This window comes from Sitophilus oryzae, unplaced genomic scaffold, assembly GCF_002938485.1.
Source record: "Sitophilus oryzae breed Bouriz unplaced genomic scaffold, Soryzae_2.0 scaffold_863_pilon_pilon, whole genome shotgun sequence".
NCBI lineage: Eukaryota > Metazoa > Arthropoda > Insecta > Coleoptera > Curculionidae > Sitophilus > Sitophilus oryzae.
The window spans coordinates 1,416,263-1,625,391 of NW_022147487.1; the positions used below are offsets into that span (position 1 = coordinate 1,416,263).

At 32.6% G+C, this 209,129-nt stretch overlaps 10 protein-coding genes and 1 long non-coding RNA gene across 16 annotated transcripts in view; 5 read left to right on the plus strand and 6 right to left on the minus strand.

Moving 5' to 3' along the window:
- LOC115890336 (kinesin-like protein GA13060) overlaps positions 1-10,349 on the minus strand; it is a gene marked incomplete in the record, with an annotated part of 701,789 nt that extends 691,440 nt beyond the window's left edge. Inside the window, 1 exon segment of the mRNA XM_030910529.1 lies at positions 10,095-10,349.
- Positions 10,350-16,142: 5,793 nt separating this feature from the next.
- Positions 16,143-17,647, minus strand: LOC115890374. Its single transcript, XR_004051630.1, has 2 exons — positions 17,366-17,647; positions 16,143-17,277 (listed from the first exon to the last, which is right to left on the minus strand). It is a non-coding gene; the product is annotated as an uncharacterized LOC115890374 (long non-coding RNA).
- A 31,311-nt stretch (positions 17,648-48,958) lies between these two features.
- On the minus strand, positions 48,959-113,232 carry LOC115890331 (multidrug resistance-associated protein 7). Of its 2 annotated transcripts, none has more exons than XM_030910521.1 (23): positions 113,071-113,232; positions 112,617-112,782; positions 107,922-108,421; positions 106,805-106,958; positions 104,793-104,933; positions 100,083-100,334; positions 97,924-98,147; positions 88,485-88,722; positions 83,080-83,348; positions 81,643-81,912; positions 78,263-78,380; positions 76,780-77,017; positions 75,540-75,724; positions 75,205-75,476; positions 75,017-75,147; positions 71,541-71,694; positions 65,838-65,970; positions 65,564-65,737; positions 62,771-62,977; positions 56,936-57,158; positions 54,072-54,263; positions 49,928-50,171; positions 48,959-49,843 (listed from the first exon to the last, which is right to left on the minus strand). In XM_030910521.1, exons 2-23 carry the CDS (start codon positions 112,771-112,773, stop codon positions 49,598-49,600), a joined length of 4,722 nt encoding a protein of 1,573 aa, XP_030766381.1. In that variant the 5' UTR covers positions 112,774-112,782; positions 113,071-113,232; the 3' UTR covers positions 48,959-49,597. The 2 variants fall into 2 exon arrangements, with proteins under 2 accessions (XP_030766381.1, XP_030766382.1); XM_030910522.1 differs by having other exon boundaries at positions 112,617-112,802; positions 113,071-113,227.
- Positions 113,233-115,252: 2,020 nt separating this feature from the next.
- LOC115890359 lies at positions 115,253-131,716 on the plus strand. 2 transcript variants are annotated; one of them, XM_030910564.1, is made up of 6 exons: positions 115,253-115,388; positions 118,886-119,014; positions 123,223-123,490; positions 125,815-126,067; positions 126,767-127,022; positions 130,913-131,716. In XM_030910564.1, the coding sequence occupies exons 2-6, from the start codon at positions 118,954-118,956 to the stop codon at positions 131,098-131,100; spliced, it is 1,026 nt and encodes a 341-aa protein (XP_030766424.1). In that variant the 5' UTR covers positions 115,253-115,388; positions 118,886-118,953; the 3' UTR covers positions 131,101-131,716. The 2 variants fall into 2 exon arrangements, with proteins under 2 accessions (XP_030766424.1, XP_030766423.1); XM_030910563.1 differs by lacking the exon at positions 115,253-115,388 and having other exon boundaries at positions 118,604-119,014.
- Positions 131,621-141,747, minus strand: LOC115890367 (insulin-like growth factor-binding protein complex acid labile subunit). Its single transcript, XM_030910574.1, is given in 5 exon segments — positions 131,621-132,005; positions 132,008-132,583; positions 136,525-137,390; positions 137,592-138,692; positions 141,551-141,747. Coding segments are annotated over 4 exon segments (2,829 nt in total). The 5' UTR covers positions 138,686-138,692; positions 141,551-141,747; the 3' UTR covers positions 131,621-131,712.
- On the minus strand, positions 136,441-147,895 carry LOC115890360 (insulin-like growth factor-binding protein complex acid labile subunit). The gene is made up of 2 exons (XM_030910565.1): positions 147,780-147,895; positions 136,441-137,390 (listed from the first exon to the last, which is right to left on the minus strand). The coding sequence occupies exon 2, from the start codon at positions 137,360-137,362 to the stop codon at positions 136,520-136,522; it is 843 nt and encodes a 280-aa protein (XP_030766425.1). The 5' UTR covers positions 137,363-137,390; positions 147,780-147,895; the 3' UTR covers positions 136,441-136,519.
- Positions 147,742-162,860, plus strand: LOC115890358 (myogenesis-regulating glycosidase-like). The gene is made up of 14 exons (XM_030910562.1): positions 147,742-147,875; positions 150,815-150,943; positions 151,004-151,198; positions 151,261-151,384; positions 151,524-151,659; positions 152,700-152,775; positions 153,217-153,383; positions 153,674-153,830; positions 156,542-156,729; positions 157,465-157,571; positions 157,626-157,745; positions 160,994-161,138; positions 161,257-161,419; positions 162,612-162,860. Exons 1-14 carry the CDS (start codon positions 147,863-147,865, stop codon positions 162,794-162,796), a joined length of 1,905 nt encoding a protein of 634 aa, XP_030766422.1. The 5' UTR covers positions 147,742-147,862; the 3' UTR covers positions 162,797-162,860.
- Positions 162,861-162,873: 13 nt separating this feature from the next.
- On the plus strand, positions 162,874-178,436 carry LOC115890357 (myogenesis-regulating glycosidase-like). Its single transcript, XM_030910561.1, is given in 15 exon segments — positions 162,874-163,025; positions 166,481-166,627; positions 166,685-166,879; positions 166,933-167,046; positions 169,529-169,674; positions 169,737-169,824; positions 170,078-170,229; positions 170,951-171,107; positions 174,516-174,685; positions 174,687-174,707; positions 174,770-174,882; positions 176,199-176,318; positions 177,774-177,915; positions 177,988-178,150; positions 178,204-178,436. Coding segments are annotated over 15 exon segments (1,920 nt in total). The 5' UTR covers positions 162,874-163,018; the 3' UTR covers positions 178,389-178,436.
- Positions 178,437-184,735: 6,299 nt separating this feature from the next.
- LOC115890377 (N-acetylgalactosaminyltransferase 7) overlaps positions 184,736-209,129 on the minus strand; it is a 26,371-nt gene continuing 1,977 nt past the window's right edge. Inside the window, exons 1-8 of one of the 2 annotated variants that reach the window (XM_030910583.1) lie at positions 207,677-207,816; positions 207,406-207,611; positions 206,759-207,293; positions 205,431-205,838; positions 199,824-200,025; positions 199,598-199,699; positions 188,925-189,110; positions 184,736-185,200 (exon numbers count right to left, since the gene is read on the minus strand). In XM_030910583.1, coding sequence (XP_030766443.1) covers positions 185,023-185,200; positions 188,925-189,110; positions 199,598-199,699; positions 199,824-200,025; positions 205,431-205,838; positions 206,759-207,293; positions 207,406-207,558 — 1,764 coding nt within the window. In that variant the 5' untranslated portion in view covers positions 207,559-207,611; positions 207,677-207,816 and the 3' untranslated portion in view covers positions 184,736-185,022. Of the gene's footprint in view, positions 185,201-188,924; positions 189,111-199,597; positions 199,700-199,823; positions 200,026-205,430; positions 205,839-206,758; positions 207,294-207,405; positions 207,612-207,676; positions 207,817-209,129 lie in introns of those variants that run through there. The other variant, XM_030910582.1, reaches the window with a different exon arrangement.
- LOC115890379 (protein lifeguard 2-like) lies at positions 190,122-195,631 on the plus strand. Of its 2 annotated transcripts, XM_030910589.1 has the most exons (4): positions 190,122-190,513; positions 191,345-191,454; positions 193,856-194,014; positions 194,937-195,631. In XM_030910589.1, the coding sequence occupies exons 1-4, from the start codon at positions 190,261-190,263 to the stop codon at positions 195,018-195,020; spliced, it is 606 nt and encodes a 201-aa protein (XP_030766449.1). In that variant the 5' UTR covers positions 190,122-190,260; the 3' UTR covers positions 195,021-195,631. The 2 variants fall into 2 exon arrangements, with proteins under 2 accessions (XP_030766449.1, XP_030766448.1); XM_030910588.1 differs by lacking the exon at positions 194,937-195,631 and having other exon boundaries at positions 190,123-190,513; positions 193,856-194,927.
- Positions 208,053-209,129, plus strand: part of LOC115890378 (equilibrative nucleoside transporter 1-like) — a 5,990-nt gene continuing 4,913 nt past the window's right edge. Inside the window, exons 1-4 of one of the 2 annotated variants that reach the window (XM_030910587.1) lie at positions 208,053-208,446; positions 208,499-208,662; positions 208,712-208,806; positions 209,067-209,117. In XM_030910587.1, the coding sequence (XP_030766447.1) occupies positions 208,243-208,446; positions 208,499-208,662; positions 208,712-208,806; positions 209,067-209,117 (514 nt within the window). In that variant the 5' untranslated portion in view covers positions 208,053-208,242. The remainder of the gene's footprint in view (positions 208,447-208,498; positions 208,663-208,711; positions 208,807-209,066; positions 209,118-209,129) is intronic. The other variant, XM_030910586.1, reaches the window with a different exon arrangement.

Genomic DNA, 209,129 nt, shown 5'->3' on the forward strand with positions numbered 1-209,129 from the left:
TTGGTGGCCACTTCGTTCAGTTCACGGCATTACTTGATTTTCCGAGTTTACTGTCACCCACCTATGGCCATCATGACGCTTTTTTTGATCATATGTATAAGTTAGGTTAGGTTAACGCACTTGTTTTCTTACGTTTTTGGTATCACGTTTTATACTTTTCAGATAGGATTTTTAATGAATGTAAAATGTAAATTATAATTTTATTATTATGTGTGTTTTAATAATGTTTGTAGCCATGAATGAGTATAACAAATTTTGTTTAGTTTGTTTTAAATTCAGAACTTTATGTACTGGGTTAGCTTTAGCCCACTAAAATTGAAGTAGATAAAACTAGGATACTAGTATATCAATCTAATGATAAAATCGCAAATATTATTCAGTATTATATATTCTCAATAATATTTTTAATGAGTATAATGTTGGAAATGTTTTAAAAGTGGGACATAGAGGGCCTCAAAGAGATTATCAAGGTAAGGTAAGTTTCTGTGATTTTATTTATTACAACTGATTGTTTTTATTTTTTACTACAGAAATAGTTGGATATAGATTTCAGAGCTTTTACTGAAGAGGAATTTGAAACCATGAATAAAACAACTGCACTAAAATCCATTTAAAATCCATTTAAAAAAAAAAAAAAAATATAAGTTTGCTTTTTGAATAATATATAATAATGTTTATACTGCTTTTTACTATATATATTTTTGTATTTCAGACCTTCAAGCTTTAAGATGTTTTTTTAAATTCGATTCAAGAGGTCAAGGTCAATTATTCCTTATTAAAATGAGCGAGCCGAAAAAGATCAGTGAGATTCTCAATTCTCAGTAATTAACAATTATTTTGATATTTTGAAACGTCAAAAGTAGAAAGTGATAAATTTCTAGTTTTTATTTGTTTTTTCAATTTGACGACAAATTCGACTTTTCTTGGTAGGGATATATTTACCGAGCATTTTTAATTTTTCAATTTTTTTTTTTTTTTTTTTTTCATATTTTTTTATCAATATTGTTTATGTTTTCATCCAGCCGCAATATTTTCTATTGATTATAACCTATTACTGATGTATTATTGTTAACATAAAATTGCTAATATTGCTAATGAGAATGGTTTTTATTATAAATTGTTATCTATTTTTGCTATATTATTTTAGCAGTAAGTCAGTTAACAAGTTTATAACAAAATAGAAGTTTAATGGATAATAAGTTTGGAAACATAAGTACAATATAATTTTACCAATATTATATTGACGTAAAATTAACAATATTACTAATACATCTCAAATTAGTACTTTCCTGAACGTTACATTAGCAACGTTTCAATAATATCGTGTTTTTCAACCTTGCACTGAAATGTTATTTGGCGGAAGAGAGATTAAGTTGGATTACCCTGCCACCTTTATAAAACCTCACTATTGAAAGAAAAAGCAATGTTACACTACTTTGCAGAGTTTAGCTTTGTCTTCCAACAATAACGTTTGCTTTGGGAGAGTTTATAGCAAGATGATGCTATACAATACTAAACATGCTGCCAATTTTTGGGGAATGAGGTCGTAAAATTTACCAAAGATAGAAAGCATATAGAGATACCCTTCATACAGTGTTAGCTACGTAAATCAAAGAAAGAGTGCACGATTTTTCCTCAGTCATACATTGTGAAAAAATTTCTTTGGGTGTCTTAGACCGTTGGGGGATTCCCATTCCAGGTTACGGATGGAGTCTTCCAGGTTCGTGAGTTTCGCCTTAACACCCTGTATAGTAATTAGTATTACTATGCTTGATTTTTACTACAACTCAATGTAATTTGTTTGTTAGGACATCTCCGTGTTTACTTATTTCTCTGGCGATTTTTTAATGAAAATAATTAATATACTATTTCAAAGCGCAGTGGTGTGCAAGCTGAACAAAACCAATTTAGAATTAATTAAAATTATTTTAATTATATTCCAGGGCAGTGTATAATGTTGTCAGGTGTTCTGGAATTTGTAACACGATACGCATCACAGTCTGGTATCCTGTTGGTGAATTTTACTTGGCTCCAACAGAGGGTAAAAGGAACGCGAAATTGTGAGGTGTATCAATGGTGGCCACGTTTTAGTGATTGTGTTATACTATTTTATTTTATTACTATCTTATTTTGTAGATTTTCTTCTAGTGGCAATGACGAAAAAAAAACAAAAAAAAAAAAAAAAAAAAAAAAAATAATTGTTATTTTTACACAAGACGATAAAATGGTATTCTATCGTCGACCGAATCAATCCGCGAAGACGTTTATAATTACAATTTTATCGTCTTAAAATACCATTTTTTTCCGCCTTGAGTTTCAGCACAAATATTAGGGGAAATTATTATTTCAAGGGAATTTATTACGAGTAGAAGAAATATTGTGCTGAGTTGGCGGTGGTTTCCTATGTAATTTGACAAATAAAGCTGTCTCTTTACAGTTGTCAGTTTGGAGTCAATATTTTTTAATTCTCTTTCGTGTCGGTTACGCTGCGATTAAATTGGGTGCAGAAACAAAGAGACAAAAAGTGAGTGAATTACCAACCAGATATTCAGGCTGAGGGCTAACCAGATATTCCGGGATGCAGGAGCGACAAAACGCCATGGCATCAAATTACTGCCGACTTTAAATCCCGAGGTAACTTGTAAGAAAGGGCACAAAAGGGAATTTTCTAAGAAATGGATCAGATTAAAAAGTATTGCGAGGAAGAATAAAGTTAAAGGTACTATTTTATCTGCTATTTTTGATAGATATAGAACAATTTTAACGATTTGCTATGGAAGAAAGGTATTACTTGGGGTAGCAGGGCGATTCATTACGGTGACGGTTGTGCCTGTCGTTTGTTCACAAAGAGTTTCTATTTTTTGTATTTTTTATTAAATACACAATAAACATCTTTAGAGCATAGAGTTACAGCGATTTATAAAAGATGCATATTTTACATTTTTATTTAATAAAATATAGCTCTATATTCATTTTGCCTACTTATCTTAATTTCTTCTAGGGAAAAGGTTTTCATGGCCTCGCCAGTATTGAAGAGCTTTAAGGACGCTTCCTTCAGATGCGTGTATTTAGAAAGTGGATTAGTTGATTTCTAACGTTATAAGAGGAACTGTATCTTCTTTTCACTGGATTTAAAATAAATTTAAGTTTACTCTCTATTTTCTCGTGAAACAGGTCTAATCACTGCCCCTGCAACTCTTGTTTTTTTCAACGGATTTATGGTAGGTGTGTAAAGTGTGATTAGAAAACGCGTTTTAAGTTCGGTAGTACACGGGTCGTTCGGTTTGTGTTTCGACGTCGTAATAAAAATAAAATGGCGAGGTAACGAAAGAGTAAACGGCTGGCACTGGTGTCGAAGAAAACTTGGGGGTATTGAAATTCACGGTATTTGGAAGTTCCAAATAAGTGCGTTGTTAAAATTAGACGAACTTTGCGTTTAATACCTTATTTATGCCATTACATTGCCACGGCGCAACCCTTTATTGTATGTATTTAGTCGACGTAGGGACGCCCAGTAGATGCTGCAAAGCTCATTAGGGAAAACTCTCAAAATAATTCTTTCTCTGGATAAGTCGGCTATCCCCGCACGATTTGAGCAACGGCGTAGGTGAGCTGATAAATCTCTCGAAGCGTTTTGAAGATAAAGGCTTCTGGAGCGATTAAACGCTCACCCAAAAGTTTATTGCTCAATAAAGCTGAAGGTACCGTTGCAATGGAAGAGTATGTTAATGAAGTCATGGCTGTATCCCAACAACACTGCAAAACCAATGGTGATGAGTTTGTTCCACCACATCAATAACATGTACGGGGACTGATTATGACCGAAGCGAACATGGCGCCAGATTCTGAATTCGAAATAACGTAAACTTTGTAAGAATAAAGTTGCCGGGACAAAGAATATCGGGGCAACTGACGTAGCACAATGCGGTGGCGCGATGAAGAAAAGAAAACCTCCCGCGCCAGATTGCTGGAACTGTAAGCAGAAAGGTCACTATAAAAATCAGTGCCCTAGAACTGAGCAAAGTTCTTCTTCATCAAAGGAGGAGAAAACTAGTAAAAATGGGCGAAAAGCTTTGTTCGTGGCAGCTTTAACTGCTAATAGTGTTGCAGCCGCGGCTGGTACATTTGATGGGAAGGTGACCTCAATGCGAAGCTGAAACAGTAAACTGTAACAACCAACAGATGAGATTTGGGATAATGTTTGCAGCCGGCGTAATTTCAAAATTAACTTTAATAAAGTGGAACTGGGGAGCGTACGAAACAAAACTAAACCTGGCAGCTGGGCGAAGGCATATCAAAATAAATGCTGTTTAAACCGCCGCGGTAAAGGTTTTCTAAAGGATACACTGTACGGCAGAAGGTCACAAAATAATTAATGATGAGCTGCGTGTTAAGGAAGCTAATTACTACCGATATTGTTGGAGGTCTATATAACTCGAAGTGTCCGGGAGGAGTTCGTAAATGTGGTGCAATCTTCAGATTCTCAGATGCACAGGCGCTTAGGTCATCTTAATCATCACAGCATGGCATTTAGAAAAAATAGTTGTATGGTATTTCCAGAAAGTAAAAACACTGGCGATATTAGCGAAGAGTTGCATCAAAATTAAACGATTCCGAAAGCCATACCACAAAAGGATAAAACAGATTTACCCAAAATAAAAGCGATAATTCCATTCAGACCTATAGCGGGACCCCAGTTATGTGGAACTCATGGAACGCTCCATCTGCCCCGCCGTTATACCTTTGAGAGAATCTCTTTTGTTGCTTCTTAGAGATACAAAAAGTGGAGTTCAGAAATTTTCAAAGGCCTTCCTTATTGGTAGAAAATCAAAATCAGATCAGAAAAATCAAAATTTTTTTTAGAAAATAATATAAAGGATGGAGCAGTGTTGCCAGATTGAAAGAATTTTCTTCAAAGTCGGCATTAAGCGCTTGGTAAACCGGTACCTGCCCCACTCAAAACAAGAATGGAATGCAGCTGGGCTTTGATGTGTTATTGAAACGTTACAATGCTGGACACAGTTCAGAAGCCTTCCAGGGACAGAAACATGGAGCAGAAGCTGCGATACGGCGTAGCCAACACGGTGTTACGGCGAAGGCTTAGGAGAATTTTGGCAGGAAAATGGATAGGGCACGTTTAGAAGCGCAGGTTTTGGATTGCTGCCAAAGTACTATGCCATATACCAATGCTAAAGCTTAGAAAAAACTTGGCGAGCAAAAGGCAAAGGCATATTTTGGTTGGGTATACGGTCGGTATTTAACTGAAACTTTGAATATATACTATGAATCTTCAAATAGCCAGAGATGTCATTGCTTTTACAGAACCGAAGCTCTCAGATGGCTCATCAAGGATCTCTACTGCACCCACTACACCAGAGGTTATTCCGCTGAAGTTATCAGAAGACAGTGACGGTGATGACAACTCAGCAGCGGCTGAAGGTCCTCATTTTCAAGAGGAAAACCCAGCAGAAAAAACAAGTGAAGTGTCGGTTAGTGAAGACGAAAATAGTGCAAGTAAGAGTACAAGTGAAAGTGCAAGTGAGAGCGAAAATCAGGAATCAAGGTATCCTACGCGTGTAAAAAGACAACCTGACAGGTATGGTGACTGTATTACTAATTACGATTATGATTTTGCTATGGTAATTGGTTCTAATTCTTGTTTTTTTCAACAGGAAGACCAGACTTTAGCTCATGGTAATTTTATATACAACCGATAAATTTATTAATAATAAAATAAGTATACGAATATAACGTCGTGCAATATTAAATTTTACCAATAAAATGGAGCATTTAATAATGCCAAAACGAACGTGTCCAGTTCGATGTCCAGCAACTAATGAAATGCTCAAAGTTGTCGCTTCTTTTGAAAAAGGATAATCCAGTTCTAAAGCCATTTGTAACGTATCCAGTACAAATCTTAGTACCGCTCACAAAGGCAAAATAGTATCATCATCACTCTCAGCTTATTCAACCATTTACAATTATGGTGTAGCCTCCCTCATATACAGGGTGTCCCACTTAAGATGGATGCAAGCCAATATCTTGGTTGTTTGATGAGCGATCTTTTTCATTTTTGGCAGGAGGCTATATGGCTATAAGACGTACATTTTGCCCAGGGTAAGAAATGCAATACCTCATAGACGTACCATTGAATCCTCCTTACCCAAGATACTTAAGTTCTAATTTTGATAAATGTTGATACGGGGTATGTTATTAAAATAAGACATTTTTATTTTTATTGTTATTTTTTAAGTACTTACGACGCCACTGGATCAACAGCTGGTTTATTATCAATAACCAATTATCAATTAATAATCGATTTAAGTTTTCAGATAGCTTCCATAACAATTAAGATACGATACAAAAAAACTAAATATTTTCATCGTTTCATGTTTATTTTAAAAAATTGTTTTTTAAGTTTACTAATACAAATGGATAAAATGAGTTACAAAATAATTTAAAAACCAGTTTTCAATGGAATCTGAAATATGATTTTTATTCGTTTTATTGAGGAATATTTTAAAAAATCCAAATATGTAGTTATTTAAAACAATCACCTATTAACTTTGAAAAATATACTCTAAACAAAGATTTATAAAACTATAACGAACTAAAAGTAAACATCTTCGACCAAACTTAAGTCGATTATTAATTGATAATTGGATATAATTGGTTATTGATAATAAGCCAGTTGTTTATCCAGTGGCGTCGTAAGTATTTAAAAAAATAATAATAAAAATAAAAATATCTTATTTTAATGACACACCCTGTATCAATATTTATAAAAATTAGAACTTAAGTATCTTAGGTAAGGAGGATTCAATATAATTTATCAGATTTCAAATAAATACTCTCCTAAGGGTAGTTTACTCTTGACTCGAAAAATATCAAACCCCATTTCTTACCCTGGGCAAAATGTACGTCTTATAGCCATATAGCCTCCTGAAATGAAAAAGATCGTCCAACAAACAATCAAGATATTGGCTTGTATCCATCTTAAGCGGGACACCCTGTATATGAGGAATAATAATAATCCATAATTGGAAATTGTTGCCTTTGTGAGCGGTACTAAGATTTGTACTGGATACGTTACAAATGGCTTTAGAACTGGATTATCCTTTTTCAATAGAAGCTTCCAGACGGTCACCCGTCCATCCACTCGCATTCTTCTAACGTCGCTTAACTTCGGTGATTTACCGGGAACCGGTGTTTCGACCTAGCTTGGCCGTTGACCGCTACCGGTAAATATTGTTTAGGTTCTTCTTAATTAAAATCTGTTGATACTGCAATAATTACAGTAAAATCTCGCTGTAGCAACGATGGTGATTAACGAAATTAAGTAATTAACTTCAGGACAGACAGAAAATATTGCCAGTTGACCATAAAAGGTAAACAATTCTGTATATACCGTTGTAATCATTTTAATTTCGATCTTTCAGTATGTCAAGGCACAAAAACAAGCAAGAAAAGCGGCGTATAAAAGTGTATACCTGTATTAAATTACTACGGGTGAAGGTACTGTGAGCTACTTATAAACAAATTTAGGACAGACTGTATAGATAACCATAAAATAATTTATATATTTTTTTAAGTTACAGAGTTTGATCATTTTGACCAAATCAAAAACAAAGTCCAAACCAGGGGCGGGAAAGTAAAATAGCAAAAGCGGTTCCACCGTTTCCATGGAAATTTCAAATAAAATAGTTCCAGCCTCAGGCGCTAGGTGGTAGTGCAATTAATTTTTAGGTTAAGAAGTTGCTACTAGTTATTGCCAGATGTCGTCAAATAGTTTCCATAGTTTCCAACGGCCATTGTCATACTATTGTCAAATTCTCAAAAAATATTGTCGTTGTCATAGCGCCAAACATAATCTTTGATCATAATATTATCAAATGATTATCAAAACGTTTTTCAAACTATAATTTGTTATATGTGTTTTAATTAGACAATTCCTTTTGTTTGTGGCCCTAAAAATATAATGTAAGTCTTTTATTTTTGCCATCATTTAAGTACCTATTTATATTTACTCCATTTACAAAACTTTGGGCCTATTACGTAGGTCTTGTTTTATTATAATAAACGATGTTTAAATATTTGACTTAATAATAAATAAAAACTTTTAATAATAAATAATATTTACACATATTTGGCTTTAATTTTATTTAATAATTGTATAAATTATACTGTTAAATCTTATTTTTTACACAACACAACGATACTTATCATTAGTATTGTTGAATTTGTGTAAAAAATAAAATTTAATAATCAAATTTAATTATTTTAGAGTAAAATTCAATAAATACGCTCATTTAAAAAGCCCGCGCTTCGATCCATTTAAAACAAGCCTTACTCAACAGATGGCGCCACTTCTGTAGGAACATTTTTCAGTATGGCAGAGTCCATTCTTTTTCTAGCTAGGTATATTCTTTGGTCCAAACCACTGTCAAAATGACTGATTTGACAGTGGTTTGGACTTTGTTTTTGATTTTAACATTAAGTTTTTTATTTTTTTATAGATATACAGGATGAGTCTTAAATAAGTTCACATAATTTTAGGGGTAATATATTTCAATCCCAGGAAGTTTTTTTTTAAATTCTGTATTTCTCCAAAATTTTCAGCTAGAAATATAACATCTTGATGATATGTTCTCAAAATTTAAGCAATTTTTTTATTATTTTCAAAGTAAAATAACTCGGTTATTTTGGAGTTATTTGAAAAACGGTAAAGAAAAAATATGTTTCTTTTATCGAGACCTACCGACCCACGGTGGGGTATTTGACACAGATATTTGATCGAAATTTTTTTATGTAGACCTTATATAAATTATTGCTATTTTCAATTAAAGAGGAAATAATATGAACAAAATAAAGGATAATTCGTCGATTCTAAAAAAAGAAAGAAAAATCACTGTTCCAGTGTTTCCACGGTCAATGCCACTAATGCCAGTAGTAATATCGCAACTAATACTACTAATGCTACGACTGATCCGCGAGCAATGCCCATACCACTAAAGTCGCTACTAATGCCAAATTGTGCTATACTGCTAATAGCACTAATGCGATCGCTTTGTACACAACAATGCCATCGCGGTTTACACCTCGCATTAGTATATCACTGATTGGCATATTAGAGGAAACCAAGAATGTTTTTCTCATTTTATCAGCAAAGTCGCAAAAAGTCGCAGTATTTTATTTTACTGTATGAAAGCCTAATGTTTACTAAGTAAAACGTATATACACAATATGCCGAATTCTTCGAAATGCGCAACTAAATCTCTAAGTATAATAAAAATGTCACAAATTAAATAAATTTTTCTGAACGCCTAACTGTTAGTTGCAAAAAAAATCGTTAGTATAAAGAATATCAAAATAAATAATACGTTTTTGTAGAATACATACCTGCAGCTTGCTGAGCCATTTTCAATCAAAACAATAATATAAACGTAAAAAGAGCACAAGAACAACAACAATTTATAATTTTAAACATAAAATTTAGCCATTTACCTCTTATCTGTGGGAAGTAACAACTTTGACGTTTCGTTGAAACAAATGAATGCGACTAAACACACCCATAGCAACGCCATTCATGGCAGAGATGATTTAACTTATCATTTATCTTTTTTTGGGAAATCTTAAACACATTTGCTTTTTCGAATTTCGATCACCTTTTTCATGCTAATACCCCACCGTGCGACCCTGCAAATATATGCACTTATTTAAGACTCTCACCCTGTATAATCATAGAAAATTCACATGATCATGTCAATCATGACTTAAATAATATCTTAAAATTATAAATATATCAGAGAGGCTTCTCATAATTTAGGAGTTTTTTTTAATTTTCAGTTAAAAAAAAACATAATATTTTCATATGAAAATGAATAATATTTTGATGTAAAAGCACAAAAAGAAATTCAGTGGTTCTCAAAATTTAAACAAAAAATTAATTTTTTAAACTTTCAAAGTAAAATCTTTGGGACCTATTTGAAAAACGATAAAGAGAAAATAATGGAATTATAGAAATATCGGTATAATCATAGAAAACTCTTAAACAATATCCAAAAATTCCAAAGAAACTTTCAAAAATAACTTACCAAACTTCGGTAAAACTTCCAAACTAAACCATAAACACCACAAAATAAAACACAAACAGACCAAAAAAACAAACAAAATCACAACAACAAGAAATCATCCACTATATAAACAGTCAAAACGAGCAAGTTCTTTAAAAACTGATAAACTATTATTCCGGCTTTTTTCGCGACGGACGCGCTCGTAAGGAAAAATCGCAACAGGCGGCAACGCTGTAACGGCCGTGCTTTCCCAGAGAGAACCGCGCGGTATCTGAGGCTGGGGCCACAAAGGCCCAACGCAGAAACGTCGGAAAAGACCGTGTGTATGAGACTGAGCTGGCGCGGTGGAATACTGAAGATAGTTGTTGCAGCTCGGGGCTATTAAGAGAGCCTGTATTCCATCGATGTCAAAGAGTAATGAAATTTAGATAGGTTGAGAGTGATTGCATTAAAAAAAGCTAAATTTTTGAGTCAAAAAAGTGTTTAAAAGTAAATAACTCATGCAGTGGAGTTATAGACCTCAATAAAGTAAGGGCATCGAGTTGGCGAGTAGTCAGCTCGAAGGAGGAGGGCTATGGTCAGTTCCTCACAAAAGGAATTGACCTCAAATCCGAAAAGGCAATAGAAAAAGAAGGATATATTATCCTCTGTTATAGATTGGGTACAACACCGGTATTACATACCGCCATTACTCGCTGACGAGTATTCAACACGCATCAGAAGATGGTCACGCAAGGCGCTTTCTTTCATGAGCTTTTGTATGACTGAAAAGCCCGATACGTGATGTCTACCGCACTCCAGACATTCAAAAATCTCATTGCTTTGTTGCTTCTTTCCTTTTTGGTTGTCGCTGTTAACTGAGTTTACAATTCTTTTTTTCCTTTTTTCCTTTTTACAATTCTTTTTTTTTTCTTTTTAATGGTGTATTTTAAAAAACGTTCTATCATTTTTAGGGTTCCGTACCCAAAGGGTAAAAACGGGAACCCTATTACTGACTTCGCTGTCCGTCCGTCCGTCCGTCTGTCACAAAGATCTATCTTATCAACCGTTATAGCTAGACAGTTGAAATTTTTACAGATAATGTATCTATGTTGCCGCTATAAGAACAAACACTAAAAACAGAATTAAATAAATGTTTATAAATAAAAAAGTACTTTCACTAAACATTATCTTTTAAGTAAGAATTTTACATAGAATCTTTCAAGTCCTGGTGGCCGCCTGGTTTAAAGCGTTAGTGTGCGAACACAGTGCAAGCAGGTTTGCCGCTTTCTGGTAGCCAGCGCCAATCTGGGTACCTATTCTTGACATCGTTCGCAACTTTGCGTATATGCATCACGTGTATTGTTATAAACAGGGTATCCCAGAAATAAGTGCAAGTATTTTAAAGGGTGGTAGATCTCGATAAAAGAAAAATATTTTCTCTTTATCGTTTTTCAAATAAGTCCAAAATAATGGAGTTATTTTACTTTGAAAATTTCCAAAAAAAAAATATTTTTTACTAAAATTTTGAGAACATTTTTTTTTCTTCTTCATGTGCCTTCTCCTCATCGGAGGTTGGTGACCATCAATTGGAATTCCTCCCTGTCTTGAGCCAAACGGATAATTGCACTGGCCTCTCCTATATTAAACCACTGGTGCAAATTCCGCAACCAGGAAAACCGTTTACGCCCGATGCCTCGTCGTCCTTCAATCTTTCCCTCAACGATCAGCTGTAGGAAACTATATTTGTTATTTCGAAAAATATGACCAAAACATGCTGCTTTCCGTCGTTTTATTGTAGTCAATAGTTCTTGGTCCTTACACATTCTTTCCAATACTTCGAGATTTGTTTGAGAACCACTGGATTTTTTCTGGATTTTCTTTCTTGTAATTTTAATCTACTACCTATGTTGACATATTATCAAGAAATAATTTTTTTTAAACAAAAACTAAAAAAAATCCAAAAAAATTTTCAAAAAATTCCGAATTTTCAAAAAAAAATTATTTAGAAAAAACCTCATAGGCGTGTTTCTGGGGTTGAACTATACTACCAGTTAAGTTAAAATACTTGCACTTATTTCTGGGATACCCTGTATATGGTTACATAGTAGCGCCACGCCGCGCCTATAACCTTGAAAAATTAAAGCGTGTTATCAAATCGGCTAGTTCACAGTGAAAGCAGGCAGATGGCAGGCAGGCACCGTCAACCAGCGTTCATCGGCGTTCTCGCTTTTACCGGAACGAAAATTTATTTATTTCTGCTTTTGCACGCGCCGACGGCACACAGAGGGTATTAAGAACTAAAAGTTGGCCAAAATTATGTTTTATGATTTTTTTGCTTTTTTGCTTGTAATATTAATTATTAATTAGAGGAGAGGTTGCTAATATGGAACCCCATTTTGTTTTTCCTACACAATATTTTTTCCTCTACTCTGAAACCCTTTCCACCGATCAAATAGGGCCATTCTGTGCAAAATCAAGCAATTGGATGAGGATGCTAGAACAAGAAAGTAATTTGTATATTATAGACGATATTTGAGCGAGGATGGGTGTTATAGGGTAAAGACTATTTCCTTTAAGAATCTATTTAAATCAATGTTTTTTTGGCAGTGGCAAATATTGGCAAGATTTTTGTACATATTCCAAAGCTGGAGACTTTAAGCATTGAACGGATACTAATTTCCATGCGGAATATTGCCGAATAGTCTTACACCTTATAAAAATGCCTCTGATTTTTTAAATATAAAACATTATAAAGAAATAGAATAGAAGGAAACGTTTCAAAATAAAAATATGGCATAAAACAGAACAGAGCAAACAAACAAAGCTGGCTCTGTATCCATCATGACAGTTATTATGAACAATTTGCAAAAAAGCACTACAAACAATTCCACTATTTTTATAATCTTAGAAATATTCAGAATACACTCAAGATAATTCATACTTTTAACTAAAATATATTATTTATTTGATAGTCAACTTACGACTTAAAAAGCTAATAACTAATAAACGTGCTTACATTTAGTATTTATAGATTTGTATTCAGTTAAGATAAAAATGAAAATAAAAAAAATATCACTTTTGGCCAGGTTTATAGACCAAATACATCTATGTGCGGCCCCGGCGAGGTGGGCGCGGCGTTTGAATATAGTTTGGTTAGGTTAGGTTAGTTAATCAGGTAAATTTCCTCTTAATTATCTACTTCTCGAACCCTTCTCGCATCTCCGAAATAGCCATATACAATACACGTGATGCATATACGAAAGTTACGCATCTGTGTATTGTTATATGGCTTTTTAGGAGATGCGAGATGCGAGCGATATTTGAAGATGCGAGTGGTCAAGAATAGGTCCCCAGAGACGGCGCTGGTTGCCAGAAAGCAGAAACCTGCCTCCACTATGTTCGTACCCTTAGGACTTTACGCTGCTATGACGTTGGAGCCGTAGTAAGGCAGGTTCGAATCCTAGTCAAGGCGACTTTTTTTAAATCGTTTTTTTTTAATTTTAAATATTTTTACATATTTATTTTTACTCTTTACATATTTATTATTGATTAATACAATTTTTAGTAATGTGTTTCTTCATTTTTTTTTAAATTACTTATACGCGCATTCAAAATTTCAGCTAAATCGGAAAAAAAGTTTATAATAATTATAGTGTCTGATATTGTATAGATAATGAATGGTACGGAACCCTTCGTGCGCGAGATTTTAATGTCAATTTTTAGTAAATGACGTATAGAGACTCACTGTCCTCGCCGTTTTTTTCGATCATACGGTATAAAGGAACATTTAGTATGTAAATTTGTGTATTTCCTGATTTTTTCTAGACTTTGGACGTTTTAATCAATGTTTTGGGGCAGCGTTTCGTTATGCCCGTCCTCGAAACCGATAGGTCTTCACTTGATGACTTCGGTGTCGAATTACGGCCGTTTTTGGTATGTAATCCTCTCGTTTTTTACTTGTTCCGTCGGTTTTCTAACCGTGTTGTTTCGAATTAAACGGCTGAATTGACGGCTGAACGGACCGAACGAGTATCGCTGTAAATAGGTTTGAAGAATATCGTTTGTCGAAATTTATATTCAGAAGCACATGTGTTTGGCCTTTTGGGATATGTTAAAAGATTCCACACCTTTTTTTCTTAATCAACAGAGATTTTGTAGTTTAATGTAAATTCCGTTGTTTAATGTAAATTCAGGAACCGGGAATTTCGGTTCACTTAGAATCCCAGTGGTTAACTTATACAGGGTGGCCCATCGAAAACGTTCCGCAAGGCATAACGGCCAGGATATTTTTTCTTTCAAAAAATCCAAAAATACGTCAATTTTGTTTGTGAGGGGGACCACTTTTGCCCCAAAAATGATTGTAAAATCTTCAACGCTCTAAACGGGGGTGTCATCCCCCAACTTTTTTCAAATGGGAAGGGGGGTCAAGTGGCGCCGCAATGAAAAAAGTTTTCTATTCTCTATATTTCTCCGCTTCGTTTTTGAAAATCGGTCGAGTCATTGAGAAAATATGAAGGATTGAAATTTGAAAACTTTATTTAAATATTTATCAGAGTAAATGATAAGGATAAATTCCTTCGACCAATTTGCTGTTTTTTATGTTGAATAATATTTGCAACAAAATTTGTAATAACATCAAAATCAGTCAAAGTCGTAGTTTTTGGAATATTCCGTGTTTCCGTAGTCCGTTTTTGAGAAAATCCGTATGGAGAACTCCAAACTCCCATCGGACGCGACCCCAGGCGGCGGATAGGGGAAAATCCTTTACTTTTAAACTAAAAGAACTACCAACTTTTCATTAACATATTTTAGTATGGGCGGCTAAAATATTTAGTAATTAACGACTTTCTTATGTGATAGGGCCGTATCTGGGGGGGTGTTTTGGGGGTTCAACCCCCCAGTGGCCTAAATTTTTTAAAAAGTAATGATCATTAAGTAACCAAGTAAGAACGAAACAAAAAAGAAGAAGAAGATGGATGAATATCAATGACTAAAGAATACAAGGACATGTAACGCCCATATACGGGCTGCAGCAGAATTTGTGACCTTAGACGCCAACTTTTTTTAGACTTTTAACGACATCATCCGCTGGTCATCAGCGACAATTTTAGCGATTTTTAATAGTTGATTGTGTGTAGTGAACTTTGTATAAACTTTATTACAATGGTAATTTGTTCGGCTTTCAAGTGTAAAGGCGCAATGATAAGAAAAGACCTAAGTTACGTTTATGGGAAATAAACGGTCCCCTAGACCTTTTTTTAGCGTTTTTTTATTGAATTCATTTCGTAGTGGTGGTATGATACCACCTAAATTGCTGGAAGTGGGAGATATGACTCAAAATCAACATGGCATAACCTAGGAGGGCCTTATAAAATTAAAATAATTTAATACTTACTAGGTGCTAAAATTACCTGTTGACATGTACCTATATTAACCACAGTTTGAACAGTGCTATTGAAAGTGAATATTAATGTTATACTTCAGATAGTATTCTCAAAATAACAGCTTTAATAGTGAAAAATGTTTTTTTTATTTTGTTAACAATTATATATCTTTTATTAAGTCTAACTTGCTACAGCAGTGGCTTAAAGGCGATACCCAGATCCAGACAAGACACTTAGCAGCAAAGATGCTGTTTGTGAACTACATTTCTAGGCCAGAAGAATATTTTGACTCATTATGAGATCAAATTAACTAGCCGAACTATCAGTAAATTGAGCGGGGTAGACCATTATTATTAAAAGGAGGGTTCAATTCAGAATTTTTTCTAACCACCTTCATATTTCTCTAAAGTAATAAAAAGAAAGAGGAAACCACCATGTGTAAGGAGTGAAGCTTAACTGAAAAAGTTTCCTAATTCAAAAAAGTAAAAAGATCTGCCTATTAATCATGTTGAAAATCCAAACTTCAGAACCTAACTTTGAGGTAAGAATGAGAAATTCTTCGTGATATTACTAATGTGCCATTGATGTTACAGACAGTAAATTACTATGTTCACAAATTTGAAAATATTTGCATATGTCAGATTGTAAATTTATTATAAAAATTATTTAGATTTTTGACTAGCCGTCGCAAGACGCTTTTTCATTGAGGAATAATAAGAAATAATTTGAAAATTATTGTATTGTGGTTGATACTTTTGATTGTGTATATAAACCATTTAGAATAGTTTTTATGAATATGAATAAGCTCTTTAAATTAATATGTAGGTATATTGTAGCTAGGTATTTTTTTAGAATGCATTTTTTTTAAATTGTAATTTTTTGTGTTCTTGATATAATATGATGTTCCTGTTTTATTTTTTGGCATAGTACATATAGATATTTAATATCTAAGTGCTAAATTGTATATTAAATTTATATATTGTATATTTTATTTATTAAATTTAGTGGAATTAGTTAATAGAAACAAAAGTTGTAATGTATTAATATTGCTAAATAAATATTTATATGATGAAATAAGTCAGCGTATATACATATTCACAACTCTGTATTTTTGTGCTTTTGAAATAAACTGAGTACATTATTTATTCATTAATATTTTATTTACAAACCTACCTTATATTAATAAAGTGAATATCAATAGAAAAACCTTTACAATTATTAGGTGACATTGAATATAATATATCTTGAATTTAATTGTCTACGAAACAGTGACAATTTGCAAAACTTTGCTAATGACATTAAAACTTACAATTCAACGCTAGAAAAAACGCTATTGAACACAGGAAACGTTTCAGCTCAATATACCTACTCTCTAGTTTCAGCTATAAAAAGTTATGGAATAGATAACACCGATCAAAGGGTGCAATGGTAACGTTCGTCTTCAGTTTCCATTTATGATTAAGTTATTCCTGATAAAATACTCTTAATTTTCGTTATTCAATCTGTCAATCGCCATAAAACCACTACTAGTTCGAAAGATTTTAATGTTTATTAAAATGGTATCACACTAAACTGCATGTAAACATGTCAATTTCAAATGTTTTAATGAAAAACTATGAACCTTTAAACTGCATCAACAAAACTATTAATAAAACACTAACACAATCACACCATAAACTATTTCATTCGCATTTCTCATCAAGAAACAATTACTGTTTACATCAAATCAAAGGTTGAACTGGTGATAAATTTGTTGCTGGAACTTCTATCTTTTTTGTACAACAGTTCTAGGGAAGATTTATTTTAGCAGCTTATATGTTTCTTCGGTCGTGTATGCACTAAAAAGAACCACATAATAAAACATTTTTATAATATCAACTTAGGAAAAGGATATATTAAACCGGCATCTAATATAACCTAACTAACTTTTCAAACTCAAATTTAAGGTTTTGTATTCACAATTTTAGCCACGCACATTGCTCAATTAGAAAAACCACGTTTCTAAAAGCTAACTCTGGTAAAAATATGCCCAAATATTAACTTGGCTCTATAATTTATAACAAAATAGTTATTCTTGCCATAAGAAGCTGTGTATTTCTAGTATCCCAATCATCACAAGCGCCCCTAACGGCGATTTTCGAACTTCATTTAGATCTCAAAAACTGGGCCCATAATTTTTGCGTTCGATTCGCCTCCTCCTTTTAGACTCCATAGAATAGCCATTATACACCCCTAACACTTTCCACTTTGAAGAAGCAAAAATGTCATTTCGATTTTCGACTTTCAACATTCAAGTGTTTAAAACAACAAAAAGTTTGACAAAGGACAAGATTTTGAACATGTTTGTGTGTTTGCTGGTCATTAACGTGATTAACGTTTGCTGTGTTCTGATTAGACAAAAGAATTCTTGGACTATGACACTTTAGCGGCAGAACTAGACTTGTGGCGGCAAAAATGGAAGCAGCTACCTGCAGTCGACCGACCTAAAAACGCAATCGAAACGTCAGGTGTAACCAGTGTATATTTCCAAATATATACATTTTATTAATGATCTAGCAACTCTACCAGTGTCAACAGCTACACCAGAAAGGTCTTTTCAACCCCTATTGACGCAACCGCACATGCGGTATTCGGCGATTCTCCGATCGGGGCTTCGCCGATTTCTATGTGTGTGGATGAGGAAGTCGGAGTTCGGCGACTCGATCGGCGACGGGGCAACGCTCGTCTCTATGTTGTTGCTATCCAGAGCCCGCATGTGTGGATGGAAAGGGCGAGATCCGATCACGAGCGTTCGGTAGTTGACGAGCGCTCGAGTTCATAAATGCCACATATTGATTTGCGGCATAAGACGATTGAAGGACTTCCTACGTAACTCTGCAGGTCGGGGCGATTTGACGGGACATGCTTTTTAAGCGTACATAGAGAAATAAATATCGATATCGAAGGTAGTCAACCATTTTTCAGGGAAGAACCAGTTTATCCTTACAAGATTAATAATTTTTACCTGTTACTTTTTTAAAATTTATTTTCAATTAAAATTTGAGTGTATTGCCTGGAAACTTTTATTTAAATATTTAGTACACACTAAAGCACGGTATGTCGCTAGTGGTAAGGAAAAATAATTTTTAGAGGTTACTAGTTTTATTTGGTTGCCTGTGATATGCATATACAGGGTGTTTCCTAATTAATCTAAAACATAAAAAATCGTTAGAAAACGAATTAAGGCGGGCTCTTAATAAGTATATTTATTTTTTCTCGACAACAAATTTGATGAGCAAGAGAAACTCAAGATAAATTTTGTTGAAAAAGGATGGCCAGTCAAAGAAAAAAATGTTTTTTTAAGAGAAATAATGGTGTACCATTTATGTTAAGCAAAAAATCAATTTTTAAATTTTTAACACCCTGTAGATCAGAAGAAGTACTTTAGACCTAATGGTTATATAAAAATTGTTTAAGAACATGAGGGGAATCACACCATAATTTTTTAGACTAATTCAGAAAACACCCTGTATATTGTCAACTTGACAATGACTGCTGATAAATCAAAAAATACCTTTTCAGTGAAAAAAGCCTGATTTTTCACTTGGGAAAATTTTTGATTTTATTGAGATTTGGGCCTGCGTTTGCAAATAATCGTTTGTTTTTTTAATTTTCTATCTATCTAAATTTTAAATATCATAGTCAGAAATAGTTTTATTATTTATTAACTGTAAAAATGGTGTTTTTCTTGTTGTGTTGCATCTTGCAAAGAAACTAACAAAACTGCAAAAATCTACGTGTTTCCAAAGACGGTAAAAGTATGTATCTTAGATAAAAGAAAAAATATGGTATGCTTATTCGTGGTTTGATTTTTTTTTTTTTCGTTCGCTTTAAAGTCCTATAAATCTCGGTCTATTCATTAGACAGCCAGTCAACTTACGATCATTTATGAAACTCTGTAAAAATAAATAAAAATAAATTGTAAAAATATATATTCTTATGTTTTTAGTAAAAGTTACTCTGATATACTAATATCAGTGTAACTTTAAAAATAAATCCTTTAATTCAAATATAAACATAAAACATTTACAGCTTGAAAAGGCGAAAGGTGCTGGGTTAAACGTAGTCTCCACTAAGAACACGGAGGGGCCTTTGACCCAAAAATTTTATATTAAGTTTCATATCTATCTTAATAGTAGATTGTTTTCTAACATCTATGGTGTAGCCTAAAGCGATTTTTATTATGCTTTTTCCTAGCCGCTTTGTACCCCCCCCTCCTCAAGCCAAACCCCCCCCTCGAGAATTTGGTCTAGATAGATCTTTCAAAAAATACAGTTTTTTAGAAAATCAAAAGAAAACAAATGTATTATTTGAACTTCATGAGTTGTTTATATAAAAAAAACAATTAATAAATTAACGTAAATAGTTCAAATCTTAATCAAACGCTTTAAAAATAATATAACAAAAGCAACAGTGTATTGCTGTTTTTATTTCATTGCACTGCTACCTCGGGCTTGAACTATGTACAATAGCTCAGTATCCAAACATAACAAAGCTTAAGTGATACAGTCATTACAAGAACGTTTAAAGCCTATACTTATGGCTTGTGTTAATTAGATTAACGAGAAGTTCTTTCGAAAAAGGGCAAAAGCCGATTTAGTGTAAAATAAAACGTTCACCTTTGAATCAGATTTCTTTTACAAAAATAACAAACAATCATGGAAGACATGAGATATTATATTAGTTTAATCGTTATTGACTAAATTTGAATATTTAAGTTTAATTACTGTATTACTAGGTTTACGGAATAAAAATATTAAATACAGAGCCAGAGAGTTCTGATTAACACTAAGAAAAAAAAAAGTCTGAAATATACCAAGCTTATAGATTTATATTAGAACCTACATATTTATGATTAAAGTATCTAATTATTCTAATTGTAGTAATGAAAAATAAGTACTCTTAATAACAAAAAATTTATATGACTTCGCTCACATACACACTAACGTTCTTTCAGGAACTGTTAAAGATAAAATAATGATATGGCAAATTCCTGTATACGTAATTTATGAGATCCACCGACTTAAAACAATGAACACGACGTTCTGCGTTCGATAAGAACGTCCCGTCTTTTGTTTAAAACGAAATAAATAAATCCGGGCATTCTTAATGGAAAATCCGCACTTCATCTGACTCGACTTTGCCTTGTAATTATTCTTCTTTTCAGAGCGGTGGCGTTTACTTGCTTAGAGTAATCATTACTTCAGCACAGTCACTACTCGTTCCGTAATAAACATCTAAAATGAGAGGTTTCGCATTTTTAAAACTTATATAGTGTAAACGGAAATGGTTGAACGTGTATTAATCCTTTATAGGTTGATGGTCGATAAATCGACCATTTTAATTTAATAAACTAATCAGTCGTAAACTGTCAAAATTACAACGACAAGCATGCTTAGCGGTGACTGGTGCCTTTCATCACAAAACACATACACGAGAAGAAGTGCGAGCGCCTTGCTAAATATTGGAAAGTGAAATTGACGTTTAAATTTGACACTGTTGACAAGTCTACTGCTACTAGCGCCCCCAATTTCGCTTGTAGGAACTACGGACTAAATTGTCACGCATGGCGGGAAGTTTAAAAAAATAAAAAAATTTATTTCTTCATTTATTTTTAATTATGACATACACAAAAACACAAAAAATACACCATTTTTTAAAAATATGTTTAATATCAATATCAAATATACAACAGAAATTAATTTCACCACAATAAATTAATAAAATTAAAAGAATAATGTTACAAGTAGATCAAGAGACAAAATTAATTATAACAAAACTGAAAAAAATGGCGTCATAGATGGCTTAGAAATAAAAGATATATCATAATTTTGAAAGTAAAATTATATGGGAAATGTCTTCGATCATCATTTTTAAGCCAACTGGACGATTATTTCAAACATACAAGCTGAGTTCGTTCATAGTGCTCTGAGAAATCTAGATAAACAAAGAATAATAAATTAAAAGTATTCCAGGGGAAAAGAGAGGAAAAACCTGTATCGTCTCTGATATCTGTCAGGGTATTGTTGAAAGTGTCATCTTTTTGCTCGAAGTTTTCAGGTCGATCAAAAAGATGACATTTACAACAATACTTTGCTGTAACTTTCACAAATATCAGAGAGAGTACATACAGGTATTGCCTCTCTTTTCCTCTGGGATGCTTTATATCTGTTGTTCTTTGTTTATCTATATTTCTCAGAGCATAATGCCGAACACGACTACAGTATATAATAATTTCAATATCCGAAGTGGAAAGAAAAAAGATCACCTTTCTGTTTTGTACTATGGTCCCTTTCTTCCGATGGCTCATCTCGTTGATATTTAGGAAGGATAAATAGGAAGGAAAATATAAAATTCAATTTGATTTGATGATCCTTTTCTGTCACCTAAAATCAGGAGAACGACAATGAGCATGTTAAGATGAAAAAAAAATTATCAACACTTACCTACACGTTAGTCCGAGGAGTTTTATTAAAAACCTATATATTTGCCTAAATAATTTATGTATTAAATTTGCAAAGCAAAATGCAGCGTGTAAACAAAAGAAATAAAATGGCGACAAGTCAACGTCAACGACCCGACAAGGAGAAAAGTGGTGTTCGAATAACAAATTATGGGTCACCAAAAATTGTTTTTGTCTCCTTTCAACGCACACTTTAGAAAGAAAAAGAGATGAACTGGAATACTGAAAGAACGTCAAGGTTTTATCTGTCACTCTTGTCAATAATTTATCGGTAAGGAAGATTCCTAGTAAATCGCTTGTAGTCAAGTTTTCAACCATTGCCAGTTCTCCCATAAGAAGTGTCATCCACCTGCCTTTCATTCTACGCCGTCAAAAGCTGTGGAAACCCTACTCGACTTACCTCCTCTTCAAATTATTTTGGAGAGGGAGGCGAGATGGGCTACATATAGGTTTCTAAATATGGCACGAGAGAGCCAAGGAACAATCATGTTCATACAAAACCGACTAGTAGACGAACTACAATCGGATGAGATTCTGGGAATGGTCTCGGATCTCACACCACCAATCCAACTCTTGACGCGCACCTACAACGTCCTGTTTCCGAATAGGGACGAATGGGATAAGCCGAGAAACGGCTTATTATTTGCGGAAATGTGTTGGTACACGGACGGATCCTTCTTCTTTTAGAAGGCGTATCGCCTGTTTTGTTCCGGTCGGACGGATCCAAAAACGATCCAAAACGGACGGATCCAAAAACGATAAAGGATCTGGCGCAGGAATTTACTGCAGCAGTCCAAAGACTGAGATCTACCACAGTCTTGGAAAACACACCACTATTTTCCAAGCTGAGCTATATGCGATTGAAACCTGTGTGCAACTGCTGGTAGAACAGCAATACACCGGGAAAACAATAAGCATATTTTCGGATAGTCAAGCCGCGTTGAAAGCACTTGAGGCAACGAAAAGTACGTCCAGGACGATTCTTCATTGTAAGAAATTACTCAATATATTAAGAGATGGAAACAAAGTCTCGCTAATATGGATACCGGGACATGTCGGCCTAGAGGGAAATGAACGTGCTGATTCCCTCGCCAAAACTGGTGCAGGCCCGCCATTCGTGGGCCCAGAACCGACACTTAGCGTACCAAAAAATCTCGCAAGAGACAGGCTCTGTGAATGGGTTAGGGGTGTGACGTTTCGGGACTGGTATGACAGTCCCGGAATGGAATATGCCAAGACAATCCTAGCAGGTCCATCCAAACGTAGAACAGATGAACTCCTAAAGGCTGGTAGGAACGGAGCGCGTACGCTTACTGCAGTATACACGGGCCACTGCCGGCTGAGATCACACCTACAGAGGATGGGACTGGTGGAAGACGCCGAATGCCGACTCTGTATGGAAGATGACGAAACAATGAAGCACGTTATGTGTACCTGCCCCGCTGGGGGCAGGACCAGGTTTGAGGTGTTTGGCAAACCCACGCTAGACTTATCAGACCTAGAAGACATATCACCCTCGGACATAACTGCCTATGTTAAAAGGCTGGGTCTTGAGGGCGAACTTTAATGTTCTTTTTGTATTAAAGAGCTTGTAGAAACTGAGCCACAATAGGCCCTCGCGGCCTCAGTGGAGGGTCCCACGTGGGACTCACTCTTAGTAAAATACAAAATACAATCAGTCGTATGGAAGAGTATTATCGCCCAGTTTGTTTGCTATGCTATGCGCGCCTTGGCGTTGGCCATTTAATCAACCATATCTATACGTTGGCCGAATTAGCGCGAAAAGTTAAGCGGTTGAATATTCGACCAGTGGGCATTGGTGACAGTGAGTTTGTTGTGTATCATATAGGTAACAATCGTCGTTTAAGCATTTTCTATGCAAATTTCGCGTGATAAAGATTTAAAAATATAGAAACAAATATATTTGTGACGTTTATCTCTTTTTATTTAGTGCACCAAATTTACGGCTCTGATGATATTTTCTAAAATCGTTAACATATCCTTTATATTTTCGATTATTTCTCATAGGATGCTAGTTTCTCAAAAAACAAAATTTGATTTACTTGATATGGGCAAATTGAGCAGAGAGTTAACAGAGATAATCAAAAATGAACTTACTCTTAGATTATTACTTTTGGATTATTACCTATTATCTGTTTGCTTTTTAACAGTCTCTGGTTGAAAAATCGACCACCATGACCTTACTCCCTTATTTGTTAACTTTTTGAAAAATGTTATTAAGAAGATATATTCCAAATGAGGTGAAGTAATAGATCCTCCAAATGATCATGGAATTTAAATTTTGGAGTAAATAACAAGTCTATAGTTCGGAGTCTTTTTGTAAAATATAGAGAGGGTGAAGTGACTAAAGATTACTATTATTCTTTGAAAATGGTATTAGACAACGATGAATTATAAAATATAGATGATTGACTTCAAAAATATATAAACTAGCACAAAGGGCTATCTTCTTAATTAATCTGCAGTACGTCTGTTCGTTCTGTAACTTCCGTGAAAGGGGAAACGATATTCTCTCGATGTTTTTCGTAAAAAATTAGACGACGCGTCCCATTAATAGAAATTCGACAAATTTGCAAGTAGCCAATAAAATGAGTGGGCAGAGCGAGGCACAGTTCCAGCAGACGTACTTTATACTAATACCGTGCTGGCAACTGTTACTTTTGGGTAGGCATTTACATGTGTGGAAGTAAATCACATAGGGATCTTATTAAGTCGGAGTGAGAGAAATGCGACCGACCGACACGACGCGCGACGGTGTGCTGTTGCGGCGTTGCCGATACGCCTTTCCCTAGCAAGTAAAGTAAAATCACGATCGCAAACCGCTTATTTCTAAAAGACTTTTTTTTCAAGAGATAACTAGATAAAACCATTAGACATGTTTCTGAGCATCTGAAATGGAATTATAAGGATATCGTTAGGGTGTCATTTTTTTTTATAACGAGAAAACGTCAGTAATTGCGATAATTTAATAACTCAACTTTTTAACACATAACAGGCCATAACTCAAGAACCACTTTAGATATTGAAACTTTTTTTTATTTTCAAGATCGGATATTTTACAATATGTTTACATAAGAAAAATTCGATAAGGTTATTTTTTCAATTCAGAAATTGTAAACAATCCATCCATTTACTTTTAGAGCAGAGCAATTTTCAGCAATCGTGTAATTTTTTTATTGATAAAGATTTTCACATACTGTCTACATAGAAAATAGAGCAGAAATATTAACAAAGTTCAAATCAAAATTATTTCTAATAGATTTCGAGATATCGATTTTTGAATTCAGAGTTCTAATAATGCGACCACTATCGAATACCTACTCAATTCCACTTATTTTTACCAAAAATGCAAATGTTTCTAGCTTGCACTTAAAAAAATTCAAGCTATGGGGAAAATTACAACGACTCGTTGATAAATAAACAAATTAAGTATCACGAGACGTAATTAAATTGTGAAGCTGAACGCATGACGTACACCTTTCCCTAGAACTTTAAGTACTGACAGAGGTCTGCAACCAAACCAAAACGAATTGTAACGTTTTTAGTTCGTTGCATGTCTTTTTTATATATAATATATGATGTCTGGCCTATCATCACCGGATTCCCTCTCGTTCAGGCCGGATAGTTTATTTGACGCGTAATTTTTACGTTCCCTAGTCGCCAACCCTGTTATCGTTCGACACAACCCTGTTATATATAAAATCCTTAAGTGACTGACTCACTGATTAATCACGATCCTGCTCAAACCACTCAACGTAAGAAGCTCAATTTTGGCATACAGGTTGATTCTAAGCTGTAGAGGTTCGATAAGAAGGGATTTTTCGAAATTCCAGTTCCAAGAGGGTGAAACCACCCCTCAAATATTACAATATTTTTTATTTAAAAAACGGTCAAGTTCCCGAAAAAACGCTTAAACACGTATATTTTATTTTGTTTTTTTACATATTTTAAGTTTTAAGATTTTTAAAAAATGTATACAGGGTGTTTTGAAAATTCCGGTCATTGATTAATCACGATCCTGCTTAAAGCGCTTGACGTAAAAAGCTGATTTTTGCAAAAACGGATTGAGATTAGGGTGTAGAGGTTCGATAAGAAGGGATTTTTCGAAACTCGAATTCTAAGGGGGTGAAACCACCCCTCAAATATTAGAATATTTTTTATTAAAAAACCGGTTAGCTTTTCGGAAAAACTCTTAAAAACACGTATATCTTAATTTGTTGTTTTACATATTTTAAGATTTTTTTTTTAATTTATACAGGGTGTTAACATAAAATATGACCATTAAGTAATCACGATCCTGCTTAAACTGCTTGACGTTTAAAGCTGATTTTTGGTAAACGGATTGACTGTGGAGTGTAAAGATTCAATAAGGAGGGGTTTCTCGAATCTCAAGTTCTAAGAGGGTGAAAACACCCCTCAAGTATTACAATAATTGTTATTTAAAAAACGGTTAGTCTTTCGGGAAAACGCTTGGACACGCATAATTTATTTTGTTTTTTTACAAATTTTGAAATTTTTTAAAAAATCATACAGAGTGTTCCAAAAAGTTGCTTGATGTAAAAAGCTTATTTTTGGCAAACGGATTTTTCGAAAGTCAAACTCCAACGAGATGAAACTACCCCTCAAATATTACCAAGATATATAATAATATCGCCATATTATTTTTTCTCATGCTGACATAAATGTGAGAACATTTTATCCAGTTTGTATGTTAATGGAAATTCTTGCTTTGCTTTATCATCGCCATTACAAATGATTAATTCGACGCGAACGAAGTCGCGGGTACACGCTAGTCCCACATAAAACAATTCAAAACGAATCATCTTTACCTCTATTCATTTCAATCTATACCTTAGCACTCTTCTCCCCTGTTTTCTAACCTATCTTCACTGTTTCTTCTGAAATTAATTATCTCAACTCGACTGTATCCGTCCATCGACAGCCCCGACATATCGCCGTCATAAATTAAGCCTGATACAGGCGTGCGGCACACGGCAAAAACGAGATGCGCTAGTTAAGTTGTACACAGCGCCTCGCATCAGCAGAGCAGACCTTGCAGCGGTTATTTTTGTAACCCCGCGTGTAAACACGGGCCTAAACAGGCGAGCACGCGATCCCGGCCGACAGATCTGTCTTTTTTTGAGGGAGGTGAGGCGGGGAGAAACCTCACCTTTCTAAACAGGTAAAAGGGGAACCTTTGGAAATAAAAATTCAATATAAACATACCGGCGGGTAACGGCGGAAGATTTTGATTGATGGGTGTTTTTGTAAGGGCATGTGCTTAATTTTTTTGTATACAGGGTGATAACGAAAATTTTTGACTATTTGGAAAATCGAGATGGTATTTTAATTAAAAAAATACAGGGTGGCGCTGCTGAGGCTCCAAGGAGAACGACAGTTTGTATTGAAATGAAATTTTGTGAGCATATGTAGGTTAGTTCAGAGCACATTTTAAAAATATATAGAGAGTCCTACAGGGTGTCCCCAAAAAAAGTTACATATCAAAGTTTTGTTTTTTGTAATGGAACACCTTATATATTAATTGATTTTCCGATTCTGGAAGAAAAATTAAGGTGAGTTTTATAATAGAAGTATATGACTAAAATGTAAGGTTTTTGACATATTTATATATGTATATTATAAGAGCTACCTAAATAGGAATTTACCCGGTATAGCCTAATTAAATTAACTATTGTACTTTAAATCAAATTAAAACTAAATTCAAAAAGTTTTATACAGGGTAAGACAAAATTAATATTGAACATTCGTCATCTTTAAAAGCATGTTACTCTCTTATTTTAAATGGGACACCCAGTATATTATTCCGATATTCAATGGAGAATTCATGTCTCTTCAAAATACTATTAAGGTTGTCAGCCCCTCAAACAAAGATTTTCCTAGATATTTTCATTTACATGATTTGATCTGAGTAGATCTTTATTATTTGATAAAATCTAGGTGGCTGTGATATGTCTGACGTTACTTCAGCATAGTTGTCTAATTAGTCCAACTTTAACAACTAGTTATCATTTTGTGTCAGTTAAAACAAAAAAATTCTCAGAAATTTGCCGAAAACGCAAAATTATCGTACACCAGAGAGCAGTGTGTATTCACCAATGCTAAAAAATTAATGAAAATATGACTAATAATAAAAAGAATATAATTGTAACGTTTTTAGTTCGTTACATGTCTTTTTTATATATAATATATGATGTCTGGGCCTGGTCTGGCGTATCATCACCGGATTCGCTATCGTTCAGGCCGGATAATTTATTTAACGCGCTTGGTGTAATTTTTACGTTCTCTAGTCCACAACCCTGTTATCGTTTGACACAACCCTGTCATCGCTCTGTGGAGGGGCTGTCAACATCGCTTCTGTCAACTCTCTGTGCTGTGGAACTGTGGACTCACTTTTGCTTTTAGCGCTCTGTAGCCTAACCTAACTATCCCGGCTTTTAGAAATGGTGATTATTTAAATCTTGCTGTATAATCTAAATCAGCTGCTATTTCAAAGCAACAGGTAAAGATGAAATATTATCCTTTTAGATTCGATATTATTACTGCATATTTTTAGGGTAGAGTTTTGGATGTCCCAACCTAACTTGTATTTGTATTTTGCTGGCACGTTGGCGTCAATTTTCTTTTGTCCTCCAGAATGTCACATGGAAGAAAGGACAGGTTCTTTAATATTTAGTGTAGTATTAGTAGTAGTATTAGACCTTGTTTGATTTTAAACAAGAGTTTCGTATTTTTAGGGTCTTATGGATGGACTCTGTCCAAGGTTATAGTACTAGGTTATGGTCCGAGGTACGGGTAGTGTTTCCTGGTACCATTATCCTATGTACGGATGTCCTGTGGACGAGTGTCCCCAGTAGGAATGATTTTTCTCGCATATAAAGTGCCCCAGCGTGGATGTAGCTTGAGCCCCATGCTGCTTCGTCCCCATTTATAAGCTAGTTAGTAGTTACGGCTGTATCAATTCATGGTGTCCTCATTCTGGCCCCTTTTGTTGTATTGGATGGCCGAGTACAGAGATGCGAGACCACCTCACGCTGCTACTGTTTGAAGCAAGATTACATAAAGAACAGCTAAGTCTAGATTTAAGTTCTAGTTTTACATTTAACATCTAAAACATTTTCAGTCTTAAACAATAACGTACATCTTAAGTAATATCGTACAGACTATGTTTAGTGGTTAGATTGTTAAGAACATTCATGTCGATTTAATATTTAAAATATAATTTAGATCTTAGGTTTCATTGCATTACGTCTTGTAATGGTATTACTTTTATAGATATTATTATTGCACTATTTTAACAGATGAATAACCAAACATAGATTCTAGAATCTACGGGTTGCAACATCTTCGATTTAACATCATATAAAATATATCAAATTAATTAAAGTAATGCTACATTTCATATATTCTCTTAAACTTTACATGTCTTGTATTTTATCATAGTTGTTTTCATAGATATTTAGTACAACTCTTAACACCATTTTCTTTGACATATAACCACTATATATTTACTAGAACTCTACAATGTCATGTACCAGCAAAGAACATCATGAATGAATATAGTCATTAGTTTTAAGTAATAAACAACTGTGTTTTCTTTCTCTGTACAGCCTGGCGCCCAATATCTATATTTTTTTGTTTATTGTTATTGATTAGTTTTCTCTCTGGTGAAATACCTTATCCACGACTGCTCTCCGATGAAAAGCTGCCGTTCGCAGTGGTAATGTTTTATAAAAAACGCTACATAATACTTCAAACTTGACGAAAAAAATTGGCGCCGGAAGGCACGTATAGCCGCCCATACTAAAATATGTTAATAAAAAGTTGGTAGGTAGTTCTTTTAGTTTCAAAGTAAAGGAATTTTTCCAATTTTTTTTTATCTCAAAAACTGCGACTTTGTCTGATTTTGATGTTATTACAAATTTTGTTGCAAATATTATTTCTAATCTTAAATTTCAAACCGCGTTTCGCTAGCTACTGTAATTTGGGAGTTAATTCTTTAAAAATTTTAACCCCGTCCCATGCCCCCTTACCAAACCACCACCCCTACAAAAAACTAATGGCCAGATTCACGGGTACCACAGTATTTTTGTGTCAAATTTGGTTAAAACCGGTTTAGCGGTTTTTGAGTTATCGTGTTACAGACGGACAGACGAACAGACACCATGAAAATATTTTGTATTTAGGTCATTTATGACCCAAATAACTTATTTTAAGTGAAATTAAAAACACTTTTTTTTGTCGATCTTAATAGCCTACCATACTTGTTGGTATGGTCGACTAAAAAATTTAACAAAAGAATTGAATTCAATTTTCTACCCCAAAGTATTGAATCACATCGTCTGTATTAAACATATAAATTATAGGAAGTAATTATAATAAACCATCACAATTTTCCCATCCCAACCTCTTATTATATTAATCTTTTCTAACTTCGTCATCGCCTTACTTCATTAGTCCCCAACACGCCATCTATGTTAAATTACACGTTACAAATTACACATCGAATTAAAGCAATTACTACGTCATCGAGTCTTCTTCATCCTGCCTCATCGAAGAAAGCGCATTTTACGTAACGAATTTAATATCCCCCGTCAGTACCATGAAAGTACCACGAAATGGAGAGAGAAGGAAGTACTTGGGAACCGAATAGTGACGTCTCGGGTACGGCCCATCTCCATTATTGTTATTAGCCGTAACGCTTTACATAATGTGGGTTAGGTTTTTTAAAGCGCGGCGATGGGACTAGTATTATACAGGGTGATTTCTGTCTAAACCTTAGAGAAGACCGTGTATGGTGTCAAAATAGTGGAGTGCTTTAAGCCCTTATGAGATACAATACCTCGGAATTCATTTACTGTGAACGAATTTTTATAAAACTTTTTGCATTGTATTGTTAATAAGATATATTACAAAGTTTACCGATTTAAATTCGTTGCTTTCTCTTTAGTATTTAAATAAACACACATACAAATGCATACATACAAGATGGCTCCGTTTTCCGGAAAAGCTATGTATCAGGATGTCTATTTGACATTTTCACTCCAAACCTTTTACAAAATATATGTTTAATAGTAGTTCACATTTCAAAAATATTTTTATAGATATACAGGGTGAGTCAAATATATATCATTTATTTATTCGAGTTTAGTGAATTTGCTATAAAATTCTGGTTCCAAAAATACCTTAATACCATTAGACGAGGAAAGAGAGGGGACAGGTAACACGGCAGCCGAAAGTGAGGCAAGTTGTCACCACTAGAAATTCTCCAATGGCGTAGCATCAGAAATTAGCTTGTACCTAGACGGTACAAAATATTTATTAAAACGTAAACTAATATATCGTTCATTTTTGAGTAATGCATATACAATTTTGTATTTTATAGTCTCACCTTTATAATATTAGAATATCTAAGTCGATAATGCAAAATTTATTTAACAGTCACAGTGGACTGATTATCAAGACAATTATTTATTTATTAACGTGTGTATAATGTATAATTAAATAAAAAATAATGTAATAACATATATCTTAAACGTGTATATACATATACAGTGCGTCTGTCCGTTCTGTAGCTACGGGGTATCCGTGAGAGGGAAAACGATAATCTCTCGATGTTTTTCGTAAAAAATTGGAGGACGCGTCCCATCAACAACATCAATAAAAATACGACAAATTTGCAAGTAGCCAATAAAATGAGTGGGCGGAGCGATTTGCGGTGACGTACTCGTCAAGTCGACGTATAAAATATATTGCTGTTTATTTAAATGTTTTTTGTCCACATTCCTTTCATAGACACAGATCCAGCAGACGCACTTTATACTGTATGATCGAAAAAAACGACGTCTTGTTTGTTTGGAAATGCCAAATTTCACAAATGAATATTAAAAATTACATTATTCATTGAATATTGAATCCGTAAGCAGGGGCGTAGATAGGTGTATGCTATGGGGGTGGTACTATGATTAAGTCGCAAAAAAAATCACCGTCGGAATTTTACTTTAGTACTGTCCCCCAGTACCCCCCCCCCCTTATCTACGCCCTTGTCCGTAAGCAAGTGTGAAGAGAATTGGCTAGATTCATTATTATACCGTGTAATCGAAAAAAAAAAAACGACTCACAGTTGGCTTGTAAATTACGATCGATGACATTCCCCATATAATTCTACATATAAAATGACATAAAAACTATACAAAACGACATCGAAAAAAGACGGCGTCAGCGATGGCTATGAAATGGAGATCGCTGTCATTTTATATGTAAAATTATATGGGGAATGTCGTCGATCGTCATTTACAAGCCAACTGGACGTCGTTTTTTTTTTCGACTATACGGTATAATAATGAATCTAGCCATTACCCTTCACACTTGCGTACGGATTCAATGAATAATGTAATTTTTAATATTTGTTACCTTCAATCATAAGAATATCCTATTTTTAAGAACATCCGAATTTATTCACACAAAAATAAAACAATTCTAGAAGCTTTGTGTTATTTTATTTATTTTTAAATTTTTATTAATTACTCACTGAAACTATTATTATACACTTAAATTAGCAAATTTTTTTAAAGAATATTTAAAAAAATATATGTATGTAGTAACAAGTAGCCCACCACAAGTTTGTCCACCCCCAACAAATCTTGGCAGGTAAATTTAAGTTTTATATAACTATACATATAGATTTTTTATCACTAGAATTTTTCATTTTTTATAGTTTACAATTATTTTACATATTTGATAACAATACTTTATACATTTTTTTACATGTAAAATATATAAAAAAATGTTTATTGCAGAAATTGTATTTCTCTGATTATAATTCCCTACGCCACTGGTGAAATCCGGTCTGAGTAGCAATATTTATAGTTTCAAACATTAATTATAATACAGGATATTGAAAATACTACTTGGAATTATTAAAAATAGTTTGGTTTGGATGTGGTACAAGACATATTAAAAGCATTTTACATATTTTTACTGCTATAATGAAAAAAATGTACATTTTATGACCACATAACAAAAGTTGTGTATCGATTTTTACTTGTGAAATGTAATTCCAGCCACTTTTTTCTCGCTTCGGCCTTTGCAGCCATACTCTGAACATCTCACCATACTAAACAACACAGTTTGTAAATTTAAAACAAAACAGTTGTCACAAAAAACATAAAAATTCGCTCGGTGTTACCTCGAAATCTTGTCACCAAAGTATGGCTGATCGAATTTTGGCCTCACTATCCGATCACGGGAGAATATGCGTGTTACCCGTCCCCTCTCTTTCCTTGTCTAAGTTAATATCATAGAGTATATTAAATGGTTTTTGAATTATGACCACGTCCATACGGACGTCAATATAGACGTCCAGGAACCTTCGTATGAGAACTTATCGAACTAATCGAGACGATCGACAAAAATGTGATTTCTTCCCTCCTATATGCTCCAAATACTCCAACGATTAAGACAACTTTAGCTAACAGGAATTTTTTGTCATCGGCATCGGCAAACATCAGGAGGGGCTAATTCCTAGCCCCCCGTTACTTGCGCCACTGTTCGTTATGTTCCTTGTTTGAGATTATTCTATTATTATTTTAGTACGAAAAAATATTAATATTTCACTGTTTTTCTACCAGTTATCCCTTTTTCTGCCAACTGAAAATAACGAATCTTCCACTTGGCTGCTAAAATATTTATTTTTATGACCGGTTTAAATTATGACCGTTCCATTTCGGCGCGATATACTCTATGCATTAATCCTAGCGTGCGTTTCGTTTTTTAACGTAGTTACGTTTTAATCTCCACTTAACAGATTTAAATTCGCCATCGTTGTGTATATTGTAGGAGTACGTTCGGTTGCATGAAACTAGCTAAAGATTACAGTATACGTAACGGTTTTGCTGTTGGGCACGCTCAAATACTATTATAGGTCCATTGTGTCTCCCTTTCTTGAGTTAGAACTCAACATACAGTCTTAAGGTTTCGACAAAAGCTAGTTTCTGAGACGATTTTACAGAGGTTAGTTCTCCATCTCCGATATCAGTCGTACCAAAGTTTATGACAGGAATGGTTGTCATCTCGGCGCACTCAGTGACGTGGTGTTCTGGTGTTTCTCCATTTTCCCCACAGAATCTGCATTCACCGTTGTTTCTTACCTTTAAGCTTACCGCATATAGGGCTCTCTCCAGTAAGTATGATTTCACAGCTTAGCGAAATGCGGGAAAGAATGAAAGCGAATTGATATCCAAAAGCAGATGATTGTACATTTTTTTGGCATTGTAGTGTACAGTATTGGAGCCTTTAACTAATTCTGAGCTCTGGGTTGGCAGATAAAAATCGTGCTCCGCATTCCTAAATGGATAGTTGTGAGGTGGCCTTTCGTGAATAGCAGGTATGTGCTTGCGGATTAAGCAAACGGATTCAAAAATGAATAAAGAAGGAAGAGTCACTATTTTGAAATGTTTAAAGAAATTCTAGCAGTGAGTACCATACTCTGTTTTTTTTCTCAGGTAAGATTTCGACAGACGATGACAGAAGAAAAGCAGATGACGTCCCATACCAATCTATTTATTTTACTAAAAAAAGTTTCTAATAATTTTTAAGTTATCTATGGATGGGTTTAAATATAAATCCGTCATGCGTCGTGTCTTGTTGTTTTTAACCAGTTTTATTGGTTTATTTAAAAAATGACAGATCGTATTTCAATTTCATTGGTTTGCCGGAACGATGAACGACAAACGGACGCCGATGCGTATGAACTCGCCTTTAGATTTTTGTCATTTTTGACGCTTGTCAAAGTCTTGCCAAATTATAGGTTATAATTTTGTGTCAACTTTGTTAAATCCCTGCGTTTTGGAAGATGATGCATTTTGATTCGTATTATTACGTGTGTTTTGTGTCTTTTGAAGTCAATTGGAGGAAAAATCGAGTGAAAATTAACTGTAGACCCAGAGCACAGTTTATGGTTAATACTCGCTGCCCAGGCAGAAAGTCTTATACACCAATGAAGTTGCCATCGATAAAGTTTGTACACCATTTCGTCGTAGATAAGTGCATCTCGTATATGGTAGAAGGATCAAACTAAACACATACTAAAAACTGGAGTAGCTGTAAAATATCGACATCACACGATAGGTAAATAATGGATTTTAGTACTGCAGAAAAATAATGTCAAAAGGTACTGGTTTAAAAAAATTATGATTAAAGTTAATTAATCAACCTTTAAGGTATAAAATTTGGTAGGTGTTATTATTAATAAAATAGTTTGTTTTATTTACCTATGTTGTTTTATTTATTCCTGTGAAATATTACAAATTTGTATTTGTACATAAGTTATATTGATAAATATAATCATAAATGCGGGTAGTTTCATAAAGCTTGAAAGTAAATAATAGTTCTTTTTTATATTTTTTTGGTATGTAGTGTCTTGTTCTTGTTTGTTTTGTATTAACACATACCGTTTTTATTAAATAAAATAACTCGATTACATTTTTTCAGTTTTATACAGTTTTTTTCACAATATTTTGAAGTAATCACTTGTCATCTTGTCAATCAAATTTTAAATATATCGCTATGCGTTCCAGTTGTACCAACTTATTTCTTTGTAAAATAAAATAACCTTCTTTGAAATTAAAATGACAGACGCATCTATCACTGTCAAGGATCTTCTCGTTGGACAGACTATACAGTTCAGTCCTAATAGATATCGAGCTGCTCTCTTTTGAAGTTTGAAAATACAATCCAATTTTGTCGCGCAGCAAGTACCCCAGAATGGAAGATCATAACGAAGATGCGACTCGAAAAGGGCATAATAGACTATTCTAGAGGTTGATAAGTTAAGTTCCTTAGTAACTAATCTTAGCGCAAAACAGGCAACGCTTAGTTTCTTTGATAAAGATTCGATGTGCAAGTCCCATTTTGAGTTGTCTACAACAAGTTCTAAGAATTTTACAGAGTCCACGATGTCAATAGTAGTGTTATTAAGTACAAAAAAGGTTATATAGTACTTTTATATAACAAAACTTTAGTTTTTGATAGGTTGAGGCATAGGAGATTAGAATCGCACCAAGATTTAATGGTACTGTCACTGGATATAGTAGGAATTATATAGTGCCGTAACATCTGGGCCGCTATAAATTAAACTAGTATCGTCCGCAAAGAGGCAGATTTTACCGCTAATGTCTAGATTTGCAATGTCGTTCATAAACACCAGAAACAAAATAAGGCCCAGTACCGAAGTTCTTAAGTTGGTTTCCACTTGGAAAACAGAATGGTTCTAGTCCAGTTACTGGAGCGTTCCCTCCTTTTCTAGCTTGATCGTTTGCTTTTTCATTACCTTCTCTCTATATATTTTCACTATATTTTGTTTGCCTAATTTAGTCAGCTTCTCTAGACATTCTTCGACCAACCTCGAATTGATGGTTACTGAGTTGATCTCTCTTAACGCTGCTTGACTATCGGATAATATGGTTATTTCTTGTTCCCTATAGTTCCTATCTGAGATAAGTTGTCATGAAAGAATACTGAAAAATAAGTTGCATCTATCGATAGCGTAGATTTAACTATTCGCTATACTACTCTAAAGTCTACTAACTGTTGATAATCTAGTATTGCCTACATAAAATTAGTCTCATTGAAGAAAAAGATTATAGGTTTAATGTTTAACACTTTGTCTTTCTACTACTCGAAAAGTTAATTATAAAAGTATGAACTTCTTTTACTAGCGGTATTAACATTAGCTACCAGTCAGTCATTATAAGACACTACTAGGAGTTCAAGTATCATACTTATAACATAAAATTAGCTTCATTCAGAAGTCATAGTAAGGATTTCTGTTAAAGATTATGACTTATTCTACTTCACAAAAAACGTTAAAAATTCTTTCACTTTTTCTGGTAATACGAACTTTTCTAGAGGGATTAAAATGAGACATATAGAACTAAAAAAAATGCAATAGAAGAAAATATCTTGAATAAATCCGGAATGCGAGCGACGAAGAAGTTAATCAGAAATATTTTCGCTGAATATGGCACGTCGAAATTTTCTCACTATTCTTTTTCATCCTTTTTTTCCCAAGATTTCACGTATCTCCCTATAGTCGGGCATAAGTGCCTACACGTCCACCTCACAGTCTCTTTCCATTAAAGATTAGGGCATTGATAGAGCACAATGAGGTATGAAGGAAAACCCGATAACGGTAACGTTAAGTTTGTGGAAAATAACGTATTTTTCAATAATGGATATACAGGGTTGTTCACCACATACGACACGGAGTATTGTAGCTAAACGATTAGATTTTTACAAATTGTAAGTTTTGAGTTCGTTGAAGGACTATTAGAGCTACAATTTAAAAATATTTTTACAAGATACAGAGTGTCCCAAATAAATAAAAAATATCAAAGTTGTATTTTTTTAAAAGGAACATTTATTACACTTAAACCTTACAGTTTTTGAAATATTTTCAATTTTGTGAAATTGCAGTATAAATTTTAAGGCTTCATTTCCCCGAGAGTATCAAAGTTTTTAATACCAAATATTTACTGAAGTTTATTTATTGATCAGTAATTGTGTTGCATTAATAAAAATTATACTACCTTATACAGAGTGTCTAAAATTTATTTTAAATAATTACTAGCTTTAAACGGCAATAACTTGTTTAATCTAAATGGAACACCCTGTATATTTTATCAGAATCAGATGCACAATTTAATTGTCTATCAAATTGCCATTATACCATTTTTTACCTATCCCTTCAAGTTTTCATAGAAAATGCATTTTCTTATAATTTAGACCTTATTTATCAATATACCCATGGAATATTGACATTTTAGATTGTTTTTAAAACAACAAATCTACAAAATGTACAGGCTAGTCATATTATCGTTTTTAGTAAAATGATAATATTACTAGCCCATTTGTATGCAAAAAGAAAACTATTTAAACTTTATAAAAGTGTATACCTTTAATTAAATATACCACCAGTATTTCTGCCCAAATACTAATTAATTACATACTTAATTGTGTTCGTTAATAAATTATTCTAAATAAATGTGGATTTGAATTAGAAATCAATATAATAATAAGTTATGAAAATGAACGTCTCTGTTGTTATAAATAAGCATTTGTCAAAAAGTGAAATAACATTTTTAAGGTGTTAGTTTTTTTACCACGCTATCTAATACACATACATAATTCAGTTTTTTAGTATTTGAAGCAATTATTATTAATCAACGCAAACAGTCAATTAATGTAGTTTGAATACTGGAAACATATTAATTGGTCCTCTTTAACAAATATTTAAACAGTTTTTTTTATTTTTGAATGAAATAAACAAACTATATCGACAATGTCAGTATCTGTACTCTTTAAAAATTTGGTACATGTTTAAAAATAATTTAAAATGCAGTATTCCATGGGTATATTGATAAATGAGTTCTAAATTACAATAAAATGCATTTTCTACGGAAACTTGAAGAGACAGGTAAAAATGGTATAATACAATTTGATAGTCAATTAAATTGTGCATCTGATTCTTATAAAATATATAGGGTGTTCCATTTAAATTAAACAAGTTATTGCCGTTTAAAGCTAATAATTATTTAAAATAAATATTTAGACACTCTGTATAAGGTAGTAAAATTTTTATTATTGCAACGCAATAACTGATCAATAAATAAACTTCAGTAAATATTTAGTATTAAAAACTTTGATACCCTCGGAGAAATGAAGCCTTAAAATTTATACTGCAATTTCACAAAATTGCAAATATTTCAAAAACGGTAAGGTTTAAGTGCAATAAACCTTAATTAAATTTACCTTTATTTTAATCGTAGAAACTAAAAATGTAATAATATACAGGGTGTTCCATTTAAAAAAATACAACTTTGATATTTTTTATTTATTTGGGACACTCTGTATCTTGTAAAAATATTTTTAAATTGTAGCTCTAATAGTCCTTCAACGAACCCAAAACTTTCAATTTGTAAAAATCTAATCGTTTAGCTACAATATTCCGTGTCGTATGTGGTGAACAACCCTGTATATGTAATCATATTTTCGGTATATTAATACTGAATAACTTAAGATCTATTCGTGGATTTTAATATACAGAAGAATTGTTTCAGGTTTCGACTAGAGATGAGTAGGTCTGAATGGGTACGAATCCACGGACCTCTCTACGATGCTGGTACTGAGGGATCACGACCATTATCCGCGGAACTACATTGCTGACAGTCAACCCGCCACACAGTGGAACGGATTAGCACAAAGTGTTTGGTTTGGATTTTTTTGGATTAGCACAAGGTGTTGATTTTTATTTTTTATGATTCAACTGCCATAACTATTGAGAAAAATACTCTAATTATTATTATCTTATTGAAATTTTAGGATATAATTTCCTGATTGGTTAATATTTCAGTACAAAGGTAACTTTTCACCAATTTATCCTTTTTTGGTGTATCGTCAATAAATAAAAAATATTAAAAAATAATTAAGATGCAAAAAAAATCGGTCCACGGTCATTGCCTGGAAACTTTTATGGTGAAATTTTGATAAAATAATTTAGTACTCAGTAAAAACACGGTATGTCGCTAGTGGTAGGAAAAATAATTTTTAGAGGTTACTAGTTTATTTGGTTGTCTGTGATATGCATATACAGGGTGTTTCCTAATTAATCTAAAAAATAAAAAATCGTTAGAAAACGGCTTAAGGCGGGCTCTTAATAAGTATATTTATTTTTTTCTCGGCAACCGTTTGATGAACAAGAAAAACTAAAAAGATCAATTTTGTTGAAAAAGGATGGCCAGTCAAGAAAAAAATATATTTTCTTTAAAAAAGCAGTAGTGTACCATTTATGTTAAGCAAAATATCGATTTTTTTTAAATTTTTAACACCCTGTAGATCAGAAAGGAAGTACTTTAGACCCAATGGTTATATAAAAATTGTTTTAAGAACACATGAGGAATCACACCACCATTTTTTAGACTAATTAGAAAAACCCTGTATATTGTCAACTTGACAATGATTGTTGATAAATCAAAAAATACCTTTTCTGTGAAAAAATCCCGATTTTCGCAGGAAAAATTTTGTTTTTTATTGAATTTGGGCCTGCGTCTGCAAATACCGGTATGTTTTTTGATATTCTATCTATCTAAATTTTAACTATCATAGTCAGAAATAGTTTTATTATTTATTAACTGTAAAAATGGTATACTTATAAGTTTTATCAAATATTGTGATTTACTTTCTACCTTGTAGTCCAAATTTTTATTTAATAAACTGTAAAATATACATATTCTTATGTTTTATTAAAGTTACTCTGATATACTAATATATCAGTGTAACTTTAAAACTAAATCCTTTGAAATCAAATATAAATATAAAAAATATTTACAGCAGAAAAGGCGAAGGCGCTGGGTTAAACGTAGTCTCCACTAAGAACACGGAGGGGCGCTTTGACCCAAAATTTTACTATTAAGTTTCATATCTATCTTAATAGAAGATTATTTTCTTTTATCTATGGTCCACGGTTGAGTTGGAATATATTTATATTAAAATTTATGTAGGGGTGGGTATAGTTTTTACCCTTCCCGTACTATTTCTTGATTTTTGTGAAAGTAAAATGTTAGACCACTTAGCAAAACATAAACACCCAGAATACCATTCAAATCGGAATAACGGTTCTTAAAATATCTGAAAAAATGCGTTTATTTTTTTAAAGTTTGATGCCCTCTAGCGGACAAACGAAGCACTTTTGTATAGAGGTAAATTCTCTCCAATGAACTTATTTTGATTCCAAAAATACGTAGTAGTTTTATGTCACGGAATATTGAGACACACTGTATAAAGTCTGCTTTTTAATTAAATGCAGAGTTCCATAAGATGTGATGAGAAATCCGATATATGGGGTGCAAGGGGTAAAGGGATAAATAACTATTTCAATGTCAAAAGAAGCACAATAGATATAAATCCTGATCCCCCCTATTAAGCCACTATACCGGGTGTTGCATCGTCGGACGGGACATAGAAAATCCCATGTAAATTTTAATGGGGTCAATTATTGCTTCAATAATTATTTTGGAGAATAATTCTATTTAGGTTTATTGAAGAGCACTAAAACCCACATTCAAAAGAATAACTTTTGATAGACATCGGAAATCTTAAAGATGTATTTATAAATACAAATTAATATGAATTAAAGTAAAATAAAGTAATCAATTACAGGGTTAATTATAGTATTATTACAATTTTCAATAACTTATTAATTTAGGTACTATTAAATTGTTAGAACTTTAGGATTTAAGATCTTCAAATATTCCTCCATCGATTGCTAGACAATAACCCAGGCGATCATAAAATTCTCTTCTTACATTCGCTAGTTGGTAAACTGAAATTCTATTGCATTCGGTAGAAATAGAATTTTTTAACTCGTCTAAATTTGGGTATTTTTTATCCTTGTATATCCTGTTTTTTAAATGGATCCAGAGAAAGAAATCATTTGGCGAAATATCAGGAGACCTTGCTGGCCAATTTACTGTATGATTCAGGCCAATAACGTTTCCGTTAAAACTATTGTCTAAGTATTCCCGAAAAGCCAGGGTACTATGTGCCGGGCAGCCATCCATTTGGTACCAAACTTCCTGATTTTCCCTAGCGGCATCATGAATATTTCCAAATAATATTCTGCATTTAAATTTCCCGTAAGAAATAATGGCCCGATAATATTGTGTCCGAATATCCCTGCCCAAACATTTACTTTCTGTGGATATTGCGTCCTTGTTTCGACAAACCTGTGTTGGTTTTTTTTGTTCCAATATCGATAATTTTGAACATTGGGTTCATTATTTAAGGTAAACGTGCATTCGTCAGTGAAACATATGTTTATTAAAAATTCCCTATCCGTGTTTACTCTTTCCATCATATCAAAACAAAACGCCTGCCGCTGTATTTCGTCCCCATCTCGTAGCTCTTGGTACTTTTCATATTTGGAGGAATAGTATTTATATCGTTTCAAAATTCGAAACGCTGTAATGTGATCTATTCCTATTTCATCCTCAAGTTTCCTTGTGCTGATCTTTCCATCGTTCTCTTCCACGCACAATAAAACTTCGAAGTCGGTATCATTTCTTGCATCTTCTCTTTGTTCCTGCCTTGCTTCACATTTGCAGCTATTTATTAGGGTACCTTTGGCCTCAAATCTCTGGATATTCCTTGCGATTGTAGATTTTCCAGGTATGGGTCTATTCGGATACAGAGCAGCAAACATGTCCGACACCTTTTGATAACTATTTCCTTGATAATACCATTTAATCATCAATACTTTTTCTTCGGTAGTGTAATTCATGGCTAATATTTTCGATGTAGGAATGAGTTTTTAATAATAATAATAAAGCACTAAATAGATAAATTTCTGAAATGACAACTTTATTTGACAGTTATCTTTTACCTTGACTGGTGCTCATAAGTAAATACAGCGCCATAAGAAAGGAGAAATAATTAAAAAGAAATCGGCGATAACTGATAAACGGGCTAATCATAAATATCCAAAATTATTCTTTTAAATGTGGGTTTTAGTGCTCTTCAATAAACCTATGTCCCGCTCGACGATGCAACACTCGGTATACATCCCCATTATTTTTTTCTCGATTACCACCTATTTAAATCCCGAGAAAGCATCTCCAGAGAAATACATCGCCTCGTCGTCGCATCTCCCTATTCCTGAAGCCTTTCGATAAGGGTCATATTATGCATACTCGTAGGCCCTTCGCCGTTTTCGTATTGTGCTCCCTCGCACAAGTTCTTCAATGCTGCGCATGAATTTCCTGCCGCTTGGCACAGTCGCTGCCAGCTAGTGGCAGGCACTCGAACGAAAAAAACCCTTTTAAAAGTGAACATTTTTAATTCACGAGGGGTAGCAGACGTTGGGGCAATAAGAATGGCACAAGGAAGGTGAAAAGAGGACGTGGAAGATGGAATATTTTACATAGGGAGGGAGATAAATCTAAGAGTTTTATTGGAATGCGTATATATCTGATTGTTTTTTTTTATTCCAGGATGTTCAGGAATGAAGTTAGAATATCTATACTAATATATAAAATCCTGAAGTGACTGACATACTGATTAATCACGATCCTGCTCAAACCACTCAACGTAAGAAGGTCAATTTTGCCATACAGGTTGATTCTAAGGTGTAGAGGTTCGATAAGAAGGGATTTTTCGAAATTCCAGTTCCAAGAGGGTGAAACCACCCCTCAAATATTACAATATTTTTTATTTAAAAAACGGTCAAGATTCCGAAAAAACGCTTAAACACGTATATTTTATTTTGTTTTTTTACATATTTTAAGATTTTTTAAAAATGTATACTGGGTGTTTCGAAAAAACTGGTCATTGATTAATCACGATACCGCTTAAAGCGCTTGACGTAAAAAGCTGATTTTTGGAAAACAGATTGACCTTAGGGTGTTTGTTAGGTTCGATAAGAAGGGATTTTTCGAAACTCGAATTCTAAGGGGGTGAAACTATCCCTCAAATATCAAAATATTTTTTATTTAAAAATAGGTGAGTTTTTCGGAAAAACTCTTAAACATCTATATTTTATTTTGTTGTTTTACATATTTTAAGATTTTTTATAAATTTATACAGGGTGTTTCATATAACATGACAATTGATTAATCACGATGTAGAGGTTCGATAAGGAGGGGTTTCTCGAATCTCAAATTCCAAGAGGGTGAAAACGCCCCTCAAATATTACAATATTTGTTATTTAAAAAACGGTTAGTCTTTCGGGAAAACGCTTGAACAAGCATAATGTATTTGGTTTTTTACATATTTTGAAATTTTTTAAAACATCATACAGGGCATTCCAAAAAGTTGGGTAATTTCTTAACCACGATTCTGCTTAAACAGCTTGACGTAAAAAGCTTATATTTGGCAAACGGATTTTTCGAAAGTCAAATTCCAACAGGATGAAACTATCCCTCAAATATTACCAAGTTATATAATAATATCGCCATATTGTTTTTTCTCATGCTGACATAAATGTGAGAAAATTTTATTCAGTTTGTATGTTAATGGAAATTCTTGCTTTGCTTTATCATCACCATTACAAATGATTAATTCGACGCGATCGAAGTCGCTTGTACACGCTAGTTTAATAATAAATAACTAATGATCGTATTTTGTTTCAACAGTAGAATAATGATGATGAATAATGAGCTGAATATGATGATTAAATATACAGGGTGGTCCGAACTGTATTCCGGATGCTTAATAAATAATTTTTCATTTGAAGCAGTGCCTTTACTTATGTACGAAAGCTAGATTTCCTTTTCTAGATGCCTTTTCAATGCTTTCTATCCCTTGGTGGGATAGGACCCAGAGTAGGAGGACTTTATTTTCTTTGACTAATTTGTTCATCTCTTCTAGGCATTCTTTGACCAACTTTGAATTGATGGTTACTGAGTTGATCGCTTTTAATTAACACTTCTAGAAATACTTAGAATTTTGATGACGGTGAGTGAGTCACTGTCGAAGTCAAAGAAGTTTGAGTGGCACTAATCCATTGTCTTTGAATTATTGTTGTTACATTCATATACAAATAAAGTCAGAAGAGACCGCTTCCGACCCAAATTACCAGTAGTGGCTAGCCAGCTAACTTTTAATTCATATAGATATTCCGAGATTTTTCATTCTTGTCTTCCATTATAAGTTTAATGCTACCTAAAATTTAAAATTTGAAGTTTGTAACACTTCTAAAAATACCAAACCAAGTATTTAGGCCGAAAACAAACGGACGACTGTCAAAAATGAATCGTTCTTATTTTTATCAAACGCAATAATTCCTAATAAATAATTACCCAAGCGGCATTTGGACGTCGGGACAACGTTGTGTCACGCGACCAAACGTCGGGGCGCAACGTCGGTACAACCTCGTGCCAACCCTACTCTGCACTAGTTTGGAGAATAATTTTTGGGTCGAAACGACGTTGGATACCGACGTTGGCTAGAAGCCTAATTTAGTACAAACTGCAACGTTGTTTAAAATCCTTATTCACAGAAATACAAAACTAATATGGCGTCTAAGTCGCGTTTTAACCTAAATTGGGATAATTATAGTAAAAATATTATTTTTATGATTTAGTTAGAGACATATGTCAGATGGCAGTAAAGGAATACTAAACAAAAGTATTTAAGTGTGGAGGATGTTTGAAGATCATAATTATTGAAACACTTTAACCGACTCTGTAACTCGTTACCCAAGGCAAAAAAGTTAAACGCAAACAACTTTTCTGATAAATGTATTGTTTCTACTTTGAAAAATACTAATGGGCGTTAAAATTAAAGAAGTTTTAAAAATTTTCTTGAATTTTTTTTTTAGTAAAATGAGAATAATTTATTCGCAGTCGAAAAGATTGTTTCCGCGTGATTTTTAGGGTCAAATATTTCAAGTTAATATATTCAAAAAGCAGGAATTGCTATTTTAGGAACGAAACATTTTCTTATTTAACAACATGGCGGCTTTCACTTTGTTGTTTTGGGAGATTAAGATGGAGTAGTTCGAGTAGTCGAATACTGGACTAATAAAGTCGCAGTTCGGCCTTAACAGGTAGTATACTAGTCGCAAGATTGCCTAATTTAGTCATCCTAGAGTCTAGCTTGTGCCGCCCTCTATAATCTAAATAAACGAGGGAGTGGATAAACTATCGGTAATATATGTACCTTTCTTATGTCCCATTTTAATTAAGTTTTTTTTATAAAAATAAAAACAGTACTGAACTGTCTGACTGAACAGAACAATGAAGTGAAAATTTAAGATTTAAGGTTATGGTTTGGTTGCAAAAAGGTAGTGACTCGACGTCCTACCAACGTAAGAATAAGGAAATCTAAACAACGTTGGAATTAGTAAAACAGACGACGTTTGCATAACGTTGGAATAGGTCCTGAAACTGACGTCGGAAAACTCTATATTGTCCAACGTTGTAACTGCGTTGTCCGAATCACCTAAAGATCACTTAAGCAAAAAAGGTTACAAGACAACGTTCATTCGACGTCGCAGAAGCTTCTACTTTGCTATAGTACTAGTCCAACGTCGGCACAACGTTATAAAAACGTTTAAATTTATTTTAATACCCAAGGTAGGGAGCTAACTATTTTTTGTAACTAATCCAACGTTGTGTTTAGTAAACATGTGGTCGCAAGTCGTGAAAATGCTACTTGGGTAACTACTTTATAAATAAAAGCACACAAAATGTTTTAAACCAAACGACTCGATCCATTAGACTATTTCGATTACTAGAAACCATCCGGCTAATCAGACAGGCAAACAATATCGGCAATTAAAATCGGCGAGGCTGAATAAATATTCCACGGCCTTGTTGATCTTTCGCTCATTTAAGCCCAGATTAAAGGAACAGAGGAACCCTCTAAAAGGATTTTCGACTGGGAATTATATCGTGGAGGGCTGCGAATTGATGTTTGAATTCGCCGCCACCAATGATTTTTGTTAAATATATCTGTTTACCTGTATATATCGATTTGAGCGGATGTTTTGGGATTAGTTTAGATTAATTTCAGAATTATTACGAATTTGTATCTAAATAATAAAATATACAGGGTGTTCCGTACGTAATTATTTTTAGCGAACAGTATTGTACGGCTCTTCTGATGATTTATTAACCGTTTTCTTTGACTTTTCACTTGACTCATTTGAATTTTATTTGAATTTTTGCGCATGTTTGACCTTTTTTAAATTAATTTTATGTTATTTCCTGTTTATTTTATGATTTGTTTTATACAAAGGTTGCAACCCAAGTGGCATTTTCACGACTTGCGACCACATGTTTACTAAACACGACGTTGGATTAGTTACAAACAATAGTTAGCTCCGTACCTTGGGTATTAAAATAAATGTAAACGTTGTTGTAACGTTGTGCCGACGTTGAACTAGCACTACAACAAAGTAAAAGCTTCTGCGACGTCGAATAAACGTTGTCTTGTAACCTTTTTTGCTTAAGTGATCTTTAGGTGATTCGGACAACGTAGTTACAATGTTGGGCAATAAAGAGTTTTCCGACGTCACTTTCAGGACCTATTCCAACGTTATGTAAACGTCGTCTGTTTTACTAATTCCAACGTTGTTTAGATTTCCTTATTCTTACGTTGGTAGGACGTCGAGCCACTACCTTTTTGCAACTATATTGAACTATAACCTCAAATCCTAAATTTTCACTTCATTGTTCTGTTCAGTGCTGTTTTTGTTTTTATAAAAAAAAATAATTAAAATGGGACGTAAGAAAGGTACATATAAAACTAAATTTAAATATACATCGACATATTACCGATACTTTATCCACTCCCTCGTTTATTTAGAATATAGAGGGCGGCACCATCTAGACTCTAGGATGACTAAATTAGGCAATCTTGCGACTAGTATACTACCTGTTAAGGCTGAACTGCGACTTTATTAGTCCAGTATGCGACTACTCGAACTACTCCATCTTAATCTCCAAAATAACAAAGTGAAAGACGCCATGTTGTTGAACAAGAAAATGTTTCGTTCCTAAAATAGCAATTTCTGCTTTTTGAATAGATTAACTTGAAATATTTGACCCTAAACAACACGCGGAAACAATTTTTTCGACTGAGAATAAATTATTCTCATTTTACTAAAAAAAGAAATTCAAGACATTTTTTAAAACTTCTTTAATTTTAAGGCCCATTAGTATTTTTCAAAGTAGAAACAATACATTTATCAATAAGGTTGTTTGCGTTTAACTTTTTTGCCTTGGGTAACGAGTTACAGAGTCGGTTAAAGTGTTTCAATAATTATGATCTTCAAACATTCTCCACACATAAATACTTTTGTTTTGTTTTCCTTTACTGCCATCTGGCATATATGTCTCTAACTAAATCATAAAAATGATATTTTTACTATAATTATTCCAATTTAGGATAAAACGCGACTTAGACGCCATTATTATTATAGTTTTGTATTTCTCTGTTTCAGTTTGTACTAAATTAGGCTGCTAGCCAACGTCGTTTCGACCCAAAAATTATTCTCCAAACCAGTGCAGACTAGGGTTGGCACGAGGTTGTGCCGACGTTGCGCCCCGACGTTTGGTCGCGTGATACAACGTTATCCCGACGTCCAAATGCTGCTTGGGAAGTTTGAAAAGATAGAGATACCTTCAGAAATTGTTACGTGTGCAGCATACCTAAATCGTTCCCAGCCATAAAAAAGGATGAACATATTGTTGCGGACCCGTGTGGACTCGACCTAACCTAACTATATGTCCCGCCATCAGATGACCTTAACATCGCATTAAAGAATAAACACCGTAATGATTCATTCGAACGTTCGAGAAAAAACGAGTTCCACTGGAATGGAGTAGTACATACGAGAACATTCGAAACCTTCTCTATGCACCTAATGATTTATGGATTATTCGAGAAACTCTTTAGCTGTGGGTATAAAATCCGACGGTTGGAGCCTGAAGAGGACAGAAATAAATAGACGAGTACAGTTGTCGCGCTAAATTCAAAATAAATTCTTTCCAGATAAATAGTTATAAATCGTTTGTAAATAGTCCTTTAAGTCTTTTATCGTTACTGTTTTTGTTAATTAGTGTTAAATAAATTGTGACTTTCTATCCACACGGAACCGACGAAAAAACGTAACAATATAATGGAACAGCTTTTCACTAGTAATTAATATACCGGGTGTAAAATTACTTCGTGTTTCACCGGAAATTACTACAACTTTTGATTTTTTAATGGTACTAATGGTATTTTTTTACTTTATTTGATAGAAAATTATATTTTCTGAATAGAATGACATATCACAAATCAATTTTTGATATTTCTTCTTAGAAAAATAACTTTAAATTTCGATCTACAGTATGTCCCAGATTATTATTATCGATTGGCATTCCTTAGCCGTCTTTGACGCCGTTTTTTTTTTCGATTTTCAGGGAAATAAAACTTAATTTATAAAATAGAATATATTAAAATAAAGTTTACATACACTTTTAGATATGGATTCCTTTTTTATACATGTCAAAATAATATAATGTCACGAATAATACTAAAAGAAATAATGACTTTTACTATATTATAAACCAATAAAATAAATGTAGTTCGCTAACTCTAAATGGTAATAACAAAATTTGATACTGAAAAAAAAACATTTATCAGTCTTTATACACAACATTATTGTTATAACAACTAATATACAATATTATTTTATTATACATTTATAAATATATTGTGACAGAAACAAAAACGACGTCACCATAAGCCTAGAAATAAAGCCAGTTCAATCTTTCCCATACCTATTGTCTCAAAAACTTTATATAATTATAACAAAGACTTTAGGGATTCGCATAGTAAAACTTGAACAAAAATTTTATTTGCACGGTTACTATGACGTCGTTTGTTTTTCAATCACAAAAAGTTAATTTATAATTAACAGAGAGTGTAAAATTGACTAAAAAATTTTATCTTATAATTTAATATCAATTTTTAACTAGAATCTTTCACAAAATTGATCATATTATTATACCCAAATTCTTCAATTCTCAAATAATTTTTAAATAAATACCTTACAAATTTAACAAAGTTAACTTTTAAAGATCTTGATTAACTAACTGAGAAAAATAACCTGATTCATTAGCTAATAAGTTATCTGGAGTGTCAAATTCAACTATTTTGCCCTCGTGCATCACTAACACCCGGTCTGAGTCCATGATGGTTTGGACTCTATGAGCAATGGTCAGTACAGTACTTTTCCTGAATGCTGACCGTAAAGTCAGTTGTACTTGTCTGTCAGTCTCCTGATCTACGTTGGCAGTTGCCTCGTCTATACACAGAATCTATCAAAATAATATTTTTTTACTGATAAGTTTATCCCTCACTCAGAGAAATAAGTGAATATAGAAAGCTAAAAATTTACTTACCTTTGCATTATGCAGTACAGCCCTGGCTAAACAGATCAGCTGTTTCTGCCCTACTGAAAAATTGACACCACCTTCATCCACTGAATTGTTTAAACCACCTAAATTCTTTATGGTAGTTTCCAAATTGACTTTGGATAGAGCACTCCATATTTCGTGTTCTGTGAATTCACCCAGTGGATCCAAATTTTCTTTGAGGGTACCGCTGAAGAGGAACGGGTCTTGGGGGATACAAAACAATCTGGATCTAAGAGAAAAAAAAAATGTTATTTGCCCAATAAGAATAATAGTTATTTATTATACAGGGTGTCCCAGAAATAAGTGCAAGTATTTTAATGGGTGGTAGATCTCGATAAAAGAAACATATTTTCCCTTTATTGTTTTTCAAATTAGTTAAAGTTATTTTACTTTGAAAATTTTCAAAAAAAAAAAATATTTTTTACTAAAATTTTGCGAACCACTGGATCTTTTCTGGAGTTTCTTTTTTATAAATCAGACTTTAAAAGCCTGTCTCCAAATCAGATATTTTGATGTGGTAGTTTCACTACTACATAACAGAGGGCGATAAATTTAAAAGAAAACAGTTTTCTACAAACGAAATTTAAAAGAATTTTATGCAGTGTTGCCATTGTGTAATTTATATTGTAATATTTCCTGATAAAGCCTAGCTTGAAATTTGCTACATCATTTAAACATATTAAGAGCTCTTTTTTCAAACGTTTAAGTATTTAACTTGCCATGTTAGTTAGAGTTAAATCTTACGAGCTGAATTAAAATCACTTCCTGACGTTTGATTCTAACTGAATCCTGAATTTTGATTGTAATTCGGCGACAATATAATAAGTATTGTTCTACTATTATGACACCACTTCCTGACGTTCGATTGTGTTCATACTGTATGATCGGGAAAAAACGGCGTATGTCATCGATCGTCTTTTCCCAGCCAACTGGACGCCGTTTTTTTCGGTATCATACGGTATTTGATATATACTTGCGTATTTTTCATGACATTGCAATATTATGGTACCATGAAGCATATCAAGTGATACCGTAATATAGTACCATATTACGATACATGGCGTTCGATTGGGCTTAAACTTGGTATATTACGTATCTTCAGTGACATTGTAATATTATGGTACCATGAAGCCTATCAAGAGGTACCATAATAGTACATAGAGGTACCATATACGATAGAGGTACCATATACGATACCATTTCCTGGCGTGCGATTGGACTTATACTTGGTATAGTAAGTATCTTCGATGACATTGTAATATGATGGTACTATGACGCATATAAAGTGGTACCTTAATATAGTACCATATTACGATACCACTCCCTGACGTTCGATTGGGCTCATATTTGATTATACTTGCGTATTTTTGATGACATTACAATATTATGGTACCATGAAGCATATCAAGGGGTACCATAATGTAGTACCATATTACGATACCATTTCCTGGCGTTCGATTGAGCTTAAACTTTGTATACTACGTATTTTCGGTAACATCGTAATATGATGGCACCATGGAGCAAATAAATTGGTACCTTCTATAGTACCATATTATGATACCACTTTCTGACGTTCATTTGGGCTCATATTTGATATATACTTGCATATTTTTGATGACATTGCAATATTATGGTACCATGAAGCTTATCAAGAGGTACCATAATAGTACCATATACGATACCATTTGCTGGCGTTCGATTGGGCTTAACTTGGTATAGTAAGTATCTTCGGTGACATTGTAATATGATGGTACTATAATGCATCTACTATGATGCATATATAAAGTGGTACCTTAATATAGTACCATATTACGACCACTTCCTGACGTTCGATTGGGCTTATATTTGATTATACTTGCGTATTTTTGATGACATTGCAATATTATGGAAGCATGAAGCATATCAAGGGGTACCATAATGTAGTACCATATTACGATACCATTTCCTGGCGTTCGATTGGGCCCAAATTTGATATACTTGCGTTTCTTTATAAAGATTTGTTTAATTAATAATTTTAATTTATTTTATGAATTTTAATTTATTGTACGATGTCGGTGACAGCAACTTTTATGCTTAAGTAATATATTATTAATTGTACCTGTGTCACTTTTTAAAATCTACCTAGGTCTATATAAATAACGTGGCAAACAGAAAAAAATTGTTATTATAGTATTTTTTAGTCAATTAACATTTTTTGTACTGCATTTTAATAAATCATTTCCATTATTATTAAACGTATATTTCATTACTAACGTTTCAGCATTAATAAATATCACTATCAATCGCCCTGTATATTATTAATTTTAAAGGTAGTTAAAGTTATTTTCTTAGTTAACATAATAAAGTAGTGTATATTAAAAATGTATTTTGAGAGTATATGTTTTCTAATAATATACATAAAATTAAAACTATTTTAAAAGCCAAACGAATAATTAATATAAGTGTATCTGACAAGAAACGAAGAATAGAAAGAAATTATTATACACCAAAAAAAGAATGGGATACCAATTAAAGTCTGTTTGAATCTGGCAACTGTGCATTTTTAGCCGAGCTTCAAGGCCGTCGACGTGCCGTCGATTTACGTCGATCCAAAACCGAAAGTTGAAAATTTCCAATTATATTCTGATTATGATATTGTCGCGCCATCTAGTATTCTATTTGTGCAATTTTAGCTCTTTCATTTCGAGTATTTTTCTGTTGCGTAGCTAGATATTCTGTGCTGTTACTAAACAAAACGACGATCATAATAACGACGAAATTATAAATTATTTATAATCTGCGAATAAATTATTTAAAAATAACTCTTGAAGTTGGCTCGAACCGCAGTAACCACACATAGCGACGTGTTTCTCTCCAGCCGTCCGTCGCGCTAGGGTCGCGATTTCGTCAGTCGCCAACAGTAATAACTGGCACTGGAACTGGTAACTACGTAGCGGTCGCGCGATCTCAACCGCGACGTGTTTCGCTCCAGCCGTCGCGTCGCGCTCCTAGAGTCGTGATTTCTTCGGTCGCGAACGAAAGTAATTGGAACTGGAAACTAGTTACCAACGCTCGACCTCGGACGCGACGTATTTCGTTCCAGCAGTCGCGCGACTGCTGGAGCGCTCCTAGGGCACCGTTTTCGTCTGTCACAATTTGGTGAGTCTGATAAAAATTTTAGTGTATGTAGGTATCGTGAATAATGATTTTAATTATGTTATTTTTTTATTGTTTAAGCTAAAAATTTTCTAAAGCAAACATATTTTAAGAACAAAAGACAGAAAAATGTAATTATCTTACGAAAATATTTTTTTACTTTAAATTTAACGTGGGTCAGTATAAAAAGTATTGAATAGCAATAAATGCATGTATATATTTTAAGTCAATCTATTCGTGCTTTATTTCATTTATGAATTTAACACGGGTAGAGAGATAACGGCAGGTTTGGGAGCAGTGTTGCTAGAACTTCTATTTCCCTCTATTCGCTATAATAAATTTAAAATACAATTTATATCATTACAGACATTTTATTTTTAAAATTTGCAATTTGTGAAAAAAGGTGGCAAAAAAGTCAATAAATCTCAGCAAAATGTTAACAGAGCTGGTACAATTGTAAGAACCTGACAACGCAGGTTGGAAATATATTTTTTTTTGGAACGGTCGCTATTGTAACGCGACTCATGTGGAACAGGTATTCCCGTCACTATTAGGGAGCATATTTTACCTACGCAAGAATGTTTAATTTTTTTAAGTTATTAAAATGCAACTAAAACATATATGTAATACAAAGTTTTATCGAATAAAGCTATTGATACAAACAAAAGCTTGACAAAAGTAAAATTCGAAGCTTGTATCGTAAGAATCCCCAGAGGTTTTTCATGATTTTATTTAAAAGATATCAATAAAAATATTTAGAAATTGCCAGAAATAATTTACTCGGAAAATATACACCACTGGAATTATTCTTAAATCACTGCAATATTTTTCAAATTTAAAGACAATCTCAATAAAACAATTTTTATTAACTAAAAAAAGCAACTGTGTATATTATTTTTCTCTGCTTTTTAAACACACTTTTCTTCTTTTTTTAAACAGAATTCTTTTAATTGCCTCAAAAAGCATAACAAAATAAAAACAAAACCTGCCTTACCTCAAAGCGGATAGAGACACTTTGGCCACGTTCACCGAGTCGATGCATATCTCTCCACCTGAAACGCCAACCAGCCTGAACAGGGCCGCAATAAGGGAGCTCTTGCCGGCCCCTGTACGGCCCACAACTCCGATTTTTTCGCACGGTCTGGTCTCGAAAGATATCCCCATCAAAGAGGGCGCCAAGTGCTCCCTGAAACAGGAAAAAACGAGGATTCAGTAGATAGAAAACAGAAAATCTTTTGAGAAATGTATTTTTTATCGTTTTAGGAGTTTTTCGTGGTATAGAGAAAAATAAACTTTTGAGTTTTGCAAATGTTGAAAATTTACGATAAATTTTTCAAAATTAAAAAAGATTAAAAGATAATTTCTTCCTTTAATTATCAAGGTAATCGAATAAAAGAGATCGCGGAGAGGGAAAATATATTTCAGAAAATTGGCAACACTGCAGAAACAAATCTATTTCTAAAAAATAATTCTTTCCCGAACTTATTTTTTTTCCATTGCAACTGTTAAAATTGTCTTATATCTGGGTGTTTCTCCAAAAAGATTATTTTTCTTGTCTCTGTATTTTAATTATTTACCTTAAAAAAGTATACTATTTTTTTGCACAGGAGTAACAGTAAATGTATTTTTAAAAAAATGCAGAGGCTAACTCCGACAAATTATGTTTCCGACAATGATACAGCCGACAAAAGTGCTCCCAGCAAAGAAAAAGAATTTTGTAAGACATTTTCAGATTCTGAAGGTGAATCGTTAGTTACCTTTATTGCCAAGAAAAATATTAAAAAATTTCGATACGAAGATGTGTATTCCGATGATGAAGCTGGTCCCAGTATTAAACTTTTAGATGCCTTTGAACCTTTGAATAAGAAGACTAAGGAAGGAGCATATCAAAAATCAATCAATCAATCTCAAATATGGCCGACTTAAATTCCGGTTTATCAGTGTCGTTCTAATTTTATTTAAAAAAATGTAAAACTATGATGTAGGGTAGACGTGGGGTAAACTCAATAATTTGTTGTTTTATTTTACGTTGTGAATAAATGTTGGTAGTTATTAAAATTGTTATAAAAATATATAATTCTAATAAAAATAGATAAGTTATAATAAGTATTTATTACCACAAACATCCGATACGCTACTGAAACAAGTAAATCAAATTAACGTATCTAAATTCTTTGACATCTGATCTTTGACAAGTAATAAATAAAAGAAAAATGCAAGAAAAATATATAATTTAGTTAATTTAAGTGAATTTCAGAAATGATCGGTTTACTACACGTATGTATATTATATAGTCACTCACTAGCGAAAAGTTGTTCCATTATTTCACTCAATTTTTGCCGAGATCTACAGCACGCTACACAACCAACTATTTTAGAGTTTTTTTCGATAAATCGCGATAGTGTCACTGTTAATTTAAGTGCTGCCATAATTTCCAACTAGATTTACTACCTTTATACAACTATCAGTAGTAGAATAAATAATAAATAACATAAAATAAACTCCGTAAAGACTGACAAAAATTACAGTTGAGGGTTGGAACCTTTGGTGTTAAACAGCAAAATAAAAACACTAAATCACCACAATACACCAAAACACTTTTACTTTTACACTGGACGCGCGTTTCGCTAACCTGAATGATTATAAACTATCAGTTTATAATCATCTGCTGATGATGCTAACTTGGTTAGCGAAACGCGCGTCCAGTGTAAAAGTAAAAGTGTTTTGGTGTATTGTGGTGATTTAGTGTTTTTATTTTGAAGACTGACAAATCCACAAAATTTCAAATCAAATTCAAATGTGTCAAATGAATCGTCAAACAGAACTGTCAAGGATCCCCACCCTAGAGTGCCCACCATGCATGAATACATGGATAGCATTATGCTCCTTCCTTAGTCTTCTTATTCAAAGATTATAATTTATACGCTTTTGAAATTTAGGTTAAATTATGCTACTATTACATAAGAATTTACTCTCGAAAGTTACAAGTTTATAATAAAAAAAAATAACTCACGATTTAAATTTAGTGAGAACTATGGGTTGAAGAATTGTACGATATGGCTACACGCAAGTATAAAACCTGACATATACATATAGAAAAATCGAATTTTTCGTTTAAAAAAATTGAAAAAATATAGAAAAACGCAAATATCGGTGTTTTCAATGAATCGATGTATTTTGAACATCTCTAGTGTTAAAATTCTCATAATGTCAAATATCTGTCAAATACAAATCAAAAAAAGAAAAGTAAAATGTAATTAAAATATTTTAAAATTTCGTAGACAATCTATATTTTTTCATTTTTTTTAATAAAAAATTCGATAGTATTTTCTCTATCTGTATGTCTTGTTTGGCTTCGGTGAACTATCCTGACACACGCGATTTTTCTTAGAAAATGAAATTTATGTTACCTTTAAATGAATTTCTTGGATTCTTTGACTAAAATCTGATGCGGAAAAACAGGTTTCAAGGAAGTAGTTTGGATATGGCGTTTGTCGCCTCAGCTTGAATATCTGTTGGTAATTTACTTATTTCGTTTTGAGCCATTTCTGGCTCCAATTCAATCAGCAATCGACACGAAAAAGAATTAAAAAATACTGACTCAAAACTGACAACTAAAGAGACAGCTTTATTTATTTGTCAAATTACATAGAGACCAACGCCAACCCAGCACAATATTTTTTCTACTCGTAATAAATTCCTTGAAATAGTAATAAGTAAATGACATCTAGTGCTTGACCTCAATCAAGTTAGTTAATTATCATCGATTGTCATTCCCCAGCCGACTTTAACGCCGTTTTTTTTATCGTACCTTATTTTATTATTATTTCTAGTTCCTTGTCCGATTTTTACACTTACCTGTACTTCACAACAACATTATTAAAACTAACAACACCCTGATTGGGCCATCCAAATGGAGGATCAGTCACAAAGTACGTGCTCTCCAATGGAATCTCTTGAATGTACTGATTTACCCTCTCCACTGCGATCATTTCCTGTTCGGTTTCTGTAAACGAATGGATAACGCCTCTCAGGAGACCGGTTACAGTCAAAGCGTAAGAAATGGCCAAACCGATGAGCCCTGACAAAGATAAATAAATTCTGTTTAAAAAAAAGTTAAATTTAAATGTGATTAATAAAGACCAAGATCAAACCACTATAAAATTGTTTATTAGTGACCGGTTTCGACTATTAAACCATCATGGGACGTTTATCAAAATCGCTGTTCGTTTGACTAATGCTACTTCAAATAGTTTTTTAAATACCCAAGTAGCATTTGGAAGTTATCTAACGTCAGGGTACCAACGTCGGTTCGACCGCCTGACGATCTTTATTTGCACCTAAATGGGGAATACAGATTCGGGTCGCCTCGACGTTGCGCGTCGGTATCTGACCTAATAGGGAATGTAATTCTACCAATTACCAACGTCATATTACGTTGGATTTTAGTCACTTAAAATTCGTCCCTAAGCACTTACGTTACGTTTGGTTTCATATTCGCTACCAAGAATACATAAAAACCTAACCAAACTACCAATTACAAATGGATTCATAATCACTCCTCGAATATAACTATAAGTGCCTACCTAATTTCATATTATAATAATTCTGAATCATTAATCCAGACATCAGTTTTGTCAACGGAAGTCACTTTCTTGATATATCTGATTAAAATACTCCGGAAAACAACGAGCGCCTTCAAAATTAGGTAGATTTATGAAATAAAAACTATAAAAAAATATTCTACTAGAAATCGAAATGTGAATATAAATTTTAAAAACAAAAAACGATTTTAAAATGGCTGACAATCGGATACTTGTTAAGAATGGCGGATTTTTGTGTCCAACTTAATATGAACTACCAATATACCAATTCCGACCGGGTCTACAACATTAGTCGTCTCACACAACCGAAGTCATCAAACCGGACGACCGGCAATCGTATTATGACGTATATAATTCCAACGTACGCCACGTAACCTCATGGTACAAAGAATACAAGGTATGATCGATAGCGGCTCCAATTTCGTTCAGTTCGCGCATACCACCTGTGACGTCACTAGGAAAACAATGAATAAATAAAAAATAAAGAAAGTTGACAGGAGATCTGTATTTTTTGGGGTTATGGTTAAGAATTGTTTATTTTTAAGACTTTTTAGTTCGTTTAATTTAATAATTACTAAAACCAGCAGTTCCAAAAATATATTTAAAAATAATAATTATCTATTAACATGGATTTGGACGATAATAGGTAAGAATACTAAATTTATTTCTATATTCGGTATAAAATTGTTTATTAGGTGTTATTGCGATGTTTATGGTAAATAATTTTCATGTTCATTGCCTCTGAATTCACATGAGGACAGAGATGAGGATATCTATGGAAAAGTAACCACAAGAGGAATTGTTACATCATTTAAAAAATGTTGGAAAGTTTATTGTTTCCCATCGAACAGTAGAAAATGCCAATGCAGATGAATGTATTGTAATTGTGATAGAATTAATTCCAAGGGTGAAGTTTATTATAATTAGTGACCTGTGCTTCTTTTTATATGTAGATGTTTCAGGTTTTGAAAATAAATTGGTTGAACGAAACCCAAAATTTAGAGGAAGATGTCCATCAAGGATTATATAGCTCCAATTTCCTTTAATGGTAGGCAATTATTCAATGCAAATTAACTTTTTAAGTGACTGAAATATTAAATAGTTTACAATATGGTATATCACTAAAAATATATTTTACTTTTAGGTACAATTAGGGCCCGATACATTTCAAAAAGTAGAATATTATTTTATATTAAATGAGGTATTGTACCAACAATCAATTTATATTAATACCGGAGATTAAAAATCACAGAATAAATAGTTCTTTTTTTCATACTGCAAAAATAAACTATAGAATACAACAGTATTTAAAAAATAAATAAAAAGTTATGTCCCGGCCGAGATTCGAACTCCGGTCTCTTCGCTTCCTAGCCCGACTCCTTACGCACTGCTCCACAGTAACTTGCTTAGCGATAATTCAATGACGGTATATAAACAAAAAAACAGGTTTATAACAATATCTTGACGATTTGAACTGGCGCGCGGAGCGTGCTGACCAATAGCGCCTGTTATCACCTGTGACGTAGCGACCAACCTGCGCAATATCATACCTTGTATTCTTTGTACCATGACGTAACCTCACTTTGCGTATCAGTGATTTATGATTTGTGGAACTATATTTTAGTTTTTGTTTTCTCCTTAAAAAAATGGGCAGCCACTTTTTTAAGATAGTATATATACAAAATTTAAAAGAATTGGAACCAGTACCTCACATATGGGAGGAGGATGGGGTCTGCTGGTTTCCTAAGCTAAAAAATTAAATTAAGATGCACCAGTGTACTGCAGCATCTCTTCTGGATAAAAAGCATTCGTGGTTAGAGGCAAGACATCACTACTACTATTATTATTTTGCAAAAGCCTCGACCTCTTTCTGTAAAATGTAGATGAATGTCTAAATGCCTTTTTAGTGTTTTTTTAGGCATAATAAAAAAATTAAGTTTGTTTACAAAAACTTTTTATTAGGTTATGTTCATGATGTTCATTAGGCCGCAAATGCTACTTAATGCGTTGTATTTACGGACGTAAATAGAGATACGTAAATTAGGTTATAAATATAAACATAAAATACAACAAAATATAATTGGACGTTACTTTAGAGATTATCAGTGAGACGTATCCTATTCGGACAACGGGTAGACGTCGGGCTAGTTCCAGTATATGTACGTCCTGCAAGCCAACGTGGGAACAACGTTGGGAAATTAATAAAAATGGTACGTTGTTATTTTGTACGTCGACAGATCGTTGGATTTACCGACTCGGATCCAACGACGTCGCTTTTAATAGGAAAGCGACGTCACCGGTCGTATCACCAGCACCCGACCTAAATTTGAACAAAGTCTGACGTCGCTTCAGGTCAGATTTAGTTCGAAGTCAGATAGATGCTACTTGGGTATTAGTTTGATCATGAATCACAACTTTGAGAAAATATACATACTAAAACATAAAAGGCTGAATATCAAAATTAATTTTCTTTTTAGGTAGAAAGGTACTTAGGAAACTTTATAACTATTCTAGTGTTTAATATTGTATTAGACATAAATTTCTATATTTTTAATGTTCTTAAGAGAGTTATTTTCAGAATGCATAACTGTATAGTATAATTTCTAGTTTCTAATTTTTAGTGCTTAAATATTCTGGCTTATACAATTTGAAATAGAATACAATTTCGGAAAAATTAGTCGCAAACAAAAAAAAGCATGTTAAATAAAAAATATTATAGCAATTATCCAAATAAATATTCCTTTTAGGTAAGAAGTTACTAAGAAATATTATAATTTTAGTGTCGATAGAGATAAATACATCGTTGTTCACCACATACGCCACGGAGTATTGTAGCTAAACGATTATATTTTTACAAATTGTAAGTTTTGGGTTCGTTGAAGGACTATCAGAGCTACAATTTAAAAATATTTTTACAAGATACAGAGTGTCCCAAATAAGTAAAAAATATTATAGTTGTATTTTTTTAAATGGAACACCCTGTATATTATTATATTTTTGGATTCTACGATTGAAATAAAGATAAATTTGATTAAGGTTTATCACACTTAAACCTTACCGTTTTTGAAATATTTTCAATTTTATGAAATTGCAGTAAAAATTTTAAGGCTTCATTTCTTCAAGGGTATCAAAGTTTTTAATACTAAATATTTACTGACGAATATTTATTCATCAGATATTGTGTTGCAATAATAACAATTTTACTACCTTATACAGAGTGTCCAGAAATTTATATTAAATAATTACTAGCTTTAAACGGCAATAACTTGTTTAATTTAAATGGAACACCCTATATTTTTTAAGGGAATCAGATGCACAATGTAATTGTCTATCAAATTGTATTATACCATTTTTTACTCGTCTCTTTAAGTTTTCGTATAAAATGCATTTTCTTATAATTTAGACCTCATTTATCACTATACCCATTGGCATTGACATTTTAGCTTATTTTTAAAGATGTAACAAATTTTTAAAGGGTACAGATACTAATATTGTCGATATAGTTCGCTTATTTAATTAAAAAATTCAAAAAAAAATGTTTAAATATTTTTTTTGTTAAAGACGGTATGGTAAAAGTCCCAATTTTATTTCATTTTTTGACGAATGCTTATTTATAAAAACAGAGACGTTCATTTTCATAACTTATTATTATATTGATTTCTGAGCCAAATCCACATTTATGTAGAATACTTTATTAATTAAAACAAATTTAAAAGTAATTAACTAATTTTTGGTTGGAAATAATGGTGGTATATTTAATTGATATACTCTTTTACAAAGATTTAAATAGTTTTTTTTTGTATGCCAATGGACTTGCAATATTTACCACTTGTACATTTTGTACATATATAGTGCTATAAAAAAATCTGAAATGTCAATATTCCATTCATCCAATTATTCTAAATAAATGTGGATTTGAATCAGAAATCAATGTAATAATAAGTTATAAAAATGAATGTCTTTGTTGTTACAACTAAACATTTGTCAAAAAATTAAATATCATTTTTAAGGTATTACTTTTTACCACACTGTCTAATACCCATACAAAATTCAGTTTTTTAGTATTTGGAGCAATTATTATTAATCAATGCAAACAGTCAGTTAATGTAGTTTGAATACTGGAATCATATTAATTGGTCCCCTTTAACAAATATTTAAACAGTTTTTTTATTTTTTAATAAAATAAACAAATTATATCGACAATATTAGTATCTGTACTCTTTAAAAATTTGGTACATCTTTAAAAATAATCTAAAATGTCAATATTCCATGGGTATATTGATAAATGAGGCCTAAATTATAAGAAAATGCATTTTCTGCGAAAACTTGAAGTGATGGGTAAACAATGGTATAATACAATTTCATAGACAATTACATTGTGCATCTGATTCACGTAAAATATATAGGGTGTTCCATTTAAATTAAACAAGTTGTTTCCGTTTAAAGCTAGTAATTACACAGCACAATTATTTAATATAAATTTTTGGACACTCTGTATAAGGTAGTAAAATTTTTATTTTTATAGCACAATCTCTGATCAATAAATAATCTTCAGTAAGTATTTAGTATTAAAAACTTTGATACCCTCGGAGAAATGAAGCCTTAAAATTTATACTGCAATTTCACAAAATTGAAAATATTTCAAAAACGGTAAGGTTTAAGTGTGGTAAACCTTAATCAAATTTACCTTTATTTCAATCGTAGAATCCAAAAATATAATAATATACAGGGTGTTCCATTTAAAAAAATACAACTATAATATTTTTTACTTATTTGGGACACTCTGTATCTTGTAAAAATATTTTTAAATTGTAGCTCTCATAGTCCTTCAACGAACCCAAAACTTACAATTTGTAAAAATCTCATCGTTTAGCTACAATACTCCGTGGCGTATGTGGTGAACAACCCTGTATATAAATTTACATAAGTTATAAATAAAGGAGTAAAAACTAATCGTAGTTTTTAAAATAGCTTTTTTCAGAATCGATAGTCTATGATAAACCGATTTTTATTTTTAATATTAAGATATGTAAATTATTTCGGCCTTTGAAATTTAAAATTCAACATAAACTCAGGAATATAAACCTACCTGGATCAGCTACAGCATACTGATGCTGTACCACAGCTATAAAGCTAACACCGGTAACAATAGCTACCCCAATGAACTGCAAGCGAAGACCTAGCCAACGCGTTGCAGCTTGACTAGCAAATTGAGCCTTAATGTTGGCATCCACGTGGACCATATTTTCAACTTTGAAACGCTGGTTGGACCTTAAGGCATTAATGGTTGTCAGGCCTTGAAAAAAAGAAAATATATTAAGAAAAATACATATTTTAATTCCACATTCATTCAAAGAATAACAGAAAAAAACAATATTTGAACTAAAATTCAAAGAACACACACACACACATATATATATATATATATATATATATATATATATATATATATATATATATATATATATATATATATATATATATATATATATATATATATATTGCGGCGGGTTGCTGTTGGCTACCTCCGCGGCTGTTCTGGACGAAGCCCACAATCCTGGGCGACTCTGGTTCTTGGCTGCAAATTGGGGCTTTAGGCTCCCGTTTGCTCCTTTTACTTTCCATCTTTTATTTTCGTTTCTTCATCAATTTTGTTTTTCCATCTCCTGGGTTGCACACGGTGCCTCGTTGCATCGTTTGCTTCCTGGTTTTTTTAGTTTTGGGATCCGTTTCTTCGCTTCCTGATTCCTTACCGTACTGATGAAGCCTGAAGGCAGTTACATCAGTGTGCACTAGTGTAGGTGTGGTTGTGTGAGTGTGTGTGTCTGCACTGGTGTACACTGGTGTATACGGTTACGAGTTGTTGAGGGCTGAGCCGCTTAATCTTTTTTCTCCTTTTTTTACATTTCCCTCACTATTTATTTCTTTTTCATACAGACTCTAGCTACAATAGTTAGACTTCGACTCTATATGTCTTCCCTTTGTCTACTTTAAAGGATTATCTTGGGGAGCAATATTTATTTATTGTAGGAACTACGAGATATCGAGTTAACTTTAGCCCTGACGGTGACAAACGCACCTTTAAACTAAAAATATAACCCTCTGTATACCACCCTCCAGTAACCCACCTTGAAATAGAGATGTACTAAATAATCGATATGTCAAACCTTATCTCAAAATATATAAAAAAATATAAGCTAGGTTACATGTTTCTGTTTAAAGTTAGGTACGAGTTTTTTTCAAACGTCACAAAAATATTAATTTTTGCGACGTGATTGGCAATATAAAATAAAAATTGGTCAAGTGCGAGTCGGACTCGCGTACGAAGGTTTCCGTACCATTCATTATCTATACAACATTAGACATTATATTATTATAAACTTTCTTTCCGATTTAGCTGAAATTTTGAATGCGCGTATAAGTAATTTAAAAAAAATGAAGAAACACATTACTAAAAATTGTATTAATCAATAATAAATATGTAAAAAGTAAAAATAAATATGTAAAAATATGTAAAAATTAAAAAAAAAACATTAAAAAAGTCGCCTTGACTAGGATTCGAACCTGCCTTACTATGACTCCAACGTAATAGCAGCGTAAAGTCCTAACGCTTTAACCACGCGGCCACCGAGGACTTGAAAGATTCTATGTAAAATTCTTACTTAAAAGATAATGTTTAGTGAAAGTACTTTTGTATTTATAAACATTTATTTAATTCTGTTTTCAGTATTTGTTCTTATAGCAGCAACATAGATAAAAAATTCAACTGTCTAACTATAACGGTTCATAAGATATACCCATTGCCTGGAAACTTATATGGTGAAATTTTGATAAAATAATTTAGTACTCACTAAAAACACGGTATGTCGCTAGTGGTAGGAAAAATAATTTTTAGAGGTTACTAGTTTATTTGGTTGCCTGTGATATGCATATACAGGGTGTTTCCTAATTAATCTAAAAAATAAAAAATCGTTAGAAAACGGCTTAAGGCGGGCTCTTAATAAGTATATTTATTTTTTTCTCGGCAACCGTTTAATGAACAAGAAAAACTCAAAAAATCAATTTTGTTGAAAAAGGATGGCCAGTCAAGAAAAAAATATATTTTCTTTAAAAAAGCAGTAGTGTACCATTTATTTTAAGCAAAATATCGATTTTTTTTTTTAATTTTTAACACACTGTAGATCAGAAAGGAAGTACTTTAGACCTAATGGTTATATAAAAATTGTTTTAAGAACACATGAGGAATTACACCACAATTTTTTAGACTAATTAGAAAACACCCTGTATATTGTCAAGTTGACAATGATTGTTGATAAATCAAAAAATACCGTTTCTGTGAAAAAAGCCCGATACCCGGTATGTTTTTTAATATTCTATCTATCTAAATTTTAAATATCATAGTCAGAAATAGTTTTATTATTTATTAACTGTAAAAATTGTATACTTATAAGTTTTATCAAATATTGTGATTTAGTTTCTACCATGTAGTCAAAATTTATATTTAATAAACTGTAAAATATATATATATTCTTATGTTTTATTAAAGTTGATATATTAGTATATCATAATATATCAGTGTAACTTTAAAACTAAATCCTTTGAAATCAAATATAAACATAAAAAATTATTTACAGCAGAAAAGGCGAAGGCGCTGGGTTAAACGTAGTCTCTACTAAGAACACGGAGGGGCGCTTTGACCCAAAATTTTACTATTAAGTTTCATATCTATCTTAATAGAAGATTATTTTCTTTTATCTATGGATATACCTTTGTGACGGACGGACGGACAGCGAAGTCTTAGTAATAGGGTTCCCGTTTTTACCCTTTTGGCACGGAACCCTAAAAAAACATATCGATAATTTTCAAATATTCCCATCCCTACCTTGCAGCGTCTCGTTGAAATGCCCGTAGACCGGACTGAGCGTGGAGCTGGATATTCGTTTCAATTCTCTGGACGTGAGCCTGTAGTAATTCTGCAGCCAGTGGTAGACGGGGATGAGGGGGACAAGGAGGAGACAAATCCAGGGCAGACCGTAGATTGTCACACCGATAGAACCTGGAATTTATTTGATTATAAACGATTAGGAATTTGTTAAGTTAGAATTAAAAATTTGCTTCTTTTATAATTTTAGACAAAATAGTACAAAACTACTTACCCAGCATGCCGAAAAACTGCGCTAGTAAAACATTTAAGATGAAGGGTAAGGAATCGTCGACGGTGTAAGTGTCACTGGAAAATCTGTTCAGGATCCGTCCTAGGGGAGTAATGTCGAAGAACGTCGTCCTGGCCTGTTAATAGAAAGCTGGCGCTAATCCTTGTTTATTTTCTCGTAAAAAATTACGGTGCTTGGTTCGTGGATCGAGGGGAGGCCGGGGTAAAGCACACCGTTTTTATAAGAATAAGCAAGCGTAGAGCAGTTCCAACATATTAATAATATCCTTTTAATACTAGGGCCCTAGTACTTAATAAATCAAAAACATTAAACAAAACTCTGTTCGTTTATGATAAATTATACAGGATGTTTTTAAATCCATCATCATTTCGTCTTTCTATCATATTCCAACACAAAACATCCCCCTTTAGAACTTCATCTGTCATGTTAAGAAAATAAAAACAAATGAAGTGTCTCTCGTGTTTGTTCGCACAATGCCCTCTATAAAAGATCAGCCTACGGGCGGACTTTTGTTTACTTCATCAGCTGTACATACTTAGATATTGGGTTAGATTCTGTATTCATATTTTGTCGGTTGATTTTTGGTATTATTTGTTATTGTAGTGCAAAAAACTAATTATTTTGGTGTTTAAGTAACATAAAGTACTACCAGATATATGGTTACTATGATGGTCAATCTGTTTCTCATAAAAAAACACGAAATATTACACGTTTTGTTAAGTGCTTTAACCAAAAAGTGCCCATAAATTTTTTATTTATCGTGATTTTTGTGTGTGTTTTTTAAGACTCAACAATTCATCAATAAAGCTTAAGTGGAGTGTGTTTTTGGTGCTATGCCTCATCTTTGTTGTGTTCCTGGTGGAAAGGATAGTTATACTAGGCAGCTTAAAGTATCCGGAAGAGCAAGAAAAGTGGGTACGAGTTATAAATCAAGACAATTCTATTGAAAATATCTTTAATAAATTTAAAAATAATATTCTCCCAGAATGGTATTAAAGAAAACTGGACAATTATGTTTATTTTATTCATATTGTGGAATCTCCACTCCAAGTGTTGTTGGTTCAGCTTCGATAGATTCAAACACGTAAGATAAACACGTAAGTAGGTATTATGATCTAGGGAAAAATAAAGAATATGTGTATTAAAGATCATGAAAAAGATTATTATTTTGAGTTCAAAATTAAAAAAGATTTTTGTAAAGACAAGAATGATAAACTTTAAAAGAAGAATGTGTTTTTGTTTGATAATATAATGTATGTAAAGCATAACATATACCTATTTGTTCAGTAATTTTTACTGAATAGTGTCGATTATTTATAATACCAAATTAATATCAAATATTTAAATGATGGCTGAATACAATATAAATAAAATAACAATAAAATTGGTATATTTGCAATACAAAATTAAGTTTTAAGAATAAAGGTGTTACTGAAAATACTAAGAAATTCATATTTCTTTGTTTTAATTGGTCGAATGTTATTTACATTTTATTTAAGAATTATACCGTATCATCGAAAAAAAATCGGCGTCTAGTTGGCTTGGAAATGAACATCGATGACATTCCCTAAATAATTGTACACATAAAGAAGTTAACTAGAATTTTACAATCTTGGAAAATTTGATATTCTTGAACCTTGTTTCTAAATATTCTAAATTTTTTGATTTTCTTGGGATTTAGGTTCGGGAAAAACGCTGATTAAGTTTTCATTTGGTTTTTCATTATTTTTATTTGGTTTAAAAAAAAACGTTTCGGCTAACATTATAGCCTTCATCAGTGTTGTGTCATATGCAAAAAAATAGTGTCGAATATAATCCAAAAAATTACATATAAAATATTCACACCACGCACCACATAATGTTTACTGCGTACTCCATAGTCTCCATAGTCAATGTAGATAGTTTTACTGTTAAGAATAATAATTCTAAAAAATATGTGGTCATCTTTTGATAAGTTTTATATTAGTTTATTAATTGCAGTAAACATTATGTGGTGTGAATATTTTATATGTAATTTTTTGGATTATATTCGACACTATTTTTTTCATATGACACAACACTGATGAAGGCTATAGTTAGCCAAAGCGTTTTTTTTAAACAAATAAAAATAATGAAAACCCAAATGAAAACTTAAATCAGCGCTTTTCCCGAACCTAAAAATCCCAAGAAAATCAAAAATTTTAGAATAATTTTACATATAAAATGCAAGCGATCTTCATTTCATAGCCATCGTTGACGCCTTTTTTTAGATGATATTGTATTATTTGTAAATATAATTTTTCGAACATTGATACTTGCAAAATATACATATAAATTTTGTGAATGCAAATAATAATACATCACTATTAGTAGATATTGAATGTTTTTTCTTAAATTAGATCGATTTTCAAACCCCAAAATTTAAAATATATTTACATTTTACCCAATATATTATGTAATACATTATTTGTATATTGTAAAACATTTGCTGCATTTGTATGGTTCATAGTTTATTTGCCAAAGTATTTATTACTATAAATAGGTATATATGTTGTAGTTATTAACTGTATATTATGTATATTTCATGTGAACTGTATAATTTTTAAAATACAAACCAAAAATCTGAGGAATAATTATGTTTTCCATGTATTCTACAACATATTTATTAATCCGTAGTATCTAACTAGCGTGACGTCATAAATCTCGCCCCGAGGCTGTTCTATTAGAGACGGCATTGATTCGCATACTAAAAATTCCAATTAATGCCTGTATATATTTTTAATATATTTTTTGTATTTCCATTTTTTTAATTGTAAAGTAATATATTACATTTAAATGGAATATATTACATAACAATTAAATATATCAATTACAGACTTGTTTTCTAACATTTTTTAAATAAAACGAGTTATAAAATTTCAATATATGTATATTTGTCGTAGGTATGAAAAAGTAAAATATAAAATGGGGGGACCAACGCTTACTTACATTGCAATAAAACTGCCGCTTTTAGATTTTCAATCTAAACGCAATATTTCTTTTTCGCAAATAAAAATATCCGACAACACTAGCTATAAAACAACGAAAAAAAAATATAAGAGCACTTCTTGTTTTGAACCTGCATATCAAAATTATGCTGTACCATTATGTTTTTGTTTTTGAAATAATATAAAATATTGTTACGGATTCCGTGGGTCCACTAATTTAAACTCACGATAAACTACTTAACGAGTTATTTTCTCACTTTATACTATATATATACAATACATAATTTATACAACTACTATTACTCTAACTTTTCTGGCACCTTCGCCAATTAATTCACAATTTAAAACGCGGTATTATAGTCTATAAAATGAATAACTTTGAATTTTGATCGTTATTTTTTACCAACATGGCAAATATAAAATCCCTCTATCAAAAAAGTTAATGATATTCTTTAAATTGAGTGCCTGAACGAATCAGATAGGTAACTCTTTTTACTTTCGTGAAATAGAAAAGGAAAATAATAAAACAAGTGACAGTTCTTCCTCTTCTTGCAAAAATCAACACGAAATGTCATAATTGGCAAAAGTAAAATGTCATCAGCTTTTGACATTTCTAAATATTAGACCAATGCCGTCTCTAATAGAACAGCCACGGAGCGAGATTTATGACGTCACGCTAGTTAGATACTACGGATTAATAAATATGTTGTAGAATACATGGAAAACATAATTATTCCTCGTATTTTTGGTTTGTGTTTTAAAAATGATATAGTTTACATGAAATATACATAATATAAGTTAATAAATACAATATAATATATACCTATTTATAGTAATAAATACGTTGGCAAATAAACTATGAACCATACAAATGCAGCAAATGTTTTACAATATACAAAGAATGAATAGGTGGTACATAAGATAATGGATAAAATGTAAAATATATTTTAAATTTTGGGGTTTGAAAATCGATCTAATTTAACAAAAAACATTCAATATTTACTAATAGTGATGTATTATTATTTGCATTCACAAAAATTATTTATATATAATGTTTACTGCAATTAATAAACTAATATAAACTTGTCAAAAGATGACCACATATTTTTTTAAATTATTATTCTTAACACAAAAACTATCTACATTGACTATGGAGTACGATTTCAGCCATATTGTAAAACATTTGCTGCATTTGTATGGATCATAGTTTATTTGCCAAAGTATTTATTACTATAAATAGGTATATATATTGTATTTATTAACTGTATATTATCTATATTTCATGTAAACTATACCATTTTTAAAATACAAACCAAAAATACGAGGAATAATTATATTTTCCATGTATTCTACAACATATTTATTAATCCGTAGTATCTAACTAGCGTGACGTCATAAATCTCGCTCCGTGGCTGTTCTATTAAAGACGGCATTGCGTCAGCATGGACGCAAATTGCTAACCTAATAAAATTAACACTAGAAAAGCCCGCGGGAACTGTCAAATTCAAAGTTATTCGTTTTACAGACTATATCAAACTTCAAACTGCTGAACTGCCGATTACGCGCCTTTATACCGGGTGCGTTTCAAAAGTGGCTCACCCCTATAACTTTTTTATTTTTTCAGTTAAAAAACGAGATTTGGTATGTTAGTATATGACATAAATTAGGATTGATTGACGTATTCAATTTTTTTCGGTCACTTCCTGTTTCACCGGAAATGACTACAACTTTTGATTTTTAAATGGTACCTTCGGTATTTTTTTGCTTTGCTCGATAGAAAATAACATTCCGAATAGAATGACATATCATATGTCAACTTTTGACATTTTCGCATATGGTTTATTTGACATTATAACTTGCGGTTCGTAACGAATATTTGACTCGAAATACCAAGTGTGTGGTATCAAATTATTCATAAAAAAATGCTTTTTCCAAATATGCTAATGAGCCACCCTCGTTCCATTTGAAAAAATTGAGATGATTAAAAATACGATTTGAGCATTTTAGCCATGGTACTCTAGATTGAATTTTAAAATACGATTTGAGCATTTTAGCCATGGTACTCTGGATTGAATTTTAAAATACGATTTTTTATTAAGCGAGAACGTCAAAAGTTGACATATGATATGTCATTCTATTCAGAATGTCATATTCTTTCGAATAAAGTAAAAAAATACAGAGGGTGTCATTTAAAAATCAGAATCAGAAGTTTAGAAAAAAAAATTAAAAATTAGAAATAGTCATTTACGGTGAAACAGGGAGTGACCAAAAACAATTGAATGCGTCAATCAATCCTAATTTATGTCATATTCTAACATACCAAATTTCGTTTTTTTATCTAAAAAAATAAAAAGGTTATAGGGGTGAGCTACTTTTGAGACGCACCCGGTATAAAATCGCGAATATCTGCGAAACCGTTAAAAATTTTGAAATACTCTAAATACAAAAAATGCTCGTTTTTTAATTCCCCATCTATTAAAAAAATAATATACAGGGTGTTCCGTTTATAAAAACAAAGTAAAATTATTGTTTTAGAAAGTTTGGCGTAGAATTTTAAACACCCTGTATGATTCAAAATTACGATATTTATAGCAAAATAGGTATAGTAAACAGAGTAGTACAACACCAATTTAAATCGCCAGCTCATTTCCCACCGGTCCTCTTTAACCCCGACTCCCCCTATTTTCAAGAGAAATCACCCGCAGAGGGCTGTACTCACCTTAACCACGGACTTTAATAAGAGCTTGTGGAACTTGGCCGCGGCTACGACCCCTCCGTACGCGAAAAGAAAGGCGCGGAACAGCGTGAACAGAGTGTTGGCCACGGCAAACCAGGCGTAAATTTTTAAGTAGAAGCCCGTCGTTTCCTGCAAACTAAAATAAGAAACAACGAGAGTTAGAAGATATATTGTAGTAGACGATTTGTTAATAATGTATGATGAAGTCTGTGTGGTGTGATAAAAAAGTAATATAAAGTTAAGAAGGCGCTGGGGATATATAGGTGGTTTGATTGAATGAAAACGGAATCAAATTAGGGCAAAAATCAGTTTGAGTATTTTCTATGAGTTTGGTTTAGATATGTGGATAATATCGGATAATATATACAGGGTGGTCGGAACCATATTCCGGAAACTTCGGCAGCATATTCTGCATATAAAAATAAGTAAAAAACTTCAGAGAGACACAGGGTGTAGAAATTTCATTTTTTTTTCGATTTTTTTCCAAATAATTTCTATAACGTCAATATTTGCGTTAATGCATGTCATTATTGACAAAAAATAAACATACTGGGTAGATAGTTATTTGACAGAAATTATTAATTTAGGAATTTAGTGTTTTTTTTAAATTAATCATAAATTTGTCTTCGAAAAATTTATGAAAAAGCAGTTTCTGTTGAAATTTTGGTACAAAAACATTTCAAATTTATTATTTCAGTCTAATAACTATTTAGTTAATATGTTTAATTTATGTCAATGATGAGATGTATTGATAATTTCGAGACCAAATATTTCGAGAACCATTACTGGTAACGATTTTTACCAAGAGATTATTTTTACCTAAAAAACATCGTAAATGTATATTTTTTTACTCAGTAGTTTTATACAGGTAAGGACAAAAAGTTATTATTCTTCAAAAATATGTAGGTGGCGCCCAAGGACTGTATATATTCTAATGGACTGTTCGATCGCGTCAAATCGCCGCTGTCGTAGTCGCCGTGGAATGCTACGTCACGCGCTGACCAGCGCTCCACAGTGCGGCGGATGGTTATTCTAGCGGGACAAAATCTCAAGAGCAATGTTTGGGACTTAAAATCTAAGAACGTAGCAAATGGTCTAATATATAGCAACTATATGGTTAAATTTATTTATTTATTAACAACTTAATTTATTAATAAATAAATACAAGATAATAAACTAAACTATTGCCAAATACATAAAATTATGATATCAAAAAACTCTTTAGCAGTTTTTTTTAAATTAAATTGTAATCTTGTGACACCCTCTATAATTTATTTTAAAAAAATATATTTTATTTTGAAAATAATAAATGAGATAGATATTTTAATTTTAATTTTAACACTCGGTAATTGTAAATTCATATATAGTAAGTATCTAAGACAATTTTTTAAACTCAGTTCAGTGCCTTTTGATGGAGTTGTTTTGTTTTTATACTATCCGATTGAAATGAATCTTTTTGGGCATTCACCTGTTAAGCTTGAACTCCCTGTGACTGTGACTACCTGTGTTGGTAACTATTGGTAACTCAAAAGATCTACATCATTCAATATATCGATATATGAAAAAAAAGTGAAAGTTTGATATCTGCAGGACAAAGGCACGAAGGATTTTAACAAATAATATACGTACAGTAGAAAAGTACATACCTTTGGCAATCTTCAACATAATTTGGCTTTCTAATAAAATGTATAAGCACTTGTAAATATTTTGTTTTCGTATGATCTCTGCCTTGCTGGGTAGAAAACGACCAAATTTGGTTGATAAAAAAGTATCGAAATACAAAGAATATTCATGCATTTTTGTATCAATTGGAATGTCTACTATTTATTCTTATCAGTACACATTTTTTGGCTTATTTCTAACCAAACGCTTTTGTCCCGCTAAATTTATCTTCCAACGCACTGTGCGCTCGTCCGTCAAATACAAAAATAACTGTCACTGTCTAAAATCTTTAGCGCCAACTTCAACTCGGTCAGTAGATGACGTAAAAAAACTGACAGTGCAGGAAGATAGGAATCGAACTATCCTTATCTCTATAGTATCCTTGGGTGGCGCCCTCTATAATGTAGGAGGCATATCGCTATCAAAACCAAATTTCTCATGTCAAAAAACTGCCAAACGCCAATTTTCCTCTAAATATTGACGTTACTTCAAGAATTATTTGGAAAAACCCGAAATAAAAATGAAATTTCTACACCTTGTATCTCCGAAAGTAAGCATTTTAGAACAAACATTTATACGAACTTTTTTACTTAATTTTATCTGCAAAAAGTTTCTGGAATACAGTTCGGACCACCCTGTATATTGCTAACATACATTCTAACACCATACATAAGTTTATTTCTAAATTAAATAGTCGTTTTCCTTCCAGAAATTTACCGATAGAATTGAGAACAATGATAGATTCATTTCTAGATGTATTAGTTATTAGAAATACTAATAATTGCCTGGATTGGAAAAATACCACTACACACAGATATATTCCTAATGAGTCTTATCATAGTGTTGAATGATGATGGCTAGTTTAAATTTCTTTGTCCATAGGGTACTTAGTTTGCCACTTCCCAACGAAAGATATGAAATAGAAAGAAATTACATTAGGAATGTAGCTGAGTGTAATTGATATTCTCCTTCATTAGTTGATAAAATAATTAGAAAACGTAGGTTTAAGTTTGCGATTACAGCAAATTCGACTTTTCCAGTGAAGAAAGATACGTCAAAATATTTTTCAATATCGTTTGATAGAGAGTTATCCCGTGGTTTAAAAAGAATTTTCAAAAATTTCAAATATAAACTTGTGTAAATTCTAATAATAAATTACATTACAACTATTATTAGGTAAATCCTTCGGATAAAATACCTCCACTAGAGTATAATATCTGCAAGTATCTTAACAGATAAACAATGAAGTTTTCTTCCAAAAAAATGTTGAACATTTTACATATTTCTTAACATTTTCGGGAAAATTTTAAAAAACTTTTAAGTTCTGCGTATTTATTCCAAAATTTCTTGACAGTGTATAAAAACTTAGGAATATTGTCACCTTCAACCTTACACACATTCTGCATATTTGTATGTTTATAACACAGTCCATTTTAATTTTCCACAAAAAAATGACTAAAATTAACTGTATTCACTTATTTGTCGTGTTTATTAGTAGCAATTCTAAAAAACACACACTACTTATTGAACGAAACTAAATTTATTTAACAAGACTCGCAACGGCAACTCTGGCAACACCGCACGATAGCTAGTAACCACTGCGCATTCCCCGATACGAACGCTTGCGTGAATCAGTCGTAAAGAGTCATGTGTCAGTATTGTTTCTAGGGTTTCTGTACGCTCTGTATTCTTCATTAATAAAAGTAGAAACATGTTTTAAATTTAAAAAGAATATCTATATTCGTTTTTATTCAATCACACCGCATAGTTTTGTAAACATGTTAGTATATACGTACTTAAGAACGTTCAGATCAAACCGTTCATTTTTCGTTGTAAAAACGTTATTTGTGATATTCGTCGCATTATTGTCATCGTGAATATCCGTCACCCAGTGAGCCAACCACCAATCTGTCATGTTCCTCGACACCTAAATAAAAAAAATATAAATAATGTAGTTCTACGAATATACAGTTTAATGACTCACTTGCATCAAAACCATCGCCATCAGAATGGACAAACACAAAAGATGACCGATCGCCTTCCAATACGAAGTATAAACGTTGAAACTCAACGTTCCTGTGTTATTAACTTCAACATTTAACACACTATCATTATCATTTTTCTCCGATTCAGCTACAGAATCAACGTCTTTAACACTGTCCAGCAAAGAACTAGATGAATGCGATATACTTTCATTAAGTTCCAGATCTAGAGCCAAACTATCATCTATATCTGATAGAATTTCAGATGGTTTTCCTTAAAAAAAAAACTTTTTAAATTAACTTTAAAATTAAAATACACTTAAAAAAAATGGCGAACCTTGTTTTTTAATGCTACCACCTTCCATATATATGATTCGATCAGCGTATGCTAAGAATTGTACGTGGTGAGTACAAAGTATCCTGGTTTTGTCTTTTAGTAGACCCAAAATACAGTGTTGGAAGATGTGTTTGGCTACTTTGGTGTCTACAGCGGATAGTATGTCGTCTAATAGATAGACAGACCTGGAAGAATAAAAGAATCCATTATCTATCAATAATGGGAATCTTTCTAATGTACAGGGTGGCGCCTCTCATACGCCGCGGAGGCTCCAAGGAGAACGACAGTTTGTATTGAAATGAAATTTTGTGACCATATGTAGGTTATTTCAGAGCACTTTTTAAAAATATAGAGAGTTCTACAGGGTGTCCCCAAAAAACTTATATACCAAAGTTATGTTTTTTGTAATGGAACACCCTATATATTAATTGATTTTCGGATTCTAGGAGAAAAATAAATGTGAGTTTTATAAGAGAAGTATATGACTAAAATGTAAGGTTTTTGACATATTTAACATTTCCTAGAAATAAAGAACAATTTTTAAATTATAATAAAAGCTACCTAAATTGGAATTTACCCGGTATAGCCTAATATGTAGTTACATTAACTATTGTACTTTAAATCAAATTAACACTTGATCCAAAAAGTTATACAGGGTGAGAGAAAATTAATATTGAACATTGGTCGCCTTTAAAAGCATGTTACTCTTTTATTTTAAATGGAACACCCAGTATATTATTCCGATATTCAGTGGAGAATTCGTGTCTCTTCAAAATACTATTAAGGTTGCCTACCCTCCAAACAAAGATTTTCCTAGATATTTTTATTTCCATGATTTGATCTGAGTAGATCTTTATTATTTGAGAAAATCTAGGTGGCTGCAATACCAATGGATTAGTCCAACTTTAACAACTAGTTATCATTTTGTGTCAGTTAAAACAAAAAAAAATTCTCAGAAATTTGACGAAAATGGAAACTTATCCTACATCAGAGTCAGAGAGAATTGATATGATTCTATTATTTGGCGAATGCAGTGTGCAATGTATCTTTTGTATTTTTATGTTTTCCGAGCACAAAAGAAACAAATTAATAAAAGAAAAAAGAATAACAATAAAAAAAAACAGTCAATCCTCCCCTACATTTTTCCTGTCTCTTCCAAAACCCAAGCAAAAAATCCACCCCACTCAGCTAATTTACCTAAAAACCTCCATACACACCGTCCCCTATACAAAATACTCACTTATCTTGATAGACGGCCCTGGCCAGAGCCACCCTTGCCTTCTGACCACCCGAAAGGGTGGCTCCGCCCTCCCCTACCCCAGTCAGGTCGCCCTTGGGCAGATTGGAGACATCTTCGGCCAGGCCGCAGGCAAAAAGTACGTCTTTGTAGCGTTTTTCGTCGAAGGGTTTGCCGAAGAGGACGTTGTCTCGCAAGGTAGTGCGTTGCAACCAGGGTTGTTGAGTAACCAAGCCGAAACCTAGGAACAAAATTTATTGTATTATATTAAAGACACACACCTGGTGCATTCCGACCGTACCGCTTCAACGGCAGAAATCAGAAATTATCAGTACATACATATTTCACGCAGCCGCGCGCCGTCATGTTGATCGCATTAAAATAATATTGAAATCGTGTTTTTTCTCTATAATCTTTAAGTATTTTAGTTTCTTGCTAGTGCAGATATTGAAACTATAAAACCCTCAGGTACGAGGTTTGTGTGATGTAACGCTGTTTCGGGTAGTAAAAAATAAGTGAAAAAGAGTTCGAACTATGCGTCGTGTTCTGGTTGTGACAATTTCAAATGTTAATAAAATTGCCGAAAAAATGTTGACGCGTAAAGGAGAGCGTAATTAGGACGTTGTTGGGTGCAATAACATTCAATAACTCCACTTTCCCGGATATTCAACTCTCCCGAAACAACATTTTATAGCTTCGTAGTTTCTCACACCGATTTGATCAAAACCAAAAATGGATTCAACCAGTTCGACGAAACAAGTGAGTAAACAAAGTGCTTGGTACATAATCAAAAAATTAAATAAACATATACTATGAGAGGATAAAATATAATTTGCAATATTAATGGTATACATTTTTAAATAACTAGTGATTAAATGTTTATGAACATCTAAAATTATAATTATGTACATTGAAAAAATTTCGTTATAGCCGAAATAGCCCTAATTATGCCCCACTAGCTAAATCGGTGATTAAAACTATGCTAGCTACCGTAGATGAACCCATCTAAGAAGTTTTTTTTTAACTGGGATAATAAATAAGATGTGAATTTTCGATATCGATATTTCAAAATATCGATACTTTTGAACGTCCCTATCTACTATCTCAATTAGTCCCGCTCTGCAATCGAAAAAAAAGCATACCTATACGACCTGGCATATTCTTTTTTACTCTATTCGGGAGAAAGTAAACAGCGGCCGTTGTGTACGTACCTGATTCAATTTGGCTAATTGCGACGTGCAAGTATATATGATCTAGGGTTTCTTCCAACAAATAGGGATGGTCGAAAACTAGAAAAATCGATATCGATATTTTTACACAAATTTTTCGATATCGATATTTCAAAATATCGATACTTTCAAACGTCTCTATCTACTATCTCAATTATTCCCGCTCTGCAATCGAAAAAAAAGCGTACCTATACGACCTGGCATATTCTTTTTTACTCTATTGGGGAGAAAGTAAACAGCGGCCGTTGTGTACCTACCTGATTCAATTTGGCTAATTGCGACGTGCCCCGCTTGCATCGACAGTTCGGCCATAACGGCGGACAATATCGACGATTTGCCGCATCCTACCGGTCCTATTATACCCACGAATTCGCCCTGCAACAATTAAATTAACTTTTGTGAGTCTGGAAATCGGACGCAAGGATCGAAAAATCAGTCTGGCGATCGAGAAATCTATATCTGAAACCTTAGACCATGTAATAACTAGACACGATTTTTCTTTCGATATTATGTCGCCAATATAAGTTTCATTTGTGACGTCACATCAGGGCAAAAATATGTCCACTATATTAAAACTAGATCATAAGGTTTTCTGTTTAGATATTGACACATTTCAATTTCGTTTTCCATTTTCATGGTTGGCACATTTGAATTTTATTTGAAATTTTGTGGCGAATTAGTGTTTTATTTTGCTGTTGTAACACCAAAGGTTCCAACCCCCCAGTGTAATATACACACAACCAAACTTATATGGAATCATCTATTATTTTTCATAATTTATGAGATGTATGAAAATTTTGTGTTTATGAATAAAACTCAGTCCTTACCAATGACTTTTAATGAAAAATAATCCATATAGTAATATAAAGAAAACAAGATTTAAATTTCTAATGTCCAAAAAGCATAAACAAAAAGAAAATTGATAATTTTAATATTCCTTGTTGCCACCTCTAGCCCTTATGCAAGCTTCTATCCGCGCTGACATGCTTCCTATTAAATTATCCACGTTGTCTTGGGGTATGTTTTCCCGTTCAGCTAATGCTGCATCAATAAGCTGTGCGAGATTTCCTGGATTGTTTCGACGAACTCTAACCCTTCTTTTGAGCTAGTCCCACAAGTGTTCGATAGGGTTTAGTATCTAGATCTGGTAAATAGGCAGGTCAGTCCAAAACTATGACACCTTCCGTTTCAAGACATTCTCTAGCCACTCTGCTGGTATGGGGAGGTGCACCATCGTGCATCAAGTTAAAATTATCAGTTATTATTAATTGCAGCTCTCCAAAGACTAACGATTGGTTCTAGCACCAAATCCACATATCTCCGACCCGTTAAAATTTGTTGAAGTTGTAACAATGGAGTTTTTGCTCCCAGTTTTCCCTCTCCAGAACATTACTGTTCCTCCTTTATATTTTGGTACAGATTTGGCAGCCTGAAGTCTCGCTCGTCTTCCTGGAGCTCTGAGAACCCGAATTCGATGGTTATCTGATCTTAGGCCAATTATTCTGGTCTCATCCGAAAAAGAACATTTTGCCAATTCTCAGTTGTCCAGTTTTGATGTTGAAGGCGTCAATTTAGTCGGTCAATTCCGAGATAACTGTGGGATCCGTAACTCCCTCCTACTGTAAAACCCTCGAGCACGAAGCCTTTTTCTTATGGTTTCAACTGAAACGTTCACACTTGTAACTGCCAGAAGTTGTCTTTGTAGCTCTGGATGAGAAACATTGCGATTTATTCTAGCAATTTAGCACACAAGGCGGTCTTGTTGTTCAGTTGTGACTCTTTGACGGCTTTATCTGTGTCTATCCTTGAGTGTTCCTAATTCCAAGTACCTTGCATATGTTTTCGATACAACACCCTGGGTAACGCCTACTATAGTCTGTGAAACGAATAACTTTGAATTTGACAGTTCCCGCGGGCTTTTCTAGTGTAAATTTTATTAGGTTAGCAACTTGCGGCCATGCTGATGCAATGCCGTCTCGAATAGAACAGCCTCGGAGCGAAATTTATGACGTCACGCTAGTTAGATACTACGGATTAATTATGTTGTAAAATACATGGAAAACATAATTATTCCTCGTATATGTAATTTTTTGGATTATATTCGACACTATTAAGGCTATAAACGTTAGCTATAACGTTTTTTTTAAACCAAAAAAAATAATGAAAAACCAAATGAAAACTTATCAGCGTTTTTCCCGAACCTAAATCCCAAGAAAATCAAAAATTTTAGAATAATTTTACATATAAAATGACAGCGATCTTTATTTCATAACCATCGCTGACGCCTTTTTTCTATGATATTGTATTATTTGCAAATATAATTTTTCGAACATTGATGCTTGCAAAATATACATATAAATCTTGTAAATGCAAATAATAAATATATCACTATTAGTAGATATTGAATGTTTTTTGATAAATTAGATCGATTTTCAAACCCCAAAATTTAAAATATATTTTACATTTTACCAATTATCTTATGTACCTATTCATTATTTGTATATTGTAAAACATTTGCTGCATTTTTATGGTTCATAGTTTATTTGCCAAAGTATTTATTACTATAAATAGGTATATATATATATATATATATATATATATATATATATATATATATATATATATATATATATATATATATATATATATATATATATATATATATATATATATATATATATTGTATTTATTAACTATATATTATGCATATTTCATGTAAACTATATCATTTTTAAAGTACAAACCAAAAATACGAGGAATAATTATGTTTTCCATGTACAACATATTTATTAATCCGTGGTATCTAACTAGCGTGACGTCATAAATCTCGCTCCGAGGCTGTTCTATTAGAGACGGCATTGGTCTGATATTTAGAAATGTCAAAGGCTGATGACATTTTACTTTTGTCAGTTATGACATTTCGCGTTGATTTTTGCAAGAAGAGGAAGAACTTCCACTTGTTTTATTATTTTCCTTTTCTATTTCACGAAAGTAAAAAGAGTTACCTATCTGATTCGTTCAGGCACTCATTTTAAAGAATATCAGTAACTTTTTGGATAGAGGGATTTTATATTTGCCATGTTGGTAAAAAATAACGGTCAAATATTTATTATTGTCAATAATTCTTCCCCTCTATATATCTGTTAATCCAACATAAGGCATTTTTTTATTTTTTTGGATCGAATGAAAATTGCCGGACAATCGTGATTTTATTACTGAACACAAAATTCAAAAGAAAATAAATCGCAGCAGTCGTTTATTCTTTATTATCATGTTTATTTACAACAAAAAGCCTTATATTAAAGTTGTATACCAATTTTTATACTTGCAAGAAATTTAGTCAGAAAAAAAGAGTGATTTCATAGAAGTGTGGTTGTGTGTGTGTTTATATAGTCTAAGGTTCAATAACTAAAATTACATTCCAATTTTCATTTGTCGTACTTTCAACAGATGTAAATAGGAAAAAGACTAGATAATGTAGTTATTTTTTTTTCCTTTTTTATTTACCCTACAGTAATAATTATTGAAAAAAAATACTTACATGAAATTTATATGAATTACAATTCGTTTATTGTACGACAAAATTATAATTTTAGAAAATAGAGTACACATAGAAAATCAAACATAATCTTATTACCTTGCGAATTTTGAGATTAAGGTTGCTGAGATTGAACTGATTCTGTAGGCTATTTTCTCCATTATTGAAGCTGACTTTCTTCTCGACATTTTTCGTACTTTTTCCAACACCTTTTCCTTTTTTTGATTTCTTCGGTTTTTCACCGTGAAGCGATATTTTTTCCTCAATGCTGAGTTCTTTACCGTACATAAAACTGGCGCTATTCAGCACTATGTCAGCACTGTCGTCACTTAGGTTTTTGTAATACGAATTCAGATCCAATTCTGGAAGCTTAAAAACGAAAATATAAAATTCAAATATTAATATTTAAAATACTTTTCTGTTCGTAACTATTATAACAGATTATACAGATTATAACCTTTGACTAGTTTGCGCACATAGCACGCCCACTTATGGCCTCTAAAATTGTGCACAGCCCCTGACCGGCACAGTTATTAGAGAGATATCGGAAAACCGAATAGCGTCATCCAGTATTTACGCGTACCTTATCATGGTTACGATATGCGCGAGTCAATTTTTAACGCAACACCCGCTAATAACGTTACTGCCTGACGTAATTTGCGGATCAATTACACCAAGCGCTCTTTCTAAATAACCTCTGATAACGTTTAAAAATTGCTTAAATGGGCATGTGCGGGTATTTGACAACCGGAGCCGGCCGGCCAGATCTTTTATTTTAGGTTATGTTTGAATTGTTTTGAATTATTGCTTTAGTTTTATTAGGTAATTTGATATTTAAGTAGCTGGTATTAGTTTTAATTAAATAAATATGGCCCAAAATATGGATTCCACCTCTTCCAATACTAAAGAACCTATAAAGAGTCTTAGGTTTACAGCAGATGACGACTTAGCCCTTCTAAGAGAATTTGTTGCTTGTTGCCCTAAACCCACTGGCAGACGTTGAACAATAAAGCACTGGAAATAAGCACTTTAGCCCTTTAGTTTTAAAATACCTAGTAAACAAAACAATTTCAAAGTTTTAAATTCAAAGTTAGGTTAAGTTTAAATAGCAGACACGACGCGATCAGAATTCTTTCCGATCCGATAACTATAAATGAAGAGAGTTAATACTTAAGGTTAATACCACCTCACGTAAAGGAAATAACACCTGGCTTTATTAACGTCATGCACGCTATTCGGTTTAGCGATATCTCTCTATTACGCTGTTTATTGTTATTTTACGCGAGTTTATTTTTACGCACAGGAAATTTTACTCGTTTACACATCGTCATAAAAAACAATTTTCGTACCACGAATTAGGGACAAGATTTTTATCTGTATACTTATAGGATACCTAATCTGTGCTATTATATAGGGCTACTACAATTTTACTACTACTCTACTTTGTTTGCGCGGTATCCAAACCTTTGTCTGGGGTAGGCAACGCCTTTTTATCTACATTATGCACACCCCTGACCAGATGTTAATAACACTTACCTGTAAAAATTTCTGGATTCTTTTCACGCTAACCCATGCTTCCATCATGCCGTTCAGGACCCACGGGAAAGCATTTAATGGAGCTATGAGCATGTTGAGCAAAGCAATGCACGTAAAAACTGTAGCGGCTGTCAGTTTGTTGCCCATGAGCACGTAGGTTACGAAGGTCAAGATGGAGATCAGAACTGGAGTGGTTGCCCAGAAATAAACACACAGGGCGTCCAAATATTTGCGGCTTCTCAGGTATTTCAACTCTTGCGATCTTAAACCTGAAAATAATGAATGAATAAAATTAGTAAAAAAATTTAGAGGTTAGGTTTTTTTCTCGAATTTTATACTACATCATTTAAAAATCATTTTGGACAGAGATAAATATAAAAGATCGGTTGACAGACAGAGAGACAAAATAAAATCACTAGTAACATATATTATTTCGTATATTTTTCATTTTATTGATTTTATGGAAAGCATTGTTCATTAAAATGTTGTATCCTATGTTATAGAGCTTGTTTCTCTCAACAATTTTCTGTCTCACAATGTACCGTTTGTGTCCGGGAAGGGTTCATAGTTTCATAGTGGTCGATTTTCAAAAGAAATCAGTACATGTATATTATTTCGTATATTTTTCATTTTATTGATTTTATGGAAAGCACTGTTCATTAAAATGTTGTATCCTATGTTATAGGGCTTCTTTCTCTCTACAATTTCCTGTCTCACAATGTACCGTTTGTGTCCGGGAAGGGTTCATAGTTTCATAGTTGTCGATTTTCGAAAGAAATCAGTACATGTATATTATTTGGTATATTTTTCATTTTATTGATTTTATGGAAAGCACTGTTCATTAAAATGTTATATCCTATGTTATAGAGCTTGTTTCTCTCAACAATTTTCTGTCTCACAATGTACCGTTTGTGTCCGGGAAGGTTTCATAGTTTCATAGTTGTCGATTTTCAAAAGAAATCAGTACATGTATATTATTTGGTATATATTTCATTTTATTGATTTTATGGAAAGCACTGTTCATTAAAATGTTGTATCCTATGTTATAGGACTTGTTTCTCTCTACAATTTCCTGTTTCACAATGTAACACACAACAACATATTTGTATCAACATTGTAAAATAAAAAATAGCTAAATGAATTCTCAAGTACTAAACTTTGAAATTTACGTTTATTTTTTAATTAAAATAGATTCGTAGGAAAAGTTAATCTCGTGAATTATCAATCCGATATATAATCCAAAAGGAAAATTGTAGCAATAAATAAACTATTAGTACAAGTTAGTATTGAAATATCGAGGTAATCTCGCTGGAAAAGCTAACAATCCGGATCAAAATATTATATATTCGCAAATAAGGATTAAATGTACCTGTAGTTGCGCTACGAAATCCGCAATTTTACGAGGTATGGGGTAATCTCTTTAACTGGTTCGTTTACAGGGCGAACTAACTTAAAATTAGAGGTGGGGATGTCGACAATACGTCGACTAAGAAGTAAATGTCGACAATGTCATAGGCGAGGGTTTAAGGTTATGTTTATCATTTTTATTTTGATGTTTTCCAAATAATTTCTGAAGTAACGTCAATATTTGGATTAAAATTGATGTCTGGGAGATTTTTGACATGAGAAATTTAATTTTGAAGTCAATATGACACCTACTGGTAGAGGGTGCCACTTACATATTTTTTAACCGGTTTGAAGAGTAATAACTTTTCGTCCGTACCTGTATAAAACTACTGAGTAAAAAAATTACATTTACAACATTTATTACGTAAAAAAGGCCTCTTGGTAACAATTCCTACGAGTAATGGTTCTCGAAATATTTGGAATCGAAATGATCAATACTTCTCAGCATTGAAATAAATTAAACATTTTGAGTAAATAGTTATTAGACTAAAATCATAAATTTGAAATGTTTTGTGCCAAAAGTTCAACAGAAACTGTTTTATCGTCACTTTTTCGAAGAAAAATTTATGGTTAATTTAAAAAAATAAAAAGTTCCCAAATTAATAATTTTAGTCAAATATACTCTGTTTTTTTTTCTCAGGTAAGATTTCGACAGACGATGACAGAAGAAAAGCAGATGACGTCCCATACCAATCTATTTATTTTACTAAAAAAAGTTTCTAATAATTTTTAAGTTATCTATGGATGGGTTTAAATATAAATCCGTCATGCGTCGTGTCTTGTTGTTTTTAACCAGTTTTATTGGTTTATTTAAAAAATGACAGATCATATTTCAATTTTATTGGTTTGACGGAACGATGAACGACAAACGGACGCTGATGCGTATGAACTCGCCTTTAGATTTTTGGCATTTTTGACGCTTGTCAAAGTCTTGCCAAATTATAGGTTATAATTTTGTGTCAACTTTTGTTAAATACCCTGCGTTTTGTAAAATGATGCATTTTGATTCGTATTATTACGTGTGTTTTGTGTCTTTTGAAGTCAAGTGGAGGAAAAATCGAGTGAAAATTAACTGTAGACCCAGAGCACAGTTTATGGTTAATATTCGCTGCCCAGGCAGAAAGTCTTATACACCAATGAAGTTGCCATCGATAAAGTTTGTATACCATTTCGTCGTAGATAAGTGCATCTCGTATATGGTAGAAGGATCAAACTACACACATACTAAAAACTGGAGCAGCTGTAAAATATCGACATCACACGATAGGTAAATAATGGATTTTAGTACTGCAGAAAAATAATGTCAAAAGGTACTGGTTTAAAAAAATTAAGATTAAAGTTAATTAATCAACCTTTAAGGTATAAAATTTGGTAGGTGTTATTATTAATAAAATAGTTTGTTTTATTTACCTATGTTGTTTTATTTATTCCTGTGGAATATTACAAATTTGTATTTGTACATAAGTTATATTGATAAATATAATCATAAATGCGGGTAGTTTCATAAAGCTTGAAAGTAAATAATAGTTCTATTTTATATTTTTTTGGTATGTAGTGTCTTGTTCTTGTTTGTTTTGTATTAACACATACCGTTTTTATTAAATAAAACAACTCGATTACATTTTTTCAGTTTTATACAGTTTTTCACAATATTTTGAAGTAATCACTTGTCATCTTGTCAATCAAATTTTAAATATTTCCTGCTATGCGTTCCAGTTGTACCAACTTATTTCTTTGTAAAATAAAATAAACTACTTTGAAATTAAAATGACAGACACATCTATCACTGTCAAGGATCTTCTCGTTGGACAGACTATAACTAGCAACTCGACATGATTATTCTTACCAATAATGGCATGTATTGATTATTTCCATTCGAAATATCTTGAGAACGGTTGCTCGTAGCGATTTTCACAAAGAGACATTTTTTACGTAAAAAATCATGGAAATGTATATTTTTTCACTCAGTAGTTTTATAGAGGTCCGGACGAAAAGTTATTACTTTTCGAAACAGTTAAAACACATGTATATAGGTGGCGCCCCCTACAAACTTGTAACGTTTTTAGTTCGTTACATGTCTTTGTATATGATATATGATGTCTGGCGTATCATCACCGGATTCCCTATCGTTCAGGCCGGATAATTTAATTAACGCACTTGGCGTAATTTTTACGTTCCCTAGTCGCCAACCCTGTTATCGTTTGACACAACCCTGTTATCGCTCCGAGGAGGCGCTGTCAACATCGCTTCTGTCAACTCTCTCCGTGCTTAACCTCACTTTGTTTTGCGGCTCTGTTGCATCCCGGCTTTTAGAAATGGTGATTATTTAAATCTTGCTGTATAATCTGAATCAGCTGCTATTTCAAAGCAACAGGTAAAGATGAAATATTATCCTTTTAGATTCGATATTATTACTGCATATTTTTAGGCTGGAGTTTTGGATGTCCCAACCTAACTTGTATTTGTATTTTGCTGGCACGTTGGTGTCCCTTTTCTTTTGTCCTCCAGAATGTTACATGGAAGAAAGGACATGTTCATTATTATTTAGTGAGCCCTCGGAAGTAATTCGAGGTAGGTTCATTTTGTTTATTAGACCTTGTTTGATTTTAAACAAGAGTGTCGTATTTTTAGGGTCCAAGGTACGGACTATTTCCAAGGTACAAAGTTATGGTCCAGGTTACGGACATTATCCAAGGTCCTAGTAGTGTTCCAAGGTACGGGTAGTGTACCCATATCGCCACAGTATGGATACAGCGTAAGCCCCATGCTGCTTCGCTCCCATTTCTAAGCCTAGTCAGTAGCTACGGCTGTAGTGATTCATGGTGTCCTCATTCTGGCCCCTTTTGTTGTTTTGGCCAACAGAATCGCCGACAGACAGTACAGAGATGCGTGCCCACCTCACGCTTTTACTGTTTGAAGCAAGATTATATAAAGAACAGCTAAGTTTAGATTTAAGTTTTACATTTAACATTTAACACATTTTCAATCTTAAACAATAACGTACATCTTAAGTAATATCGTGCAGACTATGTTTAGTGGTTAGATTGCTAAGAACATTCATGTCGATTTAATATTTAAAATATAATTTAGATCTTAGGTTTCATGGCATTACGTCTTGTAATGGTATTACTTTTATAGATATTATTATTGCACTATTTTAACAGTTGAATAACCAAACATAGATTCTAGAATCTACGGGTTGCAACATCTTCGATTTAACGTCACATAAAATATATCAAATTAATTAAAGTAATACTACATTTCATACATTCTCTTAAACTTTACATGTCTTGTATTTCATTATAGTTGTTTTCATAGATATTTAGTACAATTCTTAACACCACTTTCGTTGACATACAACCACTTTAATAATTATTAAAATTGTACAATGCTATTTACCATCACAGTCCATCTTGAATAAATATAGTCACTAGTTTTAAGTAATAAACAACTGTGTTTTCTTTCTCTGTACATGCCTGGCGCCCAATATCTATTTTTTTTTGTTTATTGTTATTAATTAGTTTTCTTTCCAGTGAAATACCTTATCCACGACTGCTCTCCGATGAAAAGCTGCCGTTCGCAGTGGTAGTTGTTTAAAAAACGCTACAAGCTGGAATCATATTGACATGAAAATCAAATTTTTCACGTGAAAAAACTCCCAGACACTCCAATTTTCATCGAAATATTAACGTTTACTTCAGAAATTATTTGGAAAAAATCGAAATAAAAATGAAAATTCTACACCCTGTATCTCCGAAACTAAGCATTTTAGGACATACATTTATACCAACTTTTTTACTTATTTTTATCAGCAGAATATGCTGCCGAAATTTCCGGAATGCAGTTCGGACCTTCGGTATACTTAGTATAATAATAATAATATAGGAAGAAACATAAATATTATGGAAGATATTTTTCAAGATTATTAACAAAACTTCGGTTAATAAAATACGTAAATACTAGTCAAGTTAAATCCTAAAATAAAAAAATTCACTTACGTGAAATCCTGCTCATGAAATGCTCCTCCCAAACGTACAGTTTTATGGCTCTGATACCTCTCAGCACTTCGGCTATGATTTTCACCCTAGCGTCTTTTTTCTCCATCATTTTGGCGCTCAACGTTCCGATCTTATTGGCAATCGCCTTGTTGATAGGGATGAGAATGATACTGAACAGAACTCCTGCCAGGAAGGCTGGACCTACTTGGACGTAGAGTAGGTAAAGTGTAATAGCCAGCTGAAATGAAGGAACAGTAATGTTTTACTCACTATAGTCTCTTCAAAATAGTCACTAATATCAATGATTATTTTGTATTCATACATAAGCAAATGGTCTTAAATTAAGAATAAAACGTTCTCTATAATATGTACTTCTCTTATTGCGGAGATTGTCGTATAACTATTAGAGATTAATACAGAGTTTTCCAATGAGTCTCCTAATATACAGGGTGGTACGAATTGTATTCGAGAAACTTCGGCAGCATATTCTGCAGATAAAAATAAGTAAAAAAATTCGTATAAATGTATGTGTAGAAGTTTCAATTTTATTTCGATTTTTTCCAAATAATTTCTGAAGTAACGGTAATATCAGAGTAAGTAGATCGCCGAGTAGCGACAGAAACCGTCGGCTCTTTTGATGCGGTGGGACCAAATTTCTTTCTCTCTCTTTTGACGTGTTTGACAGATAGACTACGTATTTAACTGCTCAACTTATGAAGTGGTCCTATAAACATGGTATACACTGCTCATAATTTGAAGTGGAATTAATTATAAAGTTTTATACATATTTTTTTTTGTTTTGTTTTATCCTTATTTCTAAATTTGAATGTAATCAATATCTTACAGCTAATAAATAATTAAAAAAACGATTCGTTGCCTGAGGTGTACTTGAAATAAAGTATATAGAGATATTTGATAAATGGCAACAGTGGCAACTTCGCTTCTTCATATGACAGATAACCTACTTATTTCGCGCAGCCGCAAAGAAAATTGAAAACGGGACTGTCGCTACTCGGCGGTTTGTTTACTCTGGTAATATTTGGATGAAAATTGGTGTCTGGTAGTTTTTTGATATGAGAAATTTGATTTTCATGTCAATATGACTTCTACTTATAGAGGGCGCCACCTACATATTTGTTAACTGGTTTGAAGTGTAATAACTTTTCGTCCATACCTGTATAAAACTACTGAGTAAAAAAATATACATTTACGACTTTTTTACATAAAAAAGGTCTCTTGGTAAAAATCGCTACGAGTAATAGTTCTCGAGATATTTGGAATCAAAATTATCAATACCTGTCATCATTGACATAAATTTCAAATCTTTTTGTGCCAAAACTTCAACAGAAACTGTTTAATCATCATTTTTTCGCAGAAAGATTTATGATTAATTTAAAAAAATAAAAATTTATTATTTCAGTAAAAAAAAACTATACTCAACGTGTGCTATTTTTTTGCTAATAATGACATGTACTGATTATTTTCATTCTAAATATCTTGAGAACGGTTGCTCGTAGCCATTTTTACCAAGAAACATTTTTTACGTAAAAAGTCATGGAAATGTATATTTTTTCAGTCAGTATTTTTATACAGGTAGGGACGAAAAGTTATTACTCTTCAAAACAGTTAAAACGCATGTAGGTAGCGCCCCCTACAAATAGAAGTCATTTTGACATCAAAATCAAATTTATCGTGTCACAAAACTCCCAGACACCAACTTTCATCCCAATATTAACGTTACTTCAGAAATTATTTGAAAAATACCGAAATAAAAATGAAACACCCTGTATCTCCGAAACTAAGCATTTTAGAACATACATGTATACAAACTTTTTTATTGCAGAATATGCTGCCAAAGTTTCCGGAATACAGTTCGGACCACCCTGTATATTAGAGATCTTATACAGGGTGTCCCAGAAATAAGTGCAAGTATTTTAAAGTGTGGTAGATGTCGATAAAAGAGACATATTTTCTCTTTATCGTTTTTCAAATATGTCCAAAATAACGGAGTTATTTTAGTTTGAAAATTTCCAAAAAAATGATTTTTTGCGAAGATTTTGAGAACCACTGGATCTTTTCTGGATTTTCTTTCTTGTAAATTTAATCTACTATAGTAAACGCCACGAATGTTTGGGAGTGATTCATCAGTCGCTACCATGTGAACTAATCTGTTCTAGGTCACATAAAACTTGTAGCATTTTTTATTTCCTTTAATAAAATTGAATTTAAAATTCTATTTTTATTTAAATTTCTTAGTATTGGCGCCATCTATTTGCTAGATGCCAAAGATACCAAACTCCATTTGTTACAGCTCACTTGTCTCGATATTTAATTTTTATTAGCGCATCTATTCGCTAGATGTTAAACTTCATTTATTACAGTTCACTTGTCTTGTTTATTAGCGCCATCTATTCGCTATATGCCAAACTTCCTTAATTGCATTTCACTTGTCCAAATCTCACTACGCTGTGGATTGCGATTTTCTGTTCTAATGATTTCGATCATATGATATCACTTTTTTCTTTTTTTTCTGGGAATTTGGATCTGAAGAAGACGCGTGTTTCGGCGTCCGACAAATTTTCCAGTGAAAAGCACTCTGAATCCACTTTTCGATTTCCATTGCATGGGTATCCGATTTGGGAATTTGAAAACCTTGTAAAGTATGCAATCCAGAGTAGAGATCGTATTTGTTTGGTTTCTTCTTGGAATGATCACGTTATTTCCGTTTTTTATTTCGTTTATTTGAGTATTTAATTACTGGTGTTGAATCGGCATATGGTTTGAATATATTTATGTAAAGCTGATTTTCTGACCAGTAACTACCACATGGTACTCAGTAACTACCACATGGTACTCAGTAACTACCACATGGTACTCAGTAATTACCACATGACCTTAAGACAGTGTTCCTGACATTACAATCGTTCTTTTGGCTGATATCGAAGACTTCTCCTGCCATAGTCATCTGCATCCACATCTGTTAGTCTGGAGAATACCTACCTACCTGTTTGCATCATAAGAAACTATATACAGATAAGTCTCTCTCTCTTAAGTTTGATACACAAGGTACGCTTTTATTTTATAATTTTTGAGACAACAGATTTAATAACCTGGTAAATTATCACTATTTATCCCACATATTGTAGTCAAAATTATTTTTTATTTAACGTTATAAGTTATAATTTGATTCGTACAGTACACTCTTACCTAGCTATGATATTTTATATGAAAATTATTAACACGTATTGATTTTAAAGGTTTTTGTACACGACATGTTTCGAAACATCATCGTATTGAGACACACATCAATTTCACCTGTTTTTTTATTAAGTAGCTTACTTAGTTCAAAGAATACAGTTACTAAATTCGAATCTAATTAAAATAACTTGCGGTTTTATTGGGATCATTGTGACTAATTGATGATACTTGTGTTCGTTTTCAATAAATGTTTAATGTAGGATAGTTATTTCTGACTTTTATTCCTGATAAACATAATAGACCCTTAATGCTGTTGATTACTTTATTTTAGCTATGTTGTAATATCATATTTTTCTTTTTGGTTTCTTACTTTACCACTCTCATAAACAAAGTAAGTGGCGCCCTTTTCACTGTCTTTGACCATACCTATTTGAATTCTTAACATCAATATTAAAATCTCTGCAGCCTATATATTATCATTTTTTAAATTTTTTTAACAACATTAGAAAGTCACTGTGAGTCAGAAGCCTTACCTACGAACCCAGCTTTCCTCTAACCCTGAGCAACGGATTCTTTTATCATTCTATTTGGGTAACGACAGAAAAGTCGTCACAAACTTAATTCCAGTGCCGTGGTGTTGCAAGTCATATAATAATCAATATATAATCTGTTGTAATTTGTTGTTTTAACTGTCAAAGTCTTGTCAAAACATATATTTGGTTATAAATATAAAATGGAATGCCCCATTGGTCGCACTGCAAGCACACCAATGACTGCACAAAAACGAAACAATCAAAGAAACGCGATATAGTATCGTCTTTGTCAATCACGCTAACATTTTAGAATAAGTAGGAGGAGCGCAGGCAGATGATTAAACCGGGCCTTTAAAAACCTACGTCTGCGGTAAAAATTTGCTTTTTTAATGTAAAAATGGTAGCGCGCGTGTCGATTCTAACTTCATCAAGCGATGAATCCCTCCCAATCATTCGTGGCGTTTACTATACCTATGTTGCCGTATTATCAAGAAATTATTTTAAAAAAACTAAAAAAAACTTCAAAAAATTCCGAATTTTCAATTTTTTTTTCGCGAAAAAAACCTCATAGGCGTTTTTCTGGGGTTGATCTATACTATAGTCTGTCCAACGAGAAGATCCTTGACAGTGATAGATGTGTCTGTCATTTTAATTTCAAAGTAGTTATTTTATTTTAGAAAGAAATAAGTTGGTACAACTGGAACGCATAGCAGGATATATTTAAAATTTGATTGACAAGATGACAAGTGATTACTTCAAAATATTGTGAAAAAAACTGTATAAAACTGAAAAAATGTAATTGAGTTATTTTATTTAATAAAAACGGTATGTGTTAATACATAACAAACAAGAACAAGACACTACATACCAAAAAAATATAAAAAAGAACTACATATTATTTACTTTCAAGCTTTATGAAACTACCCGCATTTATGATTATATTTATCAATATAACTTATGTACAAATACAAATTTGTAATATTCCACAGGAATAAATAAAACAACATAGGTAAATAAAACAAACTATTTTATTAATAATAACACCTACCAAATTTTATACCTTAAAAGTTGATTAATTAACTTATTAATTATTACTTATCTTAATTTTTTAAACCAGTACCTTTTGACATTATTTTTCTGCAGTACTAAAATCCATTATTTACCTATCGTGTGATGTCGATATTTTACAGCTACTCCAGTTTTTAGTATGTGTTTAGTTTGATCCTTCTACCATATACGAGATGCACTTATCTACGACGAAATGGTATACAAACTTTATCGATGGCAACTTCATTGGTGTATAAGACTTTCTGCCTGGGCAGCGAGTATTAACCATAAACTGTGCTCTGGGTCTACAGTTAATTTTCACTCGATTTTTCCTCCACTTGACTTCAAAAGACACAAAACACACGTAATAATACGAATCAAAATGCATCATCTTCCAAAACGCAGGGTATTTAACAAAAGTTGACACAAAATTATAACCTATAATTTGGCAAGACTTTGACAAGCGTCAAAAATGACAAAATCTAAAGGCGAGTTCATACGCATCGGCGTTCGTTTGTCGTTCATCGTTCCGTCAAACCAATAAAATTGAATTACGATCTGTCATTTTTTAAATAAACCAATAAAACTGGTTGAAAACAACAAGACACGACGTATGACGGATTTATATTTAAACCCATCCATAGATAACTTAAATATTATTAGAAACTTTTTTAGTAAAATAAATAGATTGGTATGGGACGTCATCTGTTTTTCTTCCGTCATCGTCTGTCGAAATCTTACCTGAGAAAAAAAACAGAGTATACCAGTTAAAATACTTGCACTTATTTCTGGGATACCCTCAAATCTCCCAGCTACATAAGTATAAAAAATGGCCACCATAAATCACTTTCTAAACGAAAGTATATCAAGATCCAATTCCTCAAGCTAGACAAAACAACACCAGCCTGTATTTAGGTCACGAATACTACATCAAGCACCAAAAAGAAAACAAACAAAGATAGGAACGTTCTCAAGTAATTCGAATAAATAACCAAGTTCCAGCAAGTTCAGGATATTAATAAGCCGAGAACGAACCGAACAGAAGTTAACAGAACTTCTATGCGACGATTTATTTGTTATGATTGAGCAAAAGTCGTCTGAAAATAGGCCACTGACTTCGGGAAAACTATCGGGAAAGCGCGATAAGGCTCCTCCATACGAATAAATTACATAAGAGTCCCGTTTTCGGTAGTTTTTATACTCTGTTTCTGTTCGGCTCTATTGACCGGAAGAGACTATTCGTCGGTATAAAGTTATATTTTCCAGTTTTATCTCTTTTACGGAAATTTCCCGGGAATTTTTCTTTCCGGTTTTGGTTGTTTTTCTCGCGTCCGATTGCATCGAAGTTAATTAAATGGATTTGGAATTGATATAGAAAATATCGGAGTTAATAGCCCATCTATTAACTCCGATATAACATCTTCTAATGTATATGTTACAGTAAAAGTCGGAAATCAGTGATTGTTTAAAAATTACTAGTAAAAGCTCACATTCACTGATTTGCTAAGACTACGCCAGTAAAAGTTTGAAACCACCTTTTACTAGTGAATGCTAACATTCCCTGGATGATGGCATTGAGTTTGAAAGATTCAGTTGGCGCTGTTGCCTCATGTTGTAAAATATATGGATAAATAAGGATAAGTTGAATAATAGGTATAGTCTGGTAAAACGAATAACTTTGAATTTGGCAGTTCCCGCGGGCTTTTCTAGTGTTAATTTGATTAGGTTAGCAACTTGCGGCCATGCTGACGCAATGCCGTCTCTAATAGAACAGCCTCAGAGCGAGATTTATGACGTCACGCTAGTTAGATACTACGGGTTAATAAATATGTTGTAGAATACATGGAAAACATAATTATTCCTCGTATTTTTTGGTTTGTATTTTAAAATGATATAGTTTACATGAAATATACCTAATATACAGTTAATAAATACAATATATATACCTATTTATAGTAATAAATACTTTGGCAGATAATCTATGAACCATACAAATGCAGCAAATGTTTTACAATATGGCTGAAATCGTACTCCATAGTCAATGTAGATAGTTTTGTGTTAAGAATAATAATTTTTAAAAAAATATGTGGTCATCTTTTACAAGTTTGTATTAGTTTATTAATTGCAGTAAACATTATAATATATAAATAAATTTTGTGAATGCAAATAATAATACATCACTATTAATAGATATTGAATGTTTTTTGTTAAATTAGATCGATTTTCAAACCCCAAAATTTAAAATATATTTTACATTTTACCCATTATCTTATGTACCACCTATTCGTTATTTGTATATTGTAAAACATTTGCTGCATTTGTATGGTTCATAGTTTATTTGGCAAAGTATTTATTACTATAAATAGGTATATATTATATTGTATTTATTAACTGTATATTATTTATATTTCATGTAAACTATATCATTTTTAAAATACAAACCAAAAATACCAGGAATAATTATGTTTTCCATGTATTCTACAACATATTTATTAATCCGTTGTATCTAACTAGCGTGACGTCATAAATCTCGCTCCGTGGCTCTTCTATTAGAGACGGCATTGGTCTAATATTTAGAAATGTCAAAAGCTGATGACATTTTACTTTTGTCAGTTATGACATTTTGTGTTGATTTTTGCAAGAAGAGGAAGAACTGTCACTTGTTTTATTATTTTCCTTTTCTATTTCACGAAAGTAAAAAGAGTTACCCATCTAGTTCGTTCAGGCACTCAATTTAAAGAATATCAGTAACTTTTTTGACAGGGGGATTTTATATTTGCCATGTTGGTAAAAAATAACGGTCAAAATTCAAAGTTATTCATTTTATAGACTATAATATAAGCACGGCATATAAATCAATCGGCAGGCTAACTCGCTTTGGCGGGAACGCTACGCGCATATCCTCGCGCACGCCGCCATTTACGTTTCCATCAGCAGAAAGTAACCAGTGTCGTAGTTTTTTCAGCGACAACACACAGTTACGGCAGAGTCGAGTCAGTAGCGTGCGGCTTAATTTATTTTGATTTTTTCTTGAGTGATATATTTTGTTTTTGTTGTTTTATTTTTGTTTATTATGTGATATATTTGGTTTTTCTAGTTTTATTTTCGTTTCTTATGTAATATGATTTGTTTTAGTAGTTTTATTTTTGTTGTTCAATAAAAGTTTCAATAAAATATTTTAGTTGTGAAAAAAACAGTAGTATACATATTAGGACATTCAGCTAAATAGGAAGACCTAATTAAAAAACTTAACAAACTTTAATATTAGTAAGACTTAATGTTAAATATTTAGTAAAATTTAATGTTGTATCTAGACATTAAAAATTAAATTTAAGAATCATTATATTATTAATTTAAATATAATTATAAAAGTAAATAAAATGAGTATATCGAAAATAAGTTAACAATACATTTTGAAGATATAAATAAGGCCCACAAAAGTTGTCTTCTGTTCATTTTGAATTTAAAATGTTTACCAATTCACTTTGTAACCGTATAAAATACAATGCGGTACCTACTTTGTTTCCTGCCATGAAAAAAAATAGAAGTTTCTCAAAAAAAATTGTGGATTTGTTAATTTGTGAAATTTGAATATTAATAAAATTTGCTACGCCCATTGATGGGCATAATTTGTACGTAGCCTCTTTATATTGTTCAATAAATATTTTATTGGTATTTCTTTAATTCTTGTTTGTAACTCCTGGCATGTTTTTGTTAGTTGCATGTTTTTTAATTTTAATTGTCTATTCTCTACAGTGAAATATTTAATTGATTTTTTCATTTTTACTTTTCGAGAAGTATGCGCGGTTAACGAATCATTTGTTTGGACAGAAGTAATAGAGAACAACGGCATACGGTCGAGTCGGCCTACAAACACGTAAACGTTTACGTACGCATGCGCATTTCTTATATTTTTTATTTTTTATACACGTAAAAGATTCTTTACGTCTACGTATACGTGCCAGCAGCGGCCGACTCGACCGTATGCCGTTGTTCTCTATTGTGTAAATAAAATTCAGTTTCAGTCAATTACAGTATTTTTTTAATACGACCCTGTCTAACAATAGTTTATTTTCTGAGAAATTTTTTGATACGTTTTAATCCGACCCTGAGTAGGAAATTTAAAACAATGGAATCTGAGCAGAGTTAGCCTGCCGTGTGATTTATATGCCGTGATATAAGGATAACATATAACATTAAATTCGGCTAAACGTTGGCAGCGTTGACAGACATCTGGCGTAAATTCGCTTTGTTTTTTGTGGTTATGTATAATTGTTTTGTTATCGTTGTAAAAAATGCTGTACGGTATTTTCCCTACGGAAGAAATTTTCTGTGAAAAATTATGGTTAACCAGGCACTCGCAAAAATGCAATAGTTCTTGTTTTTCATTTTTGCTTAATATAATCAAGTCATAGCAAAAGCGTGCAAGACAAAAAATATTAAGGAACCTAGTGACTATGAACTTATTAAACGTTTTGATATGCTTGAAGTAGCAGGTTTGAAAAAACGACTAACTTTGACCAACATAAAAACAACGATTTCCCTCTAACAAACCAATAATCCAGATAAACTGTATTTCCAACGAATAACGAACTGTTTCTATGGATATTAATTCAATACACAAAATCTATTTTCACGCTATTATCCTAATCCAGACTTACCTGGAACGGTATGTTCCACATCGAATGGAAACTGGGACAGGCGTTCACGATTCTGTCTGTGTCCGTGGACATGAAATTAACGATTTCGCCCAGCGAAAAGTGATTGTTTAACACATGGGGACTGACGCTCAGCGTTTTCCTGTAGATCGTCGTTATTAGAGCTCCTTTTATTCGAAATCCGATCATGGACATGAGGAAACTGAAGTGGGAATCGGCCATTGCAGCTGAAACGGAAATTTAAAATGGATATTATAACAGTAAAATTGTAGAAGGATACTACATCTAACAATCTACAGTCAAGTTTAAAGTGTTATTTTTTTACTTTAAGCCCTATTTTCATGATTTTTTTAACAAACTGTATATAAATCTATCAACTTTAATTCATACACTTAGTTTTTAGGGTTCCGTATCCAAAGGGTAAAAACGGGAACCCTATTACTAAGACTCCGCTGTCCGTCCGTCTGTCACAAAGGTCTATCTTATGAATCGTTATAGCGAGACAGTTGAAATTTTACAGATAATGTATCTATGTTGCCGCTATAAGAACAAATATTAAAAACAGAATTAAATAAATGTTTATAAATAAAAAAGTACTTACACTAAACATTATCTTTTAACTAAGAATTTTACATAGAATCGTTCAAGTCATCGGTGGCCGCGTGGTTAAAGAGTTAGAACTTTACGCTGCTATGACGTTGGAGCCGTAGTAAGGCAGGTTCGAATCCTAGTCAAGGCGACTTTTTTTAATCGTTTTTTTTTTAATTTTTACATATTTATTTTCACTTTTTACATATTTATTATTGATTAATACAATTTTTAGTAATGTGTGTATTCATTTTTTTTAAATTACTTATACGCGAAACTAAACGTTCTCTAAAAACAGAATTAAATAAACGTTGTTAACACTTATACGCGCATTCAAAATTTCAGCTAAATCGGAAAAAAAGTTTATAATAATATGTCTAATGTTGTATAGATAATGAATGGTACGGAACCCTTCGTGCGCGAGTCCGATTCGCACTTGACTAATTTTTTTATCAACTTTAATATTTGTCTTATTATACAGGGTTAATTGAAGAGTTGTTTTTTACCCTAACTTTAAAACACCCTGTGCAATAATTTCGTGTGTAACTTTTCCTAAAACATTATTTTTCGATCAAAATCGCTTTCTTTTTTGACTCATGTCAACACATGCCTTGGTTAATTTTGAAGAGCGAAACGAACTTGCCAACAACAATTTGCAATTTTTTCAACTATCATTACTTTATAATCATTGCCTGGAAACTTATATGGTGAAATTTTGATAAAATAATTTAGTACATACTAATAAAGTCGCAGTTCAGCCTTAACAGGTAGTATACTAGTCGCAAGATTGCCTAATTTAGTCATCCTAGAGTCTAGCTTGTGCCGCCTCTATATTCTAAATAAACGAGGGAGTGGATAAAGTATCGGTAATATGTCGATGTATATTTAAATTTAGTTTTATATGTGCCTTTCTTAGGTCCCATTTTAATTAAGTTTTTTTATAAAAACATAAACAGCACTGAACTGTCTGACTGAACAGAACAATGATGTGAAAATTTAAGATTTAAGGTTATGGTTCAATACAGTTGCAAAAAGGTAGTGGCTCGACGTCCTACCAACGTATGAATAAGGAAATCTAAACAACGTTGGAATTAGTAAAACAGACGACGTTTGCGCAACGTTGGAATAGGTCCTGAAAGTGACGTCGGAAAACTCTTTATTGCCCAACATTGTAACTACGTTGTCCGAATCACCTAAAGATCGCTTAAGCAAAAAAGGTTACAAGACAACGTTTATTCGACGTCGCAAAAGCTTTTACTTTGTTGTAGTACTAGTCCAACGTCGGCACAACGTTACAACAACGTTTACATTTATTTTAATACCGAAGGTACGGAGCTAACTATTTTTGTAACTAATCCAACGTTGTGTTTAGTAAACATGTGGTCGCAAGTCGTGAAAATGCTACTTGGGCATGAGACAGCGGGATTAAATTGTTTTACAAAGAGGTAAATCTACCCCAGAATGGAGTAGCTGTAGCAACACGTGTCACGACTCACGGCCTTGAATTTTTACTCCAAACGCGAGTAAAGAAGTTTCACTAAAATTATAGAAAAATAACTAATAATCCTACTTACCTATGAACGTAGACAGTAACAATCCTCCAGCATAGAGGTACCCGTATGCAATGTCCTCATTCTTGTCTTCTATAAAGCTTATTAGTTTATTTAAAATCATGGGACTAGCGAAGTTAGCGCAATCCCCAACGAACTTTAGTATTCCTATAGAGTAAAATTCCACCCAGAATACTTTATGGAGGGCTTTAACTAGGGAATAATCCAATTTTTTGACTTGGACCTCTGGTTGAAGTCTAATAGTATCCGATGTTGCTAAAAATAAAGAAAAAATTGACTGTTACATTATTATTGAAATCACAGCTGAATCAGTACCAGCTGGTCACCGTTGCTCATTTTTAGTACCCAAATCATAATAAGTGGGCAGGCTGTGTATGAATGAGTTGTGATAAATTCCTAGATCATATATACTTACGTGGATAAATGTGTAACAAATTACAACGCCATAAGTTTAGCACTGTTTAGCATTAAAAAATATGTCTACAACATCACGACATGCCATTTTCAAACCTTCTTTATTGCACTTATGAAACGTTCAATAGGTTTGTCTTTCTCGAGGACCTTACTTTGCGCATGCGCATTAAAATAATCACAATTTTGTACGGTTTAAGCTTGATTTTCATGCATCCGTTTGTCCGACGATACGATATTAATTTTATTGGGTGAATTGAAAGACTTTGATTGGTTAGAAACGGTTAACCAATCGAAGTCTTTAAAATCAACCAATAAAATTAATATCGTACCATCGTATCGTCGGATAACGGATGCATGAAAATCAAGCTTTAAGCCGGAGTCTCATGCATCCGAAATCCGATGACACGACGATCCGACGGTGCTCCTAATGGTCGAAATATTTTGACACCAATTTTTATCCGATAATTTTAACTAATCGTCCGACGTCGTATAAAGTTAAATTTGTTTAACTTTTGTACGATATCGTGTGTTTTTTAACCTCACTTTTTTTGAAAACATTTGTTTTTAAAAACAAGTTTAGGGGGAAGTGGGCAATTTCGGAATATTTGGCGAGGAAGTTATTTTTATAAGTGTTTCTCCAATAAAACATGACATGAATCTCTATTCAGTACAGCAGAGAAATGTCAAAAGTGTCAAATTTCGGAACGAACTTTCGGATGTATGTGACAGGCCTTTTTTATTTCATAGGATAACTTCAAATTTCGGATGTCGTACCATCGGATTTCGGATGCATGAGACTCCAGCTTTAGAAAGTACAAATTAAACATTGTTATGGAAACCAACTTATCATTGTCATCATATTGTCATAATCATATGTCATAATCTTATGTTCATTGTGTAACGACGCTTGTTTTTTGCGTTTTTTATTTTAAAAATTGTATTAATTACTCTTTTATCGACCGCTTTTATATAGGCAAGAATGCAATGTTCGGTGAGAAGTTAATTTTAAGTTTGTGAAACTATATTTCTATTTTTTTTTTCGTTGGACTTTCTAAATACTCGTAAAAATGACTAGAAAGTGTTTAGTGTGTGACAGTTCTAATATAAAGGTCCCCGAATTATCATTTCATAGGCAAATAAAGTATTCAGTTGTTCTTTTATTTATATTAAGCCACATGCATACTTTCTGGTTAGACTACCTAAGAATATTGATAATCGTACGGAGTGGCTAAATGTATTTTTTATATAATTTAATTTTTATGACAGTAAACATTCAATTTATTGTTCAAATATAAGCATTTTACAAATTAAATTTTTAAAATTAATGTTCAAATTTGGCGCGCGGGCGATAAGTCCTCGACAAGGATAGATAGAGTAGAAGCACCGCGTGTGCAACAAAAAAAGAAGATAAATGATGGATAAATGGGAGTCGTTGATATGTTTGCGACAGTTTCCATAGTGATTTACTTATCCACGTCAGTATTATGATCTAGGCATGATCATAGATAAAAGAAAATAATCTTCTATTAAGATAGATATGAAACTTAATAGTAAAATTTTGGGCCAAAGCGCCCCTCCGTGTTCTTAGTAGAGACTACGTTTAACCCAGCGCCTTCGCCTTTTCTGCTGTAAATATTTTTTATGTTTATATTTGATTTTAAAGGATTTAGTTTTAAAGTTACACTGATATATTAGTATATCAGAGTAACTTTAATAAAACATAAGAATATATATATATTTTACAGTTTATTAAATATAAATTTTGACTACAAGGTAGAAAGTAAATCACAATATTTGATAAAAGTTATAAGTATACCATTTTTACAGTTAATAAATAATAAAACTATTTCTGACTATGATATTTAAAATTTAGATAGATAGAATAGTAAAAAACATACCGGTATTTGCAGACGCACGCCCAAATTCAATAAAAACCAATTTTTTTTCTGTGAAATTCGGGCTTTTTTCACAGAAAAAGTATTTTTTGATTTATCAACAATCATTGTCAAGTTGACAATATACAGGGTGTTTTCTAATTAGTCTAAAAAATTGTGGTGTGATTCCTCATGTGTTCTATAAACAATTTTTATATAACCATTGGGTCTAAAGTACTTCCTTTCTGATCTACAGGGTGTTAAAAATTAAAAAAATCGATATTTTGCTTAAAATAAATGGTGCACTACTGCTTTTTTAAAGAAAATATATTTTTTTCTTGACTGGCCATCCTTTTTCAACGAAATTGATCTTTTGAGTTTTTCTTGTTCATCAAACGGTTGCCGAGAAAAAAATAAATATACTTATTAAGAGCCCGCCTTAAGCCGTTTTCTAACGATTTTTTATTTTTTAGATTAATTAGGAAACACCCTGTATATGCATATCACAGGCAACCAAATAAACTAGTAACCTCTAAAAATTATTTTTCCTACCACTAGCGACATACCGTGTTTTTAGTGAGTACTAAATTATTTTATCAAAATTTTACCATATAAGTTTCCAGGCAATGGGCATGATCTAGGCTTACAACAATAATAAAATGTCTATTACTATGCTATTACTTGGCGTATTTTAAACCACCCACACTATTTTAGACTAGAAATTTTGAAAAATATCCTATAACGGAGTGAAAAAAAAACCTTCAAAAGAATATCTCCCGACCACAAAGAACGTTTTTTTTTCTATAGCCTGCCGCATGCTGTGGCATTGTCTTTAGAGCAGCATTGTTCCAGTTTGAAGGGTATTCTTTTTCTTTGCATATCTCGGCCGTATTTTCATGTTTAGCTTTAGCGAATGCTACGAAAATGAAAAGCCAAAGTCGAGAAAATGCAAAAGAAATAGTAAATACAGCTACAGAAAACAATTTTTTAGATTTTTTCTTCTAGGTTTCTATAAGGCGTATGGTAACAATGGTAATAAAATAATCAATACTTTTTTATTTTTACAAAAATACTATAAAAGATGAACAAGGAGAAATTTTTTATCTAATAATATAATAACAAAAAAATTAACTTCATGTAACAGTGTATGGAAATCACCCTAATATACAGGGTGGTCCAAATTGTAATCAAGAAACATATTTCGGCAACGTATTCTACAAATAGAAACAAGTAAAAAAGTTCATATAAATTTATATCCAAAAATGCTTCGTTTTGGAGATACAGGGTGTAGAATTTTCATTTTTATTTCGATTTTTTCTGAATAATCTCCAAACTAACGTCAATATTTGGATGAAAATTAGGGTCTGAATGTTTTTTGACATGATAAATCCGATTTCAACATTTTCATAGAAATTAAAATAGCGATACAACTCTATAGGCAAATGTTACAGTTAGTTCGAGGCATTATTAAAGAAAGCAATAATACGCTTAGTCCCAGAGATATAACAGCTTGGTTATTTTGCCGTACAAGGAAAAAACCAGACATGTCCTTACGCATGGGCGACAAGCATGCATCTTGCAATTATTATTACATGTAGGTACTAAATATATGTATTCTAATAAAACCCTACTTAAATATTAATTTTCCTCCTACAACAAAAAAATAATAGTTTAGATTTAGATTTTAAACAACCTTTAATTGGACATCCCTGGTTTTTCCCCTGTTTATTTTGCATTTTGACATTTTTATTTCGGTATTCCAGAATATGGCGATAATTCACAAAATTAATAATCCAGAATTGGTAGTAATATAATTTTTTTCTAATTATTCAACCGAAAATAAATATATTTCTTTAAAAATTAACGAATGGGGATAAGATTCTAACACTAAATTGTATTTTTCTCGGCTCTAATTAAAATAAAGAAAGCTCGTTTTTCCCGTGTAGTCTTCATAATTTCAAGCAGATTTGAAGAGTAATAACTTTTCGGCCGTACCTGTATTACTCTACTTAGTGCAAAAATATACATTTCAATACAAAAAAATGTAGGTGGGCTCCCTCTACTAGTAGTAGTCATATTGACATCGAAATCGTATTTTCCGTGTCAAAAAACAACCATATACTATTTTTTATACAATTATGACGTTTGTTCAGAAATTATTTTGAAAAATTGGAAATAAAAATGAAACTTCTACACCCTGTATCTCCGAAACTAATAATTTTAGAACATATATTTATACGGACTTTTTTACTTATTTTTATCCGCAGAATATACTGCTGAAGTTTCCCGAATATAATTTGGACCACCCTGTATACAAGTAGTACTAAAATAATTGTAATACTCATACTACACACTACTACATGAGCAAATATTCGCCCATTTTTGCCCATGGAAATAAGGTACATAGTAATATACTACAACTTACTCGCTTCATCCTCTTGTTGCTCATTGTTTTGTCCTCCAGCACTGTATATTTGTAAAAAATTCCTATGCAATTCCCCACTGACTGCTGAACAGCTCAAGCAATGAAGAAGGTCAAACAAATCTTCAGACGTCTTTAGTTGACCTTAATTTAAAGAAAAAAAGAATGTTAAGAAAACTAAAAACTAATTCTGAATGTACGCAGAGAGAGCAAAAATGTTTTTTTTGTCTGGAGCAACATCGTTTTTGTCTGTTATAAAACATTATTATTTGTTGTTTTATAAAAACACTAGCGTGTACTCGCGACTTCGTTCGCATCGAATTAATCATTTGTAATGGTGATGATAAAGCAAAGCAAGCATTTCCATTAACATATAAACTGGATAAAATATTCTCGCATTTATGTCAGCATGAGAAAAAACAATATGGCGATATTATTATATGTATAACTTGGTAGAGTAAACGCCACGAATGTTTGGGAGTGATTCATCGCTTGATGAAGTTAGAATCGACACGCGCGCTATTATTTTTACATTAAAAACGTAAATTTTTACCGCAGACGTAGGTTTTTAAAGGCCCGGTCTAATCATCTACCTGCGCTCCTCCTACTTACTCTAAAATATTAGCGGGATTGACAAAGACAATACTATATCGCGTTTCTTTGATTGATTCGTTTTTGTGCGTCAGTCCATTGGTGTGCTTGCATTGCGACCAATTGGGCATTCCATTTTATATTTATAACCAAATATATGTTTTGACAAGACTTTGACAGTTAAAACAACAAATTACAACAGATGATATATTGATTATTATATGACTTGAAAGACCACGGCACTGGAATTAAGTTTTATGTGACCTTGAACAGATTAGTTCACATGGTAGCGACCGATGAATCACTCTCAAACATTCGTGACCTTTACTATAATAGATATTTGAGGGGTAGTTTCATCTCGTTGGAATTTGACTTTCGAAAAATCCGTTTGCCAAAAATAAGCTTTTTACGTCAAGCAGTTTAAGCAGAATCGTGGTTAATCAATTACCCCACTTTTTGGAACACCCTGTCTAATTTAAAAAAAAAATGGAAATATGTAAAAAAACAAAATAAATTATGCGTGTCCTAGCGTTTTCCCGAAAGACAAACCGTTTTTTAAATAAGAAATATTGTAATATTTGAGGGGCGTTTTCATCCCCTTGGAATTTGAGATTCGAGAAACCGCTCCTTATCGAACCTTTACACCCCACAGTCAATCCGTTTGCCAAAAATCAGCTTTAAACGTCAAGCAGTTTAAGCAGAATCGTGATTACTTAATGATCATATTTTATGAAACACCCTGTATAAATTTATAAAAAATCTTAAAATATGTAAAACAACAAAATAAAATATACGTATTTAAGAGTTTTTCCGAAAAACTCACCAGTTTGTAAATGAAAAAATATTTTAATATTTGAGGGATAGTTTCACCCCCTTAGAATTCGAGTTTCGAAAAATCCCTGCTTATCGAACCTCTACACCCTAAAGTCAATCTGTTTTCCAAAAATCAGCTTTTTACCCCAAACACTTTAAGCAGGATCGTGATTAATCAATGACCAGATTTTTCGAAACAACCTGTATACATTTTAAAAAATCTTAAAATATGTAAAAAAACAAAATAAAATATACGTGTTTAAGCGTTTTTTCAGAAACTTGGCCGTTTTTTAAATAAAAAATATTGTAATATTGAGGGGTGGTTTCACCCTCTTGGAACTGGAATTTCGAAAAATCCCTTCTTATCGAACCTCTACACCCCAGAATCAACCTGTATGCCAAAATTGAGCTTCTTACGTTGAGTGGTTTGAGCAGGATCGTGATTAATCAGTATGTCAATCACTTAAGGATTTTAGATATTAGTATAGATCATGTTTTGATTGTAAAGAAAATATTATGTTTTATTATCCTAAAACTGTTAGTACCAACTGTACTAAAACTGTTTTGCTCTTTCTTTGTGCATCCAGGCAAATAATTCCTTCCTTAATAACCTTTGACTCCTTTTTGCATCAGAGGTTCCACCCAAGAAAACAATAACTTAGAAAGTACCGAGGCATCTTCCATGGCAACTCCAAGATATGTTGGATCTCCGTCCTCTATAAACCTTACATAGGCGTTGTGTAAAAGTGGTTGCTGTTCTCCAATCTAAAAAAATACAATTCATATGATTTTTTTTGTTATAAGCTTGGTACATTTTAGTTGATTTCAACAAATTGCGACCGCAGCGCTTTAACGGCGGAAGTCGGAAATTATCAATATGTATTTCACGCCGCCCGCCGCGCCGTATGTTGATCACATTAAAATAATATTGAAATCGTGGTTTTGTCATAATATTTAAGTGTTTTAGTTTTTTGCTAGTGCAGTTATTGAAACTATAAAATACTCAGGTACGAGGTTTGTGTGATTTAACGCTGTTTCGGGTAGTAAAAAATAAGTGAAAAAGAATTCGAACTAGGCGTCGTGTTGTGTTGTGGCAATTTCAAATGTTAATAAAATTGGTGAAAAAATGTTGACGCGTAAAGGAGAGCGTAATTAGGACGTTGTTGGGTGCAATAACATTCAATAACTCAACTTTTCCGGATATTCAACTCTTCCAAAACAACATTTTATAGCTTCATAGTTTCTCACACCGATTTGATCAAAAGCAAAAATGGATTCAAGCAGTTGGACGAAACAAGTGAGTGAACAAAGTGCTCGTTACATTATCAAAAAATTAAATAGACATATATTATGAAAGGATAAAATATAACTTACAATATTAATGGTATACTTTTTTAATCGACTAGCATAGACTTAAAATAAAATATAGATTACACTATTTACATCTCATCGCGGTCAAACAATATTTTTTGTACACATGTTTACTTCTGGGTACAGTCGACCGAGCCTTCCTCATCCAGCCTATGTTGTCACGTCTTTAATATTATCAATTTTTTTTTTGTTATACACATATATTGAGATATTAATACTACATTTTAATAAAGTAAGTTTTAATATTCCATAGATGTATTAAATAGTGCTTATACTACTAAATTATAAGTACTAGTTGTTTACGCTATTCTCCGGTGGTGGCAGCACCAAGCCTATATTCTTTCATATTAAACCTACCTCACTGTATCTGTCAACGAAATTTAACTCTGTGGCATCACTATCTCCAGGTATCAAAGTGAATCCATAAAAAACTTGAACAATCAGGTAGATTATGCTCATCCCATAAGCCAAATAGGCACTATACTCTGTCCTGAGCGTGTATTTCAATGCTAGAAAGTGACTTCTCAGCGATACAACGGTCAAAACAAAGATCAAACACCACAGAACACAGATGATCATGGGTCCTCTCGGGTTTTTACCCAATCTTCTTCTAAGGTTCAGGATGTAGAGGATATGGACGAACCAGGAGATGCCCTGGACTGCACTGAGGAAGTAGGCGATTTGTGGGATTTTTTCTGCAGTGTGATAAGCGTAAACGTATATTTGTACTACCGGTAGGAAAGCTAGGAGAAAGGTTAGGAAACAACGCATATTGATGGCGATAAGCTGAGTACTGCCTCTCGAAACCAGTCCGCCTGAGTAGCCGAAGTAGTAGCTGGAAGATATCGCTAGAAGACCTAAAAATAAAGAAAAATATATTTAATAAATAAATGCCTTTATTGTCAAAAAATTTTAGAATTGTAGACAAAGGTAAAGTAAACAAACAAAGTAAACAAACAAGGTACACAAACAAACAAACAAAAGATAATACAAAACATTATACAAATAATATTGTCAGTCTTATTGTTTAAAATAAAGATTTATAAATGTTTACATTGTCAAAGAACAAAAAAATAAAAATAATATTCAAAAATATTTAGATAGTTTATAGTAAAATATCAATGACCTCTAAATAAATTTATTTCGGTGTCATTGGTAAATATAGCAATAGCAAACATTAGACCAGTGTTTACAAGATCAAATTCGATTATCAAAATATAATTCATTTACGGCGTAGAAAGCCTTGTCTAGTAAATAAGAGTTCAATGCTTTGCGAAATGAAGAAAATGATTTTATGGATTTGATTTCAAATGGCAGGTGATTGTGTATTTTTTTCGAGTTGTATAATATTGAACTTTTAACTAACTCTGAGCGTGGGGTAGGTAGATAAAGATCTTGCTCCGCGTTCCTGAGTGGATAAGTGTGAGATGGACTTTCTTGAGAGGCTGATACATGCTTACGTATTAGGCAAACGGATTCAAATATAAATAAGGAAGGAAGAGTTAATATTTTTAATTTTTTAAAAAAGTCCTGGCAATGAGTTCTCTGTTGTTTAGTCCCAGTGAATATCGAACAGCTCTCTTCTGGAGCTTGAAAACGCGGTCAAATTGAGTCGCAAAACACGTACCCCAGAATGGAAGGGCATACCTGAGGTGCGACTCAAAAAGTGCATAATAAACAGTTCTAGCCACTGACAAGTTAAGCTCCTTAGAAACAGATCTTAGTGCAAAACAGGCAGAGCTCAACTTTTTCGACAAAGCCTCGATATGCATGTCCCATTTCAGAGAATTGTCTACAACAAGCCCTAAGAATTTTACAGATTTTACGACGTCAATGGTGGTGTTGTTAAGTACAAAAGGCTGCAGCGAGTCTTTATACGACAAAGCTTTAGTTTTAGAAATGTTGAGACTCAGGATGTTCGAATCGCACCAAGATTTAATGGTGATTAAATCATTTGATATAATCCTATGAAGTGCCGTGACGTCCTTGTTGCTCCAAGTGAAGCTAGTGTAGTCCGCAAAAAGACATATTTTGCCACTGATGTTTATGTTAGCAATGTCGTTAATAAAAAGAAGAAACAAAATAGGGCCTAGTACTGAGCCTTCTGGTACTCCACATTCTATTGGCTTGCTAGAAGATATTTAAGAACTTTTTTAAGAAGATTTTTACACTTGCTATTTTATACAAGGTGTTTCAAAAAACATATGCCATCTTTCGTGGGGAGATTCCTCAGGTAAAAATAAGATTTATTTTTAATATCAACATAGGTCCAATTCTGCTTTGTTTCGTAGCTACAGTGTGTTAAGGTCTTAATATTTTTTCGATTTAATACAGTTTTGTTCCAACTACCTTTAGCGTTTCGAATTAAATTTTGAGGGTAAAAGTTACTATAAATTTGACATATTTTAAAGCTAAAAAAATGTCGAAATATTTACCAGGGACGTGCATATGGGTTATCACTAAAATATTTTTCTAAAAAAAAGCATGTACGCCACTGATTTTTTTTTCTCTTGTTAGCGAAATAATGTAAGCAGTTTAATGCCAATTAAAAGTTGTCTCTTGATATTTTGTCAAATTCGGCCTCTTTGATGAGATAAACGCAATTTTATTAATTTGTCTTGATCTAAGTCAATAGCAACCTTTAAAAACTTTTAACATCATTAACTTGCGAAAGTGTTAAACTAGTACTCATTAATTCCTCATCAAGAAATATGAAAAAAAGTTCCTATAAACATGGGTATGGAAATGTATAGTTTTAGAGTTACAGGATGTTAAAACTTTTTAAAATTACGAATTTTTGAAATTATCTTAAATACCATTATTTTTTTATGTCAAATTGCTGTATTTTGGACTAATACCAATAATAACTACTATTTAATAATAAATTAGGTAAAACAGATAATTTATTATTTTTAATTTTGTTATAATTTTGTGAAAACACTTTTTTTATCAGTGGCGCACATGTTATTTTTTAAATTCCATTGATAGCCCATATGCACGTCCCTGATGAATTTATCGACACTTTTTTAGCATTAAAATATGTAGCACTTATAGAAACTTTTACCCTCAAAATTTCATTCGAATCGCTAAAAGTATTTGGAAGTAACCCAAGCAGCATTTGGACGTCGGGACAACGTTGTGTCACGCGACCAAACGTCGGGGCGCAACGTCGGCACAACCTCGTGCCAACCCTAGTCTGCACTAGTTTGGAGAATAATTTTTGGGTCGAAACGACGTTGGATACCGACGTTGGCTAGAAGCCTAATTTAGTACAAATTGCAACGTTGTTTAAAATCCTAATTCACAGAAATACAAAACTAATATGGCGTCTAAGTCGCGTTTTATCCTAAATTGGGATAATTATAGTAAAAATATTATTTTTATGATTTAGTTAGAGACATATGTCAGATGGCAGTGAAGGAAAACAAAACAAAAGTATTTAAGTGTGGAGGATGTTTGAAGATCATAATTATTGAAACACTTTAACCGACTCTGTAACTCATTACCCAAGACAAAAAAGTTAAACGCAAACAACTTTATTGATAAATGTATTGTTTCTACTTTGAAAAATTCTAATGAGCCTTAAAATTAAAGAAGTTTTAAAAATTTTCTTGAATTTTTTTAGTAAAATGAGAATAATTTATTCGCAGTCGAAAAAATTGTTTCCGCGTGTTGTTTAGGGTCAAATATTTCAAGTTAATGTATTCAAAAAGCAGGAATTGCTATTTTAGGAACGAAACATTTTCTTATTTAACAACATGGCGGCTTTCACTTTGTTGTTTTGGAGATTAAGATGGAGTAGTTCGAGTAGTCGCATACTGGACTAATAAAGTCGCAGTTCGGCCTTAACAGGTAGTATACTAGTCGCAAGATTGCCTAATTTAGTCATTCTAGAGTCTAGCTTGTGCCGCCCTCTATAATATAAATAAACAAGGGAGTGGATAAACTATCGGTAATATATGTCGATGTATATTTAAATTTAGTTTTATATGTACCTTTCTTATGTCCCATTTTAATTAAGTTTTTTTTTATAAAAACAAAAACAGCACTGAACTGTCTGACTGAACAGAACAATGAAGTGAAAATTTAAAATTTAAGGTTATGGTTCAATACAGTTGCAAAGGTAGTGACTCGACGTCCTACCAACGTAAGAATAAGGAAATCTAAACAACGTTGTAATTAGCAAAACAGACGACGTTTGCATAACGTTGGAATAGGTCCTGAAACTGACGTCGGAAAACTCTATATTGTCCAACGTTGTAACTACGTTGTCCGAATCACCTAAAGATCACTTAAGCAAAAAAGGTTACAAGACAACGTTTATTCGACGTCGCAGAAGCTTCCTACTTTGCTGTAGTACTAGTCCAACGTCGGCACAACGTTATAAAAACGTTTAAATTTATTTTAATACCCAAGGTAGGGAGCTAACTATTTTTTGTAACAATCCAATGTTGTGATTAGTAAACATGTGGTCGCAAGTCGTGAAAATGCTAGTTGGGAAATTATAATAAATCGAAAAATTATTAAGACTTTAACACCCTGTAGCTACAAAACAAAGCAGATTCGAACCTATATTTATATGAAAAATAAATCTTATTTTTACGTGAGGAATCTCTCCACGGGAATTATAAAGTGTTAATATCCAATAGGGCTATTATTGTCCCTTAGGCCATAGGCCCTCAGTACAGAAACTTTGCCTTCGCTAATCAAAACTCTTATAATTCCCTCGATCCATAAATAACTATAATTTTATTAAATTATTTCTCTCTCCAAATGTAATTTTTGTCACAAAATTGTAATTTATATTGTATGACCCTGTATAATAAAGAGATAAAAGTATATTTTTAATTTAGCTTCCTGTTAACAAAACTCTAGTATCGTATGATTGGCGGAAAATACAGAAATTGGCGGGAAATATAGGACTAGGCGGGAAACACAGGAAATGGCGGGAATACAGGAATTAATTGGCAATAAACAAACGAAATGGCGGGAAATACAGAGAATACCAATCTACCATTATTTATCTATGATACTGCTTAAAATATATCTTACATAGAACAGGTATATCCAAAACCAACTGCTGAAAACATATTCCCAAATCGTTCCTGGTCATATTCCATATTTCGAATCCTTCGTCTCCGCACAAGTTGGTAAAGTTCCAATGACCGTGGACACCTGGCGGCGACAATTTGAGGCTCTGCCCGTCCATTACAGAAACCTACGAAAACATACAGAAACCTATAACTCCGTTGTGAGAAAATCAATAATTCTCAAGGGCGATTTTTTTACAGATTTCTAATTCTGAAATTAGGATTAAAGAAAGATGACTAATTTCTGATATTTTTAAAGGACAAAGTTAGACAAAGACTTATTTTAAATCCCTTTTCCACCAAGATTTTACATAAACTAACCAACTAAACATTATAAAAATATCACACTAATAACAATAACATTATTATCTTATTGGGTAGTATCTACATGCAAAAAATAACAAAATAATACTTACAGTATGTGGAAACTAGGTCATTATACGATAAAACAATTATTGCTAATTAAACAAAATTTGGTATAGTTGCAGAACTGTTTTCGCAAAATTATAAACAACTATTTTACATTGTTAGGTTAACTTTTGATGACAGCTGATGTCACAGCTGATGTGTCAAACAGAGGAAAATAAAATATATTATATGTAAGTGCCGTTTTTCTCGCTAGATGGCGTTAAATTAGTAATTTCTTGTATTTATTATTTTATGATGTCGATATGATGTCGATTGCGTCTCTAATCATAGACAAACAGAAAAATTAAAAGACTGCCAGAAGACATACGACGCGCAGGCAAATGTACCTGTAGCGCATCGACCCAAGTGCCGAAATACGTCCATCTAGCTATCTGTGTTTCGACACTAGTCCGTTAGTCTTAGCATATTCAGAAAGAACACGCTAACCTCCAGCGTTGCCAATTTGTGGGGAATTCCCCAAATTTTGGGGAATCCGGAGCCGATTGGGAGTTTTGTGGGGATTTTAGCAATAGGGGGCGAAAATAAGGGGAGTTTCAACATTTTATTGCTGATTGAAAATGGCGTAAAATTTTTAGCTTTAAAAACGGAGCGAGACGATATATCTTTCCCAACTTAAAAATTATAATCTGCTTTTTACTTGTGCTTCCCTTTGCAAATGCTTCAGTTGAAAGAAAATTTAGTGACCTCAAATTATTTAATGACTACTAGGGAAGGGATTAAAAAACAAGGAGGTAATTTACAGTTTAATCTCTCTAACATATATATAATAAATATTGTATTTTTATTAAAATTATTTTTTTTTTGTTAAAATAATCATATGGGGAATTTTTGGTGAATCGGGACATTTTTCTCCCCAAATTGGCGAATTTTATTTAGATTTTTGGGTAGTTTAGAAAATTGACATTGGCAACGCCTCTAACCTCATTCTTTTGTTTGTTGTTTGTTCAAAAAGCGGCACGCGGCGTAGTACAAGGCTTGATCATTTTTTAAGAAATTTTTGATTGTTAATTTTATTTTTCTGCAAACTAAACAGTTGTTTTTTATTAAAAAATAGCAGACAAAGGTAAGAAAGGTAATGTCCATGCCTAAGTTTTTATTTCACTGGCTATTCTTTCTAGAAATTATACCATCCAGCCCTCCTATTTAATTATTAAATGAAAGTGTGAAAGAGATATCAAGGGCTATTCTGTTAAAATATCATCCGACCAGTCTAGGCCCTGTTGTGAACCAGAAGGTCTGCTAAGTTGGATGTTGGATATAGAATGGAAGGAATATCATGGCCGAGAACAAGGCATAATTGTATGTCCCTTGATGTAGGGGGGTAGGTTTGTTTCTAATAGGCAGTAAAACCAAAAATTCTACTGTGAATCTTCATATTCTAGGCCTGTAAAGGTAAATAATTCCTGGAGCCATCTCGAGGTAAAGTACTCAAGTGGGAGCGAATCAATTGATAGCACGATGAAAAGAAATAATAGCCATCATAAAACTGTAAATATGTATATAACTAGTACAATGTAGCTATTTAACTGTAAGTACAATGTAGCTAGATATTTAGTAGAATAGGGGTATTATAAATTAATACAAAATACAATAATTGGTCATTCTTTCCATTCCCATTCAATTCTTCCCATTTAATCGTTTTCCCGTAAAAAAAGGAAAATTAAAATTAAGAGTGCCCTTAACCAAAAATAGTGAAATAAATGGAGATAGTCAAATTTTATATTAGCGTGTAAGACTTTGAATAAAAAGGTGTAAAAGGATTATAAAAAGGTGTAAAAGGATTATAATTTATATCCTTTAGTATCATGATAATATAAAATTTGAGTAGGTATCTCCATTTATATCACTGTTTTTGGTTAAGGGCACTCTTAGTTTTAATTGCCTTAAAAATAATAAGTATAATAATAATTTAAATCTCCCGCTCTTTCATAGTTCGTACCTGTAGCCAAGTAGAGGGCGCTAAAAGCGCAATCTCCCAACATTTTACCACGCGATTCACCACTCTCTAAACTATTAACTTTCTCTATGTCTCTAATGCATGAATACATGGATAGTATTATATTATTATACTCCTTCCTTAATATTTTTATTCAAAGGGTAGACTCAATAATGTATTGGTTTTATTTTACTTCCAGCCTTCTTTGAGCCAATAAATATTATTAATTATTGAATCTCAATTCAATAATATACCGAATGATCAAAAAAAAAGTCGTAGTAGTAGGTAATATTGGTTAAATTATATTTATTTGTAGTATAGACTTCTCTATATTGAAACCTTAGATTGAAACACGAATCAGAATAAATAGTAAGTATAAACAAGGATAGTTATCTATATTAAAAAGTCATTATAGTGAATAATCATAATACATTTGTGGACTGTCATACTTCGTATTTCTCATGCTTCCCACGGTGCTTATAATTTTCCAAATAACATGATTTTAGTCTACGTAGATTGCGAAAATTAGAGAGATAAAAGTCATTTTTGTTTGAAGGGGCTTTATAAAAGATAAATATTTAAACTAAATACTATCGCCAAAACAGAAATCTAACTGCATGCAAATTGGGAAAAAAGGGTATGAATAAGTATATGAAAAACTGAAGAAATATTAGATATTCTTATATTCTTTATATGTTTGTTTTTATTAATAATTTATAATTGCAAACTCCTAAGTATAACAGATTAAAAATACAGGGTGTATGTTAAATAAGTGCATTTCAGTGGCATTTTTACAGATATTTTCAACTGAACTGAAATAGTTTAGCCTTAACATTTACTACAGATTCTCTCTGTAAATTTAATGTACTACCTATGTTTCCATATTATCAAGATAACAGCGTTTTTAACTGAAAATAAAAAAAAAAACATAAATAAGTAACCTCATACACGAGCTCTTGGGTCCGAAAATATACCACTCCTAATATGTGGACATATTTAAGACTCACACCCTGTATGTATAGTACCTAGAATATTTTTTAAACACAACTTTAAAGTGAAAACACACCTGTATAGTATAACCAAATAATATTTTAATACCCTTCAACCTTGTTTAACTAAATTAAAAAATGATTATAAAATCTATTTTTGGTATTCCTATCAGGTTTACAAGAATTTTGTAGACACGTATAATACAATAAATACTAACCTGGTCATAGTGTTTTATTCTTAATTATCTATTATGTCCACTGTGTATAGCAATTAACAAACTGGTTTTTAAGTAGATAATTGATTAAAATTAAACTTCCCGCAACATCCAAAAACAAATAAAAAACAACGCCAGGCCACGAACCATTAAGCACTCCACACACTTCAGTTATTTTAGTCGGTTTTAACCGTGCAGCAAAAACGCGCGGAGAGAAAGACCACACACCGTCTTGTTTTGCCCAGTTTATATTATCGATAGATTCAAGAAAGAACTTGCTTTGCAGTAGATTAATTGCTGTAAAAAAGAAAACCCTAAAAGGAAATAGAATTCAAGTTCGAAAAATTGGCATTTTTTGTTGGCAAACAATGTTCGCAAATTAGTTTATTAAAGGAGCTTCCTCGATAATTACCTTTTTTATTTTTTTCCATAGCAACTGTTAAAATTGCCTTATATCTATCAAAAATAGTCGATAAAATACTACTTTAACGGTTTTAAACGTTCTACGTCTTCCGATGCCATCTCTCCATGCCTGTCTGTCTCTCCATGCACCGTCTCCGAGAGATCTTTCCTCCATAAACGTGTCAATCCCTTCCTGCCAACTTCTTCTCGGTCTACCCGGTTTTCTTCTTCCTGCAGGTTTCCAGTTTATAATTTGCTTTGGTATTCTTATTTCTGCTATTCTTTGGACATGCCCGTACCATATGAGTTGACTGTTCTTTATGTCGTCCACTATCGTATGTTTAACTTCCATAATCTCTCTTATGCGTTCGTTAGTTATTCGCTCGAGTCTTGATTTGCCTGCTGATCTTCTCCAAAAATCCATCTCTGTAGTTTCCAGCATTCGTTTTGTTGTTTCCTTAATTGGCCACACTTCACAGCTGTACGTGGTTATTCTCTTTATGATGGTATTTTATATTAGAGTTTTGTTCTTGTTGTTTATGTTTCTGTCCCACAGTATCCCATTCAATACCGTGATAGCATTCCTTCCAAGTTGGTTTCGTTCTTTAATTGCTGTATCCAACAGTCCATCATTTGTGATTTGCATACCCAAATATTTGTATTTTGTGCAGCACTTAATTTTCTTCCCTTCTTCTAGTATTAGATCTTGTTGTTCTACTCCGATACACATATATTCTGTTTTGTTAGTATTGATCTCGAGTCCCCATTTCTGATATTCTTCTATAAGCTTACGTGTCATATAATTTATGTCATCGTAATCTTGTGCTATGATCACCTGATCGTCCGCGAAGCAAAGTGTGTAGAGCCATGTTATCCCCTATGGGTATTCCCATATTTCGACATTTTTGCTTCCAACCTTTGAGAACTTGTTCCAGATATATCTTGAACAGTGTTGGTGAAATACAGCACCCTTGTCTCAGACCTTTGGTTCCATTAAATCCTGTTGTTAACTTTTTGCCGACTTTTATTCTAGTTTTTGTTTGCTTATATAATGATTTTACTGCTTTTATTAGCTCTACATTTATATTGTTTTTTTTCCATAGCTTCCCAAAGTCTCACAAGGGGAACGCTGTCGTATGCCTTCTGCAGGTCCACGAACACAATATGTAGCTCTTGGTTTATATTGCTCTTTTTACTTATTACTTGAATGACTGTAAATAAGTGGTCCACCGTCGATCTTCCGGCTCTAAATCCTGCTTGTTCTTCGGCTTCTATTTCTTGGTATTCGTTTTCGATCCTATTTCTCAAAATTTTTCCATATATTCGACTCACGGTGGCTGTTACTGATATTCCCCTGTAGTTTTCGCACTTAGATTAAATTATGCTTTATTATAATATTTTTTAATTGCTTCGATTTTTGAAATTTTTTGTATTCCTTTTCAGTTATTCAGGATTTAAATGGAAGTAGTTTGGATATGGTGTTTGTCGCCTCAGCCTGAATATCTGTCGGTAATTTACTTATTTCGTTTTGAGCTATTTCTGGCTCAAATACAATCAGCAATAGACACGAAAGAGAATTAAAAAATATTGACTCAAAACTGACAACTAAAGAGACAGCTTTATTTATTTGTCAAATTACATAGAAACCAACGCCAACGCAGCACAATATTTTTTCTACTCGTAATAAATTCCTTGAAATAAGAACTTCTGAATAGTTTTTGAAACGTAACTCGCTATAGAAAAAATATTGTTTTATACACGACGATAAAATTGCATTATCGTCTCCCGAAATCTTTTCGGCCAACGATAAAATACTATTTTATCGTCTTGTATAAAAAATAACTATTATTTTTTCTGAAAACATCCCCTTAAAGAGTCCTGCCCGTTCGGTTAAAACCGTGAAAATTAACCGAAGTGTATGGCGGCCTTTAGAAAATTTTCAAACCATGCATACGTAGAATCCTTGAAAATTCGCTCGGCTTATTGATATTATATCGTTATTTTTATAGCAGTTTATATTTCCCACGACATACAGTAGTACTAGGTACTGCTGTGGTACTGCTTCAAAACAAATCGTACATCACTCATTTTATTGTTAAACAACTACAAAACAACATGGACGCGTTCAGCGCAGAAGAACAAGTTAAATTAAAAGAAATAATTCAAAAACAAAGAATACCGAATTATAGTGTCGAAGTGAAAAAAGTGATGGAAGATGGAGACGGATACCTTGGGGTTTTAACTGGTTTAAATATTTTAGATACAGAGGGTAACAAAAAACTGAGTTTCGCAATAAAAACTGCACCAAAAAGTAAGAAACTACGTGAAATGTTCCCTACTAGAAACACGTTTTTGAGGGAGATATACGTGTATGAGACTTTATTTCCTGGTAAGTGTGTTTTAATTTATTTTATGTTTTGTTTTTGGTGGTAAAAAATATTGAAATGCTCTTGGCCTTGGAGATACTCTTTTTAATTATATATGTTAGTAATTGATAATAAAAATATAATAGTACATAAAATAGATTTAATAAATTAGATTTTTTTTTATTTTTTAATATTGCGAAATATTTTTAAAAATTAATTATTGAGTAAGTAGGAATATAAAATTATACCTTTTGAGACGTATGACCGGAAACTTTAAGTTAGATATCGTGAGTTAGGTACCGGTAGTGCGTTATTATTTTTGTTCATACCGGGTGCATCTCAAAAGTGGCTCACCCCTATAAATTTTTACTTTTTCAGTTAAAAAAAACGAGATTTGGTATGTTAATATATGACATAAATTAGGATTGATTGACGTATTCAATTGTTTTTGGTCATTTCCTGTTTCACCGGAAATGACTACAACTTAAACGGTGAAACAGGAAGTGACATAAAACAATTGAATACGTCAGTTAATCCTAATTTATGTCATGTACTAACATACCATGGTACAAAGTAAACAAGGTATGATCGATAGCGGCTCCAATTTCGTTAAGTTTGCGCATACCACCTGTGACGTCATACGCCATACAAAAAAATATCCATGTTGTTCAATTGCCACTAATAAAAAAAGACCTAAAATAGGGAAGAATTAGGACATAACCCCAAAAGTTATGTTTTGCTAAGTGTTTTGACATCGAGCTTGACATTTGAAAAATTATTTTTACATTTTGACACAATCAAATTTCACAGATGACACGATCTGTTTGACAATTTGAAATTGGCGCGCAGACTTTGCCGACCAATGGTGCCGTTTATCACCTGTGACGTAGTGACCAACCTGCGCAATATCATACCTTGTATTCTTTGTATCAGGCTAACATACCAAATCTCGTTTTTTTTTTATCTGAAAAAATAAAAAGTTATAGCGGTGAGCCACTTTTGAGACGCACCCGGTATAGTTGATCAATTCATTAGAATCACCGTTATACAGGGTGAGTATTAAATAAGCGTATATATTTTCAGTGCTGGTAGATCTCGATAAAATGTTTCTAGACGAAAATCTACCGAAATCTATCACAATTCTTCTATACAGGGTGGCGCACCTCAATCGCTCGGATGATTATACGAAAACGAAAAGATGTAGAAACAATTTTTTATGGATATATGTACAGAAGCAATGTGCATAATTTAAAATTATTTTCAAATATACAGGGTGTGTCAGAACTAAGATCCATACCAAAGTTATATTTTTTCTTATGGAACACCCGGTATTTTATTTCATTTTTGGACTCTTGGGCATAGAATAAGGATTTACTCTAACGATTTAATATGTTTAAATGCTTTGGTTTATGAAATATTTAAAGATATTTAAATATGCATGCTATAATAGAAATAAAGTTTGTCAACACCCTGTACATTACTTTTCAGGGTTAATTCTTGTGCTGACTTTGAAGCCAGAGAAATAAACTTTACTTCCTTAAATTTATACAGAGGCATCAAAAGTTGCTAGCCTATTTTATATATTTATTTTACATAAAAAATTCATTATTTCAAATACAACACTATGTACCTATCTTTTAAAATAAGTCAATAAATAATAAGTAATAGTAGGAGTTATATTGACATCAAAATCAAATTTATCATGTCAAAAAACTCCCAGACACCAATTTTCCTCCAAATATTGATATCACTTCAGAAATTATTTGGAAAAAATCGTAATAAAAAATAAAAATACAACTTCTACACCCTGTATCTCCGAAACTAATAAGCATTTTAAGGCATACATTTATACGAACTTTTTTACTTATTTTTATCTGCAGTATATGCTGCCGAAGTTTCCGAAATACAGTTCGGACCATCCTGTATATAGGAGGTCTTATATCAGCCAAATGGAATAAATTCAATAATTTAGAAACATGTTTTAGTTGGATTTTATACACTGTATACATATGTATATATTTCATAATATTGTCTGTGATGTTGTATTATGTATTATCATTTATATCGGATGTATGATTGCTAAAAACTTATTAGATTTTATCTGTTTAAGACAAATAATCTTTCAAAGAAAACTTAGATACTGATATGGCAATAATTTCTTATAGCAATGATGAATTTCATTTTTTTTATAATGAATTACTCTTATTACTAGCACTTTAATGTTTCTCACGATTACAAAATAACTTATTATACATAAAAATTATATGAAATACGAGTGTATGTTGTTTATTTTGATGTTCTACGTTATATATATTCCAAAGTTAAGATCATGTATACAGGGATCACATCATACATCATACAAAAGAAAACATAGCATCGTGGAGAGATTCCTCACATAAATAAGATAAATTTTTTATATCAACAATAAGGTCTGATACTGCTTTTTTTCGTAGCTACAGGAGCTTAAAGTCTTATTTTTTTTCGATGTATTATAATTTTTTGGGGATAAAAGTTACTAACAGATTCACCAGGGACGTGCATGCAGGGTTATCAGTGGAATATTTTTCTAAAAAAAAGTGTGCCGATTGAAGGGCTATTTGGGTCCCTTTGATGAGATAAATGCAATTTTCTTAATCACAATAAAAAAATTATTTATTTAATTTGTTTTATTATTTAACTTTATTAAAATAAACTGATGTTCAGTGCTATCTACAGCAAATTTAAGAAAAAAAAGAGATAATTATAGAAGGTCTACTTTTTTAAAGATTTAACATCCTGTAAATTTAAAACTATGCATTTCCGCACCCATGATTATAAGACCTCTTTTTCATATACAGGGTGTTTCAAAACAAATGCGAAAAACTTCAGGGGGTGATTCCTTGTTCAAAATAAAGGGTAGTTTGCTTCATAAACGTTGGGTCAAAAGTCAACCATTAGGGAGATATCGCGGTACAAAGATGGCGGAAAAATAATGTTTTTATTTTTTATCTTGAAAACGAAAAGAGATAGACTAATAAAATTTTATGGAAGTATTACTGTTATGAAAACACTCTTTCTGGTAATTTTTTCACTTTTTTAAAATGAGTGGAAGGGGTTGAAATAAACTACCCCTATCATTCTTGTTAACGAAATTTAAAGAAAAATCTTATCAAACACATGCAAAAAAATTAATTTGGATAGTTTAGTTTGTTTAGAAACTTTTTTATCTCTTCTATTTTTTGATAAAACTCACCGATTTGAAATTAAAAAATAAAATGTAAAGCATTACATGTCAGGACAAATAACATTTTCTTATAAAGAATCTAGTGGGCTGCTGTAATTTTTTAGGAAAAAATCTAGTCGGCCGCTGTTACTTTTTAAGATGTTCCTAATATTATTTTATTTGACATTACTCTACTGCAATACGTTATTATCTAGATGATTATTATTATCGTTATTATCACTAGATTCTTAATCTAAAAATGTTTTTTCCTGACATGTAATGCTTTACATTTTATTTTTAATTTCCAATCGGTGAGTTTTATCAAAAAAACACAAGAGGTAAAAAGTTTCTAAACAAACTAAACTATCCAAATTAAAGCATTTGCATGTGTTTGATAAGATTTTTCTTTAAATTTCGTTAACAAGAATGATAGGGGTAGTTTATTTCAACCCCTTCCACTCATTTTAAAAAAGTAAAAAAATTACCTGAAAGTGTGTTTTCATAACAGTAATGCTTCCATAAAATTTCATTAGTCTATCTCTTTTAGTTTTCAAGATAAAAAATAAAAACATTATTTTTCCGCCATTTTTGTACCGCGATATTTCCCTAATGGTTGACTTTTGACCCAACGTTTATAAACCAAACTACCCTTTATTTTGAACAAGGAATCACCCCCTAAAGTTTTTCGCATTTGTTTTGAAACACCCTGTATATGTTTTGATAAAAAATCAATGAGTACTTATTTATCACTTTTGCCAGTTAATGACATGATTTTTTAAATGTTGCAAGAAAAATATGTCGACATCTTTTTAGCATTAAAATATGTAACACTTACAGTAACTGTCAACCTCAAAATTTCAGTCGAATCAGTAAAAGCACCTGGAAATTTTTCTTTACTAAATCGAAAAAAAAACGCGAAATTAACAGCCTGTAGCTACGAAAAAAAGGCAGAATAGGACCTAATGTTGATATAAAAAATAAATCTTATATTTATGTGAGGAAATACCCTGTATAATTTTTTTTCTGTAGAATTTCAAAATTTCCAAGAGCAGTACCACATATCCAAACCTTTCAATTCTACCCCAAAGTACTATGGCTCAAGTAGTGAAGATTTGAATGAAATGATAGTCCTGGAAAACTTAAAGGAGAGCAAGTATAAACTACACACTAGAAGAGAGCCTATGGATTCGCATCACCTCAGCTTAGTTATGGCTGAATATGCCAGACTGCATGCAGTCTCTTTGGCTATGCGTAAACTAGATCCAGAAAAATTTAAAGAACTTTCTGATAAGGTTAAGTGAGTATAATAATAGTTGTTTTTTATACAAGACTATAAAATGGTATTTTATCGTCGTTCGGGGGACGATAATGCAATTTTATCGTCGTGTATAAAACAATATTTTTTTCCATAGCTAGTTACGTTTTAAAAAATATTCAGAAATTATTATTTCAAGGAATTTATTACGAGTAGAAAAAATATTGTGCTGGGTTGGCGTTTTCTATGTAATTTGACAAATAAATAAAGATGTCTCTTTAGTTGTCAGTTTTGAGTCAATATTTTTTAATTCTCTTTCGTGTCGATTGCTGGCTGATTGAATTGGAGCCAGAAATGGCTCAAAATGAAATAAGTAAATTACCAACAGATATTCAGGCTGAGGCGACAAACGCCATATCCTAACTACTTCCATTTAAATCCCGAATAACTTATGAAAAGGAATACAAAAATGTTTAAAAATGGAAGCAATTAAAAAACGTGCGAGAAGAAATAAAGTTTTTAACCTATCCTCGCTGTTAAAGTATCATTTAATATACCTTTGCGATTAAAGTACTATCACAGATTAGGTATCCTATAACTATACAGATAAAAATCTTGTCCCTAATTCGTGGTACGAAAATTGTTTTTTTATGACGATGTGCAAATGAGTCAAATTTCCTGTGCGCAAAAATAAACTCGCGTAAAATAACAATAAACAGCGTAATAGAGATATATCGCTAAACCGAATAGCGTGCATGGACATTAATAAGGCCAGGTGTTATTCTCTTTACGTGAGGTGGTATTAATCTTAGGTATTAACTCTCTTCATTTATAGTTATGGGATCGGAAAGAATTCTGATCGTGTCGCGTCCGCTATTTAAACTTAACCTAACTTTGAATTTGAAACTTTGAAATTGTTTTGTTTACTAGGTATTTTAAAACTAAAGGGCTAAAGTGCTTATTTCCAGTGCTTTATTGTTCAACGTCTGCCAGTGGGTTTAGGGCAACAAGCAACAAATTCTCTTAGAAGGGCTAAGTCGTCATCTGCTGTAAACCTAAGACCTAAGACTCTTTATAGGTTCCTTAGTATTGGAAGAGGTGGAATCCATATTTTAGGCCATATTTATTTAATTAAAACTAATCCCAGCTACTTAAATATCAAATTACCTAATAAAACTAAAGCAATAATTTAAAACAATTCAAACATAACTTAAAATAAAAGATCTCGCCGGCCGGCTCCGGTTGTCAAATACCCGCACATGCCCATTTAAGCAATTTTTAAACGTTATCAGAGGTTATTTAGAAAGAGCGCTTAGTGTAATTGATCCGCAAATTACGTCAGGCGGTAACGTTCTTAGCGGGTGTTGCGTTAAAAATTGAATCGCGCATATCGTAACCATGATAAGGTACGCGCAAGAACAGTTAACCTAATAGGACTGCTCATTCAGCCAAAAGTATCCGCCAGGTGCATGCGAAAACTACTCGCTTTGTGACTTCATTGTAGTCCTTGTCATGGTTATTAGTCCTTATCCGGCAACCAATAATACACACACGTGCATTATTGGTTGCCGAATGCAAAACGTTCATTATTTAGTTTATTTATTTAAACACCTTATATGTATAGAGTATAGGAAATTAACTGTATAAATCGTATTGAATACTCGGATAATGCATTTTTAAGAACAGCAGTTCCCAGCATCATCTTTTGCAAGCATTCTTTTTAGAGTACTTCCATATTTTGCTTTAAAATAATTAATAAACAATATCGTAGGCACTTAGTAAGCACTTTGTCACAATCCACAACACAAAATGAACGTATTTATACACTCTATAGCTCTAAAAACTTTAAAGACACCTTTTTCACATTTAAAATTGACAAAATAATTAACTCAAAATTTCTCAGCTGTTATTTTGATAAGTTTACCATAGGCAACTAGAATACACACTATCATGACAAGGACTACAATGACATCACAACTGTCAGCTGAAGCGCGGGAAGAGGCGAACGTACGTCTTATGAGGATGATCAATCCTATTAGTTTACCGTTCATGAGGTACGCATAAATATTGGATGACGCTATTCGGTTTTCCGATATCTCTCTTATAACTGTGCCGGTCAGGCGCTGTGTACAATTTTAGAGGCCATAAGTGGGCGTGCTATGTGCGCAAACTAGTCACCTAACTAGTGTCCGATTCCGAAAATTGGAACCACAAAGAAAAAACAAAGATTATAATCTGTATAATCTGTGGTACTATTTTATCTACTATTTTTGATAGATATAAGGCAATTTAACAGTTGCTATGGAAAAAAATATATTTTAAAAAGTTGTGTGAGAACTATTATTAAGTTAAAACCTATTTTTTAGATTAAACGTGTTGATGGAGCATGAAATGAAAAAAGACAGACCGATAGACCAAGTTTTTAGTGATAAGAAAGCTAATGTGATGTTTGAGCCAGTGTTTGAAGTACTAAAGGGCCGAGAAAAAGAACTTGAAGCTGTAGAAAAGTTCAGTAAGGACGGTATGAAACTCTTTTTTGAAAGTTATACCGAGGACTCAGGTTTGAAAGTTATTTCTCATTCGGACTGTTGGAGTGCAAATATGTTATTTAAATATGAGGTAATATTTTGTCTCTGCGTATTCTTATTTATCCTTAGAAATTATTTGGAAAAGAAGAAATTAGAAATTAGAAATTGTACTTCAGAAATTATTTGGAAAAAAATCGAAATAAAAATGAAATTTCTACACCCTGTATCTCCGAAACTAAGCATTTTAGGACACATTTATAGGAACTTTTTTACTTATTTTTATCTGCAGAATATGCTGCTAAAGTTTCCGGAATACAGTTCGGACCATCCTGTATACCGTGTGGCGCATCAATACTCGGGACATAGGAAATCCTAAGTAAACTTTAAACATTTCAGATAGTAGAGACCCCTCAGATAATTTTATGCAATAGTTGTATTAGACTTTTTTAAAAAGGCATTAAAGTCGTACTTTCTTCTAGAATTTCGTTTCATTTGGAATCCGCATTTAAATGTTATTTGCAAATCACAACCTTCAAATAACTAAAGTTTTAGAATACGGCCCAGATAAAACAACAATTAAAATTCCAACAAAATGTCATTTTGTCATTGTTAAATTCGATGTCATATTTTAATTACAAGAATATGAAGGTACCTACAAATATATAGTAATTTTGTATAAAATATGATTTTTACTACTTCCGAAAAAGTTACGGTTGTTTGATGACAAAATTATATATTTTATTTGAAACTTTTTTTGAAATTATTGTATTATTTGTTATTTCTATTCCAGGATGAATCGTATCCAACTATTCCAACCAAGGTCTGTCTAATAGACTGGCAACTAGCATCCCTGGCTCCCCCCATTTTTGACATAAGTTACTTCTTCTACATTTGTGCGGGCAAAAAAGACTTAAATAACTATATGCGCTTCTTAAACGTATATCACACAGTATTAGGGGACAGTTTGAAGGATTTTGGACTGGACATTGAAGAAATATACCCGTACGACCGTTTTGAAAGTGACTGGAGGAAACTTTCAAAAATGGGTAAGTTAAACAAATAAAAAAAAATTGTACCTAATATATTATCTTTGTAAACAGGCCACAAAATTAATAAAGAAAACCTGCTTCGTCTATGTCTAAATATACATAAATAGTACTGAGTCTGTGGTTAATTCTTTGGGCAGTTACTTAAGTAGTTTTAATCAAAAAATCTCTAATTGTCTTGTACTATTAACTATACTCGAATTCCAACTATAATTGTGCGTTTAGACTTGAGCACGCACGCACTGATCCTCCGCGAACGCTCAAGTGTAAACGGCTGTGCGCGCACGCTCGCTCTGAATCCGTCTGTGCGCGAGTAGCCGCGAACGTCTGCCATCTGGTGTCGGTTTTTGGTCCGTGCTCAAAGGGATTTTATGTGTGCGCGAACGCTCAGTTTGCACCGGCAATTTGTTTTGTCTGCGTTCGTGCGTGCGTGTGTGATTTTTTTTCGTTTTCTTTATTAAAATTATAAAGTGGATCAATGAATCTTCGTTATTATTAATTGAAGAATATGAAAAGTTGCCTATATTATGGGATGTTAAACATTCTTTGTATTATTAAAAAATAAAAAAAAACGCATGGCAAGACCTTGTAAATAAAATTAATATTGAATATGTCGATATTAATGAAATTGCTATTCTAAAATTTGTATCTTTTGTTCGTAATTTTTGGTGTTATTAAATTTTGTTAATATTCAAAGTCGGGCCTGGTCATTCTTGTAAAGTTTTTGAACTGATCATAGCCCTCCTCAGACACTAAGTTGTTGCAGTAAATTATATCGATTTCTAAAAATTTGGGTTTGGCACCAGCGACGATGTTTTCGATTTTTCTCCTTTAATAATTAAGCTGTGCATAAGAATCACTGCAGCCTCGACTATTTCTTGGTCGTCCATTATTTTCGCCAACACAACTCTGCTGTGCGCGCACAAATGGATCACTTCATTCGCCGAAAAATAAGTTTTTAATTTGAACGGAGCCGAGAGCGCGAACGAATACCGTGCGCGCACGCTCAGCTCGTGCTCAAGTCTAAACGCACCATAAGCTTGACCGAAACAGCGTTGCCTTTTAGATATTCTCTTTTAATCAAAAGATATTAACAAACAAAAATAAATTAATTATAAATATATAAACAGTTATTATTTACATCAACAAAACTCACCGTCTTAACATCGTTTAAGGGACATAAAGGTCCATTACTACGCTTTCCCGTTCAAAATATTCTAATAAAGTTGCGATGAGTTTTTTACGGCTATTCTTGTACACTTCGCGCTAAAAAAGGTTCTAAAAAGAACAATATTCGACTGCAAGGTCTGCTAGTAAACATTTCCAAGCTTAAAATATCACAACCATAGACTTAAAATAAAATATAGACTACACTATTTACATCTCAACGCGGTCAAACAAGCTTTTTTGTACACATGTTTACTTCTGGGTACAGTCGACCGAGCCTTCCTCATCCAGCCTATGTTGTCACGTCTTTAATATTATCAATATTTTTTTTCTTGTTATACACATATATTGAGATATTAATACTACAGTTTAATAAAGTAGGTTTTAATATTCCATAGATGTATTAAATAGTCCTTATACTACTAAATTATAAGTCGGATACTGTTTAATAAGGATAAGTTCTTTACAATATGACAACACCGATTAGAAGCGAGGGAGCCTATTCATTCAATTATTACCTTGTAGTACGTGTCGCACGTGTGCGGTAAAGCTTTGTTGCCGCTATCTCCCCGGCTGTATTAACGCATCTTCTTAGCTTGTACTGCTTAAGTGTTTATTTTATTGACTTTTTCTGTTGAAGAACTATAAAATATGGTTTGCCAGTGCCAAATTTGCAAGAAATTTGACTTAAATAATCCATTTAAGTCTTGAAACGACTTTTGACCGGTAGGCAACTCTCAATTTACCCATTGGAAGTCAGTGGCGTTGTTGTAGAAAGGCGCTTATTTAGATAATATTTTAGTAAAATGTAAAATCTGAATTTTTTCTCTTACATTATTTACTTACTTACATTGTAACAAAATCATAATTATAACCCTGTTCATAATTAATAATGTTTTTATTAAAAATATATTCCGGTTTATTCTAAAATTATCTTCAGAATCTAAAATAACATACAAGAATTTTAAAATGATATTACATTATGAAACAATATATTTTAATATACCGGGTCGTCTCAAAAGTGGCTCACCCCTATAATTTTTTATTTTTTCAGATAAAAAAAAACAGATTTGTATGTTAGTAGGTATATGACATAAATTAGGATTTATTGACGTATTCAATTATTTTTGGTCTCTTCCTGTTTCACCGAAATGATTACATCTTTTGATTTTTATAGGCACCCTCGGTATATTGCTGCTTTATTCGATAAAAAATGACACTCTGAATAGAATGACATGTCATATGTCAACTTTTAAATTTCAATCCAGGGTACCATGGCGTTGTTAAAAACACTAAGTTTTAATCAAGGAGCCTTGGAAAAATAGTTTTGATCGTCTAATAGGTTTCGTGTCTTGTCTAGGCCGGTTAAAAGATGTACAAATCGTATTTTTAATCATACATATGTCAATTTTTTCAAATGGAACAAGGGTGACTCATTAGCATATTTGGAAAAAGCATTTTTTTATGAATATATTGATACCACACACTTGGTATTTCGAGTCAAATTGTAGTTATGAACCGCGTGTTACAATTAGAATTAAACCATATGCGAAAATGTCAAAAGTTGACATATGATATGTCATTCTATTCAGAGTGTCATTTTCTATCGAATAAAGTAGAAATATACCGAGGGTGCCGTTTAAAAATTAAAAGTTATAGTCATTTCCGGTGAAACAGGAAGTGACCAAAAACAATTGAATGCGTCAATCAATCTTAATTTATGTCATATACTAACATACTAAATCTTGTTTTATTTGAAATATAAAAAATTATGGGGATGAGCCACTTTTGGGACGCACCCGGTATAATAAAGACAGTACCGAGTTAAATAAATATAGTTTTCATTTTATCCACTTGCTATCACCTTCCTTGCTTTAATGGAACAGATTTATGTTTTCTCCAATTTACATAATAAGACATCACTTAACCAGATAAAAAGTTACAACAATCATATTTTTTTTTCTCGCTGTCGCCGATTCTATTATATCTGTGGAATAGATCCTGTTTTGATTAATATTAGGGGTTGTAAATGTTTGACTAAAATTAATAATTTATTATTAATTTCAAAAATTACGTAATTTCGATTATAAAATTTCTTCTATAACGTGTATTTTATTATTTTTATCCTTTTTGGACTCTAAGACGTTTTTTTCTAAACTTTTATTTAAAAAACCTGTCCTAAATCTTAATAAAATATAAAAAAGTTTAAATACGATATATTTTTAATTTAATTATAGCTTCATTAAAATAAAAAATTTACCCGGCTATGATACGGAGAGTTCAGGTGTACTTGAGAAACGAAAGACAGTGTTGCGTTTCTCGTCAGAGTCGTCAGGAAACGACCGTTACGACAGAGACAGCCTATCTATCGCTCGTGTCGCACTCGTTATAACCTAAAACAATAACAAGACATTGTCTGACCGCATGTTCCAGCTATTTACGAATGAGATGCTCAGTCTATATTTTATTTTAAGTCTATGATCACAACACTATTTATTTAAACCAAAAACTCGTAATAAAAAACTAAAGTGTCAAAACGAATGACAATGTCAGGAAATAAATAATTAAATGCGGCAACTTGATATTTTTACCGCAGAACTACCACCTGAATCCCCAGCGCGAAATTTAAATTCTAGATAGTCACCTCGGCTCTGAATGGTTGGCGACAATGAATTTAAAAATCGCGCCCTCGATAATTAATTATGAAAATGTCTGTTTTCTAGGTTACTTCATGACCATAGTTATGCTAATGCAATGCCTCAGCGAGACCAAGACCCACAATTTTGAAGAGATGGCCGACAAGGGACAAGATATTTACGATATGAATCAAAGAAAACAAGAAATTTCCGATGTCTACAGGCAAAGGATGGGAGATCTAGTAGAATTCCTAGTCAAAAACCAACTTTTATGAAGATCTATTTGTCTTAATTATAACATTTTAGATTAAGTGTAGAGGGTGGTCGAAATTGGTCTGTTTTAGCAGAGAAAACCTATTTCCTGACTAGATAGAGTAAAACCGACATAGATGTCATGGGTTCGATTTCTGAGACACGTTTAATGGCGTAAACCGTCTGTCTATATTTTCACTGCCCACTGAGATACGGGGTATTTTTGAATTTTTTACCATTTCGAAAATTGCCCATAACTTTTTTATTTCGCGGAATAAAAAAATTCTGTAAAAACGTTCTTAAGGCACTTTTTTAAGCACAATCCAGTGGCGTAGTCTGTTTTTTCTATACATGCTCTTTTTATCAGAAATAATAAAAAATATAATTGTTTAAATGGAAATCATAGTTGGCTATGAACTTAAAAAAATGCTGGCGTTTAACCCTTTCCAACGATATAATGTTATGGATATCTATTCAGATTAATTTCGACCACCCTGTACATGTACAGGGTCGAATTGAGATTATTTAAAGTAAAGAAAGAACTAAACTAGAGTTTTTTTATTTTAGATCTCTTAATTTATTGGTAATATATTACGTAAATCGTGTTAAACAAAATTAAATAAATCATTAAACACTCAACAGTAACTCTCCAACTGATTGGCGTATTCTTTTGATTTCTGCAAGAAATACTTAACCGAAATACTGTCATTCATCACATAATCTTCGATACAGGCTATAGCATCGATATCCTCATAGTCAAACCTCCCTACATTCTTCAACACGTCGATTCTTTTTTCTCTCAGAAATTGAAGCACATTCTTCAACATCGTACAAGAAAAAACATTATCTTCCAAGTAGATTGATTTTAGACTAGGAATATTTAAATGAACATCCAGTCCGTATATCTCATTTCCACTAATACTAAGCTAGTGAGGTATTTCATTGGTAATAAAATAGCTGGATCAAAGTTCACTACAGAATTGTTCACCAAGTTCAAGAAGTTTATGTTTTTTAATCCAGAAAAAGTCCCTAAATTGAATCTTTTAAACTTGTTATTGGATAAGTCAAGTCTACGTAAAACTGACAAGTTTTTAAAGATGCTTAAAGAAAAATGACACAAGTTGTTATATGATAAATCCAGTATTTCCAGGTTTTCTAGGCCTTTAAATGAGTCTTTGTACAACTTATTTAGTTTGTTAAAAGAAAAGTCTAAAGTTAGGAATGTGGTTGCTCCACGAAATACTTCAGGCAATAGTTCAGTAACTGCATTATAGGATAGATTGATGAAATTACTGTATCCTCCTTCCAGAAATCCAGAATTGAGTGATTCAATCAGGTTCTGCTGCAAGTGGAGTTCGTAACGTTGGTTTAGTCCTTGGAAATTACGACTGGAGATGTTCCTGATTTGGTTGTTATCCAGGTGTAGATATTCCAGAGTCTCTAGCTTCTTGAATGCTTTAGATTGTATGGATAGGATGCGAGATCTAGTAGAATTCCTCGTCAAAAATCAACTCTTATAAAGATCTATTTCTTTTAATTATAATATTTTAGATTAAGTGTACATGTACAGGGTGTCCCATTTTAGTTGAAATCATACGGTATCTCCGTTATTAGTGAAGATAGAAAGGTGCGGTTTGCACAAACCTATCTCACTTTTTTGTCAAACGGAAGATGCCGTAAACAAAATTTTCATAGCCCTCTTCCTTTCCGAGCTACAGGGTCTTTTTGAAAGTTTTGCAATTTGGGACACCCCCTGTATCTCTGTTATTGTTAAAGCTATCGAGAAGGTAAAAACCGTTTATTCTAGAACTGTTTACGTAGAATACAGTGGCGTAGTCTGGTTTTCTACCAAAAACATATTTTTGAAAATATAAACTAAAGTTATGTTTTTTTTTAATGGAACACCGTGTATATTTATAAATCATATGATCTCTCTTGCCATAAGCTTCTCAAAAATATATATCACTCTATATTTATTTTCACTATTTACTGCAATATTTAAAAGTTTTTATTAAAAGATCATATTTATTAGTAGGCCATGATTGATAATAAAAGAAACTAAAGAATTATTAAAAGTATACTGCTATCTGTCTCTTGTTTTATTTTGGGAGCCGCTAATAAATTCTTTATATATTAGGGAAACTTAACTCCCTACCGCTATTTGTAAATCTTGGTATACGTGTATACGTACGGAAATTTTAGATATTCCTTTAACTAATTTACGTGAAATATACTTTCAGCAAGATGGGGAACATTCCCCCTGATAAGTATGAAAATATTAGAATACTGTTAAATTATTATTTTTCAAATCAATGAATTGGAACCAATGAACACATATTGATAGCCTCCTCGATTCCCGGATTTCGCCGTTCTCGATTTCTGATTTTGGTGATTTTTGAAATACGAAATATATCGTAGGTACTACAACAATGTCGAACACCTAAAAAATGCTTTAATAATTCAAGCTTTTAGATATTTGCAAACCCATTCCGTTATAAAAAAAAGAAAAATATATTCACAGTTTCAGTGGTAACAGTTATTTCAAAAGTAAAATATATCAATCCCAAATTAATTTTAATATGTGTATGACTATTTTAGTAAATACCATTTTGATTTTTTGTTATTTATCACGGCCTACTAATAAGAAAATGATATATTTTAAATATTGCAGTAAATAGTAAAAATAAATATAGAGTGATATATATTTTTGAGAAGCTCATAGATTTATAAATATACAGGATGTTCGATTTGAAAAAACATAACTTTAGTTCATATTTTCAAAAATATGTTTTTGGTAGAAAAACAGACTACGCCACTGTATTCCACGTAAAAAGTTCTACAATAAGCAGTTTTCGCCTTCTCGATACCTTTAAAGGTGCGTATTCATTATCCGCACGAACGAACGAACGAACGAACGAACGAACGAATGTTCGCTAGTGGTATGGATGGGGACCGCACGATAGGACCGCACGAGAAGACCGGAGGCATCTGTTGGCGAACGCCTTTGATGTACCGACTCGAAACGGATGGTCGAGCGAACGAACGAACGAACGGCCGCATGCGTTCGGTCCCCGTCCAAATATACCGCACTTTCATTCGTTCGTTCGTTCGTTCGTTCGTTCGGATAATGAATACGCACCTTAACAATAACAGAGATATAGGGGGTGTCCCAAATTGCAAAATTTTCGAAAAGACCCTGTAGCTCAGAAACTAAGAGGGCTATGAAAATTTTGTTTGCAGCATCTTCCGTTTGACGAAAAAGTTGGACAGGTTTGTGCAAACCGCACCCTTCTATCTTCACTAATAACGGAGATACCCTATGATTTCAACCAAAATGGGACACACTGTACAGTACGTCTGTCCGTTCTGTAGCTACGAGGTATCCGTGCGAGGGGAAACGATATTCTCTCGATGTTTTTCGTAAAAAAATAGACGACGCGTTCCATCAATAAAAATTCAACAAATTTGCAAGTAGCCAATGAAATGAGTGGGCTGAGCGATTTGCGGTGACGCACTCGTCAAATCGACGTGTAAAATATATTGCTGTTTATTTAAATGTTTTTTGTCCGCATTCCTTTCATAGACACAGATCCAGCAGATGTACAGAGTGGGTCAAATTCGACGCTTTTAAATGGAAACTCCCTTTTCTATAGGAGATAGACAAAAACTAATATCGGTGTCTGGAGCTCAATTTTTGTCAAAAACATGATGGTGAAAACCGCATATCGATATCTGTTACCGTTTCAGAGTTACCGGGTGTTATACAAAAATATGCATTTTTAACAAATCGCTGTAACTTTTTTGCTATGGCAAATTTTGTATTTTTATGAAAATATTTCCAAAGCACCTTTTTACGTAGAATTTAATGGTTTAAGTATAATTTTTTAAAAATTAATAAGTTAAGAATTATCAACAGAAAATTTGATTTTTTATATGGGACACCCTATATATTTTTAATTTATTGAAAAGAATTTAAAATTACCTTTCCAAAAATATAACACACTTGCTATTTTGCTCGATTCCTCCTTGAGATATGGAGTATATAAAAATTCGCCCGCTTTAAATAAGTAGGCTTTGAACGGCACCGGCTGTAGTGCAAAAAAATTATAGCTGTGAGAATCAATTAAAACAAAAATAATATTTCCTATGAGAGATGCAAAATTTTATAACAATTTAAAATATATTTAACCAAATCAACAAAATTTAACTATATCTAATAACAATAAAAATAAATAGCAAACCAAGACATGCGATTTTGCTGCAGGTGTTCGACATATCGACCGTCTTCTGTTATGGACAGACGGGGTAGTTTTTGAACATTTCTCGCGGAATTCATAAACCCAGTGGGGGTGAAAGAAACCCTCTCATAACTGCTAAGTATTTCTAATTCTTGTCTAGATTATACGGCAGAATAAGGAACCTTTATTCTTCCGCAAATATATTCATAGGATTAGATCCATGGGCATTAAGTCAGGCGGCCTCGACGGCCAACGGCTGGGATCTTGGTTAGCTATTCAATAATTCTTGAAATTGGCTGCAAAAATTTGCTGATAACTTCAGCGTTCAGAGGCGGTGCGTCGTCTTGCTGGAAAAATATGTTTTCCAGTGCCATTAAGGGCATATCATCAATAAGGGGTCCAAAGCCTACTAGTTAAAAGTGGCGAACTTTTAAAAATTCTGTATTTCAAAGGGGATTATAACAAAATATCAAGTGTGCTATATTTTTGGAAAGGTAATTTTAAATTCTTTTCAGTTAATTAAAAATATAGAGGGTGTCCCAAATAAAAAATCAATATTTCTGTTGATAACTCTTATATTATTAATTTTAATAAAATTATACTTAAACCATTAAATTCTACGTAAAAAGGTGCTTTGGAAATGTTTTCATAGAAATACAAAATTTTCCATAGTAAAAAAGTTACAGCGATTTGTTAAAAATGCACATTTTTGAAAATCACCCCGTAACTCCGAAACGGTAACAGATATTGACGTGCGGTTTTCACCATCATGTTTTTAATGAAAATTGAGCTCCAGACACCGATATTAGTTTTCGTCTATCTCCTATAGAAAAGGGTGTTTCCATTTAAAAGCGTCGAATTTGACCCACCCTGTACAGTTCGTCTGCTGGATCTGTGTCTATGAAAGGAAACGTCACCGCAAATCGCTCCGCCCACTCATTTTATTGGCTACTTGCAAATTCGTCGAATTTTTATTGATGGGACGCGTCGTCTAATTTTTTACGAAAAACATCGAGAGAATATCATTTCCCCTCTCACGGATACCCCGTAGTAACAGAACGGACAGACGTACTGTACTGTACAGGGTCAGATTGAGATTACTTGAAGCAAAGAAACAACTATAACTAGAGTTTTTTTATATCTCTTAATTTATTGGTATTATGTGTAAATCATGATAAACGAAATTAAATAAATAATTAAACACTTAACAGTAGCTCTCCAACTGGTTGGCGTATTCTTTTGATTTCTGCAAGAAATACTCAACCGAAATACTGTCATTCATCACATAATCTTCGATACAAGCTATAGCATCTATATTCTCATAATCAAACCTCTCGACATTCTTCAACACGTCGATTCTTTTTTCTCTCAGAAATTGAAGCACATTCTTCAACATCGTACAAGAAAAAACATTATCTTCCAAGTAGATTGATTTTAGACTAGGAATATTTAAATGAACGTCCATTACATCCAGCCCGTATATCCCATTTCCGCTAATATCTAAGCTAGTCAGATATCTCATTGGTAATAAAATAGCTGGATCGAAGTTTACTACAGAATTGTTCGCCAAGTTCAAGAAGTTTACGTTTCTTAATCCAGAAAAAGCCCCTAAATTGAATCTTTTAAACTTGTTATTCGATAAGTCAAGTCTACGTAACACTGACAGGTTTTTAAAGATACTTAAAGGAAAATGACACAAGTTGTTATATGATAAATCCAAAACTTCCAGGTTTTCTAAGCCTTGAAATGAGTCTTTGTATAATTTATTTAGTTTGTTATAAGAAAAGTCTAGAGTTAGGAGCGTGGTTGCTCCACGAAATACTTCAGCCAGTAATTCAGTAACTGCATTATGGGATAGATTGATAAAATTACTGGAACCTCCTTCCAGGAATCCAGGATTGAGTGATTCAATCAGGTTCTGCTGCAAGTGGAGTTCGTAAAGTTGGTTCAATCCTTGAAAAGCACGACTGGAGATGTTCCTGATTTGGTTGTTATCCAGGTGTAGGTATTCCAGAGACTCTAGCTTCTTGAATCCTTTAGATTGCATGGATAGTATGGCAGATCCAGTAGAATTCCTAGTCAAAAATCAACTTTTATAAAGATCAATTTGTTTTAATTATAATATTTTAGATTAAGTGTACATATACAGGGTCAGATTGAGATTACTTAAAATAAAGAAAGAACTAAACTAGAGTTTTTTATTTTATATCTCTTAATTTATTGGTAATATATTACGTAAATCGTAATAAACAAAATTAAATAAATCATTAAACACTCAACAGTAACTCTCCAACTGATTGGCGTATTCTTTTGATTTCTGCAAGAAATACTCAACCGAAATACTGTCATTCATCACATAATCTTCGATACAAGCTATAGCATCTATATTCTCATAATCAAACCTCTCGACATTCTGCAACACGTCGATTCTTTTTTCTCTCAGAAATTGAAGCACATTCTTCAACATCGTACAAGAAAAAACATTATCTTCCAAGTAGATTGATTTTAGACTAGGTATATTTAAATGAACATCCATTACATCCAGCCCGTATATCCCATTTCCGCTAATATCTAAGCTAGTCAGGTATCTCATTGGTAATAAAATAGCTGGATCGAAGTTCACTACAGAATTATTCGCCAAGTTCAAGAAGTTTATGTTTTTTAATCCAGAAAAAGTCCCTAAATTGAATCTTTTAAACTTGTTATTCGATAAGTCAAGTCTACGTAACACTGACAGGTTTTTAAAGATGCTTAAAGGAAAATGACACAAGTTGTTATATGATAAATCCAAAACTTCCAGGTTTTCTAGGCCTTGAAATGAGTCTTTGTACAATTTATTTAATTTGTTGTAAGAAAAGTCTAGAGTTAGGAGCGTGGTTGCTCCACGAAATACTTCAGGCAGTAATTCAGTAACTGCATTATGGGAGAGATTGATAAAATTACTGGAACCTCCTTCCAGAAATCCAGGATTGAGTGATTCAATCAGGTTCTGCTGCAAGTGGAGTTCGTAAAGTTGGTTCAATCCTTGAAAAGCACGATTGGAGATATTCTTAATGTTGTTGTTATCCAGGTGTAGATATTCCAGAGACTGTAACTTTTTGAATGCTTCAGATTTAATGGATTTCAATCCACTAAAAGACACATCGAAGCTTTTCAAGCTGTTTTCGAAAGGAAATGTGGCCGAAGTGAAGGTTTCTAGTTTGCAATCTTCGCATTTCAGGCCGAATTTCTCGTAGATGATCGATGGGAATTTTTCTGTTACGTCTTCGCACTGGAAGAAGTTCTCCATGTTGTAACACTTCTGAGCACCGCAAAATGGAGTGCCTATGATAATAACCAGGAAAAGGATGGCGAATGCCTCGTCTGTCATGATTGGTCTGAAAGAATACGAGACGTAATGTTAATAATTATTTAGTCATAATTGGCGTAGAAAAAAAATATCCTCGACTAATTTTGAAATTAAAAAAAATTCTAGTATGCAGGGTGTTCCTTAATGGCATGCTAATATACAGTATGTCCCCGGATTGTCTTTACAAGAAGAAAAACTTTTTTATTATTGACATTTTGAGAAAATTACATTCTTTTTAAAAATGTTTGCTCGTTGTTGTCCTAAAGTCTGTCCCGTCTGTCGGGATAACATTGGAACAGATAAAATTTACACGTGAATAGCAGTAATTAAACATTTTGTACTAAAGGACACAGCTATATAAGGGTGTCCCAGAAATAAGTGCAAGTTTTTTAAGGGGTGGTAGATCTCGATAAACGAAACATATTTTCTCTTTATCGTTTTTCAAATAAGTCCAAAATAACGGAGTTATTTTACTTTGAAAATTTCCAAAAAAACATGATTTTTTGCTAAAATTTTGAGAACTACTGGATCTTTTCTGGATTTTCTTTCTTGTAAATTTAATATAATACCTATGTTTCTATATTATCAAGAAATTATGTTTTTAACTAAAAACTAAAAAAATTTCCAAAATTTTTTTCGAAAAATTTTGAATTTTCAAAAAATGTTTTTCGCGAAAAAACCTCATAGGCTTGTTTCTGGGGTTGAACTATGCTCCCAGTTAAAATGCTTGCACTTATTTCTGGGATACCCTGTATAAATGAAACTAAAAAAGCTTGAGAAAATATATTTTCGTAATATTAGGGCTTAGGGCAGTAGATGTATATTTCTTTTAAAAAACTGAATAAGAAGACAAGACTTTTTTACTAGTTTCACAGATTCTAATGATTAAATATCCATCAGAAAAATAAAACAATATTTTTAGTAGATAGGTACAACGAAAATTAACGACTTATTTCTAAAATATTTAAAAAAAAATGTATTATTCTTGAATAAAAGGTCAATGTATATGCACCCTAATTTTGGGGATGCAATAACTCCATCAAAAATAGCCTTGTGTCCTCTTTTAATCTCTTGTAATTCCGTGATTATGGGTAAATGCCGATATTTACGAGACCTATTTGTTTTCTAAAAAACATCCTATTACTGAGATTAGGTGTACTTTACAGTACTTACTACAACAAAGATACACCAAAATAAATAAAACTATTAAACAACAATGCCAAGAAGCTAAAGAGAACTAGGTAACTGCAGAATGCCAAGAGGCGGAACGCATGCATGCTCTGCACGACTCTGTAAAATTTCATAGAAAACTCAAACAAATTACTGAAACACAATGGGAAATTGATTTTAGACCCGGTAGATCTATGCAGCACATGGAAAAGCTATGCACAATTATTATTTGAAGACCAAAGAGAAGACAGACAACCTCTCAATTGTGAAGACTGGTCGGGCCCGGAAATTCTTGAATCTGAAGTTCAGCATGCTATGCAAGCTATGAAAAATCGAAAAAGCCCCGGTCATGACAACGTGCATGCAGAAGTTCTTAAAATATTTGACTCAAAGCATCTCACATATCTATTCATCAATCGAATATACGATACGGGTAAAATTCCAAACGACTGGCTAAAATCAACAATTCCCAAAAAGGCATCTCCAAAAGACTGTAGTGACTACAGACTTATAAGTCTAATGAGTCATGCTCTGAAACTTTTTCTTCGAGTCATGCATGCTCGTATATACTCGAAATGTGAAGAAAAAAGCGTAGAGACACAGTTCGGCTTCATCAAGGGGCTGGGTACCAGAGAGGCTTTGTTTTCAATCAAGCTACTAATCCAGAAATGTTATGATCAACGCCAAGATGTCTTTGTGTGTCTCATAGATTATCAGAAGGCTTTCGACAACGTTAAACACGATATTCTCCTAAACAGACTGCTCGAGATAGGAATAGACGCCAAATACATTAGAATCATACAGGAACTATATTGGAACCAAACCGCGGAGATAAGAGTTAACAAAAATTTATCCACAGACACCTTCAATGTGTGTCGAGGAGTCCGCCAGGGCTGTATACTGTCACCAATACTTTTTAATATATACGTCGAAAAAATATTTCAAATGGCCTTGGAAGGAGAAAGTGGAGGAATTAAGATTAACGGAGTTCCAATTAACAATATAAGATATGCAGATGATACGGCAATACTAGCACCAACTTTAGAGGATCTCCAGCAAATAATAAATAAGATAGGGGACCGATTTCGGTCTTAAAATCAACGCTGCCAAGACCAAACTTATGGTAATAGGACGCCAGCCTGCAATCAACACCGCATTGATCGTGGATGGAAATATTATAGAGCGAGTTCCACGATTTAAATATCTGGGTGCCATGATCAATGAACGATGGGACTGCGATGAGGAAGTTAAACTTAGAACGAATTATGCAAAGTCAACATTTTTTAAACTTAAAAACTTCCTATTAGCACGCAGTCTCCCGCTAACACTTAGACTACGGGTAGTAAAATGCTACATATGGCCCATCTTACTATACGGCGCAGAAACCTGGTCTCTCAAGGCTAGAACCCTGAACCGCTTCGAGGCTTTCGAAATGTGGACTCTCCGGAGACTCTTACATGTGCCATGGACCGCACATGCCACCAACGAAGAAGTTTTAAGAACTGCAGGCTATGATAGCATGTAGTAGAAATAACTTTATTTTGAAAATAACGGACATTACATTACACGATTTGAAAATATAAGGATGAAACAAAATTAAGCTGGAGTCACAAAGATACCGCAGTTTTAACTTATTGATCATTTTTAAAATTTACATGGGCTTACTTATGTTTAACTCGAGCATACAATACATGTTATACATATAAAAATACTTACTTTTCTACTTATTTTCTCTCAAACAAAAACAAATATTTCTAAAACCCACAAAACAGCAATTTTCACACAGTGTTCGTAAACTGAATTAAACCGTTTGAATCTATGGTTTTAATTAATAAGGTTTCGGGGTCAAAAAATTAACTCCAGAACATTGTTATTGTTCAAATCGCACGATTGTTGGAATCTATTAAGAAAATTCCCTTTATCTGGAATTTCGAGAGAAAAAAAAATGATTTAACAGGCCTTGTAAATAATACATTAGAATGAACTTAAAAATGGATTTTGATACTGCTTTGGATAAATAAAAATAAGGAATAAGATTGGCTTTTAATTTATGTGTATTTGAATTTAATAAATTTTGTTATGTATTATCAGATATTATACCGTGTGTTTTGATAGAGGATTTTTTTAAATATACGCAGCATAAATACTGAATATTTCTAGAAAGCGGCTCACCCCTATAACTTTTTTATTTTTAGAGACAAAAAACGAGTTAGTAAATATAACCTAAATTAGGATTGTTTGACGCATTCAGTTGTTTTCGGTCACTTCCTGTTTCACCGGAAATGACTAGAACTTTTGATTTTAAATGGCACCCGATATGCCATTCTATTCAGAGTGCTATCTTCTATCGAATAAAGTAAAAAAATACCGAGAATGACATTTGAAAATCAAAAGTTGTAGTCATTTCCGGTGAAACAGGAAGTGACCGAAAACAATTAAATACATCAATCAATGGCGGATTTATGTCATATACTAACATACCAAATCTCGTTTTTTTTATCTGAAAAAATCTGAACCCCATTTTAAGCAACACTGCAATATAACAGTTAGCAACACATTCAGAATAAAATGATATATACCTACTTATAAAAACTTTTAATTTTATGTATTTTAAAAATATTCAACAACAACAACAAACAACGCTTTATTGTACAAAAAGCCAAAACAGCTTCATCGACAAAGCACTCACAAACAACAAAATCACAAAAAAAAATTCAAACAACAAAAAATACACAATACAAATAATACAATTCAAAAAAATTTAAGCCTTTAAAATTACAAAAAGAATATACATGGACAATTTTAGAACAGTGCGCAGTAAATAGATATAATTTTAGAGTTACAAAATATTAAATACTTGACCTTTGACCAGTGTGTGAGATGATCAAAATTTTAAAATTCAAAATTGTTCATAATTAAACATCAACAAAAAAGTCGTTTACCGCATATAGGGCCCTCTCCAGTAGGTATGATTTTAGAGCTTTGCGAAATGCGGGAAAGAATGAAAGCGACTTGATATTCAAAGGCAGATGATTGTACATTTTTTTGGCATTGTACAGTATTGAACCTTTAACTAGTTCTGAGCTCGGGGTTGGCAGATAAAGATCGTACTCTGCATTCCTAAGTGGATAGTTATCAAATGGCCTTTCAGGAATAGCAGATATGTGCTTGCGGATTAAGCAAACGGATTCAAAAATGAATAAAGAAGGAAGAGTCAGTATTTTCAAATTTTTAAAGAAATTCTGGCAGTGAGTTCTACTGTTCAGTCCCAATAAATATCGAACTGCTCTCTTTTGAAGTCTGAAAACACGATCAAATTTTGTTGCGCAGCAAGTACCCCAGAATGGAAGGGCATAACAAAGATGTGACTCAAAAAGGGCTTAATAGGCTATTCTAGAGGTTGAGAAATTAAGTTCCTTAGAAACTGATCTTAGCGCAAAACAGGCAGCGCTTAGTTTCTTTGAGAGAGCTTCGATGTGAAAGTCCCATTTTAACGAGTTGTCTACAAGTTCTAAGAACTTCACAGAGTCCACGACGTCAATAGTGGTGTTATTAAGTACAAAAGGTTGTATAGTACTTTTATATAACAAAACTTTAGTTTTTGATAGGTTGGGGCATAGGAGATTAGAATCGTACCAAGACTTAATGGTGCGTAAGTCGCTGGATATAGTATCATATAGTGCCGCAACATCTGGGCCGCTCCAAATGATACTATATAGTAGGTATCGTCCGCAAAGAGGCAAATTTTACCGCTAATGTCTAGATTTGCAATGTCGTTGATAAACACCAGAAACAAAATAGGGTCAAGTACTGAACCCTGAGGGACACCACATTCTATAGGCTTACAAGAAGACATAGACGTATCAATCCTCACAAGCTGCCTTCTGTTGCCAAGATATGACTTAAGCCATTCGAGCGGCACTCCCCTGAAACCATAGTATTGCAATTTGTTAATTAAGATATTATGATTTACACAATCGAAAGCCTTAGAGAAATCACAGAAAATTGTAGCTGTAGAGTGATGGTTATTCAGGCTAGAGTATACATTATTAAAAAGGTCGAACATAGCATCATTTGTGCAACTGTTACTTATAGAAATCCAAATTGATGGGTAGTAAGTATTTTATATTTAAGGAGAAAAGATAGAAACCTTTTTTTAACCAATCTTTCAATGATCTTAGATAATGTGGGCAGGAGTGCAATTGGGCGATATTTCGAAGCTTCATCTTTATCACCTCCTTTATACAGAGGAATAATTATTCTTATATACATATACACTGTGCCACATATAGCATAAAAATTATTCTCATAGCTTTAAGGATACACAAAAAATAAAATAATTTATTAAAAGATATCGTTTAAATCACAACTATGTTGTTACAATTGCTTTTTTACACTCGTTTCGTACCCAAACCGTACCATCTGGACACGATAACGAATGGACCAGTCTATTAATCTGTGGTCCACCTGGAACGCCCCACTGGATAATCTTCTTATACGGATTCTGGCTCTTTATAAATTCTTCGTACGAAACCATTTTTATAGTTGAAGAATTGGAACACATTGATGTCATTAAATGGAGCAAAATCAAAACAGCTACTGAGTTCATTGGCGTCATGGTGTGTTAATTCTAAAAGAAAAAAAAGTTTGTTATTCTTAATTTATCAAAATAGGGTCCTGGATTTTACCTAGGAGTAACTAACTAGTTGGGAAGTTTAAATATTTATATAGTGTCTATATAAGGTATATAATAGTTATATAGTTATCTAACATATAATCCACTTATATATCCAATTATCTAACCCACAATAGTTATATAGTATCTAACATATAATATTATACACACACCGGAAAAATCTAGGGATATCATTTTATTAAAGTTAAAAATAAATATTTTGAATAAACAACCACATATTTGTAGGCCGATTCTTTCTACTTCGATTGAAACGAAGTAGTCACACTAGTTATTTCTAAATTTGGGATATTTGCAGAAGTGTTTGTGCATTTTTTGTCAAATGTATAAAAAGCACCTAGCATCAATTGTTCGAATTTAACCTGTACTGGCTATGTTTTTGTGATAACTAGCCAGAATTCATTCAAATAAGTCTGTTTAGTATTAAACAACATTATGGAGCGTTAACAGAGACGAAATGCTAAGGGCCATGGGTATGCTTGAAGCTGGAATGCGCCAAATCGACGTAGCTAGAGCATTAAATACAACGCAAAGTGTAATATCGTGATTAAGTGCATGCTACCGTGAAAGTGGTGATGTTGCTGAAAGGCACACAAGGCGACATCGCATTACTACCCCTCAGCAAGATCATTTTTTACAATTAAATGCTCGACGCCGACCGACTCTTACAGCACCAGAGCTTAGTTTAATTCTCCAGGAAACACATAATGTAACCGTTAGTCCTGACACTGTTCGCAATAGATTAAGAGAGGTCAACTTAAGAAGCAGACGCCCCTGGAGTGCTCAACCCTTAACGAGAGGAAATCGAGAGGTACGATATTTGTGGGCTCAAGATCATGTTCAGTGGTCGAATGAACAATGGGCCAATGTTCTCTTCGCGGATGAGTCACGCTTTGGAATTCATCCGGATTCGAGAAGGCTTTGGGTATGGAGAGAACCGGGAAATCTTATTCGGTTGGATCATGTTCAGGAAGTGCACCTTTATCAAGGTGGAACAGTTATGGTCTGGGGAGGAGTCCAGTTAGGCCGAAAAACCGATCTCGTTTCTCTTGAAAGGTTTCTAATAGGAATCACATATCGTGATTTAATTCTTGAGCCTGTCGTGTTACCATATGCCAATGATTTTGGGAGAAACTTCATTCTCATGAATGACAATGCACGGCCTCATACAGCCAGAGTGGTAAGTGAGTTTATCAATGCTCATCAATTAAACATCTTACACTGACCGGCACAATCTCCTGACCTCAACCCCATCGAGCACGTATGAGACGCGGTCCAAAGAAGAAATTTGAGACTGGGTATGCCTCGTGAAACTTGTAGGGATCTGGTCCGGGCCGTGAATGCAGCGTGGCAGGCTGTACCTCAAGAAGAGATCGACAACCTGATCATGAGCATGGATAGACGATGTAGGGCTGTAATGAACAGTAGAGGAGGCTATACCATTTATTAAGTGAAAATGGTTTTATCTTTTTTTTAATTCACAGTTTAGAATAAAAAAAAAAAAGTGTGTATTTTTTTGAGTTCAATAAAAATCAAGGTAAATTTGAAAAATTCGGTAAATTTCGCATTTTTATTTCCAATACGTCCTGTATATGTCCTAAACTGTTTGTTTATTTTAATTTTATTATATCAGAAATGCAAATAATAAAATTACTGACGATGGCTGGATAAAATTCTAATATCCCTAGACTTTTCCGGTGTGTGTATATGCAAAATATCAATATACAAGGTGTTCCAGTCTGAGCGTGCATTTGAAATTTCTAGAGAACTACAACATCTAGATCGGAGACTTTTTGCACATTATTGTTTCAAAACGAGTTCTATCGATTAAAAATATTTTCAATATGGCACTTCCGGAAATACCGGAAGATGACAGCAACTTTCTTATTTTAAATGGGCACCCCCATTTTTTATTACATAGTTAAATTCTCTGTAAAATTTTATGAATTTTGATATTAAACACTCTATACCTAATATAAACTGTTTTCGAAAAAAAAAATATTTAAAATTTTTGGAGGAAAAAACTGCCTGTCAAAAAAATCAGTATAGCCTAAATGACAGATTTAGTGATTACCACAGCCACTGTGGCATAAAGTGAAGACATGTGGGTATCTATTTCAAAATTTAAATTGTACAAGAATCTAACCTACAAACAAACCAAGAAGAAACTTATCATTTTCCTTTTTTTTGTTCTAGAAATTAAATTTTCGACCAAAAATATCATGAAAAACTAGTTTACGAAATACATTCTAAAAGTATTTTGCGCTATCAACAAACTAAATAAACAATAATAATATTACCTACCTTATTAAGAAACAATCTATCCAAAATTATCAGTCACAGTAAACACTTGTCGAAGAGATAATACACAAACAAATCAATAGTTATTAACAAAGTAAACAAAATATCTATTAGACTCAAGACAGAAAAAATTAAAATTGCTAATGTATACCATTTTATATGCTAATTTCGAATAATATAATAAGTATTTCTGATGAAGAACATGACGAAACTATTACTTGTTTTGTTTAAATTCACTCGAGCCTGATTAAAAGTTGTATTGATAAGGTTGATAATGACAATAAAAATCGATATAATTGTTGACAAATAAAATGTAGTTATCGAATTTTTAGATTAAAATTTTAATTTAATGTTTTGAAAACGCAACAAAATACCGCATGATCGAGAAAAAAAAGCGTCAAAGACGGCTGGAGAATGAGTATTGATGATAATTTTAGCAAAAGTTGTCAAAAATTAACTCTATAAAATGTATTTTTTTAAGCTTTTTATGAAGCTTATGGTCAAATATAATTTGTATATTTTCCGCCAACTACGAGTAGATTATTACAGCATAATAAATTGTGTGCGCCAAAAAAACATTTTTTGCAAGTCAGCTTCGGAAAAATGTTTGATATGCCCTCTAACGGACAAAGGTAGCACTTTTGTATAGAGATAAATTGTGTCCAATGAACGTATTTTAATTCCAAAAATATGTAGTAGTTCCATGTCCACGGAATATTGAGCACCCTGTATGAAAACGTCATTGATTATGATCTCAAAAATTATTGAAATTACACAGCAAAAATAGCACTCAAAATCTGATTTCCGTTTCTTAGAATATGAACAAACAATTATTGTTATTAAGATAAATTAAGTTACATAAAAATATATTATATATTCTTTTAAAAAAATGTATATGTCAATAGTCAACATTCAAACCTATACCTATATTATGTATTTGATTAGATATACCTACTGAAGTGGATTATTTACTACAGCTTAAATCAGTGTTTCTTAAATTCTGATTTCAGGTGTTTGTGGTTACAGTTCCTAAAATGATTTCTTTGGGTAAGTTCTTTATTCATTTATCATTATTGCTCTTTGATCTTTTGATATATTTAGCTTTGCTCTTTGCTTGGTCTTACAACGACTGTATCCAACATATTAATAAAACTACCATAACACTATCTGCAAACTTGTGATAAAAGGAGATAAAATTTAAAGAAAATAAAGTAAAAAATTATAAAGCAAGATCGGCAGCTTAGATTTTGTAATTTTTAAATAAATAAATTAATAAATAGTACAGGGTGAGTCAACGATAAAGTCCATTATCTCATTTATTTCGATGTCAAATATAAACTTTATAAAAAAGGATAAGATGCACATTTTAAAATTATTATTTATTAGAGTATACAGAGTGCTTTTAAACAGTGTGGCGGATATAACATATGTTTTTTTAAATGCAACACCCTATTTTTTATTTAATTTTAAGGTTTTGCCGTAAAATTCTATAACTTTTTATATACAGGGTTGTTCACCACATACGACACGGAGTATTGTAGCTAAACGATTAGATTTTTACAAATTGTAAGTTTTGGGTTCGTTGAAGGACTATTAGAGCTACAATTTAAAAATATTTTTACAAGATACAGAGTGTCCCAAATAAATAAAAAATATCAAAGTTGTATTTTTTTAAATGAAACACCCTGTATATTATTACATTTTTAGTTTCTACGATTAAAATAAAGGTAAATTTGATAAAGGTTTATTACACTTAAACCTTACCGTTTTTGAAATATTTTCAATTTTGTGAAATTGAAGTCAAAATTTTAAGACTTCATTTCTCCAAGGGTGTCAAAGTTTTTAATACTAAATATTTACTGAAGTTTATTTATTGATCAGTTATTGTGTTGCAATAATAAAAATTATACTACCTTATACAGAGTGTCTAAAATTTTATTTTAAATAATTACTAGCTTTAAACGGCAATAACTTGTTTAATTTAAATGGAACACCCTGTATATTTTATGAGAGTCAGATGCACAATTTAATTGTCTATCAAATTGTATTATACCTTTTTTTACCTATAGCTTCAAGTTTCCGTAGAAAATGCATTTTCTTGTAATTTTAATTCATTTATCAATATACCCATGGAATACTGGCATTTTAGATTATTTTTTATAATATTGTTGATATAGTTTGTTGATATAGTTTGTTTATTTCATTAAAAAATAAAAAAAACTGTTTAAATATTTCTTAAAGAGGACCAATTAATATGATTCCAGTATTCAAACTACATTAATTGACTGTTTGCCTTGATTAATAATAATTGCTCCAAAAACTAAAAAACTGAATTTTTTATGTGTATTAAACAGTGTGGTAAAAAGTAACACCTTAGAAATGATATTTCGTTTTTTGACAAATGCTTATTTGTAACAACAGAGACATTCATTTTTATAACTTATTATTATATTGATTTCTGATTCAAATCCACATTTATTTAGAATAATTTATTCACGAACATAATTAAGTATGTAATTAATTAGTATTTGGGCGGAAATAATGGTAGTATATTTAATTAATGGTATACTTTTTTATGAAGATTTTGAATGAAAAATTTACTTTTTGCATACAAATGGGCTAGTAATATTATCATTTTGTTTAAAACCATAATATTACTAGCCCGTAGATTTTGTACATTTGTTGCTTTAAAAACAATCTAAAATGTCAATATTCCATGGGTATATTGATAAATGAGGTCTAAATTATAAGAACATGCATTTTCTACGAAAACTTGAAGGGATAGGTAGAAAGTGGTATAATGCAATTTGATAGACAATTAAATTATGCATCTGATTCTCCTAAAATATACAGGGCGTTCCATTTAAATTAAACAAGTTATTGCCGTTTAAAGCTAGTAATTATTTAAAATAAAATTTTAGACACTCTGTATAAGGTAGTATAATTTTTATTATTGCAACACAATAACTGATCAATAAATAAACTTCAGTAAATATTTAGTATTAAAAACTTTGATACCCTTGGAGAAATGAAGCCTTAAAATTTTCACTGTAATTTCACAAAATTGAAAATATTTCAAAAACGGTAAGGTTTAAGTGTGATATACCTTAATAAAATTTACCTTTGTTTCAATCGTAGAATCTAAAAATAGAATAATATACAGGGTGTCCATTTAAAAAAATACGACCAAATATATGTGGTCCATTTAAAAAAATACAACTATACGATTTTTTATTTGTTTGGGACACTCTGTATCTTGTAAAAATATTTTTAAATTGTAGCTCTAATAGTCCTTCAACGAACCCAAAACTTACAATTTGTAAAAATCTAATCGTTTAGCTACAATACTCCGTGTCGTATGTGGTGAACAACCCTGTATAATGTTATACGTTTAAAATTAATAGTTTTTGAAATAATTGAATTTGTTTAAACAAATGTTAGATTTTAGTGTAGTAAAAAATTGTCTGCATAATATTAATTAGACTAATACCAGCTTACCGGTTGCGTCTCAAAAATAGCTCACCCCTATAACTTTTTTATTTTTTGAGATACAAAAACGAGAGTATATGACACAAATTATGATTGATTGACGTATTCAATTGTTTTTGGTCACTTCCTGTTTCACCGGAAATGACTACAACTTTTGATTTTTAAATGGCACCCTCGGTATTTTTTTACTTTATTCGATAGAAAATGACACTGTCTTTGGCACTGTAAATAGGATGACATATTATATGTCAACTTTTGACATTGATATGGTTTATTTGAAATTCTAATATGCTGATTATAACAACAATTTGACTCGAAATGCCAAGTGTGTGGTACCAAATTATTGCATAATATTAATTATACTAATACAGTATATAGCAATATAAATTACAAACAAAAAAGCATTCCATAGTCCATAGTAATCATTATTCAAAAAAAAATCTGTCAAAAAAATAAAAATTTATTTTCAAGCGATATCTTACTATCTTCTTTTCTAGCATCACGGATTGCTATTTTCTCAGTAATTCTTGCCAACACCCATGCAGCATTACTGAAAGACTCCTCAGGAAGAGTTCATTTAGAATACGATGTAGTAGATGATGGACTGGACATTATTTTAAAAAGAGGTAAAGTAAATCTTACTCAATAAACACAAAATTAAATTTATTTTTTTACATTTTCTTTAGATAACGAAATTAAAGTAACAGGAAAACTACTGAAAGGAAAAAACTTAAAACATCTGACATGCTTAGGACAAGAATCCTGTTCCTTGAATGACGTAGAACATTTTTCAATTAAAGCTTTGGAAAACGGATTTAACATTTCCTGGGTATCGAAAGATCCCTTAAGGGTTGCTGAGAACTGTTTTCAGTTGAATTCCAGTAAGTTTTGAACAATTTTTCAAAAATTCTTCTTCGTTATATTATGTTGTATACTTTTCAAGATACAACAAATTGGTATGGAGGTCCAGAGAGGTACAACCAATCATGGCCCTTGGAAAAAATGCAAATATCTAACGAGGAACCTTACATTATAAAAAAAACCGACAATTTTGCAGTTGCTGAAAGGTTTATTTATGATAACTTTAATTTAAAACCTACATTTCATAAATATCTGATAGGTTAAGAAATAAAAAAAAAACTAGTCTCTAATCTAAAACATATTGTTTTGCATAAATTTATATGTTTAACCCAAACTTTCTTTTAGATACTGGTTAAGTTCCCAAGGATTTTTTATATATCTCGACGAGAAGGTTCCACTATGGGTTGATCAGAACCATAATTATGATGACACAGTTTGTTTTAAAGCCGAAGCAGTTGACCCATATGTTAATAGAAATGAGGTATACCATGCTGGCAACTGTTACTTTTGGGTCTCTTGCGGCGTTGCCGGTACGCCTTTCCCTATCAAGTAAAGTAAAATGACGATTGCAAACCGCTTATTTTTAAAAGTTTTTTTTCGAAAAGATAACTAGATAAAATCATTAGATATGTTTCTGAGCATCTGAAATGGAATTATGAGGATATAGTTATGATCTCCATTTTTTTACAAGGAGAAAACATCAATAATCGTGATAATTTGAAAACTCAACTTTTTAACACATAACACGCCATAACCTAAGAACTTAAGAACCACTTTAGATATTGAAACTTTTTGTTATTTTGAAGATCGGATCTTTTACAATATGTTTAAATAAGAAAACTTCGATAAGGTTTTTTTTCTCCATTCAAAAATTTAAAACAATTCATCCATTTACTTTTAGTGCATAGCAATTTTCAGCAATTTTATTTATAAAGATTTTCACATACTTCAGTGAAGAAAATATAGCAGGTATATTAAGAAAGTTTCGAAAAAACTACAATCAATTATTTCTAACAGATTTCGAGACATCGATTTTTGAATTCATAATTCTAATAGCGCGACCACTGTCGAACACCAACTCAATTCCACTTATTTTTACCAAAAATGCAAGTGTTTCTAACTTGCACTTAAAAATTTTCAAGCTGTAGGGAAAATTACGACTCGTTGATAAATAAACAAAAAAAGTTTCACGAGACGTAATGAAATCGTGAAGCTGAACGCATGATGTACACCTCTGCCTAGAACTTTAAGTACTGACAGAAGTACTGATTAGGTCGACCCGGTCGACTGCGACAAATCTGCTATATCTTCTTCCACGTCTCTTAGCAATGTGCGCAGTTTCTCGGTTTATTTCAAACTTTTGGCAACGTGTTTGATGTTCTCTCTTTGTTCAGTACATTATAAACGCATTGTACTCTTCTTACATACAGGAATCTCGACCCAAGACTAACCTTTACCAGCCCTTTGTATATCAAAATTAAGGACATTTTTACGTATATTGATATTGATGATCTTTTTTAGTCTGTTTTGTCATATGCTGTGATGGTATATGACAATGCCAAAGAAGCACATTTGAAGGCAGTGAACAATTATTTAGGTAAATATTTTTATATTTAGTACCTACTGTCAGTTCTTGCGGTTTTGGTCGACTACTATAAATAGTAGAAGAAAATATTGTCAAGACTTAAATAGATGTCAACTTCGGTCTATATCAAATTGAGAAAAATAAAATATAATTTTAGTAAACCAATTTGATATAGTTCCAAGTTAACTTCTATTTAAGTCTTCTAATATGCAAGACTACTTATTAATTTATTAACCAAGGTGCTCTTGGTCTTCGTCTTGCGTCTTTTTTACTCATCACTAATAAGGAATATCATTTAGAAGGAGAAATACATAGCATCTTCTAAATGTGTTATAAATTATATTCTTCTAAATAAAATTCTTATTAAAATATAAAACGAATATCGTGATGATAACGACCAAACATATGCATAAATAAAATTATTAGACAGAGCTAAATAATATGGACTTTTAGGGAAGCCCACTGGTCATCCAAATGACAAAATGATTGCTGAACCAATATGGACGACATGGGCTAAATACAAGAAGCCTATTACTGACGCGATTGTTCTGACATTTGCTCAGGATATCAGAAATCATGGATATGATGGAGGTCAATTGGAAATAGATGACGATTGGGAAGTAAGTCAAGTTAAATATAAGCATAACGTCAGTATATTCTTAATAAAATAGTGATAACCAAAGGAAATACACCAATAAGTATAAACACCAATAACATGTAAATAATTACCTTTTTTATTAAATTTAAAATGATATTTTAAAATACCTTATGGCGTGGATAAAATGCTTCCTGAAACACTTATACAGGCTGTTCCAAAAAACATGTGCCATCTCTCGTGGGGAGATTCCTGGCTATTTGAAACACCCTGTATTATTTAACCATTATTTTCTACCACACATTATTTGTTTAGGTATGCTACGGAGCTCAAACGTTCAAACACGACATGTTTGGCAACATTAGCAACACTGTAAAATCCTTAAAAGACGACAATTGGAGGGTTACACTCTGGGTACATCCTTTTGTAGACGACACTTGCCAGAACAATTCGAATTATGGAAAAGAACACGGTACGTAAGTCGAAATTCACAAATATATCCTATAAAGTCCTTCGTGTACAGGGTGTGTCAAATTGGACGCTTTTAAACGGAAACACCCTTTTTATTAGTATCTTTACCTATAGTTATCATCAGAAAACTTGATTTTTTATTTGGGACACCCCTTATATTTTTAATTAACTGAAAAGGACTTAAAATTACCTTTCCAAAAATATAGCACGTTTAATATTTTGTTACAGTCCCTTTCGAACTACAGAATTTTTAAAAGTTTTCCCTTATTGATGATCTGCCTCTAATGGAACTCAAAACATATTTTCCAGCAAGACGAGACACCGCCTCAGAACGCTGAAGTTATCAGCAAATTTTTGCAGCCAATTTCGAGAATAACTGAATACCTAACCAAGATCCCAGCCGTTGGCCGGAAGAATAAAGGTTCTTATTTTTAAATTGCCCGTATAATCTAGACAAGAATTAGAAGTATTTAGCGGTTGTGCGAGGTTGTCTTTCACTTCTACTGAGTTAATGAATTCCGCGAGAAATGTTCAAAAACGGTCTCGTCTGTTCATAACAGAAGACGATCGACATCTGTAGCAAAATCTACCTAATCTATCTAAAATGTCTTGGTTTGTTATTAATCTTTATTATTATTAGATATACACACACTGGAAAAATCTAGGGATATCATTTTATTAAAGTTAAAAATAAATGTTTTGAATAAACAATCACATATTTGTAGGCCGATTCTTTCTACTTCGATTGAAACGAAGTAGTCACACTAGTTATTTCTAAATTTGGGATATTTGCAGAAGTGTTGCATTGTGTGCATTTTTTGTCGAATGTATAAAAAGCACCTAGCATCAATTGTTCGAATCTAACCTGTACTGGCTATGTTTTTATGATAACTGATAAAAATTCATTAAAATAACTCTGTTTAGTATTAAACGACATTATGGAGCGTAGACATCTTAACAGAGACGAAATGCTAAGGGCCACGGGTATGCTCGAAGCTGGAATGCGCCAAATCGACGTAGCTAGAGCATTAAATACAACGCAAAGTGTAATACCGCGATTAAGTGCACGCTACAGTGAAAGTGATGATGTTGCTGAAAGGCACACAGGGCGACATCGCATTACTACCCCTCAGCAAGATCATTTTTTACAATTAAATGCTCGACGCCGACCGACTCTTACAGTACCAGAGCTTAGTTTAATTCTCCAGGAAACACATAATGTAACCGTTAGTCCTGACACTGTTCGCAATAGATTAAGAGAGGTTAACTTAAGAAGCAGACGCCCCTGGAGAGTTCAACCCTTAACGAGAGGAAATCGAGAGGTACGATATTTGTGGGTTCAAGATCATGTTCAGTGGTCGAATGAACAATGGGCCAATGTTCTCTTCACGGATGAGTCACGCTTTGGAATTCATCCGGATTCGAGAAGGCTCAGGGTATGAAAATCTTATTCGGTTGGATCATGTTCAGGAAGTGCACCCTTATCAAGGTGGAACAGTTATGGTCTGGGGAGGCAGTTAGGCCGAAAAACCGATCTCGTTTTTCTTGAAAGGTTTCTAACAGGAATCACATATCGTGATTTAATTCTTGAGCCTGTCGTGTTACCATATGCCAATGATTTTGGGAGAAACTTCATTCTCATGAATGACAATGCACCGCCTCATACAGCCAGAGTGGTAAGTGAGTTTATCAATGCTCATCAATTAAACATCTTACCTTGGCCGGCACAATCTCCTGACCTCAACCCCATCGAGCACGTATGGGAAGCGGTCCAAAGAAGAATTTTGAGAATGGGTATGCCTCGTGAAACTCGTAGGGATCTGGTTCGGGCAGTGAATGCAGCGTGGCAGGCTGTACCTCAAAAAGAGATCGACAACCTGATCAGGAACATGGAGAGACGATGTAGGGCTGTAATGAACAGTAGAGGAGGCCATACCCTTTATTAAGTAAAAATGGGTTTATCTTTTTTTTTTAATTCACAGTTTAGAATAAAAAAATGTGTGTATATTTTTGATTTCAATAAAAATCAAGATAAATTTGAAAAAATTGGTAAATTTCGCATTTTTATTTCCAACACGTCCTGTAAACTATTTGTTTATTTTAATTTTATTATATCAGAAATACAAATAATAAAATTACTGACGATGGCTGGATAAAATTTTAATATCCCTAGACTTTTCCGGTGTGTGTAGTTTAAATGTGTTGATGTTATTAAATATAGTTTAAATTATTAGAAAATTCCGCATCTCTCATTGCAAACATTATTTTCGTTTTAATTGCTGCTCACAGCTTTTTGCATTACAGCCGGCGCCATTCAAAACCTACTTATTCAAAGTTGGTGAATGTTTAAAGATTGAAGAGAAATCGAGCAAAATATCAAGTATGCAATATTTTTGGAAAGGTAATTTTAAATTCTTTTCAAGAAATTAAAAATATACTGGGTATACCATATAAAAAATCAAATTTTCTGTAAAAAAATTATACTTAAACCATTAAATTCTACGTAAAAAGGTGCTTTGGAAATGTTTTCATAAAAATAAAAAAAATTCGTAGCAAAAAAGTTACAGCGATTTGTTAAAATTGCACATTTTTGAAAAACACCGAAACGGTAACAGATATCGATTTGCGGTTTTCTCCATATTTTTTGCCACAGGGTCTAACTGTCTTTATGTTTTTTTTGTAACATAATTAGTGTGAAAAGATTATTTCTAGATTATTTTGCCAAAAATATATCTGGACAGACCCTGGCAATATGGTGGAATAGTGACAACTCGCATCAAATCGACTTCACCAATTCCGAAGCAGCCCAGTGGTGGGTGGACAGAGTGAAAAAATTGCAGGAGAATCCAGGGATTGACAGTTTCAAGTTTGACGCGGGAGAGTCTAATTTTGTCAATCAGGTAATAAGACGCCACTTGTCTTGGTCTTGCCGTAAGTCTCTTGGGGTATTGCATTTTTTAAAGGATTTTTACTTTCTGCATAGAAAATCTTTAAATAAATAGTATTTTTAGTAATTTAATGCAAACAAAACTTTCTAAATTGTTTAAAGGTACTTTAATTTTGGAAGATGTTCGTAAAACATTTAATTACCAGTTCATTAAAAAAAGTATACCATTAATATTGCCCAAATTATATTTTATTCTCTCATAGTATATGTCTATTCAATTTTTTTATTATGTAAAGAGCACTTTGTTTACTCACTTGTTTCGTCCAACTGCTTGAATCCATTTTTGCTTTTGATCAAATCGGTGTGAGAAACTATGAAGCTATAAAATGTTGTTTCGGGAGAGTTGAATATCTATAATATAATAATAGAATAATATAGAATAGTATATAATAATATATACTTAAATATTATGACAAAACAACCATTTCAATATTATTTTAATGCGAACAACATGACGGCGTGAAATACATACTTATAATTTCTTATTTCCGCCGTTGAAGCGCTGCGGTCGCAATTTATTGAAATCAACTGAAATGCCCCAAACCTATAAACCTGAGAAAAAATGCAAGACAGCGAGAGCAAGAGTCCAGCATGCTTGGTCTTGATCTTGCAGGTCAAAGGCTGGTCTGCACAAGAAGCAAGACAAAGAACAGTCTCGCTCATCACTAACTGCTCATGATTTTTGCAGCCCCCCGACTTTAAAGATGTGTACCTTGCTCCGAATATTCTTACAACAAAGTACATCGAAACTTGTAATCAGTTCGGGTCCTTGATTGAAGTCAGATCGGCTTACAGGTAAAACAGAATACCTAACAAAAAGCTTTTACTACTTGAAATAAATCGTTTTAGGACCCAAAAGCATCCACACTTCGTCAGAATGCAGGACAAGGACTCAACCTGGGGTTTGGATAATGGACTGGCCAGTCTGATCACAACTTTGTTACAAATGAACATGAACGGCTATGGAATGTAAGATAACAATAAGAATAATCAATATTTCCTCCATTCCTGCTTTAATTCAACGTTATAGCATAGTTACATCACTCTGTTATCAGACAGATACTAAAACTAAAACTTCATTTAAATTTGCCAGGTTTAACGAGCATCTTCAAGGAATCATTTAAAATGAAAAAATGATAATTATAGAATTATCAATCAAAAACTGTTAAAATTATCACAGATTATACAGATTATAAACTTTGTTTTTTCTTTATTGTTTTTCGTGGTTCCAATTTTCGGAATCGGGCACTAGTTAGGTTACTAGTTTGCGCACTGCCGTTCTTTAAAAGATCAGCCCGGGGGCGGACTTTTGTTTACTTCATCAGCTGTACATACTTAGATATTGGGTTAGATTCCGTTTCATATTTTGTCGGTTGATTTTTGGTTTTAACTCTATGATTTTTGGTATTATTTATTATTGTAGTGCAAAAAACTAATTATTTTGGTGTTTAAGTGACATAAACTACTACCAGATTTATGGTCACTCTCGGTTTCGCATAAAAAAATGGAAAATTGAAAAAAGTACACGTTGTGTAAGTGATTTAACCTAAAAGTGCCCATACATTTTTTACTCATCGTGATACAACGATGTGTTTTTAAGACTTTAACAATTCATCAATAAAGCTTAAGTGGAGTGTGTTTTTGGTGCTATGCCTCATCTTTGTTGTGTTCCTGGTGGAAAGGATAGTTATACTAAGCAGCCTAAAGTGTCCGGAAGAGCAAGAAAAGTGGGTACGAGTTATAAATCAAGAGAATTCTATTTAAAATATCTTTAATAAATTTAAAAATAATATTCTCCCATGATGGTATTAATGAAAACTGGACAATTATGTTTATTTTATTCATATTGTGGAATCTCCACTCCAAGTGTTGTTGGTTCAGCTTCGATAGATTCAAACACGTAAGTAGGTATTATGATCTAGTGAAAAATAAAGAATATGTGTATTAAAGATCATGAAAAAGATTATTATTTTGAGTTCAAATTTTAAAAAAGATTTTTCTAAAGACAAGACTGATACAGTTTAAAAGAAGAATGTATTTTTTTTTGATAATATATAATGTATGTCAAGCACACATTTGTTCAGTAATTTTTAATGAATAGTGTTGATTATTTATAATACCAAATTAATATCAAATATTTAAGTGATGGCTGAATACAATATGAATAAAATAACAATAAAATTGATATATTTGCATAATACAAAATTAAGTTTTAAAAATAAAGGTGTTACTAAAAATACTAAGAAATTCATATTTCTTTGTTTTAATTGGTCTAATGTTATTTACATTTTACGTAAGAATTATACCGTATCATCGAAAAAAATCGGCGTCTAGTTGGCTTGGAAATGAACATTGATGACATTCCCTAAATAACTGTACACATAAAATAATTAACTAGAATTTTACAATCTTGGAAAATTTGATATTCTTGAACCTTGTTTCTAAATATTCTAAATGTTTTGATTTTCTTGGGATTTAGGTTCGGGAAAAACGCTGATTAAGTTTTCATTTGGCTTTTCATTATTTTTATTTGGTTTAAAAAAAAACGTTTCGGCTAACATTATAGCCTTCATCAGTGTTGTGTCATATGAAAAAAATAGTGTCGAATATTACATATAAAATATTCACACCACACACATAATGTTTACTGCGTACTCCATAGTCAATGTAGATAATTTTAGTGTTAAGAATAATAATTTAAAAAAATATGTGGTCATCTTTTGATAAGTTTATATTAGTTTATTAATTGCAGTAAACATTATGAGGTGTGAATTATATTGTATATGTAATTTTTTGGATTATATTCGACACTATTTTCTCATATGACACAACACTGATGAAGGCTATAGTTAGCCGAAACGTTTTTTTAAATCAAATAAAAATAATGAAAACCCAAATGAAAACTTAAATCAGCGTTTTTCCCGAACCTAAAAATCCCAAGAAAATCAAAAATTTTAGAATAATTTTACTTATAAAATGCCAGCGATCTTCATTTCATACCCATCGCTGACGCCTTTTTTTAGATAATATTGTATTATTTGTAAATATAATTTTTCGAACATTGATACTTGCAAAATATACATATAAATTTTGTGAATGCAAATAATAATACATCACTATTAGTAGATATTGAATGTTTTTTGTTAAATTAGATCGATTTTCAAACCCCAAAATTTAAAATATATTTACATTTTACTCATTATCTTATGTACCTATACATTATTTGTACATTGTAAAACATTTGCTGCATTTGTATGGTTCATAGTTTATTTGCCAAAGTATTTATTACTATAAATAGGTATATATGTTGTAGTTATTAACTGTATATTATGTATATTTCATGTAAACTATATCATTTTTAAAATACAAACCAAAAATCTGAGGAATAATTATGTTTTCCATGTATTCTACAACATTCAAACATATTTATTAATCCGTTATATCTAACTAGCGTGACGTCATAAATCTCTCCCGTAGGCTGATCTTTTAATAGAAGGCACTGGTTTCCGCACATAGCAAGCCCACTTATGGCCTGTAAAATTGTGCACAGCGCCTGACCGGCACAGTTATTAGAGAGATATCATAAAACCGAATAGAGTCATGCAGTATTTACGCGTACCTTATCATGGTTACGATATGCGCGAGTCAATTTTTAACGCAACACCCGCTAATAACGTTTATGCAATTCCTCAACATCTTCTGGGCAACAGAGCATGCCTCGTCGTCTCACTGCTTGCATTGAGGCTCGAGGAGGCAATACAGACTATTAGTTGTGAGAAATAATTAAAATTGTTTTCAATATTTTCTGTTTAAAATGAAATTTGTTTTTGTTAATTTTTTTTTTAATTTTCATTATGAAATAAAATTATAATAAGCGTGTAGTAAGCCAATATGTCCAAAAATATAAAAAGAATTATATTAGGTCCAAAATAAAATAAAAATATCGTTATATACAATAATTTTGGCCATGTGTGTATGTGAGACAAGATATTTTTTCCAAATAGTAAATACCGAGATATGGATTTTTCTTTATAATAATAATTAAAAAATAGAAAACTGAAAGACGGATTGGACTACTTCTTAAAATTAAGAGCTCATACTTGGATATAATTTTTTTGAGGTGTCTACCAACCTTTTTTTCAGAGTATACAGCGAAAAAAATAGTAGATTTTTTTACCCTTTTTGTGTATATCATTCATGATCATATTTTTGTTTAGGGTATTGCCCGACATGATTGGTGGCAATGGATATAATGGAAATGTACCAACAGGAGAACTTATCGTAAGATGGACACAAGCCAACGCTTTCATGCCTTCCATGCAGTTCAGTTACCTACCGTGGGACTATGATACACAAGTTGATGTAAGTTGTTCAAAAAGTAGTCAAACTTTGAAATATCGAAAAATTTTGTTAAATCTCGCATAGAGGTTAAAGAAAATTGCATATTATTATCTCAGATTTATTTTACTTGTTTTTTTAGTTTGATATTGAAGGCATTGTGAAGGAATACGTCCAAATGCATGCTGAATATTCTCCAAGAATTATAGCAGCAATGAACCAAAGTATCGAGAATGGTACTCCAGTAAATCCTCCAATCTGGTGGCTGGATCCCACTGATCAAGTTGCCTTAGGAATATCTGACGGTAAACAAGCTGGCTTTTAAATAACAGTAAATTTGATTATCTTCTTAAACAAATATTTCTTAACGACGTAAATTTGTACAGGGTGGGTCAAATTGGACGCTTTTAAAGAGAAAAAAGAAAAAAAGAAACACCCTTTTCTATAGAGATAGACGAAAACTAATATCGGTGTCTGGAGCTCAATTTTTATCAAAAACATGATGGTGAAAACCGCACATCAATATCTATTACTGTTTCGGAATTACGGGGCGTTTTTCAAAAAGGTGCATTTTTAACAAATCGCTGTAACTTTTTTGCTGTAGAAAATTTTGTATTTTTATGAAAACATTTCCAAAGCACCTTTTTACGTAGAATTTAATGGTTTAAGTATATTTTTTTAAATTAATAATTTTATTAGTATCTTTACCTATAGTTATCAACAGAAAAATTTTATATATGGGACACCCAGTATATTTTTAATTCATTGAAAATAATTTAAAATTACCTTTCCAAAAATTTAGCACTTGATATTTTGCTCGATTCCTCTTCGAGATATAGATTGTATAAAAATTCGCCCACTTTGAATAAGTAGCTGTGAGCAGCAATTAAAACAATTATAATATTTGCAATGAGAGATGCAGAATTGTATAACAATGCATAGGATTAGATCCATAAGCACTAAGTCCGGCCGCCTGGACGGCTACCGAATGGTGTCTTGGTTGGCTATTCAATTATTCCCAAAATTAACTGCAAAAATTTGCTGATAACTGCAGCGTTCTGAGGCGATGCCTCGTCTTGCTGGAAAAATATGTTTTCAAGTTCCATTAGGAGCAGATCATCAAAAAGGGGTCCAAAGCCTAGTAGTTAAAAGCGGCGAACTTTTAAAAATTCTGTATTTCGAAGAAGATTATAACAAAATATTAAGTGTGCTATATTTTTGGAAAGGTAATTTTAAGTTCCTTTCAATTAATTAAAAATATACAGGGGTGTGTGTAAAAAAATATATATTTAAACCATTAAATTCTACGTGAAAAGGTGCTTTGGAAATGTTCATAAAAATACAAAATTTTCCATAGCAAAAAAGTTACAGCGATTTGTTAAAAATGCACTTTTTTACTAATATTAGTATTCGTCTATCTCCTATAGAAAAGGGTGTTTCCTTTTAAAAGCGTCCAATTTGGCCCACCCTGTACATTCATTTGCAATATAATTTCAGAGTATCTTCTTGGAGAGGAAATATTAGTAGCTCCAGTGATTGAAGAAGGAGCAATTTCAAGAGATGTATATTTACCTACAGGGCAGTGGAAGGATGGTAACACTGGAACAGTTATTCAAGGACCTACGACTTTGAAGAATTACAGTGCACCCATTAAAGTATTACCGTGGTTTATTAAAGTTTGAAATTTTTGTTAGTTAAGTTATATAATAATTTGTAAATAAAGTGTTATTTTTTTGAATTAGATAATTATTTTGTTTATCATCATTTTTTTGTAACTAAGGTATGTGTAGGTACTGTGATAACATTGCTTTAAGTACTTAATAAACAAAATCATCAAGAGAGCAAAGATAATATAAGATTTATTTAATATACTTGTTTTTTGTATTAGAAAATATTAATATATCATGTGGGGTAAGTTACAGGTCAATATATTCTATAATTTTAATTCAAATTTTAATTAAAATACCTAGAAATATACAGGAAAACATTAAGTTTTAAATCTATCCCTTTGTTAATTGTATATACTTTTTATTTTTTTAATGTTCTCAGTTATTACTTAGAACATTAAATCCTTTTAATTCAAAAATATGTTTTAATAAAATCACTTTAATAATTTAAATGTTTTTGTTTCTCACTAAATTAATATAAGCTTATATATCGTCATGGTTACATGATGGTTACTCTAACCATAAATAGAGTACTACAGTCATAACTCCCTTAGGACATGCAAAAAAATTCAGCGGGAATTAAGATGCCATAATTCCCACTATTTTATACAGGGTGTCCCAGAAATAAGTGCAAGTATTTTAACTGGTAGTATAGTTCAAGCTCAGAAACACGCTTATGAGGTTTTTTCGCAAAATAAATTTTTTAGAATTTTTTTTAGTTTTTAGTTAAAAAACAACATTTCTTGATAATATTGCAACATAGATATTAGATTAAATTTACAAGAAAGAAAATCCAGAAAAGATCCAGTGGTTCTCAAAATTTTAGCAAAAAATCATTTTTGTTTTGGAAATTTTCACTTATAATATCACAAGAGCTTAAATTATTTTCGGAAATTTTTTTGAGGGCACGAATATTTTGAAAATTATCCCGAGTCGAAGACGAGGGATAATTTTCCTAAAATATTCGTGCCCGAAAGAAAATTTCCAGGAATAATTTAAGCTTGCGTGGTATTCGGTAAGAAAATTTCACACCTAAATTTGAAAAAAAAATATTAATCCAACATGACATTTTAAAATAATTTCAATTTGTTAAGTTGGCCAAGGTATTGATGTTTTTGACATATTATGTGTTTTGTCTTTTTTGTTTGAGATTCTGTCATTAAGCTATTACTAGTTTTAAAACGTCTGTACGTAGAGTAAGAAGTGTCGCGATTTGGAAAAGTAAACCAACAAGTCATTAAAGAAGAAATTGAAAATATAAAACCAGATAACACCCGAAAATCAAAATCAAGTGTATGGAAACAGTTTGTTGAATTTTGTGATGAAAAGTCGTATAATATTCACGAGTGTATGAGTGTAGTACAGCTGGCTACTATACTGGAGGACTACGCATTTAATATGAAAAAGAAAATTTTTGAAGATTATAAGGAAAGTGTGGTCAAAGTGATGTGGAACTCTACTGCTAAGCAGTTGCAAGAAATTTATTACGAAAAATATAAAATAAAATTTAATCCGTTTTCTGATGTGGAATTTGTGACCGCCAGAGCTGCACGCGATGCTAAGCGCAAAATACTACAGAGAGATTCAGCAAAAAGAAAAGTGAGTGCTTCAGCCTTAACCAGTGACGAATACAAAAAAATTATTGAAATAAATTCTAAAAAAATCATATAGATATATCCATCATATTTCGTTAAATAGAAAAATACCAGCTTTAGTTAAATAAAGGCGGCAGAACTATATTTTTTAGAACATGGCAATTTCGAAGAAATTCATATGTAGGTATATCTAACATATTTCCTTAAATAAAAAATATTACCAACCTTAGTTACATCAAATGCTAAAACTCAAATGGGTAATATTTCAATATATAGACATTGTAGTTCATTCACATTATGATTGTAGATCTTATGTTTACCTTTTCAACTGTCAAAAAATTTCCACTAAAGTTTCGTGGCGCCTCGAAAAAATTTCCGGAAATTTTTTCAGTTGCCATGGTAACTAGTCAACATTAAAGCATGTTATTGGTTGAAAAGTAGAGGTGTGAAATTTTCAAAGTAAAATAGATAAATGAGTTTTAAATTATAAGAAAATGCATTTTCTACGGAAAGTTGAAGAGATAGGTAAAAAATGGTATAATACAATTTGATAGACAATTAAATTGTGCATCTGATTTTCATAAAATATACAGGGTGTTCCATTTAAATTAATCAAGTTATTGCCATTTAAAGCTAGTAAATATTTAGAATAAAATTTTAGACACTCGGTATAAGGTAGTATAATTTTTATTATTGCAACCCAATAACTGATCAATAAATAAACTTCAGTAAATATTTAGTATTAAAAACTTTGATACTCTTGGAGAAATGAAGCCTTAAAACTTTGACAGCAATTTCACAAAATTGAAAATATTTCAAAAAACGGTAAGATTAAAGTGCGGTAAACCTTAATCAAATTTACCTTTATTTTAATCGTAGAAACTAAAAATGTAATAATATACAGGGTGTTCTATTTAAAAAAATACAACTTTGATATTTTTTATTTATTTGGGACACTCTGTATTTTGTAAAAATATTTTTAAATTGTAGCTCTAATAGTCCTTCAACGAACCCAAAACTTACATTTGGTAAAAATCTAACCGTTTAGCTACAATACTCCGTGTCGTATGTTGTGAACAACCCTGTATATTTTTTATCAGTGTCGAGGTTAGTTGCGTTGGTTAAGTTGGTTATTTGGTGGGGTGGATAGCGTTGCGTTCTTATAAAATCCCTATATTTCATAAAGCCCGTCAAGTGCGTCACATCAACGACGTCATACCTATTAACGGCATTTTAATAAGCTACCGTTTAACGGCAGTTTAAGTACAGCCTATAAAATATACCGGAAGATTAATAAATGCAACATTTCTGTAGTTTTAAAATTATATGGGAAATGTCATCGATCGTCATTTCATAGCCATCGCTCACGCCGTTTTTATTCGATCATACGGCATCATATTCCATCCATGGTACAGAAATAACTATTTAAAACTACTGAGCTTATACAGGGTGCTACAAATTCGAGGTACGAGCATTGGTATCTCGGAAACTCGGAAACTCGGTATCTCTCAAAAAGTTGCGCCTTGGGCTGTTTACCAAGATGTCATCAAAAAAGTTTTAAAAATTTCAAGGATTGCTGAGTTTTTTGGAAAAAAACGGATTTTTTTGAAAACTAATTTTATTTTTTCTTGACGTTACTTTTTAAAAAATCAAAAAACTAATTACACATTCTCATAGCCACTTTATTAGGGCTATCTGATGGTATTTTTAGATTTTCAAATTAGCTGATACTTTATGAGACACAGAGGCCAACTTAATTTTTTTAAACACTCTTTTTTAACTCAGCAATTCTTGAAATTTTAAAAAAAAAATTGATGGCATCTTGGTGAACATCCCAAACCGCAACTTTAATCATGTTCGTATCTATTACGGTTACCGAGTTACCAATGCTCGTACCTCGAATTTGTAGCACCCTGTATACAAAGCATTCACCTGTGAGCTAGGGTCACTCAAGCGTGAGTTTGTCCACTAAGGACATCAGTATTAGTACGTTTTATTAAGTGGTTCCTATATTGTGTAAATTTCGATACCTGAATTGCTGTCAAACACAGTCAATTTTAAAAAACAATATATCCTGAAAATGTAACTAATCAAAATTTTTAAGGTACAAACTATTTCGGTTGTTTTATTTTCTTGTTTGGAACCAGTGTCCACACTTTCGGACACAACGTCCTCAAAAATTCCGAAGATGTATCTTTCGTCATGATCCCAACAGCTTCTGGACTAGGATATGACGTCACAGTATACAAAGGTAAATTCCCACACTGTTTTAGCTTGAATAAAACGTTTTTTTTTCGCTTTGTTACAGGCAATGTGGACAAAATTCACGGAACCATCGGCGTAGATGTTAACTTTACCGACGTTCAGTGTGATTCAAGAGCATGCAGCTTGAAAGAAACAAATTTTACAGTGACCATAATAACAGTTTCTGATGGATTTCGAGTGCAGTGGTTGTCTGATAATATAGATTTTCAATTTAAGGATTGTTTTGATCTTCAGAAAGGTATTTTTGATTGCTTTGCTAGTAATATAACAATTAAATGATTATTTTTCCAGGAGAATTAAACTGGTATGGAGGTCCAGAGATATACCAACAAGAATGGCCAATTGAAAAACTAAATTTGAGTGGAAATGATCCGTATGTTGTTAGGAAAAGTTCCAATTTTGCTGGTACGGGTTTTACTTTAGATTCAATAAATAAATGAATAAATAAATGCCTTTATTGTCAAAAAATTTTTCAATTTGTAGACAAAGGTAAACTATCAAACAAAGTAAAAAAACAAGGTACACAAACAAACAAACAAAAGATAATACAAAACATTATACAAATAATATTGTCAGTCTTATTGTTTAAAATAAACATTTATAAATGTTTACAATGTCAAAGAACAAAAAAATAAAAATAATATTCAAAAATATTTAGTTAGTTTATAGTATAATATCAATGACCTCTAAATAAATTTATTTAGATGTCATTAGTAAATATAGCAATAGCAAACATTAGACCAGTGTTTACAAGATCAAATTCGATTTTCAAAATATAATTCATTTACGGCGTAGAAAGCCTTGTCTAGTAAATAAGAGTTCAATGCTTTGCGAAATGAAAGAAATGATGTTATGGATTCGATTTCAAATGGCAGGTGGTTGTGCATTTTTTTCGACTTGTATAATATTGAACTTTTAACTAACTCTGAGCGTAGGGTAGGTGGATAAAGATCTTGCTCCGCGTTCCTGAGTGGATAAGTGTGAGATGGCCTTTCTTGAAAAGCTGATACATGTTTACGTATTAGGCAAACGGATTCAAATATAAGTAAGGAAGGAAGAGTCAATATTTTTAATTCTTTAAAAAAGTCCCGGCAATGAGTTCTGCTGTTTAGTCCCAGTGAATATCGAACAGCTCTCTTCTGGAGCTTGAAAATGCGGTCAAATTGAGTCGCACAACACGTACCCCAGAATGGAAGGGCATACCTGAGGTGCGACTCAAAAAATGCATAATAAACAGTTCTAGCCACTGGCAAGTTAAGCTCCTTAGAAACAGACCTTAATGCAAAACAGGCAGAGCTCAATTTTTTCGACAAAGCTTCGATATGTATGTCCCATTTCAGAGAATTGTCCACAACAAGCCCTAAGAATTGTGGTGTTGTTAAGTACAAAAGTCTGCAACGAGTTTTTATACGACAAAGCTTTAGTTTTAGAAATGTTGAGACTCGGGAGGTTCGAATCGCACCAAGATTTAATGGTGATTAAGTCATTTGATATAATCCTATGAAGTGCCGTGATGTCCTTGTTGCTCCAAGTGAAGCTAGTGTCGTCCGCAAAAAGACATATTTTGCCACTGATGTTTATGTTAGCAATGTCGTTAATAAAAAGAAGAAACAAAATAGGGCTTAGTACTGAGCCTTGTGGTACTCCACATTCTATTGGCTTGCTAGAAGACAACGTGGTATCCACCCTCACAAGTTGACTTCTATTGCTCAGATACGACTTAAACCATTCAAGAGATGATCCCCCGAACCCATAGTGCTGCAGTTTATTAATTAGGATCTTATGATTTACCCAATCGAACGCCTTAGAAAAATCACAGAAAATTGTTGCTGTAGAATGATGGTTGTTTAGGCTGGAGTAAACTTTATTAATGAGAGAAAACATAGCGTCATTTGTGGACTTGTTGCTTAGAAATCCAAATTGATATTCAGTAGGTATTTTGTACTTAAACAGAAAAGATACCAGCCTTCTTTTAACCAACCTTTCTATGATCTTAGATAGCGTTGGAAGGAGTGCAATTGGGGGCGATAGTTAGAAGCTTTATCTTTGTCTCCTCCTTTATGCAGAGGAATGATTATTGCCGTCTTAAGACATTTTGGAAAAATACCATTTTGGAACGACATGTTTATTAAAGTTGTTAGGTGATTCAGAATGCTTTCTGGCAGATTCGAAAACATTTTTAAAGTTAGTCCCTCGGTCCCAGAAGAAGATTTATTTTTGATGGTATTAATTGTACTGCGAAGCTCTTCTAAAACTGCGGGCGAAAAAAAGAAACTGTGTAAGTTTACTTTATCATTAGAGAGATAAGAAAGTGGATCATGAGAAGGACATATGGTATTAGTTAAGGTTTTCGCTACATTTGCAAAGTAATCGTTAAGGTTCTCAGGTGAGATAGAGATATTGCTAGATGAAGAAGCTTTGTTTCTCAATTCATTCACAATAGACCATGTTTCTTTAGCAACATTACCAGAGTTGACTATTCTCCTATTATTATAAAGGTCCTTAGCGGCTCTTATAGTCTTATGATAAATTTTTCTGTATAGTTTTACGTAATTGTGGAAGAAGACACTGTCTGAGAATTTTTTTAAGTGAGATAATGAACGCATGTTTTTAGAAGATATGCGTAGACCTTTAGTGGTCCAAGGTATATACACGTTTTGTGTAACTAAACGTGTTTTGTTACTGTGTGTTATTGTTTTTGTATATTTTATAAATAATTTTATGAAATGTATATAAATCTGCAAAGGCATTGGTGTCAAAACTATGATTTGTATTGAGAATTTGATTCTTATATTTAATTTAATTATGTTTTTATTCTCCATATACCTATTACTACTAACACTTACTGAACAATACTTATTTTTTAACAAAAATCAAAAAAACTTAGTTCCAGAAAGGTACTGGTTAAATTCTAACGGCGCTTATATATACCACCACGAAAGAAACCCATTGTATATCGACCAGAACATAGAAGAAAATGGTAAAATTTGTTTTATTGGTAAAAACACTGGTCCATACATTAACAGGGAACGGGTAATAATATTACTTCATTGTTTTTTGAGAACTCTTTTTGTAAATCTTTATTTTTCTCTTAGGCATATTTAACTTACTATCTGACTGCGTTAAATAATCCTAAGGAAGCTCATTTACATGCTGTGGAAAATTATTTGGGAAAACCAGAAGGTATTAGATGAAATAAATATAAAGGGGGTAAAAAATAGTCTACCAAACTCCCGTGGATGATGTAGGTTTTCTTGTAGAAAATGTGTTAATTTTAACTAGGGCCCCCTTTCGAAAGCTGTATCTTCCTCTGAAAGCATCTTTGAACTTTTTTATTTATATTTATATGTAGATATCCCCACTGAAATTTGGTACAGTATTTTTTTACCATCTTGTATAGAGTATTATACATTCTATTGCTATTATATTTGCATAGGACATCCAAACGAGGCAATGATAAGACAACCCATATGGACCACATGGGCTAAGTACAAGAAATATATCAATGACAGTATAGTCAGGACATTTGCTTATGACATTTTGGATCATGGCTTTACAGGTCAAATAGAAATTGATGAAGACTGGGAGGTATTTTGAAAAGTTGTAGTATTTTAGTTTTGTAGTATTTCTTATTATATGCCTACAGAATATTTCTTAAATCTATACAAACTTTATAATTTTTTTGACACAAGAAACACGTCTATTGGAGAGTATTATGTTCTCGTTAAACCTTCCTTTGTACTTTAGAAAACTTTTTGAAGCTGCAGGTTCTTTAAGTTATAAAGAGAGAAAAAAAAACAAAATAAATCGGCAGTACCCAAAATGTGAACAATTATTAAGAAAAATAAAATTAGGTACCTCGACTATCTATTTTGTTTACTTATTTCAGAAACATCTTGTATATACAGAGTGTCCCAGAAATAAGTGCAAGCATTTTAAGAGGTGGTAGATCTCCATAAAAGAAACATATTTTCTCTTTATCGTTTTTCAAATAAGTCCAAAATAACGGAGTTATTTTATTTTGAAAATTTCCAAAAAAAAAATTTTTTTTTTATACTGGATCTTTTCTGGATTTTCTTTCTTGTAAATTTAATCTAATACCTATGTTGCCATATTATCAAGAAATTATGTTTTTTAAAAAATTTCGTATTTTCAAAAATATTTTTTCGCGAAAAAAACCCATAGGCGTGTTTCTGGGGTTGAACTATACTACCAGTTCAAATACTTACACTTATTTCTGGGACACCCTCTGTAATATATTAATTTATATATGTCCATCTTTAGCTAACATTTTTCTTTGTTATTTTAGACTTGTTTTGGTTCTCGAATATTCAAACCCGAGCAATTTTCGAATATTACCAACGTTATAGCAGACCTGCATGCCAGAAATTTACGGGTAACTCTATGGGCTGCCCCGTTTATCAATCCAGAATGTACTGATTTGGTAAAGGAGGGCGAAGAAAAAGGTATTTATTTAATGTAAAAATATCATGGAATTGCAACAACAATACATAAATACAGTTCGTTCATACCAAATAAACTTTAAGTCGCGTGATTAAGCTTGAATGGCACAACGTTGCTCACTTTTACCAAGGTTTTTACATATTTTCTTTTAATCAAAATATTTTACGAAACAAACATAAATTAATTACAAATATATTAACAGTTATTATTTACATCAACAAAATTCACTTTCTTAACAGCACTTAATGGACATAAAGGGCCATTACTACCGCTTTCCCGTTCAAAATATTCTAATAAAGTTGCTATGAGTTTTTTACGGCTATTAAGCTACATTGTACTCTTCGCACTAAAAGAGAGGTTCTAGAAAGAACAATGTTCGACTGTAAGGTCTGCTAGTAAACATTTTTAAGCTTAAAGCACAGATTAGGTATCCTATAAATATACAGATAAAAATCTTGTCCCTAATTCGTGGTACGAAAATTGTTTTTTATGACGATGTGCAAACGAGTCAAATTTCCTGTGCGCAAAAATAAACTCGCGTAAAATAACAATAAACAGCGTAATAGAGAGATATAGCTAAACCGAATAGCGTGCATGGACGTTAATAAGGCCAGGTGTTATTTCCTTTACGTGAGGTGGTATTAACTCTCTTCATTTTTAGTTATCGGATCGGAAAGAATTCTGATCGCGTCGCGTCCGCTATTTAAACTTAACCTAACTTTCAAAAACTTTGAAATTGTTTTGTTTTCTAGGTATTTTAAAACTAAAGGGCTAAAGTGCTTATTTCCAGTGCTTTATTGTTCAACGTCTGCCAATGGGTTTAGGACAACAAGCAACAAATTCTCTTAGAAGGGCTAAGTCGTCATCTGCTGTAAACCTAAGACTCTTTATAGGTTCTTTAGTATTGGAAGAGGTGGAATCCATATTTTGGACCATATTTATTTAATTAAAACTAATCCCAGCTACTTAAATATCAAATTACCTAATAAAACTAAAGCAATAATTCAAAACAATTCAAACAAAACCTAAAATAAAAGATCTCGTCGGCCGGCTCCAGTTGTCAAATACCCGCACATGCCCATTTAAGCAATTTTTAAACGTTATCAGAGGTTATTTAGAAAGAGCGCTTGGTGTAATTGATCCGCAAATTACGTCAGGCGGTAACGTTATTAGCGGGTGTTGCGTTGACTCGCGCATATCGTAACCATGATAAGGTACGCGTAAATACTGGATGACGCTATTCGGTTCTCCGATATCTCTCTAATAACTGTGCCGGTCAGGCGCTGTGCACAATTTTAGAGGCCATAAGTGGGCGTGCTATGTGCGCAAACTAGTCACCTAACTAGTGCCCGATTCCGAAAATTGGAACCACGAAAAACAATAAAGAAAAAACAAAGATTATAATCTGTATAATCTGTGCTTAAAGTATCACAACAAAACAAAACTTAAGTGTCAAAACGAATGACAATGTCAGGAAATAAATAAATAATCATGGCAACTTGACAATTTTTATAGCAGAGCTACCACCTGAATTCCCAGCGGGAAATTTAAATTCCAATTAGTCAGCCCGGCGCGGCGCCGAATAAAGGATGCTTCACGCTATACCGTAACGGGTCCGAGCCGTGCGTCGATGAAGACACGGCCAAACATTCAAGTGTTTTTTACACATATACATTCATGCCAGGCCGAGAACGATCCGAGCTTCGCCGGAACTCGTCCGTGCCCCGTCCCAGAAATGTCGGCGTACATTTTTTTTCTCGGATCCGCTCCGTTCCCGCCCCGTTGCGGAAAGCATGAATGTACTTTTCCTGGTGCCCGACTGCAATCTGCAGTCGTGATATAAACAAAGTACACTTTTTATCATGTCTGTAGTAGGTATTAGTGAATCTTACAGCAGTATTTGACGACAGGGTATGCGTAAAACTGGACAATGAAAGGATGTAATGAACAAGATAGATCCTTCATCTTTTCCTTTGAGCAGGTGTTTCCCCTGCAGGTGTTGTTGTTTATTCATTAACTGCAATTGGTACCAATTCCAACTGCGAGAACTTTGGCATTGTTCGTATTAAATCTTCGTGTGTCTATGGGGCTGTGTTTTCTAATATACTCGGAACTAATACGAGCCCCGTTATCAACTCGGTGTTGCATATACAGAAGGATCGGACGTGGCTCGGTGTCTACTTCACGGAACGTGCCCGGCTCGGGCGCGGTCCGGTGTACTGTAAATCATCCTTAAAGGATGATTCACGGTACACCGGACCGTACCCGAGCCGGGCACGTTCCGTAAAGTAGACACCGAGCCACGTTCGGGCCTTCAATATATGCTACACCGAGTGGACAACGGGGATCATGTCCGTGCCAATTATATTCTAGAAAACAGTGTTGCCGCAGTGGTACATTTGTACCAAATTTGATACTTTTAATTCTATTTGGTACAGTGGTACTACATTTTCAAATCCAGGATGATTCGGTACAATAATTATTTCCCACGCGCACCGAAAATGAATAGATATTTAATAATTATCGTCGTTGATAGTGCATTAAACGCGCTTACCGATACCATTCGGAGACAATCCGCATTAATTAACGACGTATTATAAACGTTGTAATGTCTATAGGGTTGCCTATATTAAATAACCCGAAGAAACAACTTAAAAATTTGCTGTTTCTAACATGCTTCTATATTTGCGTTTTTTTTAATAAAATTTAAGTTTTCCAAGTATCGTGTGTAGTATTAGAATTACTTACATTTCTTCAACCTATACTTATACTTGGGTTTTCTGAATTTCTATTTCATGTTTTTCGTCTCGATTTGTGTCTTTCTCCAGGAAGTTTTTATGTAGAAATTTATGAAGAAATTCACAACGACCAAACCGGTTAAAGTCATTTGCAGATGTATTTTGTTGTGCTTTAAAAAATTGTACCAAAGTGGAACATTTTAGTTTATAATGTGGTACGCGCTAAAAGTTGGGTGCGGCAATACTGCTAGAAAACACTCGCTATAGGCCCGTAGACGAACGAAGTATTTAGCCACGGCGGCTCATTTATGTTTGCCGCAACGGGGCCGGAACGTAGCGGATCCGAGGAAAAATGTACACCTACATTTCCTGGACGGGGCACGGACGCGTTCCGGCGAAGCTCGGACCGTGCTCGGCTTAGCATGAATGTATAAGTATAAATAACATTTGACAATGTTTGGCCGTGCCTTCACCGTCGCACGGCTCCGGCCCGTCACGGTGTACCGTGAATCATCCTTAAGTCCATGGTTGGTAACAATGAATTTAAAAATCGCGCCCTCGATTACCTAACTAAAACTTTAATTGGTATGAAATATACATATTTTATTAATTAACTTCAAAACTACAGTGAATTCGAATTTCACAACTATATACCTATATAATTTTGTCTAGGATATTTCGTGAAAAACACTAACGACAGTATGACAACTGTGTGGTGGGAAAGCGAAGATGCCAGGCAAATAGATTTCACAAACCCACAAGCAGTAACATGGTACACTAACAGACTAATCAAAGTCCAAAATGAGTCTGGCGTGGATGGCTTCAAATTTGATGCAGGGGATTACAACAGATTACGTTGCCCAGGTAACTTTAAATCTTATACCATTTAATAAAAAGCCTATGGTGATCTATTTTTGTATTTGCAGCCAGGAGTTTACAACGTTGAAGACCAGGAATTGGTACCGAATGTTTTCACACAAAACTATATCGAAACAGTGTCACAATTTGGTGATCTGATAGAAGTCAGATCAGCTTTTAGGTAGAGTTAAAAATATAGTTCTTGTTTATTATTAGCGTAACTAGCAATTTCTCCTGGGGGGGTTAGGTTTAAACGAAAGAGGGGGGGCTAGGGATTTGGTTTGTTAAAAAATGAAGAATAATATTAAAAATCAATACATTTTTTGAATAAAACGTTTACATGAATTTCTCTATCAATAAAATTGATAGACTTGATTGTATTACACCCGTATTCCCGTGTATTACTTAAATACCTACAAATTTTGTAAAAAAACAATAAAACTAAGACAAATTTTTGAACACAGAAAAATAATATTAACTAAATAAAAATGGAAAAAAATAATTTTTACTACATAACAAGCAAATAAAAATTAATATTTAGCCCAAAGCCATTGTTCAGTCAAAATTCAAGATTTCTCTGGGGGGTGCCCAGCAGTACCTCCGGGCACCCCTGTAGTTACGCCAATGTTGTTTATTATAAGCAAATTCATGATGAGTATTGCCAAATCTCAATTTTTTTTGAAAATAATATGTACATTTAGTCCAAGAAAATAGGCCTTCAAAAAGGAAGTTTTGGTAAAAACTTGATTTTTTTGTTACTTTGAAAGATCTAAAAACGAATTGAAATTGAAATCCTCCAGAAAAGAGGTGAAATAAATAAATAAAATTATTTTTTCGAAGGAACGGTAAGGACTAGAAAAAAAGTTCAAATAAAAGTTGTGGAACGTTAAATTTTACATAGAAATGATCTCTATACTTTTTTTACTTACATCAAAATTAACAGAGATAGGGTGGCTATATAGAAGCTAGAGGACGATAGTAGAAATTAAAAAAAATATAAGTTGTTGAAAAATTCATATATTTAACATTTTTATTCAATTTGTTTGGAAAATTATAAATTTCAATTAAGATTTTGAAAAAGGGTGAAAAATATAAATAAAATGTTTTTTCCAATTTTCAGAGAAACGGGAAAGACTTTGAAACAATAAATATGTTTCAACAAAAGCTGTCCCCTAGCTTCTAAGCCACCCTATCTCGGTTAATTTTGATTTGAGTAAAAAAAGTATAGAGACCATTTTTATGTAAAATTAGATGCTCTACAACTTTTATTTGGACTTTTTTTCTAGTTCTTACCGTTCTTCCGAAATTTCAAAAAAATAATGTGTCACAACCAAACCAAACTTATATCAAAAATTCAAGTTTTACCAAAACTTCGTATTTGAACGCCTATTTTGTTGGATTAATCCGTAAAATTTATAATCCTTGGCTTAATGCTTGTAGAGTTTTGTCTAAGTAACGTCAAATTTAAGTGTATTTTGGTTTTTTATTTTTGTTTAGAACTACTAAATATCCCTTCTTTCTGAGAATGATCGACAAGGATTCTGTATGGGGTCTAGACGATGGTTTGCAATCTTTGGTTACCACGTTATTACAGTTAAATATGGTTGGATATCCTATGTAAGATATGTAATATTTTTTTTAATTATAGAGGGTGTTTCAAAATAAGTGTTTCGATAAGCAATATACCTAGTACTATAGTCTGTAAAACGAATAACTTTGAATTTGACAGTTCCCGCGGGCTTTTCTAGTGTTAATTTTATTAGGTTAGCAACTTGCGGCCGTACTGACGCAATGCTGTCTCTAGCCTAGGAACGAGATTTATGACGTCACACTAGTTAGATACTACAAATTAATAATTATGTTGTAGAATACATGGAAAACATAATTATTCCTCGATTTGTTGGTTTGTATTTTAAAAATAATATAGTTTACATGAAATATACATAATATACAGTTAATAAATACAATATATATACCTATTTATATTAATAAATACTTTGGCAGATAAATTATGAACCATACAAATGCAGCAAATGTTTTACAATATGACTGAAATCGTACTCCATAGTCAATGTAGATAGTTTTTGTGTTAAGAATAATAATTTAAAAAATATGTGGTCATCTTTTGACAAATTTATATTAGTTTATTAATTGCAGTAAATATTATAATATATAAATAAATTTTGTGAATGCAAATAATAATACATCACTATTAGTAGATATTGAATGTTTTTTGTTAAATTAGATTGATTTTCGAACCCCAAAATTTAAAATATATTTTACATTTTACCCATTATCTTATGTACCACCTATTCATTATTTTTATATTGTAAAACATTTGCTGCATTTGTATGGTTCATGTTTATTAGCCAAAGTATTTATTACAATAAATCGGTATATATTATATTGTATTTATTAACTGTATATTATGTATATTTCATGTAAACTATATCATTTTTAAAATACAAACCAAAAATACGAGGAATAATTATGTTTCCCATGTATTCTCCAACATATTTATTAATCCGTATTATCTAACTAGCGTGACGTCATAAATCTCGCCTCGTGGCTGTTCTAATAGAGACGGCATTGGTCTAATATTTAGAAATGTCAAAAGCTGATGACATTTTACTTTTGTCAATTATGACATTTCGTGTTGATTTTTGCAAGAAGAGGAAGAATTGTCACTTGTTTTATTATTTTCCTTTTCTATTTCACGAAAGTAAAAAGAGTTACCTATCTGATTCGTTCAGGCTAGTTCAGGCACTCAATTTAAAGAATATCAGTAACTTTTTTGACAGAGGGATTTTATATTTGCCATGTTGGTAAAAAATAACGGTCAAAATTCAAAGTTATTCATTTTATAGACTATAACATATATAGTACCCGCATTTTTTTTAAATATAAACATTATTTTTAGAATCCCCATTTATTTTACAAAAAATGTGAAATATCGGAAACATCCTGTATACATAATATTCTCAAATATGTCTAAAAATTAAAATAACCACTAAGACTCTGAGTTAAGCTGATATATAAATATTTATTTAATAAAATTTTTGTAAAACACAGGGTGCTTCCTGATATGATTGGTGGAAATGGATATCGAGCTCAACCAACCCTGGAACTCCTAATAAGATGGACGCAAGCCACTGTTTTTATGCCTGCCATGCAGTTCAGCTATCTTCCGTGGGATTTTGCCGAAAATGACGAAGTAAATGCTAAGCTTCTTAAACTTTTTATACTCCTACCTACCATCAAAAATATTTTTTACTATTTAATTTAGCTGAACGCCACAGAAATTGTAAGAAATATGGTACTACTTCACGAAAAGTACTCCCCAGATATTCTTTCCGCTATGGAACGTTCCATATCAGACGGTGTACCAACTAATCCACCCATATGGTGGATAGATCCCACAGATAAAACAGCCTTGGAAAACTTCGATGGTATACTTTTAGATTTTTTGATTTTGATTGAATAAATGTTTTTTTTCTTGTAGAATTTTTGTTAGGCGAAAATATCTTGGTTGCTCCAGTAATGGTAGAAGGAACAACATCCAGAGAAGTGTATTTACCCAATGGGACATGGATTGATGGTAACGATAATGAAACAACCTATAATGGTCCTGTATCTCTGACATATCAAGCTCCTATTGATGTCTTACCATACTTCATCAAGCAGTAATAGTTGTTTATCAATAATATAACTGTAATAATAAAAGTATAAAAAATATTAAGTGTTATTTTTTACAAATTAAAACACCAAGTCACCATTTTGAGACTTGTTTGATTCATTCTAAATTATTAACATATAAATATGTTTAGCAACGCAAGATTTAACTGTTTTACCTTATCTGAGCCATAATATATGTTCTTTAAATCTAGTTAATGTTAATATTGATCTTCTTCATTTAGCTTATTCCGTCCACTGCTGAACAAAAGCCTCCCTTAACTCTAGCCATCTCTTTCTATTTTGTGCCACTTGAATCCAGTTTCCAGCCACTCTCTTAATGTCATCTGTCCATCGACTAGGAGGTCGTCCTCTGCTTCAATATTCCTCGTTTCTTGGTCTCCATTCCACAAGTCTCTTTGTCCACCGTCCATCCTAGCCACATGTTCTGTCCAATTCCATTTATGATGTAAGACAGGTATCACCGCATGTCTTACTCCTGTTCGATTTCGTATGGTATGATTGGGTATTTTATCTCTTAGTGTAACTCCCAACATGGACCTTTCCATTTTCCGTTGCATGACCTGTATTCTATGTATGTTCTTTTTTGTCAAAGTAAGTGTTTCAGCTCCAAACGTGAGGACAGGCAAGATACACTGGTTAAAGACCTTTCTTTTTAAACATATTGGAAGATCAAATCTCAGTATATGCTTTAGTTTACCGAATGCCGCCCACGACAAACCTATTCTTCGTAGAATTTCGTGTGTCTGATTATCCCTTCTAATACCGATCTCATGTATTTATATATATGCACTTTCCAAAAGTATGTTATTAATGTTTAAATTTCCACTCAGTACTAGGTTTTTTTTCAAAACCAAACTTTTTCCGAAGCATCATTTAGCATATCTAGCATATTCTGTGCTTCCTGTATGTTGTCTGTTGGCAGATGATATTGTTTTAATAACAGACAACATACAGGATAGGGAATGCAATTCCGCAAATGCGGGATCCCTCTGTGATTCCGCGGGATCAAATTTGCGGGATTTACCGTGCGGGATCGACACCAGGGGATTCCCCTTACGGCTTGGCCATTAAAAATAAGTGAAACAAACAGGTTAGTTAAGTTAGCGTAAGTGAAGAAAAGCGTTTAACTAGTACTTGTGGACAATTTCGTCAAATAAACTGCCGGACATAATTATCTGGACAAGCAAAATTTCATGGTAAATTTAAAGTTGAATATCTCTTGAACTAAAAAAGATTTTGAAATGCGGTTTGGACCAGGTTTTAGATGTATCTATTGTGATTAAGATACTATGTGGTTTTTGAAAATATATTGAGCGAATTCTCGTATACAGGATGTTTGCAATCCCGCAATCTTGCGGAATCCCGCAATCTTGCGGATCCGCGGGATTGATTGCTTTAATCCCGCCGGTTTGCGGGATTGCGATTTTGGTGCGGGATTGCATTCCCTAATACAGGATGTTTAGGACTACCTAATAGTTATTGTAATTAATTATTAGCACTATACTCAGTTTATAATTGAAATTCCTAAAAATACTTTTTAAACCACGGGATAACTCTCTATCAAAAAATACTGAAAAATACTTTGACGCATCTAAAAGTCGAATTGATAGAAATCGCTAGCTTATACTATGCTTATACTTACGTTTTCTAATTATTTTATCAACCAATGAAGGAGAATATCCATTACACTGAGCTACATTCCTAATATAATTTTTTCTATTTCATATACACACAACCAAACTTATATCGAATCATCTATTATTTTTCATAATTTTTGAGATGTATGAAAATTTTGTGTTTATGAATAAAACTCAGTCCTTACCAATGACTTTTAATGAAAAATAATTCATATAGAAATAAAAAAAAATAATCAGTTCCCAAAATAAACAAAATGGCATTTTTTTGGTTTCTGAAACGAACTTTAAGATTTAAATTTTTAATGGCCAAGAAGCATAAACAAAAAGAAAATTCATAATTTTAATATTCCTTGTTGCCACCTCTAGCCCTTATGCAAGCTTCTATCCGCGCTGGCATGCTTCTTATTAAATTATCGACGTTGTCTTGGGGTATGTTTTCCCATTCTGCTAATGCTGCATCAATAAGCTGTGCGAGATTTCCTGGATTGTTTCGACGAGCTCTAACCCATCTTTTGAGCTAGTCCGACAAGTGTTCGATAGGGTTTAGATCTAGTAAATAGGCAGGCTAGTCCACAACTATGACACCTTCCGTTTCAAGAGGTTCTCTAGTCACTCTGCTGGTATGGGGAGGTGCACTATCTAACTAGTGAAAATTATCCCCATTTGCAGCTCTCCAATGAATAACGATTGGTTCTAGCACCAAATCAACATATTTCCGACCCGTTAAAATTTGTTGAGAGGTAACAATGGATTTTTTTCTCCCAGTATAATACCTCCCCAGAACATTACAGTTCCTCCTTTATATCTTGGTACAGATTTGGCAGCCTGAAGTCTCGCTCGTCTTCCTGGAGCTCTGAGAACCCGAATTCGATGGTTATCTGATCTTAGGCCAATTCTGGTCTCATCCGAATAAAGAACATTTTGCCAATTCTCAGTTGTCCAGTTTTGATGTTGAAGACATCAATGTAGCCGGTCCATTTTATTTTGCCGAGAGAACTGTGAGATCCGTAACTATCTCCTACTGTAAAACCCTCGTGCACGAAGCCTTTTTCTTATGGTTTCAACTGAAACGTTCACACTTGTAGCCATAGTCATAAAATAATTAACTAGAAAGAAGTGTCAACTCTGTGTTAAATCGTGGAAACACGATACGCCACCGAAAGCCTTCGTTGTCGTCTGGAGAACTAATTTTCCAATTGACAGGTTGACATGATAAGGACATGATGGCTTGTATTTGTATTTGACTAAGAGTGGGTCCCAAGGGGGACCCTCCACTGAGGCCGCGAGGGCCTATTGTGGCACACATGATGGCTTAATTTTCATTTCCGTTTCCGGTTATTCAATGGCGGGTCCTCTTTCAGTTCAAATGTATTTTGTATTTTTACTTTTCATAAATAAAACCAAAAAATTATTTATTCACATATATTTATTTGAAATATGGAACAACGTGACTAAACAAATATAAAAATATAGAGGATTGTATTGTTTCAATACCAATTAGTTAATTATATGTACTTTTAACGTAAATTAGTTAAGGTATAAGCATGACTTACAGTAATTTGTAAAAAACACACGTATTCGCAGACTTCAAGGACAGAAAACGGACACAGGAACATGAAAACGGGAGCCTTATACAAAAACCTGAAAACAGAAAAACAATTTTTTTTATACTAAAATTAACAATGTAAAAATATCAATAGGTATAAAATATAAATATACTGTTTAAAAAAGCGTCCATTATTCCCAAAGAGACCTGGCTTATAAATCAAAAAGAAGCAAAAAGAGACTTTTTTAGTCGGATAACATAATCAGATTACAGTCCGATTTATTGCATTATTGACAATAAATCGCACATACTGGAGATAACTAATGTTGGATATAGTTAAAAATGATCTTACCTTGCTATAAATTGTTTCCATTTTCAAAAAAATCGCCGATCAAAGAGATTATAACACCATTTTCATGCATCTAAAAAATGTAAAAACAGTGTTTATTTACTACCTATTTTTCATGTACATGGGACATACCTACTACTACAGAAACGTTATTTTCTCCAGGATTCTTCATGTAATATATATTTTATATACTTTATTACCTTTATATTTATAAATTTCAGCCGAAATATTAAATTGAACTTCCAAAGCAAAACTAAACGGAATGAATTAAAAGGGCGTCGAATATTTTCTAATTTGTTCTAGAACAAATCTGAAGTTGTCTCTGAAACTGAAATCTGTCAATTCTAAACTGTGAAGTTAGACAATAGTTAGACAAAAACAATGCTGTCCTTGTCTAGGCGGCCATACTTGTCGTGAGGAGAATGACAGGAATGACACTAATGACTGTTTCCAATTTTCCTATTTCACTGTCACCCCCCTGGCCATACTTGTAGCTGCCAGAAGTTCTCTTTGTAGCTCTGGATGAGAAACATTGGGATTTATTCTAGCAATTTAACACACAAGGCGGTCTTGTTGTTCAGTTGTGACTCTTTGACGACTTTGTCAGGACCTATTCTTGTGTGTTCCTAATTCCAAGTACCTTGCATATGTTTACGATACAACATCCTGGGTAACGCGTACTATCTCTCCTACGTCTCTCTGGAGCATTCCTTGTTCGGTGAGAGCACTAATTCGTCCCCTCTGTACATCTGTTAATCCAACATAAGACTTTTTTTAATTTTTTTGATTGAATGAGAATTACCGGACAGTCGTGATTTTCCTACTGAACACAAAATTCAAAAGAAAATAAATTGCAGCAATCGTTTGTTCTTTATTATCATGTTTATTTACAACAAAAAGCCTTATCTTAAAGTTGTATACCAATTTTTATCCTTGCAATAAATTTAGTCAAAAATAAAGAGTGATTCCATATAAGTTTGGTTGTGTGTATTTGGTTTAAACAAAGTGTTTTTTTTTTTATTGTGATGAATTAGTGTTATATTTTGCTGTTGTAACACCATAGGTTCCAACCCCCAACTGTAATAGTAAATTAAAACACTGAAATTACTATAAAAATGACATATATTACTTACAATTAATTATTATAAAGTTGACAGTTCGTTTTACGCTACACATTAAGTACCGATTGCATTTCGTTAGTATTTTCCTACGATTATCCACCAATATCCTCATTCAATATATCAATTTTACGTCTATAAGTTATTATTCCAGCACAGAATTAGTTAAAACTAATAACAATTTTGATCTAAGATTTTTTTATTTACATTAACAAAAGAATTAATAATTTCATACTTAAAAAAAAATTGTAAAATTTAAATTTTAAGTAATTCTGCACTATTAATTTATTACACTCTCTATGTCCAAAAAAACTTAACCTCAAATTGACAGAGAAAAAAGATACAAATTGTTTTATATAGGCTGGTCAAGTAAAACCGCACAATGTAAAATATACCCTGCTGAATATATTTAAGCTATATTATAAAAAAAATATTTAAAAATGTTTAAAATTGTGTGATAGAATGAAAAGGAGAAAATGTACTTTCAATGCCCTCTGTATATCAGAGAATATATAGGAAATCAAAACCAATTGTAAAATTCGGAAGGCACAGATATATACCGTATGATCGAAAAAAAAAACGACGTTAAAAACTGATCTGGCCAAAATTATCATCGATTGCCATTCCCCAAGCGTTTTTTTTTTCGATCATACGGTATTTTTAATAATCGTATGAAAACTCAAGTCTTTGTATAGCTTGGTTTAGAATAAAATTACTGAAAAAAACTATCCACTCTTCTATATCTTTCCATCTCTAGTAAAAACAAAAAAAACAGTAAAATGACATCATTTGATTGTGATTTTCCCCATACTTACCTTTATTTTTAATATTCACAAATTCCTTTAGGCCTAAAATCATTTATTTATACATTTATTGATTGTACGAGATTATTGTTACTTATAGTTATTTATCAAAAGAAATACATGTATCAAAAATTATATTCTCTGATCTTTTTTTATTTGTGTAATGTAAACAAAATTGCACAACACCCTGTACATAAAGATATTCAATCAAATAAGTAAGAAATATTTCTTTCTTATGATGAAAAAACGTTTTCTTTTTTTTCAAAACACATTTCAAAAAAAATCAGAAAATATATGTAGATTCTTGTTGAAAAATTCGCCTGTTGATATGTAAAATAATTTTTCACCAACACTTACAAAAATTAAAGTTATACAGGATGGTCCGAACATAAACTTCTGTTCAGAATATGTTGTCGAAGTTTCCCGCTTACAATTCGGACCACCCTGTATAACAAAATACATTGCATTAAAAGTCGGTCTGTTTAATACAGAAAAAGTAGTAGTAGTTTTTCGATATTTTTAAATATCAATAAATTATTTTCTAATTTACAAAAAATTTGATAATATAGTTACAAACAAAAATTTAACAAACTAAACAAAAATAATACCGATAAAAATTTTGAATTTTGTTCAAAAAGCTGCGCTTTTAAAAAATAAATATTCAACACCAAAAATATAAATACATTAGTCTTGTTTGAATCAAATACTTTCACCAAAATATACATAACTTTTTTTGTTTAATACGAATATATACACAACTTGGCAATAGAAGTATAAAATAAAATTAATATTTTATTTTATATCGGAATGTTCCATAATAATTGTTAAAAATAAAACTTCTGGATAAATTAAATTAGACAATAATTATATTTTCCCAAATATAAATTAATGAAAATAAAATTTTAGAAAGCTCATATTAAGGCAAATTAAATAAAAAAAATTTAGGATATCTCATTTAAAAAAACCTAAGTTTGTAAGAAATAAGTAACAAAATGATGTAAGAACCGTATCTTTGTATCTCTACTCATGAAAGAAAAACCCCATAAAACACACGAAAACGAGACACCCTGTACACAAGAAAAAAAATATTTACCTCGTATTATCGACTAATTTAACTTATCCAGTGAGTACCTACACCATAGGCGTACCTAGTTAAAAAACACAAAGGTTTTCTACCATTTAGGAGTGAGCTGTTTAAATAACCACTGATGGTAGGCGTTGTTTTTATCACAAGGCATCAGAGAAAGATGCGAAGTCTGCGGATGCAGTGCCATGCACTTTTTATGCACCCTGTGCATCAAGGTGTGAGTCTCCTCGTCGTAGGACCACGGGCCGTCCACTGTACCTAACCTATAAAAAATTGACAAAAAAATCTATGATAAAAGAAATCTAAATAAAGGGAGACACAACTACCGTATGATCGAAAAAAACGACGTCCAGTTGGCTGGAAAATGACGATCGGTGACATCCCCCATATAAAATGACAGCAATCTTCATTCCATGGCCATCGCTGACGCCGTTTTTTTTTCGATCGTACGGTATTTACTACGGCATATAAATCACACGGCAGGCTAACTCGTTTTGGCGGGAACGCTACGCGCATATCCTTGCGCACGCCGCCATTATGGGTGCCAGCAACAGAAATTAACCAGTGCCGTAGTCAGTCGTAGTCTTTGTCATCGACAACATACAGTTACGGCATCTTTGAGTCAGTAGCGCACGGCTTAATTTATTTCATTCTTTTCTTGCGTGATATATTTTGTTTATTGTGTGATATATTTGGTTTTTGTAGTTTAGTAGTACAATGGAAGTCCGAAATTCTTTTAGTTTTAATACTCTATCATTGCCTACAGCATTCAAAATAATTGTTATTATTAGGTATCCTGTAAAATGACAAACAAGATTCATTTCTAAATTACTGTTTTTCTGATTATCCGTATCTAGTTTTAATTTTTATGGATAGCTCATGACAATTCAGAGAGAAAAGAACAGAGGTCTCGTTGTTTATTATAATAAGGTATGCCGTTTTTAATAAGATATTTGCCAGATCATTTTGGCAATCTTCAGTACCAGTGTGTAATATTCGGACACAAAGTTTTTTAAATGTTCTTCTAAACTGGATGAATTTATCCTGGATGGGAATAATGATAGGTTTACAAGATATTGGAATTACAAGATAAAGTTGTCGTACCAGATTTTTATGAGTGCAACTGTACACTCAAATCTCGCGACAAGCTTTTATATACGTTATAAGTTCATAAAAAAAGTTTTAAAAACAAAGTTTATATTTTTCTTTTCAATGTATTTAAATAAAAGCTTGTTTTAAAAATTTTTTTTTTCTTAAATTTATTTTTTACTTTTTAGTTATGCTGGTTTCTCAGTGCCACACACTTAAACTCAATTCTTTTTCTTAAATAACTTCCTATGGGCATCCTAATAATATGTACATATATCGATTTTCATTAAAAAAGTAGAAAGACAGCTGTCAAATTTGACAGTTCAAATGTGAGACAAATAAAATGAAAACCGACTATGGGGTAGGGAGCATCCAATATATCGATTTTTATCAAAATCGGACAACTTTGAGATTTTTTTGACAGCTCAATTTTTTTCTTTCATTTTAACCCATGGCCATCCTATATATATATATAATAATAAATAAAATAAATAAAAATAAATAATATATATATATATATATATATATATATATATATATATATATATATATATATATATATATATATATATATATATATAAATATATATATATATATATATATATATATATATATATATATATATATATATATATATATATATATATATATATATATATATATATATATAGATTTTTATCAAAATCGGACAACTTTGAATTTTTTTTGACAGGTCAATTTTTTTTCTTTCATTTTAGCCCATGGCCATCCTATATATCGATTTTTATCAAAACCGGGCAACTTTGAAATTTTTTTGACAGTTGTCAAAAATTCGTGTCGTGCCTTGCAAGAAAATGTATTGTCATCGGGACTGAACCTGCATGCCAAATTTCAATTTCCTACAATGAAAGGAAGTGCTTCTAATTTAGCTTACAAGTTTTGCCCAGAACAAACATACATACAAAGCAAGTTAAATAAAAGCTTGTAAAATAAGCTAGGGACTGTTTCCCATTGGTAAAGATCTTACCATAACAACATTAGGCACCCGAGCTGGTTTAAACTCTCTGTTCCCCTTCTGGTCCTCAAAACCTACAATATTATCACGACCACTATTTTAAAATAAATTGCACTTGATTTCATATCATCAATACATAGAACACAATATCGATTAAGTTCATCCGGTTCATCAAAACTTTCAACTTTTCTTTTTCAGTGTCTCATCCGGCATCTTAATCCGGCCCTGACTCGGCACCCATAATGGTGTTTTCAAGGTCAAATTTTATAGAAATTTTAAACAATGGGATCTGAGCAGAGTTAGCCTGCCGTGTGATTTATATGCCGTGTTATCGCGATCAAACATCGTATATCGTTAATATTTTATAGAAAAGTAACTGTGACACAGTGTTGCCAGAAATGTTCGAGCGAATTTCTCCAACGGTGACTTAAACTACTTTAAACTGAGGTATCCTTAAGTAAACATCGTTAAAAAATAGATGTAGGAATATCAATAAATACTCCTACTACATATTTTAACAATTTTTATCGTGCAAAACTGCCGTAAAACTTCATATTGTCTTCTTTTTGGATAAAAAAATCCTTCAGCTCTTCAATCGACGAAATTTGACTGCAAAGTCCTTCATATTGAAGGAAATCCTTAAATTCTGGCAACACTGCTACGAAAACACTTCTTCAGGAAGACTGTTAGGTTTCTAGAGATTTTACAATGAATAGTAAAAGTTTGATGGATTCATTCAAGTTGTGTTTAACAGTACATGCGGTGTTGTGAATTCTGTGCGGTATTTGTGTTTTTCAAGGAGTTTTTTTTTTCGTTTTTCGTTGCAAAAGAACTGTTTAAAATATTTTTAAATATCTAAGATGAATCGCCAGTGCTTATTTTGCAAAAAAAGTAGACTATTCTAGTGACAAATTGATATTTCGGCGGTAAGTGACGTATTTTTCAGCTTTAACAGTGGTGTACGTAATTTAAGTTTTAAGTAGGTTATTACAAAAAGCATCATTGTAAATAAAATTATACAATAGTTGAAAAAAACAGCACGCCACTTGTAGACCGAAAAGACAGAAATACAGACGAAACTCAACAGCATTGTCATACTAAGGGCTGGCAAAGGTTAGTCTTGGGTCGAGATTTCCGTATATAACAAGAGAACAATGCCTTTATAATGTACTGAAAAAAAAGAGAGGGCAGTAAACACGTTGCCATAAACCGAGAAACTGTGCACATCGCTAAGAGACGTGGAAGGAAATATAGCAGATTTGTCGCAGTTGACCGGTCGACCCAATCAATACCTCTGTCAGTACTTAAAGTTCTAGGGAGAGGTGTACGTCATGCGTTCAGCTTCACGATTTAATTACGTCTCGTGATACTTAATTTGTTTATTTATTAACGAGTCGTTGTAATTTTCCCTATAGCTTGAATTTTCTTTAAGTGCAAGCTAGAAACACTTGCATTTTTGGTCAAAATAAGTGGAATTGAGTGGGTGTTCGATAGTGGTCGCGCTATTAGAACTCTGAATTCAAAAATCGATATCTCGAAATCTATTAGAAATAATAGATTGTAGTTTTTTCAAGAACTTTGTTAATATATCTGCTGTATTTTCTTTGTAGACAGTATGTGAAAATCTTTATCAATAAAAAAATTGCAAGATTGCTGAAAATTGCTATGGTCTAAAAGTAAATGGATGGATTGTTTACAATTTTTGAATGGAAAAAACAACCTTATCGAATTTTTCTTATGTAAGCATATTGTAAAATATCAGATCTTGAAAATAAAAAAAGTTTCAATATCTAAAGTGGTTCTTGAGTTATGGCTCTCTCTTTTTAACTCGCATAAAACAAATCGTGAATTCAGGAATATTTCCAAATCTTTTTTATTTATATTTATTCATGATAAAACTTACCTGCAGAAGGCTAATTTAATGCCTTGGGCGTCCGCTTCTATACACCTCTCCCCTACTCCAAGCTGACCCTTGGCGTTCAGTCTGATCAGCTGATTATTGCCGTAACCGTGGCAATGCTGCAATGCCATCAAAGATGGCGGACCGTGACCCAAAGTGTCCAAACATTTGCCATCGACCGCCAAAGATCTGTCGTTAAAACAAAACAAAAATATTTTGTCAAAAACATTACAGTCAAATTAAGAATATGTTCTATTTAGAAATATTACAAAATTACATAAAAAAATCTACATATATACAGGGTGACCCAGGCTTCCGAAGAAGCTCCATATTCGGTTTTTGGTTTGTGATTTTTATTTCAATATTTTTTACGTAATGTGTGTGTAATGGTTACGCCTATTTGAGAATATTTTTGTCCACATACAGGGTGATTCAAACACAGTGGATTTCCCATTAAATTTCCTTTCCAAAAATACCATAAAGTTATATACTATACCCAGTGGTTTTTGAAATATATCGTTTTTAAACTAAATTTACTGCGAGCCCTCTCAAAATTCTTAAATCTCGAAGTTTAAAAAATTTTAATAGGAAATACTGTATAATAGCGTTGATTGAAAGAATTGGGAAGATAATAATTCGCCCATAATAGACGAATTCGTGATAAGGCTGATTTAATTTCCCCTTACGTCTCAAGTGCTGTACGGTGGTGACACCAATCGTTCTGCGGTCAACGCATAAAACACTTATTTTCTCTAATTCAGCCAGCGAATATAGTTGCCATAATAAAATGAGTAATATCTCTAATACATTTGACGAAAATATCTTTGGATAAAAAATCCGCGTTTATGTATTGAAAATTTATTCGTATTAAACATGGAATAAACAACAAAAATAAAAATTCTTTTCTACGTACTGAATATGTCCTATGATCGAAAAAAGTCGTTTAGTTGGCTTGGAAATGACGATTATTGACATTTACCATAATAGTTTACATACGAAATAACAGCGATCTTCATTTCCAAGCCAACTCTGACGCCGTTCTTTGTTTAATTACGTAATGTTATGTTAAATTGTTTAATGACAGAAAATCCCGTATTATTAACGTACTGTACCCAAAATCGGTATATCTACGGATTAATCAATAGTTCTGGCAACACTGTCCCCGGCCACCACTCACTCTGTCGACTGAAAGCAGAACTACGGTACAGTATTCTTGGATCGGATATATTTGTCAGAAACTGACATTGTCACTTGGAAGTGACAATAAAATGTCTGTTTTCTTGACGAAACCGTCTAAAATAAACAGAAAATATTTATTTGAGTGATAAAATATTAAAAAATGTCACAAACTAGCCTAGACCCTCCTGCTTCCAAAGAAAAAAATGAAGAGAAAGCTTCGAAATCGATAGCAGTGACACAAATTAACGATGTAATCCAGTTTCAAGAACCGAATACTTCGAAAAGTTACTCGCTGAAAACGGAAATACGTATCGACATAGTTGAACAGGGTGAAACAGATAAACGTGCGGTGGAAAACGATGATTCCGTCATATCTTTGTCACTTTTTACCGATGAAAATAAAACAAAGACAGGTAGAGTGATGTTCTTTCGTTAAGGTTACGTCTTCTAAGCCATAAAATTACATTCAATAATAATTATACTAAGAGACATTGCAACATTTATGGAGAGTGCTTTAATTTTCACTATAGGCTTGGTGCACACACATTTCAGTTGATTTTTAAAAGTACGGCAGTAGTCAGAACTCTCTGACTCTGTATTTCACGCAGTCTCGCATTTACAGTTCGTGTTGATAGCATTGAAACAATATTAAAATCGGGACTTTGTCGTATATTTAAGTATTTTAGCTTTTCTACTGTTTGAAACTATAAAATTCTCAGGAACAGGTTTGCGTGATGTGACGCTGCTTGAGGTAGTAAAAATTAAGTAAAAAATAATCAGAACTGGGCGTCGTGTTGTGTTGCGACAATTTCAAATGTTAATAAAATTGTTGAAAAAATAATAACACGTAAAGGAGGGCGTAATTACGTGGTTGTTGGGTGCAATAACATTCAATAACTCAACTTTCCCGGATATTCAACTCTCCCGAAACAACATTTTATAGCTTCACAACTTCTCACACCAATTTGATCAAAAGCAAAAATGGATTCAAGCAGCTCGACGAAACAAGTGAGTAAACAAAGTGCACTGACTTGAACACTATAGTTGTATTGAAGAATCGTAATTTTTACATTGATTGATAGAAAACTTATTGACTCACAAATAACAAAGTCAAAACCTTGTTCTTATTTAAAAAAATTGTAGTTTTATGGCTTAGTGACATATTCTTGACGATTGACCTATAGTTGAAACCATAAAAACCAAACTAAAACACTCATCTAGTTTTTTTATTGTATATCTATAAGATCCAATAGAGGCTGAAGAGAGTTATGCAACCATGGATGCCTGTATTAAGGAGAAAACTACCAATACCATTGGAGCAACTATTTTTAGTTCTAACGACCGTACCCAGAGGGTAAAAGAATATTCCCATCCCAGGGCTATTTAAAATCATTTCATTTTTTTTCATGGCAAATATCGTAAAAAAAGGCGTCTAGTTGGGTTGGAAATGCGATCGATGACATTCACCATACAAAATGAAGTGATCCTCATTTCCAAGCCATCACTGGCGCCGTTTTTTTTCGATCATATCATCCCGAAATACTTGATATTAAATTCTGAACATTTTTTCATGCAGAGTAGTGTAAATTTATTATACAAGGTGAGTCTTGAATAAAGGCAAATATTTGTAGGCGCGTAGTGATATTGGCAACGAATATTTCCATTCGAATTTTGCAGGAAATTTCAGAAATTTCCGAAATATTCGGTCCCAAAATCGCGAATATTCGCAAAAATTCGAATTTTGCAAGAAATTTATTTTCAAAATTCAAGACATTAAGCAAAAATTTAACGAAAGTGAATCAAGTAAGCCGATTCTTAAGTCAGAAGAAAAAGAATGCTTTAATGCGCCTTACAAAATAAAAAACCTATGGCTCTTGAACCAATGCAGTTTGCCGCGAATCTCTTGGATCCCTGTTTCCTGGGAGAGCACCTTAACAATGAAGAACACATAACCGCTATGGAATTTATCAACAATATCAACAACAATCATCCTCAGTTTGTCAATAATAAAGAAGCCATTTTTACAGATGTAACAAATTATTGCGCCAAATCGGGTTTATGGGCTCTCGACTACGTTTGGATGTCAGTTAAAAATGTAGACTGTCTAAGTTGGTGGCAAGCAATGTGTAAAAATACTCAGTTAAAATATTTAGCTGTTGCTCTGCTGTCTTTACCAACGTCATCTGCAGCCACAGAGAGAAGTTTCAGTACTTACAGTTTTATCCACACTAAAAAAAGAAATCGCTTAACTGCACAAAGAGCCGGTAAAATAATGTTCGTAGCTCATAACAATAAATTATTACTACAAAAACAAAAAGTGGATATGGAGCATGATATTCAACAACATGAAATTCCTCCAGCACCACTAGAACTCGTGGAGGTAGAGGTCCATCCTTCAGAATCAGAACCAGATGATATATCAGATATATCTGATTTGGAAATAGAAACTGACGAAGACAGTACTACTACTACTATAATACCCTATGAAGATGGGACCAGCTCGGCGCCTGATATTCCGGAATAGAATAATTCAGTTATTTGTGTTTTACGTTTTTTAAATTTATATTTCGTGCTTTTTTCTTTTTTTTTAAATTCATAGTCATAGTTCGTGGCTTATGCACAAAATACAAATATTACCAAATTATTTTTGTTATTGGTTATGTTTATGACTTTTATGGGTTATGTATTGTTTATTAAAAATATAACAACTAATATTATGTTTATTGTTTTTTTTCCACTTACATGTTGGTATCAAATGTCTATCTAATTTATTCCTTTATTGTATCGACAAAAAATATGTAAAATTGTAAAATTTCCTAATATTTCATAAATTTCCGAAAATTTCCGAAAGTTTGAGACATTTCCTACAACAGTCAAAAATTTCTGAAATATTAACATCACTAGGCGCGGTATATTTCAAATCCTGACACACGTCTGTGAGGTTTGTTTGGCGAAAAAAAATTGAAAATTTGCTGTTTTTTTTTTCAATTTTTAGTTAAAAATACATAATATCTTGATATTAAGGCAACAAAAGTACCTAGTAGATTAAATTTACAAAAAAGAAACGCCAGAAAAACAATATCACTGTACTTCTTTGTACTGTACCATTCGTGTGTGGTTCGCCATCACAGTTACAGTCGATAGCAGGTTAGTCACAGTCGCAAAATATGAGCAAAAAAGATATTTTTTTCAAACGTCACAAAAGTATTAATTTTTGCGACGTGATTGACAATATAAAAGTCATTTTAACGCCTAGGCATAAAAGTACGAAAATATATTATGAAACTGACATAAAGTGTCAAATTCAACGAGCGTAACTATAGTTTCTCGATATGTAATTACATACAAGGTATGACTTTAAAATCTTTTTATATTATTTGGAACGTTTGAAATTGTTTAAAAATTATTTGTGGCGTTTGAAAAAAATAGCATGTTCTATTCGGAGTAAAAATGACTTTCTGTGCCTCGCCTGTATGTCAAACGTACAGCCTAGCCACAAAAAGTGTCATTTTTACTCCTAATAAAACAATATACTATTTTTTAAAAAATAAATAACTCGGGTATTTTATTTTGAACTCATTTAAAAAACTGTAAAGAGAAAATATGTTTCTTTTTTTCGAGATCCACCAACCCTGAAAATATTTGCACTCATATAAGACTCACCCTGTACATTCATTCATATTTGAAGAAAACAATCGAAATGAGTTAAAACAGCCCACCTAACCTCACAAAAACTAACCAAACGTAAATTCCAGATGATGGTGGGTAGAAGTGAAGCCCCGCCCCCTTACGAGAGCTCCGCCCCTCCTCCTTATACCACCCATAGATCGTTTAACGCCCCCTCAAGTCGCGCACCCCAATACGGCTACCCCGATCCCTCCGACAGACCATTATCACCCCCAGACTCGGACTACATGGCCGCCTTCATTCACCTGGAACTACGCCTGGCGTTCATCAGGAAAGTGTTCTTCCTGCTGGCCCTACAGCTCGTCTTGACAGCTGGCTTTGTTTTTTTCGCCATGCATCACGAGCAAACCAGAATATACATCAAGACCAACGTCCCGATGTCTTGGGTCATGTTCATGTTGTGGCTGGTGCTCTATATCGTTTTGATGTGTTACAAAATCGCTAGGCAACTATTCCCTTTGAATTTTGTACTGTTGTTGCTCTTTACCATCGCTATGTCGTACATTTGCGCTAAAATCAGCCTGGTATTTTCTACCAAAGTCGTCGGGATGACTTTGGCTGGCACGGGATTGATTTGTCTTATCGTGACGTTTCTAGCCTGTCAAACTTGGTTCGATATAACCAAGTGGGCGGCGATTATAGGTATAGCGTCGCTGATTTTGTTGGTTTACGGGGTGGTGATATCGGTTGTTTTTCTATTCACGTATTCGCCGATTATGTGGCTGGTTTATTCGGCATTGTGCACTATGATGTTCACTGTGTTTTTGCTGTACGACATGCAGTGTATATTGGGAGGCAGAAGACACGAGATGGCACCGGACGAGTATATTTTCGGGGCTTTAACTTTGTACGTGGATATAATTATGATTTTCATGTATATGCTACAATTAGTAAACGCTTGTTCGCGATAGCGTATTGTATATTCTGTTAAATAAAATTATGTTCAATGATTCACTTTTTTTTTATTTCAAAGGATTAGTACACTACATCGAATGTATAGAATGTTCAGCCATCGTTATAGATAATAGACAAATTACTGCATATTTTTTTTAGTAATTGTCATTGTCATTTCACTTGTGGTTATAGATGTTAGTGTGTGTTACAGATGATAGATACGACAGACCATTATCACCCACAGACTCAGACTACATGGCCGCCTTCATTCACCTGGAACTACGCCTGGCGTTCATCAGGAAAGTGTTCTTCCTGCTGCAGCCTTACAGCTCGTCTTGACAGCTGGCTTTGTTTTTTTCGCCATGCGTCACGAGCAAACCAGAATATACATCAAGACCAACGTCCCGATGTCTTGGGTCACGTTTATGTTGTGGCTGGTGCTCTATATCGTTTTGATGTGTTACAAAATCGCTAGGCAACTATTCCCTTTGAATTTTGTACTGTTGTTGCTCTTTACCATCGCTATGTCGTACATTTGCGCTAAAATCAGCCTGGTATTTTCTACCAAAGTCGTCGGGATGACTTTGGCTGGCACCGGATTGATTTGTCTTATCGTGACGTTTCTAGCCTGTCAAACTTGGTTCGATATAACCAAGTGGGCGGCGATTATAGGTATAGCGTCGCTGATTTTGTTGGTTTACGGGGTGGTGATATCGGTTGTTTTTCTATTCACGTATTCGCCGATTATGTGGCTGGTTTATTCGGCATTGTGCACTATGATGTTCACTGTGTTTTTGCTGTACGACATGCAGTGTATATTGGGAGGAAGAAGACACGAGATGGCACCGGACGAGTATATTTTCGGGGCTTTGACTATGTACGTGGATATAATTATGATTTTCATGTATATGCTACAATTAGTAAACGCTTGTTCGCGGTAGCGTATTGTATGTAGCATTCTGTTAAATAAAATTATGTTCAATAATTCACGTTTTTTTTTTATTTCAAATGATTAGTACATGAAAAAATACCTTAAAATTTTCATGTACTTATAAAGTCCAATATATTTTGTTCTAGTGGGTCAATCTTTTCAGCAATTTGTAGCTAAATTATCTGACTCTTATAGGCCAGACAAATAGGACTTATTGAAGGGGTGTAACTTGGAAAAAAATGTGTTGAAAAGCTAATTATTGGTCCATTTGAAGTGTAAGAGTAGTATTCTAGGTTTGCACGGTTCTTCGACCGCTGCTCAACTCGGGAAGCCTAGAAGATGTCAAAATTCTTGGATTTTTTACGTTTTCGCCTATAGTTCCCCAACGAGAACGAGGTTGAAGTTGCTGCCACTATTATAGGAGAGGACATACAATACTTACCCAAGCTGGATCATTTTTGCAACTATGTGGAGGAAGCCATTCAAAAATTTCTGAGGCTTCTTATACATACAAAAGTAACACCTAAAAGAGAAGCATACACAACGAATTAATACTGAAGTCACAGTCATTTTTGACCCTGTATTTAGCGCTGCAAGACCATCGACTCTTTCTCGATCTATTAAAGAAATAATATATAGGATGTTCCATTTACAAAAAACGAAGAAAAATTATTCTATATTTTAGAAAGTTTGGCGTAGAATTTTGGACACTCTGTATGATTTGAGATTACGATATTTATAGCAAAGTAAGTATAGACCATCTAAAGTAAATACCTAGTATAGTTTTAATTTCAGGACAGTTCTTGTATTTTTAATATTTTTTTTTAAAAGGCTGAAAAATATATATTTTTTATTTATTTATTAATATTTCTGGAACTATCGAAATATATTTACTCATATCTGACGATTATGTGAAGTGATGTGAAAGTAAGACAAAATTGCCATAATATACGAGGTGTTTCATTTAAAAAAAATAATCCCGATCTACTCACACTTTTTGAGCCATCCTGTAGTAGTTAAAATATTTTTCTGAAATACATTCTAGTTCATACTTTAGGTTCGCACTTAAACAAAATGGGTAAGTTTTTTATTCTAGGAGCTACAGATGCCCGACGCACTGTTGCCGGATCCTGTATAGTCTATTTCTAAAAGCCTGATAGCACAAGACCCTCATTATATTATAAATGCAAAAGGCGCTTTCTTGTATATAGTGTGACACGTCAAAAGATGGGATCAATTTCATTTTAAGGGTATATTAGAATTTAATTCTCTTTAATTCATGTAATAATGAAATATTCGCTAAAACCATAGATTTAGGAAGTAACAGATATCACATTATGCATTTTAACCCGATCAAACATTCGGAGGTTGATTACGTACTGTAAAAATCAATTGAGATAGAGAAGGCGACATTGCCACATATCAAATTTGTGCCTATCTACTTAGTTTGATTTGCAGAAAAGGTTACTTTAAAACCTTCACCGGATATCAATAAATCTCAATTTATTAATTAAATTAATAGTTTATTTTTAAAGGAGCATGCGTAATAATATGTTATTAACCAGAGGATATATGCGTTACTATTAAAAACAGGTTTACTGTTTAATGTGCTGAAACATCTAGAACTATTGGCAACGTCGCTGCTAGTCTACCTGAATGAAATGAGCCGTCCGTCCCACCACCCCTCGCGACGGCCCATGGTCCGTTATAGCGTACTACGTTTAGCTTACGGTGTGTTTGAAGTCGGAATCAAATGCGAAGTGAACTTTTCAGTGTTTTTCAGTAGTTTTTGTTTTTGTTTAATGTACTTTTGAATCTGCGAATTTTCAATATGGTACGACAGTGTCAAATGTGTGGATAAATAAACTCAAATTACCCGATTTGTCTTTTCACCAAGTAGGTATTGTTTCCGCCGCGCCGTAATCGTACATAGGCGTCCCACAAGGGAGCCTCTCACAATTAAAATAATTTCTAATTATATTTGTTGAATTTTGATCTATTAAAACAAGAACGTAGTAGCCGGTAATTGAATTATAATTCGTCTCAATTACTACCTAACTGTTGTAGATCATAACAAATTTGAATATAAACGTTACATTTGAAACTTTATTATAAGCCAGAAAGTGACATTTTTTTCTTAAAATTGCGTCCTATTTTGGTCATTATATACGATATTCTAAAGGAATTTTGCTCAATAAATAAACAAAGGTGTTTACCTGACCTTTTTACATTTTATTGCTTTATTATATCTGCCCCTTCGGCCCTGTTTAGACAATTTTTTACCACCGTACAAATACATCTTCCTAGAGTTATTTGTACGGTGTGTTTAACTTTTTTTAGAATGGGACGAACCGTAAATAATTCTTAGGCTACTAGTTTTATACATACCTATATAGAGAGCGACCCAGGCCTCCAAAAAAACTTTTTACCTATTACGTTTTTGGTTTGTGATTTTTACTTCAATTTTTTACATAAGATGGGGGCCATTGTAACGCACATTTTCAAAATATTTTTGTCAACATACAGGGTGATTCAAACCGCAATACATATGCTAAATACAGTTCATGAAGATTAGGACATTTAACTAAAATTTGATTATCTGATGAAGCTACCTTTAAAATTAATGGATTTGTCTTATATTTTCAAAGTAAAATCTTGTCTTATATTTTCAAAAAAAAACACAATTTTCTCATTAAATATTGATTTTAGGTATAGGAAGTTATTAATAATACAAGATTAAACAACTATTATACAGTACTTCACAGGAAGCTATCGATTACGAACTAACTAAAAAAAGGTAAAACTAAAACCTTAACTATCATTTGAGATTAAACGGGAAGTTCTAAATAATGTTGCCTATTCTAAACAAGAAAAATTTATAAGTTAAGTTTTATAACATTCCTAATTAAATTTGGGCGAAAAGAATATTTCTGTTTGCTGTAGGTAATTTTCTCAGGGAAAATACGTAAATAAAAATGACTTTTTAAGTCAAAAAAAGTCAAAAGGACAAGTTATTCTAAAAAAGGACTATCCTATTCAAAAAAGGGCAAGTGGCAACCCTAGGTATTTCTGGAATGGAAATTTAATGGCAAATCTACAACTTTGGTTTGAAAATATGTTTCGGCCACCTATGTTTACAAAAATGTCTAAAATGTGCCTAAATGCCTACATATTCTGAAAAAAAATTGAAAGAAGAGCCACCAATCACAAACCTAATATAGAACTGTTTCGGAAGCCTGAGTCACCCTGTAAATATTCAAAAGTAACTGAAAGTTTATATAGAAATAACTGAAAGTTTAAATTGAAAATCGACGTTGGAGTGATTTTCGAAAACTACTAACGTTTCAACATAAGTATATGTGGGATATTAATTGTATTATTATATTAGACCTTATAACAAAACTCATCTGACGAAAAAGTGTTAATGTAGTATATTAATATGGAGTAAACATTTTACTAATTACTTTACTTTTACTTTACTAATTAAATTCGTTCCAAAAAACGATACGCCACTGGCCATTAAACAATCCCAAATGCGCCTAGTTGCCGGGGTCGGAAATTTTAGACTGCTCTGTCTCTTCTGTCCTTGTTTGACACATTGGAATGTTTGATACACTACCAACGAGTATTTATGAATGAGATGTTCGGTCTATCTTTATAATGTCTTTGGCTAAAACGTAACGTTTCGGAACTTTTTTTGGGCCTCCTCAGTCGAGCGGCGGTCAAGCAACCGTGCCAAACCTAGGAAACTTCTCTTTCTCCCCAAATGGTCCAATCAAAACAATAATTACCTTTCCAACACTTCCAAGTTACCCCTTTAAGTCCTATTTGACTGGCACATAAAGAATCAAATAATTTAACTATAAATGGCTAAAAAAATCTCGGATATGTTTAACCTTACTTTAACAATGGCACATGAAAAATCTGTTTCGTTTATGTATGTATAACTTAAAGCTGTGGAGGAGATTTTGTTTATGGAACTTACCTTAATTCACCATAATGAACATTCGGTGGCAGTTCTGGATATTTATCCAAAACGTCATAGGCTACGTTATCCATGTACCATTGGAAACTCTTGCAGTTTAACCTAAAATATTATTTTATACCCAGTTAATGCATAATAACTATGAAAAAGTTTGATTCAGAAATTTTCATTTTAATTTTTTCCTGGAAATCTGAATACAAACTATAACTAAACAAAAATATTTTACCTGTCTTTCAAGGCGAGTTGTTCAGTGATATCGCCCATATCCAGATATTTAGCCATTGGTTCTCTTGTGTAGAAATATTCCTTGTATTTGGCATCAAACCACGTTTCGATAACCCTCTTATAATTAATTGTAATTAGGGAACCTTTTTTCTTTTGGGCCAACTTGCCGAAATTGTAAGGCATAAAACTGCGATAGACATGACCTAAAATTAATTACTATAATAAGTTTATTAAGTCTACTCTCATTTTCTTTTAACTAAAAAAAAGTCAAAAACTAAACTGTCCTAAAAAGTTTGATTTAGTGGTTCCAAAAATCGTTCCAATATATTTTTAGAAACTTAATTGGTTGTACATTATATTGGCATGTGAACCCCCAAATCTAATGCCCCTTTTTGGAAAAAAAACTAATTTAACGGGTACCATTTAAAAATCAAAAGCTGTAATAATTTCCGGTAAAAAGTCAAAACAAATTCGTGGTACGAAAATTGTTTTTTATGACGATGAGCAAACGAGTAAATTTTCTTGTGCGCAAAAATAAACTCCCGTTTAAACAGCGTAATAAATTTTAGAGGCCATAAGTGGACGTGCTTGTGTGCAAACTAGTCACCTAACTAGTGCGCGACTCCGAAAATTGGAACCACAAAAAACAATACTTTTGACGATAAGTTTATAATCTGTATAATCTGTGATATAATGCTGTTTTAATATAAATATTATTTTCAATTTATTTCTGTAATCTGTACATTTTTTGTTTCCGCAATATTCCTGCTTAAAAACTTTTTTTTTAATTTTTATATACACACTTTTATGCAAAAAAAAAGAAAAAAAATTGAACCTAACCAACAATTTGTGTGGTTTATTTTTGTTTACATCTTTGAATAAGAAAACTAAGGAAGGAGCATATCAAAAATATTAGGTACACCGCGATGGGCCTCAAATATGGCCGACTTAAATTCCGGTTTATCAGTGTCGTTCTAATTTTATTTAAAAAATGTAAAACTATGATGTAGGGTAGACGTGGGGTAGACTCAATAATTTGTTGTTTTATTTTACGTTGTGAATAAATGTTGGTAGTTATTAAAATTGTTATAAAATATATAATTCTAATAAAAATAGATAAGTTATAATAAGTATTTATTACCACAAACATCCGATACGCTACTGAAGCAGGTAAGTCAAATTAACGTATCTAAATTCTTTGACATCTAATCTTTGACAAGTAATAAATAAAAGCTAAAATGCAAGAAAAATGTATAATTTAGTTAATTTAAGTGAATTTCATAAATGATCGGTTTACTACACGTATGTATATTATATGTATAGTCACTTACTAGCGAAAAGTTGTTCCATTATTTCACTCAATTTTTACCGAGATCTACCGCACGCTACACAACCAACTATTTTAGAGTCTTTTTCGATAAATCGCGATAGTGTCACTGTTAATTTAAGTGCTGCCACAATTTCCATCTAGATTTACTACCTTTATACAACTATCAGTAGTAGAATAAATAATAAATAACATAAAATAAGTTCCGTAAAGACTGACAAATCCACAAAATTTCAAATCAAATTCAAATGTGTCAAATGAATCGTCAAACAGAACTGTCAAGGATCCCCACCCTAGAGTGCTTTTATGGTGCTTTTTCCGCCCACCATGCATGAATACATGGATAGCATTATGCTCCTTCCTTAGTCTTCTTATTCAAAGGTTTATATGTTTTGTTCATTATTTATAGTGATTTACAATAATTTTGTTAAATTATACGAATATTCTCGTTGATTATTGGTTTAAAATAAATATGACAATGTCCTCCAATAGAATGCATAGAGAAGCTGAATAAATTAGGCAAAGAAAACAAAGTCCTCCTACACTGGGTGCCTGCTCACCAAGGGATAGAAGGCAATGAAAAAGCAAATAATCTAGCTAGGAAAGGAGCGAACACTCCACTAACTGGACCAGAACCGTTCTGCTTTCCAAATGGTAACCGACTCAAGGCGGAACTCAAGAACTTGGAAGATTCCATCCGCAACCTGGAATGGAAATCTTGCAATGGTCTAAGACACTCGAAGAAGTTTCTGAGGGCTTATGATCAAGAAAAATCACAGATCTTCCTGGGTCTGAGTAAGAACAATCTTCGGATTGTCACGGGGTTTTTAACAGGACACTGTCTCCTCAATGAACACCTCAGTAGATTGAAACTAAGAAGAAACGGCGAATGCAGATTCTGTGGGGAAGATGGGGAAACACCAGTACACCTCATCACTGAGTGTGCCGAGACGACAACCATTCGTGCCATGAATTTTGGTACGACTGATATTGGAGATGGAGAACTACCCTCTATAAAACCGTCCCAGATACTGGCTTTTGTCAAAGCCCTGGGACTGTATGATGAGCTATGATTCAAGAAAGGGGGACACAATGGATCTGTAAGGTCGAAGTGATTAACCCCCCTCCCACTCATTCTAAATTCTAATTCTAATGTCCTCCAATGGAAAGGTGAGTATACTCTGTTTTTTTTCTCAGGTAAGATTTCGACAGACGATGACAGAAGAAAAGCAGATGACGTCCCATACCAATCTATTTATTTTACTAAAAAAAGTTTCTAATAATTTTTAAGTTACCTATGGATGGGTTTAAATATAAATCCGTCATGCGTCGTGTCTTGTTGTTTTTAACCAGTTTTATTGGTTTATTTAAAAAATGACAGATCGTAATTCAATTTTATTGGTTTGACGGAACGACGAACGACAAACGAACGCCGATGCGTATGAACATGCCTTTAGATTTTTGTCATTTTTGACGCTTGTCAAAGTCTTGCCAAATTATAGGTTATAATTTTGTGTCAACTTTTGTTAAATACCCTGCGTTTTGGAAGATGATGCATTTTGATTCGTATTATTACGTGTGTTTTGTGTCTTTTGAAGTTAAGTGGAGGAAAAATCGAGTGAAAATTTACTGTAGACCCAGAGCACAGTTTATGGTTAATACTCGCTGCTCAGGCAGAAAGTCTTATATACCAATGAAGTTGCCATCGATAAAGTTTGTATACCATTTCGTCGTAGATAAGTGCATCTCGTATATGGTAGAAGGATCAAACTAAACACATATTAAAAACTGGAGTAGCTGTAAAATATCGACATCACACGATAGGTAAATAATGGATTTTAGTACTGCAGAAAAATAATGTCAAAAGGTACTGGTTTAAAAAAATTAAGATAAGTAATAATTAATAAGTTAATTAATCAACTTTTAAGGTATAAAATTTGGTAGGTGTTATTATTAATAAAATAGTTTGTTTTATTTACCTATGTTGTTTTATTTATTCCTGTGGAATATTACAAATTTGTATTTGTACATAAGTTATATTGATAAATATAATCATAAATGCGGGTAGTTTCATAAAGCTTGAAAGTAAATAATAGTTCTTTTTTATATTTTTTTGGTATGTAGTGTCTTGTTCTTGTTTGTTATGTATTAACACATACCGTTTTTATTAAATAAAATAACTCAATTACATTTTTTCAGTTTTATACAGTTTTTTTCACAATATTTTGAAGTAATCACTTGTCAATCAAATTTTAAATATATCCTGCTATGCGTTCCAGTTGTACCAACTTATTTCTTTGTAAAATAAAATAACTACTTTGAAATTAAAATGACAGACACATCTATCACTGTCAAGGATCTTCTCGTTGGACAGACTATAGCTTAACTCTAATAATTCTAATTCTGTGCTAGCAAATGAGCTAGATGCTTTGCCTAAACCGTTATTCAGAAGCTACAAACGATATACACATCTATCGATAAAAATATGCATGAAAATTTACTTCCTAACACACAAAGGAGGATACCAGAGGATATCGGTACACAGGTACAGTATCAAGTTTATTATGATTTTCTTAGCTTTAAATTAAATGTTTTTTTTTTGTGTTGCACGATCGTGCGAACCTTACCACTTTTCATCTCGCTAGCTCGTGTGTCACGGCTTTGAATTTTTACTCCCAGCGCGCGTATAGAAGTTTTACTTCAAAAAAATAAAAACACGGCTTTTCAACCCTGCTACTGACTATAAGTATAATACCCCTGTTTATACAGGGTGTCCGAAAATTAATGCAACAAAATTTGGTCATAGATTCTTGAAGAAAAAATAGGCGACCCGTATTTTTTATTTTTGGCCAGTGGCCCCCCTTTTCGGATTTACAGCCCCCTGAATGTCGCCCCTAAAAAGCGTTTTTTTTTAATATCTCAGGGCCCTGTTGGACGAAAATCACTAAATTTGGTACACGTTGTTTTACCATAAAATGACATTTTTTGACGCTATTAACTTTTTTTTTATTTTCATCAGTGGCGTCCCTACGGTATTTAAACTAAATATTATTGAAGAAAAAAATGGTACGCCACTGTTTTTTTTTTAAATAAAAATTATTTTTAAAATCTACATTAAATTTGGTACAACTTTATCTCTTGACTTTTTTCTTTTTTTTTCGTACGACGCACCGTTTTCGCGTAAAAAAATAAAAACCATTTTCATACTTGACTAAATCGCTAAAATTTTACCGTAAATTTCAATGGCAAAATTTTCAAAACGGCAAACTTAAGTTTAAAATAATTTTTTATTTTACAAAATTTTGTTTTTATTACCTAAGTGCAAACCAAAATGTCCAAAAATCTAAATTTCCGTTTTTTAAATTCTGCTATGAAAATTTGCATTAAAGTTGTAGTGATTTGGTAATGTGTGAGAATGTACGAAAAGAAGTCGAGAAATAAAGTTGTACCAAATTTAATGTAGATTTTAAAAATAATTTTTATTTAAAAAAAAACACTGGCGTACCATTTTTTTCTTCAATAATATTTAGTTTAAATACCGCAGGGACACCACTGATAAAAATAAAAAAAGTTAATAGCATCAAAAAATGTAATTTTATTGTAAAACAACGTGTACCAAATTTAGTGATTTTCGTCCAACAGGGCCCTAAGATATTAAAAAAAACCTTTTTAGGGGCGAAATTCAGGGGCCTGTAAATCCGAAAAGGGGAGCCACTGGCCAAAAATAAAAAAGACGGGTCGCCTATTTGTTTTTCAAGAATCTATGACCAAATTTTGTTGCATTAATTTCCGGACACCCTGTATATTAACTATTATTACTGTTGAGGGTTGGAACCTTTGGTATTACACAGCAAAATAAAACACTAAATCACCACTATAAACCAAAACACTTTTACTTTTACACCGGACGCGCCTTTCGCTAACCATGTTAGCATCATCAGCAGATGATTAAAAACAGTTTCCAATCATCAATGTTGTGGTGAATGAGTGTTTTATTTTGCTATATATTAACTAGTTATGCAGCGTGAGTTAGTTTTGGGAGTTCATTGATAGATGGCAATGAGAATTGCATCGCGGGTCTTTCAAAAATTCGAAAAGAACGGTAAACTAATAAGAGTTATTAACCTAATAAGTTTACCGTTCTTGCGATTGTCCCACTTAGTTTGAAATTCGAATTTTTGAAAGACCCGCGATGCAATTCTCGTAGCCATCTATCAATGAACGCCCATAACTAACTCACGCTGAATAACTAGTTAATATATAAACAAGGATAATACTCACCGACTCTTGAACACGGAACCCATTCAATACTACCCCCGCACTGCCAAATCTTGAAACTGAGCTCAAAGTTCTCCCCACCCCACACCAGCAATCCTGGATCGTAGGATCCGATCTCCAAAAAGAACTTCCTGTCAATGGCGAACAATCCTCCAGCATGCGTAGGACTTTTATAGGGCTCGCTGTTGTATTTCCGCTTCTTTAACTCCCTTTGAGGCACCTCATTTTCTTTGTAGAGCATACCCCACTCGAAGATGCCTCTGAAATGGCGGTCTTCGCCGTATACCGGGCGATACTCGAAGGTTTTGTGGTCAACTCCGTCGATTATGGGGACTGTCATGGTGGAACGGTCCCTGTATATCGGGGCAAGGAGAGGGGGTAGCCAGTTTGTGTTCACCTCACAATGGGCGTCTGTGAAGAACAGAATTCTATGGTTTATAGAGATTTAATAACACAACACTGGAAATAGTAGAAGAGTATACAGGGTGAGTCTTTCCTAATTTAAATGAATGGAGATTTTGAAGATAATTTTTATGTTAAGAGAGTTCAGTGGTGTACCACTTTTTTCTCCAAAAATATTCAACGTAAAACCAGTATGGACGACACTGGTTGAAATAAGTAAAATTCTTTGTACACCAAAAAAGGTATTTTGATACATAAAAAACGTGTATCAAGATTGATAAAGATATCTATAATAAATTCAGAGTTATTATAAAAAAAAGTTTTTTTTAAAAAACTTTACCACCCTGTATCTCAGAAATTAAGATGTTTAGGACATACATGCATATGAAGTTTTTCTCTTAGAGTAGGTCCAAAAATCACGCCCTTAAATATTAGCATGTCATTAAGGAACACCCTGTATACAGTTAATAACAGAACACTGGAAACAGTAGAAGAATATACACGGTGAATCTCAAATAAACGCGAATATTTTAGAGACCGCAGAAACACGTCTATGAGTTTTTTTCGCGGAAAAAATTGAAAATTTGGAATTTTTCTTAATTATTTGAAAAAACAAGCAATGATCCAGGGGTTCTCAAAATTTAAGCAAAAAATATTGATGATGATAGATGATAAGCAAAAAAGAAATGAGGGTAATGATGATTTTATAATAAAACCTTTTAAAGCCACAAAAAATGGGAAAATTAAACATAAACCAGACACGCTCAAAACGTAAAAAAATGAATAAAATTATTAAATTTAAATCACTCTCTTTATTTTGGAGTTATTTGAAAAACAAAAACCAGAAAATATGCTTCAATTATCAAGATCTAAACACCTGAAAATATTGCTAAATATTTTAAACAAATAAATAAAAATAAAACTCTTACCTAAAAATACTATAACTTCTCCTTTAGCCTCCACAGCCCCCCTTGATCTAGTTCTGATCAACCCCTCCCTCTGAGCGTTCCTGATCAGCCTCACCTTACCGTCAAACTGATCAATATACTTCTCCAAATCGTACTTCAGATTTTCTTTGTCAGAAAAATCATCCACCAACAAGATTTCTTTCAGTATATAACTCGGTGTGCGGTTCAGAACACTGTGTACTGTCCTCAGCAAAACTGACCAACCTTCATTATGAAATACTATTATCACACTGGTTGTTGGTAGATTGGTTGGATACTTCCAGTGTTTACACTCTTCTAATCTAGTGTCTAAAATTGTTCTGTCTAAGGATATTTCATCTGAACATGCAACATTCATTCCATAGTCTGATTCTGATTGATCAGCATCGTTTTGCTGATCCTGCCTCAAATGATGGGGCTGTCCTTTCTCTCCAGGGCCATCCCTGTCCTCTATTTCAGCTGGTTCGAAATTACCCAGCCCTGAGACCAGCTTAGGCACCTCTTTGTCTTTCTTATCCTGCATAAAACACAATAAATCTGATTATGCATTGTCTTGAATAGTATTTTAAGGAAAACAGAGTTTTCTAGATACCTAAAACTTGACAAGTACTAAAAAATAAGTTACTTACTTGTCTTAGTTGTGCTGATAATGGAGAATTAAAACTACTACTAGAATCTTTATCATAGCTTGCTAATAAGTAAATTATAAACACTAGAAGGATGAAAAAAGCTATTAGCCTAACTGTACGCAGTCTTCGGCTTAAATATATAACAAAAGACATCTTTTTTGCCTCAAATTTTCATTCCTTAATAAGAATATGGGACCTGAAAACACCTAAAAGAATAACAAAACGTCTATTTTTAATTTAATTATAATTATTATGACTGGTGAGGTATTACCCAATGATCCAAAATTACCGTAAATTGGAAATGCTTTATATTATAAATATATTATAAAAATAAGTCTGTTTTTTAAATAAATTTATGTTAAAAGATGTTCTTGCACTGCACACGTAAACAAACCCGGTCCTGATGACATCAAAATATGATTTTGACATTCAAAGTTCAAAGTTAAATGCCAAATATACAAGAAAAATTATGAATATTTTAACTCTGTTTTAAACTACATTTTATCAACCCAGATAATACTAAAAAAGGCAAAATTCTGTAGTTAAATAACTATATAATTTAAGTAATAAATATCTTTTAAAAAAGTTTTTGAATTTGAAATTTTATGATGTGTCAAGAACTGCATACTAATAATCTGTGGTTTTTTGACTTTGACAATCAGCTGATTTTTAAAACAAGTGGATATGGAACCTTGAAGAAATCCAATTTTTCTTGCTAATTATGTTTACTATTGTGACATACCCTATTGAAAATTTCTAAGCACAAGAATAAAACATGATATCCTTAGAGTAACGCATTCAGTTTCGTGATATTTCTCGTAAGATAACGGCTAAAACATGGCTTCTTCGATCAACACGGTTCCTTTGTTACAAGAAGATGATTCAGATAACGAGAACCCAGAAAGTTTAGCTCTTGGAGACAACATACCTTTATATAAGCCTTTGGAACCGAAAGACAAGTTTTACACAGTTTACTTTATATTTTATCTTTTAGGAATCGTAACAATTTTACCATGGAACTTCTATATCACTGCAAACGATGTAGGTTATCATTTTGAAGGTTTTTGATTACCACTGAAATAAAATTTTTTAGTATTGGATGTATAAATTTAGAGATATTCATAGAACCAATGTTACAACAGCAAGTGAAGTTACAAATAAAACACAACTGCAAGCTGAATTCACATCGTACATTAATGCAGCTTCTGCTATACCGAATCTTTTATTTTTAATTCTGAATACAGCTATAAGTCACAGGTAAGTTCTGTAATAAGCTCTTTTTAGTACTGTAATAGATATATTTTAGGGTTTCTCTTAATAAAAGGATTCTAGGATCTCTAATTTTTATGTTCCTGTTTATGATAGAGACTTTAGTCTTTGTGTTGATAGATACAGATGAATGTAAGTACCACAGAGATAGTTAATATACCGTGTGTTGCATCGTCGACCTGAGCATAGGAAATCCCATGTAAATTTTAAAAATAATGAATATAATTTCCCCATTTAAAATTTAGAAATAAACTTCTCTGTTAAGCAAATGGTTAGTTTTTATTTATCATTTTTAGAACTTACATGGGATTTCCTATAATCTGTTCAGGTTGGCGATGTAACATGTAACACACTGTATAAAGACATACATGTTTGAAACAGAATTATTTCAGGGCAGTACATGTTTTTTCTGATAACATTATTAACTGTGGTATTACTAAACAGTAAGTATAATT

Bases quoted from the DNA above. Each gene is read 5' to 3' on its own strand.
- LOC115890331 (XM_030910521.1), bottom strand. From the start codon at position 112,773: ATGGACGGGCAGAGCCTCAAATTGTCGCCGCCAGGTGTCCACGGTCAT. The intron at 78,381-81,642 runs GTAATAAGATTA...TAATTGTTGCAG, and splicing joins TTAATCTCAAAATTCGCAAG to GGCGAATTCGTGGGTATAAT. The intron at 65,738-65,837 runs GTAAGTAGTTTT...AATAAATTCCAG, and splicing joins GCAGTTTTTCGGCATGCTGG to GTTCTATCGGTGTGACAATC.
- LOC115890359 (XM_030910563.1), top strand. From the start codon at position 118,741: ATGGACGCGTTCAGCGCAGAAGAACAAGTTAAATTAAAAGAAATAATT. The intron at 126,068-126,766 runs GTAATATTTTGT...TTTCTATTCCAG, and splicing joins ATATGTTATTTAAATATGAG to GATGAATCGTATCCAACTAT. The intron at 127,023-130,912 runs GTAAGTTAAACA...TCTGTTTTCTAG, and splicing joins GAGGAAACTTTCAAAAATGG to GTTACTTCATGACCATAGTT.
- LOC115890360 (XM_030910565.1), bottom strand. From the start codon at position 137,362: ATGCAATCTAAAGGATTCAAGAAGCTAGAGTCTCTGGAATACCTACAC.
- LOC115890358 (XM_030910562.1), top strand. The intron at 151,660-152,699 runs GTATACCATGCT...GATCTTTTTTAG, and splicing joins CATATGTTAATAGAAATGAG to TCTGTTTTGTCATATGCTGT. The intron at 152,776-153,216 runs GTAAATATTTTT...ATGGACTTTTAG, and splicing joins GGCAGTGAACAATTATTTAG to GGAAGCCCACTGGTCATCCA.
- LOC115890379 (XM_030910588.1), top strand. From the start codon at position 190,261: ATGTCACAAACTAGCCTAGACCCTCCTGCTTCCAAAGAAAAAAATGAA. The intron at 190,514-191,344 runs GTAGAGTGATGT...TATATCTATAAG, and splicing joins TGAAAATAAAACAAAGACAG to ATCCAATAGAGGCTGAAGAG. The intron at 191,455-193,855 runs GTAAAAGAATAT...CGTAAATTCCAG, and splicing joins CTAACGACCGTACCCAGAGG to ATGATGGTGGGTAGAAGTGA.